This window comes from Mobula birostris, chromosome 8, assembly GCF_030028105.1.
Source record: "Mobula birostris isolate sMobBir1 chromosome 8, sMobBir1.hap1, whole genome shotgun sequence".
Lineage (NCBI taxonomy): Eukaryota > Metazoa > Chordata > Chondrichthyes > Myliobatiformes > Myliobatidae > Mobula > Mobula birostris.
Genome location: NC_092377.1, coordinates 43,354,807 through 43,643,164, shown reverse-complemented (window position 1 = coordinate 43,643,164; position 288,358 = coordinate 43,354,807). Strand labels below are relative to the sequence as shown.

The window sequence follows — 288,358 nt, the reverse complement described above, 5'->3', positions numbered from 1 at the left end:
GAAGCCGTAATAGCAGTATAGAAAGTCAACATCAACTTCACTTAAAAAGAGCAGTCTGCTTCTTGCATCCTCCAATACGGGAAAGGATGCCTATCAAACAGATCTAATATAAGAGTTATATCCATGAACTGCAATTTGAAGGCATTTGGCCTCTGCTTCGATAGTTGGAATAGAAAATGACTCTGGAGTAATTCTTTTAAATCCTTATCATCTGAGAAAAGCATATAACAATAGATCATCTGAATCTCTGGAGAACCAGAGGAATTCCACAGAACGAAGCTGGTTCAGTCAATGTGTTTATTTGAAAGGCACCTCTCTAATTATTTACTGTAAGAGCCACATCTTTTCTGTTCAAGTGGACTTATACAGCAAAGAATCATCTCTCCACTAAACAAGCACGGAAAGGGTTTACTTCTTTTAGGAGGCAAACATTTAAAGGTCATTTTTCAAGAGGAGTCTATCATTACACAGACACACACACATTAGCAAAGTGGATGCACATTACATAGGATTTTCCAAGCAAGGCCGCCCCAGATTCTAGTATTCCCTACTGTTAGCCAAGGTTTCCTTGTAGAAATGCGTAGCTACTAAAATAGTTTCCGTGATATCAGTTTGTCACTCATTTTAGCAGAGGCATTAATCTATTTAAAGTAAGCAAGTCAGCACACTTAAAAATAGCAAAGGGATATCATAAAAATGCATTAAGCTGTCTGCCCAATTAATTAGTGTAGGTTTCCCTGGGTGGGGTACCTTGTGACAGATTTCAACCCTTCCACTATCACCTTTAAACTGAAAGACACAAAGATTTTAGCAAATCCTTTGGCTCCAGACCCTAATCACTTGGCTGGCACTTAAGCTCTTTAAAGCTGGGTCTGAGATTGCATTAGAAATTCGATCCTCCTGAATTCCATAGTTTCCACAATGCATATTTTAATCTTATTGTATACATTGATTTCTAACAAAGAGCAGCAGCTATTCTTTGATCTGTAAACCACTTCTCAGAACTATTTTATAGATACGTACATTCCTGGAATTGGATGATGGAAAAGTTAGTTATTTACCCGTGTGCCAGGAATTTCCTTGGAGTGCTCTGGTTCTGTTTCAGGGAGTGCAACAGAGAGAGTCCCAGTATTTTGGTGTAAGTGGAGGCTCCATTGCTCTATTTCCATGGTATGACAGTAAAGAAGTTGCTAGGATATAGTTTTGTGCCCAAATTCATTGGAAATTGTGATATTCTTCAGTTCAGGAAGTGTTATGATGTAAATAGTTGAGTCCTAAAATACCACAGCCTCTCTAGAGCAGTTGTGTCATGTGATAGGATTGCTACAAAATGAACTGGAGGAAAGCTGACAAACTTGGCTCCAGTTTATGCCTATACACTCAGTATCCACAAGGCTTTTATTGTGATGGTGTTAGGGCGTATTCTGACGTTAGGGTATATAGCAAATATTAATTTCAACAGCAGCCATTCTTGAGATTTAAATGTGGTTTTCAGATTGAATTTACAATGAAGCTCAGAACAACAGGCTTCCTGGAGCTGTAGGTTGGGGTCAATTGCAAACAAAGAAACGCTACACTTAGACCACAGATGCATGAATGTGACCTAGAGTCAGTAGGAATTAGAATTCATTTTGGGTGTCTGGAGTGTGGGTGTGAAGAGGGACGTTTTTGAAAACTATATGTAATTCAAAGTAAGCATTGTAGTCACATGGCAATAATAGAATTGTCATGCTGTTACCTTTGATCTTTAGCATATAAAATGTTATGTAGTATTGGTTTCGGCAGGCTTCTTCTTCCAAGAGTGTCTCAATATGATGCCTGTTGCTTGTTTTTGATGAATAAAACACTTCTGTATCCACTAGCTTCAGTGTCTCTCCAGTGAGTTTGTTCATGCTACAACAATGGAACCAATGCTTTTTTCTACATCAAAACATATATGTTATAGAGGTGCAGGAAACATCATTACGTTAATTGTTTATTGCCACTTCCACGATATTCAGAACAAAGAGAATGCCTGGCCATTCAATAATAACAGCTGTGATCAGATTTAAACTATCCATCCACCAATTATTCCGAGCCTTTATCTTTACATAAACAAAGGACACTCATCAATCTTATTACTTGCCAATGAAGAATATTTATACCCATAAAATCCAATGCCTTAGTTCAAGTTTTCCATATATAAGAACTCAATTCTGCCAGGTGATGCTTAGAAGGATCTCTTTCGGTGACCTCATTTAGTTTAGGAAAATTCTGTGATTGTGAACAATATTATTTGATGAGACTTGGAGCGCTTTCAACTTTGAATTAAAAAGTTTTGATTTCAAGTTCAAGAGAACTGACTACAAAAATATCAGTGAGAACAGTTCCTGGAAGTTCTCACTGTTGATGGTTGCCATACAGTATATAAAATAGCTGCAGTAATCGATACGATTTATTTTACAATATAACTGGATATTCATCTCCTGAAAGACAGCGGGGATCATGATGCTTTTGGCCGCTCACCATGTGTCTCTGGATTGTTCTTTAGTATTCAATATTCTTGTTGATTTCTGTAAGCTGTACATTTGCAGACATGTGCACTCAGCAGGCTCTTGTTGCATTTCATCCTTCCTCTAAAGGACTAATGAAGAGCATTATTCCAACTTCAAAGACAAAATCAAGAAACTGCAACGAAGCACTTTGAAGGTAATCTTACCTCAGTACATTGCAGTTTACCATTCGACAGTCTCTACAGAGTTATTCCAGGCAACAGAATTTAGGTCATCTTTTGATCTCATCATTCCCAAATCTGGCAATCAAAGCTAAAGACAAATAAAAATTAAAGTATACCCATGAAAAACTATATAAAACTAAGGGATTTTGGACTTGGAGATGAAGTATTTGCTTGTATATTCCATGTTGAATGAAATATTCTTGCAGTGACAGAGGACGTATTGCCATAGCTGATCATTCTGGGAAATGGACAAGTCATCTGTCAGCATGTAGACCAAAGATGGGCAAGATTCTCTGTTTTGTCACAGTTCTTAAAGCACACTTGGGACTATGAAGTGTATTTGGATAGTTATACACCATCTGAGGAACTGCTGAGTCAATATCTTCTGAGATGGTGGGGTCAGAGTAGGATTCCATAGCAAACAAGTTGTCCTGTCTCAAGTAACAGTCAGAGAGTTCACCAGTAGAAGGCATCAGGGACTATTCAAAATATTTTGTGAAATAATATTGAATTAGCTTTGAGGGAAGTAGGAAGAGGGTATTGGAGAACGTAGCAATAAGACATATACAGTATATGTTTGAACAGTGGTGAATAGATCAGGAAAGACAGAAGAGTTGAATCACTCAAGTCAGCAAGTGACCATAAAAAAAGCAGCGTTCACAGGAGTTTTAGTGTTTGAGCAGTGGCGAATGAGAGATCAGGATTCATTAGCAACTGCAAATTAAAATTAGGCAGGGAAAGCAAAGCGGCCTTTGTTGGAGCAGCCATTGTTGGAGTGGACAGTGTTAGAGTGGAGATTTTGAGGCTGTAGCTCTTCAAGGCTTCAGCAAGGTGAGGCTTCAGTAAGAGAAATTGAAAAGCTGTAGGTAGATTTTTTTTTACAGTTTATTTATCGTTTCCTTCTTTATAATTTCATAGTTAGAGCAGTAGGAATGCCAGGCAGGATAGTCGAATGCTCATCTTGAAGGATGTGGGAAGGCAGGGAGACCGTCAGCGTCCCTGATGACTTCACCTGCATGAAGAGCATACAAGGAGTGATTGATGAGTTTGTGGCCTAAGGTAGAAGGAGTCAATTTTAGAAAATCTAGCACATTTATTTTTCAAATAGTCCCCTCCTACATTAACACACTTAGTCCAGCGGTCATGGAGCATATGGATCCCATCTTTGTAGAAGTCAGCGTCTTGGATCTCCAGAAGTGGTCCACAGCAGGGGTGATTGATAAGTTTGTGGCCTAAGGTAGAAGGAGATGAGTTACTAACTTCAAACTTTCTGCATAATCACTCAAAGAGTTGAACTGCACGTACATGCAACAAAAGCAGTATAACAAATACAAAGGAACAAGAACTGTATAACAAATACAAAGGAACCCTTTGCTATTGTTATCTTCTCTATACTCCCACTGTTTCTGGAAAGACCGCCTGGATCCTGAAGAAATGCCAGATAAATACCATCCCCAAACCTGTAAGGAAGTTCAAATCTCAGCTTATGGGGGTCAAAGATGTCCTTAGACTCAGGATGGCTGTCCTGAGTGCAGAGCAGCTTATATCGGCCAGATAGTGGAAACTGCATCAAGGAGCAGAGGAGGTGTATCCATTTGGGTTACCTGGAGAAGTTGACAGGAGCAGAATTTTGCATTCACAATGGCCTTAGCAGAGATAATTAAATCATCCTTAGTGACAGGTGAGGCACGGGAAGATTGTAGGACAGCTAATGTTGTTCCACTGATTAAGAAAGGCTCCAAGAATAAATCAGGAAATTATAGGCCAATGAGCCTAACATCAGTAGTGAGAAATTTATTGGAAGGTATTCTAAGGGACTGGATATACCTATGAGCATTTGAATAAACAGAGACTGATAAAGATAATTAACATGGATTTGTGTGTGGTAGGTTGTGTCTAACCAATCTTATAGATTTTTTGAGGATATTTTGAGCAAGGCACTTGACAAGGTCCCGCATGGGAGGCTGGTCAAGAAGGTTCAGTTGCTCGGCATTCAAGATAAGGTATTAAATTGGATACCACATATATAGCAATATTAAATATAATTGTTATCCTTCAAGTCAGAAGAGGATATGGAACTTCTATTACCTTGTGTTATTGTTTTGTTCTTTGGCAGACAAAATTTTGGTTGATCTCTGTCAGAACTATGTACACTCAGCAGGCCTGAAGTAAAGAAATTGTGTTTTAAAGGTCAAAACAGAGCCTCCAACAGAATCAGAATCAGGTTTATTACTAACAAGAGGAAATCTGCTCATGCTGGAAATCCAAGCAACCCACACAAAATGCTGGAGGAACTCAGCAGGCCAGGCAGTCCTGATGAAGGTTTTTGGCCCAAAGTGTCAATTGTACTCTTTTCCATAGACACTGCTGGGCCTGCTGAGTTCCCCCGGCATTCTGTGTGTGTTGCTCAATTTATTACTGTTGTTGCATGAATGAAGTCACAGGAGAAAAGTACTGGCAGACATGAAGCAGCTTCTTTATCTGTCAAAACAAGATACAGCTGGCAAGATACAAAATACATGGGGACGCTTTCTGTTGAAAGGTTTGCTTATGCCCAGAACTACACACATTTTATGTGCTAAATATCAAAGGATAATTCCATATTTGCAATGCTTTCCTTGAAACTACACACCAACTTCCCACCTCCTGATTACACCCACACCACAGACATCTAAATGAATTTTAATCAGCATTGTCTGGATTGTAATTTATGGCTTTTAGGAAGCAATTCATTTAAATTCACACAAACATGAAGCAACACACTCAAAAAATGCTGGTGAATGCAGCAGGCCAGGCAGCATCTATAGGAAGAGGTACAGTCGACATTTTGTCAGGAATAACTGAAAGAAGAGATGGTAAGAGGTACGTAAGTGGGAGGGGGAGGGAGAGATCCGAAATGATAGGAGAAGACAGGAGGGGGAGGGATGGAGCTAAGAGCTGGAATGTTCATTGGCAGAAAGGGATGCGAAGCTGGAGAAGGGAGAGGATCATGGGACGGGAGGCCTAGGAGAAAGAAAGGGTGAGAGGAACCCAGAGGATGGGCAAGGAGTTATAGTGAGAGGGACAGAGGGAGAAAAGAGAAAAAAAAAAAGATTAATTAATTAATTAATTAATAAGGGATGGGGTACGAAGGGGAGGTGGGGCATTAACGGAAGTTAGAGAAGTCAATGTTCATGCCATCAGGTTGGAGGCTAGCCAGACGGAATATAAGGTGTTGTTCCTCCAACCTGAGTGTGGCTTCATCTTGACAGTAAAGGAGGCAACGGATAGACATATCAGAATGGGAATGGGACGTGGAATTAAAATGTGTGGCCACTGGGAGATCCTGCTTTCTCTGGCAGACAGAGCGTAGGTGTTCAGCGAAATGATTTCCCAGCCTGCGTCGGGTCTCGCCAATATATAGAAGCCCACATCGGGAGCACCGGGTGCAGTATATCACCCCAGCCAACTCACAGGTGAAGTGTCGCCTCACCTGGAAGGACTGTCTGGGGCCCTGAATGGTGGTGAGGGAGGAAGTGTAAGGGCATATGTAGCACTTGTTCCGCTTTCAAGGATAAGTGCCGGGAGGGAGATCGGTGGGATCTCTTACTATCTCTTCTTTCATTTAGTCCTGACGAAGGGTCTCAACCCAAAACGTCGACTGTACCTCTTCCTATAGATGCTGCCTGGCCTGCTGCGTTCACCAGCGTTTTGTGTGTGTTCATTTAAATTTACATTCAGATTTGAAGATCGGTGGCTGAGAAGTCATTTGCTACTGTAAATGTGCTAAACCCAAAAATCACTCTCACAATTACCACTGACAGTACAGTACAAGACATAAATATTACTATAAGTTGAAAAAATAAATAAATAGTGCAAAAGAAGAGTAATCATGATCATGGGTTCATGATCCAGAAATATGATGACAGAGGGGAGAAGCTGTTACTAAAACACTTAGTGTGGACTTAAACGATCCTGTACCTTCACCATGATGGTAGTAATGAAAAAAGGACGTGTCCCGGACCAGGAAAGTCCTTGAGGAACCACCTCTTAAAGATGTCCTTGATAGTGGAAAGGGTTGTACTTGTAATACACCCGGCTTAGTCTCAGTCCTCTATAGCCTCCTTTCATCCTGCACATTGGAGGCTTCATACCAGATGGTGACGCAAACCAGTATGATGATCATGATCTGTAGAAATTTGCTAGTATCTTTGATGATATAGCAAATCTCCTCAAACTCGTAACAAGATAGGGCTGCTGGTGTGCCTTCTTCATGTGTGAATAAATGTTTCAGGCCAATTCTTGCATGTGAAAGTGTAAAAGTGGCCTTTGTCAATGCTCTTCAAAGGAAAGTAGCCAATGGAAAGGGAAAAGCAGGAGAAAGTGTGGATTATATTTGAGATTCTCTAATTCACCCCCAGTATGACTTTTATCCTGCTTCTATCTCAGGAAACAACAATCCCTGGAATGGTTTTCATAGTTAAATAAAAATTAAATACATATAGAACGGGATAGAATGAATGTTGGAATTGTGTTGCAATTCAAATGATACGCACTGAATTTATGATAACATAACTATTTGATGGATTGTAATTTCTGAAAAGAATTAAGAGCATATGCTATAACAGCATAATTAGGCCATTTGGCTCTTCGAGTCTGCTCCGCCATTTCGTCATGCTGATCCAATTTTCCTCTCAGCCCAGTCTCCTGCCTTCTCCCTTATCCCTTCATGCCCTGACCAATCAAGAATCTATCAACTTCCAAGTTAAATATACATAACAAATTAGCATCCACAGGTCCCTGTGGCAAAGAATTCCACAGATTCACCACTCTCTGGCTTAAAAAAATTCCTCCTCATTTCTGTTCTAAAAGGATACCCCTCTATTCTGAGGTTGTGTCCTCTGGTCTTAGGCTCTCCCACCACAAGAAACACCTCTCCACATCCACTTCTATCAAAGCCTATCACCACTTGATAGGTTTCAATGAGGTTTCTCCTCATTCTTCTGAATTCTAGTGAATACAGGCCCAGAGTCATCAAACATGCTTCATACGACAAACCATTCAATCCTGGAATCATTTTTGTGAACTTCCTTTGAATCCTCTCCAGTTCCAACACATCATTTCTAACATATGAAGCACAAATCTGCTCACAGTACTCCAAGTGAGGCCTCACCAATGCTTTATAAAGTTTCAATATTGCATCCTTTTTCTCTTGAAATTGATATTAATATTGCATTTGCCTTCCTCGCCACAGGCTTAACCTGCAAATTAGCCTTCAGAGAATCCTGCACGAGGATTGCCAAGTCCCTTTGCATCTCAGTTTTTTGTGTTTTCTTTCCATTTAGAAAACAGTCAATCCTTCCATTTCTTCTACCAATGTTCATGACCATACACTTCCAGAGACTGTATTCCATCTGCCATTTCCTTGCCTGTTCTCCTAACCTATCTAAGTTCTTCTACAGCATCTCTACTTTCTCAACACTACCTGCCTCTCCACCTATCTTCATACTTTGCAACAAAGCCATCGATTCCATCATCCAAATCATTAACATATAACGTTCAAAAGAATTGGTCCCAGCACAGACCCCTGTGGAACACTTCTAGTCACCAGCAGCCAGTCAGAAAAGGCTCCCTTTATTCCAACCTCTTGCCTCCTGCCAATCAGCCACTGCTTTCTCCATGCTAGAATCTTTCTCTGTAATGGCTCATAGCTTCTCAAGGAACCTCATGTGAGCTCTCAAACTTTGCCAACTCCAACAATGACCCCTCTGCTTGCCCCACCTTATTTTAGTTTGTTCTTTCCAATCAATCCCAATTACTGACTGGCTGCTGCACAAAACACCAAACTGCCAAGAGTCACTGCCTTATGTACTCAATTGGTGAACCAGACATAGACACAGATTAGATTTTCCAACCTGAAAACATCAATATTGATTTACAGAAGCAAAGAGTAATACAACAGACCCATCCAATCCATGCCAACTCAAATCTTCTGCCTCGTCCCATCTAACTGTACCTGGACCATAGCCATCCAAACAGTTCTCATCTATGTACTTAACCAAACTTCTCAAATCTTACAATTAAATCTGCATCTAACACCTCTGCTGGAAAATCACTCCACACTCACACCATCCTCTGAGTAAAGTAGTCTCCCCCTTAGGTTTTTCTTAAATATTTCACCTTTAATCTTAAATCTGTAACCTCCAGTTCTAGTCTCCATAAAACCATAAGGCCATAAGATATAGGAGCAGAAATAGGCCATTTGCCCCATCAAGTCTGCTCTGTCATTTTATCATGGCAGATCCACTTTTCCTCTCAAATGAGCCTTTAGGCAATTCTGCACAAGGACTCCCAAGTCCCTTTGTGCCTCAGTTTTTGTCTTTTCTCTCCATTTATAAAATAGTCAGCCCTTTTATTTCTTCCACCAAAGTGCATGACGATACATTCCTGACACTGTCTTCCATCTGCCATTTCTTTGCCCATTCCCCTAATCTGCTTAAGTCCTTCCACAGCCTTTCTATTTCTTCAAAACTACCTGTCCCTCCACCATTCTTCACCATGCTAACTTTGCATCATCCAAATCATTGACCTAATGTAAAAGTAATTGGTCCCAACACAGATCACTGTGGAACACCACTAGTCATGGGCAGCCAACCAGAAAAGATTCACTTTACTCCAACTCTTTGCCTCCTGCCAATCAGCCACTGCTTTACTATGCCAGAATCTTTCCTGTAATACCATGGGCTTGTAGTTTGTTAAACAACCTCATGTGTGGCGCCTAGAGAAAGGCCTTCTGAAAATCCATGTACTCAACATCAAACAATTTTCCTTTGTCTATCATGCTTGTTATTTCCAACACCTTTGTCAGGCAAGATTTTCCCTTGAGGAAACTATGCTTACTATGGCCTAGTTTATCACGTGTCACCAAGCACCCTGAAACCTCATTGTTAATAATCAACTCCAACAGCTTCCCAACCACTGAGCTCAGACTAACTGGCCTATAGTTTCCTTTCTTCTTCCTCTCTCCCTCTTGAAGCATGGAGTGATATTTTCAATTTTCCAGTCTTCTGGACCATTCCAGAATTTAGTATTTCTAGAAAGATCATCACTCATGCCGCCACGATCTCTTCAGCCACCGGTTTCAGAAGCCTGGTGTGTACACCATCTGGTCCAGGTGACTTATCTACCTTCAGACCTTTCAGTTTCCCAAGAACCTTCTCTCTAGTTATGGTATTATAGGCATCTGTTAGTCTCATGAGACCATGGATTTGTGCCTTGGAAGGTTTCCAGGGCGCAGGCCTGGGTAAGGTTGTATGGAAGACCGGCAGTTGCCCAGGCTGCAAGTCTCCCCTCTCCATGCCACCGATGTTGTCTAAGGGAAAGGCACTAGGGCCGATACAGCTTGGCACCGGTGTCGTCGCAGTACAAAGTGTGGTTAAGTGCCTTGCTCAAGGACACAACACGCTGCCTCAGCTGAGGCTCGAACTAGCAACCTTCAGATCACTAGACCGACGCCTTAACCACTTGGCCACACGCCAACACGTAGTTATGGTAACTTCACACACTTCATGACACCTGCCACCTGGAACCTCCACTATACTGCTAGTGTCTTCCACAGTGAAGACTGGTGCAAAATACTTAGTTCGTCCGCAATTTCCTTGTCTCCCATTACTACCTCTCTAGCATTGTTTTCCAATGGTCTAATATCCAGTCGCCTCTCTTTTACACTTTATGTATCTGAAGAAATTTTTGGTATCTTCTTTAATATTATTGGCTAGCCTACTTTTATATTCCACCTTTACCTTCTTAATGACTTTTTAGTTGCCTCTGGTTAGTTTTGAAAAGCTTCCCAATCCTCTAACTTCCCACTAATTTTTCCTCTGTTATATACCCTCTCTTTGGCTTTTATGTCGGCTGTGACTTTTCTTGTTTGCCACGGTTGTGTCCTCTTTCCTTTAGAATACTTCTTTCTCTTTGGGATGTATGTATCATGTGCCTTCCGAATTGCTTCTAGAAATTCCACCCATTGCTGCTCTGCCATTATCCCTACCAGTGTTCTTTTCCAATTATTTCCAGCCAATTCCTCTCTCACACTTCTGTAATTCCCTTTGCTGCACTGTAATACTGATACATCAGACTTTAGCTTCTCCTTCTCTCATTTCAGGGTGGATTTGATCATATTATGATCACTTGACCCTCAGGGTTCTTTTGCCTTAAACACTCTAATCAATTCCAGTTAATTGCACAACACCCAATCCAGAATTGCTGATCTTCTAGTGGGCTAAAAAGCCATCACATACGCACTCCAGAAATTCTTCCTCCTGTAATCCAGCACCAACCTGATTTTCCCAATCTACCTGCATATTGAGATCCCCCATGATTACTGTAACGTTGCCCTTTTGGCATGTATTTTCTATCTTCCATTGTAATTTGTTGGCCACCTACTTACTACTGTCCGGGAGTCGTATACTACGTCCATCAGGGTCTTTTTACCCTTGCAGTTCCTTAGCTCTATCCCCAATGCTCCTATCAACACTATGTCGCCTATTTCTAATGACTTGATTTCATTTATCACCTACAGAGCAACAGTACCCCCTCTGCCTTCCTGCCTATCCTTTCAATACAATCTGTATCCTTGGACATTAAGCTCCCATCTATAACCATTCAGCCATGTTTCAGTGATGCCTAAAACATCATACCTGCTGATCTGCAACTGTGCTGCAAGTTCATCTACCTTATTCTGTATACTGCGCACATTCAAATACAACATCTTCAGTCTTGTATTTACCCTTTTCGATTTTGTCCACCTTTTGCATTGCAATGTATCCTGTTGTCTGCAATTTTGCCCTATCAACAGCCTCTTCTCACTACACATTGCTCTGTTTCTAAACCAGCTAACTCATCTGCAGCATGATTGTCCACCTTTCCGTCGATATTTATTGTATTGAAACGCAGGCAGCTCAGGGCACTAGTTGCACCCTGTTCAACCTTTTGATTCCTAACTTTGTCTGAAGTCTTATCAACATCTGCCTCCACAACCTCTCCACTAACTGGTCTGGCACTCTGGTTCCCGTCCCCTGCGTTTCTAGTTTATACCCCATCATGCAGCATTAACAAACTTTCCCCCTTAGATATTAGTCTCCCTCCAGCTTAGGCGAAAACCATTTCTTCTGTACAGGTCCCACCTTCCCTGCAAGAGAGAGCAATGATCCAAATATCTTATGCTTCCCTCCTCACCAACTCTTTAGCCACGCATTAAACCGCATAATCTTTCTAGTTCTGGCCTCTATTAAGTGTTTGGAATTGTTTTAGGTTTGATTGAGAAAAATTAATTAAGAACAATGAGAGAAGATAAGCAGATTTTTTTATGAACAGCTCCAATAGCAAAAGTGTGGCACCTGCTGGTTTAGTGTGCATTTGCAGTCTCAACTACAATTGAAATAGTTTCCCTGGCCATAGAATGCTCTACCACAACTTTTGAACTGATGAGGAACAAGTTTGGCCTTGCACAACATCAGAGCCAGATACAAACCTGCTGGAGTGAAATTGTCAATCTGACATCCAGGCACATTGGGACATAAGGAAGGAAACATTGGCTGTTGAATAAAGCTTTGTAAAAGGTGTGTGATAACTCAGTTCTGTGCCAGTCTGGTTTGCCAAGTATCTGGGCAATCCATTGGATGTGGAATAAAAGCAGCCTTATTTTGGAGTTCTATTCTTAGCACTATTTACTTATTTCCCTCAAAGCATAAATGCCACCATAAAGCAGAGCCATGAGAAAAAGGACTGACCTGCAGTAAGAACCTTGCCCTCACTTCCAGTTGCCTAAATTCCCTTAAAGTAACAGGCCGAATTTTAAATAAAGAATTTTTTCAATAGGTAAAAATCCTTCATGGAAAAGTTAACAGGCATCCTGTGTAAAGCTTCAATGTATATAAATTTTTTTTGTATTTTTGTAGGTATGTTTTGTGAATTAAATCTAAATGCTTTCAAAATTTACTTAATATGGAATGATGAGAGACTGAACATTGAAGGTAATAACTTTATATGTATCACATTCAAAACCCAGCATGAATCTGACACCAGAAATTCAAGATAACTCAATATAACAGATCACCAATGGTCTTGACGACAGCACCAGAGAATCCCAAAGGACAAGAGTGTAAAATTTTTTTAAGGGGACTGATCTGAGGATTGATTTAGCATATGTATACCTTATGGCTATGTTATTAAATCTAAGTATGAAATGCAAATACTTAACACTGTGGGATAGTAAAACATGGAATTAGTTAAGCCACCATAGAGTAGATGGAAGTGATTATAAAGACACGAGTATAGAAATTTGATCACTCGAAATGGACGTGCAAGTTCCCAGTTCTGAGGGCATTAATTTCATGCCAGATTGTGTTCCTCTCTGGGCAAATGGACAGAGACTAAGTAAAGGCTTTTGAAAATATTTAATTTGGAGGATCATAAACAACTATCACCTCTCCCAGCATATGATATGATGTGTGATACACTCTCCCAACAACTCATTGTATTAACATATGGAAGAACTCTAACCATGCTGTTCAAAACTTGTTTTTGATGTATAGTTTAATTGCTATGTCTGTGTACAGAAGTGGAGTACCAATGATATCGATAGTCAGGGAGGCCATCGCATATCTTCGGGGATGAAGAGAACGGTCACAGCTGAGAGGAGAGGGAGGAGGAGATATGTGCAGAAGGCTGCTCAGGAGCACTTCCTCAATCCTTAATAGAGAAGTAATTTATCTCTTCACCATAGTGACTATCAAATCACTTCAACTAAAAGCCAAACCTCAGACCACGTCATAAATACCAATGTCCTTAATTTTTCCACCACAGCATCAGTCCAGGCTCCAGCATGTGAGATCAGAAACCTCTCTCAGTTTCCCACCGACAGCAATAAGATGGTGATGACTGTTAGTTTAAGGCTGTCACCCCTTTCAGAACTGTGCCACGTGACTAGCTGCTGTCTGGGCTGCAGCAGTGTTTTGCAGATTCTGGAAGTTTTCAGTGAGTAACTCTCAAATAAACTACCCACACCTACACTCCTCATGTATTCTGTGAATAAGTTCTGCAACACCCTCTAATGGAGGGTAAGAACTCACCAAAAACATTTTTAAAAGTTCAAGATGACCCACGTCATCATGTTTTCACAAAACATACCTACAAAAATATGCTGAGAGTGCGAGACCAAAACAAAATAAGATGAATTTTTCCATGAAAGATTGGTCTGTTTCTCTCCACACTGATCCTGTCTTCTCCACTCACTATTTCTGGAGGCTTCTGTATTGCAACAGATTACAGGCTGGTCACTAGGTGACAGAGAAACAACAACACGCCGCATCTGTTCTCAGGATGAGGCTTTTCATTCCAGAACGAAGGAGATGTCTTCCTTTTTTAAAGAAAGGGGCTTCCCTTCCTCCATCATCAACTCTGCTCTCTAACACATCTCTCCCATTTCGCGCACATCTGCTTGCACCCCATCCTCCCGCCACCCCACTAAGGATAGGGCTCCCCTTGTCCTCACCTACCACCCCACTAGCCTCCAGGTCCAAAATATAATTCTCCATAACTTCTGCCACCTCCACCGGGATCCCACCACCAAAGCACATCTTTCCCTCCCCCGCCTTTCTGCTTTCCACAGGGATCGCTCCCTACGCGACTCCCTTGTTCATTCGTTCCCCCCCATCCCTTCCCACCGATCTCCCTCCTGGCACTTATCCATGTAAGCGGAACAAGTGCTGCATATGCCCTTACACTTCCTCCCTCACTACTATTCAGGGCCCCAGACAGTCCTTCGAGGTGAGGCGACGCTTCACCTGTGAGTCAGCTGGTGTGATATACTGCGTCCGGTGCTCCCGGTGCGGCCTTCTATATATTGGTGAGACCCGACGCAGACTGGGAGACTGTTTTGCTGAACACCTATGCTCTGTCCGCCAGAGTAAGCAGGATCTTCCAGTGGCTACACATTTTAATTCCACGTCCCATTCCCATTCTGATATGTCTATCCACGGCCTCCTCTACTGAAAAGATGAAGCCACATTCAGGTTGGAGGAACAACACCTTATATTCTGTCTGGGTAGCCTCCAACCTGATGGCATGAACATTGACTTCCCTAACTTCTGTTAATGCCCCTCCTCCCCTTCTTACCCCATCCCTTATATATCTATTTATTTATTTTCCCCTTTTTTTCTGTCTCTCTTTTTTCTCTCTCTGTCCCTCTCACAATAACTCCTTGCCTGCTCTCCATCTTCCCCAGTGCTCCCCTCCCCCTTTCTTTCTCGTAAGCCTCCCATCCCATGATCCTCTCCCTTCTACAGCCTTGTATCCCTTTTGCCAATCAACTTTCCAGCTCTCAGCTTCATCCCTCCCCCTCCTGTCTTCTCCTATCATTTCAGATCTCCCCCTCCCACTTTCAAATCTCTTACTATCTCTTCTTTCAGTTTGTCCTGACAAAGGGTCTCGGCCTGAAATGTTGACTGTACTTCTTCCTATAGATGCTGTCTGGCCTGCTGCGTTCCACCAGCATTTTGTTCTGTGTTACTTGAATTTCCAGCATCTGCAGACTTCCTCGTGTTTGCGAACAACTATTCTCTTCAAAATTAGCTCATTTACTTCATTCAATAGTATTGCATTAGAACTGGCCTACAGCGCCATAAAAAACTACCATTATGCAGACGTCAAGTCACTACTCTTATTGTCTGCATCTTTCAAGAGAAGCTGTTCAACATAGAACTGGAGAGGAATGATCAGGAATTAATCAATAAACAGAATGGGCAGCAGTTGCAGCTGCTGTCTCATAGCTCCAGTGACCTGGGTTCAACGCTGACCTCAGGTTACCTTTTTACCTGGGTTCAACCCCAACCTCCGGTTCCCTCCCTGTGGAATTAGCACATTCTCCTTGTAACCACACGTGTTTCTCCCAACTGCTTGGCTTCCCCCCGCCTTCCCAGAATGCACAGGAGATGCATTCCAGGTTGCTGTGGAAACAAGGTAAGACACAGCTGGAGCACTGACAGACATTTTTGTTCCGTTATTCAAGAAATTTACACTTTTGGTAAATTAACCCAAGTGTGTAGATCGGTGGCAGAACATAGGGGAGTGAGGAGAATTAAATCAGATTAACATAGATGAGTGCTTGATAGTCAGCATGGACCTTGTGGGTCAAAAGGCATGCATTAATCTTCTATGTTTCCATATTTCTATATGTCTCTGATAAATTGAATCCAGCCCTTTCCCAACAGTTTTCATGATCTCCTGTTTCAGGCAAATTTTCTGGCCATTTCAAATATGATTCTCATTCCAGAAGGGATATAGTCAAGTGAATGAAGGAGTTCCCTGAGCAGATGTTTCTGGTTGCATTCTGAGAATACACCAGAGGGTCATACACAGAAGGGAAACAAAGCCTGTTAGTTCATAAATATATGAACAAGGTTTCATCATGAAAAAAGGAAACACATGGCAGATATAGGTAGCTGTGTTTGAGGGAGTCTCTTCAGGAATAGGAGGGCAAAATAGGGCCATAAAATATCTTTGGCCAAGTAAGATTAAGAAGGTTCCAAAAACTTTCTGCAAGTATATCTAGAGCAAAAGGGGAGCCAGGGGTAAAAGTGGGTCCCCTTGGGAGACAGGAGATGTGGACGGGGTCCTAAATGAATACTTTCACATCTGTATTCACTAAGAATGTGGAAGATATTCAATCCAGGGAGGGGTACATGGATCATCTGGAGCCAGTTAGTATTAAGGGGGAAGAAGTGTTAGATGTCATGGGATGTATAATGGTTGATAAATACCCAGGGCCGAAGAAGATGCATTCCAGGCTGCTGTGGGAGCAAGGTAAGAGATAGCTGGAGCACTGACAGACATTTTTGTTCCGTTAATTCAAGAAGGGAACCAGAAATAACCCTGGAATCTATAGGCCAGTGAGTCTCACATCAGTGGTAGGGAAGTTACTGGAGAGATTTCTTAGGGATATGATGATGAGCATTTAGAAAACCACGGTCTATTTAGGGAAAGCCAACATGGCCTTATGTGAGCAAGTAATGTCTTACTAACTTGAATGAGTTTTCTGATGAGATGAATGAAGTTCATTGATGAGGATAGAGCTATGGATGTTATCTACAAGAGTTTTAGTAAGGTGTTTGACAAGATCCCTCATAGGAGGCTCATCCAGAAGGTTAAGCTGCATGACTCCATGGTGAATTGGCCATTTGGACTCAGAACTGGCTTTCCCATAGAAGACAGAGGGTAATGTTGGAAGGGCCTTATTCTAGCTGGGTGTCTATGATTGTTGGTGTTGCGCAGGGGTCTGTACTGGGACCTCTGCTGTTTGTGATACATATAAATGATTGGGCGAAAAGGCAGATGGGTGAGTTAATGAGTTTGCAGATGATACAAAGATTGGTGGTGCTGTGGATAGCATAGAAGACCAGCAAAGAATAGAGTGAGATATAGATCACTTGCAGATATGGGGGGAGAAATGGCAGATGGAGTTTGACCCAGCCAAATATGAAGTGTTGCACCTTGATAGGTCAAATGCAAAGAGAGAGTACATTGTTAAAGGCAAGGCCCTTAGCTGTGTTGATGAGCAGAGGAATCGTGGGGTCCAAGTTCATAGCTTCCTGAAAGTGGCTGCACAGATTAATGGGCTGTTTAAGAAGGCATATTGTATGCTTGCCTTTATTAGTTGTGCTACTGAGTTCAAAAGTGAGGAAATTACATTGCAGATTTATAAAGCTCTAGTTAGGCCACATCTGGAGTACCTGAAGACATTTCTGGTCACTGCATCGTAGGAAAGGTTTTAAAGCTTTGGAGAGGTGCAGAAGATTAGAGGGTGTCTGGATTGGGGGGCATGTGCTACAATGAAAGGTCAGACAAAGTTGGGTTGTTTTCTCTGGAGCAGCAGAGGTTGAGGAGAGATCCAAAAGAGGTTTATAGATTATGAGAGGCATAGACAGAGTGGACAGACAGTATCGTTTTCCTAGGGTTGAAATGTCTAATACCAGAGGTCATGCATTCAAGGTGAGAGGGATTAATTTTAAAGGAGATGAAAGGGGTGGGGTTTTTTATACAAAAAGTGGTAGTGCCTGGAATTCACTGAATAGAGAGGTGGAAGAGGCAGATACATTAAGAACATTTAAGAGATATTTAGACACGCACTTTATCTGCGCAAGTGGGTTTAATGTAGATGGGCAAAAAGGTCAGCAAGGACATGGAGGAACAGACCTGTTTCTGTGCTGTAAAACTTCATAACAATTAGGAACAGGAGAAGCGACTTGACCCCTCAAGCCTGCTCACCAGTCCATGGTTGGGATTGAAGCGATTGTACCCTCAACTCCACATTCCCACCTATCTCTGGGAACCTTTCATTCCCTTATCCACCTTTGCCTGCTTTGAAAATATTCAAAGATTCCACTTCCAGCACCATTTGAGGAGGAGCTTCACATTCTCAGAGAGCAAGTATTACCCGTTTCTAAACAGCGACTGCAAATGCAACTTTTCCACGAAAGGAAATACCCACTCCACATCCCTGAGCCATCAGTGCCATACATTGTCTCAATCCAGCTAGCTCTCGCTCTTCTAAACTTCATTCCCTGTCCAACCTTCCTTCAGAGTAGAACCCAGGCTCACTAGGGTTGAAGACTGGGGCCTCAGTTTTTTTTATTGGCTAAAACATTTTTCTTCCTGTTTTACCTTAAAAATAGAATGGATAGGCGGCATTGTGAGCTATTCCTTGAACCTACTAGAAATTCCTACTGCACTGGAGTCATTGAGGGACAAGTTCATTATATTTCACCAGGGTCCAGATGAGAGGTATTTTAAAGATGGTATTAACAGTCATGCCTTGTTACCATCACAAAGCAGTGTTAAATAACAGAGCGGACACTCAGCCTGATCTCAAGATACAAGAAGTTTACTCACATGCATGTGGGTAAACACTTTACAGGCTTTTCCATTAACTTACAAGTTGGCTTGACATTTATACAGAAAATACAGCTACATACTCTGTAAGAGGGTTGATGTCAAGGGGAGACAGAACAACCAACCTTTGGCATATTTATCACTGGGATTGTCCACACCACTAACTCTTCAGAGGGTAAGAGATTTTTCACATGGTCTAGTTGCTTTTCACTGATTTCACATGTGAAAGTGTTGAGTTTTTTTACCTCATTTCCTGCATCCTTTATCCTGTATCCTGTCCTGCCCTAAAGATCAAACTTCACTCAAATGACCTTTCTGTACTAACCTAGCTACTCTTTGTATCCAGGCTCTGTGAATTCTTTCAGTCTCTGTTCAGATGAACTGACTTGTCACCCTTCATCACTGAAGTCGACATGCCATGAGTTAACAAAGGAAAAGATTATTCTTCTGAACCATTGGCCTAAAATTTCCTGGCAGCAACGAGCCACCCTTCCTGCCAGTATCTCACATACCTGGAACAAATATTTCAGAGGCATCCACTGAAAGAGTCTGGCTCCAACCTTCAGTGAAGCTCCTGAGTACAGAGGCCTTCCAAAGAACAGGACCAAGCGCAGTCCAAAAATGCTGAGACAGGATGAACCAGTGGTGAACAAACTGAACATGTCTAAAACTTAGAAGCATCAGAACTAGGAGCCGAGCTGCTTTTTCAGCTTCTTTCACCTGTTCCACCATTCTGTAAGACAAAGGCTAACACTTTCCCTCAGCATCACTTCCCTGTTTTAACCCTATATCCTTTGATTCTAGATTCTAGAAACCTATCAATCATTCAAATACTTAAAAATTACAAAATATATTCACACTATAAAAATACGTTATGATATTGATGTTTAGAAAATTAAAAGAGAAATCGATTAATCATCTTTAACTCGATTAATTTGAAGACCACATATTACCTGAAATTTATCCCCCACAGCCATTGAAATGAATGGGCTTGCTGTTTCTGCGCCAATTCTAATCTGGCACAGGTTCAGTAGGCAGATTCCACAGCGTGATTGCTGGAGAATTGCAAGAAGTTGGCATTGTGCCGCTGGACTCCATGAGGATGGAAATGCCAAAGAGATCTGCCAGCATTCCTTAGGAAAATCCAGGCTTAACTCTTTTTCCCTTGCCAGAGTGTTGCCCCCAAGCACAGAGAGAGAAAGCAGCAAAACAAATAGAGGATGCTGGGTACACTCAGCAGATCAAACAGCAAAGCGGGTCTTCACCCTGAAATGCCAACTTAAGTTCTGCTTGCACAGATTTCACCTGACACCCTGAGTGCTTCTACCACTTTTTCATTTCATTTCAGATTTGCAGCATCTGCAGCTTTATGACTTTCAAAACAGATATAGGGACAGGTACCGATCAGTTTGTTGAAGAGGGAAGACAAAGATGCTTTTGGCATTCCTTTTGAAAGAAATTATCAGGGAATGAAAAGTGAAGGTTATCATGTCCATTCCACAACCAGAAATGATTTGAGGTGAAGGAGAGGAAGGAGGAGCATGACAAAAGTGTCCAGGTGGGGAGAGGGAATGGGGAAGGATCGCTACCATATACAATACAGGAGAACATCACTGTTGTGATTTTCTGAACCTATACTGTAAAATTTGCCATAAATAATGTCCTTGAAGATCCACCAATCTTAGTCAAAACGAATAAGATGCTTATGAACCTCAAACGTAATTCAAGGAGATAAAGAGATTAGCCTTATTTGTCACATGTACATCAAAACATTAAAACGAACAGTGAAATGCATCATTTGCATCAAACCAAATCAGCAAGGATCGTGCTGGGCATCCCGTAAGTATCGCCACACCGCTGGTGCCAGCATAGCATGCCCAGAACTTACTAACTCGAAATGTAGGTCTTTGGAATGTGGGAGAAAACCAGAGAAGCCAGAGGATATCCACTTGGTCATGGTAGAAGGTACAAACTTCTTACAGGCAGCGTCAGGAACTGAACCCAGATCAGTGATCTTTAGTGCTGTAAAGTGATGTGTCAGTGGCAACACTACCGTGCTTGCCCCAGGGAATCATAACACAACGCAGAGGAAGTCATTTCTAGTCAGTAAATTATTGTAAGAATACATTTGGAGTGCTATAAAAATTCCAAAAAAACACCTATCACTTGCAAAAAGCAGAGAGAGGGTTAACTTAATGAATGCTGAATTATAACAAGAAAGATTAAGCTTGTTTTCACTATTGAATACTTTGAGAAATGAAAAGTTCAAATGTAGCTGCAGGATCCGAGGATAAAGAAAATTCCAGATGTTAGAGATGTGGAGGAATTTGTTTTTCTGCAACATTTGCTTTTTTTTGATAAGAGGTCAGATGATTATCTGAGACCAGACCAAACTAAAAGACCATAAGGATAGATTTAGGCAGTGGATCTAAAGACACATAAATATAAGAAATAATAGTAGGAGGGGAATATACTGTCCCTCATCTGTTCTCTGCCAATCAAAAAGTTCTGCAGCGAGCCTGTCAAAATTCCTCAGAATGAAACATTTCTGGGACAATATGCACATTAGCGTGCAGAGGAAATTTGCAAGGATGTTCCCTGGATTGGTGAGCACACCTTATGAGATTAGGTTGTACAAACTTGGCCTCTTCTCCTTAGAGAGACGGAGGATGAGAGATGACCTGATAGAGGTGTATAAAATGATGAGAGGCATTGTGGATAGTCAGAGGCTTTTCCCAGGGCTGAAATGGCTAGCACGAGAGGGCACAGTTTTAAGGTGCTTGGAAATAGGTACAGAGGTGATGTCAAGGGTAAGTTTTCACGCAGAGAATGGTGAGTCTGTGAAATGGGCTGCTGGTGACAATGGTGGAGCCGGATACGATAGGGTCTTTTAAGAGACTCCTGGATAGTTACATGGAACTTAGAAAAATAGAGGGCTATGGGTAACCCAAAGTAATTTCTAAAGTACGTACATGTTCACCACAGCATTGTGGGCCCAAGGGCCTGTATTGTGCTGTAGGTTTTCTATTTTTTTTAACATAAATGTATCGTCAACATGACAGACATTGGTCAGGATACACATTTCCTGTTGACATTCTTGGACATGCTACCACATAATTTTTTTTCTATTTTTCTATTATTCTATTACTCAGTCCATTGAAAAAGATTTGATGGAAGTTAGCTAGATTGTCTTTCTGCAGATTTTACCCAGTTTAAATCAACCTGCCCAGGAATGTTGAAAGAATTAGATAGAGGTCATGACATTTATGAAGAAAAAGAAAAATATTACAGATGCCCAACAACTAAAAACTTGGCAGGTGAGAAAACGCCAGTTAAGAGGACTTGTTTGGGATAATGAATCCTTCTCCATGATGAAGAGTTGTTCATATAGGCAAACATCTGTAACATATTCCAGTTCAGATGTTGCATTACCAGCATTTTCTTGTTTGATGGTATGACAGTGAAGTTGTAATTGGTGCATAGGATTGAGTCCTACAGCCTATTCTTTTTCTGTCTCTGTACTATTTTCAATGGGAATTTACTGCCATATTAATAAATATATAGAGAGGCTTTGGAATTCTAAACAAGATACCATTTTTCTGGTCAGTTTGGTAAGCATCTAGTAGCTGATTCCAATGCACTAATAAAGATGCTGGTAAGAAATCAGAGTTGAACTTGATCTCACAGATATGCCACAATACAGTGCATGCTATTTTATGAGCTTATATCGCCATAAGAAATAAATACAGGCAACAATAAAAGTACATGGGAAGTGCGTACAGGAAACAGGAATACAAATATTTGAAGAGTGTACTGCAAAAATAGTGATAAGAAAATCCAGTGTTTGTTGGAACCATAGCTGACTATTATCAACATTGTAACACACTTGGACATATTGTTATTTGAGACATTCCTGTGCTCAATAGCACCACTTTTCAAAGTTCCTCTATGTTACCAGATTTAGGATACAGGAAATACTTTGCATCACCTGCCACAGAGATCAAAGTGGAGCCTTATAATAAGGCCATTTTATTGAATTGGAAAGAGATCAATCCTCCTACTACATTTCAATGGTTTTCCCAAACTATATCTTGTTTAAATTTAGAAAAAAATCAGAAGTGTCATTTTTGATCCTTCGGTTAAATTTGAAGAGACTTGGAAGCCATTTATTCAACACTTTCATATGATGTAACTTGACCTTTTCCTAATCCTTTTTATTAACTTAAAATATATGGACAGAGGAGCAGAGTTAATGACATTAATGATTGAATTCGATGTAATATAACAGCCCAGATTTGTTTAGTTTTGTTTATGGTTCAGTTTAGTTTAGTTTTTTTTTATTTTGTGTCTTTTTTGTCTTGATATTTTTTTCATTTTTCTCCTTATCATGTTTAATTATATTCAGAATTTTGGAGGCCTAATATACTTGCATTATCTGTAGATTTTACTTGCATATGTCAATTAGCAATAATGTAATCCCAATTTCTTTGTATTAGTATTGTTGCAATGTTTATGAATTTGAAAATTAATAAAAAGATTAAAAAAGAAAAGGAAGAAAGTTTATCATTCCAAATTTTCTTCACAATATGAGTAAAATCTAGTGCAGAAAAAGTTTATAGAAGCCCTAGGATTAACATGAGGGTAGGAACAGAAGGAATAGAGAAAAAGGAAGTAGTACTTAGAACCACATTTTGGCCAGACATTCATGTGAAACTCATCAGTCTGTTATTCCAGTCCACAGTGGGTACCATCTGACCATCCTTTTGATCATTGTAGTCAGCACAATCACAGAATATAAGGCCTCGACAAATCAACGATCCAAGCCACATTTACATATGCAGCTCTGACTGAAGCTCCCTTGAGTACTCTGACACTGCTTTGCTTCCAAATGTCTTCATCTGCCATAGTGCCCCTACACGGTGCTCTCAAGACACCTGACAAAAGGTTAACGACTCAGGTGAGGTGCAGATGGACCATCTTAAGTAGCTTTAGACCAATAGAGGTCAACATTGTAACATCTCACTTAGGGTGCTGCCTATCTGACTGAACATTGGCAAGCTTGGCTGAAATTGGGGAGTAAATCCCACTTGATTGAAGCCACAACCTTTCAGGGGTAATGTTTCAATACATCCTACAATTGATTGACATGTGGTTGCTGAGTTTCTGGAACACCCACCAAGACCCTCTGAAGAAACAAGGGACTGCAACCGTAGGAAATTTTAGCAACAAGCAACATGCTGGAGGAAGTCAGCAGGCCAAGCCGCATCTATGAGAGGAAAGGTTCTAGAACCATGGTGGCAGCAGCCTGAGATTGCACTGCAACACAAGGACATAGAGGAGGAATGGGATGCTTAACCCTAAGCTGCCCAAAGGAGTCAGCACATGACAGTTGGAAAGGATGGGTTCTAGCTCCATGAGTCTCATTCAACGACACAGAAAACTCCATGATTTTTTGCATGTGTTCCTTGGCAGCTCTGCCAATGCACCGAGCATGTAGTCTTCGACTTCAGGCTACCGTTTTAATACCTTTATCAGTTTCATCTGCAGCGCTACTCAGGTACAACCTACCTCTCCAGAGTAGAGAGCTTTCTCCATCAATTACTGCCAGCTATCTGAATCCACTATCCTACCAGTCACTGAATTATATATATCAATGCCTCTCCAGTCACTGAATTATATATATCAACGCATCTATTTGAGCTAGTGATTTAAAGTATCAGATTATCTGATGGGATATATTCTTCATAACCCTATTTTTGTTTGGTTGCCAATAGATTGAGTTGTTGGTGAGGAAACTGAAGAGGGTTAGATGGCTTCCAGTGAAAGAAGAGAGGGAGGCAGATGACCTAAGTAAGAAATACAGGCAAACATCACATGCAGCTGTTAAATCACTTGAGTACCACCACTGAGCACCCTACCCCAACCCTAGCACTGGCAATAATAATTCTTCCCCACATTCTCTTCACCGATAGCTGCTGTCGGCACTCCACAGTCTTCCGTACACATTTAGGTGCAGGAGAATTTCGTGGACAATTATTTACTTACTGCCCATTACACCGCTGGCATTTAGGGCAACAATGAACTTCTTCTATCTTTGTCTTCTCTATTGTGTCGCAGATATAGTTCAGGGTCCTCAGTCACACACAGATGTGGAAGGATTCCTTATTGCTCTTTCTGTCACAATTTTTTGGCCAGTCAGGGTTGTTAAACCTGGAGGACCGGTGGACCACTTTTAGTCTGGCCTCTATCTTTGAACTGCTTGGCATGGGTGATCCTCCCAAAAGACAAAGCACAAGGCCCCGACACCAGCCAACATAGCCCTCTGTGTCACTGAGGTACACAAGCCTCCAAACCACGTAAGTGTTGTGGTCTTCCTGGAGGTTCATGGACAATGTTGCATCCAAAAGATAGCACCATTCACAGTGCTGATTTCACTCAGTACTGTAGTAAAAGTACCGCTCCCACAAATTGCAGTGATGACCAAATAATCAGCACTAGTAGGGAGGTATCTTACTTAGATGTCTGAGAGCACTACGGTTGTGTCAATCAATCTCTGACAACAGGCTACTGCAACCGGAGACCAGATTTTAAAGGATTTTGTTTTATGTTTTAAAGCAATGTGTTCAATGAAAAGGTTGAGAATTAACATCCTTTCTGAGACAACTCATCTAGCCTTACTCTAAATTGGGATTTCATCCTGGTTAGTCAATCAGGATACCATTTGCCTGCAGGTTAACCTTCATTTGCTCTTCTTTTATTAGTTATGTACGAGGCTACTGACTGATTCCATAGCCGTGGTTTAAGTGTGCTTGCAAAATCCCTAAGTCAGAGAATACGGGCTCTGATGTTGAACACTATTAGTGGTCCCATTCCCCACTCCTTCACTGGTGACGGGGGATCCAGAATCACCCAGATGTATGCTTTGTAATGAAATCCTTATGCCACTTGACTGGATTCCATCCAGGTCTCTCGGCCAGACTATTACCATTCTCATTGGAAATGAATATCTCTAAATTACTTCTAAAGTATCCTTGGTGAATAGACAAGAAAGAGTTCTAGTACAGTAGATGTTCATGAGATTTTAGCTCAGTACATATGTGGGATGTTAGATGTGGGAATCCTGGCAATCTTCCAGTCTCCCAGATGGCTACATCTGCGCCAGGTGCACCGAGATGCAGCTCCTGAGAGACCATGTTAGGGATCTGGAGTTACGGCTTGATGACCTGCAGCTTACTAGGGAGAGTGGGCAGGAGATAGACAGGGGCTATAGGGAGTTAGTCACCCCGAGGCTGCAGGAGTTAGACAAGTGGGTGACTGTCAGGGAAGGAAAGGGAAGAGCTCACAGATAGTAGAGAGCAGCCCTGTGGCCAACTCCCTTAGTAATCATTATCTTGTTTAGGATGCTGTTGAGCGGGGTGACCTGACAGAGGACGACCAGAGCGATCAGGTCTCTGGCACTGAGCCTGGTTCCGTGGTGCAAAAGAGAGAGAAGATGAGGAATGCAGTACTCATAGGGGATTCCATAGTGAAGGGAACAGACAGGAGGTTCTGTCAGCCTGATAGAGATACCCACATGGTGTGTTGCCTCCCAGGTGCCAGGGTACATGATGTGGTGCAGAGTATTCTGAAGGGAGAGGGTGAAAAGCCACAAGTCTTTGTACACATTGGTACCAATGACATAGGTAGAAAAAGGGAGGAGGTCCTGAAAAGAGAATTCAGGGAGTTGGGTAGGAAGCTGAAAAGCAGGACCTCCAGGGTAGTAATCTCGGGATTCCTGCCTGTGCCACGTGCTAACGAATGCAAGAATAGCATGATCAGGCATATTAATGCATGGCTGAGAGACTGGTGTAGGGCGCAGGGCTTCAGATTCCTGGATCATTGGGGTATCTTCTGGGGGAGATACAACCTGCACAAAAAGAACAGGTTACACCTGAACCCAAAGGGGTCCAATGTCCTAGCAGGCAGGTTTACTAGAGCTGTTGGGGAGGGTTTAAACTAATTTGTCAGGGGGATGGGAACCAGAGTGATAGGACTGAGGAAGGGGAAAACAGAAATAAATGAAAGATAGCGTGCAACAGAGATGATAGATAGGAGAGGTAGGAGATGAGGCATGATCACAGCCAGTGGGATGATTTACAACAGAAAGCAACAAATACTGGACTGAAAGTGTTATATTTGAACGCACGCAGCATAAGATTTAAACAGATGATCTGGAAATTCATCAGATTGGCAAGTATGATGTTGTGGCCATCTCTGAAACTTGGCTAAAGGATGGCCGCCTTTGGGAGCTGAACGTCCAAGGATATATGGTGTAGCAGAAAGATAGGTTAGTAGGCAGAGGAGGTGGTGTAGCCCTGTGTATAAGAAATAATATTAAATCATTAGAAAGGGATGACATAGGATCGGAAGGTGTAGAGTCTATATGGGTTGAGTTAAGAAATGGCAAGAGTAAAAGGACCCTAATGGCAGTTGTATACAGGCCTCCAAACAACAGCCGGCATGTGGATTACAAATTACAGCAGGAGATAGAAAAGGCATGTCAGAAGGGCAATGTCATGATAATCGTTGGGGATTTTAACATGAAAGTGGATTGGGAAAACCAGGCCAGTACTGGACCTCAAGAGAGAGAATTTGTAGAATAACTAAGGAATGGCTTTTTAGAACTGCTTGTTGTTGAGCCCAGTAGGGTGTGGTGCAATGATCCGAAGGAGAAGAGAGCTTAAGATTAAGGAACCTTTAGGGAACAGTGATCACAATATGAACAAGTTCACTTTGAAATTTGAGAAGGAGAAACTAAATTCCAAGGTGGCAATATTTCAGTAGAATAAAGGAAATTACAATGGCATGAGAGGGGAACTGGCCTAAATTGACTAGAAAGGGACACTAGTCAGGAAGGACAGCAGAGCAGCAATGGCTGGAGTTTCTGTGCAAAATGAGGGAAGTGCAAGACAGATATATTCCAAATAAGAAATTTTTGAATGGAAGGACACTACAGTAGCTGACAAATGAAGTCAGAGCCAAAATAAAAGCAAAAGAGAGGGCATACAAGGAAGCCAAAGCTAGTGGAAAGATAGAGGCTTGGGAAGCTTTTAAAAACTTGCAGAAGGAAACTAAGAAGGTCATTAGGAAGGAAAAGATGAATTATGAAAGGAAGCTGGTGACTAATATCAAAGAAGATACTGAAAGCCTTTTTAACTATATAAATTGTAAAAGAGAGTTAAGGGTAGATATAGGTCCAATACAAAACTATGCTGGAGATATTGTAATGAGAGACAGAGATGGCAGAGGAACTGAATGCATATTTTGCATCAATCTTCACAATGGAAGACACCTGCAGTATACCAGACATTCAAGAGTATCAGGGAAGTGAAGTAGGTGCAGTGAAAATTACAACTGAGAAGATGCTCAGGAAGCTTAATCGTCTGAATAAGTCTCCTGGACCTGATGGAATGCACTCTTGGGTTCTGAAGGAAGTAGCTGGAGAGATTGCTGAGGCATCATCAATAATCTATCAAGAATCGATAGATTGTGCCAGATGACTGGAAAATTGCAAATGTTACTCCACTGGTTGGGAAGTTGTTGGAATCGATTGTCAGAGATGAGATTACAGAGTACTGGAGGCACATGGCAAGATAGGTCAAAGCCAGTATGGTTTCCTGAAAGGAAAATCCTGCCTGACGAACCTCCTGTGATTTTTTGAGGAAATTGCAAGCAGGGTAGACAAAGGAGATGCAGTAGATGTGCTGTACTTGAATTTTCAGAAGGCCTTTGACAAGGTACCACACATGAGGCTGCTTAGCAAGATAAGAGCCCATGGAATTACAGAGAAGTTACTAGCATGGATGGAGCATTGGCTGATCAGTAGAAAACAGAGAGTGGGAATAAAGGAATCCTATTCTGGCTGGCTGCCAGTTACCAGTGGAGTTGCACAGGGTCGGTGTTGGGACCGCTGCTCGTTACGACGTATATCAATGATTTGAACTGTGGGATTAACGGATTTCAGGCTAAATTTGCCGATGATACAAAGATAGGTGGAGGAGTGGGTAGTGTTGAGGAAACAGAGCCTGCAGAGAGACTTAGATAGTTTAGGGGAATGGGCAAAGAAGTGGCAAATGAAATAAAATGTTGGAAAGTGTATGGTCATGCACTTTGGTGGAAGAAATAAACGGGCAAACTATTATTTAGATGGGGAGAGAATTCAAAATGCAGAGATGCAAAGGGACTTGGAGTCTTTGTGCAGCATACCCTTAAAGGTTAACCTCCAGGTTGAGTCAGTGGTGAAGAAGGTGAATGCAATGTTGGCATTCATTTCTAGAAAGTTAGAATATAAGAGCAGGGATGTGATGTTGGGGCTCTATAAGGCACTCTTGAGGCCACACTTGGAGTATTGTGTGCAGTTTTGAGCTCCTTATTTTAGAAAGGATATACTGACATTGGAGAAGGCTCAGAGAAGATTCACAAGAATGATTCCAGGAATGAAAGGGTTACCATATGAGGAACGTGTGGCAGCTCTTGGGCTGTATTCCCTGGAGTTCAAGAGAATGAGGGAGGAATCTCATAGAAACATTCTGAATATTAAAAGGCCTGAACAGATTAGATATGGCAAAGTTATTTCCCATGGTAGGGGAGTCTAGGACAAGAGGGTACAGCTTCAGGGTTGAAGGATGTCCATTTAGAACAGAGATGCAGAGAAATTACTTTAGTCAGAGGTCAGTTTATTTGTGGAATTTGTTGCCACAAGCGGCTATAGAGGCCAAGTCATTGGGTGCACTTAAGGCAGAGATAGATAGGTTATTGATTAGCCAGGGCATCAAAGGGTATATGGAGAAGGCAGGGGAGTGGGCATGACTGGAAGAATTGGATCAGCCAATGATTGAATGGCGGAGCAGACTCAACGGGGTGAATGGCCTACTTCTGCTCCTATATCTTATATCCTATATCTTATATAGACGTGCCAAAATTTGTATTGAGAGCACAAGGTTAGATAGATTAACGTAGAATGGAGCTAAAAAACTCTGGCAATTGCTTTACTGGACCAGTTATTTGCAACCACTCCCCAAGATAGATATTGGAATACATAGAGGCATTTTTATTCATGAATATTTTTATTGAGATACAGCCAACAATTCCTTTCCTGAGTGGCTCAGACAATTATTTATGCAGATAATCCTAAAATAGGCAGTGGATGAGGCAGTATTTAATGCTTTGCAGAAGGTTTTAAATCTTTTATCTTAGGTGGCAGGAATACATCTCTACCAAATGAGATGTAAGGCAATCTTTCCCTCTGCTAGCATGCAGGTCACCCTGGGGCAACATGTAGCACCTGCTTGGACCCCCGATCAGGGTCACGTGAAGCCATGGAAAGAGGTGGTAGATGGTCATATGAGCAGTTGGTGCATATCACAAGTCCTGGTTATGCAACCATTGATGCCAGGCAGACAACCTCTGAAGAGTATTGATAATGGCTGGGGTCACCCATCTTGTAAAGACACTGCCCAGAAGAAGGCAATGGCAAATCGCTTCTGTAGAAGAATTTGCCAAGAAGAAACATGATCATGAGACCATGATCGCCGACGTAAGATATGGCACATAATGATGATAATGATCTTTTATCTATTAAAAAAACAGGAGAATGCAAACTGAAAGCTATCAAAGCAAAGTGCAAGATATTATGAGGTGGGTAGATATAAAGAAGGGAATAGAATTAGCTCTGGGAGAGTTTGAAACAATAGAAGTTTAGGTACAATGTCAAGGTTATACTGTATAAAGAACTAAATAAAAACAAACTGAATTTTGGAAAATTACTTTGGAGTGAAGTATTAGTCTATATTATTTTATAATGTTGTCAGACAAAACATAGAACATTGTGTAAAATACTGATCACCACAATTTACAAACTGTAAATGATATTTCAAGTACTGATCTCCAGTTTAAACTTGAAGCTTTTGATAAAATATTAGCACTGCTATGAGAACATCTGAGACCATTATGTGTTTTCATGAAAGTTTGTATTAAAGTGACAAAAATAGTGTTCCTTTATGAAAATTTGTTCTGAAACGACAAAAGATTGGAACCATTTAATACACAAATCCCACCTAAAATGTGATTGTGCACATGCTTTGAAGCATTTTGCCATTTCCCATTGAAGTTTCACCCTTCCGGATATGGGACCAAACACATCCTGTCATGATTCATGATGAAGAGGATGTGATTACACTTTGTTTTTTTTTGCACATGATAACAGCATTAAAATAACCAATCCCTATTAACTGCCTACCAGCTGAAAGTGGAGCAAAAGATTATGCCTTACAATTTTCATTATTGACTCACAGTTCAATACTGAGAAGATCACATTGGCAGTAGGAAGCTATGCACGATCAAAAATATCCATCCGAAGTATCATTTTTGTGATTAAATTCATCCTGACATTTTTATTTAAAAGAACTTCAATGCCAACAGTCCTCAGCACAGATTAAGGCTTCTGTGAATTGATAAATGCACTTCACAGGTCCCACAATTTGTGAGTATAATGCTGTCACTGATCCCTGAGACTTGTGTCTACCCTCTGCCATAAGGATTATTCTATGCTCTCCCTGCACTGTATTCCCCTGGGTCGAATTGTTGTGACAGATTGTCTACTTTAGTGTTCTTGGAGCCGGGTCAGTAGGATACGGTGAAGTTCAATTGCTCAAAGTAGAGGACTCAGTGAACCTAATGTAGATTGAGATGGCGGGTCTGTTGTATGGATAGAAGATTCTGGTGGTCAGTCCAGATAAGGAAAAGCTCAGTGTTTCACATTGCTAATGACTCCATTCCTCTGAGGCCCATTGAAAGGCAAGTAGGTTCTTGTCTCCTGCTTCATTGCCGCACTGTGTAGAGTTAAACTTGTGCAAGAAGGCGGCACAAGGGTGTGTCTTCCCATCCGGTCCTTACTGGGGGAGGATCCCCTGGTGCCTATGTCAGATGTGTCCCCCTCTACCACAAAATATCCAGTGGGGTTCGAATGGCAGAGAGTGGGACTGGTGGTGTAAGCATCTCCTAAGCTCCTCAGAAGTGTTGCCCACAGCAACAGACCAGGTTATCCGTGAGGTAGATAATTTGGTGAGAGAACGGTGACTTGGCTGTAGCTTCTGATGAAATGGCAGTAGAAGTTGGAGACCAAGAAGCTGTTTGAGGGAGCGCATTTGGGACAATTCAACGATGGTGCGTGCATTCTCTGGGTCTACGGTTATACCTTGGGTAGAAGGAACATAACCCAGGAAGGAAATGACCGGCATTTCTCCAACTTGCAGTGCAGGTGGTTTTCGAGGAGACTGGAAGGACTGAAAGGACATGACAGACGTGTTCTTGAGTCAGAGGTATATGATCACGTACCTGTGAAGCATGTCTCAGAGGATCTCGTTACTGACCACTTGGAAAACGACCGGACTGTTGGAAAGTCTGAGAGGTATCACCAAGTATTTGTAGTGGACATTAAGTGTTACGAACACCATCTTCCACTCTTTCCCCTGGCAGATGCAGATCAGATTGCATATACCCCATAGATCCAGGTTGGTGAAGATCTAGGCCCTGCAGAGTGTTTTAAATGTGTTACCCGGCAAGAAGAGAGGCTAGCAGCTCTTAATGGAGAGTTCACAGCAGTCAATGCAAGAACAAAGATCCCCATTTGGGGCCCGGCTGGAGGCTGCGATGGTCAAATAAAGCTGTGCTGAGGCGCTTCAGTGATGCAGTCATTCATTGAATGTGTCTCAAGAAGGTACGGGGAGAACAGAAATCCTCGGGGAGGGCTAGCGCCTGGGAGGAGGTTATGTCCAGCAAGAGGTCAATTGTGCAGTTGTGTGGTCTGAGTTCTGGTATTATTGAGAGGGCTGGGTGAGGTCAAGGGTTTCCTCCATCTCCATGGTTTTACGGGGTGCAGTCAAATGTGGTTGGAGGCAGGAGGTCCAACAGGTGGGTCCTCAATTCAGCAGTGAACCGGATGACCAGCTGAAGTGACGGTCTTCAGTGGAGAGCCAGGGGTAACCCAAGATGAGAAGAGTGTTGGACAAGTCAATCAGGAGGAATTGGAAGGACTCGTGGTGCTCTCTGATGCTCATGTGCATGCTCTGACCATCCCAGACCCCAAGGGACGCCCATCAATGGCCATGATGCAGAAGCAGTGAGAGATAGGCCTGGTGGGGAGTCCAAGCTGAACACAGAGTCTGGTCTAGAAGGCTGCCTGCTGCACTGGAATCTACTGTGTGTGCGTAAAGTTGTCAGGGTGTGGAGGAGGACAGAGAGTGAGTTAGGCTATGGTGCTGGAGTAAGGAACCAGGGGCACCTTATCAGATAGAAGGCCCCTCGTCTCTACCTGGTGGCATTGATTTCCAAGATGCAGGAGGCATTTGATATACCGGTGATCGGCCGCTCCACAGCAAGCACACAAGTTATTACTCCACTGATGCTCATACTCTTTGGAGATGGGGGGGGGGGGGGGGGTGGTGGTTAAGGGAGCTCTCCCTAACTGCAAGGCTTATGCAGGCATTAATGATGAGGGCCTAGCAGCAGGAAATGTTTCTGGGAATGAATTGGGGTTCTGTCTGATAACCTGGAAGGTTGTTCTATAAGATGCTTGTATATACAGAGGGCCAGAGTGATAAGGCTTTCTAGGTATTGGGGCATCTCCCAGGTAGATAGCTCATCTTTCAAGCCCTCCGAGAGTCCATGTCAGTACGTACTCTGCCACAAGGCTCCTGAGTTCCACAATATAATCCAGCACCAATTGGAAGCCATGACACAGGTGAAGTATCTGATCTGCTGCCTCCCTTACACTCTCCGGATGGTCAAAAATTGATCACATTTCACAAGTGGTGAAATCCTCACATCTGTTGCAACCAGTGGTCTTATTGTTCCTGTTAGTGGCAGCCCAGGTCAGAGCTCTGCTAGTCAAGAGTGAGATGGTGAAGGAGATTTGGGCTCAACCCATAGAATACAGACAGCTGGAGCTCTGAAGGCCAGGAGAAACTGGCTGTGACTGGCTGGTTTGATGGGTGAACAGGAGCTGTTGATGAGAGCCAGGTTTAAATAGGCTGCAGGTGATGCATTAGAAATGGGCGGCAGGTAACTCTTATTAGCTGGACGGAGACAGGGAGGAGCCTGCACGTGTGGGCCTGGCATCGCGGGTCTGTGTGTTCATGCAAGAGTAGCCAACAGCAACATAATGCTGTCTTGACCAAACACATAAGCAACTCAAAGGAAGCATTGCACCTAATTTTAGGATGGGGTTAAGTTTCGTTTAATAAGTACTAGACATAATAGACTTATTCCAAGCACTCAATCGAATGCACATAGCTTGGGGAAATAAAACTGATCAAGGCACCTGTGTTAAATGACTTACTGCACACCATAAAGGTAATATTATGGCAGGGACAAAAATGGGCCAATTATTCAACAATGCACAATGGAGATTTGGAAGGAGCATGGCTTTCCTTCATGTTAAAAAAAAACAGGATTCCAGCTGAACTTGGTATTTTAAAGACTTGAAAAGCACTGTCAGTGAAATGCACAAGTTCTAATTGGATCAACACACACAAAATGCTGGAGGAATTCATGCAAGAGTAGCCAACAGCAACATTATAGAAATTCTAATCAGATGAAGGGTTGCACATTCACTCAATGCACCCACCCGGCCCGTGCAAGATCAGTAAAGCATGAAAGCACATCTATAGCACATGAGATGCGCTCTTTACCTCAAGTGAGCTGCTGAATAGAGTTCTAAAACAGAGGTGAAGAACTTACCAAGTAAGAGGGGATGTGTGAAATCATTTTCAATTCAAATTACATTTTGTGATGGCTTAAAATTCCTTAGAATGACAATGTGATGGCTAGGAACGGGAAGTCAACTCATCTTCAATCAGATGTGATGAAAAACACAGAAAAGTTGAAAGTTAATAAAAGATAATTCTATTAGATATGAAAAATTACAAACAAGTATAAAGACACTAAGCTAAAGTTAGAAGTTGTAAGACAAAATCTAATAGGGTCTAATGTAGAACAGAACGAGCACATCGAACGATGTTTAAATAGCACCAAACAGTAAGTGGATCACCAGCTGTTCTTAGCTTAGGTATTCATTTGATTTACTTCCAGTGATTTTCTATGTGCATGAACCCTGCAAGCTGAAACTTAAATCAGCAGGGAGGAATAATCAAAGGAACCAAAGCTTTCCCTGACCTGAGATTTTAACACACATTTCTCCAGCATATGTAAAATAATGAATATAAGGTGTTGACATGGAAAACAGAAATTCTGCCAGCAAACAAAGAAGCTGGTAAAAGAAGTAAGATACAGCTACAATCATTTGCTGCCTTATGTATCTAAAACATAGAATAATTGTATTTCAAGAGAGGTTTGAAGTAAAAGTACCCTTTACTTGTAGGACATGGGATTATTTTGCACTTTCTTATGAGTAGGGAAGTCTCTGAATAATGGCATCCAGCATCGTCTGGATATGGAGACATACTTTAATGTAGAACCGCTGACATTAAAGATCTCATTAGCGTTTCCAGCAATCCATACAACCTATCACAAGTGCACCAGTCCCAGGCGATGGATGTGCTCAATAATGCTGAGGAGGGTGTTGAACAGTGCACAGTAGCGGGATTGTTGTGCTTACTTGGGCTTCAACAAAGGCCTTTCTGTGCTTATCCCTGAGGGAAACCATACACCTGACTAATGGCCAAACAGACATCATAGTTGCAGAGGCCATAACTTTCAATTTTATGAAAATCTAGCATGTACATTTGATTTCCTGATTCTGTTATCTCTCTCTGGTGAAATGCCAATACTCAATAGCTTTGTTAACTCTCCCCATCTGTTTGGTCTTTTGTCAACCCATCATTCAGCCATGTTTGTTTAATTTTAGCTTCAATATTAACCATTTCAGAGAGTTAAAACTGGAGAAATTAAGCCAAAATTGAGTTTATTGTCATCCCTAAACTTGTCGGATTTAACTATTAGAATTGACGAAAGCACTGGGGGAAACTGTATTCATTACTAACTGACAAATCGAGTTTCTGCTCTATGCCCATCTCTCAATGTAAGAGCTCTCTTGGCTAACATCCTCTATTAGCCACAATGCCACTGAAGTACCACTGGTGAGTAAAGGCTGACTATCTTTCAGAATTTTTATAGTGCTTTCTGAAGTTACTGTTCCAATTGCCTATAATCCCACCACTTACCTAGACATTCATGTGTTCAAATTGAGAATAGTAAACTAAACAATTACAGAACTTGCAAAAACTAGTTCAGTACAACTCCTTGAAATACAAGATGATTAGGAGACAATTGTGCAGACAGCAAATACTTTCAGAAAGTAAGTTCTAGAAGAAATTAATATTAATTAATGTCTTAAGGTATAAATTTGCCACGTTTGTGAATCCCTCTTTACAGTTTTTTATACACTGAGCAGTTATCACACTTATATTTTATGAAGAGAGGTAATGAAATTAACTGGATAGCTGTTTCAAGAAATCATATAACCTCACTGGATGGCATGTTTGTCTGTGACGCAGCGTCAGTCTTGATAATTTATTTTTGCTAAAGTTCATTTCTACAGCTAAAAGAGAATCTAAATATTTAACTCAAGTTGTAATCTGATTGCATATCATGAAGAAAGTGCTTTGGCAGACACACATGCAGTAAACAATTCTAGGATTTAAATCCTCATGGTTTTCAGAATAATTTTGAAATGTATAGCTTGTAATGGTCTCAATTATAGTTTAAACTAGGCTATGCGTCATCGACATCAGTCAGTATTTCTAAAGTGATTTCAAAGCTGCTTCATCTTACTGTGGTATTTACCGTGTAAACAACAGAATACCAAGGGGAACACTTTTGTAGAAATGTATTTTCACCATTATTTAACCCTGCACAAGATTAATTACTCGCAACCTTTGCATAATGTTTTAAATTATGAGTGTACAGACACAAAACTGTTCACTCAAGTCAATGTCAAGGTAGCATTTCAACAAGGTTCTATTATTTCTACTTCAGCTACTCCCTAGCTGCTCACATTTTAAAACAAGTATGATGTTTGAGATTTCATTACACAGCTGGTTGCTAGTATGCCAGTGTTCTGACATCATTGATCTTTGACTTTATGATGGACAAATAGAGGAACAATTGCAACCTTTTCAGTAGTAATGCAATATTTAATGCTATTAAATATAATAAAGATGATCCATCTACAGAAATGCTTTTAGGAATGCCTGTAGTAGAATATAGTTAGTTAGAAAGTAGTTGGAAAAAATTGACTCCAAGTATTTAATACACAAACTCAACCTTTATCAACACCTTCACTTGATGTAGATGGGAATTGTGTGAGGTCTAATGGATAGAAAGGCTGCTAATATTCTTTCATTGATGTGCCATTACACTGGCTTCTGCCAGCCAGAGGTGTAGTGACATCCGCACAGGACTTCGAGGACAGTAGTTCTGGGTTCAAACTCGGCTGGCACCTTGCATGCTTTCCATCTGGACTGGGTTGAGAATTAATAAGGCATCATAAGGCATAACATAAGATGAAAATTTTGTGATTGTCATGGAGAATCAAAGGCCGTTGGCCTTCTTTTCTCAAGAAAGAAGCTTAAGATTGTGAGAGGATTTTGCGGGGTACACATAGAAAGTCCTAGACAAGTCTCAAACTATAAAAGAATCTGAGCTAATAGGGCCAATGAAAAATTCTGGAGAAACTTCTTAAACCCGAGAGTGGTTGGAGCGTGGAATATGTTCCCCTGAGACAAAGATAATAGATGAACGCAAGTGGAAGTAGATGAGGGATGAGGATAAAGGATATGTTGATACAGTTAGATGACGTGAGGGAGAGCACTCAGTAAATTACTTACAGACGTACATTCACTCACACACAAACATTGCCTTGTCATTCTGCTGTAGTTGCGGTGAGTGTACACATTTCAATGTCTCTCCCAGTGTATTCTCATCATTAACCCACTGTTTTCCCTCTGCATTGCTACATATTCAGAGTCGGACACTTAATTGGAAGCGTATCATTGTGTTGCTTCACACTGTTGTTTCCCAGCAGTCACATGGTGTCCACTGGGTCCTAAACTGAGCTGATGTGCTCAGGTTGGCTTTATGGTGCCTTTCCATATCTTTAGTAATGGGGGTGTGTAAGTGTGTATATATTGTTTGTATACTGTATTTAAGTTAGATACTTCTGTTTAATTTGTAATATGATTGTAACTACATTGTGGGGTGCATCATATTCTAATTCATGTGTAGTCTTAAGCTATCTTTGTTGGTAATTAAAAATGTTATGTCCTAGTGCCTAACGAAAAAGGAGCACTTCATCCTCAGTTTGAGAAGGGATAGGGACTGCCAGGAGTTTACACTGGACAAGAATAAGTTCGAAGCTATTATTGTGCTTTCTTGTAGATATTATTTTGTCGATATCGGCATTTTCCTTTTCACTAATTTTTGTAATATTGATTTTTGGCACATGTAACACCAGTGTAGTTGTCTTATCTCGTGTGCCTGGTCACCACACTCTTTATGAGAAAAATCAACTTACGTAGTACTACCCAGATGCTAGTGGGCCTTCAGAAGCTCTAGGTATCGGAAGGAGGCAGATATAAGTGAAAACCAAATTCCTTTTTAGTTAGAGCTGTAAGATTCATTAGAACAACTGTTACTCCAGTTTCACTAACTAATTAGATCTAGTATTATTCCCTACTTAAAATTTTTCATTTTTATTTATCCCTAGTTTGTTAGGAAACTTATTGAATTCCTATTTTCAAGTATTATGGTTAACCTCAGTTTCAGTTTTCAGGTCAGTAGGTCTACAAATTCAGATTCAACCCCAAAATATATATATACACAGATTAACTGCTTTCTCGACAAATTCTTCAACAGCACAACTTTTAAACAAAGTAAATCTCATTCAGTAACTTATCAAAGTCCTTGCAAAAATAATCAGTTCTTCCAGAAAATCAAATTCAGATCCTCCGAATAAGAAATAACCTCATACCTCCAACAGTATTAAATCCCCTACACCCTGAAGCATTCCCTTCCCGCACTGGGTCTTCGATCTTGGGTGGCTCACCATCTTGGTTCATTAGATGAAACGGTGTGTCATCCACGGAAAGTCGACTCACAATACATACACAAAAAAACCTGACCTGTATACAACAGGATTACAGTTCATAAGTTCTTATGTGCATTGTATTTTCTATTTCATAATAATTCAATATCACATTATTATTTCCAAACATTTCTCAGTTACAACACTACTGAACATATTTCACACACAAATTATACACTCGGAACAGTAGAAGTGCTTTAACTCACCAAATCCCTTGATATGATTTAACAGAACCGATTCCTGGTTACACAGTTGAGATCTTGGACAATACTCTCTGCCAATATCGTCTCACTATAGCTAGTGCTCATTATAGTAAACACGAGGAATTCTGCAGATGCTGGAAATTCAAGGAACACACATCAAAGTTGCTGGTGAACGCAGCAGGCCAAGCAGCATCTCTAGGAAGGGGTACAGTCGACGTTTCAGGCCGAGACCCTTCATCAGGACGTTATAGCCATAGCTTCAATAAATCTTATATTGATATTATCTCTCCTCCAGGGGTTTCACCTTGAGGATTTCCAGTAAGTAGGGTAGAGATACTAACTACTCATTCCACTTTTAACAGTTTTTATCTTTCGTTAGTTTATAGTTTGCTGTATTTCTGTCACTTATCCACGCCTGTACCAGCCACACCTCTTCTCACACAGTTTTTTTCCCCCCCAAGTTCTCTTTTTTTAATTTAGTAAACCTCATTTTCATGCCTCCACAGGAGAAGCTTTCTAACATTACGTCTTTGAGTTTAACTAACCTGGGTTTACATGCACCTAATAAACACTCTTGCACTAAGAAACTCAAGCCATTTTTTTTTTGGTCATCAGCCACAGATCTAACAGATGAAGCAGTGAGAGGAGACTCGTGTGAGTATAAATCCTGTAGCAGGCCAATGAACCAAGTGATACTTAAGGATAGGAATCATAGTACGCATAATTTTACTCTGATATCAAGAATTTGATTAACATTTTGCTTTATTCTGTCTGGTATTTCTTTTACATCTTTTTCAAACATTCAACTTCTAAGTATATATATATATTTTGTTTTATTAAGTGCAATCATGAACAATAGCCAGATCAGAAATGCTGATCAAGTCAGCTAGTTCCCAAAGGGAACTCTGATAGGTCAATCAGATGGTTCACTGCTGCTCAGTGATAGAACACAAAAAAAAAATCATATGTACAATTAAGAAACATTAAAAAATAGTAGAAATATTGGAGTCATGATGATCATGATGAAGTCTGCTGGAGAGAGACATTTATACACATGCTGTCCTCCATAATTCAAAGAGATTGAAGGATAAGGTTGTAGGGTGACAAAACGCGGCGGGAGCACTTGGAACTAAAAACTAATCCTACTGGGAGAAAACTGCACCTGTTCTTTCCACACTGTTCTCCAGCAGTTTAAGGGCCAAGTCCAGCCGGAACATAACTCACAGGTGCTCTTGGAAGTCAGGTATTAACTCTACCTACCAACAACCAAGCATTGCCATCCTGGTCCCCTTCATGATAGCTTATGAAGAAGCATGTGACTTCCCTCCCAGAGACGATAGGTGTTTGTGCACTCGACTCTTGAAAGCTTGGACCCCATCGTCGCAGATGTTTCCAACCACAGCATCTGGAAGGCTATTCCAAATTCTAATAACACAGTGAAGGAAGCTTCTATCCAGTGTGTAGGTTCTCACATCAGGCATAGAAACAGCATGAGCAGGCATAGATAAACTTGATTGTGTGGTGCGCCATCTCTCATAAGATGAAGGTAGCATGGTGCGAAGGTCTGCAGGGCTGTGGCTGGTGTGAATTTTGTATAGCACAGTAGCTGCAGCAACCTGTCTTCTGTGGTGTCAGCTACTGATGGCTAGCTTCTCACGAGAACATTCATAAAAACATTCTTAGTCCACTCATTTCTGCTAGGGAGTTCCATAACACCAACTTTGTGAGAACTGAGAGCATAGATCAATCAAAGACCAGCCATGTTAGAGGCAAGAGAAAAGAAAAATATATTCCAATGAAGAATTTAGTCTGTGAATAAATTTCTACCCTCTGGGAGTTTTTCCAGAGGGATTTGCCTGTTCTGTATGATCTCCTAAGCAGGGGTAAAAGTCTTTGTAATGCTCGTGAACCTGTGTCAGAACCGAAAATGCATGTCTCTTGTTTTGTCATGACACGGTCCCAGGCAAAAACCCAAGCTCAGTCTGGGATACAACCTTTGCCAGACTTATGTGGTAGTCTGTGCAATGCTGGAACCAAAGGGCCTAGAAAGACACGTCGGCAATGCCGGTTAGAGAAACATGCTGGTACACCTTTATCTTGTGAAATGCCTGAAAATGCTGTGCAGATGTTAAGTGGGAAGTGCCAGAAAACATCACCATGTTACAACAGTCTGATCCTTTGTTAAAGTCTCTGTTAACCAAGGTCTTAACCTCTGCTAATTACACCGCCCAGGTAGGTGGTTCAGTGTATGTCCTTCACAACGGCATCCTTTACCAGGGAGAGGAGCCAGGCAACAGGAGGTTAGTGGTGCCAAGTAGTTGCAGGTCACTTGTACTACACCTTGCACATGCCATTCCCTGGGCAGGGCACTTAGGTCACCATAAGACATATCTCAAGCTGGCCTCTCAGTTCTTTTGGCCTTCAATGTACACTGATGTGCAGACTTATTGCAAAACATGCCCAGAGTGTCAAAAAACCAGTGTTGTCCGTAAATCAGACCGAGCACCCCTCCAATCCATGCCAGTGATTACCACCCCATTTAAGCAGATTGCAGTGGACATTGTGGGGCCCCTGGCAAAAAGCTCAGCAGGATATCAGTACATTCTTGTTGTATGTGATTAACCCATACGATTCCCTGAAGCTTTTCCTCTCCGGTCGGTAACCACTCCAAAACTGATCAGTGCTCTGTCCAGCTCCTTTCTCGTGTAGGCATCCCGGAGGAAATCTTGACCGACAAGGGAACCAACTTTACATCTCGCCTGATGAGCCAGCTGCATAAGGAGTTGGGCATAACCGCTATCAAGACATCTCCTTATCACCCAGAGACAGATGGCCTGGTGGAGAGGTTTACCCAAACCCTCAAGAGGATGCTCAGAAAGTTTGTATCTGATGCAGGGAAGGATTGGGATAAGTGGTTACCCTTTCTGCTCTCTTGCCTACAGGGAAGTGCCTCAGGCATCTACTGGATTCTCCCCTTTCGAGCTGCTCTATGGTTGGCCAGTCCAGGGGCCCCTAGATCTGCTGAAACGGAACTGGGAGAACGTCACAGCTAATCCTGTAGAGGGGCAAGGTGTTGTACAATATGTCCTCTAGATGAGGGACCGGTTGGAGCAGTACCGAGAGGAGGCCAGACTCAACCTCCTGGAGGCCCAGACTCAGAAGCAGTGGTATGACCAGCAGGCACGCCAACGTGAGTTCAAACCAGGTCAAAAGGTCTTGCTGCTCCTGCCCTCCTTATCCTGCAAGCTGCTAGCCAAGTGGCAAGGACGTTTTGAGGTTATAAGGAGGATGTGCCTACAACATATGAGATCCTGCATCCAGAGAAGGGGAAACAAAAGCAAACTTACCATGTAAACCTCTTGAAAGCCTGGGAGAAAAGAAGCAGCCCTCCTTCCATCACCTCACTACTGGCACACCGGGTGATTGAGGAAGATGACTCTGAAGGTGTAGTGGAGGCCTGGAAACAGCCTGCCAAGGTGGATCTCTCATCTGGATGGTAAGAAGCCAGTTGAATTGCAAGTCATATTCGACACCTTCCCTCAGTTGTTCACACAGAAACCAGGCCATACAGATGTGTTGCAGCACGCCATCTGAGTCAAACCAGGTCAGAGTCCAGTACGGCAGGCATGCTACCGAGTACCAGAACGTCTGATGAAGGCATTGAAGGAGGAGGTCCGCTTGATGTTGGAGCTGGGGGTCATCGAACCGTCTGAAAGTGAGTGGAGTAGCCGTATTGTCATTGTGCCGAAGAAGGATGGAACTCTTCGCATTTGCATTGACTTTAGGAAACTGAATGCCATCTCATTTTTCGATGCCTACCCGATGCCCCGGATTGAGGACCTGCTGGAGAGAATTGGGAGAGCCAACTACATCACCACCTTGGACCTCTTCAAGGGGTATTGGCAGGTCCCCCTGGAGAGCCAGTCCCAGCCCCTCACTGCATTCAGGACCCCACTAGGCCTCTTTCAGTTTATGGTGATGCCCTCTGGCTTACATGGTACCCCAGCCACATTCCAGAGGCTTATGGACAGAGTGCTGCAAGGTTGTGAGGACTATTTGGATGATGTGGTCATTTTTAGCCTGACTCGGGAGGAACATCTGGAGCACCTTCGTCGAGTCCTAGGTGCAATCAGTGCGGCAGGACTTACACTCAACCTGCAGAAATGTGAGTGGGCCAGGCAGGAAACCCAGTACCTGGGGTATCAGTTGGAGAGAGAAGTCCGGCCTCAGGTGGATAAAGTTGAGGCCATTCTGAACAGCCCCAGGCCCCATACCAAGACCCAGGTCCGGTCTTTTCTTGGCCTAGTGGGGTGGTACCGACGGTTCCTATGTCACAAAAAACTGTGGATCAATTGTTTAAGAAAAATAACAAGATGGCTTGAGTCACAAAACTAGATTGAGGTGCTTTTATTTACCTCAAAACAAGAAAAAAAACTGGACAAAACAATATATATAGCCACCCTCAGACTAAACACAAAAGAAAACTAACCTTAAAGCCTTGGTAACCTGAGGCTTATAATTGCTAAACCCCTCCCTGTAGGCCAACCAAAAGCTAATAAACTCAATTATCCAATTAAAGATGGTATCCTCCACCATCAGCACACCTGCGCAGGTTGCTGCTGCCTCTATGAGACAGCTCCATGCAGCAGCTCTGTTTCAGACTCAGTCACTATTACTGCTGGGGATGAGTGTTTTACTGAGTGCGCCATGTGCTGTCTGTAATCAGTGAGGGGGCCTTTGTCACAGTAATGCTGACAAATATCCAAATACCAGATAGAAATTTGCCCTATTGTTCATTTCAAAATGCCAGGTAGACACATCATGTCAATTTCATCAGACTGCTCGCTGTGTATTGATGCTATTTTAGCCCTGATATTTCAGCCTTCATCAGCATTTCTTGAGACAAGTATTAGAGCATGTATTATATACTGTACCTGTTAAAGGATACTCAACAGCACCAGTCATTGCTGGGAGAAAGAAACTACTCATCTTTTGAGGGATTGACAAGGCAATTTATGGTTTGAGGAAAAGTTGGCACCAAGATGTATGTTCCTTATTGGGGAGTACTTCTTCAGATTGCATGGTCCTATTGTGAGCTGATCATGATTGTGAACTGAAAATGAGTTAGTCCACGTCCACTGTCTATAAGGTAACCAGTACAAACTGCGAGTCCTTGTGAGCTGGCACAGAGATCAACAGCAGAGAGCAACATGTCTACCAGATGAGTGACAGGTCTTTGGTTTCTGACTTCCAGTACGAGATTTAGATCCAAAGATGGACATAAATTAATTCATTCAAGCTTTATGCTGTTCCATTAAATAAGTGTGAGATTCAATGCTCAATGTTTATGCTCAAGTCAGAGGTTAATATGATATAGAAAGAGACCATTCAATCCGTCAGGTCCACATGCAGTCATTGTAGCAATCTAGTAATTCTCATTCTACTGCTCTATCCATTGCAGCCCTGGTCTTTCCTCCACAACTCAATCGTCGTTGATCTTTTCTCCCAACAGTAGTTCTTTCTCACAAACTCCTTTATCTCTTGCTCAAAATTTTAAATCAATATTGTCAAGTACTTGAATTATCAATTAATTGGAACAGCTTTAATTTGTCCATCATAACTAACCCTGTCAAAATATTGTTCCCCTTTCTCAAAACTCTCCTCATTTTCCTTTGCTCAAAGGAAAACATTTCCAGCTTCTACAAAATTCTAAAATCCTTTAAACTTTTGGTAAAGTTCTGTGTCATTTCAAATCAGCTTAGGGGCCAGCGTGAATATGAAAGCAAGTGATATGGGTGACACCATTCTATCCTCCTTGGTTCAGTCCCTTCCCACCTGCATCTGCAACACTTCGAATGCTCTTGATCTCCTCACTAACTTTCAATTCACTGGATCTGACCACCTCATTTTCACCCTGGATGTCCAGTTCCTATACACTTCTATGTCCCATCAAGAAAAACTTAAAGCTCTCTGATTCTTTCTAAATAAAAGAACCAGCCAGTTCCTCTCCAGCACTAGCCTCCTCTGTCCAGCAGAACTGGTCCTCACCCTCAACAATTTCTCCTTTGGCTCCTCCTACTTTCTCCAGACTTCAGGGGAGCCCTAGACACCCACATGGGCCCCAGCTATGCCTGCCTTTTCATTGGCTTCATGGAACAGTCCATGTTCCAAGCTTTCCCCAGTAAAGCTCTCCAACTCTTCCTTCGCTACATTGATGACTGCATTGCTACTGCTTCATGCACCCCTGCTGAGCTCGTCAATTTCATCAACTTTCCTCCAACTTCCACCCTGCCCTTAAATGTACTTGGTTCATTTCTGACATCTTTCTCCCTTTCTCAATGTCTCTGTCTCCATCTCTGGAGACAAATTGTTGTCTGACATAGCTTATAAACCTACCAATTCCCATGGTTATCTTGACTATACCTCTTCCCACCCTGTCTCCTGTAAAAATGCAATTCTCTTTTCTGCAGTGTCCACCGCAACTGCTCCCAGGATAAGGCTTTCCTTTCCAGGGTATCAGATATGTCCTCTTTCTTCAAAGAACAGGGTTTCCCATCCTCCATCACTGATGCTGCCCTCACCCACACATCCTCCCTTTCTCAGACATCTGTACTCACCCCATCTTCCCGTTGTCTTATCAGTGATAAAGTTCCTCTTGTCCCCATAAGCCTTCACATACCACAGCATTCTCCACAATTTCCACCTTTTCCAAAGGGATCCTACCACCAAACACATCTTTTCTTCCCCCCCACCCCCACTCTCCATTTTCTGTAGGGATCACCTGGACTATTCGTCCCTCCCGACAACTCTCCCTCCCAGCAAGTGGCCAAAGTGTTACACCTGCCTATTCACCTCCTCCCTCACCTCCATTCAAAGGTTCATTTAATATCAGAGAATGTTTGCATTATGTAACCTGAAATTCATACTTTTCACAGCCATCTACAAAACAAGATCTCCATAGAATGAATGATAGAAACATTGAAACCCCCCTCACCCCCAATTGCACAAGAACATTGAACCCCCTCCCAACCCCATTCACGCCAACAGAAACACTGAACTCCCCCATCCACCCCATGAAAGCAACAGCAGAAGGCTCCCCATCAAAACTACAGTCCACAAGCCAGATCATGGTTATCTCAGACAGGCTCTCTCTCTCCATTGAGGGAGAGAGAGGTTGCTCCTGCAACAACGAGAGTGGATTCCAGCAGCTCGCCGTTCCAATGTTACGGTCTTCCACATCTCAACTCCAACAACAACACCCCCCTCCATGTCTTGAGGACTGACAGGCTCTCACTTCCCATAAACGGAGAGGGGGAGGGATCACCGAAGTAGAGGGGCCTCCCTCTGACAGCAACTGGCAATTAGCAAACACACTGCTTGCTGACTCAGTATTCCAGTCTCGACATTTAAGTCTCCCACAACATTTCATTTGGCGAAATTGACGAGGAACTGGGTCATCCAAGGGGCTGTTCCTTGACTCCTGACCTCCAAGCCCTGAGAGAACATGTCTTCCAGGTTGGTCCCGAAGTTAACAAAGTGCTAGGCCACACAGTTGATCAGGAAACCCACTGCTTGCGAAGAACCACAGTTTGCACTGCAGATCACAGGCTCTTACAGACCCCTAGCCACCTTGAAAAGGAAAGGAAGACATAAGAGAAGAAAAATAAGCTGTCTCATGGAGGAACTGGAAGAAGTTGCCTGGATCTACAAAATCCACTGCCACCATATTTCCTCGCTCCTCCCACAATGTGGAGGCCCAAACAGTCCTTCCAGGTGAGTCAACACTTCACCTGAAAGTCTGCTGGGGTCATGTATTGTATCCAGTGCTTCCAATAGGGCCTCCACTACATTGATGAGACCAGTTGTAAATTGGGGGTCCACTTAATTGAGCCCCACCACTCCATCTGCCAAAAGTGGAAATTGTTGGTGGCACAATACTTTAATTCTGATTCTCATCCCCATTCTGAAATGTTGGTCCATGACCTCCTCTTGTGCCATGATGAGGCCTCCCTCAGGGTGGAGGAGCGATATTCTGTTTCAGTATCCTCCAACCCGACGGGGTGAATATCGATTTCTCCTTCCGGTAAAAAATTTTTTACTGGAATCTCCTCTTCTTCTTTTCCCCACTCTGGCTTCCTACCTCTTCTCACCTGCCTGTTACCTCCCCCTGGTGTCACTCCTCCTTCCCTTTCTCCAATGGTCCACTCTCCTGTCCTATCAAATCTCTTCCTCTCCAGCCCTTTATGTTTCCTTGCTTCACCTATCCTTTTTTCCCCTGCCACTCCTTTTTATTTCTGGTGTCTGCCCCTTTCCTTTCCAGTTCTGAAGAAGGGTCTTGGTCCAAAACTTCAACTGTTTGTTTATTTCCATAGATGTTGCCTGACCTTCTGAGTTCCTCTTGCATTTTGTGTGTGTTGATATGGGTGATGGCAATCTCCCGGAACATATTTTATTATCTGTTAATTTATTTTGTGGTAATTTTACTTTATGTTTTGTGTGTGTGATACTGTATATGTACTGTGGTCTGGAGGAACGTTGTTTTATTTACATATGGTTGAATGACAATAAACTTGAACTTTAGATCCCTTGTTTGAAAAGGCACCATCGCAAAATCAGGTGGAAAGCATGCAGGAGAAGAGAGCTGGCAAGATTGTTTATCATGATTCATATTCGCAGCTTGTTCTTTGCATCTCACATATAGCCATTACTCAAAACACATTTGTTAAATTCAATGCACCATTTTGAATATTACCAGATCACTCCTTCCAAGGTCAATTCCTTCTGGAGGAGCCAACCTAGATAAAGTGAGTAACTTGTTGGCAAGTCCTTGGATTTCAAGGTGGCACCAAATTCTATCATGAAGGACTTTTACCGCTGTACAATTGAGAGCATATTCACCAACTGCATCTCAGTGTGGTTTGGCAATTGTCCCGTATCGGACCGCAAAGCACTCCAGCATGTGGTGAAAATTGCCCAGCGGATTATCGGCACCCAATTGCCCACCATTGAGAACATCTACCATAAGTGATGCCTGGGCAGGGCGAAAAGCATTATCAAGGATGCATCTCACCCTAACCATGGACCTTTTACTCTCCTCCCATATGGCAGGTGCTACCGGAGCCTCTGCTCCCGCACCAGCAGGCTCAGGAAGAGCTTCTTCCCTGAGGCTGTGACCCTGCTGAACCTCAAATCACAGCGCTAAGCAGTATTGCACCCATATTGTACTGTCTCAGTACTTATATATTTGTGTGCTGTAGCACTTACATTTTATTTGCAGTTATTTTGTAAATAACACTATTATTTGCATTTCTGGTTAGATGCTAACTGCATTTCAACGGCACAATGACAATAAAGTTGAATCTAATCTAATCTATCGTCCAAAACAGCCTTTCAACTGGATGCAAAACTATAACTTTAGGGCATAATTTCAACCCTGCATTGGGCCTCATATATAGTCACCTCGCCCACGCCCGTGGCTGCACTGAAAGAGACCATCCTACTGCAGTAATGTTGCTCACTCATCCCTCACTTGGCAGACATTCTTTAGATTAAATCTCTGGTAAGCCTCCTCATTCAAAGTTCAAGGTACATTGATTATCAAAGTATATATCAGGTATATAACCCTGAAATTCATCTTCCCATAAACCATGCACACATTCAGAGAAAAACATCAGACCACCCCCTTGTGTGGAGTATGTCGCCCTCGATCGCGTTGTTCACTAACACCATCTTCTTCCACATATGAATTCCAAACGAGTGTGTGAAATGCCTGGGTGATGAAAAAAATAAAAGAAATGATCTTCAAAATAAAATTAAGTTACAACACACAAAATATGCTAATACAATAAGAAGGATCTGAAACATTGAAAGGGCAACAAAAGATAAACTGAGAACATAGTAGTTTCAAAGAGGCAGCCAATTATTGACTGTACTAATAATTACAGTAACACCAACACTTAAAATCTATCCAGTCTACAAATTCCTCCCCGCTTTCCTCTATTCTCCACTCCGACCTTTTACCTCTTGTTACCTGCTATTACTTCTCCTGGCTTCCCTTTCTCCTCACCTATCAGATTCCTTCCTCTCCAGCCCTTGATCTTTTCAACAACCTGGCTTCACCTATCACCTTCCAGCTAGCCACCTTCCCCTCCCCCAACTTTTTATTTTGGCATCTTCCCCCTTCCTTCTCAGTCCTGAAGAAGGGTCTGAGCTCAAAAAGTCGACTATCTACTTATTTCTACAGATGCTGCCTGATCTGTTGAGTTCCTCCAGCTTTGTGTAATGCTTTGGATTTCCAGCATCTGCAGACTTTCTTCTAATTATGACGAACAGAATCAGAATCAGAATCAGGTTTATTATCACTGGCATGTGACGTGAAATTTGTTAACTTAGCAGCAGCAGTTCAATGCAATACATAATCATTACCAGGTACATACATACAAAGGGACATGAACATACAATGGCTTGAATACACATACATACAAGAATAAGGGCGGGAATTAGCCACTCAGCCCTTCATAGCTGTTCCACTACTGAGTAAAATAATGGCTGATTCAATTGTAACTTCAGCTCCTCATTTCTATTGACGCACGGTAAACTTTAACCCACTTGCTTATCAAGAGTTTGCCTTAAAATTGTTCAAAAATCTTGCTTCAACTAAATTTTGAGGAAACAAGTTCCAATTATTCACCATTGTTGGAGAGAAAAAAATTGGCAAATCTGTCTGTCATAGTTAAACAATTACTGCTCTTCTAGATTCATCTACTAAAGAAAACATCCTTTCCATATCCTCCCTGTCAAGCCCTTCCTGTTCAATCCAGTTCCTTCTTACTACTCTAAACTCCAGCAAATATAAGCAGAACCTGTACAACATATCTCCACAAGACTGCCTGTCTATTCCAGATTTTAGCCTAGTCAAACTTTTCTGATGTGTTTCATACATATTTTTATCCATGCTAACCTTAAACTCACAGCTGCATAACTATCAGACATCTGAAATGGTATGAGATGACGCAAGAAGCAGATGCAACTGGAGGCTTGTCAGCTAGAGGATTGGGAACATTTTAAAACACGGCAAAGCAGGTTCAAGGATTTGCAAAAGAAAGGCAATGTGGGGATAGACTGGCAAGAAACATAGAAGTTTTTCAAAAAGTGGTTGCAAGACACACATTCAAGTACAAACCCCTTTTCCAGAAAAGTTGGGATATTTTCCAAAATGCAATAAAAACAAAAATCTGTGATATGTTAGTTCACGTGAACCTTTATTTAACTGACAAAAGTAAAAAGAAAAGATTTTCAATAGTTTTACTAACCAACTTAATTGTATTTTGTAAACATACACAGGTTTAGAATTTGATGGCTGCAACACACTCAACAAAAGTTGGGACAGAGGCATGTTTACCATTGTGTTACATCACCTTTCCTTTTAATAACACTTTTTAATTGTTTTGGAACTGAGGATACTAATTGTAGTAGATTTGCAATTGGAAATTTTGTCCATTCTTGCTTGATATAAGACTTCAGCTGCTCAACAGTCCGTGGTCTCCGTTGTCTGATTCTCCTCTTCATGATGCGCCATACATTTTCAATAGGAGATAGATCTGGACTGGCAGCAGGCCAGTCAAGCACATGCACTCTGTGTCTACAAAGCCACGCTGTTGTAGCCCGTGCAGAATGTGGTCTGGCATTGTTCGGCTGAAATAAGCGTGGACATCCCGGGAAGAGACATCGCCTTGATGGCAACATATGTCTCTCTAAAATCCTAATATACGCCTCAGAGTCAATGGTACCTTCACATTATGCAACTCACCAATGCCGTGGGCACTGATGCACCCAGATGCTGGCTTTTGATCACAGATGCTGGCTTTTGCTCCTTTCGCTGATAACAATCTGGATGGTCGTTTTCATCTTTGGCACGGAGAACTCGATGCCCGTTTTTTCCAAAAACTAGCTGAAATGTGGACTCATCAGACCACAGCACAGGGTCCCACAGTCTTTCGGTCCATCTGAGATGAGCTCGGGCCCAGAGAACTCGCCGGCATTTCTGCATAGAGTTGATGTATGGCTTCCTCCTTGCGTAATACAGTTTCAAGTTGCATTTCTGGATGCAGCAACAGACTGTGTTGAGTAACAATGGTTTTCCAAAGTACTCCCGAGCCCAGGTGGCTATAATTGTCACATTAGCATGACGGTTTTTTAGGCAGTGCCGCCTGAGGGCTCGAAGATCACGCGCATTCAACTGTGGTTTCTGACCTTGCCCTTTACGCACTGAGATGTCTCTGAATTCTCTGAATCTTTTCACAATACTATGTACTGTAGATGTTGAAAGACCTAAATTCTCTGCAATCTTGCATTGAGAAATGTTCCTTTTGAGCTAACTAACAATTCTCTCACGAATTTTGGCACAAAGGGGTGAGCCATGACCGATCCTTGCTTGCAAAGACTGAGCCTTTGGTGGACGCTACCTTTATACCCAGTCACGCTACCTCACCTACTACCAATTAGCCTGCTTAATGTGGAGACTTCCAAACTGGTTTTACTTGAATATTCTGTGCACTTTTCAATCATTTTTTTAACTCTGTCCCAACTTTTGTTGAGTGTGTTGCAGCCATCAAATTCTAAATTTGTGTATATTTACAAAATACAATTAAGTTGGTCAGTAAAACTATTGAAAATCTTTTCTTTGTACTTTTGTCAGTTAAATAAAGTTTCACGTGAATTAACATATCACAGATTTTTGTTTTTATTTCATTTTGGAAAATATCCCAACTTTTCTAGAAATGGGGTTTGTAGTTTGTGTGCAATGTTTCTGTGGTTCTATGCATCATCCGGGCAAATTTGTGACAATTGGGCTATCTACAGAATTACACAGCTCACGTTATAGTTTAAATGTGATATGGTGTTGGCGCATGGCCAACTGGTAAGGCGTTCGTCTAGTGATCTGAAGGTTGCTAGTTCGAGCCTTGGCCGAGGCAGCGTGTTGTGTCCTTGAGCAAGGAACTTAACCACACATTACTCTGCGATGACACCGGTGCCAAGCTGTATAGGTCCTAATGCCTGTCCCTTGGACAACATCAGTGGCGTGGAGAGGGGAGACTTGCAGCATGGGCAACTGCCAGTCTTCCATACAACCTTACCCAGGCCTGCTCCCTGGAAACCTTCCAAGGCACAAATCCATGGTCTCACGAGACTAACAGATGCCTATAAAAAAAAGGTAACTCTGAAGTGGAAATATTTATCTTTAAAGCTTAGATGACAAACTTTTATTCTGTTGTCCACGAGAAGTGTGCACCAAATCCCTCAAACAATTGTCAAAGCTGAAATTTTCACTCAATGAATGGGGAAGGAATAAAGTCACATACTTGAGGTAAGGATTGAACCTTTGAAGTTGGAACAAACCACGTGATCCACAGAATCCAGGTCGGTATTCATTACTGACAGTGGATGCCCCAAAAGAGATCCTGTTCCATTTTCCAGACTACTGAACATTACCTAGAATGATGGAAATGTAGCAAAAAAAAATGTAAAAATTGAATGATGAACACAATACCAATTAAAAACTATAGGACGTCCCCTGTTGGCTAAAGAATTGTTATCTAGATTGTATTTTATATTGAACAATAAAATATTTCAAGAGTAAAGGGGGGAAACTTGTTACTTTGTTTATATCATCAGCCATCAACTGTGATTCAATTTCTTCTAATTTATGTTTATTTGAATATTTACATAAATATTTATATAGCATACTTAAAAGTTCATAGATATAAACAATATAAAATTGAGAGCAAATGGTGATATTGGGAATGATGACAAAATTACTGAATTAGAGGGAATTTGTCAGGAGGTGAATTTGGGGACAGAATCACAGAACACAAAGCTGAATGTATAGCTGCAAATAGTGGAGCAATGTGTTGGGGAGTTGGGAAGAGATGATTCCACAAGTGGCCAGATTCAGTGAAGCAAGAGCTTAGAGAAATTTGTAGTATCGCAGTCCTTTGAGATTAAGGATAACTTGCTTCAAATTCAATTCTAACCAATGAGTCCAACATGGAACATGCAGATTTGATCACATAAGATGCCTGATGGAATAGGCAGGGGAGTACTTTGTGAGGAACTGCACACCTTCCACCATTTACGTTGGGCTTTTATGTATTCCAGCCACATGGACCGAGGAACTCAGCAGCATCTTGAATGCTTCTTTGCGACTTTGAGCTGTCATAGGTCAGAGATTCCCAGGAATCAGTGGAGACATCCCATATTTTCAAGGAAGTTTGGAGCAAACCCTTGAACCTTTTTCCTTCTAAACTCTTAATGTAACATAGTTTAGGGTGTAGTGTTTGTTTTAGGGAAACGCCTTCTCAGCATCCTTCTTGTCAATTCCCTTCAGAATCGTAATATATTTCAATAAGATCACATTTTATTCTTCTAAGCACAAATGAGTGAAGGCCTACTCAATCTTTGTACATCCAAAAATCACTTCATCCCAAGGGAATCATGCTAGTGAATGCCCTCTGCACGACCTCTTTAAATATAGAAACCAAAACTGTATGAAGTACTCCAGGTACAATTTTACCACTGCCCTGTAAAATTTATTCAGTGCTTTGAGAACCTTGCTGTGAGTAGAAGTGCATCCCTATCCTTCAATGACATGGAGTTCCTGAACTAAATAACCTTTATTGTTTGGAATGGGCCTTCAATACATAATATTCTGTCTCAGAAGCACAACTAAATCAATTCCGATACTGACATTGAAATGGTTAACTTGGGAGGGTTCATTCACTGAATTAGAATTATAGTATTTGAAAAGGCATTTGGAGTGGTGCTTGAATAGGAAAGGTAAATGTTGGCAAATGGTCTAAACATTGATAGGCTTCGTGGTCACCGTGGATTATCATCGCATTCTCCTTTACACCTGTGTACTGGAAGGAACATTAAACAATCTTGAATTGATGAGTTGGGCTGAAAAGGCTCGCTTCTGTGCTGTAAAATTCTCTATTCTCTGATTTAATACCGAGCTGAAGTAAGATATATACCCGAACCACGGAGGAAAAAAGCTGAGAAGTGATCAGCTTGGGGCTGTAAAAAATGTCACGGTTTTGAGCAGACTTGTAGTGAGGATATAGTTAGCCATTGAGGTGATCAGCATGAGGCCCACATTAAATCCAGGATATGAAAGAAGATCAAGTGTAGTCAAGTGGTAGCCTGGAACACAGTGAAGGATTCCGATTCATACTGCTCCTGCATTAATATTTAAGAAAGAGCCATGAACCTAGTACTTGGACAAAATATAGGTACCCTAAGTAATCTGGTGACTCGTGCATTTTCTATGCTTCAAAATGCACTGGTCACCAGATTATGCTCCCCTTATGTCTTTATGAGATTTCTATCAGCAAGTCTAATTGTTCAACATCAGGTTAGTCATGACACAGCTTGGTAGTGGCAAACTCTCAGACTTAAGATATTTAGACTGCTTGATAGAATAACCTGTATCACCACTCCCAAGTTAATAACTAAAGCACACCACAGATTTCTATCAGAGAGATGTGGCAGACTTGTGGAAGAGGAAACTGCATAAATATGAGAAATATGGGTCAAATGATAGTTCACAGAGACATCTTTCAAATGTTTATCAGTGTGCTATTAGTCCAGAGTATTTGTGGAGGAGTATACCTGACATCCATCACTAAAATAATGCAAGCTATAGGACACCTCCAGTTACCAGAACAAATCTTGTTTTAAAAGTGTAGCCTTAAATCTGTTTGGTTAGTACAAGTCCGTCACAAATCATTTAACTTGTGACTGATGAATAATGTACATGACATAGTAATGGTTATAAACATTTCATATATTCATAATTATACTACGCAGTCAACTATATCTTGACTTGTATATTTTTATATTTGTTAAGTATGACCTGCTAATTGTGTATGCTTTTCTACCAGCATGCACTACAACTGATTGATGAGGGGTTGTTACTATAATCTCAACACTCCAGGAACACTTGATTTGCCTGTCAGCAGAAGATCACATGCCAGCTAAATGACTACCACATAACAAAGTTTGTCTTATATAGCTTCGCCCTTCCTCCGTAAACTGCTACCATGTTCATTGTTGCTTTGATTGAAGATAGGTTTTTGTTTGATTGAAGGATACTCAGAACATTGATGGAGCATATATTTACTTTATGAACAAGCATTTTAAATTAACATCAATTTGCTTTTGTGACAGAGAGGCATGGATAGTGAAAGCTTGAAACAGCAACACTCAATGGAAATTACGTTTATTGACTTTCCACAGTAGAGTGTCTGCCAAGCTTGTGGAGTTAGTAACATCCCTGACTTGTTTTTAGATGTAAGCAAAAAAATTTTAATTTGCATGTTAAAAAACCAAGTTTAAAATTTAATTATAATTCCGTAAACATTTATTATGTTAAAACACTCAAAACTACTGCACATCTCTTTGCCTGATCTCTTGTTAGCAGCCATTTCTCTCCCTCGCAAGAGGTCTGAAGAATATGAAGCGATTGAAAATTCATCTCGTTCATTCGAAGCTCTTGGTGATAGAAGGTAATAAAGTCATAGAGTCATAGAACCCTACAGCACAGAAATAATCCCTTCATCCCATCTAGTTCTTGCCAAATTATTATTCTTCCTAGTCCCATTAACCCATCTAGCTGCATTAGATCGTAGCCCTCCATACACACACACCCCCATCCATGTTGTTGAAATCAAAGCCTCATCCACCATTTCTGCTGGCAGCTCATTCCACATTCACACTACTCTTTGAGTGAAGAGGTCCCTTCTCATGTTCTTAAAAATTTCACCTAAAGATCTCCTGGAATAATTGGATATGTAAATAAACAAATGGAAAGAAAGGAAGCTGTTGATTGCTGGAGCCTTCTAAGTAGACTATTTAATTGAGGGAATTTTCCTACATATTTATGTAATTGCATCACTTTTACTAAATTGATACAAACTTCAATGTTCAATAACTTGGAGATTCATTTACTTGTGGGCATATTCAGCAAATCTAAAGAATAGTGACTATAACAGGACTGTTAAAACCACGGTGTATTCTTGTGTGTAATTGAATAATTAGTTCAGACAATCACATCAATCATATCTCTAGTGCTGTCTATATGGAGTTTGCATGATTTTTCTGCGATTACATTGATTTCCACTGGCTACACTATGGTTTCCTCTCATATCCCAAGATATGAGAGTCAGAAGGTTAATTGACACTATTGAACAATGACCAATGTATCTATGAAAAAATAAGTGTCAGGTGAGAAACATAGGTTTTTTAAAATTTGGTAGGTATTGAGTTTGAAAGTTGAAAAATATTCATCAATTGCACTATATTCCAATGCAATGAATTTCAACATCCAGAGAAGTATCACAAAACTCCCGAATGCCTTAGGACATAGAATGAACCTTAATACAAATAAAGAAGCTTGTTCGCTTATCCAACTCATTGTTCAGCAAATTACTTTCCCCAAAATACTTCTAATTGTCTTTCAAGTGAATTTGTCCCACCCAAAATATATATACTTTTTAGAATGAAGCATTTCCTTATAACAGACTTGAATTTGCCTTTCACCAATTTGCACTTATTCCCCTGGACTCAGTATTAACCCTGAAACACTGATCAGAATTAATTGTTCCATTACATTTTTTTTTCTGAACACAACATGAGGTTATTAAATCTTTTCTTAAATCTTTCCTAATACAGGAAAGCATTTTAACCAAATCACAACTCATTTTGGGTAGTGCAGCAATGGGTTGGATTGGCACCAAGACAGTTTGGGACATCCTGAAGTTCCATGAGGCACTATAGAAAATATACCTATTTCTTTTGGTTCCTGTGATGCCTGTTGTTTCATAAAGAGCTTTACGATGTGTGGAGACCAGTTCAGGGAGTTGTACAGAAACTAAAGTAGGCCCAGGTTTTCTGTGATAACTGCAAACTGACTGTTTGGTTATTGAACAATAGAACAAAGCTAGTCTGTCACTATTTATATTTGACTCATTTTATTACTTGTTACCCATACTTTCCTGTTCCATTTAACAGCCGGAAGGTCCCAAATGTTTTTTGCTGCTCTATGGAAGCAAACTAATGAGGCTCATACACTCTACAATCTCTCACCACACACTCTGTTCCCTATTTTTGTCAACAGGAGGTCACTGAGTTTAAATAGGGAGAATTGACCAATGGATTTGATTCATGATTTTCTTTGCTGTGAACAAAGCATTTTAACCTAACCAGCAACCACTGATTTAAAGGTGAAGAAAACTTTAGGAGACAGGACTGTGAAGTACTTTAATAATCATTGGTTGTGCCCTTTACTTGAGCAGCCTGCCAACACTCTGTCAATCTATATTAGCTACATGTGCCAGATAGCAGAGGCCATCTGGTGTCAATACAACCATAGATTTCCTCATTCTTTTTTTAAATAGCCTGTCATTACAATTGATTTGCTTTCAGTTATATTATGAGTCATTTTACTTTTATTCCATCAGCTTTTCTAAAGCAACTGAGTGGTAGTGCACCAGCTGTAGGGACAGATCTGGGAGTCCTGGCATAACCAGCGAAGCAGTTCGGCACAATCCTTGGGGTGAGGAGAGGGGGCATAATGTCAGAAGTGTCATCTCTCAGATCAGCTCTTAGACTGAGACCATGGCCTAGAAACTGAACCAACTAGTGCAACGCTTTGTGAGCTGCACCATTCAAACTGAATAAGAAAATAAAGCAGAATTAAAAACTGAGCTGCTCAGTTCACAATTTTTCATCTAAGTTATCTCTTAGACTTCATGTTAACATGTTAACATGTATGGTATCCAGCTTCCACAGAAATATGTATTCTGTTATTTATAGAACGCGAGAGAACAGGGCCTTCACATCATCTCTAGGGCTTGCTTGAGTAGAAACTAAGGGAGACCCAGCTGGTCTATTCACAGGCCTACATTAGATAGCACTATCTTAATTAGTTGTTACTTTACTTTCTCCCAAGCCTTACATACCTTTAGCTATCTCTAGTCCTTTCCCAAAGCCCTGACCACCAATCCGCTACTCATAATCTGCTGAGTTCCCAGTTACTGATCTGCCAATGTAGCCTCATTCTCCACCAATCCCCATTACCACCTGAATAGTGTCATCTTCCAATACCAGGCTCAGTCCAACAGTCCTGACGAAGGGTTCCGGCCCGAAACGTCGACTCATCATTTCAGACTGATGCTGCCCGACCTGCTGAGTTCATCCAGCGTACTGAAAGTGTTGCTTTGATCTTTTACAGCATCTGCAGATTATTTTGTGTTTTCAGTCCAACAGCCAACAGCCACACCACTTCACCTCTCCATCTACCCATAGGCCCAAGCACTAAATCCTCATCACCCACAGCATCCTTCTAGAACCCCTAGCCATCAATCCTTGCCCAAGACATTGTCCATTAACCTGAGTTCTGAACGAACTTTCAGACCTCCAAGTCCGCCCACAATTCCAAGGTCAAACTTGCTGTCACTCTTCTGACCCGGTGCAGACTAAGCGACTTAATTTTGCCACATACGCCACAGTGGCACCTCGTTCGTTATGGAACGGCTCTCAATGTGCTCTTGACTCATATGATACCAGCATCTGGCATGTGAACAAACTCAGCTGACAGTCTGTCATTATACCTTCTCAAGCACCAACCAATTTCATCTATTCTTGAGAAGAGATGGATATATAAATCCCATAGCATTAGCTCAATTGATAATGTCCTAGTGCCCAGACGAACATTTATTTCTTATGTAACAAGAGATTATCTGATCATTAGTCACAGTGTGACATGAAAATTGATTGAAATGATTCCCATCGCTGTAACAACAAATTTAAAATGTATTGGGAACATGTCAAGTTATGAAATGTACTACATAATACAAGCTATTTCATCCCTTTGCTGAAAACATTTATTTTTTTTTGTTGAAGGATAGTTCCATGATTGTTTAATTGGGCATTTTTCATTTTTCATGATTGATGAAGGTTTGACAACTGTAAAGGAAAATGCAGTCGGTCTTCTTTCTCTTCATATCTCAAAATATATGCTCTGGGTTCTGCTTCATAAAGATGACATCCCCCAAAGTACCACCTAACAGTGCGAATATGACAAACTGAATAAACAGTCCTATTACTGAAAATGTTTGAGGAAAAATGAATATAATGAATGTTCAGGAGTTGATTGTTTCATTTAGAAGTAGTTTAATTTTTTATAGGCAAATAAAAAATGAAAAGTCACATGGCATTTCCTTGTCTAAATATGACAATAAAGCTAGTGACTAGCATGATATTCAGTTACTGATATGGTCCAGTTTTATTATACAAATTGGAAATGCCAGGAAGTAATTACTGCCACTGTGTGTAGATTATAATTGATTGATTGAGTTTGTGGTTGCATAACTACTGTTCGGTGCTGCTTATCTGTAATTGCACGGTAATCAAAACCATACTTTGCTATTAACTTCCAGTACGATGTCATCCAAACTTTACTAAAACTTAAAAATGACTGCATCTCAGATCTCTTCACTCTGAGCATTTCTCATTCATTGTCATTTCGCAATCTTGTAAAAGAAACTGTGAAGGAACTATATAAAAATGCGCGAGGAGTGAAATTCTGCTTTGTCAGAAATCATGAAGGGATCTGATTTTCTACATAATTTTCCACTAATTAAATTGCACACTTGGAAAGCACATGGTTCCAAGTTACACATTCTTGTATAGGTAATGAAGGAAAACATTTTCTCAGTTTTCACTGAAAGCTAGATTTAGCAGCTTTGTCAAAACAAAGGAGCAATTTTTACCCTAACTTTTTATTAGAGATATTAGGGATTTCTGGGGCATCATTAGAAGGCAATAGATGCATTATTCATCGTTCTCTTTATGCTAGTTGATTCCAATATGACCATTTCCCTTACACATTTTTATAGCCCACACATTTCTGAACTTGTTTGCACTGACAAAGAATAATTTATAGATCCAGATAAAACCGCCTTCATGTCATCTATCTTTACAAAAATTGGATTTAACAGAATCAGACATACAAAGCTATAGCTTCTGGATCCAAACTGAGCATATAAATGTAGCTTGATAGATAATACACCAATTGATCATTAATGTCCCTCTAATCCATAACATTTAAAATAAACTGTTTAATAGTTGGGATAAAACTGCCCTCTTCTATTTTGGCAAAACTGCTTAAGTCCACCACTTTAATGAAAATACTTTCCTTCATTACGAATAGCATGGAAGAAACTGATGCAGTCTATTCGAATTTTAGTTTCTCACCACCTTGATTGAGAGAAAATGGCCAATTTTCAATCGAGAGCTCTTTTGGCGAAGAATGAAAACATACAGTACACAAAATGGAATCTGTGCAATTACAGAGTCTGTTTATAAATTTGGATTGAATGGAAAAATTTGGTCCTCACAGTTGCTTACCAGAATTTGTGTTGCCTGAAGGCACTAATGTAGAAGCCTGCAGTTTAGTGCTTAGTGTTTTTTAAAACAATATTGAAGTGTAACGAGATAGTTTTGCACTTCAATGTTGTTAAAAAAAGGAAGAACTACAGGAATTCCTTCTTTCTATTGGCTTTGTCCTAAAAACCTATTATTCTCACCAAACAAAGGTTATCTGTATTTTTTTACCAAGAAAGTCGCACACTGTTATCATTAAAGTGCAAGGGGGTGGAGAGGGAATAGATTTGGTCTTTAGCCTGTTGTGTAACACCTCAGTTGATTTTGAGGCTGTCAACAGAACAGATGTCATGCATTTGTATAGTCAAGTATGCACCACCCAGTCCACCTTTCACAAGGGTGAACTTGGGAACTCAGCTACAAACCTGATGAGGCTTATGGCCGGAAGGTGGGGGAGAGAGATCAGAGCCCAATAGGGCCATGGCATAGGATCGTAAGATGATGGCTTGTGTTAGATGGCAGCATTTTGGGACATTGTGGATCATTGCAGGGTGTGAAAGACCCTAGGATATTGACAGTAAAATCAGAAAATACTGGAAAAACTCAACTAGTCCGGTTGCATCTGTACAGTGAGAACCAAAGTTATTGTTCAAGTTGATAGAAATATTTTTGTCAAGGTAGCCAGAATGAAAGTCGGCTCAGAAAATTTAAAATGTAAACTAAAAATATCCACTACTGAAACTGTTACTGTCCTAATCATTGCAAAAAAGATAGCTATACAGTATAGCTATCATTAAAATGTTTTCTTTCTGATACACTTTAGACAAAGCTGGTCAATCGTAGGCACTCACTAAATTGGGGGCACATCTAAAATACCAGTCAATGTATCAAGCCCCAACAGTTCAGTGAACACAGATACGTGAATGGATGTTGGGGGACATTGTGTAAAGAAGGAGGAGTGTATAGGGCAGGGTAGTCTTTGGCATTCTTACAAAGAGACCACAGGTAAAGGAAAAGGAAAAGGAACCTTCGGTCGAAGGAACCTTTGGTCTAACTGGGGAGGAAACTCAGAAATCAGAAGTGCAAAGGGACTTCAGAGTCCTTGTGCAGAATTCCCTAAAGGTTAACTTGTCGGTTATAAGGAAGGCAAGTGCAATGTTAGCATTCATTTTGAGGGGACAAGTATTTAAGAGCAAGGGTGTAATACTGAGACCTTATAAGGCATTGGTCAGACTGTACTTGGAGTACTGTGAGTAGTTTTGGGCTCCTCATCTAAGAAAAGATGTGCTGGTATTAGAGAGGGTTCAGACAGTGTTTACAAGAATGTTTCCAGGAATGAAGGAGTATGAGGAGCATTTGATGGTGCTGGGCCTGTACTCAGTGGAGTTTAGGAGAATGAGGGGAGATCTTATTGAAAGCTATTGAATATTGGAAGTCCTAGATAGAGTGGATGTGGAGAGGACGTTTCCTATAGAAGGGAAGTCCATGACCAGAGGGCACAGTTCAGAATAAAGAGATCCCTTTAGTACAGAGATAAAGAGGAATTTCTTTAGTCACTTTTTAGAGTTTATTTATGGTGTTGAATCCGTGAATAGTCACAGGTGGCTATGGAGGCTAAGTCATTGGGTACATTTAAAGCAGAGGTTGAATTAGCTCTTGATTAGTAAGGGCGTCAAAGATTATGGGGAGAAGTCAGGAGAATAGGATTGAAAGGTATAATTACAACCATTGTTGGTAGAATCTCATGTGGTGACGAGAGGGCATAGAAGTGAGATATGCCAACTAGTGGAGTGGTGCGACAGCAACAACCTGGCACTCAACGTCAGCAAGATGAAAGAGCTGATTGTGGACTTTAGGAAGGGTAAGACGAAGGAACATATACCAATTCTCATAGAGGGATCAGAAGTGGAAAGGGTGAGCAGTTTCAAGTTCCTGGGTGTCAAGATCTCTGAGGGTCTAACCTGGTCCCAACATATCAATGTAGTTATAAAGAAGGCAAGACAGTGGCAATTCTTCATTAGGAGTTTGAAGAGATTTGGCATGTCAACAAATATGCTCAAAACTTCTATAGAGGTATCATGGAGAGCATTCTGACAGGCTGTATCACTGTCTGGTATGGGGGGAGGGGCTACTGGACAGGACTGAAAGAAGCTGCAGAAGGTTGTAAATCTACTCAGCTCCATCTTGTGTACTAGCCTACAAAGTACTCAAGACTTCTTCAGGGAGCGGTGTCTCAGAAAGGCAGCGTCCATTATTAAGGACTTCCAGCACCCAGGGCATGCCCTTTTCTCACTGTTACCATTGGGTAGGAGATACAGAAGCCTGAAGGCACACACTCAGTGATTCAGGAACAGCTTCTTCCCCTCTGCCATCTGATTCCTAAATGGATATTGACTCCTTGGACACTACCTCCCATTTTTAATATACAGTATTTCTGCTTTTTGCACATTTTAATCTATTCAATATACGTACACTGTAATTGATTTATTTATTTATTATTATTATTTTTATTTTCTTTATTACTTTTCTCTTCTATATCATGTATTGCATTGAACTGCTTCTGCTAAGTTAACAAATTTCACGTCACATGCCGGTGATAATAAACCTGATTCTGATTCAGATAAATCAGCCATAATGGAATGGTTGGGCAGACTTGATGGGTCGAATGGCCTAATTATGCTCCTATGTCTTACAGTCTTTTGGTGTGTTGGAAAATATACTTTGCTCAAGAACTCACATTCCTTTTCAGCTTTCCTAATGTCCATGCAAATCAAAATCTTTCAGATCCCTGCATTTGCCCCTTGGTTAGCCAGTGAATTGATCACAATCTACATCTCATTGAAGGCCTTTGACACCTTAAAGTGGTTGTATTTCAAGGAAGATTTAAACTTTTTAATGGAGAACAAGGGAAAATCTTTTGATGATAACTAAAAGTCATGTTCTGTTACAACGGCTAGGACAGTAACAGTTCCATAAAAGACGTTCTCAGTCTAACTTTCATTGATAACACTGGACAACAAATTTTTTCATAAGTGTTGCTTCCTCAACTTTTTTTTGTTTATATTAGACCACTTGAAGCTAAATGCAAATATAATTTCAGACTACTTGTATCACGTAGGAATTTGGAGAAACAAGAAATTAACTTTTATTGAATATAATGCATTTAATTGGATAACGGTGCTGACTCTTTGCAATAGCTCAACTGAGCTAAAAATGTTTTGTTGATGTTTTTCATTTTTATTCAGTGTCCGAGCCTTCTCACTTGAGTGGCCAGCAATAATGGATTCCAGTTGCTGTGATACCGTTTCTCCATGACCACAATATCTTGGTAAAACCTATCACTATGCTCGTCACTGACAGTGCCAAGATTTGTAGGGAAGAAGTCAAATGAGAATGCCAAAAATGAATCTTTAGTGACATGTTGCACTTCATGGTTTTGTATACTTGAACCAGCTGTATGGAGTTTGGTGCTCTGTAGTTGCCAAGAAAATTTTCCACAACATCCTTGCATGCCTTCCATGCCATTTTCTCTGGTCCCATTAGAAGCTCTTCAAATTGCCTGTCATTGATGACTTGCTTGAGTTGTGGACCAACAAAAATGCCTTCCTTAATCTTGGCATCAGTTATTTCAATTATGAATTGAAATAATGAAAACAGGTGATTTTTTAAAAATTGGTGCAAGATAGGGAAATTTCATGGTGATATTCACGATTAGCAGCCCAAAATCCATAATATACACCCAGAAGTACTCAGGAAGCAAAATCTTTGTTGTCCAGTGTAATATAATACTCACCTTTAACAGAATTACAGCCCGTAAATCCCACTCCCCCAGTATCGCCAAATTTACATGGACTGCTATCATTCATGAATAAACAAGTGATTTGCTGATATGTAAGATGTTGCCACTCAACTTAACAAGTCTGCAGATATTGTACAATTATGTGCTGCGTTCTGCCAGAAGCCTGATGCATTCGGATTCAGCATGTTCTGCTTCATTTATTGAAATTAAACAAAAACTTCTGCTTGAAGGGCAGCACATCCTAACATACTGGAAGACAAACCATTTAACTTGCTCCATATATAATATTTATTTAACTCTGTAACTATTTACATCTCACTGACAAGAACAGTGGTGGATTATCCTATTTGCTCCCTAAACACATTGGTTCATATTTTCCTAATAAATTCTTGTCCTTGAGGGACTGCCAGAATCCTCTTCCTGCTTGTCAGGAAACTACAGATGTCTTCTTCATCATACGTTCACAAGGGTCGCTAAACCTCCAATCCAAGCAACATCCTAGTCAATCCCGTCTACATCGCACCCAATGAAACCATGTCTTTCCTGTAGTGTGGTGACAAGTGCATGCAATACTCTGTGTCCCAGGTTTTAGATTCTATGCCACAACATATGAAGATGAGCATGTCATATGCCTTCTTTACCACCCTAAATCTTGCCATTTTTAGAAAACAATGAACTTGAATCCCAAATTTCCTTTGTTCATCAACACTCCTTAGAAACCTGCCACTTAGTGTATATGTCCTAACCCCATCTGACTGTCCAAAATATAGCTTCTTGCATTTGATGGGATTAAATTGCAAATGCCAATGCTCCGCCATTTTTCCTTCTGACAGAATCTCTCAAGGGAGGCTAATCCAGAAGATTAAGATGCATGGGATCTGCAGTGCATTGGCTGTTCGGATTCACATAGAAGGTAGTGGTTGAAGTGACTTATTTGAGCTGGAGGTCTGTATTTAGTGGAGTTCTGCAGGGATTTGTGCTGGGACCTCTGCTGTTGGTGATGTATATAAATGACCTGGATGAAAATGTAGATAAATGGATTAGTAAATCTGCAGATGATACCATGATTGGTGGAGTTGTGGGTGGTATGGAAGACTGGCAAAGAATACAGCACAATTTAGATCAGTTGCAGACATGAACTGAGAAATGACAGATGGAGTTTTACCCAGATAAGTGTGAGCTGTTGTACCTCAGTAAGGAAAATGCAACGTCCTTAATAGCATTGGTGAGCAGAGAGATCTTGGGATCCAAGTTCATAGTTCCTTGAAAGTGACTACTCAGGTCGATAAAGGTGGTTAAGAAGGCTTATGGAATGCTTGCTTTTATTATTCGAGTCATTGAGTTCAAAAGTTATGTTGCAACTTTATAAAACTCTGGTTAGGTCACATCTGGATGCAGTATTGCATACAGTTCTGGTCACCACACTATAGGAAGGATGTTGAGGCTTTGGAGAGGGTGCAGAAGAGGTTTAGCAGGATGCTGCCTGGTTTAGAGGGCATGCACTGTCATGAGAGGCTGGATAAATGAGTTGTTTCACTGCAGTATCCAAAGCTGAGTGGAGATCTGATCGTCTACAAGATTATGAGAGGGATAGATAGAGTGGACAGAGGGTGTCTGTTTCCCAAGGCTGAGATGTCTAATGCCAGAGGGTAGGTTCAAAGGGGATGTGGAGGATAAGTTTTTTACTCAGAGAGTCATGGATGCCTGGTATGGTGGTAGAGGCAAATACGTGAAAGGTTTTTAAGAGACGTTTGGATAGGCATATGGATATAAGGAAGATGGAGGGATATAGACATAGGAGGGATTAGTGTCTGGGTGTTTTTGGTTCACATTTGAGCTGGGTCAGCACAACATTGAGAGCTGAATGTCCTGCTCCTTCACTGTGCTCTTCTACGTTCTAAGTTCTACATTCTATATCTCCTTGTCACTATCCACGGTGCCACCAGCTTACTTAATATCTGCAAAGTTACCAATTAGATTTAAATCCAAATAACAAGGGTCCCAGCACTGATCCCTATAGTGTATTGCTGGTCACAGATTTCCATTCAGAAAAGCATACTTCCACCACCACCCTGTGCCTCCTAAGTTGGGATACAATTAGCCTCACCCACAAAAAATGCTGGTGAACGCAGCAGCAGGCCTGGCGGCATCTCTAGGAAGAAGTACAGTCGACATTTTGGGCCGAGATCCTTCGTCAGGACTAACTGAAAGAGAAGATAGTAAGAGATTGAAAGTGGGAGGAGGAGGGGGAGATCCGAAATGATAGGAGAAGACAGGAGGAGGAAGGATGGAGCCAAGAGCTGGACAGTTGATTGGCAAAAGGGATAGGAGAGGATCATGGGACGGGAGACCTAGGGAGAAAGAAAGGGGGAGGGGTGAAGCCCAGTGGATGGGCAAGGGAGTATAGTGAGAGGGACAGAGGGAGAAAAAGGAGAGAGAGAGAGAGAGAGAGAGAGAGAGAGAGAGAGAGAGAATAATAAATAAATAAATAAATGAATGAATGAATGAATGAATGAATGAATAACGGATGGGGTATGAAGGGGAGGTGGGGCATTAACAGAAGTTAGAGAAGTCAATGTTCATGCCATCTAACTTGACATGCTTTGCATTTTGAGCTCCTTGCATTAAGGCAATCTTAGTCAATATTGGAAAAGTTAAACCTTATACTGTATAACCTTATGAAACCTATTATAACCTTATTGCTCTTTCACTTTTCTGTGATTTGTTACATTATCTTTTAAACAGTTTCTGTTTTTACACCCAGTACTGTGGGAAACCTGTATAGTCAGGGTTCCCATGAGGAAATCTTTCCATCCACTGCTGTTCTATTCCCAGCCCCACATTATTAGTGAGTTATAAAGGTGAGAAGAAGCAGCAAGCAAAGCCAAAGGGAAGTAATTCTGTTTTTCAAGGGTTGAACATCTCTGTTCACAATTTATTTTAATGATTTATATTAAGGTGTAGACTTTGGAATCAGACGCACACATTCTAAATATGCATTCAGCACCAAATTAAGGCCTATTTGTAAAAACTATGGAACAAACCATAAAGCAGCAAATCATAAGATAACATTCTATTAGCAAATGTGCAGAAAAGCAGGAAGGATACGTAAAATAGTCTTTATTGATGTTTCTGGCAAAGTCCTTGTTACATCTGAGTCTTTCTCTACACTTCATCTTTTCTCAGTTGTCTTCTAAGCTTTGATGATGGTAAATGAGAGGTATTACATTTCCATAAGAGAAATAAGGAGAATCAGAAGGGCTTGGAAATTGAATTGGGATCATTAAAAAAAAATCAGGAATGTTAGACTCAATCCCACAACCTCTAAGCCAGCAACCTCTAAGTTTTCAAATGGCAGGGAATTGGAAGGCAGTTCACTTCAAGAAGAAAATGGGTAATGATATCTTTTTCAAAAACGTGGGTGCCTCCAATTTAATTAACTATTTATGTATAAGATCTGAGGGTTGGCTATTGACTGACACTGTTTCAAACAGCTCCTGCCATTAAAATCACAAGGACCTGTGGGAAATCCATATATCCAGGGTTCTCATGTGAAAATCCTTTCTTACACTGCCACTCTTTTCACAGCTTCAAGTTACCTTCGTGCTATTAAAGTAAGAAGAGGTAGAATACAGGTACAATAAAGGAAAGCAAAGTTAATGTAAGGAGCAATCAAAGAAAAAGCAGGAAATTACAAGAAAATAGTTATATTTCTATATTCTTTAACCAGGTCATGGGCTAGAACCTTCACATTCAAACGGAAGCAGTACAGAGTTAGAAAACTCCCTGGTTAAGACAAAGCACTAATTTTAGCCTGGGCTAAGGTAAGAATATTTCAAATTAATTAAACATGACTCATCTGACAGCATCTTCAAGCCATAGACAATCCACAGCTACTTTTGCATTGATTCTTCAATCCATTGAAGTCAATTAGACAAGATAAATAATACATAGCAGATCAATTAATGTTTGTTTACCATCATGATCAAATATTAAACTCTGTTCAAGCTTGATCTATTCCTCAGAATCCTCTATAAACCACTGTGTCCACACTTAAGCCGGCAGAGTAGCATAGTGACACAACGCTTTACAGTACAAGTGACCTGAGTTCAATTCCCACTGCTGCCTGTAAAGAGTCTGTACGTTCTCCCCGTGACCACGTAGGTTTCCTCCAGGTGCTCCGGTTTCCTCCCACAGTCCACAGACCAACTGGCTGATAGGTTAATTGTCTCGTGATTAGACTAGGATTAAATCAGGAGATTCCTGGGCAGCGTGCCTTGAAGGGCCAGAAGGGCCTATTCTGCTCTGTATCTCAATGAATAAATAAACTTATATCTGAAATATACTGTAGATATATCCGAGTATACAAATACCAGTTTGGTTACATTTGTGATTGTCAATCTCCAAAATTATTCATGCTTTCCTTCAGGCACAGTATTAACTGTAAGTGTCATCTAGCATAGTATCAACCTTTATCAATAAACTCAAGGACAAATAGGTAGATGTCCTTAATGATATCATACCAAGTCTTTATTATGTGCAATATGTCTTTCTCTACTTTAATCCTTCTGCTCAGGTGCCTGATGTGCTGTGTAATTTTATATGACCTAATGCTCTGTCTCTTTGAAGGAGGCTCAGGGGAGGTTACATCAGGGAATTCTTGGTTTCGGAAATGAGTAGTTAGCATGAGATCATGAACACTCAACCAGGTTCTGATTCATATTCAGAACTCTAATTATGGCTTTGAAAAAGTGACATAGTCATGAGCAAAAACAGTGATTATCAATCATGAAAACACACAGAAATCTTTATGTACTACAGAAAAATCAGAAGTAAGGTTTCAGTGCAAATTTGATACTTAGTTTATCAGATAAAAGAGTACATAATTTCTGCCTCGTATTCACTATTTTACAAAAGGATAAAACTGATAATTACTAACTGTCCAAAATTTGAAGGTCAAATCAGTCAAATCCTCTGTAGAAATGTCGGTTTGATTTTAAGATGAATGTTACTGAAATATGCCTGGCTCAGAAGAATAAACAGCAACTTGTTTGTGATCCACCACAACTGGATGACTCCAACGTTCAACTTTGACTTTCAATATTGTATCAATTTTTTAGCCCTTTTCCAAGTTGTTATTTATTACTGGGATTTCTTTTCCATGTACAGATGAACATTGAATCTCCAAGTATCTGGATAAATATGCTAGTTCATTGAGTGAAGGATAGGAAATAAACTGATTGTCAAAAGTATATGCATTTTGTTTAAACATGTCTGTACACTGCAGATTTCGGGTGCTGGGGTGCAGATACATCTTTGCAAAAGGAGATGTAATGTTTTCCTTCCCTCTCCTGTCATCATGTGCCAATGAGAAGAGCATTTAGAACTGTATATTGTGAAGGTAAGGCTTCAATAGTACATGTAAGGTAAAGACCATAGGACCATAAGATATAGGAGCAGAATTAGACCATCTGGCCCATCACGTCTGCTCCACCATTTCCTTTTAAATCTTTTTATTGAATAAGTATACAAAAAGGTAAGCCATATAGGCACTAATACACTGTTAGAATATAATAAAATTACAGGAGATATTAATACAGAAAAAAAATGATACAAACAATGTAATTTAAACATAACATACTAAGGTAACATAATAGTATACTAATTTTTATATATATATATATATATAGAGAAAAGGAAACAAAAACCCCCAAAAAAAAACCCACCATACAACTAAACTAAAAGCAAAGCAAAGCAATGGGCTAACTTAGAACCAAGTAGAGTTAAAAAACTTAAAATCACGTCCTCAAACCCGACCTCCATTAAAAACAGTAAAAAAAAACAAGAAGGGTATATAAATATGGAGCAAAAAAGAGAAGAAAAAAAATTACATTAAATGAAAATATTGAATAAAAAATCTCCAGGTCTGTTCAAATTTAAGTGAGGAATCATAAAGCTTGCTTCTAATTTTCTCCAAATTCAAGCATAATATCGTCTGAGAAAACCAAAAAAAAGGTAGTTGGAGCATTGAGCTCTTTCCAATGTTGTAAGATACATCTTTTCACCATTAAAGTAAGAAATGCAATCGTTCTACAGGCTGAAGGAGAAAGATTACTGAAATTTTAGGTAGTCCAAAGATAGCAGTAATAGGGTGAGGAGAGATATCTATATTCAATACCTTTGAGATAATATTAAAAATGTCTCTCCAAAAAGTTTCCAGAGTAGGACAAGACCAAAACATATGAGTTAAAGGGGCTATCTGCCCCGGACATCTATCACAAAAAGGATTAATATGAGAATAAAAGCGAGCTAATTTATCTTTGGACATATGTGCTCTATGAACAACTTCAAATTGAATTAGGGAATGCTTAGCACAGATAGAGGAAGTATTGACTAATTGTAAAATCTGCCCCCAGTCATCCACGGAAATGATAGAACTCAATTCCTGTTCCCAATCTACCCTAATCTTATCAAATGGAGCTTTCCTAAGTTTCATAATAATATTATAAATCATAGCCGATGCACCTTTCTGACATGGATTAAGGTTAATTATAGTATCTAAAATATATGTAGGAGGAAGCATTGGAAAAGAAGAAAGTATAGTATTAGGAAATTTCTAACTTGAAGATATCTAAAAAAATGTATTCTTGATAAATTATATTTATTAGATAATTGTTCAAAAGACGTAAGGGAACCATCTAAAAATAAATCCAAAAACCGTGAAATACCCTTAGTCTTCCAAATTCGAAAAGCACAATCCGTAAAAGAGGGAGGAAAAAATGTTACCTAAAATTGGATTCGCTAGCCCAAATTGGTTAAGATCAAAAAATTTTCTGAATTGAAACCAAATACGTAGGGTATATTTAACTATCGGGTTAGAGACCTGTTTGAGGCATTTCAAATCAAAAGAAAGAGAAGAACCTAAAATAGAGCCAAGTGTATAGCCCTGAACAGATTGTAATTCCAATGCTACCCATTTAGGAATGGATAGTATATCCTGCTCAAGTAACCAAAATTTCATATGTGGAGTATTAATTGCCCAATAGTAGAATCTAAAGTTAGGTAATGCTAAACCTCCATCTCTCTTAGCTTTCTGTAAAGGTATTTTACCCAGTCTCGGGTTTTTATTTTGCCAAATAAATGAAGAAATTTTTGAGTCAACTTTATCAAAAAAAGATTTTGGAACAAAAATCGGTAATGCCTGAAATATATATAAAAATTTTGACAGAAAAAACTACTTAACTGCATTAATACGACCAATCAAAGTTAAATATAATGGAAACCATTTAGATGAAAGTTGAATAATATGGTCAATTAAGGGTAAAAAGTTAATCTTAAATAAATCTTTGTGTTTACAAGTAATTTTAATCCCAAGATATGAAAAATAATTATTAATCAATTTAAACAGAAAGTTATGATATAAGGGAAGTTGTTTATTAATCGGGAAAAGTTCACTCTTACTAAGATTTAATTTATAACCTGAAAAAAGACTAAATTGTGCTAATAACTCTAAAACAGCAGGGATGGATTTTTGAGGATTAGAAATATATAAAAGTAAGTCATCAGCATAGAGTGATATTTTATGGGACTTTAAGCCCCGAGTTATCCCAGTAATATTTGGAGGTTCTCGAATGGCAATTGCAGGAGGTTCTAATGCAATATCAAATAATAAAGGACTAAGAGGACAACATTGTCGAGTACCTCGAAAAAGAGGGAAAAAAGGTGAGCTTAAAGAGTTAGTACGGACCGAGGCCACAGGAGAATGATATAACAGTTTGATTCAGGATATAAATTTCGAGCTAAAATTAAACATTTCAAGCACCTTAAATAAGTAAGGCCATTCTACTCTATCAAAAGCTTTCTCAGCATCTAAAGAGATAACACACTCAGGAACATTTTGTGAGGGGGTATAAACAATATTTAACAGTGTGCGAATGTTATAAAAAGAGTAACGACCTTTAATAAAACCCGTTTGGTCTTCCGAAATAATAAAAGGAAGTACTTTTTCTAATCTGTTTGCTAATAACTTAGAAAATATTTTAGAATCAACATTTAATAAAGATATTGGTCTATAAGATGCACATTGAGCAGGATCTTTATCCTTCTTTAATATTAGAGAGATTGACGCTCTATTGGAAGATTCGGGAAGTTTACCAAGTTTTAATGAAGCCTCGAAAACCCTACAGAACCAAGGGATTAATGAAGGTGCAAAACATTTATAAAATTCTGCGGTAAACCCATCAGGGCCAGGAGCTTTCCCAAGGTTCATAGAGGAAATAACATTCTTAATCTCATCAGTGGTAATGGGAGTATCTAGCATAGAAGACATATCCTGTGAAATCTCAGGGAAGTCTAGGTTATCTAAAAAATCATTCATATATTTAGAGTCTCGAGGAGACTCTGATTGATATAAGGAAGAATAAAAATCAAAGAAGGTTTGATTAATCCCCGCATGATCAAGTATCAGTCGATCATTTTGATTATAAATCTGATTCTTTGAGATTTAGCATAATTAGACCAATTGGTTAGCCAACAGTTTGCCAATTTTGTCACTGTGTACATAAAATTCACTTCTTGTTTTCTTTAATTGGTTTACAATCGAGGACGAAAGTAATAAACTGTGTTCCATTTGAAGTTCAGTTCTTTGTTTATATAACTCCTCAGAGGGAGCTGTAACATATTTCTTATCAATTTCCTTAATCTTGTCCACAATTACCAACTCCCCCTGCTTCAGCTTCTTCCTCAAAGCAGCAGAATACGAGATAATCTGACCACGAATATAAGCTTTAAAAGTATCCCAAAGAATGTTCACAGAAATATCCTCTGTATAGTTGATTGTAAAAAAAAGATCAGTCTGTTCATTCATAAAGTTAACAAAGTCCGAGTCCTGAAGCAACAGCGAATTAAAATGCCATTGTCTATTATTTTGTGTATTGGCCTGAACTTTAATAGAAAGTTTAAGTGGAGCATGATCCAGAATGGTTATAGAGTTATAATCACATTTAATCACTGAAGAAATAAGACGAGAGTCAATAAAGAAATAATCAATTCTTGAATAGGAATGGTGAACATGTGAAAAAAAAGAAAAATCTTTTTCCTGAGGATGCAAAAAACGCCAAATGTCCGTCGACCCAGAATCAGAGAGGAATAAATTAATCAAAGTTGCAGATTTATTAGGTAAGGTCCGTAGAGGAGCCGAACGGTCCAAAGCTGGAGGTAAACAGGTATTAAGATCTCTGCCCCAGATCAATGAAAACTCATTCAAATTCGGGAACTGATTGAATAATGATTTATAAAATTCCGGACAATCCATATTGGGAGCATAAACATTAACCAAAACTACCTTTTTATTAAATAGTAGACCACTAACCAGTAGAAATCTACCATTCGGATCAGAGATAATATCATGTTGTATAAAAGTAACTGAGGAGTCTATAAAAATAGAGACGCCTCGAATCTTAGCGTTAGAGTTCAAATGAAACTGTTGCCCCTCCCAGAATTTAAATAAACGTAGTCTATCCCCCCTCCGCACATGGGTCTCTTGTAAAAGTAGAATTTGTGCTTTAAGTCTCTGGAACATTTTAAAAACTTTTTTCCTTTTAATAGGATGGTTAAGACCATTAGTATTCCAGGAGACAAAATTAATAATAGACTCCATAAACCCTAAAGTCAACCCGCAAAAAGGAGGATTGACGATAGGCTCGACCCACGAACCCGGAAAGGGAACAGAACAAATAAGAGATACCGGGAAGGAGAATGCAACCAATACTTCAAATAGTGTACATAGCCCAAGAAGAAAAAAACTAAAACGTGAAGCCCCTCCCACCACGCCCCCACCCCATGAACCCCAAGGCTAAATCTAAAACAGACCAGCCAGAAAGAAGCAAGCACTAAAACTACCCCCATGACTTCCGATAGACGCTCCCTAAAAAAAAGTGTAAATATAAAAAAGATCAGCTAGTTATAAAACAGTAAAAGAATAAAAGAAGTAAATCAATTAAAACAAACACTTAATATAACAGAGAAAAAGCCAGAAAATATAAAAAAAAACCGCAACAAACCCCAGACCCTATGAATAAACAAGAAAAGAAATGAAATTATTCACATAAACTAGTTATGAAAACCTACAAAACAAAGTAGATTTAAAAACTACAAAATTTAAGGCCTCAAAGGAAATACGTAGAATGGCGCTGAAGAAATAACCACCCAGAATCCCCTGGGAAAAAGAAAGGAATGACGCAGATATAAAGAAAGTTTAGCAACCATATTAATTAATCAAAAATAAACTTTTCGGCCCAGATAAGGCAAAAAAAATTAAGGCCGACAGATTCACAACCTCCGATCAAACGGAGATAGTTAAAAATTATGATTAAGATGTTGAAGGTGAAAATTGATCCAGATAACTCTGGGCATCCGATGGAGATTCAAAAAAATGAAGGGCTCCATCCAACGTACGAATCCTTAGACATGCTGGGTAAAGCAGCGCTGGTTTTAAATCCATCTTGTAGAGTTCCGACATCACAGATCTGTAACGAACCCGTTAATCCCGAATTGGTTTACTGAAATCCTCCACAAACCGGAAATGAAGATCCAAAAAATCAATGAAACCTTTAGATCGAACGCATCAAAACAGTTTCTCCTTGTCTTGAAAGTAATGAAAACGTAAGATGACATGTCGAGGTTCATCTGACTTAGACGAGTATGATGGAACTCTGTGAACACGATCCAATAACGGTGGTTGGTCAGGAAATACAGTAGGAAATGCATCTTTTAAAAGTTGAGAAAAAAACTTCATTGGGTTGTCAGATTCAGCAGCTTCACGCACCCCAATCATTCGAAGATTCTGCCGTCGCATTCTGGATTCTAAGTCAGAGTTTTTAAAGGTCAGAAAGTCAAGTTTCTTCTTCATTATATTAATTGTTTCTTCAATTTTCCCCATCTTGAGTTCATTTTGTTGCGTGGATTTTTGAAGATTAGATATAGCCGACTGATGTTCCGTAATAGATGTTTGTATTTTATCGATTGAATCGGCAATTTTCTGGAAATTAATTGAAATTTCCGCACGAATCAGCTCCGTAATAGAGGTTGAAATTTCCCTTTGAATTAGATCCGATATAGCTTTCAAAGTCAGCGGTGGTTCAGTCGGAGGAAAATCGGTACCTTTCGGTCTAACCAGAGGTTTGCCGTCCTTCCCATTTTTTCCATTCTTAGACATAGCAGACCTTAGAAGCATCCGATTATCAAAGAGCCCAATTTGTTTCAAAGTATTGTAAAAGTCGATGCCTTAATGGTTAGTTAAAATATAGCTGATCATAAGAGGAAAAACTCAGAGGTAATGGAGCGAGTCAAGAACATGACTTCACTCCATGAGTTCTACTGCTCCACCATTTCATCATGGCTGATCCAATTTTCCTCCCAGTCCCAATGTCCTGCCCCTTCTCCCCATATCCCTTTAGGCCATAGCCTATCAAGAATCTTGTCAAAATCAGCCTCAAATATACATAAAGACTTGGCCTCCAGAGCTGCCTGTGGCAAAGAATTCCACAAAATCACCACTCTCTGGCTAAAGAAATTCCTACTCATCTCTGTTCTCTGTCTTAGACTTTCCCACTATAGGAAATATCCTCTCCACGTCCACTCTATCGAGGCCTTTCACCATTTGAGATGTTTCAATGAGGTCATCCCTCATTCTTCTGAATTCTAGTGAATACAGGCCCAGAATCATCAAACGCTCTTCATGTGACAAGCCATTTAATCCTGGAATCTACTTATGAACTTGCTTTGAACCCTCTCAGTTTCAGCACATGCTTCCGAAGGTAAGGGCCCAAAACTGCACACAGTACTCTAAGTGCTTACCAGTGCTTCATACAGTCTCAATATTACATCCTTGCTTTTATATTCTAGTCCCCTTGAAATGAATGCTAATATTGCATTTGCCTTCCTCACACAGACTCAACCTGCAAATTAACCTTTAGGGATTCCTGCACAAGGACCCACGTGTCCCTTTGCACCTCAGTTTTTTTGTATTTTCTCTCCATTTAGAAAATAGTCAATGCTTCCATTTCTTCTACCAAAATGCATTCCATACGCTTCCCAACACTGCATTCCATCCACTATTTCTTTCTGTCTAAGTCCTTCTGCAGCCTCTCTACTTCCTCAAAACTACCTGTCCCTCCACTTGTCTTCATATCATCTGCAATCTTTGCAAAAAAGCCATCAATTCTATCATCCAAATCATTGACATATAACATAACACAGACCCCTGTGGAACACCACTCGTCACTGGCAGCCAGACAGAAAAGTTTCCCTTTCTTCCCACTCTTTGCCTCCTGCCAATCAGCCACTGCTTTATCCATGCTAGAATCTTTCTTATAAAACCATGAGCTCATAACATGTTAAGCAACATATGTGGCAGCTTGTCAAAGGCCTTCTGAAAATCCTTGTACACAACAGCAAACGATTCTCCTTTGTCTATCCTACTAGTTATTTCTTCAAAGAATCCCAACAGATTTGTCAGGCAAGATTTTCCCTTGAGGAAACCATGCTGACTATAGCCTATTTTATCATGAACCTTCAAGTACCCTGAGACCTCATCCTCAATAATCAACTCCAACATCTTCCACTGTGGTCAGACTAACTGACCTATAGTTTCCTTTCTTCTGCTCCTCTCCCTTCTTGAAGAGTGAAGTGACATTTGCAATTTTCCTGTTTTCTGTAACCATTCCAGAATTCAGTGATTCTTGAAAGATCATTACAAATGCCTCCACAATCTCTTCAGCCACCTCAATCAGAATTCTGGTGTGAACACCATCTGGTCAAGGTGACTTATCTACTTTCAGCCATTTCAGTTTCCCAAGAACGTGCTCTCTAGTTATGGTAACTTCACACACTTCATGACCCGCTGATATCTGGATCTACCACTATACTGTTAACGCCTTCTGCAGTGATGGCTGGTGTAAAATACTTATTCAGTTTGTCTGCCATTTTGTTGTCAACATTACTACCTCTCCAGCATCATTTTCCAGCAGTCCGCTATCCACTCTCACCTCTCTTTTACACTTTATGTATCTGAAGAAACTTTTGGTATCCTCTTTAATATTATTGGCTAGCTTACTTTCATATTCCATCCTTACCTTCTTAATAACTTTTTAGCTGCTTTCCATTGTTTTATAAAAAGCTTTCAATCCTCTAACTTTCCAGCATTTTTGCACATTATATGCCCTCTCTTAGGCTTTTATGCTGGCTTTGACTTTTTGTTAGCCACAGTTGTGTCATCTTTCCTTTATAATACTTCTTCCTCTCTGGGATGTATATATCCTGTGTCTTCCAAATTATTTCCAGATATTCCAGCTATTGCTGCTCTACTGTCATCCCTGCCAGTGTTCTTTTCCAATCAATTCTGACCAACTCCTGTCTCATGCCTCTGTAATTCCCTTTACTCCACTGTAATACTGATACATCTGATTTTAGCTTCTCTTTCTCTAATTTATGATCACTTAGTATGATCACTTGCCCCTTAGGGTTCTTTTACCTTAAGGTCTCTAATCAATTCTGGTTCATTGCACAACACCCAATCGAGACTAGCTGATCCTATAGTGGGTTCAACTATGAGTTGCTCTAAAAAGCCATCTCATAGGGACTTTAGAAATTACCCCTCCTGCAATCCAGCACCAAACTGATATTCACAATCTACTTGCATATTGAGGTCCCCCACGATGATTGTAACATTGCCTTTCTGACTTGCATCTTTTATGCCTCATTGCAATTTGTAGGCCACATCCTTACTACTGTTTTGGGGCCTGTAGACAACACCCATCAGGGTCTTTTTACCCTTGCAGTTCCTTAGCTCTAACCACAATGATTCAACACCTTCCGACTCCATATCACCTCTTTCTAATGATTTGATTTCATTTTTTACTAACAAAACAACACTGCCCCTCTGCCTTCCTACCTATCCTTCCAATACAATGTGTATCTTTGGACATTAAGCTCCCAGCTACAACCTTTCAGCCATGAATCAGTGATGCCTGCTGATCTGCAACTGTGCTGCAAGTTCATCTACCTTATTCCATGTTCAAATACAACACCTTCAGTTTTGTATTCACCTTTTTCAATTTTGTCCACCTTTTACATTGCAACATATCCTGTTGTCTGCAATTTTGCCCTATCAACAGCCTCCCCTCACTACACATTGCCGCTGTTTTTAAAACAGCTACCTCATCTTCAGCACGATGATCCACCTTTCCTACGACACTTCTTGCATTGAAGTATAGGCAGCTCAGGACACTAGTTGCATCTTGCTCAACCTTTCGATTCCTAACTTTTTCTGAGTGTTACCAACATTTGCCTCCACAACCTCTCCACTAACTTTTCTGGCACTCTGGTTCCCTTCCCCCTGCTACTCCAGTTTAAACCCCACCTTGCAGCATTAACAAGTTTTGCCACTAGGATACTATTCCCTTCCATCCCTTCTGTACAGGTCCCACCTTCCCTGAAAGAGCCATAATGATCCAAAAATGATCCCTCCCTCCTACACCAACTCCTTAGCCACGTATTAAACTGTATAATCTTTCTAGTTCAGGCCTCACTAGCATGTGGCACAGGTAGCAATCCTGAAATCACAACACTGGAGGTTCTGCCCTTTAACTTAACAGCCAACTCCCTGAACTCCCTATGTAGAGCCTCATCACTTGTCCTACCCATGTCATTGGTACCTACATGAACCACGACTTCAGGCTGTTCACCCTCCCACTTAAGAATGCTGAGGACTCAGTCTGAGATATCATAGACCCTGCCACCCAGGAGGCAACATTCCATCCGGGAATCTCATTCTCAGCCACAGAACCTCCTGTCCATACTCCTAACTAATCAATCCCGTATCACCAACTGTGTGATTTAAACTGCCACCTATGACCTATATCCACTCCAAACAAAGATCCTGCCCCAACTTTACTTATTACACTCACAGGTCCTGTTCCAAACTTAACTAACAATACCCGTCCCACCTGCAGACCAGTGTGGCCTCCTCTCCCACCATTGATCACTGGCAGCCTATCTACACCCTTAGGGCCCCTCCCCAATCACTGCCAGCTTCATTCCCATGACCCCAAATACATAAGAACATAAGAAATAGGAGCAGGAGTAGGCCATCTGGCTCGTTGAGCCTGCTCCGCCATTCAATAAGATCATGGCTGACCTGGCCATGGACTCATCTCCACCTACCTGCCTTTTCCCCATAACCCTTAATTCCCACACTATGCAAAAATCTATTCAACCTTGTCTTAAATAAATTTACTGAGGTAGTCTCCACTGCTTCATTGGACAGATAATTCCACAGATTCACCACTCTCTGGGAAAAGCAATTCCTCCTCCAGGACTTCTGTAACTAAAATAACCAAATTAAATTAAGACCTAACAAGGAAACACTGAAGCCTGATCCTGAATCTGAAAAACCAAAAAATATTATCTAGTGCAGTGGTCCCCAACCACTGGGCCGCAAAGCATGTGCGACAGGGCCGCAAGGAAACGATATGATTTGGCGATATGAGTCAGCTGCACCTTTCCTCATTCCCTGTCACGGCCGCTGTTGAACTTGAACGCACGTGTCATCCATGTCAGGGTGGGAAGGAGATCAACTCTTCGAGCTTGCAAACGACAGTGGGCTGAAAAGTATGTTTGACATAACATCTCTGCCAGCATTCTGGATCAAAGTCAAGGCTACATATCCTGAGATAGCCACGAAAGCACTGAAAATGTTGCTTCCATTTCCAACATATCTCTGTAATGAATGCAACGAAAACTAAATTGCGGAATAGACTGGACATAAGGAACTCCGTTCGAGTATCGCTGTCTCCCATCACCCCTCGATAGGACCATCTTGTTGCAGGGAAACAAGTCTAGGGCTCCCACTGATTTAGTGATATTGGTGTGTTGCAATGCTTTTATATGTTCATACGGGGAAATATGTGCTGTGTGTTTAATATCCAAACGTTACTTAAAATGTTATAATGCTATTGACTTATAAGTGACGTATAACCATATAACAATTGCAGCACGGAAACAGGCCATCTCTGCCCTTCTAGTCCATGCTGAACGCTACTCTCACCTTGTCCCACCGACCTGCACTCAGCCCATAACCCTCCATTTCTTTCCTGTCCATAAACCTATCCAGTTTTTCTTTAAGTGATAATATCGAAACTGCCTCTACCACTTCTACTGGAAGTTCGTTCAACACTTACTTCAAGCTCCCCTGTCCTCCCCTGATAATTGACTTATCACTATATTCATGCGAGGAAAATATGCGCTGTGTGTTTAATATTAAATTCGTTAGATAAACCCTTTTAGAAATGAAATTGAGTGTATTAGCCATTTATCACCTACATTCCGGTCGTCATTAACACCCCACCCCCAGACAGAATCGCCAAAAACGATTTGTAGAAAATAATCAACAAGTACACACATGCGCAGGTCACGCATGCGCACTGGTGCCCACGCAAGGCTTCATGGTCATGGTAGTCTTTCTCGGGGTAAGCTCACCGTATTTGACTGCTACTCTTGTCCGTTGGCAACCCTACCACCCGACCCCCCCCCCACCTCCCGGGTCAGGGGGTCCGCAAGAATATTTTCAATATTAAACCAGTCCGCAGTGCAAAGAAGTTTGGGGACCCCTGATCTAGTGCATCCTTGATTTCCTCTTCAACTCTCTTGACTAATCTATGTAAAGATGTGTTAAAGGAGTTTAAATCCTCTGGTCAATAGAGAGAACACAAAGGGACCACATATACAGATTATTAAAATGCAAAGGAGATGAACAGAGTATCATCAAGAGGGAGATACAGCTATGTAACAAGCCCTGCATACACCACACATGGAAAACTGCAAGCAGATCTTAATACCACTGCTTAAAAAGTCTAAGAATAGTGGGATTATGTTAGAAATTAGAACCAGGCAATGCTGAGCAATGTCATCAAATTTCTAATCTCAAAGTGTTCATAATTTGTAATTACCTTCCATCAACACTATTTGGTGCTAGATCAGTTGTTAATTTTAAATCTGAGTAATAATTTTTCATATGAAGTTAGATAATGGAACAACTATGATTTGAATGAAAACAAAAACATATCACCTTGGCAAAATGTTCTTAACTTCGTACCTTGTGACCAGAATAGCGACAGAGGGTTAGAGAACATTGCAGCACAGAAAAGGGACTTCAGTCCATCTAGTCCATGCCAAAATAATTAATCAGCCTAGTCCCATCCACATGCCATATCCCTCCATATCCCTCCCATCCATTTATCTATCCAAATTTCAATTAGACGTTGAAATCAACTCCACATCCGCCACATGCACCGGCAGCACATTCCACACTCTTAGCACCCTCTGAGTGGAGATGTTCCCCCTCATGTTCCCCTTAAACATCTCTGCTTTCACCCTTAACTCACTACCTCTCACTGTAGTCGCACCCAACCTCAGCAGAAAAAACCTGCTTGTATTTACTCTCTCTTCTCCCCTTATAATGATGTATAATTTTGCATATTGCATAACTTTGATGTTTTATTATTTGGTGCACCATCTCCGAATAAGAAAACATCAACATTTAAACCAAACAGATCCTAGTATATTAGACCTTCACCAACAAAGGGTTGGCACAGAATCAGAGAAAAATACAATGGCCTGGGAATCTACTGTATTGTGCAATGTTATTGTGCATACTGAATCAGAATCAGGTTTATTATCAGTAGCATGTGTACTGAAATTTGTTAACTTAGCAGCAGCAGTTCAATGCAATACATAATATAGAAGAAAATAAATAAATAAATAACAGTGTACATATACTGAATAGATTAAAACTCATGCAAAAACAGAAATAATATATATTAAAAAAAGTGAGGTAGTGTTAACGGGTTCAATGTCCATTTAGGAATGGGATGGCAGAGGAGAAGAAGCTGTTCCTGAATCAGAGTGTACCTCCTACCTGATAGCAGCAGTGAGAAAAGGGCATGCCCTGGGTGCTGGTAGTCCTTAATAATGGATGCTGCCTCTCTAAGGCACCGCCCTTTGAAGATGTCCTGGGCACTTTGTAGGCTAGTGCCCAAAATGGACCCAACTAAATTTATGACCTCTGCAGCTTCTTTCAGTCCTGTGCGATAGCCCTGGCTCCCACTCCCCCCATATCAGACAGTGATGCAGCCCGTCAGAATGCTCTCCACGGTACATCTATAGAAATTTTTGAGTGTATTTGTTGACATACAAAAGCTCTTCAAACTCTTAATGAAGTATAGTCGCTGTCTTGCTTTCTTTATAACTTACATTGATATGTTGGGACCAGGTTAGATCCTCAGAGATCTTGACACGTAGGAACTTGAAACTGCTCACTCTCTCCACTTCTGATCCCTCTATGAGGATTGGTATGTGTTCCTTCATCTTACCCTTCCTGAAGTCCACAATCAGCTCTTTCATCTTACTGATGTTGAATACAAAGTTGTTGCTGTGACATCACTCCGCTAGTTGGCATATCTCACTCCTGTACACCCTCTGCACACCACTTGAGATCCTACCAACAATGGTTGTATCGTCAGCAATTTAAAAGATGGTATTTGAGCTATGCCTAGCCACACAGTCATGTGTATAGAGAGAGTAGAGCAGTGGGCTAAGCACACACCCCTGAGGTACACCAGTGTCGAGCATCAGCAAGGAGGAGATATTATCACCAATCTGCAAGATTGTGGTCGTCTGGTTAGAAAGTCAAGGATCCAATTGCTGGAGGTGGTACAAACATCCAGGTTCTGTAATTTTTCAATCAGGATTGTGGGAACGATGGTTTTAAGTGCTGAGCTGCAGTCGATGAACAGCATCCTGACATCGGTGTTAGTGTTGTGTAGGTGGTCTCAGGCTGTGCGAAGAGCCACTGAAATTGTGTCTGCCATTGGTCTATTGTGGCATAGACAAACTGCAATGGGTCCAGGTCCTTGCTGAGGCAGGAGTTCAGTCTAGTCATGACCAACCTCTTAAAGCATTTCATTACTATAGATGTGAGTGCTACTGGGTGATAGTCATTAAGGCAGCTCACATTATTCTTCTTAGGCACTGGTATAATTATTGACTTTTTGAAGCAAATGGGAACTTCCACCTGTACCAGTGAGGGAATGAAAATGTCCTTCAATAGTCTCTCCAGTTGGTTGGTTACTGCAGTGGAATTTTATCAAAAACAGATTGGTAAACATGATCAAGGATTTTGATGCAGTTGGCCTCTACTGGATTTTAATTTCAGGCTCTTTGTGATGTGTGTACTACAGAGGCTGCTGGATGTCTACAGTGGTATTAGGTACTAGTAATGCCAATTTTGACATGAAATTATTCTGCACATAAAAGATCTGTAAATAATATGATCATTGTACACTGAAGCATACCTTCTTCGAGGGGCTCAGGCCTACGCTGGAATTATTTAAATGGCGCTTGAGTTTACCTGGACCACTGCAGCAGGGACAGCATTTTCATCACATTCTCTCAATATTATCAAAGGCCCTCCCCCCAAGATGGTTGAGCTGTGTGGGACTGGTAACTTTATGGCTCAATTTTTAACAACCTTTGCTATTCAGAATTTGCACCTAACTTCCTAAAACACTACACTTAGAGCAGGGCCTCACAGTCAGATCCAACCTACCACTCGCAGTGTACTTAGGAATTGGAGTTGCTGGTGAGATGCAGTATCTCAGCTGTGACACCTATGAGTTTGAATCAGGATGGACTGCTGGTGAATTAGAATCAGAATCAGGTTTATTGTCAACGACATAAATTATGAAATTTGTTTTTTGTGGCAGTAGTACAGGCAAGATGTAACAAATTATTATAAATACAATAATAAAAATGAATAAGTAGTGAAAAGAAAGAAGAGTAGCGAGATTGTGTTCATGGGTACACGGTCTTGCGATTTCTCTTTTGTGTTCACTCCGAGGAATTTGAAGTTCTCCGCCCTCTCAATCTCAGCACCATTTATGTAGACAGGTGTATTTGTACTGTCCTGCTTCCTGATGTCAGTGACTATGTCTTGCAATGCACACAAAATCTGAGGGAACTCAGCAAGTCGGGCAGCATCTATGGAAATGAATAAACTGTTGACACTTCTGGCTGAAACCCTTCTTCACTGACTATCTTCTGTTTGGCTGATATCGAGGGAAAGGTTGCTGTGACGAGACCATGGCTCGCTATCTCTTGCCTCTGCTCTGACTCATTGCTTTATGAGATTCAGCCCATGACGGTGGAATCGTCAGTAAACTCGTAGTGAGGTTAGAGCAAAATCTGGTCACACAGTCATGAGATAATAGGGAGTCGAGTAGAGGAACAAGGATATAGATTTGGGAGTGCCAGTGTTGAGAATAATCGTGTCGCAGGTTTTGTCTATCCTTATTGATTTAATTCTGTTGTCAGGAAGTGAAAGGTCCAGCTACAAAGCGAGGTGCTGAGTCCCAGGCCTATGTGTTTGGGGATGAGTTTGCATGGAATTATATTCTTAAAAGTGGAGACGTAGTCAATCAACAATATTCTAACATAGGGCCTTCACTGTCCAGATGCTCCAGAGACGAGTGTAGGGCCAAGGAGATGGTGTTCTCCATACAACTGTTCTGGCACAGGATGAATTGCAGTGGGTCAAGGTAACTAACCTGAAAGCGTTTGATGGCACATTTAAAGAGCAATATTGTCTTGTCCTTCATCTTGCTGAATACATGGTTGAGAGAGAGTGTTGATGGAACCGTGAAACTTCATAAGGGCAGAACTGGTATCCAATCAGCATTGCACGCCAATTGATTGGCATCATGATTTAGTTATTGACAATAGGAACCAGATTTATATCCTTACTAATATGGTAGAATACATGATTTATGCTATTAAGTTGCATGCATGAAGAGCAAATAATGTGACTACAGATTTTAACAAAATGTCAAATGTGGGTCCCAAAACTGATCTGAAATGTGTTCCTTTTCAGTATTGTTTCTGCAAATGCATTCCATGAAATGCATTTCATTACCGTCACCAACATTTGTCCTTCAGTGCAAAAGGGCGTTAGATCGTGACTAAAGCAAGTGCAAGTATGCAGCCAGCATTTCATTTCAATGTCTGTGGTAAACTTTCAATTGAGTTCTGTTAATTCCTGTAGAAGACGATGCAAATGTTTGAAGGTTGTCTGTTTATTTTCTTGTACTGAAGAATTGAGCTTATATGATTAATTATCCTTATTCTATACGTTTTGAATAACATTAAACCAAGGCGGTCTAGGATTAGTTGGTATATTGTGATTATTCATTTCAAAACAACAATGACATCACAGAAGTTCAAATTACCAATAATGAGCCTATTCCCATCACTTTTTAATTTTAGTTCTTGGGTTTTAATTGATTGGTGTTCTGCTTCACTAATCTGTGATATAAATAGAATAAATCACTTATGAGAAAATCATTCATCCCAAGAGATGAAGTTAAGCATCTGTATTAACCTATTAAGTTACTCTGATAAATTTATTCACTGCTGCTTCAAATCACTGCATCCACTCCTCTGCTCTCATACTTATTTAATTCAAATAGTTCACCAAAACTGTATAGCTCACTGTAGCTTTCATGTTTATTTCCTACAGTTAATCAATCCTTTCTTATTGACTTTCAGATCAATAAAGTGTGAGTATAAAAAGAGTTGGTATTAGTTCATTAGTATAGAAAGAGTTCAAAATGAGAAATTAGATCCAAGAATGATGCAATTGTACAGATTAAACAGGAAAGTAAAGGTAAAGGAAGAGCATGAATAGAAAATAGATACTATATTAACTTAACAATTGAACAAATGGAATGAAAATACTTATTTTATTGTTTGGCTGATACCATCTGGTTTTCTAGTAGAAGTAGAGAATTTGTTTCAATTGTGATATAAATAGAATAAATTACTTATGAGAAAATCATTCACCCCAAGAGATGAAATTAAGCATCTGCATTAACCTATTAAGTTACTCTGATAAATTTATTCACTGCTGCTTCAAATCACTGCATCCACTCCTCTGCCCTCATGCTTATTTAATTCAAATAGTTCACCAAAACTGTGTAGCTCACTGTAGCTTTCATGTTTATTTCCTACAGTTAATCAATCCTTTCTTAGTGGTGAATGGTGGAACTCAGCAGCTAAGTGCCTCTGTTTTTTTCTGGTTTTGTAACAGTGTCGTGTCTCTTTGATGTTAAATTGTGTTGTCATTCCATTGTTTTGGGATGTCCATTCCTTTTTATCACAGTGGTCTACTTCAAACAAAATCACAGTATACTTTGGCAATTACTTTATTTTTGTGCCATTTAGATAACTGAGAATAAGATGTAATTACGTAGAATTTACGAGTCTGCGTCAGATTTTTTAAAAGATGGTTAAATGTGATATTTTAACAGAAGTTAGAAGGCAAACAATAATTTGTTGTATGTACTCAGCTATAACATACTTGCTGCTGTGAAATGTTTGTAGTATTTCTGGGGCACTGACTGATGAAATGACACTTTGATCTTCAATCTTAAAAGAAAACAGAATTCCCACTGTTCTGCGGCATTGAATTGAACACTGAACTTTCATGAGTAGCTCAAGTGCAGATAATGTATCGGTATTGATGACCCTTAAAAAGTGTGGAACCTGGAGCTCCAAACACCTTGCACCAGAATTGCAAGTGTGGTAACGTGAAGCGGTTTATATCGCAGAACTGGTACAATTTGGTTTCAAAGCAGAATCTAACCCGATTCCCCAGCATTTCATGCTGAACCTGCATGTTAACATTCAGTGTATCATTTGCAAGGACATCAAGGTCTCTCCATAAAGACCAGCACCTTTCAATCACTCACTAGTTAAAAAAGAATACGCTTTTCCATTTCTCTACCAAAGAGAATGACTTCACATTTTACACATTATGTTCCACCTGCTAAGCTATCCCTTCAATAATGGTTACATGACAAAGGAATTTAAAGTTACATAATAGCCAGTGACATCTTTTTCAGGGTGGAAATGGGTAATATGAGAGGACATTACTTTAGGGTGATTGGAGGGAAGTATAAAAGGGAAAATACAGAGAGCACAATGCGCCTGCCTTTCCCATGGTAACCCAATAACTCCTGCAATCATGCTGTTTGGATGGCAGGAAAGAGGAGAGATGTGTGACCAATAAACATATTCTGTTCACCCACCATTAGAAGCTTATTTATTTATTTTTATTTGTTTACAGGATGTGGGCATCACCATCTAAGCCAGTGTTTATTGCCCATCCCTAGTTGCCCTTGAGAAGTGGTGATGAGCTGCCTTCTTCAACCACTGCAGTTCCTGAAGTGTAGGCACACCACAGTGCTGTGAGGGAGGGAATTCCATGATTTTGACCCCGCAACAATGAAGGAAAAGCAATATGTTTCCAAATCAGGATGGTGAGTGACTCAGAGGGGGATTTCCAAGTGGTGGTGTTCCCAGGTATCTGCTGTTCTCACCCTTCTAGATGGTAGTGGTCATTGGTCTGGAAGGTGCTGCCTGAGGAACTTTGGTGTGTTGTTGCAGTGCAACTTGTAGATAGTACACACTGTTGCAACTGTTCGTTGATGGAGGAGGGATTGGATATTTGTGGAAGGGGTACCCATCAAGTGGGCTGCCTTGTACTAGATGGAGTTAAGCTTCTTGAGTGTTGATACAGCTGCACTCATCCAGGTGAGTAGCGAGTATTCCATTACACTCCTGTTCTGAGCCTTGTAGATGGTGGACAGGCTTTGGGGAGACAGGAGGTGAGTTACTCACCACAGGATTCCTAGCCTTTGACCTGATGGTGTTGCCACAGAATGGCATCATTATTATGCATGTGAAACTGCCAGAGTTTAAGCAGGAAAGGGCTCTACTCTCCTCACTCTGCACAACTCCTAACATAAAGTAACGGGTGGATTTATTAAGTAAAAGTGATGAATAAATCAAGTTCTAGGTTCTGTGATATCCATTCTCATCAGATCTATAATGTGAAAAAAACAAATCAATTCATTAAATTCCCAAAAACAAAGGTAGAAAATTTCAGTTCACTTTTCTTGCTGCCACGTTTTCCTTTAATAAATTTCCATAGAAAAAGCATGGAGCATATCTACCCTGAAATGTAGGTTTAACCGTATAAACATTTATAAGGTTCACTTTGTTAATATTCTTCCAATACAGAACATCTATGGAACACTGCTTTGGCAAACTACTAGTCATCATTATGGACATTGCCAAAGCCTCTGGCAGAATCTGAGTGTACATTTCTAAGTATCCTTCCACCAATATTCTATTCATAACTAGCTAAATTCCTCTAAGATCGTTTGTAAGGGCTGCAGCTGTCAAACTATTCCCTGCCTTGTTTTTCCATGAAGTCAGTACTTCCCCCAAAAATAGTCTCTGTTTTCTTTACTTCTGTCACTGTTGTCTTCACTCGTCATTCAACCATGTCAACTCATTTGCTGTTTACTTCCGTTCTATATAAAATATATATAATCTCATTTATCCTTCACTCCCACCCACAATGCATACACAAGCCAGTCTACTTGCAATGTAATGATTGATTACTACATCTTGAATTCCACCATACTCTTCACTGAGGCAGAAAAGCTTTGATTTATTTTATCCACTACAAAGAAGTGACAATTCTTCCCTACGTCGCATAGAATGGTGGTTTAATGTGTGGCCAGTTCACTCCGATAGTTTACAACCCACCGAATAAAAATAAAATTACCACAATTAACTAATTTCTCTCACATGTAACTAACTGTTACAATTGCTGATCTCTAATATTTCGTCATGTATTTCGTCTTGAGCTGACTATTTTCCCTGATCTTAAATGATCTCACATTATTTTCCCTCATCTTTTATAAACCTCAATTCCACCCACAATTGTAATACCATGCCAATAACTGCAGGAGCCCATTATCGCCTCCTTTATATTTTTGGACTGCATACAAAAGGAACTTATTGTTGAGAAACTATATAACTTTTTTTGTATGTCCCTCTCCCTCTCTGCAAAAATCATTCTCTCTCTCTATCTCCAGTAACACCACTATGCTCACTAAATATTTATATTACATAATGTTCCCCATTAAACTATAACAGTCACAAGTGTGATGATTCATCTTCAAATTGATCTGCTCAAATACAGTATATATCTGGTCAAAGTGTAGAAAGAAGAGAAAATTGGATTATTATTGTCCAGCTGGAGCTGCATCAAGATCAATATTTGTGACTTTCAGTTTGTATCTTCATTCTCTCTGTGATCAAATCTACCACACTAATTTGTATTCAATTATTTTCTTTTGCAGGAATACAGGCTACCTCATTCCAAAGATGAAAATCCAGTGGTTGTACTTAACTCATTCATAGTTTGACTTGCTCAGTAACAAATCAAGAATGCTCCACAATCACACATTCATATTTTTGCATAGTAGGGGGATTAAGGGACACGGTGAAAAGGCAGGTAGGTGGAGATGAGTCCATGGTCAGATCAGCCATGATCTTATTGAATGGTGGAGCAGGCTCGACAGACCAGGTGGCCGAATCCTGCTCCTATTTCTTATGTTCTTATGTTCAGGTAACCATTCTTCTCAACCATTCAACCATTCTATAAAATGATAACAGAAATCTTAAGAATGTTAAGGCATAATCAAACATTCTAAGACAGTAATTATTGTGAATCTAAATTTATTGTAGCAAAATAGTCACACTGATGCAGAGGTTCAGAAAATCATCGTTAAAAACATAAATTCAAAAAGATACCTCCATTTTTTCTATTTTTTAAATTTTATTGATATACAACTTAGAATGGGCCCTTCTGGCCCTTCGAGCCATGCTCCCCAGCAATCCCCCAACTTAATCCTAGCCTAAGGGTGGGACAATTTACAATGACCAATTAACCTATCAACAGGTATGTCTTTGAACTACGGGAAGAAACCAGAGCACTGTAGAAGAATCCCGCACGGTCACGGGGAGAACATACAAACTCCTTACAGGAAACAGCGGGAATTGACCCCAGGTCACCTGTACTGTAAAACTTTGTGCTTTACAGTACAAGCAACCTGAGCAATTGACAGAGTCTCGTCAGTTTATAATGTTCTTCTCAACTCAGTCATTCAGTTCTTTAATTATAGAATAGGTCTGTCTCATGTCATTTCAAAATAAAGCCATTTAGAACAACAGTCTAGCCTTGTTCATATGCCCTTTGAAGCCTAATTCCTCTCTGCAAAATGCCCCATCAGACTTCTACTTTACTACTCTACAACATATTAACCATCTATTCAATATGTAGATAGATAGAGCACCACAGTAACATCAATGCAGTGGGTTGACCAGACTGATTCTGGGATATTGTATTTCTGCTATGAAGGTGTAAAGGTACTCATACTGAAACTTACAAATTGTTGCAGTTTAGAAAAAGGGGTGAAGTTTCCCTTGATTAGGGTATATTGAAATAGGTGACACACGCTCCAAGTAAGGGGATGGTCATTAAGGTATAGGATATAAGAATATTTCTTCACCAAAAGGAAGGTAAATTATTGAAATTCTCACTTCAACCCCACACATCTGCCCTCTCACCATATCACTTGATGCCATGGCCAATCAGGAATCTATCAACTTCTGCTTTAAATATACCCACAGACTTTGCCTCCACCACAGTCTGTGGCAGAACATTCCACAGATTCACTGCTGTTTGGCTAAAAAAAAGATTCCTCCTTACTTCTGTTCTAAAAGGTCACCCTCTAGTTCTGGATACCCCCACCGGAGGAAACATCCTCTCCACATCCACTTTATTTAGTCCCTTCAACATTCAGTATTCCACCCATTCTTCTAAATTCCAGTGAGTACAGGCCCAAAGCTACCAAACCCTACTCATATGTTAACCCCTTCATTCCCAGAACCATCCTCGTGAACCTCCTCTGGATTCTCTCCAATGACAATCCTTTCTCAGATAAGGGGCCCAAAACTGTGTCTTATAAAGCTTCAGCATTACCTCCTTGCTTTTATATTCTATTCCCTTTGAAATAAATGCTAGCCATAAACTTACTGAATGACTTTAAAGGCATGATGGACAAAAAACCTATTTCTTTTATTTCTCATGTCATTACATACCATTACAGACTAGCTCTCTAACAAATGATTCTCTATGTAATCCCTTGGAGATGCTCTCCACTATTCCATGTAGTCCGTTATAGGAATACAATCCTGGCATTTCAAGATATTGCATGTTCAAAATCAGTACACCACAAAACGCTATTGCTATATTTCACATCTATGTTTTTCTTCTCAAAAAGCATGCATGACTACATTTCTATAGATCTTTACAGAGATAATCAAACATATCAAACACTATGTATCAGAACTGAGATCATCACTGGAGCTTCGGAACACTTTATCTTGAAAATAGAACAAATCATTCTTCAAAAAGACATGTAATCTCATTTATCTTTATTCAATAAAGAGACAATTATTATGATTTCTACTCTCTGTATTTATGATGTTTTCAGAGAATTCTGCCTGAACATTCTCTGAAATTTGAATCCTTGTGCAACCCTCAAATTTCAGTATAGCTCTCATGGGGATTGTGGGATGTGTTTTACATTATTATAATAAATTCCAATTTTGCCAAAGTTCATGAAATGAAAACAGAAGTAATTTGAAAATTATATTTATGAAAATATCAAAGGCTTATGAGAATCATTATTTCAAACAAAAGACAGAATCTAGCTTGACAACTTCACTCCACATAAGTACAATGAAGTGTGCATTCAAAACAATGTCTTGAGACCAGGATTTACCGAGTTGAATTTACAGTTAGAGCTCAAGTTTGATTGATTTATGAGTTTCAGGATTAAGAATAATCCTAGTTCAAACACTTCAACCTGCACATAAAAGAGAAGAAAACCTTCATTCGAAGATTGAGGTCCTAAAGGCTTTAAGTCTGTCTATGAGGTTCATCACATTTGCTGGTCTCATCATTATTTAATTCACATAAGCTTCACAGCTGAAAGTCACAGTGTTTTGTAGTTGTATTTGCATTATGTGGCCATGGTTTCTTACTCAAGACTAAGTGGTGACATGTTCACATGGTTTTGGTTTTCTGAAGCAATTGCTTTGCAGGAATATTACTTGCAAACCTACAATAATAACGGACCACTTTTGTAATGCACAGTAATATAATCATTGTAGTATTTATAGAATTGAGTATTGGTTACATCAATAATTATGAACAACTGCTTCTTATGTAAAGATTTACCTTACGTTTGTTTTTTTATTAACTTTGGTTCATTTGTCATTGTTTATATTCATTGGTGGAATGTAATTTAGAAAGTAGAGCTGTATACCCAGGAATTCTTCATACCATTTTAAAGGCTGTAAGTTGTTTCTTCTTTCTCCTCCCTACACTGTAGAAAATGTTCATTTATTTCCTAGTATAGATTTTTTTTCTGTATTTGCTCATATGCCAGTTGTGGTGTCACTATCAAAGCTGGCATTGATTCTCCTTTAACTGATGGACAGTTTGGAAATTGGAGGTATGTGTGCTTCTCATTCCAGAACTGTTTTACTGTGATGTCCAGCAGGACTAATTTAAAGATTCATTCATTATTTAGGAAACAACATATCATCCATTGTCTGCATAGATTGCCCCATGTATTCATCTTTACTTCATATCAAAGTTTGGAAATAGATTTCAATGAGCAGTTTCGTCTGGTAGGTGAGATTAAGAACCATACAATACCTGGTTTTCTTTCAGGATTCCCAGCAGTGTTTACTCTCTGTGTAAACATCCAATCATTACAGCTTGATACTTTATATTTAATGCTTAATGAAGATGTTCTGGATTATAACTATTACTCGGCATAATGTCTGTGATCAGATGTTGCTTGCATATAGTTGAGCACAACTCCATCAGCTTATGGGCTGTGGATTGATACAGAGAGTCAAAGAATACCCACGTTCATAAGAGTGCCACCTGTCTCACCTTCCCTTCCAAAGGTATAATAATGAAGATGTTGTCCTTTATAAACATAACTTGATACAAGGAGGCATACCAGATTGCTTGATTGGGAAACATTTCCTGAGTTGTTTTGGATGGGTCTCATAGCATGACTTCTCTGGAAAAAAGCCATCTGTGTTCCAGATGTTATTTGCAGATGATACATTTTTATGATAGACAGGAATGTTCAATGACACTGTATAATCCTGCTTTGAGATATTCAGCTGCAAGTGGAATGATAGTGATAGAGACGGACATAAAAAATACTCAGGTGATAAGACCGATATATTTGATGCCCTGCCACAAACTACTCTTCAGCACCCCCAAAGAAAAACACATTACTAGTGCTTTGCAAGGTGCCAGTTACAGCCAAAAATATTGGACGAAATGGGCTGCCCAAAAAATTCAACTTTTGCAGGAAGCTAAATACAGCATGGTATCACTGATAAAGAATACTGTCTCCTTTTAAGAATCTACTTGAGCAGGTCAGGTCCCAACATCCACCTTGAGTTTTTTTCTAATGTACAAACGTATTTTCTCAAGCTGCTCCACAGCCTTACCTGAAGAAATAAGATCCATATGGGGCTTTTTAGCAATTTACTTACATACTTAAATGATATGTCACACACTACAAACTCAGTATTTTTCCCTTCCAAATAGTAAGTGTCCCTGGTATGGCAGCTGGATTCTTTTTCTATGCCAATGAAGTTCCTCACTGCAAGAAGAGCCTCACAAAATCACATTTATTCTTTATTGGTTTCAGCTTATGTAGATAAGTCCTCATTCCCTGTGGCCTAAATTTGCGATCACATCCAAAATGAAGTCTGAGCATGGTCAGTAAATGTGTTTTATTGTTTAATTAGTTAGCAGTTATTTAACAGAGCATAACTTGATCTTGACAGGGTAAGCATTTGAGTGGACCTGACAGTGCTGCTGGACAGTTTCGTCAGATGGTAAATGGATGTCAACAGTAAGCATGAGAGGTTGCAGACTATCCTTACTGTTAATGTAGGATAGCAAATAGCAGACAGTTTTTGGTTAGGCACAGTTGTCATGTTACTTGAATGCATGTAAATGCAATCTCTTTCAATTTGCTTTACTGTTGCAAAAAGCTGTGGAAAATTTTTCCGGACTTCTTTAAGAACTGGCTGCTAGTTTCTGTTCATCTGTGTTCTGTTTCTCCACAGTGCAGGTTTTCAGTTGGATCAATTGTCCAAATGGTTGGATTAGTTTGGTGATCTTTCCCAGGTGCTCTGTTTGCATGCCAATAGGTCTGTTCCATATTGATTAGCAAGTTCAATGTTCCATATTGTGTGAATTACCAAGCTCATTTAAACTGCCATGCAGAAAATCGTAACTGAGCAAAAGCTTCCCACAAGCAATTGCTATATACTTTGGCAGAAGCAGAAGAAACCTCTTAGCTGTTATCTTGGTTGCAAATACTTGATGTGGGTGGATGGTATTTGAACGGAAAATGTTAAAGGAATTTAAGATCCTCACAAGAAGAGGGGAAAGAAAATGAATATCATTCACACAATACTGCTTTTATACTTAAATTTTGTTTCTAAAAATACCAGAGGCTCTGGGAATTAGTTCATACTTAGCAGCCATTAGCTATTAATCTGGGACTGTTACATTATGCACTTGCAGATTATGTTATTTATGGAATAATTTATTGAAATTGACAAATAGCCATTCTCATTCTGGCCCCCTAAAGGGAAAGCATCACTTTTGTATGTTCCATTCAAAAATAGAGTGTCAAAAGAGAAATGAAGCATGCATTGGATACTACCTGGGGAAGCTCCTGCTAGTCTCGCTGTTTTTGTAAGTTAACCTTCACAGATGTAAGTATTTATGTTTAAAATTAAGGTCTTCTTGCCAATATAATAAATTAAATAAATGGTTTTCATAACAATGTTGGGAAATAGCAAGTCTTGATATGAGGTATTTTAATCCCTGGCCTGTTTTGTGAATTAAGAATAAAAGACTTAACAGAAGAAATATGGTATTTGGTCTTGTTTTAAGAAGTACATGGGAATCCCGTAGGAGAGAGCAAACCTTGGCTATATTTTGTGTGGTAAAATTCCACTATAAAGCCATCCATGGCTGGAAATCCCATCACCTGCGAGCCCCATAGTTGGCAGTGCATAGGTTCCCTGCTGTACTGTTGTAAACACTGATCAGTGTAACAGATCCCTCCAGGTCATGCTGCCAACAGTTAGTCTTTCACTCTTTATTTAATTCCAATAGCCATAGCAAGAAATGGCATTCTAAAATTTAGCAGATCACTCCAGAAAGAGCATGCACAAAAATAAAGGTTGCAATGTTTAATCTATCATTCCAAATTATTTACTTGATTTTGATTAGTAACAATAATTTGCTGACATTTTCACAATGTTATGCCTTCATTATAATGATTTTTCACTTCAGGCATGAAATAGGGGAATAGGACAACCTCCTACAGGAAATATTGTCTTCTTGACAGATGGCTCCAGATCTACTAAAAAGATTGAGAACTTCCAAGCATGATCACTAAAGGTATCAAAAAACATTTAAAGATCACTAGGAAAAAATGTGAAAATTGACATTTCATGTATGATTTCAGTTACCACTTGTAAAATAAGGGAATTAATCATTGATATTAGGGTGGTGCATCAAGGTCAGAAGGATGGAGCAGCCAGGGATTGGCACAGACGGTCAAATGAACCAAATGGCCTTCCGCTATTCAAACATCTTCCAGCTCTTGCCTTAATGCATCCTTTTGGCAGCTTTATCCACTACCATGGGTTACTGAGTGTTCAGAATATATTTTGTTATTATATTACCATTACCGTAATTACTTATTATTATACTTGAGCAAAAATATTCCAGTGCTAAAGGGAAGACAGAAACCCTGTCTTTGGTTGGATTCTGTACTCTCATGTTCAACTCATAACATAGATGTGCTGTAAAAAATTATATACAATTCAGAAAGAGGTAGAAATTCAAGCAGGATATGTGTCCTGCGACTCAAATTCAGCTATGTGCTAAGGGTGCAAAAATTGTATCCTTAAGCCAGAAAACCAGCAATACTCGAATGTGCTTCTAATGACTATATAGATAGTGTGAACGCACATAGTCTTTTTCCCAGGAGATGGGAAGCTAAAAACTTGAGGGCATAAGTTTGAGGTAACATGTGAAAAATTTAAAAGAGTCCTGAGGGGCAACTTCATAGAGGGTGGTGTATACATGCCAGAGGAAGTGGCTGATGCCAGCACAATAACAAAGACATTTGGATAAGCACATGTACAGAAGGAGTCTAGAGGGAATTGGGCCAAATGCAGGCAAATGGAACCATGAATGGTATCATTGAGTTGGGTCAAAATGCCCATTTCAATGCTTCATTACTCTATGATGTTACTCAGCAACATTGTAAAGTATACACTATATGTTGGAGAGCTAAAGAGATACGATATATAGACCATATGTGAAAATCTTACAAGTGGCACTGCTCCTTGCAGGAAAACGAATAGACTGCAGCTTCTCTACAGCAGCCTGAATGAGGAGTTCATGGTTTCCCACACAAGAGAATTGCTGCTGTACAGAGATTCCAGCGACCCCAAAGTCTCGGCAACAGGGCAGGGACAGACACAAACTGGTCCAGAAAGCGGTGCGAGCAACTGCTTGGATATGTGTATGACCAGGATGGTAGGAATGGGGCAGTGGGGAGCTTGGACAAGGTGGGAGGGTGCGTTGAAGCATAAGATCTCCTGATCCAACATCAGGCAGGCAGAACCACAGCACATCAAGTTCAGGGTCCAGGCTGTGTGTCACATCCTGCCTAGTCCAGCGGACATTTTTGCTTGAGGCACCATCATGTCCTCTCTGCTCTGGCAGAACCCTGGAAAACATCCTCAACAGTTTCCCAAAGGCCCTGCGAGAAGGCCACTACTAGTAGTGTCACAAGCAGGTCTGGGGCCTGAAATGGTTATTTTGTTAGAAACCTCAAAGCAGATGATCATAGTAGAACTGACAATGCCTTGGAAAGACTGGATTGAGAGGACAATCGAGCATCAGAAAACCAAATACCAGGAGCTGGTCGAGCAGTGCCAGAGACAGGGGTGGAGGGCACATTGCTAGCCTATAGAGGTGGGGTGTAGAGGTTTTTCTGGATCACTCAGCAGCACCTACTCTCGCCTCAGAATGAGGGCTGCAAAGAAAAGAGCCATTAGGACCATAACAGAGGCTGCCGAGCAAGCCTCCAGATGGCTATGGATTAAGAGATGTAACCCATAGACCAGTGCTGCTGGGATGCAAGCCAGGGCCTGATCAACCCTGGCTGCATCAGCTGGGTAAGGGTGCCTAACGTTAAAAGACCCGAAACACCCAATGACCCCGCTTACATCAGTGATGATGTGTCCCAGCGCATCCTGGGATGCATCTCAGCATCATACGTCTATCTGCACATCCTGTCTGCTTTACTAATTCTATCCCAATAACTACCTCAAGTTTTTAGATTCCCATTTCCTGGGAGAAAGACAATGTGCATTCACACTATCTTTATAGTAATTGGAAGCACATTCGAGTACTGCTGGCCACAGTAGTAATGAAGATTGTGATTTATAAACTTGTCTCACTGTAATTATAGCCTCAGAGGGGTTGTTCCAGCATCTCAGATTTGTGTCTTGTTTTTACTTGCCCTGTGTTGCAGACAAGGGCTGATGCTCAACACAAGCTTTGTGATTCCTAAACTTTTGCAATTTAACAATGTATTCTATGCCTGGATGAATCTGGAGATAGCTGTAACATTTACTGTGTTCTCATTATTTGAAAAAAAATCTGTTTCTCTATACTCCTGATCAAAGTGAGTAACTTCCTATTCCATTTTTGTTTAAATCTGATAAACAGCACTTCTTACCTGTATAACCAGATCTGGACATACATCATAAGACTGCCGTAATTAAAAGAAACAAGCTTATTTGAATCAAATAGTCATACATGTTTCATCAGTTATTAAATCCAGTGCTATCTTGAGAGCTGTAATGTGCCTCACTGGAAAGCGAAGTGTAGTTCCAGAGCTTTATTAGAACAGAGTAAGAGGCCAAAGTCAGAAAGCAGGAAGCAGAGTGGAAGGGAATAAGATTAGGACAGCTGTGGAGTCTTCAGACTTACACTGGATATTGGTTTCTCACGTATCCCCTGAGCCTGAGGTAGAAGAGGCAATAAAGGACAGTGAAGAGGGCAAATGTAATAAAATGTTCGAACTCTGTACAAGAACAGAAAGCAACAGCAATACAGTGACCAATGTACCAGAAACAGTGGTGAAGGAAGTGGTATGAGGTATAGGGAAACAAGGGTTAGTCCATGTTCCCTCAAGACATAAAATGCGGGAAACATTCAAAAAGTCAGGCAGCATCTGTGGTGAGAGAAGTAAAGTCTAACCTTTTAGGTTAACAGCACTTCAATGCATCAGGAAAAGTGAATAATCAAGTATGTTTTAAGCTGCAGAGGCAGAGAAGTTCTACAGGAAGCAAGAATGTTTTTAGTGCAGGCACATCGAAAGGGAAAAGCAGCAAAACTATGAAATTCAAGACACTGCAACTTCAGAAAATCTTCAAACAAAAGAAAATGCCATAAGTATCCAAGAGATCAGGCAGCAGCTGTGAAGCACAAACAAGACTGCATTAACGTTGCAGGAAAATAACCTCTCATCAAAGCTGGCCAGTTCAGCACAAACAGGTAAGTTTGATTACCTGGTGTTATTGAATTCAATATTAAGTCTTTCCAGCAGCTGTGTGCCTGGATGGAAGATGGTGTGTTGTTTCTTGAGCTTCATTGGGTATTGTTGGAAAAATGCTGCAGGCTGAAGACAGGCAAATAGGATAGAGAATTAAGGTGACAGGCAAATGGAAGCTTAGGGTCATTCTTGCAGACTGAGCAGATGTGTCTGGTGAAGCAGTCACCCAATCTACCTTCAGTTTCTCCAATGCCCTGCACTGTCAACACAGAAAGAAGTGGGTGTAAAAGAAAAAGGTGCAAATAAATTGCTGTTTCAGTTGGAAAGAGTGGAGTTGCAGGGAAATGGGAACCGAAGTGCCAGAACTGATAGTTGAGTGGTTATGGAGAAAGATGTTGAGCCTACATAAGGTCAGGAATCAAGAAGTTGAGCTAATGTTCTGAGCTGTGGATATTTCAGTGAAAGGCAGATGAGCTTAGGGCATGGATCAGCATGTGGAATTATGACATTGTAGCCATTAGTAAGACTTGGTTGCATGAGGGGCAGGCTTAACAGCTCAATGTTCTGGGGTTTCTTTGTTTTAGACATGATACAATGGGAGGGATTAAAGGGAGAGGGGTGGTATTACTAGTCAGGGAGAATGTCACAGCAGTACTCAGTCAGGATAGACTGAAGAACATATCAAGTGAGGCTTTATAGGTAGAACTGAGGAATAAGAAAGGTATGACCACTTTAATGGGATTATATTATAGACTACCCAACAGTCCATGGGATCTTGAGGAGCAAATTAGTTGAGAGATCGCAGACTGGTGCACAAAATATAAGGTTGTGATAGCAGATGATTGTAACTTTCCACATATTGACTGGGACTTCAATATTGTAAAAGGACTGGATGGAAAAGAGTTTATCAAACGTGTTCAGAAAAGTTTCCTTAATTAGTACATAGAAGTTCCAACTCGCAAGAGTGCGATAATAGATCTGTTATTAGGGAATGAGACAGGCATGTGACAGAAGTTTATGGCGGGGAACACTTTGCATCTAGTGACCGTAATACAATTAGTTTCAAAGTAATTATAGAAGAGTTTAGGTCTGGTCTTTGAGTTGAGATTCTAAATTGGAGTAAGGCTGATTTTGATGGTATCAGAAAGGAACTGGAAAGTGTAGATTGCGACTGGCTGTTTTCTAGCAAAGGTGTACCTGGTAAATGGAAGGCCTTCTAAAGTGAAGCTTTGAGAGTACAGAATTTGTATGTTCCTGTCAGAATAAAAGGCAAGGTTAACAGGTTTATGAAACCTCGGTTTTTGAGAGATATTGAGGCTGTGGTTAAGAAAAAGAAGGAGGTGCTTGGCAGGTATAGGCAGACAATGACAAATGAGGTACTTGAGGAGTGTAAGAAGTATAAGAGAACACTTAAGGATAACACTGAAGGAGAATCCTAAGGACTTCTAGTGATATATTAAGATCAGAAGGATTGCAAGGGACAAAACTGGAAGATAAGAGTGGTAATCTAGGTGTGGAGCCAAAAGAGACGTGGGAGATCTTAAATGGATTCTTTTTGGATCAGTGTTTCCTAGAGAGATGGTCATGGTGCCTACAGATATGAGGAAGTGCAGCAGCAAGGTCATGGACTTTACAGAGGAGTAGATGCTTGCTGCCTTGAGGCAAATTAGCTGGATAAATCCCCACGGCCTGACTAGGTGTTCTCTTGGACCCTGTAGGAGGCGAGTGCAGAACCTGCAAGGACCCAAGCAGAGATATTTAAAACGTCCTTATCCATGGATGAGGTGCCGGAGGATTGAGGGATAGCAAATGATGTTCCATTGTTCAAGAAAGGCTCTAGGAATAAGCCAGGAAATTATAAACTGGTGAGCCTGACATCAGTAGAGGGAAAGTTATTGGAAGGTATTCTAAGGGAGTGGATACATAAGTATTTGGATAGACGGCAACTGATTAGGGATAGTCAATATTGCTTTGTGTGTGGTACGTTGTGTCTAACCAATCTTATAGAGTTTTCCAAAGTTCAAAGTAAATTTATTGTCAAAGTACATATACAACCCTAAGATTTATTTACTTGTGCGCATACTCAGTAAATCCAAGAACCATAACATAATCAATGAAAGACTGCACCCAACAGGATGGACAAAAAAAGCTTATGTTCAAAAGGCAACACACTGTACAAAGAGAACATAATAAATAAATAAATAAATAAATAAATAAACAAACAGACAGACAGACAGACAATCAAATAAACAAGAAATAAATATTCAGAACATGAGATAAAGAGTCCTTGAAAGTGAGTCCATAGATTGTGGGAACAGCTGTATCCACTATTTTTTGTGGCATTTTCTGTTCAAGGGCATTGATGTCTCTACACCAGGCTGTGATGTAGCCCATCAATATACCCTCCACTGCACATCTATAGAAGTTTGTCAAAGTATTAGATCTCATGCCGAATCTTCGCAAACTTTTAAAGAAGTAGAGGCACTGCCGTGCTTTCTTCATAAGTGCTGGGCCCAGGACAGGTCCTCTGAGATGACAACACTGAGGAATTTAAAGTTGCTGAGCCTCTTCAACTCTGATCCTCTGATGGGGACTGGCTCATGGACCTCAGGTTTCCTCCTCATGAAGTCAGCACATCAGCTGCTTGGCCTTGCTGACATTGAGTAAGAAGTTGTTGCTGTGGCACCACTCAGACAGATTTTCAATCTCCCTCCTATATGCTGATTCGTCACCAACTTTCATTTGGGCAACAGCAAGGAGGAGGAAATGTGTGTCTAATGCTGGAATCCCATTGGACGTAGTGGAAATTATGGAGAATGATGTACTGCATGTGAAGGTTGATGGGATAGAGGGTGAAGAGATGGACTACCCTCTCCAAGGTCTACCTGAGGGGAAGGGGTGGGGGTGCAGATTGAAGAACAGAAACAAGTGAGAATTGACTGAACACGTTGTCAACCATGATACTGGACAAAGCCTTGGTTAAGGATAGAGGGATTCATCTTTAAAGCACTGATGTGGAACATCTTGAAATCAGAAGTGGAATGACGAAGACAGAGAACTGGAAGATATAGAGACCTTGCAGAATGCAGGATAGGATGAAATGTAGTTGAGTTAGCAGTGGGAGTGTATGGGTTGTATCAGAGTTTGGTCACTGAGCAGTCCCCTGAGATGGAGTTAGAGATGTCAAGAAAGGGAATGGAAGAGATAAGGTTGAACCCTGTGAAAATGAGAGTCAAGTGAAAACTGGCAGCAAAGGATTCAGAGGAGGTGAAATTAGAGTAGGTATGGCAAAAAATATCAAGATAGTCATGTCACAGTTAGCAATGAACAGATCTTGAAAAGGGCAGAGGGAGCAATCCAGGAGAGATGAATCAGGAATTCTGAAAATAGGGGAAAGATTCCACTGTCTGGGGGTAAGTATTCTGAACAAAGAAATAGGCACAGAGCTGAAGGCAGCAGAAGACAAGCTTAACATCATGTCAGAATTCGCTAAGTTGGAAATATGCGGAATAAAAGCCTCTAAGGACAGACTATTAAAGATCAGAGAGGGAAAGATCACAAGAGATAGTAAAAACATAGCAAGGGTTAAAACTTGAGGGGGTGATGGGATAAGGGCTAATTTATTTTTTCCCAGTGGTTGTTTTGTCATGGTTACAAACCAATAATGAACAGCTGATTCTATCATCCTTTAGTGTGGTAAAAAATGTTTTTACTCCCCTTTCATCTGGCAGATTCAATTTATTGCTGGTTGCTTTTATTAAAATGTTACAGCATATTACATTTAATTGCAATCTTCCTGCAAAATTCAATCCACGTGTCTCTCGTTGTCAAATGAACTTGTAAAATCCCTGTCAAATACCAGCTACCCTTTGCATTAAAGGCATATGAATATTGTCAACATGTACAAGTTGTCCAAGTTTCATTTTTCTCAGAAATAGAGAACATGTATAAAAACTTGGAAATTAATTACAGGAGAAAATCAAATCTTCCCCAAACTGGTTACTTATGAATATGATTAGATCATTTTATGCAACACTGCACAAGCACAAGAGGCCTCCTTAAAGGGAGGGTAGAAGGTAGAATTGTCAGGGGCTATAGCTGACAGCCAGTTTGGGATGCATTTCAGCACTTCTCATGTGCTGCTCTCTGAGTCACCCGGCCACAGGCTACAGCCACCCACTTACAATAAATGTTTGTCTCAAGATGATGTGGGTAGGATAAAATGCACACATAATAATACAGATGAAATGTAATAAAAACTGCAAAACCCCAGATTTTTTTGGTCAGTGGTGAATAAGCAGTGCTCACCTTTCACTCTTTTTTTCCTACAAACTCTGGGCTTTTGAATCATTACTTGTGCCAATTAGAGAACCAAAGCTTTAGGTCATTCACTTTTGTGAGTCTGAAACCTTTTATAGGTGAACAACACAAGCAACAGTGAATTAACTTGACCAAAGGAGATTGAAGAATTCTTACTGAGACACAAAGAGTGAAATTTGACCTTCACAAGGCATGAAGGGGCAGCAGCGGGCAGTATTTTCTATAAAGTAGTTGATACTTTAAGGTTGGTGGAATTGTGGATCGTGTGAGAGGTTGTCATAGGTTAAAACAGGACATTGACAGGATGCAGAGCTGGGCTTAAGAAGTGGCAGGTGGAGTTCAACCTGGAAAAGTTTGAAGTGAATCACTTTGGAAGGTCGAGTATGAAGGCAGAACATAGGTTTAATTGCAGGATCCTTAGCAGTGTGGAGGAACACAAGGTTCTTTGGATCCATGCTCATGGATCCCTCAAAGTTTCCATACAAGTTTCAAAGCCACAAGGTAATACTGCAAATCTACAAAACCCTTGTTAGACCACACTTGGAATATTGTGTTCATTCTGGTCACCTCATTATGAGAAGGATGTGGAAGCCTTAGAGAGGATACAGAGGAAATCTACCTGGATACTGCCTGGATTAGGGAGCATATCTTATGAGGACAATTTGGGTGAACTAGGGCTTTTCTCTCTGAAGTGAAACACGATGAGAGGTGACGATAGAAGTATACAAGATGGTAAGAAGTATACAGAGTGAATAGCCAGAGACTTTCGTACAGGACTAACACAAAGAGACAAAATTTGAAAATCATTGGAGGAAAGAATAAGGGGAATATCAGAGGCATTTTTTTTTTTTTTTTTTTTTTTTTAAACACAAAAAGTGGTAAATGCACTGCCAGGGCTAGTGGTTGAGGCAAACTCGTTAGGGACATTTAAGAGGCTCAAGATGAAAGAAAAATGGAGGGCCATATAGGAGGGAATAATTAGATTGATCTTAGAGTAGATTAGAAGATCAGTGCAACATCATGGCTCAAAGGCCCAGTACTGTGCTGTTATGTTCTATGTTCTTTTCCCTGCCCGTTAATGTGTCTGTCTAAGTGCCTCTTACACATTGCTATTGTAATGATAGTGAGCTTCTCCTTCTTTTTATTTATTTGTTTACAGGATGTGGGCATCGCCAGCTAAGGCAGCATTTATTGCCCATCCCTAGTTGCCCTTGAAAAGATGGTGATGAACTGCCTTCTTGAAACATTGCAGTCCCTGAGGTGTTGGTACACCCACAGTGCTGTTAGGGAGGGAATTCCATGATTTTGACCCAGCGACAATGAAGGAACAGCGATATGTTTCCAAATCAAGATGATGAGGGACTTGGAGGGGGATTTCCAAGTTGTGGTGTTCCCAGGTATCTGCTGTTCTCGTCCTTCTGGATGGTAGTGGTTGTGGGTCTGGAAGGTGTTGCCTTAGGACCTTTGTGTGTTGTTGCAGAGCATCTTGTAGATGGTACGCATTGCTGCAACTGTTCATCGATGACGTGTGGAGTATTATGTGGGAAAATATGTTGTTCGTTTTGTAATGAATAGATTTGTGTGCTCTTGTGCACCAAGTACAGAAATCTAGCTTACAAGTGTAGTAGGTAACTGGTTAAACTAATGGAATGTTACTCCTTATTTCAGGGGGATTGAAGCATAAAAACAGAGAAGTTTTACTGCAACTATTGGAGACACTAATCAGTCCAAATCCCGAGTACCTTGAACAATTTTAGTTCCCTAACTTAACTAAAGATATTAATTCACTGGAGGGTTCAGAGAAGATTCACTGGGATGATCCAGGAAACAGATAAACACGTTGAAACTCTAAGAGTGAGAGACATCTGATTGAAACATGTAAGAATGTTAAATGGACTTAATGCTAAGAGGCTACTTCCTAATCTGGAAGCGTCCAAGCCAAAAGGACGTGGTCTTAGGATAAGGAGGCATGCATTAAAGACTGAGATGAGAAAGAGTTTCTTCTGTCCATAAGTTATGAGTCCTTGGATCACCAAACCGAAGAGGGCTGCAGAAATGTGGTCCTCGGGTATATTTGCGGCTGAGATAGACAGATTTCTGATCAGTAAGCGAATCAAGCATTATAGGGAAAAACGCAAATTAACTCGAATGTCTGCTCAGCCATGATCCTATTAAATGGTGGAGCAGGCTTGAGGGGGTGAATGACTAGTGCCTGATCCACTTATATCATTGCGTATTCTCATCTACATGATGGGAATAGAATTATGAGCATTTGTTTACTGCTCTGTGATCTTTTATTTAACATATAGAGAAGTAGATCTGGCTGTCTCCGAGCTGTGGAGTAGTATTATGTGAATCTGCAGGGAATCTAATGGACAAAGTGTATATATTTATGTCCAAGGCTGACTTGATAGGGGGAATGCAAACAGCAGATGCTTTATAGTGAGTTCCTGTGGTTAAGCAAACATGCAGTGATGAACACATCTTACAACAATTCTTATATCAAGAATTTGCTGGAGGAACCCTGAATCAGGATCCAAAATGTTCGCAATTCCTTCCCCCCTCCTCCCCCCACTGATGCTGCTCGACCTGCTGAGCTCCAAACTCCAGCAGCTCCAATGTCTTGTGTCAACACTTCTTAGATCTTCATCCTGAGCCAACCTTCATCTTTTTCAAATCCTGACCTTTGTCCAAAGAGGCTGTGTTACTCCTGCCTCATGGCTCCTATCTGTGCTGCTGTGCCATGATCTGGAGAGTGAAGCAGACCATCCCCACTGCCGTTGCGCGGAGCGGTACTTATTGAAGGGCACTATTAGATAGACTGAGGTACCTGAAGTATATTTTAAGAATGTTGCCCAGTGCCATTTCCTGTAGATGGGTGGCTTTACTTAAGCACACCGCTGAGCCTCACTGCTTGGTTTCCTCCCTGGGCCTGTCAGCAGTGTTTTTAGTGGGTTGCCATAGTCACCAAGCAGACAGACCTTAAGATACTGAGAAGTAAATAAATAGATCGACAAGGGTGAACTGCCACAGGACGAATGAATCATGGCAGCTGGCAAGGAAGCTCATGTGCTTATGAAGAACAATTTCCTTATGGTTATAAACCACCTGGAGTGGGTCACTGTGATTAATGGGCATTGCTGGGTGGTCTGGAAGTGCCTGGAGAATGACAATCTATTACACTTCCCTAAGCCAGACAGAGCTTCATATCAATGGTGAAGTTGATGTAATTTAAGCAAAGCGAAAGCCAACTGGCTGATGCATCGACGTGTGGCCAAACACGTATCTGCATCTTCTTCTTCAGCTGCTCCTTGGCACTGATGATAATTTTCTTCCATTCTGGTTTCATGGATTATAACATGGCTGGCAAGTCTAGAGCAGACTCTGTGGGGTAGTTAGTGCTTGACAAGGCAGGATGGGCATGGTTTGTGAGCTGGTGCTCTTCTTCCCTTGTTTACTTACCCTGATGCTCCTGGCAAGTGTATGATGTTCTCAGTGCTCCTTATCCATTTTGAGAGATCATGGGAGGGTTCTCTGTAAGTCTGTGATACTTTTTCAGATTTTCAAGGAGCCTGTGGTAACCACTTGCAGCAATGGGGCTTACAATACTGTTTGTTCCAAGAAGTAGATAATGTTAGGCATGCAAGTGGCATCCCTGCCCATTAGGCTTTCTTAATGTAATTAGGGCCTCAGTGCCAGAAATATTGGTCAGCTTGGAAGAGATGGTCTCCAGTAGATGGTCCAGCTGCAGGTCAATGGGACTGAGTAGAAAAACAGTTCAGTACACACTAGACAGACCATGTGGCTTTTTTTTTGTGCTGTAGTGCTCTATGATTCTATGACAAGATTCAAGAAAAGAGGCTGAGGAGCAGAAGGTGAGGGCAGTGATCAATTTCACTGCCATGACAGGACATGTCCTTCATCTCTGTCCGGCTCTGCTTGCTTCTCTAGGAAAAGGCAATGATCTGCCACCATGTGAAGCGATGCCTTTCTTTTTCCTAATACTGATACTCTAACATGTCAGAAATTATATGCAGGGTTGGACCTCCCTGGTGACTCCTCCTCTCTTTTGATGCCGAAGTTAGGTGATTAGCATCTTGTTATCGTTGCTGAGGTTGTTGTAATTGTCCACAGTACTACTACATGTGCAGTACTGCTGGCTATATGACTGCTCTGAGTTGCTGAGTGCAGGCCCAAAGCTTTGAAAATGAATACAACATTTGTTAACACAGAACAAATTTTATAATGCTTTTCCCAGACCTTCCTACACAGAAAAACAACACTCCTTTGAAAAGTTCTTTCCACTTTCAAAAACTGCTGCCCAGAGCTGTTTTCCTTTCAGCAGATTTAACATCCATCAACAACCTCAATTGTGACAGAGTCACATTTGACAGCAATTAATATTTTAAATATAAAAACATATTTCTTTAGTACTGAATAGCTCGGGTAGCATGTTTTCTAAATACCTTTCTTCTAAATCTATGTCTTTTGATATCAGCAAAAGGTGTTGGACTAAAAATTAGATAGTGAAGGATTGTTACACACATCAGCATGCAACCAATGTAGAATGGAAGTCATATGAAGCTATTGGAATGTCAGAACTTATTACAAATTAGGAACTTCAACATTTGTTTTACAGATCAACAATAGCTGGATTTCATATTATATTATCATACTCCAAATACTTCAGGTTCATTGCTGTTTATGATGGTGAAAATTGTAACAGATGTGCAACTAATTATTGATTGCTTTAAGATGAATGATTCATAATCCATGTTAGTTGTGACTTCTTACCTTTTTTTTAATGGGTCACCACTCGGGAAGACACCAAGTTATCCGTCAGCAGCTTTTCAGTTTCAAATTAGCTGTTCCCCCAATTTTCTTGTAGCTATTGTTCTCATGCTAAAACTGAGACTGATAAATTCTGTAAAACAAGCAACTGATTGACTGAATTCAGAAATCCCAATATCTTTAATACTAGCAAATCCACCATTCAACCTTGAAACTCAGTATAAAGCACACTAAACTAACTTTAGTATCTGGCTGTATCCTATCTTCATTTAATTGTTGTGAGCAGTTATAGACATACTCCTAGATAAAGTTGATGTCCAGTTCTCTTGTTACTAATATACAGTTATTTATTTTCATGTACTTTACAGCTAAGCTCTGTGCTTTCCCTGGACCTGGTGCCAGTTTCTAGTTGACCATAAGGTTTTGTTGAGTTGCTGGGACCAAGAAGAATTAATAGGAAGACACACATATCTGTTTTTCTGGTACCTCCAACTCAGTTATCAGGACATGTGATCATAGCAGTGTCAGCAACTCATTTGGAGATTTCAGTAATATTAGAATATAAAGCTTTATTGAATTGTTTTATGTTGCAATATTTCTTTGCAGTCCTCACAGGATATCAGAGTAAGTTCTGCAATTAAGGTTGCTATTGTATACAAAAGAATACATTCAGCTACATTGGAAACAGAAAGGTGTGTGAGATGGTCATTTCTGGCGTAAATATCGTGAAATCAGTAAATCTGTAATTCTAAGAATGAATCAGAATTTACAGATGACTATGGAAGAAAAATAACTTTCACAAGAGACTTCAAGGAGGTCACAGGAGCCTTTTAAAAAGTATAACGTAAAGGACTATTTCACATGGTAAGATCAGTAAAATTTTCAGACTTTAATCTTTATTATTTGTCAATAAATCTCTGGTGAATTCCAGTGAATCACATCTCCAGATATGCTTCATACAAGCCTGTTCTCTCATAATGCTCCAGAGTTGTTTCTTTAAAATAATCAACTTCATAATTGAATTATCTATAGTATTTGGTACATTACTGGATAATGTTAGATTATTTGCTACAATTTATTCTTCTGTTGCTCTTAAGGATCTCCCTCTTGTTGTCTCTGAACGCTTACTGACTAGCATCTTAACTCCCACTTCAACTCCCTCTTAGCTGCTGTGTCTTTTGTAGTCACAAATTTATCGCCTCAGAGCCTCCATATATGGATCATTTCCAAGGCTTTCATCTTGACTCTGTGTAGTTCTTCGAATATTTTATTGATTTCTTTACCAACTTAACTACAATTTATGATGAAGGTTGATGCATTTGCAATTTATTTTTGGTAAGGGAATATCCCAATTTTATCAACAAAAGGTTACTGAAATACAACCAAGATTCTTTTTTTTTAAAGATCCAAGCCATAAATGTAAATATAGGGCAACTAGAATAACAGCCGATTTTTCCTGTTTTTTTTCCAGTTTTGGGACCTTGTGCAGTGAATTTGAATCTTAATGGCAAAACTGCCTCAAAATTGCTAATAATTAGACAGATTAGGAGAATAGGCGAGAAAGTGGGAAATAAAAAACAATGTTGGAAAATGCAGTTTAGTAATAGAAATAAATGTGCAGAATATTTTCTAAATGGGGAGAAAATCCAGGAATCTGAGATACAGAGGGACTTGGAAGTCCTTATGCAGAACACCTTGAAGGTTAACTTGCAGGCTGAGTTGGTGGTGAGGAAGGCAAATGCCATGTTAGCATTCATTTTAAGAGATCTAGAATACAAGAGCAAGGATGTGATGTCGAGGCTTTATAAGGCACTGGTGAGGCCTCACTTTGAGTATTGTGAACAGCTTTGGGCCCCTCATCTTAGAAAAGATGTGCTGGCATTGGAGAGGGTCCAGAGGAGGTTCAAAAGGATGATTCCAGGAATGAAAGGGTTATCATGCGAGGAACATTTGATGGCTCTGGGTCTGTACTCACTGGAATTCAGAAGGATGAGGGGGGATCTCATTGAAACCTTTTGAATGTGTACCTAGCCCTCATTGAAACTTTTTGAATGTGTACCTAGCCCACTGCTGTACTCTCTCTATACCCATAATTGTGTGGATAGGCACCGCTCAAATTCTATCTATAAATTTGCTGATGATACAACCATTGTTGGCAGAATCTCAGATGGAGACAAGAGAGCTTACAGGAGTGAGATATACCAGCTGGTTGAGTGGTGCGGTAGCAACAACCTTGCACTCAATGTCAGTAAGACCAAAGAGCTGCTTGTGGATTTCAGAAAGGGTAGGATGAGGGATCACAAACCAATCCTCAGAGAGGGATCAGAAATGGAGAGAGTGAGCAATTTCAAGTTCCTCGGTGTCGAGATCTCTGAGGGTCTAACCTGCTTCCAACGTATTGATGCAGCCATACTTCATTGGGAGTTTGAGGAGATTTGGTTTGTCGCCTAAAACACTCAAAAACCTGTAGATGTACCATGGAGAGCATTCTGACTGGCTGCAACACTGTCTGGTATGGTGGGGATGGGGGGGGGGGGGACGTTGTTTCTACTGTAGAGGATCAAAATTACTGAAAGTTGTAAAATTAGTCAGCTCCATCTTTGGCACAAGTCTTCATAGCATCTTCAAGGAGCGGTGTCTCAGAAAGGTGTTGTCCATCATTAAGGACCTCATCTCCCAGAACATGCCCTCTTCTTGTTGTTACTATCAGGTAGGAGGTACAGAAGCCTGAAGGCATGCACTCAGCAATTCAGGAACAGCTTCTTCCTCTCTACCATCCAATTCCTAAATGGACATTGAACCTATGAACACTACCTCACAAATTATTTCTGTTTTTGTACTATTTATAATTCAACTATTTTATATATATTTATCTTAATTTATTTACTTTGCTTCTATATTTATCGTGTATTGCATTGTACTGCTGCCACGTAGTTAACAAATTTCATGACATATGCCAGTGCTATTAAACCTAATTCTGATTCTGAACTCCTACGTTCTTTAATCCATGAACCTTTTTCTACGTTCTCACTCTCTGACTGCTGTCATTCACTCATTGGACAGATAAGCGTTTACAGCTTATCCCCATATTCAGGCTGATTAACTCTCTCCAAGACATCACTCTCCTCCACCTTCCCAGCGTACTTCGTCTCCTTCCCAGGTCTGACAACCTAAAGTGTTAACCCTGTCTTAACTCCCTCACAGATGCCATCTGCCTTGCAGAAAATTTCTAGTATTTTCTATTTTAATTTTCCTACATGCTGATCAGGACAATTTATTTCACAATAAAAAGAACATTGGCATGCATTTTAAACTAAAATGTTATTCTTAGTCACCAGCAATAAACACACACTCAGTGGCCAGTTTATTAGGTACAGGAAAAGGACCATATATGCCCTTCTGATGTTGTAACCCATCCACTTCAATGTTCAACACTCAGGGATGCTCTTATCTGAGTTACTGTCACCTTCCTGACAGGCCATTTTCATCTGACTTCTCTCATTAACAAGGTGTTTTAGCACAGTCACTTAGATCATCTTTCTTCCTCATTTGGTCTGAGCAACAATTGAACTTCTTGACCACGTCTGCATGCTGTTAGGCATTGAGTTGTTTCCACGTGATTGGTTGATGAGATACTTGCATTAGTGAGCCGAGGTACCAGTGTGCAAAGTGGCCAGCGAGTGTGTGTGCAGCCAGGTGCTCTCACGCAACCTCTTTAAGGTCATGGAGCCAAATGTGAAGAGGTGGATACAGCCAGTGGCTGCTGTGCATAAATTATATGTTGACACATTTCTCTCCAGTTGTCAGCAGTCACACTGTCCAAAAACAACACTTTGCAGAAATAACAACGATGACAGAGAGTATAGGGTGGTTTGAGTTTTTCCTATTCAAAAGTCTGGATTTGTTTCAAAAATTGTAATAATTTATCTTTGTATTCTGCAAATGAGCACCAGGATTAATTTATCAATGAGAACTTTTCTTTGATGTCTAAGATTTACTTCTTGTTAAATTTCATACTGCCTTAAAACTACACTGAAGATGTTTAATTTGGAATTAATATTTAAACATAGCAAACTAATTTGTGGTCTATTGGGTCAGCCTAGAGGCAACATTGTGCATTCTCTGCTCAACCATATCGAGGCTGATGTGTTCAGATCTATCTGTAACCATAAGCAGAGCAATGAGAATTAAACGGAGTCTTACTGGAAAAGAGAGCTTCTCACCCACCCAAACCCTTGCCAGGAAATATTAATATTTTGCAATAAAAATGATCTGATTAAATTTATGTTTTTGCCTGCACATTTGATGACTTTTTAATCCTATCATGGGCCTGTAGTGGATGCTAGAAATTGATGCACCCTCAGTGTTTGCTGTAAGTCAGTGCAAATATATGGGCTGCACTTTGCATGCTTATTCGATTGACACCCCACCTAAGGCAGCATTATTACCGTGTAAGTGTGCCCACCCTCCAGAGGTACAGTTGATGAACCATTACAAATTTCACACATTCTTCAGAGGCTGCCTCGCTTGCCTCCCTGGAAGTGGGTGTACATAAAGTGCTATTTGAAATTTTATGGTACAAATTCTCCACCCATTTCTCACAGATACTGAGCAGCTTCAGTCAATGCACGCTGGTAGCTTCTTAAAGAACGGCTCTAGAATTGTTCAACTTTTTGTGCAGACAGGAAGAACAGAAATAGAATTTCTCCTGAAGGAACACCAGCTCACTGCCATTTGGCTCAGTTAAATTTTCTGCACTCCTTCAGTGGAAACATCATGTCATGTAACTAAGGCCCATAATTTCAAACTCACTCTTACCTTACGCTGACAGCAGGTGGGTGTTGTACAACACTGGTCAGTAAAGCTAACCAATCAGTTCTGAGTAACTTACAGGAGCGGCAGTTCAGACTAGCAACACAGAACATAGAACATAGAAGAGTACAGGCTTTTTGCCCATAACGTGCTGAACTTTTAACCTATTCTAAGATCACTGTTACACTTCTCTCCTATTAGGCCCTCCATTTTTCTTTCATCCATGTTCCTAAGAGTCTTTTAAATGCCTGTAATGTATTTGCCACTACCACCACCCCTGGCAATGCATTCCATGCAACCACCACTCTTGGTGAAAAAAAACCTACCTCTAACATGCCCCATATGCCTTAAAATTATGCCCTCTCATATTAGACAGCTCCCCCCCAGGAAAAAGTCTCTGAGCATTTCCTCTACCTGTGCCTCTTATCATCTTGTATGCATCTATCAAGTCACCACTCATCCTTCTTCACTCCAAAGAAAACAGCACCAACTCATTCAAGCCATCTAAGACATGCCCTCCAGTCCAGACAGCATCCTGGTAAATCTCCTCTGCATCCTCTCTAAAGATTCCACATCCTTCCTATAATGAGATGGCCAGAAATGAACATAAAATTCCAAATGTGATCTAGCCATAATTTTATAGAGCTGCAACACTACCTAATGTCTCTTGAAATCAATCCCAACTAATGAAGGCTAACACTCCCAAGGCTTTCTTAACCACCCAAAGTATTGGTGGAAGTAGCAGTGGACTGATATAAAATGTACCTGGTGAAACTTCTGCAGCGGAAGTAATGAACACAACCACCAGACACCTGCACATTAGAGCTGTCCTTACCCTTGGATGCACCTTGTGCAGACTTCCATGGATAAACTCAGGTCAGTGCTGAAATTACAACTTTGACGTTTGAACATCTCTGATGCCCAAATGCTTTCTAAATCCCTAGAATTAAAAAATCAGGGAAGACGATCCCTGTGCACAGTATTCTCTCCCGGTGAGAAAGTGTGTTACTAATCTGATTTTAAATGTTAATTTGGCTCAGTATCAACTGTTAGAAAATTCAGATGCCTCAGTAATGCATTGTTTAGAATTTCTTAACTAGTTTAATCATTTTATAGAACAAGATGCTTCTCAAATTCTTCTGAACAGCAGGTGTCTCCTTCCTGTCCAGATGGTACTTTGACAGGCAGTTTATCTTTTCAACTTCAGCGTATCAAATTGCACCACTGCTAATTCCTACAGGTGCCGGGAGGGCTATATTAATGCTGATAAGTATGTCAACACTTATCGTATTTCAACATGGGTTCGGAGAAATAATATGGATGAAATGAGAAGCAAAATCTGTTCTGCTATTAATGATCTACTTCTGTAATTCCAGCAGGTGGAACATAAGATGAAGGTACTTTGTTCTGTATAACTGATGTATTTTTATGTTCACTGTCTTTCAAAAGCACTGCAGGCTATTTAAAATATAACACATCTTACTAGGCTGCGGTGTGGAAATGGTTGTTGGGAATGGAGGGGAGCTGAATTAATGGGCTATATCATCCACAAAGTACTGCTGGCAATCAAAATTTAAAAATAGATAATGCTGCAAATACTCAGCAGACTAAACAGCATCTGTGGAGAGAGAGAAAGGAATTGACTTCTCAACAGAACTGAGGGCAATTTACATAAACTTGAAGCATTAACACTATTCTATATTACCAACTGCATAGGATTCATTCCAGTATACTTACACTTCTTTAAGAAGCATGGATAAAAGGACAGTTGTTGCTCTCTCTGTAGCTAGTGTTGGTAGGTAAAATAACTGAAGGTAAATGACATCACTTGGACATCTATTTCTGATGTAGATGCAATTCAGCCATAGATTCAGCACAAGAAAAGGTCTGTTAGCTAGCAAAGTCTACACCAAACATCTAGCACCCAATTCCACTAATCTGATTTTTTCTCTCCTCATGAACCCTTCCAGATTCTCCCACTCAGCTACAAACCAGGAGCCAATTAACCTACTAACCTGTATGGGAGATGGAAAGAAGCCAGAGCACCTGGAGAAAATCCACACAGTCACAAGGAGAGCATACAAACTCCACACAGTCTGCTCCAGAGCTTAGAATGGAAACAAATTTGCTGACATTGGGAGGAAGTGACTCTTACTAACTGCCCTATCCTGTGGGTCGTCAATTCCATATGGTTCTGCATCCAAAAGCTTAAATGAATAACAGCTGCATTTGTATCTTAACATTAATTTAATGGTGGTACTCTCACCTTTAAAGCAGATGATTAAGTTTTCAAGGTCATTCCAGATTCTGGTCTCTAATCCTAAATGATACTACGTTGCTAAAGTGTACCACAATCAGGCCTGTACAACTCACATCAGAATATCCCAAAGTCCTGAAGGGCTACAAATAGATTTACTTCTTGCCATTATATTTTGAGTCCAAAATCTATGGAAAAACACTGAGGAATGTAGCACGATTACAACTATTCATCCAGCAAAGAACAGAATGCAAAATGTAAAACAACAATTCTGATGCAATAATGAATGCAGTGTGGTTACAAGATAAATATTTGTTCTGTTTATTAAGGTATAAAATATTATTTGTGTGAATATTCTACCCAAATTGAAATATACATAAAGTCATATTCATTCTTACATTTTCTCTTCAACTGCAATCAGTCCAATGGATCAATTTGTTTTGTGTTTAATACCCTCTTTACGGCCTTCAATGCTGCCATCTTCCTGAACAAATAAACTTTTTATACCCTAACAATAGGAACACATTAGAGAGTACATTTTAAGCATAGATTCAAACAAATTCTTAGATCCTTGGATGATACGTAAGTTATTCCCGAATATTTGGTAGCAAGAATTACTTATCGTTGATCAAATGATAAATGCTTCATATGGACAGCAAATCCTCATTCTATTCTTAATTACACGTTGATAGCCATCAGCAGCTAACAGGGATGATGTGTGGTTTGCATGGCCTAGGAGAGGCTGCTGGAGGGGTCAAATCTACTAGTGAGCCATGTCCCTGCTCCTTAAGTGCCACTAAGGGGGCTCCTGAAGGTTCTACTACCACAGCAGAGGTCCTGGAGAGGCCCCGAGGTGGAAGGGGGAGGTGAAGTGGTGACTAGGACGAGAAACCTTGCTCCTTCACTGAGATTCCCATGGCCTGCTGCCACAGTGGGTGCTCTCAGAAGGTGGTCCTCACACTGGTAGCAGTTGTACCTCAACTTACCTGCAGGACCTGAGCTGCCAGTGGGTGCAGATTGGAAGGGGACATTGGGAGGGAAAATGGAGGGACTTATGGATAGTCAGTTCCAGATTTGAATCACCCTTGTGTTCAGTACATCAGCTGAAATGACAGGAGATCACAACCGACTCGGGCTACCCCTGGGCTTCTGAAGGCAGGGGTCTCTCAGGAAGCTTCCTTCTGGTGAACCAGCAGGGAGGGAAGGTTGAGAGGGAATCCCTAGGAACAGGGATGAGGGCATCTATCCAGCTCCGAGCTCACGGCTACAGGGGCCAAAGGAGTTCAACTCTTGTCATGAGCCCCTGCCACTCATAAGAAGGTGCCACTGGGACCCATATACCCTCCCTGGGTGTGCTACCCCCAGGAAACCAGATGCTCCCCATAGGAGTTGTGGAATGTCTGCGGGTGGGCCCACACTGGGGAGGAGGGAGTCACATAAAGGGCCAATTGGGATCTATGACTGCTCCTCCACAGCCCAACCCCCCCACAACATGGGTGCCCCTGAGTTGGGTGGATCCCCCAAAAGAGCTGGTGTCAACGGGAGACCAAAGTCACGGAGCTGGGTAGGTGCCACCAGAGTGTACTCCATGTGAGGACACGCCAACAGTACCTGTTGGCACTTGGGGGACCAGCCTAATTCTGGCACCAGTGAGCAAAGACTCCTCAGAGCCAGCTGGTGCCAGACAAGGACCCTTCCTCTCTTCTGGGAGGTCTCGATATCAGTGTTTGACTTCCCGTATGGAAGATGCAATTTGGCAAAAGTAGTCGTAGTCGTGATGGAATCTCACTGAATAAAGGAATTCTAGAGTTCAAAAAGAGACCGATCAGCCTATTATGATGCTGCTAAGTTGTAGGCTCGGATTCACCAGGCCCTGACTCAATCAGCGATATTCCCTTGGCAACGTCAGTAAGCAGGAAGATCCAAGGAGCAGATTTGCCACTTGGCATTGTTTCTTCACCAGCCTCCAGATCAGTCTAGCAGATCTGTCCTCTAGCAGCAGAGAAAGACAATTTGTTTTACCTCTGGTCTTCTTCTTATGAGGTCTAATGGCAGCTGGCAGTCCAACCTAAAGGTGTCACCCACCACCACCAACTGGACTGCAGTGTGGTGTAGAGAGATGGGAAATAAAACCCCTATTAGTTCTTTATCAAATGAAAACTAAATTACCCCAAAAAGCCCTCTAGATTGTAAGAAATTAAAGACTGTTTCATAATAATGACTACACCCACACAACCTGAAGCACCGTCAATAACTCCAAAAGACTGAGGCTTGGTAAAATACTGAAAGGCTTTTATTCGCTGTACAATACCACCTCCACAGTGAGTGTCTGCCCCCGGACTGAGGGGGAGGGGCAAGACGAACACCTTTATACAGGACACTGTGGGAGGAGCCACAGGGGCAGTCAGCAGAGGGGTGTGTCCAGACAGGTAACCGAGTTACAACATATATACATGGTTTACCACATTCACCCCTCCTTTTTTTAAAAAGAGTCCCGCAGGGTGAAGTGACTGACAATACTTACAAGAAGTATATTTACAGGTTAAGTCTATCAGGCGGTCGAGTCTGTCGCTGTGACCTATGTAGCACCGGCGGTGATTGCACCAGCGATGGCGGTTGTGCTGGCTCTGGCCTGACTTCAGGTGCCAGCATGTTAGGCGTCGGTAATCCCTCGTGCGTGTGCATCGCGCCCGCTATGGGAGTGTCGTGTGGTGTCTGTATAGGGTGTGGGGTGCACGGTGTCTTGTAGGTACATACATTGGTGGGTACGGGGTCAATAGTCACCACAGAGTGTTCAGGGTAGGGGCCCGGAGCTCCTGCGGGCGCCAGGTCGCGGATGGAGACCGTGTCCCCCCCGCCCATCAGGTAAAACCACGTAGGCATACTGGGGGTTCGCATGAAGTAAGTGAACCCTCTTGACTATCGGGGAGTATTTATTGCTCCTCGCATGTTTCCGGAGCAGCACTGGCCCCGGGGATGTCAGCCAAGATGGTAGGGTGGTTCCAGTGGTCGATCATCTGGGAAAAGAAAAGAGCCGCTCATGAGGGGTGGCATTGGTGGCTGTGCATAACAGGGAACGGATGGAGTGGAGTGCCTCAGGAAGGACCTCCTGCCAGCGAGAGACCGGCAGTCCCTTTGACCTGAGGGCTAAGAGTGTGGCTTTCCACACTGTGCCATTCTCCTTCTCTACCTGTCCACTCCCCCGGGGATTATAGCTCGTGGTCCTACTGGTTGCAATTCTCCTAGCCAGTAGATATTGGCGCAGCTCGTCACTCATAAACAAGAACCCTCTGTCACTGTGGATATAGCATGGGTATCTGAACAGAGTGAAGAGCTTGCACAGGGCTTTTATAACTGACGTGGTAGTGGTGTCGGGGCAGGGGATGGCGAAGGGGAACCGCGAGTACTGGTCAATTACGTTAAGAAAGTACACATTGCGGTCGGTGGAGGGAAGGGGGCCCTTAAAGTCAACACTCAGTTGCTCAAAGGGGCAGGTGGCCTTGATGAGTGGTGCCTTTTCGGGTGGTTAGAAGTGCGGTTTGCACTCTGCGCAGACTTGGCAATCCCTGGTCATCATCCTGATCTCCTCAAGGGAGTAAGACAGGTTCCGGGCTTTCACGAAGTGGAAAAGCCGGATGACTCCCGGGTGGCAAAGGTCTACATGTAGGGCGTATAGCCGGTTGATCTGCGCGCTGGCACATGTTCCCCGGGATAGGGCATCGGAGGGCTCGTTGAGCTTCCCAGGCCTGTACATGATGTCATAGTTGTAGGTGGAGAGTTCGATTCTCCACCTCAGAATTTTATCATTTTTAATTTTGCTCCGCTGCTGATTATTAAACATGAATGCGACTGAGCACTGGTCGGTCAGCAGGGTGAACCTTTTGCCGGCAAGATAGTGCCTCCAGTGCCTTATAGCTTCCACTATGGCCTGGGCCTCTTTCTCTACCGCAGAGTGCCGAATTTCAGGGCCTTGAAGGGTACGGGAGAAGAACGCCACTGGTCTTCCTGCCTGGTTGAGGGTAGCAGCCAGCACAAAGTCAGAGGCGTCACTCTCTACTTGGAAGGGAATGGCCTCATCCACCGCATGCATTGCTGCTTTGGCAATGTCCCCTTTTATGCGGTTGAAGGCCGCGTGGGCCTCGGCAGAGAGGAGGAATGTGGTGGACTTGACCGGGGGTCGGGCCTTGTCTGCATAGTTAGAGACCCATTGGGTGTAATATGAAAAGAAGCCCAGGCACCTTTTGAGGGCTCTGAGGGTATTGGGAAGAGGGAGTTCCAACAAGGGGCGCATACGGTCGGGGTCAGGGCCAATGACTCCATTCTCCACGACACACCCAAGGATAGCAAGTCGGGTGGTCCCAAATACACACTTGTCCTTGTTATAGGTGAGGTTGAAAGATTTGGCCGCTTGGAGAAATTTTTGGAGGTTGTTGTCGTGATCCTGCTGGTCGTGACCGCAGATGGTGATGTTATCCAGATATGGGAACGTAGCCTTCAGTTGGCACTGGTCCACCATCCGGTCCATTGCCCTCTGGAAGACAGATACACCATTCGTGACACCAAAGGGGACGCGCAGGAATTGATAAAGCCTGCCGTCCGCCTTGAAGGCAGTGTAAGGGCGATCCTCCCGGCGGATGGGGAGCTGATGGTAAGCGGATTTTAGGTCTATGGTCGAGTACACCTTGTACTGTGCAATCTGATTGACCATATCCGCGATGCGGGGTAGAGGGCACGCGTTGAGCTGCGTGAACCTATTGATGGTCTGGCTATAGTCCACGACCATCCCATTCTTCTCCCCGTTCCGAACAACCACCACCTGCGCCCTACAAGGACTTGTGCTTGCCTCAATGACCCCCTCCCTGAGCAGCCACTGCACCTCCAACTTAATGAAGGCTCTGTCCCCCGTGCTGTACCTCCTGCTTTTAGTTGCCACAGGTTTACAGTCGGGGGTCAGGTTGGCGAACAGCGGTGGGGGAGGGATCCTGAGGGTGGAGAGGCCGCAAGTGGTGTCGGTAGTGTGGCAGTTGGCATGATGTTGGGTGGGATGCGCGGGTCGGTGTGTGTGTGTGGTCAGTAGTGGGGTACGTGACATATCTCTACAAAACAGGGGATTTATGACAGTAATTGGCGGGAGGGGCCCATCATACTTCATTGTCACGCTTTTCAGGTGGCTCTGGAAGTCCAATCCCAACAGCACAGGGGCACACAGTTGAGGCAAGACCAGTAACGTGAAGTCCCAATATTCTGTGCCCTGCACCACTAGTGTCGCTACACAACCCCCCTGAATGTTTGTTGTATGCGACCTGGAGGCCATGGTGACCCTCCGACTTACCGGCCGTATCATGAGTCCACAATGCTGCACCGTGGCCGGGTGGATAAAACTCTCCGTGCTGCCTGTGTCAAACAGGCAGCTTCTCCTGTGCCCCTCCACCAGGATGTCCATCATTGACCTTGCGAGCTGGTGGAGAGCGCTTTGGTCGAGGGTCACGGAAGCCAGGGTGGAGTCGCTGTCTTGCTCCGGCGTGGTGGGGTGCCCCGTGAGCACCCGTTGGTCGTAGGCGGTGGGAGGTGGCGCTGACCAAGATGGCCGCCCCCATGTCTCGCACGTGGTGGTGGCGTGCAGGGAAGATGGCGGCAGGCAAGATGGCGACCCCCACGTCTCGCACGTGGGGGGGTGGCAGTGTGCAGGGAAGATGACGGCAGGGAAGATGGTGGCCCCCATGTCTCGCACGTGGTGGCAGTGTGCAGGGAAGATGGCGACCCCCACGTCTCGCATGCGGCACTGCTCGATCCCGCTCGTGGTTTTGACTTACAGACCTTGGCGAGGTGGCCCTTCTTTCCGCAGCTGGAGCAGGTAGCTTGTCGGGCCAGGCAGCGTTTCCGCGGGTGCTTCTCCAGTCCGCAGAAGTAGCACTTCGCGGACTCACGACTGGCGGCAGCCGAGGTCGATTCGCCGGCAGGTTGAGGGGTCTGCGGCACCCACGAGGCCATCGGGGGATCGCGTGCCTGGAGAGCCTCGGAGTTATGCAGAGCGGCCTCCAACGTATCAGCCAGCTCCATCGCCGAATTTAGGGTAAGATCGGCTTTTTCCAGCAGCCGCTGGCGCACGTACACTGACCTGGTCCCCGTGACGAAGGCGTCTCTCACTAGGAGTTCTGCATGCTGCGCCGCCGTCAGCTCCTGGCAATTGCAGGCCCGCACGAGCGTCCATAGGGCCTGGACGAACTCAGCACTCGATTCCCCGGGGTGTTGTTGCCGTGTCGCTAAACGATGCCGAGCATAGACGCTGTTTATCAGCCGCAGGTATTGTCTTTTGAGTGCGTTCATCGCGCCATCGTAGTTCGGCTGGTCTCTGATCAGCGAATAAACCCGTGGACTGACCCTGGAGAGTAGAACTCTGCGCTTCGCTACGGGGTCAGTCGCTTTAATCTCCTCTAGATACGTTTTGAAGCAGGCCAGCCAGAGTTCGAAAGCGTTTCCAGCTTCAGGTGTTTGCGGATCGAGGTCTAATTTTTCTGATCTCAGGGCCTGTTCCATGTTTTAAAACGTACAGCGAATAAAATTGAAGCACCTTCAATTACTCCAAAAGACTGAGGTTTGGTAAAATACTGAAAGGCTTTTATTCGCTGTACAATACGACCTCCACAGTGAGTGTCTGCCCCCGGACTGAGGGGGAGGGGCAAGGCGAACACCTTTATACAGGACACTGTGGGAGGAGCCACAGGGGCAGTCAGCAGAGGGGTGTGTCCAGACAGGTAACCGAGTTACAACATATATCTGGTTTACCACACAACCCGAAGTGATGTTTTCCAACAAGATATAGGGAGTAATTATGTATAGTATGGCCAATTCTAAGTTGAGTCAATACAATTCCTTCCTTTCTTGTTTTACCCCCTTCTCCCATCAACCCAACAGTTTGATGTATTCTGTTCTCCCCCTTATGCCCGTTACCCCACAAGGCTTGCCATAATCCCCTCATTCGTACCCCACCGATCCCTCAGCTTCTGATTTGTTAAGTGGAAGGTTTATATCCACAGCTGATCTTTTAACAGCTTTCTTGGCCAAACAATCAAACCACTCATTTCCTTCAACACCTCTATATGCTGAGACCCATAAGAAGAGGACATTTAAACCAATACTTTGAATATGAAATAAATTTTGAAGAGCTTCCAGCAGTAAATCAGGCCTACTGCTAGAATGACCTATTTTAAGACTAGTCAAAACCGAAAAACAATTTGAACAACTTTGCGGGGACAAATTTCCTTTGCCGACTGTAAGCCCAAGATGATGGCAACCACTTCTGCTGCATATACTGATAGATGGTTAGTAAGATGCGTCTTTATTGTTACCTGTAATTCAGACACAGAAACAGCAACACCAACATTCCCAGTTAAAATATATTTTTATCCATCAGTAATAATAATTAACATATCGCAATAATTTTCCTTAACATATTGATGAACCAGCATTCTCTCAGGCGTATCAGGATCCTTGGACTTCATTAAATCATGTTATCTAAAATTAACTAAAGTCATTGGAATAAACCAAGGTGGGGTTACCGAGAAAACTACAGTGGGAGATATTGCCTAATCCAGCAAATCTATATTCCTAGCGTGATAAGAACCCAAACACCCAAAACTAAAAAAACTCTTCTTGTGATGTTTCCAACAGACTTCCAACACACTTTTAACAGGGTGATCATTTCTCTGCCCCCTCAAATTAATCCAATATGCTAACAACAACTTCATCCTCCACAACTGTAAGGGTAATTGTCCCCTTTCAACCAGTAAACTAAAACAGATGACTTTACTGCACCACAACACAGACTTAAAGCCTGTGCTTGTATCACATCCAAACAGTTTAACTTTGATGATGAAGCTGATCTATAAGCCACACAGTCATAATCAAGTACAGATCTAATTAAACAAATATTAATGGTCAACAGAGATTTTTGTATAGCACCCCAAGAATACCCACATAGACACCTAAGGATATTTAATGCCCCTTTACATTTGTCAATTATCTTAGTGATATGGTGCTTCCACATCAGCTTATTATCCACCCATATGCCAAGAAATCTTAGCACTGACAATTCTTCAGAGTTTGACCATATAATTTTGAATCAAGTGCAGGTCTACTGATCCTCTTTGTCAAACACATAACTTGTGTTTTGGCTACTGAAAACTTAAACCCCATCTATTTACCCACTGTTTCACCTTATTAATCACTAATTACAACCTATATATAGTTAAATTGAAATTTTTTCCTTTAAACTATGAAGCTCCATCATCTGCATGTAGAGATTTACCCACCCCAGTACCTGTCTCAGAGAAAATACCATTAACCATAACATTAAGCAATAAAGGGCTACAGGTACTACCTGTGGGGTCCCATTTGCTATCTCATAGAAGCCCGCATATACCTTCCCCTCTCTTACCCACATTAACTGTCTAAATAAAAAAACTCAGAAAATATTATATAGCCTTTCTCTCACTCTTAATTTCCATAATTTAATCAAAAGACCTTCCCTCCATAACATATGCTTTTTCAATGTCAAAAAAGACTGCTATAACAACTTCTTCATTTACCTGTGCTTTCCTAATATCATCTTCCAAACATAAAACTGAATCAAATGTCATTCCATCTTTCCAAAGTCCGCTCTGATAAAACGCTGTATCACTTCTTTCCTTCCAAAACATAATTCAACCACTCTATTGTCATACATTCCGTAAGTTTACACAAATGGGATGATAATGATATTGGTTTATAACTAGAAGGATCCGACGGGAGTTTCCCAGATTTTAGAACAGGCATCACTACTGCTATTTTCCATGAGGAGGGAAGATGGCCTAAACTCCAAAATGGATTCAAAAAATTTAATATTATCTCAAGAGAATTGCCAGCCATGTGTTTAAGCATACAATAACATATATCATACTTCAGTAGCACCGTCTGACCCGTACGATTAATTGCTTTCTTAAATTCATACAAAGAAAGCTCTACATCACTAATACTGTCACCGCTACAGCCGGCTTCCAACACCTCAGGGTATTCACGTAGAACCTTATCCCTACAATGTTTAGCCTCTTCACTTATATTACCTTAATAATGAATTGCAGCAAATGACCAAGCCAGTAAGTCAGCCTTCTCTATTTCAGTCACAATCGTATTACCTCCTTCAATCAATACTCGAATGTAGTTAGCCCTTTGAATCCCTTCCACCCGTTTTCTCAATCATTCCCCAAACATCGCCATGTTTAATGTCCCTTAATTTAATGCTATCACAATATGAGCTCAGTAAACCTTTTTCGCAACCATCACTACTTTCCTCAATACAGCTTGGGGAAAGTAATTCTTTTTGAGTCTGGTCTTCCTGGCGTGGATGCTACATAGCTTGCTTCATGAAAGGAGTGGGACAAGCAGTCCATAGCAGGGTTGTGGGATCCTTCACGATGTTACTGGCCCTTTTCTGGCACCTTTCTCAATATATGTCCTTGATGGTAGCTGGGTGGTGCCAGTGATGCATCAGGCAGTTTTGACTACCCATTGCAGAGCCTTCCTGTCCAGCACAGTGCAGTTTCCATATCAAACAGTGAATCAGCTGGTTAGGATGCTCTCTACTGTGCACCTGTAGAATGGCATGAGTGAAAATGCCATTTGCAAGGAGTTCTTGTGAACACTGACCCACTGCCTAAAGTCCTCTGGAAAACATAGTGATGTTACCAATGAACTTCTGCGAACTCGGCCCTTCTCCCTGTTGACTGCATGAATACATTCTCACAGGATCTTCCGGTGACCAATATCGCACACCTGGCATCCTGCCTCAAACACTCCCACTGCCCTAGTGTGGGAATTGTAGTAAGGCAAGGATTAACATAATGTCTAGGGAAGATAGATGCTATGCAGTCTGCCTAAACAAGGAAGATCTTTGAAGAAAGGACTTTGTAGAGCACAACGGGGGATGGAGCTATTTGGCATAATGAGAAGCAATAAAGATGTAATTGAAGGATGCAAGACACACATGCCAACTAAAGCATAATACTTTACTAACGTCAAAGTATTGTCGGTTGTTAGCTTGTAAATTCTGTTGACACTTAGTACCTTGATTGTGAATGGTGATCACAAGTAAAAAGTTTGAACATACACAGTTTACCATATGATCAATATCCATAACTACTCATCAATTCTGTATAAAATTGGCATTTCTCTGTTTTGACTTCAGAACATTTTGGTGACGGGGCTATGCACAAGTAACTAAAGTGTGTTTGAGGAACAAGTGATAGTTTTTAAGAGTCCAGTTAATCAGTGATGACACCACTAAGCTTGGAATTGCTGTACTGCATCCGGTGATCGATTGCAAACTTTGTCCTTTCCATCGGCACTACCTCTAAAGAGTGTCCCATTCCTGGGACCCTGCTGTCACTATCACTCTTGGGTGAAGGCCACATATCAATCTGTCTGTCCTATTCCGACAGGGGTTCCTTAAAGTTGTTATAGTTGGGGGTGGTAGTGGAGATAAGCTCCTACTATTTAGTAAGTGCTCCCAATGACAAGTGTCTCAAATAGTCTCTGACGACCAGGTTCAACTCCTGGCCTTCATTTGTGGTTTAGCCACTAAGCACAGCGGGACTGTTTCTACTGACAGGAGAAGGAGCAAAGGCGGGTTACTGGCATCTTAAAACCAGCCGCTTCAGCAGATGGGGCTCAGCAGCCATAGTTTGCAGCTCATCTCGGAGAATGATAACTCTGATTTTACTACTCCGTTGGCCACTCCTGCAACACCACTGGTGCCAAACTGTATTGGTCTCTGCCATCCCTTTGGATTCGTCAGCTGTGTGGGGTGGGGAGGGTGGTGGTAGAGCCTGCTGCATGGGCAACAGCTTGCTCTCTGTATCGTACTTTCCTGGCTTGCATATCACGTAGACAGCTGGGACACAACATCCATGGTGGACCCTGACCAATGGATGGTCTCACAAAAATACTAAAAGAAAAACATTCTTGCAAGCAACCTGTCCTCGTGGAATTAGAATGGAAACAGAGTTCAGTTAGAATATCTGAAATTGATCAATGCATTCGATTGAGTGAATTACTGTTTATATTCCAATTGAAACTTTTTTTCCAGAGCATCTAAGACTACATAACTTCATATTTATCAAAAGAGATCAATTGTCCCAGCTCCAGTAAATGTTTTTCACGCTGAAATCATTTATCTGCTTTCATTGCTGTGTGAGATGATTTTCTCATCAACCTCCATGATCATTTATCATTGTACCTGTAAATCAACATTTGTCTCATAAATTCTTTCTACATAAAATATTTCCAGATAAAAAAGCATTGCATTTGCAAGAAATGGAACATAACTCCTGTATACAGTACCAGTAAAAAGTGCAGGTTGTTATAGCTGGGGGTGGTAATGAGGACAAGCTCCCACTACCTATTAATGTTCCCAATGGTGTGCATCTCAAATAGGCTCTGACAACAAGTTCAGCTCCTGGCCTTCACCTGTGGTTCAGCCACTAAGCACTGTGGAACTGTTATTACTGACAGGGGAAGGGACAAAGGCAGGAAACTCATGCCTTAAAACCGGTCACTTCAGGAAGATGGCTTATCAGCTGTGACTGGCAGCTCATCTAAGAGGAGGAATTTTCTGATCACAAACCTCCACTGCCTTGCAGCTCTACCCATTCGTGAGTATGAATTCAGGAGTAAACTCTGAGGAAAAATCCGGAGCTGAAGTTCCTAAGGTAGTCCCACATTGAGTTCAACGCTAATTGGCAAATTCTGTGACGCTGCTAGTACCAAACTTTATCGGTCTCTGCCATTCTTTTGGATTCATCAGCTGCATAGAGGTGGAAACCTGCTGCATGGGCAGCAACTTTCTCTCCATGTTGTTCTGCCCTGGCTTGCGTATCAACTTCAACAGCTAGGTCACAACTTCCGTGGTCAACCTTGAGCAACTGAGGGGCCATGGGGCATAACTTTCACGATTCATTATAACTGCATGTCCAGTCAAAGAATTTACACACAGTCTTTTGCAGATCCATTGTTTTAAGTAAAACATCAGAAGTAAATTAACGGAAATAAAATGGATGGTGAATGTGACTGCAGGATCATTATATTTGTAAATGAGGAAAAACTAATCATTGTATCTAAATCAGCACCTGAATGATAATCATATCTCTTAGCAGGATTAGAAAAAATGGTAGCAACTGTTGTTCCCTCTCATCCTTTTTGATTTATTCATTATCTTTGAAGAACAAAGACAGGATCAGGACTTGGCCAAACAGCTGACCCTTCAGCCTTTGCTGCCTCTCCACATAAAGGTAAACTCAGCTAGCAAAATAACCAGTCTGGAATCTTCCTTGATATCTGTTGAAATGGTGCAAAATATCTCAGCTGAAAATATCTTGCCTATTTCAATGTAGGCCAATTAACTTTGTTCTATTGTCTGCACATTTGGCCAGTACACATGAGACTGTCTTGTGAACATATCCTTTTCCAAACTATACACCTTAGGACTTTGGATGGAGTATATTTTTGATATCCAAAAACATGACAATGTAGTGTTTTCTTGAAAGTTTTCATATATAACTATTAGAAGTTAAGCCTGACGCCTTTTATAACCACTGCAGTTGCCATCTTCTGCAGAAGTCACTTGCTCTTTGCCATTTAGAGAGGAATGGTGACTATTTGATTCTGAGGTTTCGAAATAACAGAAATCTGGAGTGAATTTCAGCTTGACATTCAGAAAACCTTGTTTTTTTTTGTTTTCAAATCAATGTCGAAGAGATAGCCAACATAAGTAAATTAACTTGCATCTATCAATTTTAAACTCATATATTCACCTTCTCATCTTGTCTACCAATTTCTTCAGAAATACTTCTAATCATCACTGGAGTACAATCATTTTATAGATCTAACTACATTTCTTTTCACAGCTTCTAAGCCATCAGTTCCTGCTCTTGGTCACCTTCCAGATTAATGGTATATTTCCAATATTTTTATTATCCAAGTATTCAATAGAGTCCTGTAATGAAAGGAGAGTACCCAGCTAAACCAACATGGAAGAAGCTGTTACCAAGCATCCTAGGGCTTTTTTCAGCTGAAGATCTTCCCATCCTGGGGGTCCAGCTGCATAAATGTATGGGTCAGACAGTCAGTCAGTGGGTGCTGTCCAGAATCTGGGGTTGGTGGCTATGCACCTCCATCTTCTTCGATCCTGCGACAGCACCAAGTAGAGCCTCTCCTCCAGTTTGTTCTCGCTGGAATGTGTGGGTACGGAGAAAATAGTACATCCTAGGGCAACCACCCAGTTTGAAATTGCCTTAACTCAGAGACGTAGCAAGAAAAGTGGACAGGTGCACAACAGTGACTCTCCAAGTGTTGTGTTTTTATGCAACACACACAGAATGCTGAAGGAACTCAGCAGGCAGCATCAATGGGAAAGAGTAAACAATTGATCTTTCATCAGAACTAGTGATAAATACTCCTTTCCATTGATGCTGCCTGGCCTGCTGAGTTCCTCCAGTATTTTGTGTGTGTGTTGCTTGGATTTCCAGCATCTGAAGATTTTCTCATCTCTGTTGCTTGTTTATATTTACTGTAGCTAAATGACATATGTAACCCTCAACATCAACTCTCACAGCCAACACAGAACAAGACTTTACCAGCACAAGCATAGGTTGACCAGGATCAATAAACTGTTGAAGTTTAGGCGTCTGAAGCAAAAGCAGAGAGCAGTCACACGTACTTTGATGAGCGCAACAGATCACCCAGTGGCACAGATATGAAGAAGAGGTCCAGGTTGTCCACTTACGTCACTGAACACAGCAACTTCCGCTATTTAAATGATCACAGACCATAAGGAAAGGCTTGCTGGAAGAAAGCAGACAAGCTGTGGGGAGCTCCAGTGTTGTACGACAGATAACTAGGCCAGAACAAGCACCGATAACAATAGTCGTCTGAACGTATTTGACCAATGGCAAGATTATGCTGCCTGGTTTGCCATTTGTCAAATCAATTAGGGATTTAAATATTAACAGAAAATGTTGGAAACACTCACCAGGTCAGGCAGCAACTGTGGAAAAAGAAACTGAGTTAATATTTCAGGTCAAATAACTTTCATTAGACATTAAAGTTCTGATAAAGGGTCTTGAACCTGAGATGTTAACTCTGTTTCTCTTTTCATAAAAGCTGTCTGACTACACTACTGGTTGTCCCCAGCATTTTTTTTGATTTTATGTAAGGTCTTCAGCACCTACAGTTCTGCACAAATGTATTAGGCACTCTAGCTATAAATATCTGCCTAGACTTTTGCACAGTACAATGGGATTTCTTTGATTTCCAATGATTTCAAAGTCCTGATATTCAAGAACTATTAAAAACAAAATGCAAAGTTAAAAACATTAAGATGACATTTAGAAGTCTTGAATAATTGAAGTCATCCCTCCAAACACAAATAATATATAAAAGTAACAGCTTACACTTCCCTTTGATTCTTACAACTATAATAATGTCCACCGCGTGAAATGCTTCACTGATCCTGCAGCAAGTTGAGCCAGGCAGTGGACTGTGAGGAGATACTCCAGCAAAAAAATACTGGGAACTTTCAATAAACTCACAGTTTACATTTGGACCATGCCAAGTCCCGTGGTGGGCTGCTGCCTGAAAAGCTGACACGGGAGCTTGGCCAGCAGCACCTCCGCACTCACTTTACAAAATTTGATTGAGTTCTGCCAGCCCCTTGTTTTCTCCTCCATATTCATTGTCGGTGGATGTTGCTAGTCATTAGATACAGAGTATTTCTGTAACAGTGCAGAGCCACGATTAACGTGGGAACAGAAGCTGTCTTTGATAATGGTCTCTTGAACAGACAGTAACTCTTTTACATTACAGTTCATTAATACAGAGGTTTTAGCCCATTAGACCATCAGAACATCACTTAAGCATAGAGATTTGAACTTTGGTTGTGAGTTGCTGGCATATGGTCCAATTTATTCGAAAACCATTAAAGTCAAATTTGAGTTGGATGAATAGAACCGCATTCTGACATGATAAAGAGTAGATGTTTCCAATAGAAGGGAAAGATTATAGGCCACAAATTAAATTCCAAACCATGAACTAATTTCTCCCAAAACTGAAATGCAATGACAGCCGCTTCCAAGCTGTTTCATATCACTCTGGAAATTCATTTTCAGGCATGAGTCAGACTGAGCCCATCACTCTCTGCATCAAGGACACAAAGAATAACATAGTTCCTATGTAAAACTCCTTGTGAGGTATTTAAGGGGAACCTAAACATCCTTTTCTCAGAAGTGACCATCAATGGAGACTCTCAGACAAGAATGCTCGTCACGCATCAACACCTACAGTATCTCCAGGCTGGTCATAAAATCAAGATCCCTAAAGCCTCAGCATTGGTCTACTGCTTCCCCAGTTATTCAGCCAATCCCCGAACCCTTAGTCCCACTGACTCTCCTGGTCCTGCTCCTGACTGCAATCTCCACCTCCACTACCACATCACATAGTCTGCTTCTCAGTCCTCCTGAGGGTTCCCCAGCCCCACTACAATACCAGTGCAGATCCCTCATGCAGTTCCTTCCTACACAATCAAAGATGTCCAGTAATTCAAAATTAAACTGCAGATGCTAGAAATCAGAAACAAAAAGGAAAAAGAGCACTGGAAATACTTGGTAGGACTGGTTCATTGATGTGAAATATTCACTTGGTTTCTCCACCCACAGCTGCTTCCTATCTCACTGTGTTTTCTTACTTTCTGATTTTATTCCAAAATTCCTTTGGTCCACTCCACTTCCACTTTTATTTCAAAATGCTGAACTCTGCTGCAGTCCGAGCATCACCCCACACACACAGAGCCAGCCCAGTAGGACTTTTCCCAACAGAGGCCCATCCCCTATCTCAGAAAATAATACCAGGTGGCACATTTTCAGGCTCTGGACTTCTGAGACAACAAAAGTCATCGGTGGCCAAAGCCTGAAGTGATTGGGACTACAGTTACAAGGATAAATATCTGTTTTATTTCAAGAAAAGAAAGCATAGAGGTGAGGGATCCAGACAAAGTAGATAACAGGAGACTGGTCCCTCTGGAGGATGTTTAAGAATTGGAGAATTAAGAATGATATGACACAGCATACGGTTGCTCTCTGAAATGCACTGTTTCCATATTTGATAAAGGCAGATTCTACTTAGGCCTTCAAGAGTGAATATATGGATATAGGGTCACAGAACTGTATAACACAGAAAGAGGCCCTTCAGCCCATCATGTCCAAGCTGATTTTTTTTTTGCCCACCTGCACTAATCAATCTGCCCCCATTAGGTTTGTACCCTCTATGCCTTGCCTATATAAGTGTCTCTCTAAATGTCTCTTTAACATAGTGCTGTATCTGATTTCACCACTTCCTCTGGCAATGAGTTCCAGATGTCAACCACTCTGCATTAAAACAATGTCCTCAAATCCTCTTCTTGCCTTAAACCCATATCCTCCTGTTAATGATACCTTTTCAAAGGGGAAGAAGATTCTCACCATCCCTCCTATCTGTGCTCCTAATTTTACGTATCTCTATCAGGACAACCCCCAGCTTCCTTCATTGCAGGGAAAGCAAACCAGCCTAACCAATCCCTCCCCATAACTAAAGCTCACCAATCCAGGCAACATCCTGGTGAAGCTTCAGCATAACAACATCCTTCCTACAGTGTGACAACCAGAACTGCATGCAATGATCCAAAGTACAATCTAACAGGGTTTATAAGATTGCAACTTTATGCCCATTTTTAATGCTCTATGCTCTGACCTATGTAAGCAAGCTTAGAGTTATAGAGAAGTAAATGGTGGAGAAAAAAATTGCAGTGTTATAGAGAAAGACTGGGAGGTAGAACTTGGGACCTGGTGTGAAACACACATGGTAGGCAGACCGACTTCTAACCAATATAGGAGCTCATGATTCTCTACATGTTTGCACTCTCCTGTTCGATGTCTAATGCTCTATCCATGAACGTACGAGGGGTGATTGATAAGTTTGTGGTCTAAGGTAGAAGGAGTCAATTTTAGAAAACCTAGCACATTTATTTTTCCTACATTTACACACTTAGTCCAGCAGTCGTAAAGCATACGAATCCCTTCTTTGTGGAAGTTGGCATCTTGGACCTCCAGAAGTGGTCCACAGCAGGGGTGATTGATAAGTTCATGGCCTAGGGTGGAAGGAGATGAGTTATTAACTTCAAACTTTCTGCATTTTCACTCAAAGAGCTGAATAGCACGTGCATGTAACGAGAGCTGTAACGAGAGCATCTCCTTCTACTTTAGGCCACAAACTTATCAATCACCCCTGCTGTGGACCACCTGGAGGTCCGAGACACTCTCGTTACATGCATGTGCAGTTCAACTCTTTGAGTGATAAAGCAGAAAGTTTGAAGTTAATGACTCATATCCTTCTACCTTGGGCCACAAACTTATCAATCACCCCTGCTGTATACCACTTCTACAAAGAAGGGATCTGTATGCTCCACGACAGCTGGACTAAGTGTGTACATGTAGGAGGGGACTATGTTGAAAAATAAATGTGCTAGGCTTTCTAAAACTGACTCCTTCTACCTTAGGCCACGAACATATCAATCACCCCTCATACACTAGAACTTTCGGACAAACATATTCCCTTCAGAATCTCTTCTCTGGAAGGTATATTTTTCTCAGTCAAAAAGCTTTAAAAAGCTCACTTTGAAACCAATCACTTTATTTTTAAGAAATGGTTACAATTACAGTCAACCTTAAATGAATCTAAGATGTTAAATAAGGATTTCCAAGTTGAATAGAAGTGGATGACCTAGCAAAGAAGATAAAAGTCTCAAAAAAAGGGACCATGAAACATTCATACTTTCTCATTACTTGTGGTAAAACTTCAAAGAAGATCCATCTGGGAAGGAAATGGAGCAAAATTAAGAGCTTGGGGACATAATTTACTGTACATGGGATAAGCAGAGTTATGAGCCATAATTTGAAATAATACAAGACTTCTTGAAAAAATTATGATTAGTTCCAGTATTCCTCAAATGAAAAAGAATCAAAATGATTATAGTTAAAGATGCCGGTAACAGCAAATATTTGCTAGGATTTTTTGGCAAGCTGACACATCCCTATTGCATTATTCTGGGGACTGTGCTTGAATTGTTGGAAAATAACAAACACTGGATAATATAACTCTTGATTTTTAACCAAGTAATTAAGTACTGCCATCACCATGTGAGATCTTCCCATTTACTATATAATCTGTTTGTTTCTGGTTGGGATCTAGGAACCCCTTCCTAATGATTGAACAGCTAATAAATTATTACTCATTGCTTAACACCTTGATTGAGACTGGACATCTAAAATGGTATGTTTTACTAGTTGATTGCTGGTCATTTTCTTCGGTATTCTTTCTAAATTCTGGTAAGATAGCAGCACACTTGGTCACAGCGGCCTCTCCGGGTCCAAAAAAATGGTGCAAATGTGTGTCTTAAATGTTTTTCTTGTGACTAAAGGACCCTGTTGCTCATTAACAATATAAAATACAACATCCGGTTCATTGATTCATTGGCAAGACCAACGGCAGAGAGCTGTGTGGACTCGATTGTTTTAGTGAACCAGGCCTTCATGCCATGATGTCACCTGCTACAGCCAGCAGGAGAGGAGGTGCCAGAGGCGATGGGAGAGAGAACAGAGACATGGTGGGTGCACTGGAAATACCATCCATGCTGTACCCTCCCATCGGTGTTACCCAGCACGAGACAAGCTGTTTTGCCTTTATCTACTAAATTAACATGAGATGAGCAACTGCTAAATATTTGTTCTTGCAGAAATGTGGCTCCCGGACAATATCCCGTGCACCATCAATTCTCAGGTCAAGTCCCTTAGGGATTTGTGCTAATATTGTTTTTTTTTGTTACTGTATGTGAGATCATAACTATGTGTGCTGAGTGTGGCTCTGTGCATTGTGGTTTGCAACCTGTTCCTGGAGAAAAGCTACTTTGTTTATATATTTAAAAGTTGCTGGTGAACACAGCAGGCCAGGCAGCATCTCTAGGAAGAGGACTGCACCTCTTCCTAGAGATGCTGCCTGGCCTGCTGCGTTCACCAGCAACTTTTATGTGTGTTGCTTGAATTTCCAGCATCTGCAGAATTCCTGTTGTTTTTGTTTATATATTTGGTCTTATGGCCTTATGAATGACAATTAAACTTGAAATTGAGGTTGACTTGTTTCCACTCCACTTCCATGCGTTCTGGGGTAGGCGATGAGGCCGATGTAGATAGACAGGTAAAAAGTGGAGCAGCAAGTGCTTGACTGGAGCTGGAAAGTAGGCAGTCTGGGAGATGATGAGTTCCTTCCACTGTTAACCCTCACAACACTCCTTCTCCTTGGATTGACTTCTTTTACAGGTCACGTCTGCCTCCAGGAAGATAGAATCCAAAGGGTAGCAGTCTGACCACTGGGAGAAGGAAGCTGAGGAGGACTCTGGTAATGATCTGCGCTGTTGCACACAGTAGGAGGTTATCGTTGTTGTTTTTGTCTCTTTCCTTGAAATTGGACACAATTGCAATATTTCTGAGCTCTTCAGGAATGTGCTGCCCTTTCCCAGAAGTGGGAAACAAGGCTTCAAATTTATGACTGATATTCCTCTCCTCCAAGTTTTCGAATTTCATCAGTGATGACATTGGGTCCAGTTTATCAGCTGGCTTTTTGTTTGTTTTTTTTTTATTTCTTATCACTCAGGAATGGGGCAAATTGTCTGTGGAATGAAATGCAGATGTCAAGGATAAACTCACAGTTGAAGAGTGTTTCAACATCTTCCTTGCAATGCTGTCTGCAGTTCTGAACTTTTTAAGTTCATCTCTGTGGAGTGGACCCTTTAATGTTTCGGCCTTGGATGGTTTCAACCACACTGAAGAGCCACATACATTTTTGATAACAGGGAATTGCTGGACATCCTGTGATATTTCCATCCACCATCTGATCTATTGCGTGATTTCTGTAGAGATGTTCCCCCCCCCCCCCCAGGCTTCCAATCGAACTACACTTAAGTCTACAGTTGACTATCTTCTGAGTTTCCTGCTCATTCTCATCAAACTAACCCAGGTGCTTTTTGGCAATGAAGCACAGAGACTCTTCAAATACTATGCTTATGTTGGATTTTGAGGACATTCTGTTGTTGCATATGTTGAAGCTATAGAGCCCAGGTCCAAATGCAAGGAATGGTCCGATGTTTGGACAATTTAAACTCCAGGCCGATTGGATTGAAAAGGCCAGATGTCAGGAACAGAGGTGAGGGTCAGGCCGGTTCAGCTTGCTGCTCCGCAACGTTTACTCCACTCCGCTCTTCGCTGGACTGAGGCTGTGGCTGTGGGCCTGCTCCAGGCTCCGTGTCTGCATGCTCCACATTTACTCCACTATGTGATGCACTGAGGCTGAGGCTGTTGTCCTGCTCCAGGCTTCATGTCAGAGGACTCACTTTCATTCTAAATGCTATTTGCATACTTTTTTGTGTGCATGATTTTTCTTTCTTTCTCTCTCTCTCTCCCCCTCCTCTCTCTCTCTCTCACTCTCTCTCTCACTCTCTCTCTCTCTCTCTCATTTCTTGTTTCGTGGCTGCCTGTCAGGACACAAATCTCAAGGTTGTATAATGTATACATACTTTGATAATAAATGTACCTTGAACTTTGAGCAGCCTGCAAGTTTCCACGTTTCCAATGACAACAGAGCTTGCCTTCAACTTACCAAACTTCTACTCCGTACGCGATCACAGGGAGAATATACAACCTCTTTACAGGCAGCAGTGGGAATTGAACTCTGATCGCTGTCACCAGAAAGCGATGCACTATCATGCCACCCTAAATTATCCCATGGAAGTGGCTTTCTGTCACTATTCATCAAGGGCATGTCTTCACTGCTCAGTTGTGCATAGATCATAAAAAATTCTAGTCTCACCCAACTTGAGGGAAAACAACTTCATGCAGGTATATGTACACAGGTTTTTAAATATGACCACTTTTATTAAGAGAGGAATGGACCATGATAAAAGTAAACTTCTCTACACAAACGTGGATTCACAAGCACTCTTCATATTTTAATGACTTTATGGGATGATGCTCCTGCATTCACAACCAACCACCCCCATCCAGCTTCATCCTTGTTTTTAACATAATGACAAAAATATAATAGTAATAATCTCTACAACCCAAACCCATAAATAGCCCCTATTTTATCAAGTGTTGTCAAATCCAAACACTATTCTAAGTTCTATCAAGGTCAATAAATCTGCAAGTTTGCTCATGATTGTGGAAGTCCCAGAGTTGTTTGCCACTTTTCCTTGGCAATGCTACAATTCTAGTTCTCTTGGAGCTTAGCTGAAGTACAATAGTGAAGCAATTGTACTGTGGCCTCCTAGTTCCAAGGAGGAAGATTCAATCCTGATACCATATGTGGTGTGAGGTCTTTGTACGCTCAGTCCATTAATGTAAGGGTACTCTAGTTTCCTCCCACATTGCAATGATGTGCTGGTGGATTAATTACTACTCTAAATTACCTTTTGCATAGGTTAATGGCAAAAATAATGAAAGGGGAGATGATGAGCATGTGAGAAAAAATATTGCAGGATTAGAGGGAAACAATGAGAGGGAGGATGGAATTAATGGAAATGCTTCCCTGGGAGCTGGCACTGTCCCAGTGGATTGTACTGGCTCCTTCTGTGCTGATGTAAGTATTTACAATAGGAAATTCAAGCAAAAAGCCAGTGTCTGTTAGATCTACTTTCACTTGATTGGAAAAAGAAAGCTGCAAAAGAAAAACTAAGCAATAGGATACATTTTAATGAAATGACTGAACAATGATTGAATTGTTTTTAATTGTTCTTAAATAATGATATTTTGTTTTAATGAATCATTTTAAAAATGTCCAATCACTTAGTTTTTCTTAACCTTTTGCTGTTTTTCTATGTTTTTAAATATCAGAGTCTTTCAAAAGTATTAAAATTCTTTGCTCAGCTTATCAGCCAGCGAAGGCCAGAGATATGACCTGGCTATTTCGAAAGCAGTCCCACTTGGAGCATCATTTATATTATTGGACCCGTCATCTTATAAACACTTGCCACTAAGAATCTGGGGCTATCATTCCGCAAGTCCAAGATGCTGGATACTTGTTAGGTAAGTGGCTCCTCTTAGAGAACGGCATCCTTTTAGAACGGAGATGAGGAGGTATTCCTTTAGCCAGAGAGTGGTGAATCTGTGGAATCACAGGCAGCTGTGGAGGCCAAGTCTTTATGTATATGTAAGGCGAAGGCTGATAGATTCTTGATTGATCAGGGCATGAACGGATATAGGGAGAAGGAAGGAGATTGGGGCTGAGAGGAAAATTTGATCAGCCATGTTGAAATGGCGGAGCAGACTTGGTGGGCCAACTGGCCTAATCCTGCTCCTATATTTTATGGTCATTTGGTCTTATAGTGGCCTTATTGCATATTGAAAAATCTAGGTCAGTGGCTTGGGATTGAAAGTTTTGCAAGGCTAGTCTAAAATGTACAGTATACTCTTGGTAATAAGCATTAGTTACAGTAAGTATTACTGGGCTTTTATTGTGTTCTGTATTCTGATGATTCAGACAGCACAGCACTGACTCTGCCTTCATCCAAGTAACCTGACCTTTCCTAATAACGTGAAGTCATTGGTTATCATGCTAAAGTGTTCCTGCGGCGTAGAGAGCACATGATGTGCTGATGCTGAGAGGAACATGCAAAGGAAGAAAAGTAAATACTGATAAAACAAAGAGTACAACACCAAGGGTGAAATAAAGTTTTGAGGACTGATTGCGAAAGAGAGAGGCTGGGTGGTCCTAAAGCCACTCAGGCAAAACAAGATTTACACTTCTGGTCCTTTATTGATATTCAAATCTCAATGTTCAAAGTAAGTTTATTATCAAAGTATGTAGTGAAAATGACACCATATACCTCCTTGAGCTTAATTTTCTTACAGGCATTCACAGTAAACAGAGAACTACACTCAGTAGCCACTTTATTAAGTACCTCCTGTACCAAATGAAGAGGCCACTGAGTGTTTGTTCATGGTCTCCTGCTGCTCTAGCCCATCCACTTCAAGGTTTGACATGCTGTGCCTTCAGAGATGCTCTTCTGCACACCACTATTGTAACATGTACTTATCTGAATTACTATCACCTTAATGTCAGCTTGAACCAGTCGGGCCATTTTCCTCTGACTCTCTCGTTAACAAGGCATTTCTGCCCACAGATCTACCTCTCACTGGATGTTATTTGTTATTCACACCATTCCCTATAAACTCTAGTAACTGCTGTGCATGAAAATCCCAGGAGTTTGGCAGATTCTGAGATACTCAAACCACCCCATCTGGCACCAACAATCATTCCATGGTCAAAATCACTTAGATTACACTTTTCCCCATTCTGATCTTCGGCTTAAACAACTAAACCTTTTGACCTTGTCTGCATGCCTTTATACATTGAGTTGCTGCAACATTATTTGTGGATTAGATATTTGCATTAATGAGCAGATGTATAGGTATATTTATAAAAGTAGTGACTGAGTGCACAGTAGAATCAAGAAAAACTACACACAAATACTGATAAACAACCAATCTGTAAAAGAAGAAAAACTGTGCAATTAAAAAGTAAATAAATAGTACAGGTGATTTGTAGAGTCTTTGAAAGTGTTATATAAGTTGTGGAATAAGTTCTGGGTTGGGTGAGTGAAGTTATCCACTCATAGAATGTGAGGTAGTGTTCATGGGTTTATTGTCCGTTCTGAAATCTGATGACAAAGGGAAAGAAACTGTTCTTCACATGTTGAGTGTATGTCAGGCTCCTGTACCTCCTCCCTGGTAGAGAGAAGTGGGCATGCCTTTGGTGATGGGTGTCTTTAATGATGGATACCGCCTTTTGGAGGTATCACCTTTAAAAGATGTCCTCTATGGTGGGAAAGCTAAAAGCCATGATGTATCCAGCTGAGTTTACAATCCTTTGCTTTTTTTTTCGATCCTGTGCACAGGCCCTTTGTACATCTCCATAGTCCATACAGCTTGAGGTGTATAGATCAAGCTACATGCACAAAGACACCTCAGTTGAACAACAAGGCACCTTTAAAGAGTTAGCAATGTTAGTCAAGTGCAGCCAATTATTGTAATAAAAGTATTGGTGTAAAAACAAACCCTTCAGTGCATTATTGAAGTGTTGTGCTATTCTCTGCTCTTGGAAGACTACTGAATATAGCATATATTTTTGTACATAGGAACCTTAGTATATGTTCCACTAACAAGACTTACAATAGTGCTGTTGCCTGCCTGAAAGACTGACTGTTTAATGGAAAGCTATACATTGTTGGGCTACAGACTGAGATAATCTAAAATATGATTAGTTTGCAAATAACTTGATTGAGTATGGAACACATCTATATTCTTAAAGTAAAAATATCAACAAGTTCTGATAAGAAATGCTGAAGAGCCATAATTTTGTTGAATGTGATAATAAAGAACTGTGACTAACCTTGATTCAGAAAATACAAGGAGATTAAATTAAATTAAATAAACATGCCTGGAATTGTGAATAACATTCTCAGTACTATAAGAAAAAAATCTTAACTATTCAAAAGCAGCATCAATGGAGAAAGAAGTAGATTTAATATTTCTGGTTGACTAACTCCCAATAAAGCTATTGATTTGAAACATTGATTTTCTCTCCATGATTGCTGCCTGATTTGCTGAGTATTTCTAGCAAGTTCTGTTTTGTATTTCAGGCATTAAATTGGACCAGTGCTCAAAAACGCAAAGCAGTTCTCCTCCTGATACCATAAGCAAAAAATAAAATGGATGTATCTTCTAGCTTGTTCATTACCGCTCATGCATAGACATGTCAAGTTATACTTTCTCCAAACTAGTAGGAACAGGTTTTTAATTGCAACATTACCATTTAATCTTTATGTTTAGATGTCATTGCTAGACCACACCAGTCAATTTGCTCACCACACTGAAGCACATGCATCTGTACTTAGGCATAATACACACATCTGGAACTTTTATTTGTGGTACACTGGAGCAGATGTTCCAGTTAGTCTGGATGACTAAAAGCAAATAAGACAGCAAGTGACAGGCGATGATAGAGTGGGTTAACATGTGCATCTGGATATTTCCATCTGTTTAAGTATTAGCATTTTGAATGAAAGGGGTAACACTAAGAGTACCAGGAGTTATTGTTTAAATTTTAAGCATTAAATAATGGATATATGCACTTAGTTTGAAATGACACACAAATGCAATTCTTAACAATTCTTTTATGTTTTCTGAACAAAGCAACTTAGAATCAATGTGAAAATGGAAGCTACTGTTAGCAAAATCTGTATCAATGTGCATTTAGAATGTTAATTCTAAAATTGAAATCCTACCTATAGTCAATAGTTACATATCTGACAGCTATCCAATTGTTTGATCTTGTTGAATATGTCTATTATTTATGCATAAAAGTGGTTATCTAATTCTTATTTATTAAATACTTTGTCCCTTTAAATCTGTTTTCTCTATGCACACAGTTTGCCTACATACATCATGCACAGCTTCTTATATTTTAAGTTACGGAACTGTTCATCATACAATGTTTGATGATATTAATCATCTGGGTGCTTAGTAAAATACTTGGCCATTATCTTGGTTTATAACGAATAACCATACAATCATGAACATAATGTCAAAATAACCTGCGTAACAAAGAGCATTTTTCATGCAGCTGGTACTGGTGTTATATAATCTACAAATGATTAAACACACATGAAGAATGAAGTGTCAAATATTTAGTTAAAATGTATGATAGTGTATCCCTAATGCTTGTTCCATAGAAGATTTCCTCAGGTAACCTAGACCTCCTTACTTCTTAGCAGGCTGCCACTAAAGGTAAATAGTGAAGTCAGGAGTGAAGTGAAAATGAACAGAAGCTGGGCACAAAGTGACTGAAGAGGTCTGAATGTTGCTTAATGAAAGAGGTTATTAGTTTTCAAAGTACACCCATCATTTCTGTCAGAAAATATCCCAACAAAAAAATTCTTTCAGAACTTTGTAATGTCAAAAATATTATTAAAGAGAATTATGCAAAGATATCAATTACCAAATATTCTTACAGGCTAAATGAAAAGATTATATCCTTTATTATTATTATTATAACGATTCTCAAAGAGCCAGGCAAAAATAGCATGTTGTTCTTTTTCATGCTGGTTGAAGTACACAGTAAATGAAAAGGTCAGCAAGTGTCCAACTTCTACAAAATGCATTCATTAACACTGATGTTGTTTATATTGGCTGTAAATTTAAATATCATAAGCTGAGTCACCACCAGAAGGTTTGCTTTACTCACTTAAAATTCAGATTTAGAAGAAGTCATCAAATGAATCATTTGTGAGGGCCAACACAAACATTATGAATTGAACAATGAATAACTGACAAATTAAACAATTTAATTAACTCAATTAAGTTTGAGCATTATTCGATTTAAATAAATACTTATTTTTAGCCAATAAGTACACAGGGTTGTGATAGAATATGTTTTCATTATAGTTGGAGCTATCAGCGAAAGTAGGTTTGAGAAGCAGAATTGTGCCAAGGTTGAAAGAACTTGCCACAGCATTTGTAGTCTAGTACTGCTCTCTTATGGAAAACTAGGTATCATAACAACACCGAACTTAATTTATGTGTGTGAAGGTTTCTTCATCACGAAGTGAGTTTAGTAGCTTTTAAATAAATACAAATGTTTTACTTTTATTTCTGGATTCTTCAGTAAAAAGTAATTTACTCTTGTTTTTTTTTTCATCGAAATGGAACTGGTTGAAGAACTGCTAGTAAGGAGGAATTTCAAAGTTCAAAGTAGGATTTATTATCAGAGTCCATACATAACACCACATGCAACCTGACATTCTTTTTCTGCAGGCATACTATAGAACAGTAACTGTAAACTGTAAACATCAGGAACTATAAACTGTAATACATTCCAAGAGGATTTCTTGGAATGTATGCGGGATGGTTTTTTGAACCAACATGTCGAGGAACCGACATGACTAGAGAGCAGGCTATTCTGGACTGGGTTTTGAGCAATGAGGAAGGGTTAATTAGCGATCTTGTCGTGAGAGGCCCCTTGGGTAAGAGTGACCATAATATGGTGGAATTCTTCATTAAGATGGAGAGTGACATAGTTAATTCAGAAACAAAGGTTCTGAACTTAAAGAGGGGTAACTTTGAAGGTATGAGACGTGAATTAGCTAAGATAGACTGGCAAATGACACTTAAAGGATTGACGGTGGATATGCAATGGCAAGCATTTAAAGGTTGCATGGATGAACTGCAACAAATGTTCATCCCTGTTTGGCAAAAGAATAAATCAAGGAAGGTAGTGCACCCGTGGCTGACAAGAGAAATTAGGGATAGTATCAATTCCAAAGAAGCAGAATACAAATTAGCCAGAGAAAGTGGCTCACCTGAGGACTGGGAGAAATTCAGAGTTCAGCAGAGGAGGACAAAGGGCTTAATTAGGAAGGGGAAAAAAGATTATGAGAGAAAACTGGCAGGCAACATAAAAACGGACTGTAAAAGCTTTTATAGATATGTAAAAAGGAAAAGACTGGTAAAGACAAATGTAGGTCCCCTGCAGGCAGAAACAGGTGAGTAGATTATGGGGAGCAAGGACATGGCAGACCAATTGAATAATTACTTTGGTTCTGTCTTCACTAAGGAGGACATAAATAATCTTCCGGAAATAGTAGGGGACAGAGGGTCCAGTGAGATGGAGGAACTAAGCGAAATACATGTTAGTAGGGAAGTGGTGTTAGGTAAATTGAAGGGATTGAAGGCAGATAAATCCCCAGGGCCAGATGGTCTGCATCCCAGGGTGCTTAAGGAAGTAGCCCAAGAAATAGTGGATGCATTAGTGATAATTTTTCAAAACTCGTTAGATTCTGGACTAGTTCCTGAGGATTGGAGGGTGGCTAATGTAACTCCACTTTTTAAAAAAGGAGGGAGAGAGAAACCGGGGAATTATAGACCGGTTAGCCTAACATCGGTGGTGGGGAAACTGCTGGAGTCAGTTATCAAGGATGTGATAACAGCACATTTGGAAAGTGGTGAAATGATCGGACAAAGTCAGCATGGATTTGTGAAAGGAAAATCATGTCTGACGAATCTCATAGAATTTTTTGAGGATGTAACTAGTAGAGTGGATAGGGGAGAACCAGTGGATGTGGTATATTTGGATTTTCAGAAGGCTTTTGACAAGGTCCCACACAGGAGATTAGTGTGCAAACTTAAAGCACACAGTATTGGGGGTAAGGTATTGGTGTGGGTGGAGAGTTGGTTAGCAGACAGGAAGCAAAGAGTGGGAATAAACGGGACCTTTTCAGAATGGCAGGTGGTGACTAGTGGGGTACCGCAAGGCTCAGTGCTGGGACCCCAGTTGTTTACAATATATATTAATGACTTGGATGAGAGAATTAAATGCAGCATCTCCAAGTCTGCGGATGACACGAAGCTGGGTGGCAGTGTTAGCTGTGAGGAGGATGCTAAGAGGATGCAGGGTGACTTGGATAGGTTGGGTGAGTGGGCAAATTCATGGCAGATGCAATTTAATGTGGATAAATGTGAAGTTATCCACTTTGGTGGCAAAAATAGGAAAACAGATTATTATCTGAATGGTGGCCGATTAGGAAAAGGGGAGGTGCAACGTGACCTGGGTGTCATTATACACCAGTCATTGAAAGTGGGCATGCAGGTACAGCAGGCGGTGAAAAAGGCGAATGGTATACTGGCATTTATAGCGAGAGGATTTGAGTACAGGAGCAGGGAGGTACTACTGCAGTTGTACAAGGCCTTGGTGAGACCGCACCTGGAGTATTGTGTGCAGTTTTGGTCCCCTAATCTGAGGAAAGACATCCTTGCCATAGAGGGAGTACAGAGAAGGTTCACCAGATTGATTCCTGGGATGGCAGGACTTTCATATGAAAAAAGAATGGATGAACTGGGCTTGTACTTGTTGGAATTTAGAAGATTGAGGGGGGATCTGATTGAAATGTATAAAATCCTAAAGGGATTGGACAGGCTAGATGCAGGAAGATTGTTCCCAATGTTGGGGAAGTCCAGAACAAGGGGTCACAGTTTGAGGATAGAGGGGAAGCCTTTTAGGACCGAGATTAGGAAAAACTTCTTCACTCAGAGAGTGGTGAATCTGTGGAATTCTCTGCCACAGGAAGCAGTTGAGGCCAGTACATTGGCTATATTTAAGAGGGAGTTAGATATGGCCCTTGTGGCTACGGGGATCAGGGGGTATGGAGGGAAGGCTGGGGCGGGGTTCTGAGTTGGATGATCAGCCGTGATCATAATAAATGGCGGTGCAGGCTCGAAGGGCCGAATGGCCTACTCCTGCACCTATTTTCTATGTTTCTATGTAAACAAACTCTGCAAAAGCAGATATAAATAAATAGCAATAAATAATAAGCATGAAATAACAATATAACAGGGTCTTCAAATAAGTTCTTAAATGAATGTAGCTATCTGCTTTTGTCCAAGAGCCCGGTGGTTGAGTGGTAGTAACTCTTGAACCTGGTGGTGCTAGTCCTGAGGCACTTGTATCTTCTATCTGATGGCAGCAGCGAGAAAAGAGCACAGCCTGGGTGGTAAGGATTTTTGATGATGGATGCTGCTTTTCTACGGCAATGTTTCATGTAAATGTGCTCAATGGTTGGGAGGGCTTTACCCATGATGTACTGGGCCAAATCTACTACCTTTTGTAGGATTTTCCACTCAAAGGCATTGGTGTTCCCATACCGGGCCATAACGCAGCCAGTCAGCACACTTTCCACCACACCATCTATAGCAGTTTGCCAAGGTCTTTGATGACATGCCAAACCCCCGCAAACTCCTGAGAACGTAGAGGAGCTGTTGTGCTTTCTTCACAATAATATTTATATTACAGGTTCAGGACAGGTCCTCTGAGATAGTGATAACCAGGAACTTAAAGTTACTGACCCTCTCTACCTCAGATCCTCTGGTGATTACTGGGTTATAGACCTCTGGTTTCCCTCTCCTGAAATCCACCATCAGTTCCTTGGTCTTATTGACATTGAGTGAGAGGTTGTTGTTACACCACTCAGCCAAGTTTTCAATCTCCCTCCTGTATGCTGATTCATCACCACCTTTGATACAGCCCACAACACTGATGTCATCAGCAAACTTGTATATGATATTGGAGCTGTACTTAACCACAAAGTCAAAGGTGTAAAGCAAGTACAACAGGGGGCTAAGTATATACATCCCTGTGGTTCTCCTGTGCTGATGGAGATTGTGGAGGAGATGTTTTTGCTAATCCGAACTGACTGGGATCAACAAGTGAGGAAATCCAGGATCCAATTGCACAAGGGGATATTGAGGCCCAGGTCTTGGAGTTTACTGATTAGTTTTAAGGGGATGATGGTGTTAAATGCCGAGCTGGAATTGATAAAGATCACCCTGATGTATGCATCCGCATCCTTGCTGTCCAGATGTTCCAGGCTTGTGTGAAGAGCCAACGAGATAGCATCTGTTGTAGAGCTATTGCTTCAGTAGGCGAATTGGAGAAGATCCAAGTCGTCATTCAGACAGGAGCTGATAGGCTTCAACGCCAGCCTCTCAAAAAATTTCATCACTGTGGATGTAAGTGCCACTGAGTGATAGTCGTTGAGGCAGATCACCACAATCTTCTTGGGTACTGGTACGATTGAACTCTGCTTGAAGCAGGTGGATACCACACACTGCCAGACTGAGAAGTTGAAGATATCTGTGAACACACAAGGCAGTTGGTCAGCAAATGTCTTCAGTATTCAACCAGATACTCCATCTGGACAAGATGCTTTCCTTGGATTCACTCTCTTGAAGGCAGCCCACACGTCATCTTCAGATACTGAGACCAAAGGATCATCAGGAGACCTGGGGGTGGACAATGGTTCCTCCCTGATCTGGTTGTCGAAACCAGCATAGAAAACATTGAGCTCATCTGGAAGCAAGGCTCTGCTGTCCCCTATGTCGCAAGATTTAACTTCGTAGGAGGTTATGGCATTCAAACCCTGCCACAGCTTTCAAGAATCCCTCATTGATCTCAGTCTAGTCCAGAATCTCCATTTTGCCTGAGAGATGGCTTTCTAGAGATCATAGCTGCACCTCTTCTAGCTTTCTTTATCTCCAGACTTGAATGCTTCTGATCTGGCTCTCAGCAGATTCCAGATTTCATTGTTCATCTAGGAATTCCGATTGGGGAAAACCCTGAATGATTTTGTGGGGCCACACTCATGCACGGCTGACTTAGTAAAGTCTGTAACAACCCTGGTGGAGTCATTCAGGTCCTCAGATGAGTTCTTGAACACGGCCTAGTCCATTGACTCAAGACAATCCTGTAACTGTTCCTCAACCTCCTGCGACCACCTCTTGGTTGTCTTGATCTCTGAAGCCTTGAACTTTAATTTCTGTCTGTATGCAGGTAGTAGGAGTACAGCCAAATGATCTGACTTACCAGATAGGATTCTTATGCTATCTGGCCTTCTTGTGACTCCAGCTCCTCAGTAGTGTGATGAAATTTAACTGCCCGGTACTGAGGGATAATTAATCAGCCATGATGGAATTGCAGAGCAGACACAATGTGTCAAATAGTCTAATTCTGCTCGTACGTCTTATGGTCTTAGGCAGTGACGCCACAAGTCAATCATTTGTATCAAACATGAGCAATACAGATGGACTGATGATCTTGCAAGAATATTCATACATGCTCATAAGGTGCTCATTACTGGAGAATATTTCCATTTAATCCATATTATTCTGGAATTCAAAGTTCAAAGTTCTAATTAAATTTGTTAACAAAGTACATGCATGTCACTATATATAACCCTGAGATTTAATTTCTTACAGGTGTACTCAATAAATCCATAATGGAATAATAACCATAGCAGCTTTATGTAGATGAGCTCAGTGGTGGAGAGGGCTGTATCCACTACATTTTGTAGGCTTTTCTGTTCAATAGCATTGGTGTTTCCATACCAGCCTCTGATGCAACCAGTCAGTATACCTTCCACGATACATCTATAGATCTTTGTCAAAGTTTTAGATGTCAGGCCGAATCTTCACAAATGCCTAAGGAAGTAGAGGCATTCTGCCATGCTTTCTTCACAATTACACTTAAGTCTTGGGCCAATGACAGGTCTTCAAGGAATTTAAAGTTGCTCCACCTCTGATCCCCTGATGAGAACTGGCTCATGGACCTCCTGTTTCCTTCTCCTGAAATCAATAATCAGCTGCTTGGTCTTGCTGATATTGAGTAAGAGATTATTGTTATAGCACCACTCAGCCAGACTTTCAATCTCTCTTTGATATGCTGATTCATCACCACCTTTAATTCAGCCTATGACAGGGGCAAACTTGAATAGGGCATTGGAGATGACATAAGTGTAAAGCAAGTACAACAGGGGCGAAGCACACAGGCCTGTGATGCACCTGTATGGATGGATCGGGAGCTCTCATACATGATTCTGACCACAGTTCACATACCACCAGCGGCCAATTATAAGCAAGCACTCGTGAAACTGCACTCTGTCATCTGCAGGTAAGAATCTGCCCATCCCAACGCATTTTAAATTATAGTCATTGACTTCAACTAGGCACGTTTGAAGCAAAATGTGCCCAATTATCACCAGCATGCAATCTATTGCACCAGAGATCCCAACACAATAGACCACTGCTACACGACAATAAGGAATATCTATCATTCTTTAGCAGGACAGGCAGCATCTATGGAAAAGAGTGAACAGTCGAAAAGAGTGATAGGTGAAACTGGGAGAGGTTGCCCCCTCACCATCACCATCCCCATTCCCGTTTCCATCTCCTTACATTCCCATCACCTCCCTCTGGTGCTCTTCCTCCTTGCGGATCATTTGGCTGTACTCCTGCTACCTGCATACAGACAGAGCCTAAAAAGCAAGGCTCCAGAGGTCAAGACAACTAAGAGGTGGTCGTGAATTGAGTCATCAGACTGTGCCAAGGTGAAGCACTCAACTAAGGATATGAATGACTACACCAGGATTGTAACAGACTTTACTAAAACAGCTGTAGATGACTGTCTTAGGATTTACCTCAATCAGAAGCCCTGGATTAACCATGAAATTCGGAGTTTGCTGAGGACCAGATCAGAGGCATTCAAGTCTAATGAACAAGGATACTACAAGAGGTGTAGATATGATCTCTGGAAAGCCATCTCACCGGCAAAGGAGAGATTCCAGACTAGACTGAATCCAACAAGGGATGCTCGTCAGCTGAAGAAAGGTTTGAATGCCATAACCTTCTACAGAGTTAATATCCAGCGACCTTTGTGGCCAGCACACCTTCGCTTCTGGGTGAGCTCAATGCCTTCTGTGCTTACTTTGACTACCAGTACAGGGAGGAACTGCCATGCACACCTTTGTCTCCTGATGATCCTTTGGTCTTAGTATCTGAAGATGTCGTGCGGGCTACCTTCAAGAGAGTGAATCTAAGGAAAGTGTCTGGACTGGACGGAGTGCCTGACCGAGTACTGAAGACCTGTGCTGACCAGCTGACTGGTGAGCTCATGGATATCTTTGGCCTCTCACTCCAGCAGTGTGTGGTACCCACCTGCTTCGAGCAGGCTGCAGTCGTGCAGGTGCTGAAGTAGAGCGTGGAGACCTGCCTCAATAACTATTGCCCAGTTGCTCTTACATCCACGGTGATGAAGTGATTTGAGAGACTGTTGAGAAACATATCAGCTCTGAGTGGAGACTTTGATCCACTCCAATTTACTACCGAAGCATCAGGTCCACATCAGATGCCATCTCATTGGCTCTTCACACAACCTTGGAACATCTGGACAGCAAAGATGCATACATCAGGATGGTCTTTATCAATTATAGATCAGTATTTAATATCATCATCCTCTCAAAACTAGTCAGTGAACTCCAAGACGTAATCCCAATGCCCTCTTGTGCAATTAGATCCTGGATTTCCTCACTTGCAGACCCCAGTCAGTTCAGATTCACAAAAATATCTCCACCACAATCTCCATCAGCACAGGAGCACTACAGGAATATGTACATAGTCCCCGGCTCTACTCAGTTTACACCGATGACTGTGTGGCTAAGTAGATCTCCAACACCATACACAAGTTTGCTGATGATACCATTGTTGTGTGCTATATCAAAGATGGTGATGAGTCAGCATACAGGAGGGAGATTGAAAATTTGGCTGAGTAGTGTAATAACTACTTTTCACTGAATGTCAGCAGGACCAAGGATCTCATTGTAGACGAAGAGAGGGAAACCAGAGGTCTCATCGGAGGATCAGAGGTGAAGAGGGTCAGTAATTTTAAATTCCTGGGAGTCATTATCTCAGAGGATCTGTCCTGGACACATCATATAAATGTAATTGCAAAGAAAGCACGACAGTGCCTTTACTTCCTTACAAGCCTGCAGAGATTCGGCACAATATCAAAAACCTTGACAGACTTCTATAGATGAGCGGTGGGAAGTGTACTGACTGGCTGCTTTACGGCCTGGTACGGGAGCACCAATGCCTTTGAGCAGAACATCCTACACAAGGATTCAGCCCAGTACATTAATGGGTAAAACCCTCCCAAACTTTGAGCACATCTACATAAAACATTGTCGTAGAAAAGCAGCAACCACCCAGGCCATGCTCTTTTGCTCACTGCTGCCATCAGGTAGAAGGTACAAATGCCTCAGGACTCGCACCACCAGGTTCAAGAACAGTTACAACCCCTCAACCATCAGACTGTTGAACAAAATGGGATAATTACACTCATTCTATTTCTGGTGTTCCCAAAACTGATGGTCTCACTTTAAGGACTCTTTATCTTGTTATTTCATACTCTTGTTATTTATTGTCATTTATTTATATTTACTTGCACAGTTTGTTGTTCATTGATCCTGTTTACAGTTACTGTTCTATAGATTTGTTAAGTAGGCTGCAGGGAAAAGACTCTCGGGGTTGTATGTCGTGATATGTATGTAGTCTGATAATAAATTTTAATTCATGCAATGTACTTTCTACTTTGTAAGGTGTTGTTGCCAATTCGAATTGACTGGGATCTGCAAGTGAAGAAATCAAGAATCCAATTGCACAAGAAGGTATTGAGACCAAGGCCTTGGAGCTTAGAAACATAGAAACACAGAAAACCTCCAGCACAATACAGGCCCTTCGGCCCACAATGCTGTGCCGAACATGTATTTACTTTAGAAATTACCTAGGGTTACCCATAGCCCTCTGTTTATCTAAGCTCCATATACCTATCGAGGAGTCTCTTAAAAGACCCTATCGTATCCACCTCCACTACCTTCACTGGCAGCCCATTCCACACACTCACCACTCTCTGAGTAAAAAACATACCCCTGACATCTCCTCTGGACCAACTCCCAAGCGCCTTAAAACAGTGCCCTCTCATGTTAGCCAATTCAGCCCTGGGAAAAAGCCTCTGACTATCCACACAATCAATGCCTCTCATCATCTTATACACCTCTATCAGGTCACCTGTCATCCTCCACCACTCCAAGGAGAAAAGGCCGAGTTCACTCAACCTGTTCTCATAAAGCATGCTCCCCAATCCAGGCAACATTCTTGTAAATCTCTTCTGCACCCTTTCAATAGTTTCAACATCCTTCCTGTAGTGAGGGGACCAGAATTGAGCACAGTACTCCAAGTGGGGTCTGACCAGGGTCCTATATAGCTGTAACATTACCTCTCGGCTCTTAAACTCAATCCCACCGTTGATGAAAGCCAATGCTCCGTACGCCTTCTTAACCACAGAGTCAACTTGCGCAGCAGCTTTGAGTGTCCTATGGACACGGACCCCAAGATCCCTCTGATCCTCCACACTGCCAAGTGTCTTACCATTAATACTATAGTCTACCAGCATATTTGACCTACCAAAATGAACCACCTCACTCTTATCAGGGTTGAACTCCATCTACCACTTCTCAGCCCAGTTTTGTATCCTATTGATGTCACACTGTAAATTCTGACAGCCCTCCACACTATCCACAACACGCCCAACCTTTGTGTCATCAGCAAATTTACTAGCCCATCCCTCCACTTCCTCATCCAGGTCATTTATAAAAATCGCAAAGAGGAGGGGTCCCAGAACAGATCATTGAGGCATGCCACTGGTCATCGACCTCCATGCGGAATATGACCTGTCTACAACCACTCTTTGCCTTCTGTGGGCAAGCCAGTTCTGGATTTACAAAGCAAGGTCTCCTTGGATCCCATGCCTCCTTACTTTCTCAATAAGCCTTACATGGGGTACCTTATCAAATGCCTTGCTGAAATCCATATACACTACATCTACTGCCCTACCTTCATCAATGTGTTTAGTCACATCCTCAAAAAATTTGTTCAGGCTCATAAGGCATGACCTGCCTTTGACAAACCCATGCTGACTATTCCTAATCATATTATGCCTCTCCAAATGTTCATAAATCCTGCCTCTCAAGATCTTTTCCATCAACTTTATAATTATCATGGAAAAGGATAGAATCAAAGAGGACAGGAAAATTTTAATTGGGGAAAGGCAAGTTATGAGACTATAAGGCTAGAACTTGCGGGTGTGAATTGGGATGATGTTTTTGCAGGGAAATATACTATGGACATGTGGTCAATGTTTAGAGATCTCTTGCGGGATGTAAGGGATAAATTTGTCCCGGTGAGGAAGATAAAGAATGGTAGGGTGAAAGAACCATGGGTGACAAGTGAGGTGGAAAATCTAGTCAGGAGGAAGAAGGCAGCATACATGAGGTTTAGGAAGCAAGGATCAGATGGGTCTATTGAGGAATATAGGGAAGCAAGAAAGGAGCTTAAGAAGGGGCTGAGAAGAGCAAGAAGGGGGTGTGAGAAGGCCTTGGCAAGTAGGGTAAAGGAAAATCCCAAGGCATTCTTCAATTATGTGAAGAAAAAAAGGATGACAGGAGTGAAGGTAGGACCGATTAGAGATAACGGTGGGAAGATATGCCTGGAGGCTGTGGAAGTGAGCGAGGTCCTCAATGAATACTTCTCTTCAGTATTCACCAATGAGAGGGAACTTGATGATGGTGAGGACAATATGAGTGAGGTTGATGTTCTGGAGCATGCTGCTATTAAGGGAGAGGAGGTGTTGGAGTTGTTAAAATACATTAGGACAGATAAGTCCCCGGGTCCTGAAGGAATATTCCCCAGCCTGCTCCACGAGGCAAGAGAAGAGATTGCTGAGCCTCTGGCTAGGATTTTATGTCCTCATTGTCCACGGGAATGGTACCGGAGGATTGGAGGGAGGCGAATGTTGTTCTCTTGTTCAAAAAAGGTAGTAGGGATAGTCCGGGTATTTATAGACCAGTGAGCCTTATGTCTGTGGTGGGAAATCTGTTGGAAAAGATTCTTAGAGATAGGACCTATAGGCATTTAGAGAATCATGGTCTGATCAGGGACAGTCAGCATGGCTTTGTGAAGGGCAGATCATGTCTAACAAGCCTGATAGAGTTCTTTGAGGAGGTGACCAGGCATATAGATGAGGGTAGTGCAGTGGATGTGATCTATATGGATTTTAGTAAGGCATTTGACAAGGTTCCACACGGTTGGCTTATTCAGAAAGTCAGAAGGCATGGGATCCAGGGAAGTTTGGCCAGGTGGATTCAGAATTGGCTTGCCTGCAGAAGGCAGAGGGTCGTGGTGGAGGGAGTACATTCAGATTGGAGGATTGTCACTAGTGGTGTCCCACAAGGATCTGTTCTGGGACCTCTACTTTTCATGATTTTTATTAATGACCTGGATGTTGGGGTAGAAGGGTGGTTTGGCAAGTTTGCAGATGACACAAAGGTTGGTGGTGTTGTAGATAGTGTAGAGGATTGTCAAAGATTGCAGAGAGACATTGATAGGATGCAGAAGTGGGCTGAGAAGTGGCAGGTGGAGTTCAACCTGGAGAAGTGTGAGGTGGTACACTTTGGAAGGACAAACTCCAAGGCAGAGTACAGAGTAAATGGCAGGATACTTGGTAGTGTGGAGAAGCAGAGGGATCTCGGGGTACATGTCCACAGATCCCTGAAAGTTGCCTCACAGGTGGATAGGGTAGTTAAGAAAGATTATGGGGTGTTAACTTTCATAAGTCGAGGGATAGAGTTTAAGAGTCACGATGTAATGATGCATCTCTATAAAACTCTGGTTAGGCCACACTTGGGGTATTGTGTCCAGTTCTGGTCACCTCACTATAGGAAGGATGTGGAAGCATTGGAAAGGGTACAGAGGAGATTTACCAGGATGCTGCCTGGTTTAGAAAGTATGCATTATGATCAGAGATTAAAGGAGCTAGGGCTTTACTCTTCAGAGAGAAGGAGGATGAGAGGCGACATGATAGAGGTGTACAAGATAATAAGAGGAATAGATAGAGTGGATAGCCAGCGCCTCTTCCCCAGAGCACCACTGCTCAATACAAGAGGACATGGCTTTAAGGTAAGGGGTGGGAAGTTCAAGGGGGATATTAGAGGAAGGTTTTTTACTCAGAGAGTGGTTGGTGCGTGGAATGCACTGCCTGAGTCAGTGGTGGAGGCAGATACACTAGTAAAGTTTAAGAGACTACTAGACAGGTATATGGAGGAATCTAAGGTGGGGGCTTATATGGGAGTTTGAGGGTCGGCACAACATTGTGGGCCGAAGGGCCTGTACTGTGCTGTACTATTCTATGTTCTATGTTCTAACTTACCAACTACTGAGGTAAGACTCACTGGTCTATAATCTTCTGGGCTATCTCTACTCCCTTTCTTGAATAAGGGAACAACATCTGCAACTCTCCAATCATCCGGAACCTCTCCCATCCCCATTAATGATGCAAAGATCATTGCCAGAGGCTCAGCAATCTCCTCCCTCGCTTCCCTCAGTAGCCTGGGGTACACCTCATCTGGTCCCAGAGACTTATCCAACTTGATGCTTTCCAAAAGCTCCAGCACATCTTCTTTCTTAATGTCTATATGTTCAAGCTTTTCATCCACTGTAAGTCATCCCTACAATCGCCAAGATCCTTTTCCATAGTGAATACTGAAGCAAAGTATTCATTAAGTACCTCTGCTCTCTCCTTCGGTTCCATACAGCTTATTGATTAGTTTTGAGAGGATGATTGTATTAAATGCTGAGCTGTAGTCAATAAAGAGCATCCTGATGTGTGCATCTTTGCTGTCCAGATGTTCCAGGATTGAGTGAAGACCCAATGAGATGGCATCTGCTGTGGATCTGTTGTACTGGTAGGCAAATTGGAATGGATCAAATTCGCTTCTCAGTCGGGAGTTGATCTGTTTCCTCACCAACCCCTCAAAACACCTCCTCTCTGTGGATATAAGTACCACTGGACGATAGTCATTGAGGTAGGTTACCACTTTCTTCTTTGGCACCTGTATAATTAAAGCCTGCTTCAAGCTGGTGGGTACCTCAGATTGTCAAAGGAAGAAGTTAAAGATTTCAGAGAACACTCCAGCCAGTTGATCAGCAGAGATCTTTAGTACTTCGCCAGGTACCCTATCTGGGCTGAATGCTTTTCGTGGGTTCGCCCTCCTAAAGGCTTCTCATATGTTGGTTCAAACTAAAAGTGAATTTCTATTTTATTTTTGCATGTGTAAAATAATAGCTCACTTCACTGTTTTCTGCACCCTGGTATTACGCATGTGTTAATATCTATTACTTGACGGTTTGGCAGCATCAGAACAGTTAGAAATCACAGAGTTTTCAGTTTAGTTTTGTAGTCTGGAATAAGAATTACAGAGACTTACACACATAACCCTTGCACTTACAAAATGATTTGTCCATCATATTCAACGAATCACACTCGAGTAGCTGCAATAATACAATATATGTTACCCATGCAACTGATTTGCTCAAATTTCACTTTATAAAGTAGCAACAAATCATAGCAGACACGGTTGAGTCGGTGCCAATGAATAAATAAAAAGTGGAAATGAAAACCACCAACCACAAGGTTGAAAACAACTAATGCAAACAGCTACTAATAAAAAATAACAAAAAGGGGAACCAATTAATCATTTCAGATCCACTTGGAAACGCTTTCATTTACTATCCTTCATTCATGTCTTCTTAGCAGATTAGAACTTCTAGCATACTAGGGATGTCAAAAATACACAAACTTGTGACTGAATATACATTCATGACCGTGTGATGTCTTTAAATACTTCTAAATAGCAGGGTTCTCAAGTTGTCAGGAATGATGTGGTGGGCCTAGTTGGCAGTCTACATCTCTCAAGATGAAACTTTATGCAAAGTCTACAACCGGAGGGCACTGCCTCAAGATAGAAGGGTGTCCCTTTAGAACAGAGATGAGGACAAATTTCTTTAGCCTGAGAGTGGTGAATCTGTGAAATTCAGTGCCACAGTTGGCTTTGGAGGCAAAGCCACAGGATATATTTAAAGTAAAGGTTGATAAGTTATTGATTAGTAAGGGCACAAAGGTTACGGAGAGAAGGCAGGAGAATTGGTTTGAAAGGAAAAGATACCAAGAATGCAAAGCTAATTTTTGACATACAGTACATATACAATGGACCAAAACTGAGCTGACTGAGGACTGGCAGTTCCATATGCTGAGGTACATGTGGAGGTCCAAGGCAAACATCACTCAATGAGTCCCTCTGCGGCTAGACTCATCAATTAACTGAGTGGCAAAGCACAAGCATAGTGGAGGTAGTGGCGGGGGGCGGGGGGGGGGGGCAGCACTTCAAATCTGGCTCCTCAGCTTTAGTCCAGGACTGGCTGGCATACAAACAGCGACCCTTTACATTTGAAAAGGTTTCTGGCTCTTAGTAAAAATGTGAAGTGCAGGAAAGGGAAATGAACAAGGAAAATGCTGGAAATAATGAGCAGATCAAGCAGCATCTGGGGAAAGACTTAATAAGATGCTTTAGTCACTTAACTTTATTTTAAAGCTTTGAAACATTTGCTAGTAGTTGAAGATATCTCTAATTAACAAAATGCTGGACAAGCAGCATCTATGGAAAAGAGTAAGTTCTCGACATTTCGGGCTGAGACCCTTCATCAGTCCTGATGAAGCGTCTCAGCCCCATACGTCAACTATTTACTACTTTCCATAGATGCTGCCTGGCCTTCTGAGTTCCTCCAACATTTTGTGTGTGTTGCTTGGATTTCCAGCATTTGCAGATTTTCTCTTGTTTCTAATTAAAATCGTTCAGAATCAAACTCAGAACCAGAATCAGGCATATGTCGTGAGATTTGTTAAATTTGCGGCAGAAGTACAATGCAATACATGATAAATACAGAAAAAAATCTGAACTACAATAAGTATGGATATGTATATTAAATAGTTAAGTTAAAGTAAGTAGTCAAAAACAGAAATTACAAAAAAGTGGTGAGGTAGTGTTCACGGGTTCCATGTTCGTTTAGAAATCGGATGACAGAGGGGAAGAAGCTGTTCCTGATTCGCTGAGTGTGTGCCTTCGGGCTTCTATACCTCCTTTCTGATGTTAACAATGAGAAGAGGGTCCCTTTATTAATAACTTGTATTTAATTATTTAAAGCTATCTGAATGAATTTTAACTGTTGCTTCAAAACAATTCATAGCCTTTGATAGAATGGAACTGATAAAGGCTACCAAAGTGGCCTGGGGCTTCAAGTTAGACCACCAGAGAACTAATTACTGTTCATGAAGCAAAAAACAGAATGCTGGAAGAATTCAGGTCAAGCAGCACCAGTGGAGGGAAAAGCTATAGTATAACTCATGGCCTCTTCCACTCATGTCCTCTTGGGTACAAGGGCCAGATCAACCAACTCCTCATATACATGGTTGGTGAGTGGGCACATGGCAAATGAGGTGGACGTTGAGCCACCTACTGCACGGTCCAGCCGAAGAACCTCTTGAATGAAAACTCAGTTGCCATTTCACTGAGTTTCAGCAACAAAACCCGAGATGATAGGTTTGATATTGTTTGTTCGAGTGATAGAGAGTAAAATCACAGTAGAAGGGTCACAATTTGATCCAAGTAGGTATTTAAGTCGGGCAAGGTATGAAACGGGAGATGTATGAAAACATTTAAATGTGGCATTATTTCACTATTCAGATGCCTATGCCTTTTTAACACAAAATAACGGAAGTGGTGACTTGTGTCCGGCCTGTCACTGAGAAAATGTATTCAGCTGTAAGCACAAGAACATAAGAAATAGCACCTGGTGAAACCATGTGAAACCTCATACTGAATGAGATCATGACTGAACTTTAACATTAGCTCCACCTTTCCTCCCTGTCCCCTGATCATCTGGTTCTCTTAACATACAGAAGAATAATTCTGTCCCTGAACGCATTTGATGACGGAGCATTCATTGGATTAGAGAATTCCAGAGATTCAGATTCCTAGGATCACAGAATCTGTGCACCTTGTGCTCTTTGGACTCCCAGAAATAATTCCCATCTTGTTAGCTTCAGCAGCCATGCTTTTTTACCCTCTTCTTGTCAGGGGCGCAATTGCCATTGCTTTCACTGGCACCGGGGAATGCACAAGGGATGAGGAGCAGCAACCACATGAATAAGACAGGTTATACTGTTCCTGCTGAAAGATATGAGTTAAAGAAGCGTTAATGCAGCAGTCCCAACAAGTACTTCTAATCAGCCCTTCTGGGTGCTGAGAAACTCAATGTCCTTGCTTGCCATGACCTCCTCTATCAGTAATGGAAAACTCGGGGAGAAGCACCTTGACCGTTTTTAGGGATTGCTCCCCTTACAGCAGCTGACAGAGAAATGCACTGAAGCAGATGCACCTGATATGTAATTTAAAAATTAAATTAAAAATTATTTCATAGTCATAGTCATAGTCATACTTTATTAATCCCGGGGGGAATTGGTTTTCGTTTCTGAAGTAAGGCAAAAATGTTTCACAGAATGGAATAAACATTTAGGAAAAATGTTAGGGGTTGACCTTAAAACCATCATTTGGGAGGCTGCACAGATGGAATCTGAGGTGTCGCTCCTCCTACGTGAGAGTGGTCTCACATGACAGTAGTGGAGTCTCCAATCTGATGGCATGAACATTAATTTCTCTAACTGCCAGTAGTTTTTCATCTTCTGCCTTCCCCCTTCTTCCATTCCTCACACTGGTTCCCCTCTTACCTCTTTTATTTTCTTCATCTACCTGCCACCTCCCCGAGCGCCCTTTCTCCTTCCCTATCTCCCATGGTCCACTTTCCTTTCCTATCAGATTTCTTCTTTTCAGCTTCTTACCTTTTCTACCCATCACCTCTCAGCTTCACCCTCCACCACCCACCTACCTCCCCCTCACCTGGCTTCAACTATAACCTTCTATTTGTACTCTTTCCTCACCCCCAATCGTCTTATTATGGCTTCTTCCCCCTTTCTTTCCGGTCCCGATGAAGATTTGCGGCCCAAAACAGCGACTGTTTATTTCTTTCCATAGATGCTGCCTGACCTGCTAAGCTCCTCCAGCATTTTGTATGTGTTACCTTGGATTTCCAGCATCTGCAGTCTCTTGTGTTTATTGACCTCATTTTCAAGCACTTAGTTCTGTTCAATCCATTAGTTGTATAAAATTTGAAGGAACAGATTAAAATGTGGGTGTATCACACAATCCACAGGTGTGGCACAGATGGTTGATCAAATAAAGGAAGAGCAAAATATCTCAGAAAATTTCTAAAGTATAGGGTGCAATCACTTGAAAGATTTTACTAATAAACTTTTCAACAGTAGATCATCCATTGATATTCTGAGAAGAGATAATCTTAAAAATTCACATAAACATGACCTTACCATAGTGAATGGCATTCATCCTAAAGCACAGTTATTAGTCCACTGGGACTGCAGCCTCCCATTTTATGGATTTCAAACCACTGCTAAAAGTCCTGTGGTCTGTTTGGAATTACTGCTGTGTTACCAGCATGGATGTTCTTCATATAGTATTTGGAAGAACTTCAATAAGTTGTTCAAAGGTGTTCCATAACCAACAGGGAGTCACTGGAGAAACTACAGACACCACTCTGAAAGAAATATGTCATCCATTTACTTTTTTGATTAAAGTAACTTTCCCATTTACCTATTAACCCAAATAAAAGGCAAAAAAAAACTGCAGATGCTGGAAATCTGTAATAAAAACAGAAAATGCTTGGAACATTCAGCAAGTGAAGGAGCATCTGGAGAGAGGGAGAGATAGATAGAGAGAGAGAGACAGGCGGAGAGGCAGAGAGACAGAAAGAGATGGAATTAACGATTCAGATCAGCTATCTTTCAACAAAACTGAATGATCATTAATAAAAGGCAAATGACAGAAAATATTAATTTTATTTCTCTCCCCACTGAGACGCTGTGTATCCCCAGCATTTTTACTGTAATTATGAATTCATATCAATTGTAAATTTCTGTGTATAGCTCCAACAATTGGTGAACACCCTATTAAGAGCAGAAGTGGTTTACTACAACATCCTGCCCAAATCCTGCTTTTGCAACCTAGACATGCTGCATTGGTGCCACAGTCCTGCTGAGTCTGAGCACACTAAAGCTGCTGGCTCTGCAATCGTTCTACATCACATGCTGCTGGAAATCAACTTGAACTTTCAGAGGCTGTGCTTGGATTTTAAATAATTCCACTCTGAAAAGAATGATCCGTTACAACAAAATGAAGAACAGGTGGTGCAGAAGCAGAGATCCCACCATTGCTTATATTAAATATCATCAGATTGTTAACTTAAGAAGCTGCTTCCCATGCGAATGGTCCTTGTCCTAGTGTTATGGTACCTCCTGTCTGATGGTAAGAGGTCAAAGTGAGTGTCAGATGGATGGGAGAGATTATCGACAATGCTAAGGGTCCTGCGTACAGAGTGCTCCTGATAAGTATTTTGGATGGGTGGAAGAAAGACCCTGATGATCCTCTCAGCAGTGCTTGCAATCCTTTGTAGTGTCTTGCAGTCAGATGCTTTGCAATTCCCGCACCGGATGGTAATGCATCTTATCAGGACAGTCTCAATGGTGCTCCTGTAAAAATTGGTTAGAATTGGAAAGGGAGGACCTTGCTCACCTCAAGTTCCTCAGGAAGTGAAGACGTTGCTGTGCTTCCTTGGCTATAGAGGTGGTGTTGAGGGACCAGATGAGATTATCTGTCATGTGCTCTCCCAGAAACTTGGTGCTCCTACCTCTCTCATGAAGGAGACTTTTGATTTGCAGTGAGGAGTGGTTAGCCTGAACCTTTCTAAAGTCCACAATCATCTCTTTTGTCTTGTCCAAGTTGAGACTCAAGTTGTTGTGTTTGCTCTGGACTGGAACACTAGACATGCTCAAAGTGGAATATATTGTTCCTTTAAAAAGCTTTTCTGACAGGCAATTTGGGAAAAATGAATGTTGAAGAGTAGTAGAAACATGAATGGCCAGTTCAATTTCCTCCAGCTATTCTGTATGCACTCTTTTACTTTTACTTTGCTTCCACCCTCTTACCTACATTCCCTTTTGATCTCTCTCTTCTTCCTTGTTACTTTTCATTGGTACAGCTGCAAACTCATTACATTTCTAACTTTATCTGCTTCACTGATTGAAATATAAATGTAAATGTCTTAGTCTCAATATTCCACTACGACCTTTGATCCCAACATGTGGCATTGTGCACAAGCTATCCCAACAGCTGGCAGCACTCTCAGATTGGCTTTGACAGCCAGTGATCCCTGTCCCCCAGCTCACAAAGACATCTTCCTGCTTGCTGTTAAGTTATGAAAGTCAATGATAACAACTGAGGTAAGCTAAATATTTCAAGTAATGAAAAAGAAGCTAATCTCCTTTACTATGTATTCTACATAGTTGTTGTGGCATGTGTGATAAGACCATAGGTCATTCATTATACTTAGTACCTGCTGTACCTAATAAAGTGGCCACTGAGTGTATGTTTGTGGTCTTCAGCTTCTGTAGCCCATAGACTTCAAGGTTCAATATATTGTGCATTCCAAGATGATCTTCTGCACACCACTGTTGTAAGGCATTGTTATTTGAGTTACAGTCACCTTCCTTTAATGCACCAACAGCCATCCTACAGGCAAAGTCACTTGGATCACATTTCTTCCCAACTCTGATGTTTGGCCTGAATACCAACTGAACCTCATGACCATGTCTGCATGTTTTTATGCATTGAGTTGTTGCCACGTGATTGGTTGATAAGGAATTTTCTTTAACAAACAGGTGTACAGGTGTCCTAATAAAGTAGCCACTGGGTGTAGGAGCAAAATTATGCCATTTTTCCCATTGAGTCTGCTCTGCCAATCCATCATGGCTGATTTATTATCCCTCTCAACCCCATTCTCCTGTCAGCATTTGAACTATGCTGAGTCACACAGTCCTGAGCATAGAAAGAGTAGAGCAGTGAGCTAAACTCACATCCATGAGGTGTGCCTGTGTTGGTTATCAGCAAGAAGGAGATGTTATTTCTGATTCATACTGACTAATTGTCTCTTGACAATACTGTAGTTGGCAGAATCATAGGTGGTAAAAAGAAAGCATACAGGAGCAAGATAGATCAGCTAATTGAATGGTTTCACAACAACCTTGCACTCAGTGTTAGCAAGACCATGGAAATGAGTGTGGACTTTTGGAAATAAAGTTAGAAGAACACACACCAGTCCTCATTAAGGGGTCAGCAATGGAAAGAGTGAGCTGCTTCAAGTTTCTCGATCACCAACATCTCTGAGGATCTCCCTGGGCCCAACACATCAATGCAATCATGGAGAAGACATGCCAGTGGATATATTTCATTAGAAATTTGAGGAGCTTGGGCATATCACCAATGAGCTGAGCAAATTTCTACAGATGTGCCATGGACAGCATTCTGACTGGTTGCATCACACCAGATTTGGAAGCTCTAATGAACAAGATCAAAAGAGGTTGCAGAGGGTTGCCACCTCAGCCAGATCAACTCCATCATGGGAACAGCCCTCTGCACCACTGAGGATATCCCCAAGAAGGCGGCATCCATCATTAAGGATCCTGACCGTCCTTGGACATGCCTTCTTGTTGTTATTATTGGGAAGGGGGATCAGAAGCGTGAAGACTCACACTCAATGTCTTAAGAGCAGCTTCTACCCCCTCCACCATCAAATTTCAAAGTAAATTTATTATCAAAGTACATATATGTGACCATATACAACCCTAAGTGTCATTTTCTTGTGGGCATTCACAGTAAGTACAAGAAACACAATAGAATCAATGAGAGACCATGCATAACCAATGTATAGAATACAATAAAGTGTGTAAATACAAAAAGAAATAAAGAAATAATAAATAAATAAATAAATACATACATACATACATACATAAATAGATAAGCAATAAGTACCGAGAACATGAGATGAAGAGCACTTGAGAGTGTGTCCATAGGTTGTGAGATTAGGTCAGAGAAGGGGTGAGTGAAGTTATCCCCTCTGTTTCAAGAGTCTGATGGTTGAGAGGTAATAACTATTCCTAAAACTGGTGGTTGGGGTCCTGAGGCTTCTATATCTCCCTGGATGGTGGGGGTCCGTGATGATGAATGCTCCTTTCCTGCGACAGTGCTGTAGGTAGATGTGCTCAGTAGTGGGGAGAGCTTAACCCATTTTAGACTGGGCCATATCTACGGTTTTTTGTAAGCCCTTCCATTCAGGGAAATTGATGTTTCCATACCAGGCCATGATGCAACCGGTTGATACACTCTCCACCACATACCTATAGAAGTTCGTCAAAGTTTTAGTGACATGCTAACTCTTTGCAAACTGCTAAGAAAGTAAAGGCACTGCCGTGCTTTCTTTATCATGCCACTTACATGCTAGAAGATTTCGAAATGCTCCATGAACCATGAGCCTCCTCCGCACAGTATTGCTAAATAGATAAATAAATAAATAAATTCCAGGTCCTATTTCAGTGATAATAAATATGTTTCTGATTCTGATTCTGCAAGAGAATCCACATTAAAGTCAGTGGAACTAAATTTCATAAGCAGCAACAACACACATCTGCTCAACACACACAAGCTGCTGGAGGAACTCAGCAGGCCAGGCAATATCTGTGGAAAAAAGTACGGTCAACATTTTGGACTGAAACTTCTCAGCAGGACTGGAGAAAAAACGCTGAGGAGTAGATTTGAAAGGTAAGGGGCAGGGAGAGAGAACCACTAAGTGATAGGTAAATTCTGGAGGGAGAGAGATGAAGTAAAGAGCTGGGAAGTTGATTGGTGGAAGAAACAGAAGACCATGGAAGAAAGAAAAAAGGGAAGGAGCATCAGAGGGAAGTGATGGACAGGCAAGGAGATGAAATGAGAGAGCGAAAAGGGGATGGGAAATGTAGAAGGAGGGATGGGAAATGTAGAAGGGGGATTGGGGGTGGCATTACCAGAAGCTTGAGAAATCGATATTCATGCCAGCAGGTTGGAAGCTACCCAAACGGAATACAATTCCTCCAGTCAAAGTGTGGCCTCATCACGACAGTGGAGGAGGCCATGGATGGACATATAAGAATGGGAATGGGAAGTGGAATTAAAATGGCTGGCCACTGGGAGATCCCACTTGTTCTGGCAGGTGGAGCATAGATGCTCGGCATAGCAGTCTTTCAATCTACATCAGTCTCACCGATGTTCAGGAGGCCACACCGGGAGCACCAAACACTATCAAACACACATCTGCTGTTATACTCTATGTTTACATCCAGTGATCAAAGATGGTATCATATCCTGTGGAGTAGTATTACTACACCTATTTTAAAATAGTGGTTTTGTCTTAGCTGGTGAATTATATCATTTTTGACCATCATACTTGAGAAAGATTTCAAAAAACAAGATAATCTGCAGATGTTCAGCAACACACAGCGAATGTTGGATGAAATCAGCAGGCTAAGTAGCAACTATGGGAAAAAGCAACAGTTGACGTTTTGGGCCAAGGCCGTTCATCAGGACTTCATTGGGAGTCCTGATGAAGGGTCTCGACCGGAAACGTTGACTGTTTACTCTTTCCCATAGATGCTGCCTGGCCTAATGAGTTCATCCCATGAATAAAGTTCATCACATGAATTTTATGTGTGTTGCTGAAGATTTCAAGAGTTTGTTTATGGTACAGAAGAGATTGTACTGAATGAGCTCAGATGATGAATATAGTTTATATGATGCTCGGATTGTTCACTCAGAACAGTATTAAAGGATATTTGGCAGATGAGTTTAAATCATAAATTAAAACAGAAAATTCTGAAAACAATCAACAAGTCAAACAGCATTTGATGAAAGAGAAACAGAATTAATATTTTGGGTCAAAGATCCTCCACCAGAATCTTATTTTCCAGATTTCCAGCATCTATAGATTTTTTGATTTTTAAGATGATATATAATTTGGGTTGAGTAAGGATTAACCATCTGCAGTGCAAGAGGCTTGGTATCCGGAGTTTTAGCTGGTTGTTGAAAGAGCCAGTGGCAATATGAGGATATTTTTATTTGATACAGCAGTTCACAGGTAGCAATGATCAGGAAGGAAAGTGGAGTAGGGTTGAGATCATTCATGTTCTTACTGAATGATAGAGGACATGTGACCTACTCCCACTACATCCTTTTGTTCTTCTTTGATATGACCTAAAATGCACATTCTAAGAACCAGATTCACCAGAAACTTTATAAAAGACACATGATAAATTCTTAAATGTAAACATTTAAACATATTGCCAAAGAGCAGGAAAACAGAAATAATTAGTTATCTTTTTCAACAAGTTAGCATACTCACGCTAATTCAGATATAGACGCCCCATCCAATACTGTTCATTTTGCAGAATCAGTAACAGATCTAATTATTGCCTTGATTAATATCTATCCTGTTGTTGTGCACATATTTTGCTACTGAATTTATATTTGCAAATATCGTTTAGGAAGTAAGTGCCTTCTGTTAATTCCTTTAGAATGCACCTGCAGCTTCAATCTTAAAGTGCCAAACACAAAATTTACACTTTGCACAACTTAGAACTGGACAGAGTGTGAATTAGGCACCTCTTTGGGCTGAATGCCTTAGCTTAATATTGGGTGTGTGAGGAGGAAATGGTTGGAAATTAGGGTTGTCCCTCTTAATTACAAATTGCTTTGTGAACTTTGAAGTATCTGCTTGCCAAATTATTGTATGAATGAGCAAATAATTTTCTTGACATCCCTCTGCTCCTTGTTTTAACTGAGATGTTAACACAAACATTATCCTTCAAACACACTGAACATCTGCTCAGTAATACCAGAGTCATTTACAAAGCTTTAATGAATACTTCTGAGCTCTAATTGGAGATTGGAAAGATCTGGAAGACTCTCTGGAGGCTCATGCCACATAATAGTTTGCTATCTGAGAGAGGCAGTGCAATTGCTTGTCGAACTTGGCAATGATGTACGGTTCCATAGATGTCAGATGATCTATGAAGAATGAGATCTCTTTGTGAGATCACTCAGTGAGTACTAGTAGTGATCTCTGATATGCTGCCAACATCTGGACAAGATGAAGCACTATTGCATCCAATCTGTGAGAACAAACAAAAATCAAACAAAAGTTCAATTCTGAATTCTGTGGCAGTAAATTTCAGCTCCAAAGGTTATATTCAAGATAATATGTTCAAATAGGAAATTTTTGTTTAAACAAGGGTTAAAAGTAGTAAATGCATGAATTTCAGTTCTTAGGCTGCAGTGTAATAAACACCAGTGTCCCTCTTTGGGTTTGCAACCAGAAATTTGAAGTCGCTTGACACTGTACACAGAACTATCACTTCCCCTACATGTAATTGCGAGATGACCTCATTTGCAGCTGTGTGGCTTTGTCCATCATCACCATATTTGTTTTTAATGTTTCAAATATGTGTTGGCTACAATCAAATGTAATGCTTTCAAAACAAGCATCTGTTTTGATGAAAACTATTGCTGCTTCAAAAGACTTACTGGTTTAATTTAAAATGCTCTTATTTTAAAGCATACCTTGGCATAACATTACAGTGCAGGAAAATAGCGTATTTTTAACGAACAGTTAAATTTTATAGCCCTTCATTTTAATCTTCCTAATGACACAGTTTAAGTATAGCATAGTAAAGCATTTCAATCATCACAGAACTCAGCAGTAAACAGTAAATGAAATCTACAGTATCCCAGTAAGGCAAAGATCAGAGTGATGAAATTCTGTTCCAGGTTTGACCATGAGTCATGTCCCCAGTTAATTTTATCTAGGAAAGTTGCAATCCTTACTGAGAAAGAGCATACAGAAAATAGAAATGATTGAGAAGCTTTTCCTTCATTATCGTTACCATTTTGCCAGTTTTGTATTGATGACAATTAAAGATGCATCACTGAGGGTGCTTCTGGTGCAGAAGGCAAGAGGAAACCATAAGGCCCTTATCCATATTCTATTTAATTGTATTCTTGCAGGCTCTTCTTTGACTGATCAAATTTCACCAACAGCAATTTATTTAGAATGAGACCTAGACCAAGGCCTATATGGTACAGCAATTCTATTGTGTGCAAAACGTTTGGCATGACTGACTGGGCCTTCCACACTTTCCTTTACAAACTGCACCGAAAGCAAGGCAGGTGTGCCTCGTCCCTTTTCAAGAAGGGTGAGCATGAGCACAGGAAGATCTCATAGGTGGTCATCTGGAACTGAAAGTGGGCTGGGTCCTTTGGAACTGAGAAGAGGGGAACGTATGGATTAAACAGTGGAGGCACTGAGAGGGACAGTAATCTAGGAGGAGCAGGGCAGGGAAAAAATAGTCGATGAGATATGATGGTGGGAGACTGAACCTGAAAGGGTGTAGGTAGCTATTTTAAAATTACTTGCCTGAATTGGGTTGGATCTGCTCAGGAAGGCCTCCTGCACACTAGTCTGCAGCAAAGATTTGCTGTTAAAGGTTATTTGTCCTCAGAGCACCTAACAGCAGACGTATCTCAGAACAATGTTTATTATTCTGTTCCAGCAACACTTTAAAGTTAGGTTGCATGAAGAATGTTGTCAATAAGTGCACTTCTGAGATGGAAAACCCATCATCAGCTCTAACGTAATTGGATTATAAGAAGTTTCCAATGAAATTTCCACTCTGTCATGATCTGACCTAGAAACAATTGGGACCATATACCACTCCAGTGAATAATATCCATATCACCTGACCCCCAGGTCCAGTCCCTGTTCTGTGCCAATGTGGCTGATGACAATGACAGAAGAATTCCATCATCTCAGTGTTCTGGGATGGGAAGGGGAGAAACAATCCTCCTCCTGCAGCCATTACTCAGTGATAGCTGAGAATGGGGTCAGGCTTGAATGCAATTCCCCACAATCTGACAGCAGCTGCTAGGAAGTCTTCTTCAATTGATAGATAAATACTTTATTGATCCCAAAGGAAATTACAGTAGCATTACAAGTGCATAGATGTACAACTATACAAATATTAGAAGAGAAGCTAGAAAGAATAAAAAAAATAAGTTACCTCAAACAGTCTAACAGGAGGGGAGTCATCTCTTCCCCAGCTATAGGTTGTCTCATTATAGAGCCTAATGGTCGAGGGTAAGAATAACCTCCTATAGCACTCTATGGAATGGCGGAGTTTTCTGGTGAGATGTCAGAAGAAAGAAGAGCCTGTGAAATAAAGTGCTGACAAGGACCAAGTGTCTCTAGAAAAGCAGTGAATATACAGTGGTATGTTATCTTGTATATTGCTTTTACAGCTCTTACTCTTCTGACTGCTACTTCTGCAAGAAGTGCATCTGGATGCAACTGCTTACAGTCTTTGTTTGGGAACTGGAGCTGGAGCTGGATAACATTCAGCTCATACGAGAAAATGTGGAGGTGACAGATAGGAGCTACAGGGAGGTAGTCAACCTTAAGTTGCAGGAGGAAGGTAGCTGGGTGACTGTCAGGAGAGGGAAAGGGAATAGCCAGATAGTACCTTTGTGGCCATTCCTGTCAATAACACTTTGGATACTGTTGTGGGGAGGGGGTGGGAAGGACAACCTACCAGGTGAAAGCCACAGTGACTAAATCTCCTTCACTGAGTCTAGCTCTGTACCTCAGCAGGGAAGAGGAGAAAAGAAGACCTGTAGCATTAGGAGGCATAGATGGAGTGGACAGCCAGAGAATTTTTCCCAGAGTGGAAATGACTAAAATGAGGGGAGATAAATTTAAAGTGACTGTAGGAAAGTATGGGGAGCATGTCAGAGGTAAATTATATGCACAGAGAGCGATAGGTGTGTGGAATGCACTGCCAGAGATAGCGGTAGAGACAGACACATTAGGAACACTTAAGGGACTCTGAGATAGGCAAATGGATGAAAGAAAAATGGAGGACAATGTGGGAAGGAAAGGTTAGATTGAGCTGAGAGTAGGTTAAAAGGTTTACACAAAGTCGTGGGCCTAATGGCCTATGCTAGGCTGTACTGTTCTGTGTTCTGTGTTTTATATTAAGTGAGATAAAATCATTAATGTGGTAGAAATTAAAACGACAACAGAATGCAACATTAAAGCTTCAGAGAAAGTACAGTAGAGATTCACAATAAAATGCAAGATCATAATGAAGTGGATTGTGATGTTGAGAGTCCATCTTATCGCACTAGGGAACTATTCAATAGTCTTAAAACAATGGGGTAGAAGCAGTTCTTGAGCCTGCTGCTGTGTGCTTTCAGACTTTTGTATCCTATGCCCGAGAGAAGAAAGTGGGGAGAGAGATTTCTGAGGTGAGTAGGATCTTTGTTTAAGCTGGCTGCTTTACTGAGGTGGCAAGAAGTGGACAGGGTCCACGGAAGGCAGGCTGGTTTCCATGATGGCTGAAAATTTGGTTTTATTGAAATATGGGCAAGAGAGAGTTAAGATGATATGAAGTAATAAGAAAATATAAGGAATCCAATACCAGACTTCATACTTCAGAAACACTACAGGATTCCCTTATGAGAAGCTGAATCATTCTAAATAAGATGTGTACTATTGCATTTTTCATTAAATGCCTTTTAAATCTAGATTTGTATTTACTTCTGTTTCAAAATATCTAAGCTATCCCATTTAGCAATCAAGGCTAGTTTAGAGAAACACACAAGTAAAAACAGATGTTAAGAACATGCAAAGTAAATAACATGGAAAGCAACACAAAACTATAACATCATCTGGGGGTACATTTCAAGCTGATTAAAGATAACACTGGAAGGAGCTTACAAAGCAGCGTTGAAAGCAGTTTGCCTCAATGGAAACAGACTCCCAGAACTGGGCAGCTTGGAATGGAAAAATACTTGGTGGAGCCTGTGAAGGAATTACAAGTCTTAATTTACAAGAATCTCTTAGTGTCATGCCAGATAGAAGAACTCATTTCAAACAGTTTGCAAACTGTTTCCAAGCTTTAGGAATCTGAATCCACCTTCGATGGCTCTCCAGCCTTCTAGCAGATTTAAACATAGAATACAGTCAGACAGAACAGCAGGGAGCTATTCAGCCCATCATATTTGTGCCAGTATCGTCAAAGAAAATGCAATTAATCCTGCATGCCTGCTCTTAATCCTTGAGCTGATAGAATCAGTTTGGCATTCACTGACCCTAATTTGTCATGGAATTCCAAGTTTCCTTTTATCACATCTTTAATTTATTGTTGTGCAAGTTTTAATGTACCTATACTTTTATTGCCTGATTGCTTTAAATACAGACTGCTAATGCTCATCTGTGAGAAAGGGAACCTCTTTGAACTAAGGAATTTTTAAAGCAATAAGATCAAAGAAATGATATCTGCTTCTTCCATTGAATCCACCAACCTCATCCTGTTTCCAGCTGAACCCTCCTAACACTTTTAAAGGATCTTTCCTTAGTTTATTGAAACCTTCCTGGACAATCTAGTTCACTTTTTCACCGGTACCAGTACCAATTCCTTTCCCTGAATTTGCACTGTCCAGGACACTCACATTCATTACAGGTGAAGCAGAATTTACTTTCTTTTCCTTCAATTTTATGTACTTCTTTACAATGTGGTCTCCTCAACACTAGGTCAGCGCTTCAAAGTTCAAAGTAAATTTATTATCAAAGTACATAAATAAAAGTAGGCAGCCATCAATCCCAGGGGATCATGGCTTTGCGCCTCCAGTGGACTGTGTCCTCTCCAGGGTGCAAGCCTAGGCGGGAAGATCTGAAGAACTGGCTATTGCCCATGCAGTGGGTTCCCCCTCTCCACATCACTGATGTGGTCCAAGGGAAGAGCAAGCACCGATACAGCTTTTGGCATCAGTGTCATCGCAGAGGTTGTCAGAGTGAAGCTGTAAACAACATCAAAGTGCCTTAGGGACCCCGGCTCCTGATTTCTTCCTTGGGGTTTACTCCCGAAGCTTTTCCCATGGGTGGGTATGGCGTAAGGCTGCAGAGGTTCAAAATCAGAGTTTCCCATCTCCTAGGCAGGCTGCCATCCGAGGGTGATGAGTCCCTCCTGCCCGAAGCAACTGGGTTTGAGGCACCAAGGGTCCACCTTTGCCCCTTCTCATCAGTAGAAACAGTTCCGCCGGGCCGAGTAGCTAAGCCATGCATGAAGGCCAAGAGTTGGACTTGGTTGTCAGCGGCTGTTAGAGTTGCACGCCATTTGGAGCACTTTATAGGTAGTGGGAGCTTGTCCCCACCACCATCCCAAGCTATGACAACCCTAGGATCCAAAGTATATAAAGTTCACCGTTTACAACCCTGAACTTCAGTACATCCAAGAATCATAATGGAATCAGTGAAAGACTGCAACCAACAGGGAAGACAAACGATCCATGTGCAAAAGACTACAAACTGTGCAAGTACAAAGAGAAAATAAAATGATAATAATAACTAATTAAGCAATAAATATTGAGAAACATGAGATGAAAAGTCCTTGAAAGTGAGTCCACTAGTTGTGGGAACAGTTGAGTGAAGTTATCCCCACTGATTCAAGAGTCTGATGGTTGAGGGGTAATGACTGTTCCTGAACCAGGTAATGTAGGTCTTGAGGCTCCTGTACCTTCTTCCTGATAGCTGCAGCAAGAAGAGAGCATGACCTGGGTGGAAAGGGTCATTGATGATGGATGCTGCTTTCCTGCGACAGCACTCAAGGTAGATGTGCTCAATGGTGGGGAGAATTTTTACCTGTGATGGACTGGGCCATATCCCCTATTTCTGTAGGATTTTCCATTCAAGGGGGAATTGGTGTTTCTATACCAGGCTGTGATGCAGCCAGTCAATACACTCTTCACCACGCATCTACAGAAATTTGCCAAAGATTTAGATGTCATGCTGAATCTTCACCAACGTCTAAGGAAGTAGAGGTACTGCCCTGCTTTCTTCGTAATTGCACTTTGAATTGATCCTCTAAAATGATAACTCCAGGGAAGTTAAAGTTGAGGGCCCTCTCCACCTCTGATCCCCTGATGAGGACTGACTCATGAGCCTTTGGTTTCCTCCTCCTTAAGTAAATAATCAAGTCCTTGGTCTTGCTGACTTTGAGTGAGAGGTTGTATTTGTGGGCCCACTCAGCCAGATTTTCAATCTCCCTCCTATATGTTAATTCATCACCATCTCTGATTCAGCCAATGACAGTGGTGTCATCAGCAAACTTAAATTTGCCATTGGAGCTGTGTTCAGTCTCACAGTCATAAGTATAAATCAAGTAGAGCAGAGGGTTAAATACAGAGCTTTGTGGTGCATCTGTGCTAATGGAGATTGTGAAGAGATATTTTTGCTAATTGGAACTGACTGGGATCTGCAAGTGTGAAAATCAAGGATCCAATTGTACAAGCAGGTATTGAGGCCAAGGTCTTGAAGCTTATTGGTTAGTTTTGAGGCTATGATAGTATTGAATGCTGAGCTGTAATCAATAAAGAGCATGCTGATGTAGGCATCTTTGCTGTCCAGATGTTCCAGGGTTGAGTGAAGTGCTGATGAAATGACATCTGCTGTGGATCTGTTGCGCCAGTTGGTAAATTGGAGCAGATCCAAGTCACTTCACAGACCACCAGTGTCATGGAAGCCTGTTTGAAGCAGGAGAATATCTCAGATTGCCAAAGTGAGAGGTTGAATAAATGGGTGATCGCTCCAGCCAGTTAACAGCACAGGTCTTTAGTACTCAGCCAGGTATCCCCGGATGCTTTCCATGGGTTCACCTTCCTGAAAAATGCTCTCACACCGGCCTTGGAGACGGAAATCACAGGGTCCTTGGGACTGTAGGAGTTCATGAAGGTTCCTCCATGTTCTGACATTCAAAATAAGCATAGAAGGCATGAAGCTTCTCTGGAAGTGAACTTGGCAGAATACTTCCATTCTGTCAGCCAGCATGTTGTCAATTACCAGTCACTTTTGTTCTTCATGTCATTCCCTTTGTCATATCTCTGATCTTGGGATTCTACACTCTCCCAACAGAACTTAAAGGAAGGAGAAGAAACCTTATCTTCTGACTAGGCATGTTACAGACTTCTGGACCCAGAAATTCTAGATAGTAGCCAATCCTTTCCTATTCCTTTTGGAAGGTTCAGGTAATTATTCTTCATTTACAGATTCAGAAACATCCTCTATAGTCTTTGACTACCGTTCACAATCACCCATTTTGTCACTTACTCTCTCCTGGTTCCACCTAATGACAGATTTGCCTGTGGTTCTCTCCTTTCCTCCTGCAGTGTATTTATTATTGTAAATATATTTGATTAAGCATTCTTTGCGGCTTACATAATCATTACAGCTATAGGTAAAAGTATGTGAATGGCATACATCATTACACCACCATGTCATATGCGTATTCCTCATGGAAGTGAAAACAAAGAGTACATGTACATGAAAACAAAGACTAAGGAGCTGGTGGTAGACCTGAGGAGAGCTAAGGTACTGGTGACCCCTGTTTCCATCCAGGGGGTCAGTGTGGACATGGTGGAGGATTACAAATACCTGGGAATACGAATTGACAATAAACTGGACTGGTCGAAGAACACTGAGGCTGTCTACAAGAAGGGTCAGAGCCGTCTCTATTTCCTGAGGAGACTGAGGTCCTTTGACATCTGCCGGACGATGCTGAGGATGTTCCATGAGTCTGTGGTGGCCAGTGCTATCATGTTTGCTGTTGTATGCTGGGGCAGCAGGCTGAGGGTAGCAGACACCAACAGAATCAACAAACTCATTTGTAAGACCAGTGACGTTGTGGGGATGGAACTGGACTCTCTGACGGTGGTGTCTGAAAAGAGGATGCTGTCCAAGTTGCATGCCATCTTGGACAATGTCTCCCATCCACTACATAATGTACTGGTTGGGCACAGGAGTACATTCAGCCAAAGGCTCATTCCACCGAGATGCAACACAGAGCATCATAGGAAGTCATTCCTGCCTGTGGCCATCAAACTTTACAACTCCTCCTTTGGAGAGTCAGACATCCTGAGCCAATAGGCTGGTCCTGAACTTACTTCATAAATTACTGGCATAATTTACATATTACTATTTAACTGTTTATGGTTCTATTACTATTTATTATTTATGGTGCAACTGTAATGAAAACCAATTTCCCCTGGGATCAATAAAGTATGACTATGACTATGACTATTTATCCTGGGCTCCTGTGTTTTTCTTTCGACTAGTTTTGGAGTTACAAAACATAACAGTGGTGACAAGTAAGTTTTAAAACAAACTCAAGATGACCTGTTGAAGCACAGCAAGATAGTCAAGTTTTTTTTTAAAGCACAGCACATTTTCTTTGCAAGAAGAGAGAAATATTCGAGGTAAATAAAAGGGCAGCATGTATTTTTCTTCCCCAAGAAGAGAGAGACAATCGAGTTTAAAACAAAGGCAGAAAATGGACGATATTCAAAGGTTCGTAAACAGTGAGTACTGAGTGATAATAGTAATAACTTTTTAAAAAGAGGAAGTGGCTGGTTACATTGGAAATATAGATGTGTTTGATTTCACAAAAGATAGCTAGGGGATGTATACTGAATGAACTGGGCAGTATTTTAAAGCAAATAGAAAAATAAGTGCCAGTACTGCTGAGTATAAATGGTAAAAGAGTATACAGTTTGCTTAGAAGTTTGACTGGAACACCCAAACCAGCCAAAATGAGTTTTGCTGATGTCTTGAATGTAATGCAGGACCATTGTTGATTGCAGATCACTTTAAGCTTCATAAGCAGAATTAAAAGGAAAGTAATTCCTTCTCAGCTTATGTGGCTAAATTTAAGTGATTGCCTAAGCATTGCCAATTCAATGCTTATCTTAATGATGCACTGAGAGATCATTTAGTTTGTAGAATCTTACAAGAAAATATTCAAAAATGGCTCCTAACTGAAGCACAATTCACATTTAAAAGAGAAGTTGAAATAGCTATATCAGTGGAAATAGGAACCAGAGAACAATTGAGTTGCAGTCAGAAATGAAAGTGGGCGTGAACAAAATTGCAATATCTAAGCAGAAATCTGCCTGGCCAGACAAATTGTGTTACCATTGTGGCAGGGGCTCACATACACCTGACCAATGCAGATTCAAGGAAGAAACTTGTAGAAAATGCAATAAATTAGGACACATACAAAAAAAAGCCTGTCGAGCAGACAGAAATAAATGGACTGCACGGAGAAGAGATAAAGATAAAATGTCAAGTTGCAGTTTCAAAAAGAGCACTAATCTGCATGCTGCTGATGAAAAATTTGATAATGATGAGAGTGACATAGGATTAGGTAGTCTTGAGATGTAGTATGTGAAAATTAATAATAGACACATAGTATGGCTGATTCCAGAAGTGAACAGGAAATTAATTAAAATGGAATTAGACACTGGCTCAGTTGCTTCAGTCATTCCACAAATGAGTTTGAACAGAATTTCAAAGATACTAAACTGAAATTTGCAGATCTCAAAGAACTTATACTGGAGAAAGATAATTCCTGTGGGAATGTCATTGGTAACGGTGAAATACAACAACCAACAAGCCAGTAGAGGTGATCCAAAGGGAAACCAGAAAAGATGTCGTATGTCTCAGGTCTACATATCCACCCCAAAATGGCTGGAACATGCAACAGAAATTCCAGTTCCCCCATTTTCACCTGCGCCAGCATAAACTTGCCCTTGTCGGGGGTTGCCTTATGTTGGGATTCAGAGTTGCTGTAGCATCCAAACTGAGAGCTAACGTACTGAAGGAGCTGCATCTAGGCAAGATCAAAATGAAAGGATTGGCTCAAAGCTTTGTTTGGTGCCCAGATATTGATCAGCATATTGAGCAGCTTGCTAATTTTCAGGATGCCAACATGTCCAGAAGTTGCCAAGAGCAATGCCTCTCCATCCCTGAGAATGTTCTGTATTCCCCTGGCAGAGGAATCATGTAGACTTAGTCAGACCTTTCATGGGCTCAAAATTTTTAGTAGTAGTGGATGCAGCTACAAGTGGTCAGAAGTGTTCCCAATAGCCTCTACTACAGTCTTGCACACTGTTGATATGTGGCAAAGTCTCTTCTCAAGGACTGGTGTTCCAGACTACTTTGTCAGTGACAACAGACCACAGTTTTTAGTGGAACACTTTCAGTCATTCCTGAAAGTTAATGGATTGAGACATGTCACATCAGCACTGTACCACTCAGCTACAAATGGCTTGGCGGAAAAGGTTGACCAGAGTCTAAAGAATTCACTGCGAGCAATGTCAGCAGAACACATTACACTAACACTGAATCAGAAGCTCACCAATTTCCTACTTCCATATCACAAAGCAGTACACTTCACAACCAACAACCTGTCTGTTATGCTATTCCTAAGCTATCCCTTGTGCCCACACTTGGATCTGCTCAAAACCAACTCAGAAGGAGTATGCAGGACAAACAGCTGAGACAATTTGAGAGCTCCTCAAAAAAGGAGGTTCAATGTTTCATTCCTGGTGAGCGGCCCTGGTGAGGGACTACAGAGGTGATCAAAAGTGGGTATTTAGAAAGATTAAGGATAGAACTGGACTGCTCTGCTACACAGTGGAGATTGTGCCTGATGTCCCTTGACAGCAAAAATGGTATCCCACAGGAGTACAAGATCCTCCACAGCAATTAAATCTTTAGGCCTGAATGGGACAATTCAAAATTTACTATGCAGTGGATGTCTGTATATAGTAGTTGAATTATATAATATACTGTGTATATCACTGACATGCATTCTCCATTGAGTTGGATTTTATAGCTAAGCAGGGAGGAGTGTTGTATATATAGTATTTCTGTAATGTTTGTGTGGTATTGTAAATATATTGTTTGATTAAGCGTTCTTTGTTTGTTTACATAATTCATTATGGGTTATATGTAAAAGTACGTGAATCACATACATCATTACACCATCATGTCATAAGTGCATGGTTCACAAAAGTGAAAATGAACAGCGCATGTTTATCCCGGTCTCCCGTGTTTTCCTTTCACTTAGTTTGGAGTCACAAACTACAGCACAACCCACCTTTCTGATCTACCGTTATCTGATCTTTCACCTTACTGTCTAGCTGCACTGCTCTTTCTCTGTAGCTGTTACACTTCCTGTAATTGTTTCCCCTCGTGTTATCTCAATGCACTGTTTAACGAATTGATCTGTATGAACAGCATGCAGGACAAGTTTTTCACTGTACCTGAGTAAATGTGACAAGAATAATAAGTCAATTCCAATTCCAACCACTTCCAGTTCTACTGAAAGGTTAGCAGCCTGAAAAGTCAACTCTTTCTCTTTCCACATGGTGCCTGACTTGTAGAGCTTCCATCTTTTAGTAACATTGAACTGAACTGAAGGTTCCATCTTTCAGTAACATTCAAATCAATGTTGAGATAAATGGATAATTAATCTAACAAAAAAAACAAGAATTAGAGAATGCACTTCCAAAAGTTATTACAAAAGCATATCACTTCCAGTTGCTGAGAATGCTATGTACAGAAGTAAACTTTTAAAGAAATGGCAGTATCAGCTACAATGTCCTAAAATTTCGAGGGACACAAACATATATTCCCTTTTGCAACCTTGGAAGGCAGTATAGCTGAGAAGTCCTTGACTTAGACCTCAATATTCAACAGTAAAAACTACAATGGTAGAGTATGAGGAAATACTTTGTCATCACTTTCTTGAGCTTCAAATTTGTCCTGACACTTAGAGAACTTTGGAACCAGAATCACTCTACAGTCAGCCAAGAAACTTTGTTTCTTCATCAAGAACAATGGATGAAAATAGCTTAAAAGTAGAATAAGATGAAAAACTTTGAAAATATACTAGTATTGGATCAACACATGAAACTGGAAACAAATGTACATATATTTTAGGATGATTACATTCATTTATATGTTGTATAGGGACTGAATTTCACCGCAGGTTGCTCTGTCTTGATCTCGATCAAATATTGGAAGCTCCAGCTAGAGTGGACATGGAAAAGATGCTTCATTCGGGGGGGGAGGGGGAGTGTAAAACCAAAGGGCACAGTCTCAGAATACAAGTCCATCCTTTTCTTCTCCTTTTGCTTGGCTTTTCTCTCTGGATCTCCTTCAAGCTTTGCTTCTCTCCTGGTCCCAGTTTCCTTCTCTCTCTTTAAACTTCTCTCTAATTGTCTTCTCTCTAGTTTGTCCATTTTGATCTTGGGAAGGTTCAATGGAGTATTCTCTTATTAATCCTTCTGTTGCTCCCTTTGTGATCTGATCTCTCTTGCTTTCCTCATCCACAACATCATCTGACGAATCCTCTGTTTTTGTGTCTCCATTTATTCCTTTCTTTATGGCCTTCCATTCATCCAGCTGGGCTTTGGTCTTTCCATCTACTTTTACAAGCAGCTTCCTGTCTCCCGCTTGAAACTCACATGATAACAGAGCAGTTTTGGGCCTCGTATCTAAGAGGGGGTCCAAAGGGTGTTTTACAAGAATGATCCCAGGAATGAAAGGGTTAATGTGTGAAGAACATTTGAAAGCTCTGGGCCTGTACTCACTGAGGTTTAGAAGAATGAGGGGGGATATCATTGAAACCTACCAAATATTGGAAGGGATGGATAGAATAGATGTGCAGAGGATGTTTCCATTAGAGGGAGAATCTAGGACCAGAAGGCATAGGCTCAGAACAGGACATCCCTTTAGAAAAGAGATGAGGAGAAATTTCTTTAGCCAGTGGGTAGTAAATCTGTGGAATTCATTGCCACAGACAGCTGTGGAGGCCAAGCCATTGGATATATTTAAATAGGTTCTTCATTAGTAAGAGTGTCAAAGGTTATAGGGAGAATGTTGGAGTTTGGGGTGAGAGGGAAAATAAATTGGCTATGATCAAAAGATGGAGCAGACTTGATGGGCTAAACAGCCTAACTCTGGTGCTATGTCTTATGTCTTATGGTTTCCAAGGAATGCAATAGTTAATTGACACAAAGAAAATTACAGTGTCGCAGTAGCATTACAATTGCACAGATATACAAATATTAGAAGAGAAGGAAAAAAGAATAAAAAATAAACTACCTTAAACAGACTAACAGTAAGGGGTCATCACTTCCCTGGCTACAGATTGACTCATCATAGAGCTAATGGCCAAGGGTAAGAATTACCTCATATGGTGCTCTTTGAAGAAGTGCAGTAGTCTTAGTCAAGTACAAAATTTAAACTTCAAAGTAAATTTATTATCAAAGTAGGTATATGATAATTTTCTTGCAAGCATTTACAAGCGAAAAAGAAATATAACAGAATTTCATGAAAAATCTATACCTAATCAGGCAAATTCTGACAAACAACTAATGTGCTAAAGAAGACAAACTGCAGATTAAAAAAAAATAAGCCTGAGAACAAAAGTTGTAAGGACTCCTTGAAAGTGAGCCAGTGGGGCGTAGAATCAGATCGAAGTAGTGGGCGTTGGTGTTTCCATAGAAGGCCACAACATATCCTGTTAAGATACTCTCCACTGTGCATGTATAGAAGGTTGTCAAAGATTTTGATGACATGTCAAATCTACACAAACTTCTAAGAGGGTAAAGGTGATGTTGTGACCTTGTGATGGTACATCTGCTGGTCCTAGGGTAGACCCTCTGAGATCCTCAGAACATGGGAGTCTACTCTAGGTCTTAGGGTTGTGGGAGAAAGCCAGACCAGCCAGAAAAACGTGCAGACTCCACACAGTCAGTACAAGTGTCGGGATCAAATGTGGGTTGGTGGCTCTGTGCCACACAGTGCCATCACCATCTTGTTCATTATACACCAACCCAGCCATGATTGTTACACTTGTGGCTCCAAAGCACAACTGCTCTAGTGCAAGACGACAACTATATTTTGTCAGGAAATTGAGGAGGTTTGTCACCTAAAACACTTGAAAACTTCTACAGATGCACCATGGAGAGCATTCGACTGGCTGTATCAGTGTCCGGTATGGGAGGGAGGGTGTTGCTACTGCACGGGATCAAAAGAACCTACAGCAAGTTGTAAAATTAGTCAGCTCCCATGGGTACTAACCTTTCTAGTGTCCAAGACATCTTCAAGGAGTAGTGCCCCAGAAAGTTGGCATCCATTATTTAGGATCCCCATCACCCAGGACATGCTCTATTCTCATTGTTACCATCAGGAAGGAGGTACCAAAGCCTAAAGGCACACACTCGGCGATTCAGGAACAGTTTCTTCCCCTCTGCTATCCTATTTCTAAATGGGCATTCAATCCATGAATACTACCTCAAATTTTTAATTATTTCTGTTTTTGCACTATTAATTTTAATTTAACTATTTCACATACATTTATACTTACTGGAGGCCAGGTCACTCAGTGAACTTAAGGCAGAGTTTGATAGGCTCTTGATTAGTCAGGATGAAAGATTGCAGGGAGAAGGCAGGAGAATGAGGCTGCAGGGGAAAGGGGATCAGCCATGTAGAAATGGCAAAGCAGACTCAAAGGCATAAATGGCCTAATTCTGTTTCTATACCTTATGGTCTTATATTCTAAATATAGATTTACTGTAAATGCTCCCAGTTAGCATTAGCCAGCCCTTACCAGTGGCAGCCTGCTGCCGTCAAACAGAGTATTAATGTTGCCTGAATGTAGAGACTGTTCAACTGAGCAGACAACACCAAGTCGTTATGTTGCGCAAGTAGATAACAATACGACTGGTGTAATCACTTACCATGATCCTCCTGTCCATTTTTGAGAGTCGGCTTCCTCCACCCCATCATATTCCCTATAATTAAAACTAACACATCACATAAGGAAAAGTGTTATGTTTGTGGTACTGGGAAGCCGGGTGGCCATGAATAACACACACGGAAGACAGAGGGGTGAGGAACAAATGTGCAGCTGTTTATTTTACTTGTAAGTTGTCTACCCAGAATGCCCCCTCACATTATCTTCAGTACGTAACACACAGGGAAGCTTCAAGGGGCAAAATATACATGGATACATAACATATCCTTCCCACCCCCCGCCCTTACTTTAAAGGTTTCACTCCTTCCCACACACAGACCAGCTGCTGAACTACTAACAGTTAATCAAATTCAACCAACAACAAAAAAATCATTTCTCTTCTAAACTAGGGCAAGAGGGTAGACTGCCTGTAGTCCCAGTGGAAGTTGATTTCTCTGTCCGTTAATCTCCACTGTAACATACACTACTCCCCTCATTGGAACAACCTCACCATTGTAATTCTTTAAAATCAACCTTGCCCCTTCCGGGGTGAGATATAGGAGCAGAATTGGGCCATTTGGCCCATTGAGCCCGCTCAGCCTTTTTCATCATGGATGATCCATTTTCCTCTCAGCCCCAATCTCCTGTCTTCTTCCCGTATCCCTTCATGCCCTGACAAATCACGAATCTATTAACCTCTACCTTAAATATACCCAATGATTTGGCCTCCACAGCTGCCTGTGCCAACAAAATCCACAGATTCACCATAAGACCATAAGACAAAGGAGCAGAAGTCAGCCATTCGGCCCATCGAGCCTGCTCCGCCATTTTATCATGAGCTGATCCATTCTCCCATTTAGCCCCACTCCTCCGCCTTCTCACCATAACCTTTGATGCCCTGGCTACTCAGATACCTATCAATCTCTGCCTTAAATACACCCAATGACTTGGCCTCCACTGCTGCCCGTGGCAACAAATTCCACAGATTCACCACCCTCTGACTAAAATAATTTCTTGCATTTCTGTTCTGAATGGGCGCCCTTCAATCCTTAAGTCATGCCCTCTCGTACTAGACTCCCCCATCATGGGAAACAACTTTGCCACATCCACTCTGTCCATGCCTTTCAACATTGGAAATGTTTCTCTGAGGTCTCCCCTCGTTCTTCTAAACTCCAAGGAATACAGTCCAAGAGCGGACAAATGTTCCTCATATGTTAACCCTCTCATTCCCGGAATCATTCTAGTGAATCTTCTCTGTACCCTCTCCAACGTCAGCACATCCTTTCTTAAATAAGGAGACCAAGACTGCCCACAGTACTCCAAGTGAGGTCTCACCAGTGCCTTATAGAGCCTCAAGATCACATCCCTGCTCCTATACTCTATTCCTCTAGAAATGAATGCCAACATTGCATTCGCCTTCTTCACTACTGACTCAACCTGGAGGTTAACTTTAAGGGTAACCTGTACAAGGACTCCCAAGTCCCATTGCATCTCCGAACTTTGAATTCTTTCCCCATTTAAATTATAGTCTGCCCATTTATTTTTTCTGCCAAAGTGCATAACCATACACTTTCCAACATTGTACTTCATTTGCCACTTCTCTGCCCATTCTTCCAATCTATCCAAGTCTCTCTGCAGACTCTCTGTTTCCTCAGCACTACTGGCCCCTCCACCTATCTTTGTATCGTCAGCAAACTTAGCCAGAAAGCCATCTATTCCATAATCCAAATCGTTGATGTACAATGTAAAAAGAAGCGGCCCCAACACAGACCCCTGTGGAACACCACTGGTAACCGGCAGCCAACCAGAATAGGATCCCTTTATTCCCACTCTCTGTTTCCTGCCAATCAGCCAACGCTCTATCCACATATGTAACTTTCCCGTAATTCCATGGGCTCTTATCTTGTTAAGTAGCCTCATGTGTGGCACCTTGTCAAAGGCCTTCTGAAAATCCAAATATACAACATCCACTGCGTTTCCCTTGTCTAGCCTACTGGTAATTTCCTCAAAAAATTGTAATATGTTTGTCAGGCAGGATTTTCCTTTAAGGAACCCATGCTGAGTTCTGCCTATCTTGTCCTACGCCTCCAGGTACTCCGTAACCTCATCCTTGACAATCGACTCCAACAACTTCCCAACCACCAATGTCAAGCTAACAGGTCTATAATTTCCTTTTTGCTTCCTTGCCCCCTTCTTAAATAGCAGAGTGACATTTGCAATCTTCCAGTCCTCCGGAACCATGCCAGAATCTATTGACTTTTGAAAGATCATCGCTAATGCCTCCGCAATCTCCACAGCTACTTCCTTCAGAACACGCGGGTGCATTCCATCTGGTCCAGGAGATTTATCTACCTTTAGACTATTCAGCTTCCTGAGTACTTTCTCTGTCGTAATTGTGACTGCGCACACTTCTCTTCCCTGCCACCCTTGAGTGTCCGGTATACTGCTGATGTCTTCCTCGGTGAAGACTGTTGCAAAATACTCATTCAGTTCCTCTGCCATCTCCTTATCTCCCATTACAATTTCTCCAGCATCATTTTCTATCGATCCTATATCTACTCTCACCTGTCTTTTACTCCTTATATTCTTGAAAAAGCTTTTAGTATCCTCTTTAATATTATTTGCTAGCTTCCTTTCATAGTTAATCTTTTCCCTCTTAATTACCTTCTTGGTTTCCTTTTGTAAGGTTTTAAAAACTTCCCAATCCTCTGTCTTCCCACTAATTTTTGCTTCCTTGTATGCCCTCTCCTTTGCTTTAACTTTGGCTTTGACTTCTCTTGTCAACCACGATTGCATCCTTTTTCCACTTGAAAATTTCTTCTTTTTTGGAATATACCTGTCTTGCACCTTCCTCACTTCTCGCATAAACTCCAGCCACTGCTGCTCTGTTGTCTTTCCTGCCAGTGTCCCCTCCCAGTCAACTTTGGCCAGTTCCTCTCTCATGCCACTGTAATTTCCTTTACTCCACTGAAATACCGACACATCGGATTTTGGCTTCTCTTTTTCAAATTTCACAGTGAACTCAATCATGTTATGATCACTGCCTTCTAAGGGTTCCTTCACCTCAATCTCTCTAATCACCTCTGGTTCATTACACAATACCCAATCCAGAACAGCCGATCCTCTAGTGGGCTCAACAACAAGCTGTTCTAAAAAGCCATCTCGCAGACATTCTACAAATTCTCTCTCTTGAGATCCAGTACCGACCTGATTTTCCCAATCCTCTCGCATGTTAAAATCCCACAATTATCATAACACTGCCCTTCTGACAAGCCTTTTCTATTTCCAGTTGTAATTTGTAGTCCACATCCCTACAGCTGTTTGGAGGCCTATAAATAACTGCCATCAGGGTCCTTTTACCCCTGCTATTTCTTAGCTCGACCCATAAAGATTCTGCACCTTCCGATCCTATATCACCTCTTTCTAATGATTTAATATCATTTCTTACCAATAAAGCCACGCCTCCCCCTCTGCCTACCTTCCTATCCTTCCGATACACCGTGTATCCTTGAACGTTCAGCTCCCAGAGACATGCATCCTTTAGCCAGGTCTCAGTGATGGCCACAATATCATACCTGCCAATCTGTAGCTCTACGACAAGATCATCCACCTTATTCCTTATGCTGCGTGCATTTAAGTATAAAACCTTAAGACCAGTATTTGGTACTTTCCGCTTTGATTTCACTGCAACTTTATTGCACTGCAACTCAACCCAATGGCTACAAATTTGCCCCATCACCTGCCTGTCTTTCCTGACATCTTTACTGCTCACTATCTTAGATTTATTTCTGTTTTCCCCTTCCTCCACTCTGTCATTCCGGTTCCCATCCCCCTGCCAAATTAGTTTAAACCCTCACCACTATCTGGCTAAAGAAATTTCACCTCATCTCCATTTTAAATGGGTGTCCCGCTATCCTGAGGTTGCATCCTCTGGTCTTAGACTCCCTCACCAGAGAAGCCATCCTCTCTGCATCCACTCTGTCCAGGCCTTTCAACGTTCAATAGGAGTCTATGCAATCCCCTTCTCATTCTTCTGAACTCCGGTGAGTACAAGCCCAAAGCATTCAAACATTCCTCATCGATAAACCTTACAATCCTGGAATCATTTTCGTGAACCTCCCCAGTATGCTCCATCTTGTTCACATGTTTATTTTTGTTTTTTCAGGAAGTATTTTTTTCTTTGTGTTTTTGGTTGACAGCGTCTTTTTACTTTTACACGCATATTCAGTATGTTCTTTTTTGCCAAATGCCCAGTTTCGCCACATAGTGACATTGATTGACAAAAGATGCCTTATTCTTAAAGTCAGTAGAAACTTCATGAACTTGGGAAGATGCTTTCAATAGGTGTGCTTCTTTAGCTGTCATCTCCACAGATGAGCTAATCTCAATTGCCTTCTGTATTTTTAGTCTGTTTTCCGTCAGCAAGCATTTCTGAATTGCCTCACTACGCAGACCACATATGAGTTTATCATGTAGCACATCATTCAACAACTGCCCAAAATCACTGTTCAGCTGATTACTGCATTACTGCCACAAACTGTGCGATAGACTAACCTTCCTCTTGATCCATTTTATGAAATCTAAACCTCTCAGCAAAAATCAAAGTTTCAGATGATTAGTGGTTCTTTAAAACTTTAAATATGTCCTTGTAAGACTTATGGCCAGGCTTAGCAGGTTGCACTAGACTGCACAATAAATTAAACATTTTTGCACCCATGACTGTTGGGAAAACGAATGTCATCTGAAATTTGATTTGCCTGCACAAAATATTCAAACTTTTCAGTATGTGACCTCCATTGCTCTGTTGTTTCATCATACAGCCCCATACTTCCAAACATTTTCACCATTTTCGATCACAATCACATTCCAGGAAAGTTAACTCATATTATCCAGCTCTCCCTCCACCTCTTATTTGTTTGTGTCCCATTCTCATTCTCACCCCTTGAATTCTTCACTACCGCCCTTCCTGCAGCCGTTTTCTTTTTGCTCATCCACATTGCGGGCTGACTTTTCTTGCCGAAGGGGATAAAGCAATAAATATTGTGTGAGGACTTGTCATCTCGTCCTCACTGGGAAGCCGGTGGCCATGGATAGCACACAAGAGAGACGGAAAGGTGAGGAACAAAAGATAATACCGATCTTAGAATGTTGTTTATTGACTGTAGCTCAGCATTCAACACCATTAATCCTACAGTCCTGAATAAGAAGCTAAAGAACTTGGGCCTCTGTACTTCCCTCTACAATTGGATCCTCAACTTCCTCATTGGAAGACCACAATCTGTGCGAATTGCAAATAACATCTCCACCTCGCTGACAATCAACAGGCACACCACAGGGACATGTGCTTAGCCCACTGCTCTACTCTCTCTATAACCATGGCTATGTGACTAGGCATAGCTCAAGTGCCATCTATAAAGTTGCTGATAATACCACTTTTGTTGGCGGAATCTCAGATGGTGATGAGAGGGCGTACAGGAGTGAGATATACAGGCTGGTTTTGTGGTGTTGTAGCAACAACCTTGCACTCAATGTCAAGGAAGACCAAAGAGCTGATTGTAGACTTCAGTAAGGGTAGAATGAGGGAACACAAACCAATCCTCATAGAGTGATCAGAAATGGAGAGAATGAACAATTTCAAGTTCTAGGGTCTGAGGATCTAACCTGGATGCAACATATTTCACTAGGAGTTTGAGGAGATTTGGTTTATCACCTAAAACACTCAGAAACTTGTACAGATGTACCATGGAAGGTATTCTGACTGGCTGCACCACCGTCTAGTTTGGGGGTGTGGTGGGTGGGCTACTGCACAAGATTGGAGTAAGTTGCAGAAAGTTGTAAAATTAGTCGGTCCATCATGGGTACTAGCCAAAACATCTTCAAGGAGCTGTGTCTCTGGGTGGCAGCATCTACTATTAAGGACCCCCACCACCCAGGATATGCCCTCTTCTCACTGTTACTGTCAGGAAGGAGGTACAGAAGCCTGAAGGCAAACACTCAGCAATTCAGGAACAGCTTCTTCCCCTCTGCCATCTGATTTCTAACCCATGAACACAATCTCACTTCTTTATTTTTAATTTTATTTATGCTTTTTGCACTACTTATTTTAAATTAACTATTAATATGCATATATATGCTTACTGTAATCAGATCTTTTTCTATATTTATCATGCATTGTTAAATCTTGCATAAAAATCTTGCAAAGTTAACAAATTTCACTACATGTGCCACTGATATTAAACCTGATTCTGGTTCCTAAATGTGCAGCTGTTTGTTTTGTTTGTAAGAATACCCTGTCACATTACATTCATCACATACAATATGGGAAGCCTTGACAGCAACCTGTAAGGGTCTAAATACACATGATTACATAACAAAAAGCTTAATTCGGCCTCTTTAAACTAGTGAGCTGAAGTTAACAAGTATCTGCTAGTAAATGAGAAGAAAATACGCAACAGGTTTGACAACGTCTGATACAAAACAGACCGATATTTCAGTGTTATCAAATCTCAGCACTCCCCTTTCTATTTTGTATCATGACAAATCTGCTGCATACTTCAATCACTTTCTGTTTTTAATCTTAGTAAATGTTTATTCAGCTTTCTTTAATTGTCATTCAACCATACACATGCACACAGCTAAATGAAGCAGAGCTCCTCCAATGTTTTCAAGTACGTAGTCACACACAGCACATAACATATAATATATATAGTTATGATATCAAATACAGTCACAAAAAACAAAATATTAGCCCATGTCCCTGAGTGGCATGGCCTGCAGATTGATGGTGCTCCACCAGCAACTCGTTAGTGGAGTAATCCTGCAGTATTTGGTGGTCTTAATACCCAGCACGATCTTGCAATCATAAGACAGTTAGAAAGGGCAAATAATCACACCATTGGTTGGAACTGGAGAGGCCGTTGTGACCAAGCTCATCGCCATCTTACCAGAAGGGTGGAAATTGGTTCACTGATTCTTTTCCCATAGCAGTACATGTAGCCACCACTGCACAATGTGATGCTACTTCCAGTTTTGGTCTTTGTTGCTGCAAAATACTGCTAGCCAATGTTTTCCCACAGTGTGGATTCTTGCATTGTTTCAGGGGTTCTTCCACTTACTTCATCTTGAACCCCTGTAGTATTTCCAGTGATATTGTCCGGCTCCTCATCACTTCACTTTGCACAATGTAGTCGAAACTTTCCTTTTCTTGAATTCTGCATGGGCCACTAAATTTTCTAAAATCAAACATCAAAAGTGAGGGGGAGACAGGAAAAAAGAACAACATTCTTGCTAATTGGTGTCACAGCTTTCTGTATTCTGAATGTTTATAGCAAGTGGTTCATAAAATAGCGTTCAAAGGTGAATCAAGAAGAACAATCTGCAACCTGGTTCATCACTGTATATGATTAAAGTAAGCAGTTTTCAGCCCAGTGCTAAACCAAGATTAGATAAAACTTAAAAAGTGTATGAACAAGAACTTGAATCACCAAGGCAGATGAGATTGTGAATCAAATCCTAGTAAATAGTATTAATATAGATAGTTATTTATGGTCAGCATGGATCTGGTGGAATGAAGGGCTTGTTATTTCATTGTATAACATTATTCACTATTATGTCTATGAAGGTTCTCAGTCATCCAGGTCATTGTATATCAAGTAGTATTAAACCGAGGCAACTGGACTTGCTGTGTTGAATTGAAGACATCTCACCACTCATCTGAGGGGCTTCTTTAGTTATAATCCATGGGTAGTTCTCCAGTTTATAAACTCTGTGAGTTGTTTAAATGTATAGCAATCCCATGAGGGTCATTAAGAGCCATAGAGATAATGAAAGGATCATTAGTCTTAACTTTGCATGAATGGAGGTGTGAACTGTTGTGGAGATGCTGGGGTAGAGATGTTAGGACTGCATTGTAAGTATACTTTATACTTTATTGTCACCAAACAATTGATACTAGAATGTACAATCATCACAGCGATATTTGATTCTGCACTTCCCGCTCCCAGGTGTACAAATCGATAGTAAATATTAAAAATTTAAATTATAAATCATAAATAGAAAATAGAAAATGGAAAGTAAGGTAGTGCAAAAAAACCGAGAGGCAGGTCCAGATATTTGGAGGGTACGGCCCAGATCCGGGTCAGGATCCGTTCAGCAGCCTTATCACAGTTGGAAAGAAGCTGTTCCCAAATCTGGCCGTATGAGTCTTCAAGCTCCTGAGCCTTCTCCCGGAGGGAAGAGGGACAAAAAGTATGTTGGCTGGGTGGGTCGTGTCCTTGATTATCCTGGCAGCACTGCTCCGACAGCGTGCGGTGTAAAGTGAGTCCAAGGACGGAAGATTGGTTTGTGTGATGTGCTGCTCCGTGTTCACGATCTTCTGCAGCTTCTTCCAATCTTGGACAGGACAACTTCTATACCATGTTGTGATGCACCCTAGAAGAATGCTTTCTACGGTGCATCTATAAAAATTAGTGAGGGTTTTAGGGGACAGGCCAAATTTCTTTAGTTTTCTCAGGAAGTAAAGGCGCTGGTGGGCCTTCCTGGCAGTGGACTCTGCTTGGTTGGACCAAGTCAGGTCATTCATGATATTGACCCCGACGAACTTAAAGCTTTTGACTTGTTCCACTCGTGCACCACCGATGTAAATTGGGTCGTGCGGTCCACTACTCCTTCTGAAGTCAACAACCAATTCCTTCGTCTTGCTGACATTGAAGGATAGGTTATTGTCTTTGCACCATGCCACCAGGTTCTTAATTTCCTCTCTGTACTCAAACTCATCATTAACCCAGATACGGCCTTCAATTGCTGATAGGTGGTGTCATACCGCACCCCCTCTGTTCAGGGATAGATTTTCCAGTTTGACAAAGATGACTTTTTTAACCCCTGTGCCCACCAACATTACAGCTAAAGACAAGGAGTGCAAGTATTTGAGAGAAGCCTTGAAAGTTTGTAGCTACCCAGACTGGGCCTTCATCAAGATGGCAACAAAAGACCATCAGCCCAACAGACAACAAAGCAGATGAGAGAACATAGTCATACCATATGTAGCTGGAGTTTCAGAGAAACACAGAAGGATTTTCAACAAACACCAAAGAAATCAGTGCAGGGTCCCCTGTGGCCAGTCCCCTCAGCAACAGGTATATCCCTTTGGATATTGTTGAGGGGGAGGACCTATCTGGACAAGGCAGCAGCAGCCAGACCAATAGCACTGGAGTCAACTCTGAGCGTCAGAAGGGAAGGGTGAAGTCAGGCGGAGCAATAGGGTACACGATGGTTAGGGGGACAGGTGGGAGATTCTGCAGCACAAAAGAGATGCCAGTATAGTGTGTTGCCTCCCAGGTGTAAGGGTCCAGGATGTCTCTGAGTGGTTGCAGAAAATTCTTGAAGGGGAGGGTGAGCAGCCGGAATCTTGTACATTTTTGCTCAGATTTCCAGCATCTACAGATCTTCTCTTGTTTGTGAGAGAGGTAGAGGTCCTGCGCAGTAAGTTTAGGAAGTTAGGAAGGAGGCTGAAGAGCACAACTTCCAAGGTGGTTTTCTCCGGATTACTCCCGGTGCCACGAGGTAGGGAAGGTCAGAACAAGAAGATGGTGCAGATAAATGAGTGGCTGAGGACCCCACTCGGAAAACTGTGTTCAGTTCTGATCACCTCACTACAGGAAGTATTTGGATACTATAGAGAGAGTGCAGAGGAGATTTACAAGGGTGTTGCCTGGCTTGCAGGGTGTACCTTATGAGAATAGGTTGAGTGAACTCGGCCTTTTCTCCTTGGAGCAACGGAGGATGAGAGGTGACCTAATAGAGGTATATAAGATGAAGAGAGGCATGGATCGTGTGGATAGTCAGCTTTTAACCAGGGCTGAGATGGCTAGCACAAGGGGGCATAGAATTAAGGTGCATGGAAGTAGATATAGGGAGATGTCAGAGGTAAGTTTTCCACACAGAGAGTGGTGGTTGCGTGGAATACACTGCTGGTGACGGTAGTGGATAGAATAGGGTCTTTTAAGAGACTCTTAGATAGGTACATGGAGCTTAGAAAAATAGAGGGCTATGCAGTAGGGAAACCCTAGGCTGTTTCTAGAGTAGGTTACATGGACGGCGTTGCGTTGTAGGCTAAGGGGCTGTAGTACCCTGTAGATTTCTACATTTCTGTGTTTCAAATCCCTGTGCTTTTTAAACCTACAAACACACTCAGTCAGAAACTCACCACCCCAAAGATCCTACACCCACACATACACAACAATATTGTATATCAGGGCCAGAATCAGATTTATTATCACAGGCATATGTCATGAAATTTGTTAACTTAGCAGCAGCAGTTCAATGCGATACATAATATAGAAGAAAAAAAACGTTGAAAAATAAATAAATAAACCAATTACAGTGTATGTATATTGAGTAGATTAAAAATAGTGCAAAAACAGAAATAATACACATTTTAAAAAGTGAGGTAATGTTCATGGGTTCAATATCCATTTCAGAATCGGGTGGCAGTGGGGAAGAAGCTGTTCCTGAATCGCTGAGTGTGTGCCTTCAAGCTTCTGTACCTCCTTCCTGATCATAACTAAGAAGGTCATTAAGAGGGAACAAATGAATTATGAAAGGAAGCTAGCAAATAATATCAAAGAGGATACTAAAAGCTTTTTCAAGTACATAAAGAGTAAAAGACAGGTGAGAGTAGATATAGGACCGATAGAAAATGATGTTGGAGAAATTGTAATGGGAGATCAGGAGATGGCGGAGGAAATGAACGAGTATTTTGCGTCAGTCTTCACTGAGGAAGACATCAGCAGTATACCCGGATGCTCAAGGGTGGCAGGGAAGAGAAGTGTGCACAGTCACAATTACAACAGAGAAAGTACTCAGGAAGCTGAATAGTCTAAGGGTAGATAAATCTCCTGGACCAGATGGAATGCACCCTCATGTTCTGAAGGAAGTAGCTGTAGAGATTGCGGAGGCATTAGCAATGGTCTTTCAAAAGTCAATAGGTTCTGGGCTGGTTCTGGAGGACTGGAAGATTACAAATGTCACTCCGCTATTTAAGAAGGGGGCAAGGAAGCAAAAAGGAAATTATAGACCTGTTAGCTTGACATCGGTGGTTGGGAAGCTGTTGGAGTCGATTGTCAAGGATGAAGTTACGGAGTACCTGGAGGCATATGACAAGATAGGCAGAACTCAGCATGGTTTCCTTAAAGGAAAATCCTGCCTGACAAACCTATTGCAATTTTTTGAGGAAATTACAAGTAGGCTAGACAAGGAAGATGCAGTGGATGTTGTGTATTTGGATTTTCAGAAGGCCTTTGACAAGGTGCCGCACATGAGGCTGCAAAACAAAATAAGAGCCCATGGAATTACGGGAAAGTTACATACGTGGATAGAGCGTTGCTGATTGGCAGGAAACAGAGAGTGGGAATAAAGGGATCCAATGCAACCACAGTGGGCTTCACAGCTGAACAGGTGAGAAGACAGTTGAAACATCTCAACCCAAGCAAGGCTGCAGGCCCGGATGGTTTCAGTACCAGGGTGCTCAAAGATTGTGCCCCTCAGCTGTGTGGAGTATTTCACCATGTCTTCAACCTGAGCCTGAGTCTCCAGAGGGTTCCTGTGCTGTGGAAGACGTCCTGCCTCGTCCCAGTGCCGGAGACGCCGCGCCCCAGCGGCCTCAATGACAACAGACCAGTGGCATTGACTTCCCACATCATGAAGACCCTGGAGAGACTTGTTCTGGAGCTGCTCCAGCCTATGGTTAGGCCACACTTAGATCCCCTCCAGTTCGCCTACCAGCCCCGACTCGGAGTTGAGGATGCCATCGTCTATCTGCTGAACCGTGTCTACGCCCATCTGGACAAGCCAGCGAGCACTGTGAGGGTCATGTTTTTTGACTTCTCCAGTGCGTTCAACACCATCCGCCCTGCTCTGCTGGGGGAGAAACTGACAGCGATGCAGGTGGATGCTTTCCTGGTGTCATGGATTCTTGATTACCTGACTGGCAGACCACAGTACGTGTGCTTGCAACACTGTGTGTCCGACAGAGTGATCAGCAGCACTGGGGCTCCACAGGGGACTGACTTGTCTCCCTTTCTCTCCACCATTTACACCTCGGACTTCAACTACTGCACAGAGTCTTGTCATCTTCAGAAGTTTTCTGATGACTCTGCCATAGTTGGATGCATCAGCAAGGGAGATGAGGCTGAGTACAGGGCTACGGTAGGAAACTTTGTCACATGGTGTGAGCAGAATTATCTGCAGCTTAATGTGAAAAAGACTAAGGAGCTGGTAGTAGACCTGAGGAGGGCTAAGGCACCGGTGACCCCTGTTTCCATCCAGGGGGACAGTGTGGACATTGTGGAGGATTACAAATACCTGGGGATACGAATTGACAATAAACTGGACTGGTCAAAGAAGACTGAGGCTGCCTACAAGAAGGGTCAGAGCCGTCCCTATTTCCTGAGGAGACTGAGGTCCTTTAACATCTGTCGGACGATGCTGAGGATGTTCTACAAGTCTGTGGTGGCCAGTGCAATCATGTTTGCTGTTGTGTTCTAGGGCAGCAGGCTGAGGGTAGCAGACACCAACAGAATCAACAAACTCATTCGTAAGGCCAGTGATGTTGTGGGGATGGAACTGGACTCTCTGATGGTGGTGTCCGAAAAAAGGATGCTGTCCAAGTTGCATGCCATCTTGGACAATGTCTTCCATCCACTACATAATGTACTGGGTGGGCACAGGAGTACATTCAGCCAGAGACTCATTCCACCGAGATGCAACACAGAGAGTTATAGGAAGTCATTCCTGCCTGTGGCCATCAAACTTTACAATTCCTCCCTTGGAGGGTCAGACGCGCTGAGCCAATAGGCTGGTCCTGGACTTATTTCCTGGCATAATTTATATATTACTATTTAATTATTTATGGTTTTATATTGCTATATTTATACTCTATTCTTGGTTGGTGCAACTGTAACGAAAATCAATTTCCCTCAGGATCAATAAAGTATGACTATGACTATAACTATGACTATTCTGGTTGGCTGCCAGTTACCAGTGGTGTTCCACAGGGGTCCATGTTCGGGCTGCTTCTTTTTACGTTGTACATTAACGATCTGGATTATGGAATACATGGCTTTGTGGCTAAGTTTGCTGATGACACAGAGATAGGTGGAGGGGCCGGTAGTGTTGAGGAAACAGAAAGTCTGCAGAGAGACTTGGATAGATTGGGAGAATGGGCAAAGAAGTGGCAAATGAAATACAGTGTTGGAAAGTGAATGGTTATACACTTCGGTAGAAGAAATAAATGGGCAGACTATTATTTAAATGGGAAGAGAATTCAAAGTTCTGCGATGCAACAGGACTTGGGTCTCATTGTGCAGGATACCCTTAAGGTTAACCTCCAGGTGGTGAAGAAGGTGAATGCAATGTTGGCATTCATTTCTAGAGGAATAGAGTATAGGAGCAGGGATGTGATGTTGAGGCTCTATAAAGCACTGGTAAGACCTCACTTGGAGTACTGTGGGCGGTTTTGGGCTCCTTATTTAAGAAAAGTTGTGCTGACGTTGGAGAGGGTTCAAAGAAGATTCACTAGAATGATTCCGGGAATGAGAGGGTTAACATATGAGGAACGTTTGTCCGCTCTTGGACTGTATTCCTTAGAAGAATGAGGGGGACCTCATAGAAACATTTCGAATGTTGAAAGGCATGGACAGAGTGGATGTGGCAAAGTTGTTTCCCATGGTGGGGGAGTTTGGTACGAGAGGGCATGACTGAAGGATTGAAGGGTGCCCATTCAGAACAGAGATGCAAAGAAATTTTTTTAGCCAGAGGGTGGTGAATCTGTGGAATTTGTTGCCATGGACGGCAGTGGAGGCCAAGTCATTGGTTGTATTTAAGGTAGAGATTGATAGGTATCTGAGTAGCCAGGGCATCAAAGGTTATGGTGAGAAGGCGGAGGAGTGGGGCTAAATGGGAGAATGGATCAGCTCATGATAAAATGGCGGAGCAGGCTCGATGGGCCAAATGGCCGACTTCTGCTCCTTTGTCTTATGGTCTTATGGTAACAGTGAGAAAAGGACATGCACTGGGGTGCTGGGGGTCCTTAATAATGGACGCTGTCTTTCTGAGACACCGCTCCCTAAAGATGTCCTGGGTACTTTGTAGGCTAGTACCCAAGATGGAGCCAACTGAATTTACCCTCTGCAGCTTCTTTCGGTCCTGTGCAATAGCCACCCCTCCACCCACCGCCCCACCAGACAGTGATGCAGCCTGTCAGAATGCGCTCCACCATATGTCTATAGAAGTTTTTGGATGTTTTTGTTGACATGCCAATTCTCTTCAAACTCCTAATGAAGTATAGTTATTGTCTTGCCTTCTTTATAACTGCATCAATATGTTGAGACCAAGTTAGATCCTCAGAGATCTTGATACCCAGGAACTTGAAACTGCTCACTTTCTCCACTTCTCATCCCTCTGTGAGGATCGGTATGTATTCCTTCGTCTTACCCTTCCTGAAGTCCACAATCAGCTCTCTCGTCTTACTGACAATTATATATGCTATCCAATGAAATGAGAACTGCACAGGTCTGTATATCGGTGAGACAAAACAACCATTTCACAAACAGATGGCCCAACATAGGAGGGCTAACACCTCAGGTCAAGAATCTGCTGTATATCTACACCTAAACGACAAGGGACACTCCTTTGATGATAACAATTTGCACATTTTGGACAGGGAGGACAGGTGGTTTGAAACAGGTGGTCTGAAACAGGGGTTAAAGAAGCCATCTTTGTCAAACTGGAAAACCCATCCCTGAGCAGAGGGGCTGGGGTACGACACCATCTATCTGCTACCTACAATGCAGTCCTAACATCTCTACTCTCCCATTCCCACAATAGTTCACACCTCCATTCATGCAAAGATAAGAGTAATGACCTTCTCATTACCTCTACGACTGTTCCTTTAAACAACTCACAGAGTTTATAAACCAGAAAATTGCCCACTGTGGATTAGAATGGAAGGAGCCTCTCAGATGCGTGGTGAGCTGACATAGCAAGTCTAGTTGCCTTGATTTACTACTTGTTGATAATCACTATTATATCATAAAAATAATGATGGTGATCATAGATCCAAATGCTGCTAGTTCAGGGGCATCAGGTTATCAGAAGGTAGGTAACACTGAGTGGCTCTATTTACCGTCCTTCCACCACCTCTCATGCTTCACTTCATCAGTTCAACCTGTGACTGAGGCTGGCTCCTTAGTAAGTGGGTACCTTCAATACCATACTTCACAAAAGCATAGATTCCATAAAGTTCTTTCCTGGGATGATTTAATATTCCTGTATACCATTGTTATTTTTCTTTATCTATATCCTCGAGGAAGCCAGCTCTGACTGGGAGCTCATCAGCAACAGCAATGTAAATTTGAGTAGGTTAGAGTCTAGGGGCCCTGCAAAGAATGACTTGCCTCCTGACACCACAAAGTCTTTCCACCATCCACAAGGTACAGGTTGGGAGTTTACTGGAGGACTCCCCACGTTCCTGGAGGAATGCTAAGCCAACAACATTCAAGAAGCCAAACACCATCTAGGTCAACATAGCTGAATTGATTGGCACCCCAAGTTTTCATTCCCTTCACAAATGGCCTATTGGTAGTGTATGCCATCTAAAAAGTGCCCTGCAGTTACTCATCAAAGCGTCACTCTTAAACCAGTTCTTCACTTCCATTTTGCTCTTTGATTCTACAAACAGAATGCCTGGTCTCACAGCTGCATTTCCCTCTGTGCAATAAATGAATTTTGATATAATCTTTGTCCTTTTGCTGCCCTCTTGATAGACTCAGGATACTCGGGATGTTATGGTTATCATCCAAATGTCAGCACCTGAATCCAAATCCATTCTTAGGTCTTAGCAAGGTAATTTTGGTGTGCAGATGGCAATGGAAAATGAAACTGTCATTGCATCTGATTTTCCAGTGCACAATCCAAGGATCAGAACTGTGATTCCAGTTTCCTATATAGAGATGAATAGGAGAAGAGTCCATTCTTAGCACTTGCATTGGGAATCCAGTGAACTGTTTTCCATTTCAAGAGAAAGATTCACTGTTTCCATTCCCTTGGGCAAATGATAGATGCAATGCAATCTGGCAAGAATTCACAAGTCCCTTTCACTCAACTTGTTTCAACCATTGGACTTTGGATCAAAATCAGGAATCTTTTTAGCTTTTTCATTATATAATGCTTCTGAGATTTGTGATTTTCTAATTCATTTTTTTCAACCCACAGCAATTTTATTTGATTTAACCCTTGTTCTTGTTAATAACAGAGCATATGACTTAGGGGAGGGGTATTTTAAAATCATGACCAAATAATTTAAAACCAACCACACACTATGTTAGTTTCTAACAGGCATCTCTAGGTCTGCCAGCAAGCTTGACTTTCCAGGCAGGACATCATACTGTTGGTGATTGAAAGTTGGGGTCTTTTGAAATCACTACAACATGGTTGATTTAACAACAGTGAACAACCTTAATGCTGTATTCAAGGTTGATATTGGGAGCAGTCCTTGCTAAAGAAATCCAATGCCAAAAAATAAACAAGATATAAGAATATGCAAAATGTTTTTTTTCCATGTGGGCCAAAAGAAGGGCCATATAAACATATGAATTAGAAGAGGAGTAAGCCGCTCTTTCCCCTCAAACCACTCAACAAGATTGTACATTGTTGACCTGATTTAAGACTCAACTCTGCATTCATGCCTTCCTGCTTTCACCACACCCTCCCCCTTATCAACATGCACTTAGCTTTAATTTGAAATTATTCCAAGAATTTGCTTCCACCAACCTTGAAGGAACAGAGTTCCAAAGATTCACAACACTCTGAAAGAAAAGTAATTTCTTAAATAGGTGCCTGCAAGGAAGAGGCAAGTAATAATTGTAAAGTGGAGAGAGGCAGACTGAAGGCTGGAGGGGTAAGGGATTTCCTGGGATCAAGGTTGGCTGGTTGGCTGTCATCTAAGAAAATCTTCCATCCTGGAAAAACTTCCCTTGTTCAAAGGAAAGGAAGCCATTTGGGGTAGATAATAAAATACCACTAAAGCTAAGCAGACGTCTAACAGGTTGAGAAAGAATGTCCATTTGTAAGAGGATTCTGATCATGGGAAGAAAGCAAGAGTTGACCTCGGGAGCTGACAGGAAAGGGGAAAGAATCACCCAGATGCACACCCATCTGCATTCATCTGATCAATGAACAACGTTCAAAGTGCAATGCTATTGGGAAGTGGGGTGATTAGATAACTTCAGCCACCAAGTATATTCTAAATAACAATCAATATTGCAGGAGTGGTTAAAATTGTTATTACTTGTTCTCAGACAGTTTCTAGTAGTCCCAATGAGTGCTGTCAATTGTGGCTACAATCATCATTCTCCCTGACTTTACAAGAAATAATGAGCTTTAGAAAACGTGCAAGTGGCTCTAGAAGAGAGCCTTGGCTGTACATTTAAGGAATTAAATAGCTAAAGAATAAATGTGAAAACAAACGTGAGCTTCAGAAGTCACAACAACATGGGTAGATGTACTTTCCTATTTCATCAGTAGGAAAAAATATACTACAAGCAAAAAATAATGTCACTCCCACTGCTGCCCTGCACAAGGAAATGTTCTTAAGGTTGAAAGATGCCAATTAAGAATGTTTTTTTTTATAAGTCAGATGTTTTAAATTAATAAGAATAGAAGATTCCAGGTGAAGATTCTAAAGAAAGTGTTGAGAAATGCCAACATTTTTGTATCATGCTGGATTGAAGTGATTGTAACCTTCCAGGGAGCATCCATGGAATGTCCTTGATGTGGTTAAAAAATAGTTGAGAGTGCCAGAATCTTCTCTTTGATTCTGCAGGATCAGCTGGCAATAGAATGCACGTCAACCACTTACATAGACCAAAAAGGCATGAACTCAAACCAACAAATGAAAAATATACGTACTTTATTTTATAAAATACAAAAGCCCAAATCAGTTTTCCAGTGTGGTCTGCCACCTAGCTCCATACAAAATTGGTATTTTATCAACATCAGATTATTTTTGATGGCATTCCTTGATACTAAAGTCACTGACAGTACTTCATTAAGCACAGTGGGAACTATTGTTCCCATTCTGCAGTGTTTGGGCAAGCCATTTCTATGAATAAGTAGTTCTGAAATGCTGTTAAAGTACCTGAATGTCTTAAGCTTTGGCAAAATCTTTATCTGTAAATCATAGTTTGAAGATAAATCAAAGGCCCTCATTCATTTAAGAGATATAACCTTTTCTCCCTCATAGTCATTGACAATAATTATTAATTAGCAGTTTCTCCATTGGAAGAACTTTTATTTAGAACATAGAAAATTTTTCTAATTTATAGTAGTTCGAAAGCATAATTGCAATTCCAATATTTTAATATTCTAGGCCACAATAAATGTTTAAAGGCATGAATGGTTGGCTTATAATGCAGCTGCTGCTGCCAAGTTTCTGAATGAAAGTTGCACAAGTCTTGGTTACCGCAACTTGGAGCAGAGGCACATATGTAGCTGGGAACACTGAAGGGTGCGTGCCAAACTGGGATTGTTGCCATTAGCAACCCAACCTGGCTTTCTGCTTAGCAATGCCACACTAGTCTGGAGGGATTCTCAGGTTGTGAGGAGAACTTGAGGACGTGGGGTGTTGATGAAATAATATGGTGAGGTGCAGGCCAGGCAGGGAAGAAGTATAAAGCATTTCAACGTGAGGTTTAGTTTCTCAAATGTAACAGAGAGCCCCCAAAACAGCAGAAATATTGCCACTTAAAAATCAATTTCAGTATCAAAGACCCTAGAAAGATGGTTCTTCACAGACAGTGACTCTAGAGATTCTAACCATTTCAAAAGATAGGAGATAGAATATTAGCTTTATTTGTCACATGTGTATCAAACATACAGTGAAATGCATTGTTTGCAACAAATCAAATCAATGAGGGCAGCCTGCAAGTGTTGACACACCTCCAGTGCCAACATTGTATGCCCACCTCCAGTGCCAACATTGTATGCCCACCTCCAGTGCCAACATCGTATGCCCACATCCAGTGCCAACATTGTATGCCCACAACTTGTTAATTCTAACCAGATATCTTTAGAATATGGGAGGAAATCAGAGCACCTGGAGGAAACCTACATGGAGAGAATATACAAACAATTTACAGACAGCAGTGGAAATCAAACCCCGATCAGTTGTCACTGGCGTTGTAGAGTGAAGAATTGCCACAGAGTGTCCACTGTGGTCATACTGCCATAAACTCTACCTTTATTAGCACCAGTGAAGAGGCTTCCCTGCCAGGAAACATAAGGACTTACAATACATCGTGAAAATAACAGGAGATCAAGGATCCAGGAACGAATTCGCGCAAACTTACTGAATTAGAAAATCCACCACACCTCAAGTGAAAAGTAACGGCTCTACAGAGGCCTGAGGGCCAAGGGAAACAACAAGTCTGCAGAATGATGATCACTGTAAAGGTTCAGAAAATCTAACAATTCACCAATAACTGAGACCTGTACAGATTGTTCAGCAAGGCCATTAGCCTCCAAGTATGAAGTGAACTTATCAAGGACAGAGGCAATCAGCAGCAGCTGCTTAACAGAATGCTTCAGAGAATTCCTCCACTATGATTCTGACATTGCTTCCTTTAAGCAGCAATCTAATTTTTCCAGCCTTAGCCATATGACAGCTAAAGAACAGCAATGTCTCAGGAGAAGGTGATGTCCCTATTGAAATTCCAAAACCTGGGGGAGAGGAATTGAAGTAACAAAGCTATATTTTATCTCCCACATCAAGGGAGAGGAGAATATTCCACAGGACTTCAAAGGCATCAAAATGATGGCCATCCTCAAGGAAGGAAACAGGAAATATCTGATTATAATAACTATCTACTGTCTGGTGCTGGGAAAGGTATTTTAGGATTTTCCAAAACCACCAACTCCAAAGTTCAAAGTTAAGTGGCTAAGTAGCTTCTGGCTGAATTGTAGTGTGGATTCCACCCATCTTAAGGCAGAGTAGAAAGCACCTTCACAATGCAAAAATTCCAAGGAGGGTGCAGGCAATGGTATTAACCAATACCTGGCTGTTGTTGACATTACAAAACTTCATATTGGGCTTAAACCTCTTGAGCTGTTGGCAACAGTGATTCATGCTTTCCTGTGTGCTGTGGCACACATCTCAAAGCACTGGAGATATACCACCAATACTGCTTTTGCAGATGTATAGGAATGCTATCTAATGAGCCAGGAGCCTCATCATTGAAGCTGTGACAGCTTTCTTGAGCAGGCCATGTCAGTTGCAAACCACATTTCTAAAACACACATTTTTTCAAGCTCACTCACACAAGCTGTTACCAGGTGGACATGATTGCAGAAACAAAGGAGCTGGTTATGGACTACAGGAGGAATGGAGACAGGCTAACCCCTCTTGACATCAATGGATCTGGGGTTGAGAGGGTGAACAGCTTTAAGTTCCTCAGTATAAATATCACCGAGGATCTCACGTGATCTGTACAGATTGGCTGTGTGGTGAAAAAAAAAGCACCACAGTTCCTCTTTCACCTCAGACAGTTGAAGAAGTTTGGTATGGGCCCCCAAATCCTAAGAACTTTCCACAGGAGCACAATTGAGAGCATCCTGGCTGGCTGCATCACTGCCTGGTATGGGAACTGTACTTCCTTCAATCGCAGGACTCTGCAGAGAGTGGTGCGGACAGCCTAGCGCATCTGTAGATGTGAACTTCACACTATTCAGGACATTTGCAGAGACAGGTGTGTAAAAAGGGCCCGAAGGATCATTGGGGACCCAAGTCACCCCAACCACAAACTGTTCCAGCAGCTACCATCTGGGAAAAGTTACCACAGCGTAAAAGCCAGGACCAACAGGCTCCGGGACAGCTTCTTCCACCAGCCCATCAGACTGATTAATTCACGCCGATACAATTGTATTTCTAAGCTATATTGACTGTCCTGTTGTACATACTGTTTATTATAAATTACTATGATTGCACATTGCATATTTAGACGGAGATGTAGTGTAAAGATTTTTACTCCTCATGTATGTGAAGGATGTAGGTAATAAAGCCAATTCAATTCAACTTAGAGATGTTTTCAAAGCCAGGAAGTCTCATTAGAGGTGAATTGTATAATTTGCTTTGAAGAAGAGATATTAAAAAAATCCAAGTGTGGTTCTGAAGATGAAAGCATAAGTCACTTCTAAATGAATATTTTGACATTGATGCTGCTGTATCGCAAGTTGGAATTATGCATTTTTACCTTCAAAATGGCTCTGAGTAAGTGCAAAATATGAACATATTGGGTATTTTTTGTCTTATGGTATTGTAGAGCATAGGTAAAGTTTTAAGTAAAGAGCAGGCATGGTTTCACAAACAGTGCTGTTACTCATGGTAGGGATTCTTTTCCCTATGGATTGCAACCATGATGTCATAGAGAAGCTTGTGTTGTCCAAATGAAACTGAGTGAAATATAAGCCGGAGTCCAGCATCCACAACGGGGTAATGTGTGAAGGAAAGGACAAGGTACCATTCAATAGCTATCTGACACCAAAACCCCAAGATCAAAGCAAGCAGATAAAGTGATCTCCTGTCTCACCAGCCAAAGTGGTAAATGACAGCTCCAAAAGGAGAGTGAATCTCTGTTTGTCTTTGTACATACTTTCCATTGGATTGCAATGCACCTCCCAGCATGTACTCTGTGCTTTATGGCATGCAGTAGATTCCTGGTGTAAATATTTCTTCCATGTTTCCCACCCTTTCCCTACAAAGTTCTTGAAGAAATAGACAAGCAGCAACAGGGTCTGGTAAAGAGCTTACTAGGGTGTTTTAGACAATAGACAATAGACAATAGGTGCAGGAGTAGGCCATTCGACCCTTCGAGCCAGCACCACCATTCACTGTGATCATGGCTGGTCATCCACTATCAGTATCCAGTTCCTGCCTTATAACCATATAACCATATAACAATTACAGCATGGAAACAGGCCATCTCGGCCCTTCTAGTCCATGCCGAACTCCTACTCTCACCTAGTCCCACCGACCTGCACTCGGTCCATAACCCTCCATTCCCTTCCTGTCCATATATCTATCCAATTTAACTTTAAACGACAACATCGAACCTGCCTCAACCACTTCTGCTGGAAGCTCGTTCCATACGGCCACCACTCTCTGAGTAAAGAAGTTCCCCCTCATGTTACCCCTAAACTTTTGCCCTTTAAATCTCAACTCATGTCCTCTTGTTTGAATCTTTCCCACTCTCAATGCAAAAAGCCTATCCACGTCAACTCTATCAATTCCCCTCATAATTTTAAATACCTCTGTCAACTCCCCTCTTAACCTTCTACGCTCCAAAGAATAAAGACCTAACTTGTTCAACCTTTCTCTGTAACTTAGGTGATGAAACCCAGGCAACATTTTAGTAAACCTCCTCTGTACTCTCTCAATTTTGTTGACATCTTTCCTATAGATCGGTGACCAGAACTGTACACAATACTCCAAATTTGGCCTTACCAATGCCTTATATAGTTTCAACATTACATCCCAACTCCTATACTCAATGCTCTGATTAATAAAGGCCAGCATACCAAAAGCTTTCTTCCCCATAACCTTTGATTCCACTATCTTTAAAATCTCTATCTCTCTCTTTTTTGAAAGCATGCAGAGACTTGGCCTCCACAGCCTTCTGAGGCAGAGCATTCTATATATCCACCACTCTCTGGGTGAAAAAGTTTTTCCTCAACTCCGTTCCAAATGGCCTACCCCTAATTCTTAAACTGTGGCCTCTGGTTCTAGACTCACCCATCAGCGGGAACATGCTTCCTGCCTGCAGCATGTCCAATCCCTTAATAATCTTATATGTTTCAATAAGATCCCCTCTCAGCCTTCTAAATTCCAGAGTATACAAGCCCAGTTGCTCCAATCTTTTGACATATGACAGTCCCGCCATCCCGGGAATTAACCTTGTGAACCTACACTGCACTCCCTCAATAACAAGAATGTCCTTCCTCAAATTTGGAGACCAAAACTGCACACAGTACTCCAGGTGTGGTCTCACCAAGGCCCTATACAGCTGCAGAAGGACCTCTTTGCTCTTATACTCAATTCCCCTTGTTATGAAGGCCAGCATGCCAGTAGCTTTGTTACGAACCCACACATAGAATGATCACCTTACACTAGGGTTTGAGACAAAAGTTATGGATCTCTTCAGCTCCACTCACACAGGGAAGGAGGTAGAAAAGGTAGCCAAAACAGTCTTTTTCATTCATCCTTGGCTGCTCAAATGCTTCTGGCAAAATATCTGCCAAGCAGTGGTCTAAAATGTAGATCAGTTTCAGAATCTCAAGTCAAGTCATGTCAAGTCAAGTCACTTTTATTGTCAATTCAACCATAACTGCTGGTACAGTACACAGTAAAAATGAGACAACGTTTTTCAGGACCATGGTGTTACATGAACAATACAAAAACTACACTGAACTACGTAAAACAACACAAAACTACACTAGACTACAGACCTACCCAGGACTGCAAAAGTGCACAAAACAGTGCAGGCATTACAATAAATAATAAACAAGACAATAGGCACAGTAGAGGGTATAGTAGGTTGGTATCAGCCCAGGCTCTGGATATTGAGGAGTCTGATGACTTGGGGGAAGACACTGTTACATAGCCTGGTCGTGAGAGCTTGAATACTTCGGTGCCTTTTGCCAGATGGCAGGAGGGAGAAGAGTTTGTATGAGGGCAGCATGGGGTTCTTCATAATGCTGTTTGCTTTACGGATGCAACGTGTGCTGTAAATGTCTATAATGGTCGGAAGAGAGACCACAATGATCTTCTCAGCTGACCTCACTATCTGCTGCAGCGTCTTGCGATCTGAGATGGTGCAATTTCCGAACCAGGCAGTGATGCAGCTGCTCAGGATGCTCTCAATACAACCTCTGTAGAATGTGGTGAGGATGGGGGTGGGAGATGGATTTTTCTCAGCCTTCGCAGAAAGTAGAAGCACTATTGGGCTTTCTTGGTGATGGAGCTGGTGTTGAGGGACCAAGTGAGATTCTCCACCAGGTGAAAACCAAGAAATTTGGTGCTCTTAACGATCTCCACGGAGGAGTCATCGATGTTCAGCGGAGAGTGGTGGGAGCAGTCAATCTGTAGGACTTGGTTCTTCACTAATATTTAATCAAAGATCTGGTTCACGGTAACCAATGAAGACTGTGCAATACTGCAGATGACACTAGAAATATGGAATGTAATTACATCTGCAGAATCTCTTGGGTTTATGGAATGTAATAATCTTACATTAAAATAATATATTGCCTATTTATCTTTAAAGTGCAAAGGATTGCCTTTAGATCTGGCAAATATATTTTTTTTAATACTCAGACTTACATCTGATGGGTCAACTCCAAGCATATGCACATCAAGCAGGGCTGAACTTGCTGAGCTGGTAACCAGTAAATTCCGAAGCAAGAATTCTGTTTACACAAACAAACCAGGCTTCCACTATATTCCTGGAAACATTGTGATAGTTCCAAAAACAGTTTTGAGTCTCAGAATCCCTCTCATTTCACATATTACTGTTGTTCTTATTGGATAAATGCAGTAAAGTCTCATTTATCCAGCTTTTATACTTCTAGAATTCCCATTCATTGAGCAAACATCTCCAAGAATTTGATTTAGATCTACTGTAGTTTATATTAATACAATTTAACCTTAAAAGGAGGGGAGGAGAAGATGGCGGCGTGACGTAGCGCGTGCGGCCACTCCAAAATGATATTGTATTTGTAAGTAGGATGCCGTGCACAATCCTGATTTGATGGAGACAGACGTGAGAAGCACAGAGGGACATCTGGAGAAACTTCTGAAATGCCCACTTTGCTGCCGCTGCTACTATGTGATTGAGAATCTCCGGAGGGGAAGGCCCCAAATCCTCGGCTTTGCCTATTGCCTGTTGCCAGGGCCGGGGTCGAAGCACTTGGCAGAGGTGGTGCTCAGTGCTTGGTGTCGTAGGGCTGGTCAGAGGCTCGAAGTTTTCAGACGGACTCAAGAGTCGGCTGTGGTCGGGTGCTTCCAGGGTGCTGCATCGGCAAGTTTGCGGTGCTGGAAGCTCATGGCACGGACAGTTTTTCTTCCTTCTACCATCTGAGAGATGATGGGACTTTTGAGAGACTTTGAGCCTTTTTTTTACCGTGCCATGGTCTGTTCTTTATCAAATTACAGTACTGCTTTGCACTGTTGTAACTATATGTTATAATTATGTTGGTTTTGTCAGTTTTTTTAGTCCTGGTTTGTCTTGTGTTTCTGTGATATCATTCATGGAGGAACATTGTATCCTTTCTTAATGCATGCATTACTAAGTGACAATAAAAGAGGACTGCATGTCCTCATAATCTAATATGGAATTCCTGTGTAAAATAGAGTTATTTAAAAGATGACATATAATTCATCAATTTATGCAGATATTAATGTGTGATGTGCAGCGATGATTTTGTTGAGCAAGGCTCCATTGCCCATGGATGCTGGATGGCTGAGTGTATACTGTATTTGGTCTGACCGTGAATAAAATACTCCAACCAGTCTTAAATTCATTCGTCCATTTCCTGATTTACAGTATCATCTCCAGAAAAGATTCAGAGCGAGTCAGTAGAAGCCACAGCTATCTTTTCCTGCTCCACCATCCCCCCCCCACTTCATCTGCCTCCTCTCTTTTACTTGTGGTTGAATGCAAGAAAAAAAATAGCAAGGAAGTGGGAAAGGGAATAATCAACTGGGAATGACAGTGAATAATTCTGGCACAAAGCTGGAATCTAAGGATGCCTTGGGATCTGCATTAGGGCAGAATTCACATGGATAATATTAACACACAGGAAAGAAAACTGTACAATTCTCAATGTGTATTGAAGACAAAATGACAAAGATCGGCGGCAGTTCAAATGCACGAGAAGAACAATAATACTGGATAATTTAAACAATCCCAAGAAAGACACAAACAAGAATAATAATTCTGGTCAAAGTGCAGGATGCTTTTCATAACGCATCCAGTATTGCTCCCTGGATCAGAATACAATGAGGAAACAATCATTGTTTGATTTACAGTTGGGAAATGAAGCAGAACAAATAACTGAAGTAACGGCAGGAGAATATGTGGAAAATCAAATCATGACATAGTTAGGCCTAATCCAAAAATAAGAAAAGACAATGAAGAGTCAAAGATAATGGTCACTGCATGAGAAAAGGCCATATTCAGCAAGATAAAGTATGTTCAGTGTTACAGGTTTTCAGAGCAGTTTAATGGATCAGCTGAGGAAAATCTTTAAAACTGAGGTAGATTAAGTAAAATATAAATACTTTCTAATTAATCATTTAAGTTCCATGAATCAAAAAACATGTAAAACTAAACTAAATGTTACATAGCAAAATTTGGGTTTGCAGAACTAAAAAAAGTCATCAAGAATAAAGACAAAAGAAGAATGACATCAGAAAACAAGAACATTAAAGGAAAAGGTAAATAGGTCAGATAAACATGCATTTTGATGAGTCACAGATTGGCAGAATAGCCATGAGGGGTTAAATTACTGTTTCCATCATTGTTTCTGATCCTGCTGCAGGAATCACTCATGGGTGAAGCAAGTAACTCAACTGGAAGATTGAGGTATGTCAAATGTAATGGACCAGATCATATTGATTTTAGTCAGCACATCTGACTTTCTACTCTATGGCTGGACTAACCACCAGGTCCAGCTGAATTTCCTGAAGAGCCAAATACATCTCGTATCTGTTTATGGTAGATATCCGTGATATGCAACGTTCATTGTTAAGGTAATTAAAGCTAACAGGTTTGCAATTCTTGTCAATAAATTTTAATATCTTTAATTTAGTCACATGAGGTAAAGTGTTTTGAGATGCTTTTTTTGTTTTTGTTATTTAAATATACTTAAGAGTTGGTAAAATGCCTCTCATCAACAAAAACAGTTAAAGACTGCAGCAAAGGCATTTCAGTGAAGTGAAGGGTCTAGGGGCATGGCTGAGGTGCACTTGCCACTCATGGACAAATTTGTCATGGGAAGCACCAAGGCTACACCTCCTCCAGGATATGAGGAGCAATACAGTTGCAAAAGCTTTGTGTGGCCACAGGTATGGTGAACACAGTGAGACCAAGGCAAGGACCAGCTCATCAAAATCCTACCCATTAATTAAATACATGCATTGCTTCTACAACCTATTGTAAAAATACAAATATCATTGCCCTAAAGAAGGAGATAGAACAATAATTATGAATAATTTCTATTATTTATTTAGAGTTACAGCATCGAATAGGTTCTTACAGCCCAGCGGGCTGCACCACCCAGCAGTCTACCTGGTTAACCCTAGCCTAGATTTTAAAAGAGGATTTTGCTCTATAAATCTACCTGTGAATCTCTCTCAGTGCCCTCTGTGCTTCAGTAAGAGCCCCTGTCATAGTTCTAAATTGAAATTGATTTCTTCTCACAGGGTGACCATCACATCGGAGTAAGTTCACGCTGCTCTGCCTCCATCTTCCCTGAGATGGGAAGCACAGGACCTCAGCTGTAATCTCATCACAATATATCCCTCAAATTTGCTGCACATGTTGCTAGGATAGTGTGATAAACCATGTATATAGGTTGTAACTGGGTTACTTGTCTGGACACGCCCCTCTGCTGACTGCTCCTGTGGCTCCTCCCACAGACCCCTGAATAAAGGCGATTGTGTCACTGCTCCTCCCACAGTCCAGGGCAGACATGGACGTGGATCCATTTTACTGTTAATAAAAGCCTTTCAGTATTTACTCTACTTCCAGTCTTTTGGAGTAATTGATAGTGCATCAGATAGTTAAGAAGCTGTATGGTGTGTTGTCCTTCATTAATCAGGGGATTGAATACAAATGCTGCAATGTAATGTCGCAGTTCTATAACCCTCCGGTTACACCACACTCAGAGCATTGCATTCTGAACTAATTGTCTCAATGTCAATGAGGAAACTTTAGAGAGGATGCAGAAGTGATTTGCAAGGATGCTGCCTGGACTAGAGAGCATGTCTTATGAGAAAAGGTTGAGCAAGCTAGGGTTTTTCTCTTTAGAATGAAAGGGGATGCGAGCTCACGATGGAGTTGCAGAAAATGATAAGAGGCATAGATAGGGTGGACAGCCAATGCCTTTATCCCAGGTGAGCAATGGTTAATACAAGAAGGTGATTGGAGGAAAGCAGAGGGAAGATGTCAGAAGCAGGTTTTTTAGACAGAGTGTGGTAAGTGGATGGAACACACTGCTAGGGGTGGTGGTAACGGCAGATACATTAGCAACTTTTAAGCGGCTCTTAGAGAGGAGCAAAGAAAAATAGGAACAAGAGAAAAATTGGGGGCTATATGGAGGGAAGGGTTAGAAAGACCTTAGAGTAGAAGTTAAAAGTTTGGCACATCATCCTGGGCTGAAAGGCCAATACTGTTCTATGTTTTATGTTCTATGCTTTAAGTTATAAGCTATTCATACATTGATATTTGACTTTTTTTTTACTATTTTGCATGGTTGGTGAAAGACGAACCGGTGTTTAGCTCACCACCTGATAGTTTACTCATTTCAGCACTGAGCTGACTCGGCAGCTGTGGTCCACAATTCTCGGTACTCACCCAAGCGCTGAGCTGGCTTCATGACTGTGGGATCACTTTTTGGGACCCTGCAGTTAATGTTCGTGTGTTATTTGTTTATTTTTTCATTGTTTGCACTTTATGATTTTGTGAAGAAAACATGCAAGAGTCATTTTATGTGCTTAACAAAAGCCACAGACCTTTACTTCCTTTATGAACAAACCAAAAATAGTCGTCATATACTGACATCATGTGATGTTGGCACGTGGCCAAGTGGTTAAGGCGTTCGACTAGTGATCTGAAGGTCATGAGTTCGAGCCCCAGCCGAGGCAGCGTGTTCTGTCCTTGAGCAAGGCACTTAACCACACAGCGCTCTGCGACGACACTGGTGCCAAGCTGTATCGGCCCTTGTCCTTCCCTTGGACAACATCGGTGTCGTGGAGAGGGGAGACTTGCAGCATGGGCAACTGCCAGTCTTCCATACAACCTTGCCCAGGCCTGTGCCCTGGAGAGTGAAGACTTTCCAGGTGTAAATCCATTGTCTCACAAGACTAACGGATGCCTTATATATACTGACATCAGTACGTCAGGCACCAACTCTTAACCAACTCAATGACGGTGATTGTGACTTAGGTAGAACAGTTTCTAGTGTGAACAATATGTGTTACCTGTCACCCATTACATTACCCTACACAGACTCCCCACTCAAGAATTCACCAAAACCAGTATTGGAGTCTGTCTGGAGCTCGTATGAGCCACACAGCTCGAGTCCTATGTGCCTTGGTTGGAGAAACAGCAGGTTTGTCTGGCATACCCAGGGTGTGCTGTTGCATACATCACCTTGTTGTGATGCAGGGATATGACAGTGGAACCATCCAGCTCTTAGTGGGCTGGTTTAAGGTGATCTAAAGAAATACATTCAAATACTTCCTATCTACAATAAAAGTCTTTTTGTCTCATTCCAAAACACGAAATGGACGATCGTAAGGGAGCTTAAGAGGGTGTTGATGTGCATCATGGAGAACAAATGAGGTAGAACGTAGGTCAACTGGAACCCCAGAGTGCTGTACGCCATGATGGGAGGTAGGAATAAATGTAAAAGAATTGAGTTTACTGAGGAGGGCAGACTGCTGCTGAGGTGCCCACCAGGTGGTCGTGGCGTCAGGAATAAAATCTCCCGGCACCTGTAGCCGCCATTGATACACCAGCTCAGCTGTGGAGGACTGCAGCTCCTTTTTTGGAGTCTTTCTGAGCCCCAGCAGGAGACGATCATGCCAATAGTCACCCGTCACAGAGGCCCTCAGAGCAGCCTTTAAGGAGCAACGAAACCACTCACACGGGCAACTAGACTGCAGGTGATAGTTCATGGTGTGATGCAGTTCAACACCAAGAATCTGGACCATTGCAGCCCAGAGATCTAGTGTGAATTGGGGACCATGGTCAGGAGGAGCATCAGATGGGGTGCTGAAGCAAGTGACCGGGTGTTAATGACTGCCTAATGACATCCATGACGATAGAGAGATGACCTCTGGTCACCTGGTAGTAAGGAGATTTGTGAAAACACGGGTGGGTGGAAGAGGACCAACCAGGTCAATATTGACACGGTCAGACCGTCCCTCGGGGATGTCAAAAGGTGCCAATGGTGCCTGAACGTGACAGCTAATTTTCGCCCACTGGCTCACAACACTGGCTGTACTCCAGTCTTGCACGTCCTTCCTAAAGCTGCACCACGCTAACTTTAAAGCAACCAGTTCCGGTGCAGCCTTCCCACCCAAAAGCAAGAGGTCATTAATGGAGTTAAAACCAGTACGCCTCCAGTTTACAGGCACCTTAGGGTGAGGGTAACCGGTTCAGACATCGCACAAGAAAGTAACTCCTGTGTCCCCACACTTGACGTCAGTCAACCGCAGGCCTGTAGCTGCTGTTCTGTAAGCCTGGACCTCTGGGTTGGTAAATTGGTTAACTGCTGTGCTGGCATAGTCAACCCTGATGTGTATGGCATCGAAGGCAGGCCACAAGAGGCAATCAGCCACAGCATTACTTTTCCCTTCTACTCTACGTTCTGTATATCAGTCGTGAACACTTGACCATCACATGCACGAGGGGTTTGTGGTCAACAAATGCTGTTAAATGCCAAACCTCCAATAGAAACTGAAAATGGCGGACTGCCAGATGAAGCTCATGGTCAGATGTGGCGTACTTCATCCTGGGGGAGGGGTGGGACAGAGCTGCCAGCTGAAGAAGCCGAGTGGCTGCCACGTGCCTTCAACTAACTATTTGTGCACAGCACTCACAGCGTAGTCTAAGGTATCAGTAGTGATGGCTATACGTGAGTTGGGGGGGGGGGGGCGTCAGTAGGGTCCCATTCGAAAGAGCCTGCTTGTGTTGTCAAATGCTCTGGTCATATCACTGACAACTCAAGCATGCAATTAGGGGCACTGCCTTTAACAGCAGCAAGTTCAGTGGCTCCCGGAATGAAATGGTGATAGAAATGCGCTATGACCAAAATCTCTTGCGGTGCCTTGGTACAATGGGGCAATGAAAAGTCTATAATGGTGGTGACCTTTGACAGCAGGGATGCTACACCTTCTGCAGAGATGCAGTGGTGAAAAAAGTTAATAGTAGACAACCCACACTGACATTGAACGGGGTTAATAGTTAGTCCACCTTGGCTCAAGTGCTTGAAAAGTGTTTGGAGACGTGATTAATGTTCTGTTTCGGATGTGGCAGCAACATGTATGCCAGGATCAGAATCAGAATCAGAATCAGGTTTATTATCACTGGCATTGTCACAGTCCCGGCTGTCCCTCCTGTTTATTCCTCATGTTTTCCTAATTCCCTTTTCCCTGTGTTCGCCTGCTCATCCGTCTGTCTATCTCTCTGTTTGTGTGTGTGTGTGTGTGTGTGTGTGTGTGTGTGTGTGTGTGTCTCTCTGTTTGTGTGTGTGTGTGTGTGTGTGTGTGTTTGTGTGTGTGTGTGTGTGTGTGTGTGTGTGTGTGTGTGTCGGCGCGGTGGGTATGGCAATTCCTTTTGTTGTCCCGAGCTTCCTGATCGCAGCGCACCTGAATCTCATCTAACCTGCAGCATAAATACTCCGGCTTTCCATCCACTCGTTGCCAGATCGTTGCTTCAGCCAGTGTGGTAGTTCACGTTCTAGGCCGCTTAGAATTGTGTACTCTAAGCTTTGTTTCCATGCTGTTGTTTGTCTGTGTTAACTTTGTCTCTCCGTGTTAACAGGAGCATTGCGTGCCGCCTGCCTTCCCGTTCATCCTCCTGCCTGCCGTTCTCCTCCAGCCACGCTCACACCCTGATCTGCATCCCTGCGCTGCCTCATCTCCCCGCCCGCCTACACTCTCCGCAGGCTCAGTGGATAAACGCCACATTCTCACTGCAGTGACCCGGGTTCGATCCCTGGTCAAGCCTCGCTCCCTCCTCTGCTTTCCTCTGACTAATCCTCACTCCCCTGCCTGCAACCATTAAGAAACACTCTTCAGATTACGCTACCTCCGTGTGTCAGTGTCCTGCATTTGGGTTCACCCGTTCGCCTCAACAGGCGTACGTTGTGAAATTTGTTAACTTAGCAGCAGTTCAATGCAATACATAATAAAGAAAAATATTAAATAAGTATATCAATTACAGCATATGTATATTGAATAGACTAAAAATTATACAAAAAAAAACAGAAATAATCTATATTAAAAAAGTGAGGTAGTGTTCATGGGTTCAATGTCCATTTAGGAATCGGATGGCAGAGGGGAAGAAGCTGTTCCTGAATTGCTGAGTGTGTACCTTCAGGCTTCTGTACCTCCTACTTGACAATAACAATGAGAAGAGGGTATATCTTGGTGGAGGTCCTTAATAATAGACGCTGCCTTCCAGAGACACTGCTTCCTGAAGATTTCCTGGGTACTTTGTAGGCTAGTACCCAAGACGGAGTCGATTAAATTTACAACTGTCTGCAGCTTCTTTCGGTCCTGTGCAGTACCCTACTCCCATACCAGACAGTGATGCAGCCTGTCAGAATGTCCAGCTAAACAAAAAGAAAATCGATAGAACGTCTGCTCTGCAATTTTTCAGTCCAAACAGCATGCGCAGAAGATCAAACAGGCCAAACAGGGTTATAACAGCAGTTTTGGGAATGTCCTCAATGAGTACAGTCACCTTTTGGTAACCACTGACTAAGTCCACTTTAGAAAATACTATCTTTCTGGATAAATGTGCCAAAATGTCTTGAGTGCGTGGGACCAGGTAATGATCCACTTGGTGACTTCATTAAGGCAGCGGTAATCACCACATGGATGGCAATCACAATCAGGCTTAGGGGTCCTGTGGAGGGATGAAATCCAAGGGCTATTTGATCTGCGTACAATGTTAACCATTTCCATGTTATCAAACTCAGCCTTCACGCTGGCCAGCTTTTCTGAGTCCAGTCTTTGCGCACCAGTGAGCCAGTTGTGGGAATGTGGTGCTCGACCCCACGTTTTGTGACTGTAGTGGAAAATGTGGGCTTGGAGAAGTTTAGAAATTCACCCAGCGGTGAATAAATTCACATGCGGTGGTGCATGCGCTGGACAAAGCGGATGTGGGAAACTTATTGGGGGTACAAAGTAATGACCCAAAGTCCTTTACATCCACAAGACGGCAGTTCATAAGATCTACTAACAGATCCAAAGGTCCAGCAACTTTAGTCAAAACCAAGTCCTACGTGTAACTTCATCCACTGAATCAGAACATCAAGAGTCATGTCCCATAAGTTTGAATCCTGCTGCTTTTGGCAGCCTCCAGTGAGGGTCCATTGCTCGCTGCCTTATACTCAATGGGTGATGCTGGCAATACACCCACTTAAGTGCCCCTGTCACACAGGAAGAGGCACCCTGAAAGCCTATCTGTAATGAACAACAGATGACCCTGGCAGATGGATCCCATAGTATTCACAGACCTCTGAAGTCCCAATGCACTGGCACTGTTGAAATGTCAGCAATTCTTGGCAGTTATGCCAAAGCATGTGTGGTAAAAACATAGACCCGACTTTGCCGGGTTTAGAGCTATGGACATGAGTCTGCTGGAAACTCTGCTGACAGGACTTAGGAGATAGAGAAAGGAGGAGAAATGATGCACCTCTGCCTGACTGAGTGTAGACTATTGGCCTTTTTAGTAAGCTGCCTATAGTACTTCATGAGTGTATTAGTGAGGGCATCAGGCATTTATTGTATGAAAATTTCTTTAAAAATAAAACAAGGATAGTGATTGGCCAAGAGAGTTAGCCATGGTCCATTAGTTCTGAAGGTCTAGTGTCACCAAGGCTGGGCAAGGAGAGCAACTGTATGACATACTCAGACTCAGACAGTCCAAAAGTCTGAAATAAGTGAGTTGTCAGAGAGAAAGCGGGTCTTCTAATAGACTCACCACTCTGGCTGCAGTGGAACTCTTTAGCGATGTTACAATGTACTAAAATTTAGTATTGTCTGTGGTGAATTCTTGCAGAGTAAACTGGGCTTCCATCTGTGCAAGCCACGCGGTTCCCAAAACGCTAGCAGCTTCAAAGCGACTGTGTTGGCTGACATGTCTTTGAGTAACTCTGGAATTGTTCAAGAGCGTCAGGGTCACCAACATAGGGTTTTGTGAATAAAACATGCAAGAGTCATTTTATGTGCTTAACAAAAGCCACAACTCTTTACTTCCATTATGAACAAACCAAAAACAGTTGCCTTACACTGATGTCATTATGTCAGGCACCGTATCTTAAAGTGAACTCAACAACTCAGTGATGGTGTTCGTGAATTATGTAGAATAGTTCCTGTTATGAACAATATGTGTCATCTGGCACCCATGATATTACCCTACGGCACGATTTGTTCTTTTTTTTCGCACATTGGATGTTTGATGGTCTTTGATGTGTGGGGTTCTTTAATGGGGTAAATTGTGTTTCTTTGTTTTGTGGCTGCCTGCAAGAAGATGAATCTCGAGGTTGTATATGGTATACTGTACATTGATAATAAATGTACTTTGAACTTTAAACTTTGACAATAGCAAAATGAATAAATGTCTGGTAATAATTATTTAGCTTAAAAACTATATTGTGTATGAAAAAAAAAGTTTGGCTAAAAGTTGTTCTGTCCATTCTACAGCAAGATCTAACTGGATGAGGGCCAGGAAGATCCTGAAGCTAAAATTCACAGGATCTTTTAATCCCTCAGTTTCCTTCTTTTAGATTATGGCTTCTAAACTTCTGTTTCTCTGGAAGATTCTGTAAGGTGCCTCTGCTTCCCTTTAAGCCTCACATTATTTGTCTTAATTTGAGTGAATTCATCTAACTAACTTGTTGGGGCGGATTGTAAACTATCCCAAGATGTAACATATATTTAGGGTGAAAGAAGTTATGTGTGTTCAGATTCTGAGCTGCTAAGCTATTAAAACCTAGGTCATCCCTTGAGCTGGATGAGATCTGAGGGGAGTGATCAAAGTGTTAGTGCTTTCTTGACAGGCTCTAAGAAACATGAACTGAGGGATTCTCATATTCTTGTTGGCATAAATCCATACCACAAGACATAGATTGTCCCTGCATGTAATTGGCTGTACTTAAAACAAACGGTTAGAATTTTTTTTTCTGTTAGACCTTCATTAGAGAAATGAAGGCAGTTTTATTCTGGTTTGTGCTTTGAGACAATCCAGGTAAATCTTATGATTGTCCCCAAACAATCAATGTGCAAGATTCAAAGCTGTCAATGAACAGTGAATACAGGTCTTTACAACCGATAAAATGCATTTTTTTTAAATTTCTGAACCTCACTGATGAAAAACATCAACTTTAGAATGTTTATACACTGGAAAAGAAAGTAGATCGAAATACAGATTTTTTTAATGTGTAGACATCAAAAAGTCATGTGAGGCTAGGAAAGGATTTTTATGGTTATACAAATCAAATCAGATTTCCCACCTCCAAATGTATTATATAAACTAACATTTAATCTCCACATCTGGTTAGAAGAATGTGTTTGCTGCATGCAGTTGATGATCTATTGTCTGCTTGCTGGAATGACATTTTTTTCCACTTGAAAATCTTCCTGTGATTAGGAAAAGACAATTCTTTTCCAGCAGTAGATATAGGAAGGAGGGCTTTCATTGTGGTAACTTGTCGTTATTTATTCCATTTCTATCAGTTCATCAGTGCCAACAATGGCAAATGGCTTGGATGTGTCAACAATTCATGATATATAAAACAAATAAGAATTAACTTTGCAGGAAGGTGCTATAAGTACGTCAGCATTTAAACAATCCATCAAAACTGAATTTTTACAATGTTAGCTATATATTTGCATTGTGTGCAAACACCATTGAATGCTGTTAAACAAAATATGAAACATATTAGAAAACGGCTGACTGGTACTTGGAATAACTGGGCAATTCTATAATAGTTTACTGGCATTCAGAGTGATTCTGTTTTGATATTAAAAAGATGCCAATTATTCCTGTAATTTGGTCAGTTCCATAGATTAAGAGAAATAAAAGTTGAATCTTGGCTGCTAATACATTTATGAATCACACACAGACTCAGAACAAAATAAATTTCATTTAACAGAGAAGGCTCCCAAGGAAAAGAAAAACTTTCAAAAGTTGAAGAAGCAGGACCTAGTTGAACCTCATAAGCATAATTACAGCTCTTAAATAAAATGCTTTCTGTTCTAAGATAGATAAAATTGTGGGGAAAGGGTCTTTGTCAACAGATTTTGATTTCATTGATTACAATATCAGCATAATGTGACACAAGACTGGGTAGTTAGGGATAGACTGATTCTATTAATTAAAACTGTAAAAGAAAGGCTCACGTCTGAATTGAGCCAATGTTAATTTGGCCTCTTCACATGAAAATGAGAGGAAACTGAGATTTTAAACTAACATTTCCTCAGAACACCGCTTTCTTCTACTAATATAATGGTGATAATTTGCTGATAACAATACTTTGAAGTCCTTGGAATACAGCCAGGACATACTGGAATTATTCAACTGAGAATATCTGTTTTATATTACAAATGTAGATTGAAACCATACATGTGAGCTTAAAACCATCTTCTCTCTTCAAAGCATTTACAGTAGTATTGATTGATCGCAAGCCCTTTGTGTTGGCTCCATAATGTAAAGAGCAAAATGAATCTAAATGCAGCATACTTCAATTTGTACTTTAGTGTTATGTTTTCAATTCAAAATGCATTCGATGTTTTCCATACAAATGGAACAAAATAAACATTCTGATAAAGGGTTCTGTCTAAAACATTAACCTGTTGTTCTCTTTCAGAACCCAGATGATCAACTGTGTATTTCAGACTTGTTTTCATTTCATTCTTTGAGTAATGACTCCTTAAGTAAATCTGTTTTACAAACGTTTGTAGTTGTGAGCCAATTTATTTCAGCATTTTCTTTGATCAAGCTTTCACTTTGGATACATGAAACTTTATTTGACTTTTAACCCCACAGTTATATTTGATAATTGGTCAATGGGAAAAAGATAAATGGACTGGAATTCTACAGAGGCACAGAATTTATTGCAAGATGCCAGGGTGAGTAAGCCAAGGCCCGACCTAGTTACTCAGGCAGACTATCTATATTGAAATCGTACCTTGCTACTCAAGGAAGACTGCAAAGTGCTGATTGAATAGTTTGTTAACTTTCCAACATTTCTTCCTCAACTCCTGAAAAGTTTACTGATCGTTTATTTCTTTGATGTTTGTTAGTACAACATAGACTACAACTAATTCATATTTTTTGAAGTAATTAATTGGACATTAATCACTTCCAGGCATATCTCAAAATCACATTCAAATTTATTGTCAGTTAATCATACTCATGTAAACCACCAACTGAAATAACATTCCTCTGAATCAAGGAGCCGAATACAGTACATATGACTCACACACATAACACACAACGCATAAAGTAATATTACCACGAGTAAATTAACAAATATTAAGCAACACACATCAAAGTTGCTGGTGAACGCAGCAGGCCGGGCAGCATCTCTAGGAAGAGGTACAGTCGACGTTTCGGGCCAAGACCCTTTGTCAGGACTAACCAAAGGAAGAGATAATAAGAGATTTGAAAGTGGGAGGGGGAGGGGAGATCCAAAATGATAGGTGAAGACAGGAGGGGGAGGGATGGAGCCAAGAGCTGGACAGTTGATTGGCAAAGGGGATATGAGAGGATCATGGGACAGGAGATCCAGGGAGAAGGAAAAGGGTGGGGGGGAGGAATAAAAGCCCAGAGGATGGGCAAGGGGTATAGTGAGAGGGACAGAGGGAGAAAAAGGAGATAGAGAGAAAGAATCTGTTATTTATTTATATACACACATTCTTTCTCCCTCCCTCCTTTTTCTCCCTCTGGCCCTCTGACTATAACCCTTGCCCATCCTCCGGGCTTTTTCCCCCCCTCCCCCTTTTCCTTCTCCCTGGGCCTCCTGTCCCATGATCCTCTCATATCCCCTTTGCCAATCACCTGTCCAGCTCTTGGCTCCATCCCTCCCCCTCCTGTCTTCTCCTATCATTTTGGATCTCCTCCTCCCCCTCTCACTTTCAAATCTCTTACTAGCTCTTCCTTCAGTTAGTCCTGCTGAAGGGTCTTGGACCGAAACGTCGACTGTACCTCTTCCTAGAGATGCTGCCTGGTCTGCTGCGTTCACCAGCAACTTTGATGTGTGTTGCTTGAATTTCCACCATCTGCAGAATTCCTCGTGTTAACAAATATTAAGATACATTTCAAGTCATTTATTCATTTTATACATGAAAATGGCATGTATAATCATATAATGTACATAGAAGTGAGACAATATTTCTCCAAGCCAGGGAGTAAAACACAGTAGCACACATAATACACAACTTATGAAGGTAAGGAAAAATCTACAGATGAATTACACATAAATAACAAACTAATGTGCATAAATTAAATCATGTAAGGTACAGAATAGATTAACCAGTGATGCTTCAAGTACAATGCAGCAGGGAGTTCAGAAGCCGAGTGGCCTGAGGGAAGAAACTGTTTCCCATCCTGACTATTCTTGTTTTTAAGCATTGGAGTCTCCTGCCTGATGGTAGAGTGTCAAAGAGGATGCTGGATGGATGAATGGGATCCTTATTAACACTAAGGGCTCTGCATGTGCAGCATTCCTGATAAATGTCCCCAGTGGATGGTAAGGAGACCCATGTTCTCACAGTCCTTTGTAGGGACTTCCGGTCTGATGCTCAGCTGCTCCCATACTAGATGGAGTTGCAACTAATCAGGATGTTTTCAAAGGTCCTTCTGTCTCCTGTAAAATGCAGTTAAGGGAGTGGAGAGAATTACTTGCCTCTAACTTCTTAGGAAGTAGAGGTGCTGCTGTGCATTCTTGTTTAGGGTGGTAATATTAAGGGACCAGGCACAGTCATCTGTGATGTGAACTCCTCGGAACTTGGCGCACTTAACTTGGTGTGACACAAGTTAAAAAGTAAACAGTATAATGCTACGGGTACTTCATGTGTGATGAAACCTGGGTGGTGGCAGGGTATTCAGTAGTCTTACCACCTAGGAGATTAAGCTGTTTTCCATCCTAACAGTTCTTGTTCTATTGCTACAGTACCTTCTCCCTGATGGTAGGGGATCAAGGAGATTGTTGGATGAATAGACGGATTATTGACAATGCCAAGGGCTCTGCGTGTGCACTGGTCCTGATAAATATCTCTGATGGATGGAAGAGAGACCCTGATGATCCTCTCAGCAGTCCTCACAATCCTTTGCAGGGAGTTGCAGTTAGGTGCCTTCCAATTCCATACCAGACAGTGATGCAGCTGGTCAGGTCAGTCTCAGTGGTGTTCCTGTCGAAATTGGTTACAACAGGGATGTGTATGTGGAAAGGAGCCTCATTCACCTCAGTCTCCTTAGGAAGTGGAGATGCTGCTGTGCATTCTTGACCAAAGACTTGGTGTTGAGGGACCAGGGGTGATAGTTCATTATGTGCCCTCCCAGAACCTTGGAGCCCCTAACTCTCCCCACAGATAAGCCATGTATGTGGACTGAGGAGTGGTCAGCCTGCACAGTCCACAATTATCTCTTTGGTCTTGTCCACGTTGAGACTCAAGTTGTTGAGCTCGCACCATTCCACCAGCTGCACTACCTTCTCTTTGTACACTGTCTTGTCGTTGTTGTTCATGAGGCCAATCAACTTGATGAATCGCTTTGAATAGGATCAAGCAATGCAGTCGCGCATCAGCAGTGTGAACAACAGGGGGCTGAGCACACAGCCCTGGTGTGCACCAGTGCTCAGCATGATTGAACTAGAGATGTTTTTGTCAACAAGGTCTGACTGTGGCCTTTCTGTCAAGAAGTCCAGGATCCAGTTACAGGGAGAGGTGATGAGTCCCAATGAACACACCAGCTGATCATATTAAATGCTGAGCTGAAGTCCATAAACAGCATCCTGGCATACGGTGCACCATTTTCCAGGGGACAAGACAGAATGGAGTGCAGAGGCTATGGCATCCTTAGTGGACTGTTTTGAGTGATAAGCGAACTGGAAGGGGTCCAATGTAGCAGGACGACAGGATTTAGTGTGATCCATAACCAGCCACTCAACGCAAAGTAATGAAATGCTGAATAAATGCAAATCTTTATTCAATTCTCAAACTGACTCAATGTTACTTAGTTGGGGTTGGCTATATATTAGTATGAGGCACAAAGAGTTCTGCTAGCATCTTTGCTACCATCAAGGAGGAGGTACAGGAGCCTGAAGGCTCACACTCAAGGATTCAGCTTCTTCCCCTCTACCATCAGATTTTTGAATGGACGTCAAACAATACTCAATACTTTTTTTTTGCTTTTTGCACTACATATTTAATTTAACTTTTAAAATATATATACTGCATATATGATTCTGATTCTGCTGCACACAACACCAGAAGACTGATTTTTTTAACTCAGATGTAAATATCACCCAGTTGATTAAATTCAGCTTTTCCTGATTGAAATGAATATTTTAGGTAATGTTCAATATCCATTATATAGTAATTTGTGTTTTTTTAATGATTCAAGCAGTGTAATACTGCAGATTGGAATCTTGCATTATTAGAACTTATGAACATTAACAAGTAAAGGCACAGTATACGACTAGTAAGTGAGCATGTTGTTGTTGAGTGCCATCGAGTCATTGTCAACTCATAGCAACCCTACGTGATGGTGACCTTATGGATAGTGTTGTTGTCCATAGGGTTTTCATGGCAAGACACAGAAGCAGATTGCTAGGCCTTTCTTCCGCACAGATGCTGCTGCAGCTGCCCGGGTTGGGACCCAGATTCAAACTCAGAACCATCTGCCTGTAAGTCCAGTCCTGGAGCCACTACACCACCAGCCAGCAGGAGTTTACAGGAGCGTACAGGAGTTTAAATCACCACTATCCTGGAAACTAAAGGCTTGTCAGTCCAAGCATTTATCTCAATCACTCTGAATGCAAATTTTTCTATAACATTATATGCCCATAAGACAATGAGCAGAGTTAGGCCATTCTGCCCATCAAGTCTGCTCCACTGTTTAATCATTCTTTATCCCTCTCAACCCCATTCTCCTGCTGTCTCCATATTACTCTTACTAATCCTTCAATAGTGCTGCTCTAGAGCTAACAAATTCCAATAGATGGTCAGCAAGAAACAATGAGTCACAAGAGTCTAGAAAATCTATTATCCTTCTCATCCCACATCATATACTCCTTTTCACAAGATTGTTCGCTCAACAGTATCAGCTACCATTTAAGCTCACCTGGAAATTCAGTTCCTTTAAGTCAAAGGAAATGAATGACAAGCAGTGAGTATAGCCACCATCTACACAGCTGGAGTTTCCTTGCCTGTATAACAATGCCTATAGCCTCCTGCTTCCAGTGAGGAGCTAAGTTTCAAATATATTATGAAAGTACATACATGTTACCATAAACAACATTGAGATTCATTTTCTTAAGAGCATATACAGTAGTACAAAGAAGCAAGACTGATAATAATAATAAATATTATTATTATTTATGCGATGAAGAGTCCTTGTAAATGAGTCCATAGGTTGTGGGAGCAGTTCAGTGTTGGGATGAGCAAAGTTGTCCTGTCTGGTTTAAGAGTCTTATGGTTTTTTTAAATATTTTATCTATGATTTTCTACAAACTATAGCGTAGAAGAAAAAAAATCAATAGTATAAATAGATGGATCATTGCAATAGAAACAAAAATAGCAATAATACATATCTTAACAAATGAGCAACATATTAAAAGTGAAAAATTAGAAAGGAAAGCACCCAACCCACCCACTATCCAACTCCAAGCCAACCATTATATTATAAGTATAAATATTTGAAAGGACATTTGAGATAAACTTTTATCACCCCAGAACTATATATTGTAGTAAAAAGAGAAATGAATAATAATAAAGAAAACAGCCTGCTACCTAATCAAAGAATCAAAGAAAGCTGGAAATGCAGGATCTGACTATCAAGGGAAGAAAAAAAATACACCTGTCAATCTAGGTGAGAATTATGAAAATATTCAAGAAAAGGTCCCCACACTTAATGAAACTTTATGTCCGAATTAAAAATTGAATAGTAAATCTTTTCAAGATCTAAACAAGACATAATATTCCTAAGCCATTGAACATGGGCAGGGGGAACTACATCTCTCCACTTGCAAAAGACAATGTTCGTCGTTTAGCTGGGATCAAATGCTTGTCAGAGTCTTGAGAAATAACAAAAAGAGCGATCAAAGGATCAGGTTCCAAATGACAATTTAATATTGAAGATAAAGTTAAACAAACATATTTCCAAAATTTTTCCAAAGTAGGACAGGCCCAATACATATGAATAAGGGAATCCTCACCTCCTTTGCATTTGTCACACCAGGGACTAATATCGGGATAGAACTTCGCCAATTTGGTTTTAGACATATGAGCCCTGTGGACAACTTTAAACTGCAAAAGACAATGACGAGCACATAAAGAACTTGAATTAACTGACTTAAGAATTGAATCCCAAACCTCGTCGGACAAAGAAAAACCTAAGTCATGCTCCCAAGCAGTTTTAATTTTATCACAAGGGGCTCGTCTGAGATTCATAAATTTGACACGAGTAGTAGAAATTAAACCTTTACCCAAGGGTTTCATTTGAAGAAACAAGTCACAATATTTTTATCAGGTTGTTCAGGAAAATGTGGTATTAAAGGGCTAATGAAATGTCTAATTTGAAGATATCTAAAAAAGTGAGTATTCAGTAAATTAAACTTTGTTCAAAAGTCGCAAACCGATTGTCTATAAAAAGATCTTCAAAACACCTGATATCTCTTCTACACCAGTCTTGGAATGTGGAATCCTGCATAGAGGGTTGAAATAAATGATTGTATAGAATGGGAAAGAGCCTTATGGTTGAGGGGTAATAACTGTTCCTGGTGGTGTGGGTTCTGAGGCTCCTGTACCTCCTTCCTGATGGCAGCCGCACGAAGAGAGCATGGCCTGGATGGTGGGGTCCCTGATGATGGATGCTGCTTTGCTGCCACAGTGCTCCATGTAGATGTGCTCACTGGTGGGGAGGGCTTTACCCATGTTGGACTGGGCCGCATCCACTACTTTTTGTAGGCTTTTCTGTTCAAGGGCATTGGCGCTTCCATACAAGGTCATGTTACAACTAGTCAATATACTCTCCACCACACATCAATAGAAGTTTGCCAAAGTTTAGGATGACATTCCAAATCGTTGCAAACTTCTAAGAAGTAGAGGCACTGCCAAGCTTTCTTTGTAATGTCATTTTCATGCTGGACCCAGGACTGATCCTCTGAAGTGATAACACTGAGGAACTTAAAGTTGCTTACCTTCTCCACCTTTGATTCCCTGATGAGGACTAGCTCACGGACCTTCTGTTACCTCCTCCTGTAGTCAACGATCAGCTCTTTTCAATTTCCTTCCTATATGCTGTTTCATCACCACCTTTGAATCAGCCAATGACAGTAGTGTTGTCAACAAACTTAAATATGACATTGGAGCTGTGCTTAGCACTTTGCCATTTAGTCATAAGTATAAAATGAGTAGACCAGGGAGGAAAGCACACAGCCTTTAGGTGCGCTTGTGTTTTTAGAAATTGTGGAGGAGATACTGTTAAAAATCTGAACTGGCTGGGGTCTGCAAGTGAGGAAGGTTCCAGATGGACAAGGTGGCATTGAGGCCAAAGCCTTGGAGCTTATTATTGGGTGACAGAGTAGAGGGAGACAGAGTAGGAAGGCTTTGGCTCCTGAGGCTTCGGCGAGCAGAGGCTGAGGAAGAGCTTCACTCCAAGTGAGGTAAGGCCGGGTAAGTTCTTTTAATAAATCTAATTACCTTAAGAGTAGGTAATAGAGGCAGCAGTTAGGGCAGTTGAGTGCTCCGTATGCAGTATGTGGGAAGTCAGAGCGAGCACAATCATCCCTGATGACTACACCCGCAAAAGGTGCATCCAGCTGCAGCTCCTGACAAACCGAGTTAGGGAACTGGAGCTGGAGCTGGATGAATTTCGGATCATTCGGAAGGCAGAGGCAGAAATAAACAGGAGCTACAGAGAGATAGTCACTCCTAAGAGTCAGGAGACAGGTAGATGGGTGATTGTCAGGAGAGGAAAGGGGAATAGACAGAATGAGCAGAGCATCCCTGTGGCCATTCCCATCAATAATAAGTACATCATTTTGGATACTGGTGATGGAGACAACCTAGACAAGTTGCAGTGGTCGCATCTCTGGCACCAAGACTGGACCCTCAGCTCAGAAGGAAAGGAGGGAAAAGAGGAGAGCAGTAGTGATAGGGGATTCGATAGTTAGGAGGACTGATAAGAGGTTCTGTGGAAGAGATCGAGAATCCCGGATGGTCTGTTGCCTCCTTGGTGCCAAGGTCCGCGATATCTCGATCAAGTTCTCAGTGTTCTCAAGAGGGAGGGTGAGCAGCCGGGTGTCGTGGTCCACGTAGGGACCAATGACGTGGGTAGCAAGAGTCAGGAGGTCCTGAAAGGTGAGCTTAGGGAGTTAGGGGAAAAGTTAAAGGACAGGACCTCCAGGATAGCAATCTCAGGATTGCTAGCAGTGCCACGTGCAGGCGGGTTTAGAAATAGTAAGATAGCGCAGATCAACATGTGGCTGAAGACATAGTGCAGGAGGGAGTGCTTCAGATTTATAGATAATTCGGCAGTTTTCCAGGGAAGGTGGGACCTGTTCCGGCAGGACGGTTTACATCTGAACTGTAGGGGGAAAAATATTCTTGCAGGTAGGTTTGCTAGAGAGGCTCCAGTGGGTTTAAACTAGATGCAAGGGAGGAGGGGAACCAGACTGTAGGAACAGATGTAGGGGAGAAGGAAGAAAAAGAAAATAATAAAGTTGTTTGCACTGTTAGTGATAAACAGAGAGTAAGAGGTGGAAAATTTTTTAAATGCATTTATTTCAATGCTAGGAGCAATATAAGAAAGGTGGATGAGCTTAAAACATAGATTGATACCTGGAAGTATGATGTGGTAGCTATTAGTGAAACATTGTTATAGGAGGGGTGTGATTGGCAACTAAATATTCCTGGATTTCATTGCTTCAGATGTGATAGAATCAGAGGGACAAGAGGGTGAGGCATTACATTGCTTGTCAGAGAAAATATTACGGCGGTGCTTTGGCAGGATAGGTTAGAGGACTCGTTTAGGGAGGCTACTTGGGTGGAATTGCAGAACGGGAAAGGTGTAGTAACACTTATAGGGGTGTATTATAGACCACCAAATGGGAAGCGAGAATTGGAGGAGCAAATTTGTAAGGAATTAGCAGATATTTGTAGTAAGCACAAGGTTGTGATTGTGGGAGATTTTAATTTTCCACACATAGACTGGGAAGCCCATACTGTAGAAGGGCTGGATGGTTTTGAGTTTGTAAAATGTGTGCAGGATAGTTTTTTGCAGCAATACATAGAGGTACCCAACTAGAGAAGGGGAAGTGTTGGATCTTCTGTTAGGGAATGAGATAGGTCAGGTGACAGTGGTTTGTGTTAAGGAGCACTTCGGGTCCAGTGATCACAATGCCATTAGTTTCAGTATAATTATGGAGAAGGATAGGTCTGGACTCAGGGTTGAGATTTTTGATTGGAGAAAGTCTAACTTTAAGGAGATGTGAAAGGATTTAGAAGGAATGGATTGGGACAATTTGTTTTATGGGAAGGATGTAATAGGGAAATGGAGGTAATTTAAAGGGAAATTTTGAGGGTACAGAATCTTTATGTTCATGTTAGGTTGAAAGGAAAGGTTAAAAGTTTGAAAGAGCCATGGTTTTCAAGGGATATAGGAAACTTGGTTTGGAAAAAGAGAGATATCTACAATAAATATAGGCAGCATGGAGTAAATGAGGTGCTCAAGGAATATAAAGAATGTAAAGAGAATCTTAAGAAAAAATTAGAAAAGCTAAAAGATACAAGGTTGCTTTGGCAAGTAAGGTGAAAATAAATCCAAAGGGTTTCTACAGTTATATTAATAGCAAAGGGATAGTGAGGGATAAAATTGGTCCCTTAGAGAATCAGAGTGGACGGCTATGTGTGGAGCCAAAAGAGATGGGGGAGATTCTGAACAATTTCTTTTCTTCGGTATTCACTAAGGAGAAGGATATTGAATTGTGTAAGGTAAGGGAAACAGGTAGGGAAGCTATGGAAACTATGATAATTAAAGAAAAGGAAGTACTGGCGCTTTTAAAGAATATAAAAGTGGATAAGTCTCCGGGTCCTGACAGATATTCGCTAGCAGCTTGAGGGAAATTAGTGTGGAAATAGCAGGGGCTCTGACAAAAATATTTCAAACGTCATTAGAAATGGGGATGGTGCCGGAGGATTGGCGTATTGCTCATGTTGTTCCATTGTTTAAAAAGGGTTCTAAGAGTAAACCTAGCAATTATCAGCCTGTGAGTTTGATGTCAGTGGTGGGTAAATTGATGGAAAGTATTCTTAGAGATGGTATATATAACTATCTGGATAGACAGGGTCTGATTAGGAACAGTCAACATGGATTTGTATGTGGAAGGTCATGTTTGACAAATCTTATTGAATTTTTTGAAGAGGTTACTAGGAAAGTTGATGAGGGTAAAGCGGTGGATGTTGCCTATATGGACTTCAGTAAGGCCACGGAAAAGGTTCCACACGGAAATTTCGTTAGGAAGGTTCAATCGTTAGGTATTAATTTTGAAGTAGTAAAATGGATTCAGGAGTGGCTGGATGGGAGACGCCAGAGAGTAGTGGTGGACAACTGTTTGTCAGATTGGAGGCCGGTGACTAGTGGTGTGCCTCAGGGATCTGTACTGGGTCCAATGTTGTTTGTCATATACATGGAAGTGTAGATAATCAAGTAGGTTTTCAAAGCTTGCAGAGGGATTTAGGTCAGTTAGAAGAGTGGGCTGAAAGAAGGCAGATGGAGCTTAATACTGATAAATGTAAGGTGCTACATTTTGGTAGGACTAATCAAAATAGGACATACATGGTAAATGGTAGGGCATTAAAGAATGCAGTAGAACAGAGGGATCTAGGAATAATGGTGCATAATTCACTGAAGGCGGAATCTCATGTGGATAGGGTGGTGAAGAAAGCTTTTAGCATGCTTGCCTTTATAAATCAGAGCATTGAGTATAGGAGTTGGGATGTAATGCTGAAATTGTACAAGGCATTGGTGAGGCCAAATTTGGAGTATTGTGTACAGTTCTGGTCACCAAATTATAGGAAAGGTGTCAATGAAATAGAGAGAGTACAGAGAAGATTTACTAAAATGTTACCTGGGTTTCATCTCCCAAGTTACAGAAGAAGGTTGAACAGGTTGGGTCTTTATTCTTTGGAGTGTAGAAGGTTGAGGAGGGACTTGATAAAGATATTTAAAATTACAAGGGGGATAGATAGAGTTGACGTGGATAGGCTTATTCCATTGAGGGTAGGGGAGATTCAAACAAAAGGACATGAGTTGAGAGTTAAAGCCAAAAGTTTAGGGGTAACATGAGGGGGAACTTCTTTACTCAGAGAGTGGTAGCTGTGTGGAACGAGCTTCCAGCAGAAGTGGTAGAGGCAGGTTCGATGTTGTCATTAAAGTTAAATTGGATAGTTATATGGACAAGAAAGGAATGGAGGGTTATGGGCTGAGTGCAGGTCGGTGGGACTAGGTGAGAGTAAGTGTTCAGCACTGACTAGAAGGGCTGAGATGGCCTGTTTCCGTGCTGTAATTGTTATATGGTTGTATGTTATATGGTTATATATGGTTATTGATTATAGAAACATAGAAACATAGAAAACCTACAGCACAATACAGGCCCTTTGGCCCACAAAGCTGTGCCAAACATGTATTTACCTTAGACATTACCTGGGGTTACCTATAGCCCTCTATTTTTCTGAGCTCCATCTACCTGTCCAGGAGTCTCTTAAAAGACCCTATCATATCCGCCTCCACCACTGTCGCCGGCAGTCCATTTGGCACACTCACCAGATTGCGTAAAAAACTTACCCCTGACATCTCCTCTGTACCTACTTCCAAGCACCTTAAAACTATGCCCTCTCATGCTAGCCATTTCAGCCCTGGAAAAAAGCACTGACTATCCACACAATCAATGCTTCTCATCATCTTATACAACTCTATCAGGTCACCTCTCATCCTTGTAAATCTCCTCTGCACCCTTTCTATGGTTTCCACATCCTTCCTGTAGCGAGGCAACCAGAACTGAGCACAGTACTCCAAGTAGGGTCTGACCAGGGTCCTATGTAGCTGCAACATTACCTCTCGGCTCCTAAACTCAATCTCGCGATTGATAAAGGCCAATGCACCGTATTCTTTCCTAACCACAGAGTCAACCTGCGCAGCAGCTTTAAGTGTCCAATGGATTCGGACGCCAAGACCCTCTGATCCTCCATACTGCCAAGAGTCTTACCATTAATACTATATTCTGTCATCATATTTGACCAACCAAATGAACCACCTCACACTTATCAGGGTTGAACTCAATCTGCCACTTCTCAGCCCAGTTTTGCATCCTATGAATGTCCTGTTGTAACCTCTGACAGCCCTCCACACTATCCACAACGCCCCCAACCTTTACGTCATCAGCAAATTTACTAATCCACCCCTCCACTTCCTGATCCAGGTCATTTACAAAAATCATGAAGAGTAAGGGTCCCAGAACAGATCCCTGAGGCACACCACTGGTGACAGACCCCCATGCAGAATATGACCCGTCTACAACCACTCTTTGCCTTCTGTGGGCATGTCATTTCTGGATCCACAAAGCAATGTCCCCTTGGATCCCATGCCTCTTTACTTTCTCAATAAGCCTTGTATGGGGTACCTTATCAAATGCCTTGCTGAAATCCATGTACACTACATCTACTGCTCTACCTTCATCAATGTGTTTAGTCACATCCTCAAAAAATTCAATCAGGCTTATAAGGCATGACCTGTCTTTCACAAAGCCATGCTGACTGTTCCTAATCATATTCTGCCTCTCCAAATGTTCATAAATCCTGCCTCTCAGGACATTCTTCATCAACATACCAACCACTGAAGTAAGACTCACTGGTCTATAATTTCCTGGACTATTTCTACTCCCTTTCTTGAATAATTGAACAACATCTGCAACACTCCAATCCTCCGGAACCTCTCCTGTCCCCATTGATGATGCAAGAATCATTACCAGAGACTTAGCAATCTCCTTCCTCGTCTCCCACAGTAGACTGGGGCGCATCCTGGCTAGTTCTGGTGACGTATCCAATGTGATGCTTTACAAAAGCTCCAGCACATCCTTTTTCTTAATATCTACATGCTCAAGCTTTTCAGTCCACTGTAAGTCATCCCTACAATTGCCAAGATCCTTTTGCATAGGGAATACTGAAACAAAGTACTCATTAAGTACTTCTGCCATCTCCTCTGGTTCCATACAGACTTTTCCACTCTTATACTTGATTAGTCCTATCCTCTCACCTTATCCTCTTGCTCTTCACATACTTGTAGAATGCCTTGGGGTTTTCCTCAATATTGTCCGCCAAGGCCTTCTCATGGCCCCTTCTGGCTCTCCTAATTTCTTTCTTAAGCTCCTTTCTGCTAGCCTTATAATCTTCTAGATCTCTAACATAACCTAGTTTTTTGAACCTTTCATAAGCTCTTCTTTTCTTCTTGACTAGATTTACAACAGCCTTTGTACACCACAGTTCCTGTACCTTCCATCCTTTCCCTGTCTCATTGGAACGTACCTATGCAGAACTCCATGCCAATATCCCCTGAACATTTGCCACATTTCTTCCGTACGTTTCCCTGAGAATATCTGTTTCCAATTTATGCTTCCAAGTTCCTGCCTGATAGCCTCATATTTCCCCTTACTCCAATTAAACGCTTTTCTAACTTGTCTGTTCCTATCTCTCTCCAATGCTATGGTAAAGGAGATAGAATTGCGATCACTATCTCCAAAATACTTTCCCACTGAGAGATCTGACACCTGATCAGGTTCATTTCCCAATACCGAATCAAGTACAGCCTCTCCTCTTGTAGACTTATCTACATATTGTGTCAAGAAACCTTCTTGGCTTCACCTAACAAACTCCACCCCATCGAAACCCCTTGCCCTAGGAACATGGCAATCAATATCTGGGAAATTAAAATCTCCCACCACGACAGCCCTGTTATTATTACACCTTTCCAGAATCTGTCTCCCTATCTGTAATTGATGTCCCGGTTACTATTTTGTGGTCTATAAGAACACCCAGTAGACTCCCTTCTGTTCCTAGCTTCCACCCACAGAGGCTCCGTAGACAATCCCTCCATGTCTTCCTCCATTTCTGCAGTCATGACAATATTTCTGATCAACAGTGCCAAACCCCCACCTCTTTTGCCTCCCTCCCTGTCCTTTCTGAAACATCTAAAGCCTGGCACTCGAAGTAACCATTCCTGCCCCGAGCCAGCCAAGTCTCTGTAATGGCCACAACATCATAGCTCCAGGTACTGGTCCGCGCTCTAAGATCATCCGCTTTGTTCATAATACTCCTTGTATTAAAATAGACACATTTCAAACCATCGGTCTGAACGTGCCCCTTCCCTATCACCTGCCTATCCTCCCTCTCACACTGTCTCCAGGATTTCTCTATTTATGAGCCAACTGCCTCTTCCTCCGTCTCTTCAGTTTCGTTCCCACCCCCCAGCAATTCTAGTTTAAACTCTCCCCAATAGCCATAGCAAACCTCCCCTCCAGGATATTGGTCCCCTGGGATTCAAGTGAAACCTGTCCTTTTTTTACAGGTCACACTTGCCCCAAAAGAGGTCCCAATGATCCAGAAATCTGCATCCCTGCTCCCTGCTCCAATCCCTTAGCTATGCATTTACAGTATTCTCCACCTCACTTTATTCCTATGCTCACTGTCACATGGCACAGGCAGTAATCCTGAGATGACTACCTTTGTGGTCCTGCTTCTCAGTTTCTTTCCTAACTCGCTGTAGTCTGCTTTCAGAACCTCCTCCCTTTTCCTGCCTATGTCGTTGGTACCAATATGTACCATGACCTCTGGCTGTTTTCCTTCCCACTTCATGATATCGTGGACGTGATCAGAAACATCCCGGACCCTGGCACCTGGGAGGTGAACTACCATCCATGCTTCTTTCCTGCATCCACAGAATCACCTCTCTGACCCCCTAACTATAGAGTCCCCTATCACTGCTGCCATCCTCTTCCTTTCCCTACCCTTCCGAGCCACAGGGCCAGACTCTGTGCCAGAGGCACGGCCACTGTTGCTTCCCGCAGGTAGGCTGTCACCCCCCTCCCCAACAGTACTCAAGCAGGAGTACCTATTGTAAAGGGGTACAGCCACAGGGGTGCTCTCTAGCCTCTGACTCCTGCCCTTCCCTCTTTTAGTATTGAGAGGATGATAATTTTGAATACCAAGCTGTAGTCATTGAAGAGCATTCTGATGTATGCATCTTCACGGTCTAGATAGATGTTACAGGGTCGAGTAAAGAGCCAATGAAATGACATATGCTGCTAACCTGTTGTGAATTGAATTGAAGTGGATCCAAGTTGTTCCTCAGGCAGTTGATATGCTTCATCACCAACATTTCAAAAACTTCATTACAGTGAGTGTAAGTGCTACTGGATGATAGTCATTAAGACAGGTTACTATGTTCTGAGGCACCAGAGTAATTGAATCCTGCTTGAAGCAGGTGGGTATCTCAGACTGTTGAAGTGAGTGTTCTGTACAGATATATATATCTATATCTATTTCAAGTATTATTATTTAGTGCACATTGTGTAAAAGTTATAAGCACATATATTTAGCTCGGTTGCACAGTACTGTATATAATGTCTTTCCATTTACCAAATAACACTTAATACTACTGGGTTAATACAAAGCGAAGTCCCCTTGTTTCTGTTTCTCAACCACCTTTCTATTTAAATCAATATACTGTACCATGCAAAAATCTTAGGCACCCTGGCTATGTAATCTACATGTGCCTAAGACTACTGTATATACATATTTCTTATTGAAATTTATAGCTTTTTTATGTATTGTACTGTACTGCTGCAGCAAAAGAACATATGCCAGTGATACTAAACTTGATTCTGATTCAGTCATGTTAAGTGATCATTACAGAACCAAGCTTTCATCAGTTGTATGCAACTACTTGGGAACAACTGGAAGACAAAATATTCTTGTATTTCAAAAGCTCAGTGAGTAAATGTAACACTTGGTCCAGTACTGAGCTGCAATGCATTGGCTGATATATTGGGACAGAATTTCAGCTGCTAAGAAAGCGCACGGCCCATTTGGAAGAGGGCAGGGGAAAATACAGCAGTATTTTGTTGTCTGTATTCTTTGTATGTTTTCACTTGTCTAGAATACCTGGATGATTACTCTGTACTATTACTGCTGAGTATTATTACAGTAGCCTCAGGACCCACACCACCAGGTTCAGGAACAGTTACTAACCCTCAATCAACACACATCAAAGTTGCTGGTGAACGCAGCAGGCCAGGCTGCATCTCTAGGAAGAGGTACTGTCGACGTTTCGGGCCGAGACCCTTCGTCAGGACTAACTGAAGGAAGAGCTAGTAAGAGATTTGAAAGTGGGAGGGGGAGGGGGAGATCCAAAATGATAGGAGAAGACAGGAGGGGGAGGGATGGAGCCTCCCCCTCCCACTTTCAAATCTCTTACTAGCTCTTCCTTCAGTTAGTCCTGACCAAGGGTCTCGGCCCGAAACATCTACTGTACCTCTTCCTAGAGATGCTGCCTGGCCTGCTGCGTTCACCAGCAACTTTTATGTGTGTTGCTTGAATTTCCAGCATCTGCAGAATTCCTTGTGTTTACCCCTCAATCATCAGGCTTTTGAATCATTGGGGATAACTTTACTCTGAAGATTTACATAAATATTGCTGTGTAGCCCTAATTGTTTACTGCTATTGTGCAGTGACTTTGGGATGATGCCAGTTGTAGATGTAACTATTGGGACAACATATAACTTGTTCATGTTCCATAGTCTTTCAATTTCCTCTTTTAATTCAGGGTATTTCTGGTGTTTTTCACTTACTGATTTCTGTGTGTTATGTGTATTTGGAATGGCTATATCTATTAAGAAAGTTGGTCTTGCTTGTTTATCCTGTAATATTATATCCAGACAGTTATTATGGATTGTTCTATCTATAATAATGGATGGGTCATAATATAATATGTAGGACTCTGACTAAATCTGGATCAAGGTTGCACTTATAATATAGTATGGTGTTTTTATGAGTTTATATTTTAAAGTAAGAATTTGGTGAATGATGTTTGCCACTTGCTTAGCCTGTGTAAGCAACCAGATTGAGTTAGATTGCTCCAGGATCCTGTAATGTGTTGGATCGTTTGTGGATTCTCTTGGCATTTTCTGTATTTATCGTCTTGAATTAGTTTGTTTTTTATTATGTATTTTTGATTTTTTTTGTGTGTTAGCCACCTGGTCCTGTATTTCCACAGGAATACCCTCACCGCCCCCCCTCCCCCCCCCCCCCCCCCCGTTTTTGGGCAGAAGTCTCCAACTCTGATCGAGGCATTCGACATTTCCTTGTTGACATCTAGTCTGTTCAGATCGTGGTGATGTTGTCCATGGAGGGTCATGCTCTTCCCTTGGTTAACTTTTTCTACTATTGTGATAATTTCTTTATTTTTCTGAGTTGTGCTTTCATTTAAGTTTAGTGGTAGGTATTACTTATCAGACTTGCATTTGCTCGCGTGAGGAGCTGTATCTTTTTTTTGTTGATGAAAATGTGTACTTAGAAGTTTTATGTGATTCTTGTGTAAATTCTTTATGTCTGTTATTCCTCTTCCTCTTTTCCTCGGTAATGTTATTCCGTGTGCATTCGAGTGTACATTCTGTTTTCTAACATTTGTCATTTCAGTTCTTATTTTTCTCTGTAAATTTTCCAGATTGGTTTTGAATGAGGATATTATGCCAAAAGAATACATTAATATTTTTACTATTAAGTACTGTTTGGCAGATGTTTTTAAGTCTTGAAGTAACTTCTGTAGAAAGTTTTCCCCTTAGCGAACTGTGATCTATTTTCTTTGCTTGTTAATAACCCAAATATTCACGTTTCATATTCATCCAACAGCTGTATTGTATCCTGCTGCTCTGCTTTGTATTCCATCAGCTCTATTGCACCTCTCTTCACATTTGATGTTCTGCACTTATCTAGTCCAAAGTTCTTGTTTATTTCTTTCAAAAGATGCTGGTGCATGTAATTTCAAAGTATTCACGTATAGAAGGTGGGTCAATGTATAATTTGTTTTGTTGTCTCTTATTTGATACCCTATTTTCATCCAGTTCAGTAAATTGGAGAGAGGTTTTAAAGCTAGACAAAACCACAGTGGGTTTAGAGACTCGCCTTGAAAAATGCCTTAATTTATTTTGATAATGGTGTTTGTACCTTTCTGGTTATTAATAGAAATAGTGATTATAATACACTAATGCTTCATCAGATATTAAAGGAATTTCACAAGGATTTGGTGTAGCTTGTGTACATTAAAAGCTTCGATTAAGCATGAGCGTGGGACAGAATCAAATGCGTATGGATGAAGTCATGTAAGTTTTTTGTACCGATAATTATGAATATTATCACTGACAGTAGAGTGTAGAAAGTCTAAGGGATGGCTTTTTAGAACAGCTTGTTGTTGAGCCCACTAGTGAAGGTTGAAGGTTGTTGAACGAAGGTGGGGGAGTGGGGATGACTGGGAGAATTGGATCAGCCCATGATTGAATGGTAGAGCAGACTCGAGGGGCCGAATGGCCTACTTCTGTTCCTATATCTTATGGTCTTTTGGTCAGTACTTTTCCAGTGTGGGTATTTTTTATAACCGCTTTCAGCATATCCATTGTAACTTCATGTACTTACATTTCTTCAATTGTGTGAGTGCATTCTCTTTCCTCCTAATCCAGCTTGCTTCTTAATTGTGTGTCACCCTGTTTGACCACATATTAGACCGAAAGTTCATTATCTCTGTGTTTATTGATAATTCTGTGCTAGGGGTGGTGACATTTTCGTGCATCAAATTGATTATTATTTTTATTATTTCTTTTTTATCTTTCTTTTGTATTTGCAAAGTTTGTTGTCCTATGCACATTGGCTGTCTGCCCTGTTGGTGCGATTGTTCATTGATTCTATTATAGTACATTCCATTCATAGAATATGTCCACAAGAAAATAAATCTCAGGGTTATATATGGCTTCATATATGTATTTTTGATAATAAATCACTTTGAACTTTGAAAAGCAGGACTTTGAAGGTAGTCACTTTTGGATTAGACCTCCAGCTGTGAGAAAATGGCGTAGCCTGTATGGGGAGAGGGGTTGTTGAGGCAGCACCTCCAGTAGGTACCATAATGGTGATCAATATTGGATTCAACAATGACTCATTTCCTCAGCCTGTATCAGAACTTAGCAGTTCCACTGTCATGTTGTTTACCTCAATACTAACTCTCTCCACAGACACTGCATATTCTCACAGCCATTTCCACCATTCCCCTTTGATCTCTGTAAACAGGTAGGTTTCACTGAAAGTCCATTTGAACACTGGTAGTGGGGGTGGGTGGCGCAGGTGCAGGCATATTCAGCCCTGAGACACAGGCAAGACTACTTGATTCCAAGTAATCCGTATATTGATCATTACAAAATGTCTCTCTGGTGCTTTCCACTTCCTTCCCCTTCTCCCAAACATGATTCGCCTCTCCCTGTCCTCTTCCCACTTTCAGTCCACAATAGAATCCCATATCAGAATCAGGTGTATCATCACTCACAAACATCATGAAATTCAGTTTTTTTAGCAGTAGTACAGTGCAGAACATAAAATTGCTGCAATACTGTGCTAAAGTCTTAGGCACTCGAGCTATAACCTCCAAACATCCTCAGAACCCCATCTACTGCACTCACTTTCTCGGTCATTATGTCATATGCGCTGCTCTGTGTTAGCCAAACCAGAATGTTGTACAGTTCTAGTACAGCCTCACTGTCTTGTATTTCTTGTTTTTGTAAATGGCACTGTAGTGTAGTGGTTAATGTAATGTTTTACAGCACCAAAAATCAGGGTTTAATTCCTGCCACTATCTGTAAGGAGTTTATATGTTCTCCCTGTGACCATGTGGGTTTCTCCAAGTGCTCCAGTTTTCTCCTACGTTCCAAAAACACATGTGTTAGGGTAAGTGGGTGGTGTAGCTCTGGAAACACGGTGACACCTGCAGCCTTCACCCAGCACATCCTCAGACTGTGTCAGTCGTTGAAGCAAACCGCATTTCACTGTATGTTTCAATGCACATGTGGTAAATTAAGCTGATTTTAGTCTTTAATCGTTATGTGCCTATTTCACCACGTTACTTACTAGTTGCTCTACACTTAGCTATCTATGGTGAAATGGTGCAGCATTTTTCTGTTCCTCTGCAGATCTGATCTGTGTGTGTGTGTGTGTGTGTGTGTGTGTGTGTGTGTTGCCCTGCTGCCCCCACCATTCTGTGCACAAATCAGCAAACACTCCAGAGACAGTCAATTCCACTTTATATTTATGTCTCAGTGAACTGTAGAAACAGTATTTCAGGTGACCTATTCTGTGACCACTCTCGAGGTTATGAGCTCAGAGCCTGGTCTCTGCAAATATAGCAAAAGTGTTATTACCTTTGTTACATTTTTACAATTGAACCCTGTTTGGCTGATTTTCTTAAGACTTGAAGTAAGTTCTGTCAGAAGTTTTCCCTTTATCACCCTGTGATATATTTTCTTTGCTTGTTGATATCTCAGATATTTAAAGTGTTTCATCTTCATCCATCAGTTGAATTGTATCGTGACGCTCTGTATTCTACCATCTCTAGTGCACCTTTCTTTGTGTTTAAAGTTCTGCACATCTAGTCCAAAGTTCACGTTGATAACTTTCAAATATAGTTCTGTTTTTTGAATTAATTGCTTTAGTTTTTAATTCATTGATTTCAAATCAGCCATGTATAGAAAATGTGTCAAGGTATAATCCATTTGATTGTTTCTGATTTGAAACACAATTTTTGTCCGATTCAGTAAATTAGAGTGTTGGTTTAAAGCTAGACAAAACCACAGTGGGCTTAGAGAGTCACTTTGGAAAATGCCTGTTTATTTTGATAATGATGGTTATTCTTTATTGGTTGTTAATAGATGGGGTGATTACAGTACACCAATGCTTCATCAGTGGTTGAAGGAATTTGACAAGTACAAGGTGTAATTTATATGTATATTGAGAATTGCTATTAACCGTGAGTGTGAGACAGAATCAAATGCTTTTTGGTAGTCAATATAACAACATGAACGATTTCTGCTTTTCCACTGAGCTGGGTTTAAAATTACAAAATCCATTATCGGTTGTGCCTTACATCCTTTCATACCCTTACGGCATCCTTTTGTCTCTTCTGTAAGAATATTGTAGTTATCTAGGTGAGTGGTGATTGCATGAAGTCACAATTTTATGTATAGTTTGTAAGCATATAACAGGATGATACTTTGATGGATTATTTGTGATTTCTCCTTTAGGTAAGAGATATGCTTTACCTTCTGACAAAAATTTGGGCACTTTTTCAGGATTTTCAAGAAAATTGTTGATATGTATTAATAGGTACAGATGAAGGCAAGTAAATTTTTATACCGATAATTATAAATTTTATCACGGACAGTGATTTTTCAGTTGTGGGTATTCTTTATAACTGTTTTCAGCATATCCATTGTAACTTCAGGAATTTTTTCAATCGTGTCTGCGTTCCTTTTCATCCCTAATCCAGCTTGCTTCTTGATTGTACGTCACCCTGTAAACCAGATATTAGAGCAAAAGTTCATTATCTCTGTTTTGTTTGGTAATTCTGTATTAGAGTTGCTGACACTTTGGCACATCGAGTTTAGTTTCAACGTCCTGTACAAACCTCTTTCATTGTTTCTGAACTGATCATTCTGTGCATATCGTGTATCTAATTAGTATGGCTTTGCATGTACCAGCCTTTTGTTTTAGTGTATCAATAAATACTACAATGTTTTTGTTAGATTGATCGTATCTTGCATGGACCTTATATTTCCTTAGCTCTTCTCTTAGCTTTCTGCTAGAATGATCCATTTTATGCTCTATTGGGCAGGCTATTTCTGCTGTAATTTCCTTCTGTTGTTCAGACGTGACCTCTCCTGTCCATCCTAGTCCATCCTATGTAGATAAGCCTTCAAGAGGAGAGGCTGTACTTGATTTGGTATTGGGAAATGAACCTGGTCAGCTGTCAGATTTCTCAGTGGGAGAGCATTTTGGAGATAGTGATCATAATTCTATCTCCTTTACAATAGCATTGGAGAGAGATAGGAACAGACAAGTTAGAAAAGCGTTTAATTGGAGTAGGGGGAACTATGACGCTATCAGGCAGGAAATTGGAAGCTCAAATTGGGAACAGATGTTCTCAGGGAAAAGTACAGAAGAAATGTGGCAAATGTTCAGGGGATATTTGTGTGGAGATCTGCATAGGTGCGTTCCAATGAGACAGGGAAGTTATGGTAGGGTACAGGAACCGTGGTGTACAAAGGCTGTAATAAATCCAGTCAAGAAGAAAAGAAAAGCTTACAAAAGGTTCAGAGAGCTAGGTAATGTTAGAGTTCTAAAAGATTATAAGGCTAACAGGAAGGAGCTTAAGAAGGAAATTAGGAAAGCCAAAAGGGGCCATGAGAAGGCCTTGGCAGGCAGGATTAAGGAAAACCCCAAGGCATTCTACAAGTACTGTATGTGAAGAGCAAGAGGGTAAGATGTGAAAGAATAGGACCTATCAAGTGTGACAGTAGGAAAGTATGTATGGAACCGGAGGAAATAGCAGAGGTACTTAATGAATACTTTACTTCGGTTTTCACTATGGAAAAGGATCTTGGTGATTGTAGTGATGACTTGCAGAGAACTGAAAAGCTTGAGCATGTAGATATTAAGAAAGAAAATGTGCTGGAGCTTTTGGAAAGCATCAAGTTGGATCAGTCGCCGGGACCAGATGAGATGTACCCCAGTCTCCTGTGGGACGCGAGAGAGGAGATTGCTGAGCCTCTGGCAATGATCTTTGCATCATCAATGGGGATGGGAGAGGGTCTGGAGGATTGGGGGGTTGCGGATGTTGGTCCTTTATTCAAGAAGGGAGTAGAGATAGCCCAGGAAATTATAGACCAGTGAGTCTTACTTCAGTGGTTGGTAAGTTGATGGAGAAGATCCTGAGAGGCAGTATTTATAAACATTTGGAGAGCTATAATATGGTTAGGAATAGTCAGCATGGCTTTGTCAAGGGCAGATCGTGCCTTATGAGCCTGATTGAATCTTTTGAGGATGTGACTAAACACATTGGTGAAGGTAGAACCGTAGATGTAGTGTATATGGATTTTAGCAAGGCATTTGATAAGGTACCCCATGCAAGGCTTATTGAGAAAGTAAGGATGCAAGGAACTGACTTGCCCACAGAAGGGAAAGAGTGGTTGTAGACAGGTCTTTTTCTGCATGGAGGTCAGTGACTCCAGGGATCTGTTCTGGGACCCATACTCTTCATGATTTTTATAAATGGCCTGGATGAGGAAATGGAGGGATGGGTTAGTAAGTTTGCTGATGACACAAAGGTTGGAGGTGTTGAGAATAGTGCGGAGGGCTATCAGAGGTTACAGTGGGACATTGGTAGGATGCAAAACTGGGCTGAGAAGTGGCAGATGGAGTTCAACCCAGATAAGTGTGAGGTGGTTCATTTTGGTAGGTCAAATACGATGGCAGAATATAGTATTAATGGTAAGACTCTTGGCAGTGTGGAGGATCAGAGGGATCTTGGGGTCCGAGTTCACTGGACGCTCAAAACAGCTGCGCAGGTTGACTCTGTGGTTAAGAAGGCATACGGTGTATTGGCCTTCATCAATAGTGGAATTGAATTTAGGAGCCAAGAGGTAATGTTGCAGCTACATAGGACCCTGTTCAGACCCCTCTTGGGAGTACTGTGCTCAGTTCTGGCCACCTCACTACAGGAAGGATGTGGAAGCCATTGAAACGGTGCAGAGGAGATTTACAAGGACGTTGCCTGGATTGGAGAGCGTACCTTATGAAAACAAGTTGAGTGAACTTGGCCTTTTCTCCTTGGAGCGGCAGAGGATAAGAGGTGACCTGATAGAGGTGTATAAGATGATGAGAGGCATTGATCGTGTGGATAGTCAGAGGCTCTTTCCCAGGGCTGAAATGGTTACCACAAGAGGACACAGGTGTAAGGTGCTGGGGAGTAGGTACAGAGGAGGTGTCAGGGGTAAGTTTTTTACACAGAGAGTGGTGAGTGTGTGGAATGTGCTGCTGGCAATGGTGGTAGAGGCAGATATGATAGGGTCTTTTAAGAGACTTTTGGATAGGTACATGGAGCTTAGAAAAATAGAGGGCTATGGGTAAGCCTAGTAATTTCTGAGGTAGGGACGTGTTCAGCACAACTTTGTGGGCCAAAGGGCCTGTATTGTGCTGTAGGTTTTCTATGTTTCTATCTTTCTAGACACAGTGTTGTATCTTAGTGCAAACACCTCTCCCTATAAACTCATGTTGTAGCTTTATAAAACTCTAGTAGGCCACATCTGCAATATGGCATACTGTTCTGATCACACCATTATGAGAAGGATGTTGAGGCTTTGGAGAGGGTGCAGAGGAGGCTTACCAGGACGCTGCCTGCTTTAGAGGGTATATGCTCTAATGAGAGGTTGGGCAAACTTGGTTTGTTTCCTCTGGAGCGGCAGAGGCTGAGGGAAGATCTGAAAATGTTTTATAAGAGGCCTAGAGTAGACAGAAAGCATTTTTTTGCTGGGGCTGAAATGTTCAATACCAGAGGGCATACATTTAAGTTGAGGTGGGATCATTTTGAAGGAGATGTGAGGGTAAGTTTTTTTACTCAGAGAGTAGTGGGTGCCTGGGGTGGCGGTAGAGACAGAAACGTTACAGACTTTAAAGGGACGTTCAGATAGGCATGTGAATATGGGAAAAGTGAAGCAATTTAGTCATTGTGTAGTCGGAAGAGATTAGTTTAGCTGGCCATTTGATGATTCATTTATTTGGCTTGGCACATCATTGTGGGTCGAAGGGCCTGTTGCAGCTTCATTGCTCTATGTTCTAAACTTCTGTTACTTAGAGACGCAAGAGAGGGCAGACGCCAGAATATGGAGCAACAGACAATCTGCTGTAGGACCATCCGCCTGTTATGGTCAGGGAAAGGGGTGGTCACTGGAAAAGAGTCAGAGGAAGTGACATAGGAAGATCAGGGGAAGAGGAAGCGTCAAGTGGAAGGGTGAGGGGTGATGACTGGAGAAGGGCAAGAGTCAGGGATAGGAGCGAAGGTGAAAGAGGAAGATCAGGGGAAGGGAAAAGGGTCATGAGTGATCACTGGGGAAGAGGATGCATCAAGGGAAAGAGGAAGAGTGAGAAGGCTGGAGAAGGGAAAGAGTCAGACGGAAGAAAGGAAGTGCAAGTAAAGTGGATTAGATGAAGGGAGAAGGGTCAGGGGTTGTGACTGGGACAGAAATGAAGGAGATTCACCCACCCTGAGAGTTGTGAACTCTTGGAGAAAATTCTGAACCATCAGAGAATAATGTGTTCAGGCTGCTGGATAGAAGAGCAAGGATAAAGATGAAGTGATGTAATAGCATTGAACAAATAAATTCTTATTAATATATAGTGCTGTTAAAACAGAAATTTTGTATCTTGGCACTTCACAACAACACAATATAAGAAAACTGGCTATTTCATTAACTTGTCTGGCATTTCCAGAAAGCTGTTCACATGTCCACAAAGCTCACAGTTGCTTGTTGCAGATTTGACAGGATGACGTTCATTGAAAGGTAAACAATAAGAGGAATCAATCCCCAAGCACAGTCTGCTGTCACTACCATTGTGACTACACTGGAATGCATTCGGAGAGATAGCAGTGAGAAGCTGTACGGAGCTTCACCATGTCCCCGTTCCCCGACATGTGCAAGGGCCTAGCAAGCTTCAACGGAGTAAAAATGATAAACGCAGGCAGGTTGGAATGAAACTTCTGGTGCCTTTGGTGTAACGTTCATGGAAGAGGCCAATGCATTAATAATAAGGAAGTTATTGCTGCAAATATAAAATACGTAAATACAACCTAAATAAAGCTCTTTTCCTTAAGAAGTGAGGGAATTGGCTGAGCTAAGGAACTAATTCCTGGACTAAAGTTGGAGATGTGGATTATTAGAATTGAGCTAAGTCAACCTGTCTTGCTCTTTTATTTCGTCTTTAGTTCTGTCAATTACTTACTGCTCAGCATCTCATCGCTTGGAAGTTCAACCCTGACTGCTAGGCCTAAATAATCCTATAAAGTCACATCAGTATATTCTATTCTGCATCTGAAATCCACGCATTAAATCCAATGCATTCAGATGGAGAGGCCTTTACAAGCAGTGTACAAAACACAAGCACAATTATAGAGTACATTTACTGTTACCCAACAGTGACCAACTTCTGATAACACAGTGCTATGAGAATAACTTAAAGAAGCATATTTAAAAGTTCTGTTTGCCAAATCAGGCTTGGCAGTACATTCCCAGGCTTAGTTACTTCCTAACCAGTCTCCAAGATGAGAAATAAGTCATTGTCATCAACTTCTGTGAAACTTTATCTTAGCAGAAATCAAAGTCTCCAACAGGGAAAAAAAGGTTCATGTGACATGTAGGAAAAATGTTATGCAACCCTTACTTTTTGATAATTACCCCAATAAATAGAGCCGGGCATAACTTGATAAAAACCATAGGCAACAGCATGCACCAGAAGTAACTTTAGTATATTTTAAATATCAGCCACATCAAAAAACTAAACAGCATGAATTGGATTAAATTTACATTTTTAGGGGAAAATTTACATTTGGCACCATTTAGATTTTGACTTTGGGTTTGGCACCGTAACAATCCCTTGGCAGTGGAGAAGGAGATAGGAGACTGTGAGTCTGCCTCCATCTTTTCAATTAATTATCTGACTTTGAAGAGTTTAAGCAATGCAAAGTTGAAGGAGCATTTCATGAAATTTCAGTCCAGAATGCATCAAGAACAATCTCAATGAAATTATCACAAAATATTTGTTTTGATTATGGAAACTATTTGTAAATCCAGAACTGTTAAGTAACACAGCCCCTTTAACTGTCATCAGTAAAAGCAGGCCCCCATTGTAATTTCCTTGGCTGGGATGAAACATCTGGACCCAGGGGTGGAGGGCAGCAGAAGGGAACAATTTCCCAGGCAGCTGTGTTACCTAGCTCAGTCTTAATTTAGTCTGGCAAGCACATCAGGCAAAAGGCACAGTTTGGGTTCTGTCATTTCAGTTTGCCTGGGTGTGTCACAACAAATGATGTTCAGCTGAACAAGTTATTGTTCCATCATGTGGTTAAAACATTTTGGCATCTTTCCAGTCCACTGGGACACTAACAGCAGCTGCTCTTTTCTTGCGTTTCCCACTCTGACCTTGACTTTTCTCCTTCAGTCCAGGGAGTGACTGTATTTCATGCCTCTACTGCAACCTGTGGGACTGGGTGGTGTGGCAAAGCGGATCTGGGTGTTTCTTCTTCAGTAAAACAGCTGCTTCTTTTTCTGCTTCATGTCTCACAATACTTCAGAGTACTTTCATTTTTGAATTCTAGATTTTGGTGGAATACTACAGCATTATTAAAACAGATTTCAATTATTTGTCTTGCTGCTACTCTCTCTAGTAGCATGGAACCAGCTTTCTCCTACGCGCCTCCTCACATTGATATTATTAAGTAGACATGAGATGAGGTATGTTAAGTAATGCTAGTTTGACTGCGATTTGCCAAAGATTCTGGGTAAAATTTGCCAGATGTTTACAAAAAAAAATTTTGCCATTGCTAAAAATATATGCAAGCTTTCCAAAATGATAAGTCAGCCAGTAGGAAAGAAACCACAAAGATCTCAGCAGATCATAAGACCATAAGACATAGGAACATAATTGGGCCATTCGATGGAGTCTGCTCCACCATTCCATCATGGCTAATTTATTATTGCTCTCAACCCTTTGCTCCTGACTTCTCTCCATAACCTTTGATGCCCTAACTAATCAAGAACCCATAAACCTTCACTTTAAATATAATCAAGGACTTGGTCTCCACAGCCATCTGTGGCAACGAATACCACAAATTCACTACCCTCTGACTAAAGAAATTCTTCCTCATCCCTGTTCTAAATGGATGATCCTCTATCCTGTGGCTGTGCCCTCTGGTCCTAGACTTCCCCACTATAGGAAAATCCTCTCCACGTCCACTCTATCTAGGCCTTCAATATTCAATAGGTTTCATTGAAATCCCCCTCATTCTTCTAAACTCCAATGAGTACAGGTCCAGAGCCATCAAATGGTCCTCATACATTAACTCTTTCATTCCTGGAACCATTCTTGTGAACATCCTCTGGACTCTCTCCAATGCTAGCACATCATTTCAATGAGTCCAAAACCGCTCACAATACTGCAAGTGTGGTCTGACCAAAGCCTTATAATGCATCAGTGTTACATCCTTGCTCTTATATTCAAGTCCTCTCAAAATGAATGCTAACATTGCATTCGCCTTTCTTACCACCGAATCAACCTGCAAGTTAACCTTTAGGGAACCTGTATGAGGACTTCCAAGTCCCTTTGCACTTCTAATCTTTGAATTTTCTCCCTGTACTCTGTCCACTCCAGGTCCTTTTATATCACTGGCTTAAGTTGTGATTTGTTGTTCTGTGGCAGCAGCACATTGCAATACATAATAAAAGAATTATAAATTACAATAAAAAATATATAGATATATATAATAAATTAAATAGAAATTAAATTTGATTGTTGAGGGGTTTTGTATTGCTATATTTACGCTCTATTCTTGGTTGGTGCGGCTGTAACGAAACCAAATTTCCCTCAGGATTAATAAAGTATATTCTATCTATCTATCTAAGTAGTAGTGCATAAAGAGTTCACAGGTTCATTATCCATACAGAAATCTAATGGCAGAGGGGAAGAAGCTGTTCCTGAAGCATTGAGCGTTTGTCTTCAGGCTCCTGTGCCTCCTCCCTCATGGTAACATGTCCCGGTTCACGGGGCTCCTCCACATCACCATCTGAAGTTCTACCAATAATAGGTGTGTCATCGGCAAACTTATAGATGCCATTTAAGCTGTGCCTAGTTACGCAGTTGTGGGCGTAGAAAGAGTAGAGCAGTGGGTTAAGCATACATCCTTGAGATGCACTAATGTTAATTGTCAGTGAGGAGGAGATGTTATTTCTGATCCATACTGATTGTGGTCTCCCAGTGAGGACGTCAAGGATCCAGATGCAGAGGGTAAGTTTATGTAGCTTGTTGATTAAAACTGAAGGTATGATGGTGTTGAACGCTGGCATGTATTCAATAAACCACAGCCTGATGTAGGTATTGCTATTGCCCAGGTGATCCAAGGCCGAATAGAGAGCCAGTGAGATTGAATCCACTGTCACCCTATTGTGGCGATAGACAAATTGCAACAGGTCCAGGTCCTTGCTTAGGAAGAGTTGATTCTAGATAAGAACAACCTCTCAAAGAACTTCATCGCAGTAGACGTGAGTGCAACTGGTTGATAGTTCTGAGGCAGCTCACCCTGTTCTTCTTGGACACTGATATGATTGGCAGCCTTTTGAAACAGGTGGGTACCTCTGCCTGCAGCAGTGAGAGAATGAAGATGTCTTTGAACACTCCCATCAATTGGTTGGTGCAGGTTTTCAGAGCCCTATCGGGTACACTATTGATGCTGCAGAGATTCGCATAAAGGTAATTTTATTCTCATTTTCAAAGTGTGCATAATAGGCATTGAGCTAATCTTGGAGTGAAGCATCACAGCCATTCATGATGTTAGGTTTTACTTTGTAGGAAGTAATGGCCTGCAAACCCTGCCAGAGCTGACGTGCATCCAATTCCATCTCTGGCCTCAAGCAGAATTGTTCATTCGCTCTTAAAATAGCCTTCCCTAGGTTGTACTTGGACTTCTTGTATAGTTCGTGGTCACCAGTATTGATTGCCACAGATCTTGGATGCCACAGCGAATTCGCAGGATGTGCCCTGCTGGTGTGCTGCAAAATCGCTGCACTTGGAGTTAGAGCCATGCTGGTTGGAGTGAATGATTCGGAGAGGAGAAGATCGGGCCGAGGAGATCCGATGCCAGTCCAATGAACTTGGGTGCAAGGGTGGTTCATTCTAAGTGCCAAGCCAATTTAGAGGGGTCAAGAGCAGCTTCATCAGCAGCGAAATCTAGGCACAAAGCGTATCACTGTGTGGTGTGTTCTCGGCCCTAAGCGATTTGCCGCGTTGGGGTCCGGGTCCAATTGCGAGCAACAACAACAGCATTCCAAATCAAATTGAGTCCTTAGATCCTAATCTGAGGCACATTCTATTGTTTGGACAATTTAAATGCTAGTCCAGGTAGACAGGAAAGGTAGGGTGTTGAGACTTGGGCGAGGTTGGATCTCTGGGCAAAGAGCCAATTTGGAGAGGTCAAGAATGGCTTCTTCAGCAGTGAAATCTAGGCCTGGAGCAATTTGCTGCAGCAGAGCCCAGGTCCTAATGTAAGGTACAATCTGTTGTTCGGACAACTTAAACGCCAGCCCAGATAGGCTGGGGGCTCCTCTCTCTAAAGCTGTGATACTGCCCCCAGCTGCGGTTCTGCATGTCTGCGAACTTTGCAGTGATTTGTCCCGCTAATATGATGAACGAAAAACCAAGGCTTTGAGCCTACTCTGGGCTCCTCCAGGGATTGGGATCTAAGGACTCAATCTGGTTTAGAATGCTGTTGTTGTTGCTCGCTTCTATTGTTTGTTTGATTTGTGTTTTTTTCCTCTGTGTATTGGAGTTGTTCTTTATTTTTCTTTAATTAGGTTCTTTCGAGTTTCTTGCTTTGCGACTGCCTGTAAGCAAACAAATCTCAAGGTTGTATAATTTATACATTCTTTTATAATAGATGTACTTGAATATTTGACTCTAGCCCTCAGCAGACGACAAATCTCCTGGTTCATCCACAGCTTTTGGTTTGGGTATGTCCGATATGTTCTCAAAGCCACACAATCATCCACACAGGTCTTGGTGAAGTAAGTGACACCTGTGGCATATTAATTCAGATTCAAAGATGAATCCTTGAATATTGTCTAGTCCACCAACTCAAAGCAATCCTGCAGGCACTCCTTTGCCTCCCTTGACCATACCTCCTTGGTCCTCACCACTGGTGCTCTGGTCTTTAGTCTCTACCTAAATGCAGGGAGAAGTACAGCCAAGTGATCGGACTTTCCAAAGTGTGAGCATGGGATGTCACAGTAAGCGTACTTGATAGTGATATAACAGTGGTCAAGTGTGTTGGTGGTAGCTGTTCAGAGATCTCGTCAAGCCCTTCTAGTTGAAATACTGCCCCATAATGATAGCTCCTCCAGTGCTTGCCTGACATTGATCTGAGGTAGAGTGCACACTGGTCCCTGCCAGAAAACCTACTCAGCTGATAAAATGCCTGAAATTTGACCACTAGATGTTCCAGGTTGGGTGATCAGCATTGAAACAGAACCACCACATCTGTCCACCATGATGAATTAATCATAAATCATCTTTGCCTAAAATGGTGAAGCCATCGGGCTGCAGCAATGCATCCAAAATGGTGGAGGTTAGACAGGTTTCTGTGAAGCAAAGTACACAGCGGTCCCTGATGTCCCTCTAGTACAGCAATCTTGCTCTGAGGTGTTCAGTTTTGTTTTCCAGAGACTACACACTCACCAGCAGGATAGTCGGGAGTGCAGGTGTAAAACCTCTGAATTTCAATCATACCTGTATACCAGCATGTCTTCCCTCCTTCCACATTCTTAAAAGGGAACTGTACTTGCAACCCAAGTCTGCTGTCTGTGGTCCACCGATTTTGAGTATCAATTGTTTTTTTAATACGTCTTAAAACGATGTTGCTTACTAACATACCCATGATTGTGACTATGGATTTCAGCTGTAATATTCCTAAAGAGAAATATTTGATTATTCCCATTGGAGCTCAACACAAAGTATCACCACTAATCAGTGCCATCTTAACTTCCTGAGCTGTACTCCATCTGTTACTTCTTTGCTCATTCTCCCAATCTGTCTAAGTCCTTCTGCAGACTCCCTACTTCCTCAACACTAACTGCCCCTCTGCCTATCTTCTTATTGTCTGCAAATTTGGCCACAAAGCCATCAATTCTGTCATTCAAATTATTAACATATAAGGTGATAAGAAATGATCCCAATACCAACCTCTGCAGAACACCATTAGTCACTGGCAGCAGACCAGAATAGGCACCAATTATTCCTACTCTTTGCCTCCTGCCAGTCAGCCAGTCTTCTAACCATGCCAGTATATTTCCTGTAATACCATGGGCTCTCAACTTACTCAGCAGCTTCATGTACAGCACCTTTTCAAAGGTTTTCTAAAAATCCAAGTAAACAACGTCCACTTACTCTCCTTTGTTTATCTTGCATGCTATTTCCTCAAAAAATTCCAACAAACTTGTCAGACAAAATTTCCCATTAAGGAACCCATGCTGACTTTGGCCTTTTATATCATGTGCCTCCAAGTACATCAAAATCTCATCCTTCATGACAGACTCCAATGTCTTCCCAACCACTGAGGTCAGGGGCTAATTATCCTATAATTTGCTTTCTTGTGCCTTCATCCACTCTTAAAGAGTGGAATGACACTTGCAATTTTCTAGTCCTCTGATACCATTCCAGAATTTAAGCGCTGTAATTATGTTCAAAGTTCAAAGTAAATTATTTATCAAAGTACATATAATTCATCGTATACAATAAGGAGATTCATTTTCTTGCAAGTATACTCAATAAATCCATTATACAATAATAACCATAACAGAATCAATGAAAGACCACATGAACTAGGGCTTTCAGCCAGCGTGCAAAAGACAACAAACTGTACAAATACAGTAAGAAAGAGATAATTATAATAAATAACTAAGTAATAAATATCGTGAATATGAGATGAAGCGTCCTTGAAAGTGAGTCCATAGGTTGTGTGAACATTTAAATGATGGGAAAAGTGAAGTTGAATTAAGGTATCTTATTTGGTTCAAGAGCTTGCTGGTTGAGGGGTAACAACTGTTCTGGAACCTGGTGGTGTGAAATCAGAGGATCCTACACTTCCTTTCTGGTGGCAGCAGCAAGAAGAGAGCGTGTCCTGGGTGGTGGAGGACCCTGATGATGGATGCTGCTTTCCTGCAGCAAAGTTTTGTGTAGATCTGCTCAATGGTGGGGAGGGCTTTACATATACCAAATATATAACATATAACAATTACAGCACAGAAACAAGCCATCTCGGCCCTTCTAGTCTGTGCTGAACTCTTACTCTCACCTAGCCCCACTGACCTGCACTCAGCCCATAACCCTCTATTCCTTTCCTGTCCATATAGCTATCCAATTTAACTTTAAACGACAACATCGAACCTGCCTCAACCACTTCTGCTGGAAGCTCGTTCCACACAGCTACCACTCTCTGAGTAAAGAAGTTGCCCCTCATGTTACCCCTAAACTTTTGCCCTTTAACTCTCAACTCATGTCCCCTTGTTTGAATCTCCCCCACTCTCAATGGAAAAAGCCTACCCATGTCAACTCTATCTATCTCCCTCATAATTTTAAATACCTCTATCAAGTCCCCTCTCAACCTTCTACGCACCAAAGAATAAAGAACCAACTTGTTCAACCTTTCTCTGTAACTTAGGAGATGAAACCCAAGTAACATTCTAGTAAATCTTCTCTGTACTCTCACAATTTTGTTGACATCTTTCCTATAATTCGGTGACCAGAACTGTACACAATACTCCAAATTTGGCCTTACCAATGCCTTGTACAATTTCAACATTACATCCCAATTCCTATACTCAATGCTCTGATTTATAAAGGCCAGCTTACCAGAAGCTTTCTTCACCACCCTATCCACATGAGATTCCACCTTCAGGGACCTATGCACCATTATTCCTAGATCACTTTGTTCTACTGCATTCTTCAATGCCCTACAATTTACCATTTATATCCTATTTTGATAAGTTCTACCAAAATGTAGCACCTCACGTTTATCAGCATTAAACTCCATCTGCCATCTTTCAGCCCACTCTTCTAACTGGCCTAAATCTCTCTGCAAGCTTTGAAAACCTACTTCATTATCCACAACACCACCTATCTTAGTATCATCTGCATACTTACTAATCCAATTTACCACCCCATCATCCAGATCATTAATATATATAACAAACAACATTGGACCCAGTACAGATCCCTGAGGCACACCACTAATCACCAGCCTCCAGTCTGACAAACAGTTATCCACCACTACTCTCTGGCGTCTCCCATCCAGCCACTCCTGAATTCATTTTACTACTTCAATATTAATACCTAATGATTGAACCTTCCTAACTAACCTTCCATGTGAAACCTTGTCCAAGGCCTTACTGAAGTCCATATAGACAACATCCACTGCTTTACCCTCATCAACTTTCCTAGTAACCTCTTCAAAAAATTCAATTAAGATTTGTCAACCATGACTTTCCACGTACAAATCCATGTTGACTGCTCTTAATCAGACCCTGTCTATCCAGATAATTATATATACCATCTCTAAGAATACTTTCCATCAATTTACCCACCACTGACATCAAACTCACAGGCTGATAATTGCTAGGTTTACTCTTAGAACCCTTTTTAAACGATGGAACAACATGAGCAATTTGCCAATCCTCCGGCACCATCCCCATTTCTAATGACATTTGAAATATTTCTGTCAGAGCCCCTGCTATTTCCACACTAACTTCCCTCAAGGTCCTAGGGAATATCCTGTCAAGACCCGGAGACTTGTCCACTTTCATATTCCTTAAAAGCGCCAGTACTTCCTCTTCTTTAATCAACATAGTTTCTATAACTACCCTACTTGTTTCCCTTACCTTACACAATTCAATATTCTCCTCCTTAGTGAATACCAAAAAAAAGAAATTATTCAAAATCTCCCCCATCTCTTTTGGCTCCGGACATAGCTGTTCACTCTGATTCTCTAAGGGACTAATTTTATCCCTCACTATCCTTTTGTTATTAATATAACTATAGAAACCCTTTGGATTTATTTTCACCTTACCTGCCAAAGCAACCTCATATCTTCTTTTAGCTTTTCTAATTTCTTTCTTAAGATTCTTTTTACATTCTTTATATTCCTCAAGCACCTCATTTCGTCCAAGCTGCCTATATTCATTGTTGATCTCTCTCTTTTCCCGAACCAAGTTTCCAATATCCCTTCAGAACCATGACTCTCTCAAACTTTTAACCTTTCCTTTCAACCTAACAGGAACATAAAGATACCCTCAAAATTTCACCTTTAAATGACCTCCATTTCTCTATTACATCCTTCCCATAAAACAAATTGTCCCAATCCACTTCTTCTAAATTCTTTCACATCTCCTCAAAGTTAGCCTTTCTCCAATCAAAAATCTCAACCCTGTGCCCAGACCTATCCTCCTCCATAATTATATTGAAACTAATGGCATTGTGATCACAGGACCCGGAGTGCTTCCCAATACATACCTCTGTCACCTGACCTATCTCATTCCTTAACAGGAGATCCAACACTGCCCCTTCTCTAGTTGGTACCTCTGTGTACTGCCGCAAAAAACTATGTTGCACACATTTTACAAACTCCAAACCATCCAACCCTTTTACAGAATGGGCTTCCCATTCTATGTGTGGAATATTAAAATCTCCCACAATCACAACCTTGTGCTTACTACAAATATCTGCTATCTCCTTACAAATTTGCTCCTCCAATTCTCGCTCCCCATTAGGTGGTCTATAATACACCCCTATAAGTGTTACTACACCTTTCCCTTCCTCAATTCCATCCAAATAGCCTCCCTAGATGAGTCCTCTAACCTATCCTGCCACAGCACCGCTGTAATATTTTCTCTGACAAGCAATGCAACACCTCCCCCGCCTTGCCCCTCCAATTCTATCACACCCGAAGCAATGAAATCCAGGAATATTTAGTTGCCAATCATACCCCTCCTGCAAGCATGTTTCATTAATAGCTACAACATCATATTTCCGGTATCAATCCATGCTCTAAGCTCATCCACCTTTCGTACAATGCTCCTAGCATTAAAATAGATGCATTTAAGAAACTCTCCACCTCTTACTCTGTTTATCCCTAAAGGTGCAAACAACTTTGTTATCTTTTTCTTCCTTCTCCCCTACACCTTCGGTCTGAGTGTTCCCATTCTCTGTCCCCTGCCTATCCTCCCTCACACACTGTCTATTAGCTTTCTCTATTTGTGAACTAACCTCCTCGCTTCTTGTCTCTTCAATTTTATTCCCACCCCCCAACCATTCTAGTTTAATGTTTCCCCAGTAGCCTTCGCAAATCTCCCTGCCAGGATATTGGTCCCCCTAGGATTCAAGTGCAACCCATCCTTTTTGTACAGATCACACCTGCGCCAAAAGAGGTCCCAGTGATCCAGAAACTTGAATCCCTGCCCCCTGCTCCAATCCCTCAGCCACGCATTTATCCTCCACCTCATTCCATTCCTACTCTCACTGTTGCGTGGCACAGGCAGTAATCCCGAGATTACTACCTTTGCGGTCCTTCTTCTCAACTCCCTTCCTAGCTCCCTATATTCTCCTTTCAGGATCTCTCCCCTTTTCCTACCTATGTCATTGGTACCTATATGTACCACGACCTCTGGCTGTTCTCCCTCCCACTTCAGGATATCTTGGACATGATCAGAAACATCCCGGACCCTGGCACCAGGGAGGCAAACTACCATCCGGGTCTCCTGACTGCATCCACAGAATCGCCTCTCTGACCGACCCCCTAACTATCGAGTCCCCTATTACTAATGCCCTCCTCTTCCTTTCCCTACCCTTCTGAGCTATGGGGCCGGACTCTGTGCCGGAGGCACGGCCACTGTTGCTTCCCCCAGGCACACCGTCCCCCCCCCCCCAACAGTACTCAAACAGGAATACTTATTGTCAAGGGGCACAGACACTGGAGTACTCTCTAGTACCTGACACTTCTCCTTCCTAACCATGACACACTTGTCTGCCTCCCGTGAGCCCGATGTGACCACCTACCTGTAACTCCTCTCTATCAAGTCCTCACTCTCCCTGACCAGACGAAGGTCATCGAGCTGCAGCTCCAGTTCCCTACACGGTCCCTTAGGAGCTGCAGCTCGGCACACCTGGCGGAGATGTGGACATCCGGGAGGCTAGGAGACTCCAGGACCCCCCACATCCGACACCGAGAACAACAATCTGCCCTCACACTCATACCTCCCCCTTTCCTCAAATAACAGGAAAAATTGAACACCAAACCTACATTGCCTCGCCTGTTTCTGCCTAAGCCCATTGAGCCAAAGCCCCTAAGCCTTCACTCTGCTCCCAGCTCACTCCGCTGCCTGCAAAGCAACGCTGCCCATTGTATAAGGCTGTGTTCCTTTTAAATCTTCCGCGCTTCACTGTCTGACGTCACACGCCTGCGCAGTCCTGCCTCTCTTAACTCTGATGACAAGAAGAAAAAATCAAAATGGCTCCCGCCGCATTCCCACTCCGATTCTCAGACTTCCTTCTCCGAATTCATGATGGTTGCCCATGATGATTGGACCATATCCATTACTCTTTGTGAGATTTTCCATTCAAAGGCATTGGTGTTTCCATACCAGACTCTGGTGCAGCCAGTCCATATACTCCCACTGCACATCTATAGAAGTTTGTCGATGTTTTAGATGTCATGCCGAACCTTCACAAACTCTTAAGGACATAGAGACGCAGCTGTCCTTTCTTCGTAGTTGCACTTACGTACGTGCTGAGCCTGGAATAGGTCCTCAGAATTTAAAGTTGTTATCCTTCTCCACCTCCGATCCTCTGATGAGGACTGGCTCACAGACCTCTGATGTCCTACTCCTGAAGTCAATAATCAGCTCTTTGCTCTTGATGACACTGAGTAAGAGGCTCATAGTTCAAAGTAACCTTTATTATCAAAGTACATATATGTCATCATGTACAACCCTGAAATTCATTTTCTCATGTTCAAACTCAATAAATCTAAAGAATATTAACCATATTGTAATCAATGAAAGACCATCCAACTGGGGCATTCAACCAGAGTGCAGAAGACAACTGACTGTGCAAATGCAAAAACAAAAACGATAGTATAAATAAATAAGCAATAGATATTGAGAACATGAGATGAAGAGTCCTTGAAAGTGAGTTCAATATTTGTGGGAACTTTATGATGGGGCAAGTGAAGTTGAGAGAGGTTGTTGTTGTGGTACCACTCAGCCAGATTTTCATTCTCCTGATTTATCACCACCTTTATGCTGGCCTACAACAGCGGTGCTATCAGCAAACTTGAATATGGCATCGGGACTGTGCTTAGCCACACAGTCATAAGTGTATGCATCTTTGCTGTCTAGGTGTTCCAGGATTGAGTGAAGAGCCAATGAAATGGCATCTGCTGTGGACCTGTTGTTCCAGTAGGCAACTTGAAGCAGATCCAATTTGCTTCTCAAGCAGTAGTTGATATGTTTCATCAACAGCCTCTCAAAATGTAAGGACAGTAATGACAGGCAGCAGCCCCTTTGCCACAATTACCCTCAACACTGGGTCCTCAACCCCCGAATGTACTCCCTATACACTCATTGAAGGAACATAGGAGACCTGATGGAGGGTCTCGGCCCGAAACATTGATTGTTACTCTTTTCTAAAGATGCTGCCTGACTTTCTGAATTCTTCTGGCATTTTTTGTGAGTTGCTTTGGATTTCCAGCATCTGCAGATCTTCTCTTGATTGCCTTATACACTCATGACTGCCTGGACAGATTCTGCACTAAATCTATCTTCAAGTGTGGAGATGACATTACCATAGTGGGCCGAGTCTCAAATAATGAAGAGTTAGAATACAGGAAGCAGATAGAGAGCCTAGTAGTATGTTGTCATGGCAACACCCCTTTCCTGAAAGCCAGAAAAACAAAATAGCTGGCCATTAATTACAGCAATAAGGGTGGTGCACTTGCTCCTGTTTACATCAACAGTACTAAGGTTGAGAGGGTTGAAAGCTTGAAGTTCCTGGGAATGAATATCACCTACAGCTTGTCATGGTCCAACAATGTGGATGCCATGACCAAGAGGTGTACCAGTGCCCTTACTTCCTCAAGAGGTTAAAGCAATTTGTTATGTTTCCCTTGACCATCACTAATTTTTACTGATGTACCTTTGAAATCATCCTATTTAGACGCACCATAACATGGCACGGCAACTACTCCACCTGAAATGCACAAAGATACGGAGAATTGTGGACAGAGTTCAACACATCAAAGAAACCAACTTCCCCTCCATGGACCCTGTCTACGTTTATCGCTGCATTGCTAAAGCAGCCAGCATAATCAAAGATCCCACCCACCCTGGGTATTCTCCCATTTCCATCCTCGCATCAGGTAGAAGATACAAATGCCTAAAAGCATGTACCAATAGACTCCAGGACAGCTCGATTTCACTGTTTTATATATGATATGAAGATCGGTGGAGGGGCAGGTAATGTTGAGGAAACAGGCAGGCTGCGGAAGGATTTAGTGCAGAATCTGTCCAGGCAGTCATGAGTGTATAAGGCAATCAAGAGGAGATCCGCAGATGCTGGAAATCCAAAGCAACACACACAAAATGCTGGAAGAACTCAGCTAGTCAAGCGGCATCTGTAAAAAAGAGTAACAATCAATGTTTCAGGCCGAGACCCTCCATCAGGACTCCTATGTTCCTTCAATAAGTGTATAAGGAGTACATGTGGGGGTTGAGGATCCAGCCTTGTGGGGCACCAGTGTTGAGGGTAATTGCAGCAAAGGGGCTGCTGCCTGTCCTTATTGTGATCTAGAAAGTCAAGAAGCCAGTTGAAAACTGAGGTGTTGAGTCCCAAATCTAGGAGTTTGAAGGTGAGTTTGCTTAGCATTATTGTACTGAAAGCAGAACTGTAGTCAATATAATAATGGTCTAACATGAGTTTCTTTACTATCCAAATAACCCAAAGAGGAGTGGAGCTCTAGGGAGATGGTGTCCACCATAGAAATTAAATTGTGGTGGGTCAGGGTTACCTGGAAGGCTGGAGATGATGTGTGCCATGACCAGCTTCTTGAAGCACTTCATGATGGTGGATGTCAAAATGTGTGATCCCTTAAAAACAGTAGAGTCCAGAAGCAGTGCTCAAACTTGCTGAATTCTCTAAGTTTAAGTGGAGATTCTTCCCATTAAGCAGGTGCTAGGCCAAATTCCTGCAGAAATAATCAGCTGTTCATTTGAATGTAAAGGTTGTAAAGGGAAGAGAACAGTGGGTAATTAACATTATTTGAATCAAATTTATTTTAATTGTTTTTACACATTTTTTTAATTTTGTAGTTAACTAAAACAAAATTAATTGTTTGTAAGTTTTAGAGAGTCTCTAAGTGTTAGTGAATGTTCAGGTATATTCCAATCACAAACAAGAGAAAATCTGCAGATAACAGGAATTCTGCAGATGCTGGAAATTCAAGCAACATACATCAAAGTTGCTGGTGAACGCAGCACGCCAGGCAGCATCTTTAGGAAGAGGTACAGTCGACGTTTCAGGCTGAGTCCTGACAAAAGGTCTCGGCCTGAAACGTCGACTGTACCTCTCCCTAGAGATGCTGCCTGGCCTGCTGCGTTCACCAGCAACTTTGAAAATCTGCAGATACTGGAAATCCAAGCAACACACACAAAATGCTAAAGGAACTCAACAGGCCAGGCAGGATCTATGGAAGAGAGTAGGCAGTTGATGTTTCAGGCCAAGATCCTTCATCAGGACTGGAAATAAAAGATAAGAATTCAGAGGTAGAAACATCGACTGTACTTTTTTCCATAGATGCTGCCTGGCCTGCTGAGTTCCTCCAACATTTTGTGTGTGTTGTTCAGAAATATTCCTAGTCTTTGATCTCCTTGACAGCTGGCCAAGCTAGGTGCTTGCCCTTGCCAGATTTCAGAGTACTTTTTCAGCTGTTTCATGCCAGGGCTTACAGGGCCCACCCACATGATAGCATCGATAGGCAGAAGGCCCTGCTGCAACTTTGGACTTCATCAGTAAAGGTCAGCTCAGCTCTTACAAGCAAATCACCATCACAAGATCCACAACGTATCAGTCCATGTTTTTTCCTTTACGTCATTGACAAGTAATGTTAAATATAGCATGTACACGCAAGTTGTCATTTCAACCTTTTCATAATTATGCAAAGATCAATCTGCTCTAAATAAAATAAGCAAGGCACATGTATGCATCTATGTGCTGCAGAATAAAACGATGATTCAATCACATGCCACCAAGTGTTTGCTTGATCTGCCTTCAAAGAGATTAAGAAAGCACATATGTGGATAGTAGGTATTTTTAGCTTAGATCAGAGAAGGATAATATTGTTATACTACTTTTATGGTTAGATATTAGAATATATAGACACACCCTAGGAAACAAGATGTGGAGATTGTTATGGTGTGACTAGTACTGCAGTACTCTAAAGATGTTCTCGGGCAAGGTACTGTTAGTGTGTTCCTCTCATGCTGTTAGGAACATTAGAAAAATCTTTACACTGCATCTGGCTGCATTATATCTGACTGGGAATTGTTTTATGTTGATGCTGGAGATCAAAAATTGGAGGAGTTCCATTGCTTGGCAGTAGCAAACTGGTTATTAAACAAAGCAGAAGAAAACAGACTGTTTTTGTTTGCCACTCTGGGGCACCCTGCACTTTGGGCATGTGGACAATCATAGTGAGAACATCTATCAGTAACTATTTGGATATCAGGAAAAGGCCAAAGCATCTCTGTTCAAGACCTTAGAAATCCTTTCACATGAACATTTGGTAGGTGGTGTCGATATTAAACCCATGAATTAAAAGCACTGGAGGGGTGTGTAGTAATTGTTCTGTTTTCCCTCGAACATCCTTGTCTTGAAAATTAGTATCTATGGTTAATAAATTTGTCCTGAAGGCTTTAATAGTGTATTTGAGATTACTAACAGCATCTATTTTTGCAGTACACTAAGAAGTTGTGTTTGTAAGTAGATCTATCAACAAAACCAATCTGCAAGTAATAGAGCATGAGGTTTTGTTCCTAATGTGGTGATTAGGGTCAATACTTACATAGACACATTTGGGTATATACATGTCTTCTGGGGTTGAATGTTTTCTGGAACAATGAGGTTCAATATATATAGGTCTTCTGGAACAACTTGGGATGACAACAAGCACTCGTTCTATTCCATGGAACTGGGAATAGACACAAAAAAATCTCAGGGCACCAGCTTCTTCTATACTTGTTGTTCTGATTTTGAATGTACAAACATACTATTGTGTTTAGCAAGGCTCCAATGTGCTGATAACAAAAAAAAGCTGCCTTTAAAAGATTGAAAGGGACGAATAAATCAGCCATGATCAAATGGCAGAGCAGACTCAATGGGCCAAATGGCCTAAATCTTCTCCTACGTCTGGCCCTATGGTCTCACGTGCATTGGACAGCCTCATGAGTAATCAGAGCTGCATTGTTTCAGCTTATGTCCAGATCAATTGAACACAGTCATTCCGATCATTAGCGATGAAGGCTAAACAATATGCTTCTGCTCAATATTGGTCTTGCTTAAGTGGGTCCAATTTCGGTAAGTTTTTGGGGGTTTTTGAACTCTAGTTAATATTTTCAGTAAAGGTAACCTTGTGTTGTAATCTGACAGAGAAGCAAAGCTTTCAGCCTTAAGTCAAAGTAAGCGTCAGTGCTTTTTGCAATGCGAGTCAAAATGGCCACAACTGGTATTCTAGCTTTCTTTAGCAGCATATTCCAGTCATATAGAAAGGGTGGAGTGATTTTTCATTGCATGTGACATCTCAGCAGGGATGAAGAAGTTCATTTTGTCTTCATCTCTAGGTCTACACATTGATGGAAACCTTACTTTCTTCGATGAAATGGTTGGTTACAGTGGATGAACTGTAGTCCCATACCCCACCCCCAGTCACATTATTCAACATTACAAGAGTAATATCAGCAATCAGTATCGAAGTAAAATGCTTGCAAAATCTGTCAGAAATGTTCGATGCATTGTTGGACACTTGAGTATAATACAACTTTGAGGGAAATGCTGTGGTATCTCATGTTTGGTGGAGTCCAAAACATGAAAACTTAAAGGAGGAAACTTGGTGAAAAGAAACTGAATCTCAGTCAGGCATTTAATATTGCCCAGGTAATGGAAGCAGCAGTCAGACAAGCTCTGGGTTTGCAGCATCACCCAATGAAGGCCTGAGTGTTAACAAGTTGGGGCCTAGCTCTGTGGCATGTTCAGGAAGACGGAAGAACTGCCTGAAGGGTACATGTTATTGTTGTGGTAACACACAACATCTGGCTACTAAGTGCAGATGCAAAGAATCTGTTTTCCATAATTGTGTATCAAGGGACATCTGTCAACAGTTTGTTTGAATGCTTACCAGACCATAGCAAGTTCCAGCAACCAAGCAAAGTTAAGTCTATTGGGAAGAAGAGTAAATGATATTGAATGCATGAACAGAGTAAAGAATCTGGTGACTTAAATGAATGGTATAGACAGTTCATGTGAAGTTAAAATTTTACTAAATCTTTCATGGTACTTGTGCTACAATATCAAAAATGTGTGTGCAGAAATTTATTTGGTGTTGGCCAGATGGTACTGTGCTCAATCAATCCAGTGCCATTCCTTATCCTCACAGAGGGGAAAAGTTCAAGACAAAAGGAAACCTGAGATGGGTGTAAGAAGTTGTGGGGGTGAAGCAAAGTTCCTTCTTCTGATTGTTCTGGAATTGCGATCCTGAATAGATTAGATTTAATTATCAAAGATGTGAACAAGGATCAATCAAGCACATGATGTAACTGCCCATATATGCCCAGTTTAGATTTTATAAGAAATTGGTCAAACCATACTTGGGCCCCTTATCTAAGAAAAGATTAGCTGGCATTGGAGAGGGTCCAGAGGAGGTTCGTGAGAATGATCCTGGGATTGAAAGGGTTAATGTACGGGGAGCATTTGATGGCACTGATCATGTGCTCGCTGGAGTTTAGGAATCTTATTGTTGAAACTATTGAATATTGAAAGGCCAACATAGAGTGGACATGGAGAGAATGTTTCCTATAGTGGGGGAGTCTAGGAGCAGAGGACACAACCTCAGAATAGAAGTATGTCCCTTTAGAACAGCGATGAGGAGGAAGTTCTTTAGCTAGAGCGGGTGAATCTGTGGAATTCATTGTTACACACAGCTGTGGAGGCCAAGTCGTTTGTTATATTTAAAGTGGAGTTTGACAGGTTCTTGATTAGTAAGGGTGTCAAAGGTTACGGTGAGGAAGCAGGAGAATGGTGTTGAGAGGGATAATAAATCAATCATGATGTAATACCAGAGCAGACCCAGGAGTGAGAGCAAAGTTCAAGATCAAAGTTCAAAGTAAATTTTTATTATTGAAGTACACATACATACAGTATGTTACCATACACAATCCTGAGATTCATTTTCTTGTGTGCATACTCAATTAATCAATAGAATAATAACATAACAGAATCAATGAAAGACCGGCCAGCTAGGGTGTTCAACCAGAGTGTCAAAAACAACAAACTGTGCAATTACCAAACGAAGAAATAATAAGAATAAATAAATAAGCAATAAATATTCAGAATATGAGATGAAGTGTCCTTGAAAGTGAGTCCATTGGTTGTGGGAACATTTCAATGACAGGGCAAGTGAAGTTGAGTGATCTTGTCCCCTTTGGTTCAAAAGCTGTTCCTGAACAAGGTGGTGCGAGTCCCGAGACCCTTGTATCTTCTTCCTGATGACAGCAGCGAGAAGAGAGCATGTTCTGGATGGTGGGGTCCCTGATGCTGGATGCTGCTTTCCTGCAACAGCATTTCACGTTGATGTGCTCCATTGCGTCCTTCCATGAACACCATTCTTCATCAGTGCCTTTCTTATAATGGACACATGGACAGAGACTGTAGCAAGGACAGTAACATGGACAGAGACTGTAGCAAGCTCTAAGGATTTCTGCAGGTCTTATGCTGATACCCTTAAGTTCTTTATCATCTCCTTCAGCCTTGCATGTTGTGCTCTTGGTGTGATCTTTGCAGGATGCCCACTCCTAGGGAGAGCAGTAACAGTACTGTATTTCCTCCATTTGTAGACAATTTCTCTTTGTAGAAGGCATTGCCCTAGAGGTCCACACGCTTTTTTGAACCTAGACTGTAATTGTTTAAATGGTGTACTCAGTAATGATGAGAAGAAGTACAACTGTTTGTGTGTTATTCACTTAGGCAGATTGTGTTTGTCTATTATTGTGATAGATGAAAATCAGACCACATTTTATGAGTAATTAACACAGAAAACCAGGTAATTGCAAAGGGTTCACAAACTTTTTCTTACAACTGTATATGCTGATTCATCACCACCTTTGATTAGGCCTACAGTGGTGTTGTCATCAAGAAACTTGAAAAAAGCATCGGTGCTGTGCTTCGTAGAGCAGGGGACTAAGCACACAGCCTTGTAGTGTGCCTGTGCTGATGGAGATCACAGAGGAGATGTTACCAATCTGAACTGACTGGGATCTGGAAGTGAGGAAATCCAGAATCCAATTGCACATGGAGATATTGAGGCCAAGGTCTTGAAGCTTATTGAATAATTTTGACAAGATGATGGTATTGATAATGCCAAGCTGTAGCCGATAAAGAGCATCTGGAAGAATACATCTTTGCTTTCTAGAAGTTTCAGGTTTGAGTAAAGTGCCAATGAGATGGCATCTGCTGTGAACTTCCTGTGCCAGTAGGCAAATTGGTGCAGATCCAAGTCGCTTCTCAGTCAGGAGCTAATATGTTCCATCGCCAACCTCCCAAAGCACTTCAGTTCGTGATGGTTGTGCCTGGACCTCTTGTAACTTTCTTAGTCGCCAGACTTGAATGCCTTTGAACTAGCTCTCAGCAGATTTCGGATCTCATGGTTCATCCAAGGCTTCTGACTGGAGAAGACTCTGAATGATTTTGTAGGGATGCACTCATCTACAGCTGTTTTAATAAAGCCTGTTACAACATGGTGTTGTCATGGTCCCGTCTGGCTGTCCCCCATCTTGCTCCTATCTCCTGGATCATGCCTTAATTCCAGGCGTTAAGATTCCCAATTGCTGCTCGTTCACTTAATTACAGCACACCTGGTTTCCATCAGAGACTGCAGGATAAGAACTTTGGCGTTACAACCACGGGTCGCCAGTTCATTGATCGATTCCCGTGTGTTAACCTCATTTCCCAATCACTTAGGACCGTTAGTTCTAAGTTCAGCTCCAGTCTCTAGATATTCTACGAAAACCTCGTCTCCGGGTCAAGACTCCCCTTGTTATCTGTTCCACATTTGCGACTGTGCAAGCACCTCTCAACCCTGTCTCCGTGTCAGTGTCCTGCACTTGGGTTCACCCCCAGTCACTCCTTGTATCAGAATGAACTAGCCAAGAATGAACCCAGCGGACACAAACCCCCTACAACAGGCCCTCACCAGCCAGGGTTACCCTACGGGGCCTACACAACCAACTGCTCAGAGATGTCATGGAGCAGCATCAGGAACAAAGGTGATGAACTGAGAGCTTGGATACATACATGGAATTACAATGTAGTGGCCATTGCAGAGACTTGGCTGGCACCAGGGCAGGAATGGATTCTCAATATACCTGGATTTCAGTGCTTTAAAAGGGATAGAGAGGGCGAAAAAGGGGAGGAGGGGTGGCATTGCTGGTCAGGGATACTTTTACAGCTACAGAAAGGGTGGGTAATGTAGCAAGATCCTCTTTTGAGTCAGTATGGGTGGAAGTCAGGAACAGGAAGGGAGCAGTTACTCTGTTGGGGGTATTCTATAGGCCCCCTGGTAGCAGCAGAGATACAGAGGAGCAGATTGGGAGGCAGATTTTGGAAAGGTGCAAAAATAACAGGGTTGTTATCATGGGTGACTTTAACTTCCCTAATGTTGATTGGCACATGATTAGTTCCAAGGGTTTAGATGGGGCAAAGTTTGTTAAGTGTGTCCAGGACGGATTCCTGTCACAGTACGTGGACAGGTCGACTAGGGGGAATGCCATACTAGATCTAGTACTAGGTAATGAACCAGGTCAGGTCACAGATCTCTCAGTGGGTGAGCATCTGGGGGACAGTGACCACCGCTCCCTTGCCTTTAGCATTATCATGGAAAAGGATAGAATCAGAGAGGACAGGAACATTTTTAATTGGGGAAGGGCAAATTATGAGGCTATAAGGCTAGAACTTGCGGCTGTGAATTGGGATGATGTTTTTGCAGGGAAATGTACTATGGACATGTGGGCGATGTTTAGAGATCTCTTGCAGGATGTTAGGGATAAATTTGTCCCGGTGAAGAAGATAAAGAATGGTAGGGTGAAGGAACCATGGGTGACAAGTGAGGTGGAAAATCTAGTCAGGTGGAAGAAGGCAGCATACATGAGGTTTAGGAAGGAGGGATCAGATGGGTCTATTGAGGAATATAGGGAAGCAAGAAAGGTGCTTAAGAAGGGGCTGAGAAGAGCAAGAAGGGGGCATGAGAAGGCCTTGGTGAGTAGGGTAAAGGAAAACCCCAAGGCATTCTTCAATTATGTGAAGAAAAGAAGGATGACAGGAGTGAAGGTAGGACCGATTAGAGATAAAGGTGGGAAGATGTGCCTGGAGGCTGAGGAAGTGAGCGAGGTCCTCAATGAATACTTCTCTTCGGTATTCACTAATGAGAGGGAACTTGATGATGGTGAGGACAATATGAATGAGGTTGATGTTCTGGAGCATGTTGATATTAAGGGAGAGGAGGTGTTGGAGTTGTTAAAATACATTAGGACAGATAAGTCCCCAGGGCCTGACGGAATATTCCCCAGGCTGCTCCACGAGGCGAGGGAAGAGATTGCTGAGCCTCTGGCTAGGATCTTTATGTCCTCGTTGTCCACGGGAATGGTACCGGAGGATTGGAGGGAGGCGAATGTTGTCCCCTTGTTCAAAAAAGGTAGTAGGGATAGTCCGGGTAATTATAGACCAGTGAGCCTTACGTCTGTGGTGGGAAAGCTGTTGGAAAAGATTGTTAGAGATAGGATCCCTGGGCATTTAGAGAATTATGGTCTGATCAGGAACAGTTAGCATGGCTTTGTGAAGGGCAGATCGTGTCTAACAAGCCTGATAGAGTTCTTTGATGAGATAGCCAGGCATATAGATGAGGGTAGTGCAGTGGATGTGATCTATATGGATTTTGGTAAGGCATTTGACAAGGTTCCACACGGTTGGCTTATTCAGAAAGTCAGAAGGCATGGGATACAGGGAAGTTTGGCCAGGTGGATTAAGAATTGGCTTGCCTGCAGAAGGCAGAGGGTCGTGGTGGAGGGAGTACATTCAGATTGGAGGATTGTCACTAGTGATGTCCCACAAGGATCTGTTCTGGGACCTCTACTTTTCGTGATTTTTATTAATGACCTGAATGTGGGGGTAGAAGGGTGGGTTGGCAAGTTTGCAGACGACACAAAGGTTGGTGGTGTTGTAGATGGTGTAGAGGATTGTCGAAGATTGCAGCGAGACATTGATAGGATGCAGAAGTGGGCTGAGAAGTGGCAAATGGAGTTCAACCCAGAGAAGTGTGAGATGGTACACTTTGGAAGGACAAACTCCAAGGCAGAGTACAAAGTAAATGGCAGGATACTTGGTAGTGTGGAGGAGCAGAGGGATCTGGGGGTACATGTCCACAGATCCCTGAAAGTTGCCTCACAGGTGGATAGGGTAGTTAAGAAAGCTTATGGGGTGTTAGCTTTCATAAGTCGAGGGATAGAGTTTAAGAGTCGTGATGTAATGATGTTAGGCCACACTTGGAGTACTGTGCCCAGTTCTGGTCACCTCACTATAGGAAGGATGTGGAAGCATTAGAAAGGGTACGGAGGAGATTTACCAGGATGCTGCCTGGTTTAGAGAGTATGCATTATGATCAGAGATTAAGGGAGCTAGGGCTTTACTCTTTGGAGAGAAGGAGGATGAAAGGAGACATGATAGAGGTGTACAAGATAATAAGAGGAATAGATAGAGTGGATAGCCAGTGCCTCTTCCCCAGGGCACCACTGCTCAATACAAGAGGACATGGCTTTTAAGGTAAGGGGTGGGAATTTCAAGGGGGATATTAGAGGAAGGTTTTTTACTCAGAGAGTGGTTGGTGCGTGGAATGCACTGCCTGAGTCAGTGGTGGAGGCAGATACGCTAGTGAAGTTTAAGAGATTACTAAACAGGTATATGGAGGAATTTAAGGTGGGGAGTTATATGGGAGGCAGGGTCTGAGGGTCGGCACAACATTGTGGGCCGAAGGGCCTATACTGTGCTGTACTATTCTATGTTTTATGTTCTATGTTCTAACCTCTGTGCCCTGTCCAGGAATGTAAAGAAGGTCAGTGAGCAGGTTGACCGAGTATCCGCTCCTCTTACTCGGTATCTTCTGAGAACCCGGTCTGACCAACCGGCACAGCCTGGGATGGCAACGCCCTATGGGTCGGCAACACGATCACCAAGAGAGCCGTACGTACCCGAACCGGAACCCTACGCTGGGGACCTAGGGAAGTGCCAGGCTTTCTTACTGCAATGCTCCTTGATTTTTGAGCAGCAGCCATGTACATAATGCCACGGACAGATCAAGGATAGCATACATCATGGGGTTGTTGCGAGGGAATGCCTTAGCAGGGGCCACCGTGATTTGGGATAACCAGCCAGAGACCTGCTCTTCTTCTCCCACCTTCATCTCTGAAATGAGGAAGATTCTTGAACATCCCATTCGCAGTAAGGGTGCCACTAAGCGCTTACTGACTCTCTGTCAGGGCTCACGAAGTGTAGCCGAATACTCCATAGAGTTCTGAACACTAGCGGCAGACTCGGGTTGGAATAACAAAGCCCTCCAGGGAGTGTTTCGACAAGATCTCAGTGACAGGATAAAAGACAAATTGGCGGCGAGGGATGACGCAGACAGCTTGGACTCTTTGGTCTCTCTAGCCACCAAGCTAGATAACCTACTCCGAGAACATCAGAAAGAGAAAACCGGTCACCCTACTCCTCGGGTCACTCCACGACCTGTTTTACTATCTTCGACCAGCCCTAATCTCTCTCCCCCTTCCGCTCCTAGCATAGCTCCCGCTCCGATCATTCCCACTACCCTGGGGGAGGAACTGATGCAGCTGGGACGGAGCCGTCTCTCTCCCACCAAGCGACTCCGGAAACTAAGATCAGGGGATTGTCTCTATTGCAGCCAGCCTGGACATTTCCGTGATACCTGTTCTCTTCGGCCAAAAGGGAGGGCTCACCAGTAGAAAGGGGGACCCTGGTGAGCCAGACAACACACCCTTCATGATGTACCATCAACAACTCCAAAAGACTGGAAGTAGAGTAAACACTGAAAGGTTTTTATTAGCAGTAAAATGTGACCTCCATCATGCTGAGTATCTGCCTGGACTGAGAGGAGGAGCAATGGCGCAATCGCCTTTATTCAGGGTTCTGTGGGAGGAGCCACAGGGGCAGTCAGCAGAGGGGCGTGTCCAGACAGGTAAACCAGTTACAACATATATATATATGGTTTATCACACTTCAGGCCCCCAAACCTGGATGCAGATCCTAGCTACTGTGAACTATCTCCAACAGTCCCTGTCTCTATCTGCCTTGGAAGACTCCGGTGCCGAGGGAAATCTGTTGGATGAGGACATAACCTCCCGGGCCAGAATTCCTCGGGAACCATTAAGTACCCCTCTGGAAGCTGAACTATCTCTAACAGTCCCTGTCTCTATCCGCCTTGGTAGACTCCGGTGCCAAGGGAAATTTGTTGGATGAGGACATAACCTCCCGGGCCAGAATTCCTCAGGAACCATTAAGTACCCCTCTGGAAGCTGGAAAAGGCCACCCACTGTACGCCACCCCTGACTTTAATTCTGTCTGGAAACCATCGGGAGCAGGTTCAGTTTAATCTAATCCATTCTCCTCAAGCCCCTATAGTTCTGGGATACCCCTGGTTGAGCCACATTGATTGGTCTACTGGGAGGATAGCCAGCTGGAGCCCATTTTGTCACTCCACCTATCTTCAGTCGGCACTCTCCCCTGGGGTGGTCACCGCGACCTTGCCTGCCGTGGACCCCCCCCCCCCCCGCCCCCGACTTGTCCAGGGTTCCAGCAGAGTACCACGTCCTGGGACAGGTATTTAGTAAACAACAGGCTCTTTCCCTGCCTCCACACCAACCATGCGATTATGCTATCGACCTTCTCCCGGGGCCTCGTTACCCACCAGTCAGTTGTATAACTTGTCCCAGCCTGAGAGAGAAGCCATGGAGAAGTACATCAGTAAGTCTCTCGCGGCGGGCATTATTCGGCCCTCATCCTCCCCGGTGGGCACAGGGATCTTCTTTGTGGGGAAGAAGGATGGGTCACTACGTCCCTGCATCGATTACCGAGGCCTTAACAACATAACCATTAAAAACAAGTACCCACTGCCCCTCATAAATTCAGCATTTGAATCACTTCACGGAGCCACAATCTTCTCGAAGCTGGACCTACGAAGTGCCCACTATCTGGTCCGAATAAGGGAGGGCGACGAGTGGAAGACGGCATTCAATACCCCTCTGGACCACTTCGAATACCTGGTCATGCCGTTTGGCCTCACCAATGCCCCCGCCGTTTTTCAAGCCCTGATTAATGATGTGCTAAGAGACTTTATTAACCGCTTTGTGTTTGTCTATCTGGAGGACATCCTAATCTTCTCCAGCATTCTCCAGAAACACATTCATCATGTCCATCAAGATCTACAGAGGCTGTGGGAGAACAAATTATTCATGAAGGCTGTGAAGTGTGGATTCCACGTCCCCTCGGTCGGCTTCTTAGGTTACATCATCGAGAGGAGGCAAGTGAAAGCGGATCCCGAGAAGATCCGGGCAGTGGCAGAGTGGCCCAGACCCACAACCCACAAGCAACCCCAGCGATTCCTGGGGTTTGCAAACTTCTATCCCCGGTTTGTCAGGGATTACAGTCGGGCGGCGGCGCCCCTTACCCGACTTACCTCACCTACAACACCTTTTCTTTGGGACTCCAAGGCTGACTCAGCATTCGCTGAATTGAAGAGGCTTTTCACGTCCGCTCCCATCCTGGTCCAACTGGACCCCTCCTGTCAATTCATTGTGGAGGTTGGCGCCTCCGAGTCCAGGGTGGGAGCAGTACTGTCCCAACGTTCAGGTCCTGATCAGAAACTTCATCCCTGCACCTTCTTTTCTCACCGGCTGTCTCCTGCTGAATGAAATTATGACGTGGGGAACCGGGAGCTACTGGCAGTCAAACTGGCATTGGAGGCATGGAGGCACTGGCTGGAGGGGGCGGAACAGCCGTTTATAGTCTGGACCGATCACAAGAACCTCAGATATATCCAGACCGCAAAACGCCTGAATTCCCGCCAAGCCCATTGGGCATTATTTTTTGGCCGGTTCGGGTTTACTCTCACCTATCGTCCGGGGTCCAAGAACGGGAAACCTGATGTGCTCTCCAATCAATACAATTCCGAGGAAGACTTTTCCAGCCCGGAGACCATCCTCCCGCCATCCTGTGTGGTGGCGGCCCTCACCTGGGAGATCGAGGCCATAGTAAAAGAGGCCCAATGGGCTGAACCTGACCCCAGTAACGGACCACCAATCACCTTTTTGTGCCCGATTCTGTTCGATCTCAGGTTCTCCAGTGGAAGCACAAGTCTCGTTTCACCTGCCATCCTGGAGTGATCGAACACTGTCTCTTCTGAAAAGACACTTTTGGTGGCCTTCCATGGACGCTGATACCCATTCCTTTGTCTCTGCATGTTTCATCTGTGCCTGTGGAAAAGCCTCCCACCGGCCACCTGCTGGATTACTTCACTCCCTACCTGTCCCTAGTCATCCTTGGTCTCACATTGCACTGGACTTTATCATGGGACTACTCCTTTCACATGGGAACACCACCGTACTAACTGTGGTGGACCGTTTCTCCGTGTGCTTTGCAGCCCTCCCTAAACTCCCTTCTGCTCAAGAGATCGCAGACCTTCTCGTCCACCACGTCTTCTGCCTTCACGGAATTCCTTCGGACACTATCTCTGACTGGGGTCTCCAATTCATTTCGCAAGTCTGGAGATCCTTTTGTCGAGCCCTGGGTGCCTCAGTTAGCCTGTTGTCCGGCTTTCATCCACAGGTGAATGGGCAAACGGAATGGGTCAACCAGGATTTGGAGGCGGCACTACATTACATAACAGCCAACAATCTATCTGCCCAGAGCAACCACCTCGCGTGGGTAGAGTACACCCACAACTCTCTGGTCAGCACCACCACCAGAAGATCTCCTTTTGAATACTCTCTTGGTTACCAAACCCCGCTGTTTCCTGCTCAGGAAGAAGATATTGCGGTGCCTTCTGTTCAGACCCATATCCGCCGATGCCGCAAGGTCTGGGAGGACACACATACGGCCCTGTTCAGCTCAGCCGACCGCAACCGGAGGATTGCTGATCGCCATCGGACTCCTGCACCTGAGTGTCGACCTTGGCAGAAGGTGTGGCTCTCGTCTAAAGACATTCCTCTCAAGAACGAGCCCAAGAAGCTCGCCCCTCGCTTTCTGGGACCTTTCGAGATTGAGAGTGTTTTTTTTGTACAATAAGAATTAAATTATCAAATAACTGATTAACAAAGCTAAACAATATATCAATAATAAGAAGAAAAAACAAAATGTTAAAACTATTTTTTTTGGAAAAAAGAAAGAAGGGAAAAGAACCCCCACTAACTAAAACAAAAAAAAACTCCTACTAACAAAAACAAAATGGAAAAAGAACCCATTGGGAGCACAACCCCGGAGCTATACGCCATACAAGCTTCCATTAAAAAAGATGTCAATCCGCCAACCAAATCCATTTACGCAAGAATCAGAAGGGAACCATCTTAATTAACTCAGATCAAATGAAAGTAGCGGGCAAAAGAATCCCACCTTTTCTCAAAGCCAAATCGAGGATCAAAAATTCGACTTCTGATTTTCTCCAAACTAAAACATAACATCACCTGAGAGAACCATTGTATCAAAGTGGGAGCAGAGGCATCTTTCCATTTCAATAAAATAGCCCTTCTGGCCAATAATGTGACAAATGCAATTACGTGTTGGTCTGATATAGAAATACCGTGAATATATTGAGGGATTATACCGAACAAATCTGTCAATTTATTAGGTTGTAAATTAATTTTTAAAGCTTTAGAAATTGTAGAGAAAATAGATTTCTAAAACTGTTTCAATATAGAACACGACCAAAACATATGTGTCAATGTAGCTGTCTCAGTTTTACATCCATCACACTGACCATCAACATTAGGAAATATTTTAGACAGTCTCTCCTTTGTCAAATAGTACCGATGTACAATTTTAAATTGAGTTAGAGAGTGACTGGCACAAATCGAAGAAGAATTAACCAACTTCAAAATTCACAACCAATCCTTTGTTATCAAGGTCATGTTAAGCTCTCTTTCCCAATCTTGTTTAATCTTAAGTAAAGGATAACTGTACTGATGGTATAGTAAATTATGAATTTTCCCAATAAAACTTTTCACTAAAAGATTCATTTTTAATATAATGTCTAACAGGTCAGAATTTTGTATATATGGAAAATTACTTAAATACTCTTGTAAGAAGATATTGCAAGAAATGTGAGTACGAGAGAGAATATTTAGTTACTAATTTCTCAAAAGACATCAATCTGCCTTCTTGAAACAGATCCATGAAGGAATAAACTCCTTCATTCCTCCAAAGAGAAAAGGTAGTATATAACATTTAACAGATTGAGAGTATTATCAATCCCACAGCAGTCTGACTCAAAGTGTCTAAATCTATGCACATCCATCCTACGTTTCACATTTCCCAATTAAAACCAGCTTCTGTCAGCCCCTTGTGCCCTCCGACCGAACCCCCTCTACCCACCCGGATCATCGACAACCACCCGGCGTACACTGTCCAGCGGTTACTGGATGTGCGCCGTCGGGGCAGGGGCCTCCAGTACCTGCTCAACTGGGAAGGATACGGTCCAGAAGAACATTCCTGGATTCCCCGCTCCTCCATCCTGGACCCTTCCCTCATCCGTGACTTCCATCGGAACAATCCAGACAAACTGCAGGATCGCCTGGAGGCTCCCATTGAGGGGAGGGGGTACTGTCATGGTCCCAACTGGCTGACCCCCATCTCGCTCCTATCTCCTTGATTATGTCTTAATTCCAGTCATTTGATTCTCAATTTCTGCTGGTTCACTTAATTACAGCACACATGGCTTCCATCAGAGACTGGAGGATAAGTTCTCTGGCGCCACAACCACGGGTCGCCAGCTCATTGGTCAATTCCCGTGTGTTAACCTCATTTCCTGATCACTTAGGACTGTTAGTTCTAAGCTCAGCTCCAGTCTCTAGATATTCTACGAAAACCTCGTCTCTGGGTCAAGACTCCCATGGTTATCTGTTCCACGTTCACGACTGTGCAAGCACCTCTCAACCCTATCTCCGTGTCAGCGTCCTGCACTTGGGTTCACTCCCAGTCACTCCTTGTAACAGGAGTATTCATATGAATCCTTAGGTGAGTCCTTGGACATGTCCCAGTCCACTGACTTGAAGCAATACCTCTTTGTTGTCCTAATCTCTGGAGGTTTTCTCTTTAGCCTCTGCCTGCATGTAGGTAGGAGAAGGGCAGCCAAGTGATCAGATATCCTGGCCAGCACAATCAAATGCTCCTCATATGTTAACCTTTTCATTCCTGGGATCATTCTCACGAACCTCCTCTGGACCCTTTCTTTTCCTTGATAAAGATCCTTAAACTATTCATAGTACTCCAAATGCAGTCTGACCAATGCCTTATAAACACATTGCATTATATCCTTGTTTTTGTAATCTAGTCCTCTCAAAATGAATGCTAACATTTCATTTGCCTTTTTTACCACCAACTGAACCTGAAAGTTAAACTTCAGGGAATCCTGCATGTGAACTCCCAATTCCATCAGTACCTCTGATTTTTGAATTTTCCCACCATTTTGAAGATAGTCTATACCTTTATTCTGTGTGCCAAAGTGCATCACCATGCACATCCCGACATTATATTCCATCTGCCACTTTCTTGCCCATCCCCACATTCTGTCTAAATTCTTCAGCAGACACCCTGCTTTCTCCACACTACCTGCTATTCCTCCTATCTTCATATTGTCCGCAGACTTGGCCACAAAGCCATCAATTCCTTCATCCAAATCATTGACATACAAAATGAAAAGAAGCAGTACCAACACCACTGGTCACTGGCAGCCAACCAGTAAAAAGCCCCCTTTATTCTCACTCGTTGCTTCCTGTCAGTCAGCCAATCTTCAATCCGTGCTAGTACCTCTCCTGTAATAATTATCTTATCAAGCAGCCTCATGCATGGCAATTTGTTAAGGGGCTTCTGAAAATCCAAATAAACAACATCCACTGTTTCTCTTTTGACTATCGTGCTTGCTATGTCCTCAGAGTTCCAACAGATTTGTCAGGAAAGATTTCCCCTTTAGAAAACCATGCTGATTTTACCCTATTTTATCATCTGCCTCCAAGTACCCCAAAACTTCATCCTTAACAATCGTCTCCAACATCTTTCCAACCACTGAAGTCAGGCTAACTGGCCTATAATTTCTGTTTTTCTGCCACCCTCCCTTCTTGAAGAGTGGAGTACCATTTTCAATTTTCCAGTCTTCACATACCATTCTACTGATTCTTGAAAGATCATTACTAATGCCTCCACAATCTCTTCAGCTACTTCTTTCAGAACCCTGGGATGTAGTCCATCTGGTCCTGTTGACTTAATTACCTTGATGCTTTTCAGCTCCCAAGCACCTTCTCCTTAGTAAAAGCAACAAAACTCAATTCTGTCCCCTGACACTCTCACATTTTGGCATTCTGCTATGGTCTTCCACAGTGAAGACTGATGCAAAATACTTGTTAATTTCTTCCACTATTTCTTTGTCTCCCATTACTACTTCCACAGCATTATTTTCCAGCGGTCCAATATCCACTCTTGCTTCTCATTTACTCTTTATATATCTGAAAAAACTTTTTGTAACCTCTTTGATATTATTGGCTTCTTATTTCATCTTTTCTCTCTTTAGGCCATTTTGGTTGCATTCAGTTGATTTTTAAAAACTTTCTAATCCTTTACATTCCAACTAATCTTTGCTATATTATATACCCTCTCTTTTGCTTTTATGCTGTCTTTGACTTCTCTTGTTCACCACAGTTGCCTCATCCTCCCTGTAGAATACATTTTCATCTTTGGAGTGTATCTTTCAGCACCTTTCAAATTTCCCCATGAACAGCCATTGCTGCTCTGCCATCATCCCTGCTAGTGTCCCCTTCCAGTCAACCTTGGCCAGCTCCTTTTTCTCCGTGGTAGTACTGATTTTATCTTCTCCTTCTCAAACTGCAGGGTGAATTATGATCACTGCCTCTTAAGCTTCCTAATCAAATCTGTGTCATTACATAACACTCAATCCAGAATGCCGTTCCCCTATTGGGCTTACTCACAAGCTGCTCTAAAAAGCCACCTCATAGTCATACTATAAATTCTCTCCCTTGGGATCAAATACCACCTGGATTTTTCCAATCTACCTGCATATTGAAACCTCCCATGATAATCGCAGCATTTCCCTATTTCTAATTCACGTTGTAATTTGTAGCCCACATGTTGGCTACTGTTCAGAGGCTTGTATATAACACCCATCATGGTCTTTTTACACTTGCCGTTTCTTCACTTGCCCCTCATGGATACTATATATTCCAATCCAATGTCACCTCTTTCCAAGGATTGTTTTTTTTTGTCAATAGAGTCACCCCAACCTCTCTACCTACCTCCCTGTCTTTTCAACACAATGTGTATCCTTGGATGTTAACCTCCCAACTATGATCTTCTTTCAGCCATGAATCAGAGATGCCCACAGATACATACCTGCCAATCTCTAAGTGTGCCACGATGTACTGTATTCTACCTTCTTCTGTATACTACTTGCTTTCAAATATAACACCTTCAGTTTTGTATTCATCACCCATTTTGACCTTGGCCCCCATTCTGACAGTCCTAGCCCTAATGTTCCTGTACTTCCTTCCTGATGGTAGTGGCTCAAAGAGATTGTGGGATGGGTGGTAGGGATCCTCAACAATGCTTCAGAAATTTCATATACAGCACACCTTGTGACATTTGTAAATGTCACTAATGGGGAGGAAGACCTATGAGATCCCCTCAGCAGTTTTTACTGTCCTCTCTAGAGTCTTGCAGTCCAATGTCTTGCAGCCTCCGTGCAACCACACAATGAGGCAGCCAGACAGGACACTCTCGAGGGTGCTCCTGTAGAAAGTTGTTTGAATCAGGGCAGGGAGCCTTGCACACACTAATCTCCTCAAAAAGTGTAGATGTGGCTGTGCCATCTTGACTAGTGAGGTGTTGTTGTGCATCCAGGACAGATCACCTATGATGTGCACACCAAGGAACTTTGTGTTCTTCACTTCCTCACAGGTCCATTGATATGCAATAGAGAGCGGTCAACCTGTGCTTTCCAGAAGTCCATAATCATCTCTTTGTCTTGTCCATGTTGAGACTCCGGTTGTTTTTCTCACACCATTTCACAAGCCTCTCTACCTCCTCTCTGTCTGCTGACTCGTCACTGTCGCTGATAAGCCCAGCCACTGCAGTATCACCAGTGAACTTAATGATGCGGTTTGAGCTGGACCGGGCAGCGCAGTCGTGAGCCAGCAGCATGAGCAACAGCGGACTGAGCAAACAGCCCCTGGGGACACCAGCGTGATGCCGCTTAACATGTTGCCGCCATCTTGTGTTGACTGGGGTCTTTCTGTCAAGAAGACCAAGATCCAATTAAAGAGAGAGGTGTTGAATCCCAGTAAGGACAGTTTACCCTCCAGCCTCTGAGGGATAATTGTACTAAGCAACGAGCTGAAGTTGATTAACAATAACCTGGCATTGTTCTCTAGATGGGATAGGATGGAGTGGAGGGCCGAGGCTATGAAATCATATCAGTGCACTGATCTGAGTGGTAGGCAGACTAGAAAGAACGTAGAACATAGAATAGTACAGCACAGTACAGGCCCTTCGACCCACATTGTTGTGCCGACCCTCAAATCCTGCCTCCCATATAACCACCCACTTTAAATTCCTCCATATACCTGTCTAATAGTCTCTTAAACTTCACTAGTGTATCTGCCTCCACCACTAACTCAGGCCGTGCATTCCACGCTCCAACCACTCTCTGAGTAAAAAACCTTCCTCTAATATCCCCCTTGAACTTTCCACCCCTTACCTTAAAATCATGTCCCCTTGTATTGAGCAGTGGTGCCCTGGGGAAGAGGCACTGGCTATCAACTCTATCTATTCCTCTTAATATCTTGTATGCCTCTATCATGTCTCTTCTCATCCTCCTTCTCTCCAAAGAGTAAAGCCCTAGTTCCCTTAATCTCTGATCATAATGCATACTCTCTAAACCAGGCAGCATCCTGGTAAATCTCCTCTGTACCCTTTCCAATGCTTCCACATCCTTCCTATAGTGAGGCGACCAGAACTGAACACAGTACTCCAAGTGTGGCCTAACTAGAGTTTTATAGAGTTGCATCATTGCCTCGCGACTCTTAAACTCTATCCCTCACTTATGAAAGCTAACACCCCATCAGCTTTCTTAACTACCCTATCTACCTGTGAGGCAACTTTCAGGGATCTGTGGACACGTACCCCCAGATCCCTCTGCTCATCCACACTGCCAAGTATTCTGCCATTTACTTTGTACTCTGCCTTGCAGTTTGTCCTTCCAAAGTGTACCACCTCACACTTCTCTGGGTTGAACTCCATCTGCCACTTCTCAGCCCACTTCTGCAACCTATCAATGTCTCTCTGCAATCTTTGACAGTCCCCTACACTATCCACGACACCACCAACCTTTGTGTCGTCTGCAAACTTGCCAGCCCACCCTTTTACCCCCACATCCAGGTCGTTAATAAAAATCATGAAAAGTAGAGGTCCCAGAACCGATCCTTGTGGGACACCACTAGTCACAACCCTCCAATCCAAATGTACTCCCCCCACCACGACCCTCTGCCTTCTGCAGGCAAGCCAATTCTGAATCCACCTGGCCAAACTTCCCTGGATCCCATGCCTTCTGACTTTCTGAATAAGCCTACCATGTGGAATCTTGTCAAAAAAGATCTAATGCAGCTAGAAAGTGAGATTTTATAAGATCCATTACCAGCCACTCAAAGCACTTCATGATTGTTGAAGTCTGTGCCACTGCAGTAATTGTTTAGCCTGTTAACATTACTCTCTTGGGCACCACCTTGGAGTCTGCAGGAACAGTGGACTGTTGTAAAGTGATATTAAAGATGTCTGTTAAGACTTCTGTTAGCTGGGCCATGCAGTCCCTCAGCACCTGGCCAGGTATGTTGTCTGGCCCTGCAGCTTTGCATGGGTTTACCCATGACTGAGGTCCTCCTCACCTCGGCTGTAGCCAGAGAGGGTGCCTGTTCCTCTGTGGGAGAGGGGGGTTTCCTCGATGTCACATTGTTCAATACGTTAAATCATGCACAGAAGGCATTTGTCCTATCAGAAAGGGAGATGTCACTGTCATTGACGCACAGGGTGATCTTGTAATCTGTTATAGTTTATATACAAGGGGTGATTGATAAGTTTGTGGACTAAGGTAGAAGGGGTCAATTTTAGAAAACCTAGCGCATTTATTTTTCCTACATTTACACACTTAGTCTAGTGGTCGTGGAGCATATGTATCCTTTCTTTGTAGAAGTTGGCGTCTTGGACCTCCAGAAGTCGTCCACAGCATGGGGTGATTGATATGTTCGTGGCCTAAGGTAGAAAGAGATGAGTTATTAACTGCAAACTTTCTGCATAATCACTCAAAGAGTTGAACTGCACATGCATGTAACGAGAGCTGTATAACTCATCTCCTACTTTAGGCCACGAACTTATCAATCACCCCTGCTGTGGACCACCTGGAGGTCCAAGACGCTCTCGTTACGTGCACATGCAGTTCAACTCTTTGAGTGAAAATGCAGAAAGTTTGAAGTTAATAACTCATCTCCTCCTACTTCAGGCCACAAACTTATCAATCACCCCTGCTGTGGACCACTTCTACAAAGAAGGGATCTGTATGGTCCATGGCCACTGGACTAAGTGTGTACTTGTAGGAGGGGACTATGTTGAAAAATAAATGTGCTAGGCTTTCATCCCTCATACCTTGCCACAGTGTTACACTTCCCTGGTGTCACAAAGGCATCTGTGAATTTTCTGTATGTACTCATGCTTTGCCTTCCTGCTGGCACAGGACAGCACGGCTCTTGCTGACCTTAGAGTCATCTTCACCCTGATCTGAGTGTAATGTCCCAAACCCTCAGCAGTGCACGAACCTCTGCAGCCAGCCATGGCAGTGTAGTGCTTAATCACAGTAACGGCCTCAATACACTTTCATATGCAGCCAGTCGCTGATCCCGCATATTCATCAATGTTGACATGATGATCATAGGTAGTCATCTCCCTATATGCTCGAGTCCGTGCTTTCGAAGCGTTCGTACATCACTGAGGTGGCACCTTCCGGCCAGTTCTGGTTTGACTGGTTTAACCAGTGGTCTGTACGCAGTGATTCTCAAAGTGGATATGCAGTCTGAGTATCCGAGCTGAGGGCAGAGGGCCCCCTTGTAGGCTTCACGTACATTAATCTAATATATTCCATTTTCTGGTAGCAAATTTGACAAGCTGGTAGAACTTTAGCAGGGATGTTTTTAAGTTGGCATGATTGAAGTCACAAGAAGAAATGAAGTGGCTTTGAGCTAGCAGATGGTGTCATCGAGCTCCTGCAGCACTTCCCCAGCACTAACATAGTGGGAGGAGGGATGTAAACAGCAATAATCACAACGTTACTGAACTCTCTCAGTAAGTAGAATGGCCTGCACTTTACCATTAAAAACTCTATCTGCAGTGAGCAGTGGGTCGTTTCTACGGAGGCATTCACACACCAGATGATATTCACACAGACACACAGACCTTCTCCATGGGTCTTACTGGAGGTCACAACTTTTCTGTCCACCCAAAAGGAGATTAGGCCTTCTAGCTGGATGGCCAAGCCTGGAGTGGTGTCCTGGACCATTTTCTACATTTCAGGAAATTCTCTTGCCTTTGTCTTTTAAACAGTTTCTCTCCCAGTCTAAGTCTTAAAACATTTCTCCAATTTATCTACAATATCACACTTTTATCACTTCTTGGTATTTGTACCCTATATAATGTACACAGAGCATCACAGAGCATTTACTGCTGCTTAATTCTATTAGATCCTGTCTTTGACCCCACATCCGCGTCCTCAACAGTCCCATCATGAGAGAGTCACTGACATCCTATAGTGCTCTGCATTGCACAAGCTAACCTATTGACGGACAGCAGCCGACTGTCACAGAAAGTACATTGAATAGGAAATCAAGGATGGGGATCTCACATCACCAAATGTCTAATTTTGACCTCTATTAGCCTCTGTCCTGAATGTAGTATTTTAGCACTGGACTGGCTAAGGAATTTGATGCTATCATCTTTAATAAATTTCTAGCAGATGTTGTGTGACATTGTTGATGGCAAGTGTGAAGTTATTTGTTACAAGGGGACTACCGATGTCTGGAAGTGAAAGAGGATGGAACAATTCCAATTGCTAGCATTTCTACCTCGTGAAGAAAGTGTTATTTCAAAAGTTCTTCAAAAATAATTAGTTTTTTTTTCTTGGCCCACTGAAGCAGCATAAGTACATTTATGTGTATACAATCATTATTCAGCACATCTGCTATTACCATGCAGCTCACAAAAAAGGGAAGTATTCCTTGGGGGCAATGAAGATCAGAGCTGGAATGTGCCATGTGGAAACTATATGCTAATGTAGCTGAGTGTAAGAAAATATTTTAAAAGCAGCAAATTTAAGCAATGCAAACAGGAGTGAGAGGATATTTGATATAAATAGCATGTCAGTAGTATGATAATTATGTCTTATAGGAGCCAATAATAGTGCTTGCAGGAAGAACATGCTACAGAAGACCATAAGATACAGGAGCAGTATCAGGCCATTTGGCCCATAGAGTCTGTTCTACCATTTCATCATGGGTGATTCAATTTTCCTCTCAGCCCCAATCTCCTGCCTTCTCTCCATATCCCTACATGCCCTGACCAATCAAGAATCTATCAACCTCTGCCTTAAATATACATGAAGACTTGGTCTCCAAAGCTGCCTGTAGCAAAGCATTCCACAGATTCACCACTCTCTGGCTCAAGAAATTGCTTATCTCCATTCTTAAAGGAAGCCCCTCTATTCTGAGGCTATGTCCTCTGATCTTAGACTCTCCCGCTATAGAAAACATCCTCTCCACATCCACTCCATCAAGGCAAAATTCACTCTACACTTCAAAACATCACCATTCAACAGATTTCAATTAGGTCATCCCTGATTCTTTTGAGTTCTAGTGAATACAGGGCCAGAGTCATCAAACGCTCTTCATTTGACAAGCCATTCAATTCTGGAATCATTTTCGTGAACCTCTTCTGAACACTCTTCAGTTTCAGCACATCCTATTTAAGAAAAAGGGCCCAAAACTGCTCACAGTACTCCAAGTGAGGCCTCACCAGTGTTTTATAAAGTCTCAACATTACATCTTTTCTTTTATATTCTAGCTCTCTTGAAATGAATGCTAACATTGCATTTGCCTTCCTCATCACAGACTCGACCTGCAAATCAACCTTGACGGGATCCTGCACAAGGACTCCCAAGTCCCTTTACACCTCAGTTTTTTGTATTTTCTCTCTATTTAGAAAATAGTCAACCCTTTCATTTCTTCTACTAAAGTGCATGACCATATACTTCCCAACATTGTATTCCAGCTGCCATTTCTCTGCCCATTCTCCTATTCTAAGTCCTTCTGTAGCCTCCCTACTATCTCAAAACTACTTGCCCATCTACCTATCTTCATATTGTCTGCAAACTTTGCAACAAAGCAATCAATTCCATCATCCAAATCATTAACGTATAATGTAAAACGAATCCGTTGCAACACAGACAGCTGTGGAACACCACTAGTCACCAGCAGCCAGTCAGAAAAGGCTGCCTTTATTCCCACTCTTTGCCTCCTGCCAATGAGCCGCTGCTTTCTCCATGCTGGAATCTTTCCTGTAATACCATGGGCTCATAACTTGTTAAGCAGCCTCGTCTGAGGCACCTTGTCAAAAGCCTTCTAAGCACACAACATCAACTGATTCTCCTTTAGTTATCCTACTTGTTACTTCTTCAAAGAATTCCAACAGATTTGTCAGGCAAGATTTTCCCTTGGGGAAACCACGCTGACTATGGCCTATTTTAACATATGCCTCCGAGTATCCTGAGACCTCATCCTTAATAATCGACTCAAACATCTTCCCAACCACCGAGGTGATAACTGGCCTATAGTTTCCTTTCTTCTGCTTCTCTCCCATTTTGAAGTGTAGAGTGAATTTTGCAATTTTCCAGCCTTCCGGAACCATTCCAGAATCTAGTGATTCTTAGAAGATCATTACCAATGCCTCCACAATTCCTTTAGCCACCTCATTCAGAACTCCAGGGTGTACACTCACTAACTGCCTTCAGTCCTTTCAGTTTCCTAAGAACCTTCTCTCTATTGACGGTAATTTCAGACACTTCATGCCCCTCGATACCTGGAACTTTCACTATACTGCTAATGTCTTCCGCAGTGAAGACTGATGTAAAATACTTGTTCAGTTCATCCAGTATTTCATTGTCCTCCATTGCTACCTCTTAGCATCATTTCCAGCAGTCCGATATCCACTCTCACCTCTCTTTTACACTTTATCTATGTTGTAGCGTGGATGAAATCACCAGAGAGACAGAGTCACTGGTAGGTACAAAGCAGCTTCTTTATTTGACACAACAAGGCACAGCAGACATCATACGGACGGAGACACTTTCAGTAGAAAGGTCTGCTAGCCCAATGTGGGCTCGATATTTATATGCTAAACACACAAGGCAATCACTACTTAAAGTTATAGACAATGCATAGACAATGCTTCCTTTTGAAGCTACATACAAAACATCACACCTTCTGACTTCATCCTTTCCTCCTGACACCAACATGTCTAGTTTGGTATCCACAGCCTTTAGGAATGCAAGTTAAATTCACAATACATTTATTTGGCATTTTACGTGCTAACATAGAAGACAATCAATATTTATATTTATATTTATAGATAATACTGTCTTCGAAACTACAGCATCTGGTCAAACTACGGCGCCAGAAGCATCTGGTATTCACACCTTTTTAGGAAGTGCTTTGTTGTGAACTCAATCCATAGAACTTCGTCAAATAGAAGTCTGGTGCCCAAAGTCATTTAAGTGTAAATGAATCACCTACCCAAAAAAAACTCACTCTAACAATGTTATCTGAAGAAACTATCGGTAATCTCTTTATTATTGTTGGCTAGCTTACTTTTATATTCCAACTTTACCTTCTTAATGACTTTATTAGTTGCCTTCTGTTGATTTTCTAAAAGCTTCCCAATCCTTTAACTTCCCACTAATTTTTGCTCTATTATATGTCCTATCTTTGGCTTTCATGTTGGCTTTGACTTCTCTTGTTAGCAGTTGTTGTGTCATCTTTTCTTTAGAATACTTCTTTCTCTCTGGGATGTATATATCCAGCGCCTTCTGAATTGTTTCCTGAAGTTCCAGCCATTGCTACTCTGCCGTCATCCCTGCCAGTGTTCTTTTGCAATCAGTTCTGGACAGCTCCTCTCTAATGCCTCTGTAATTCCCTTCACTCCACTGTAATACTGATACATCTGACTTCAGTTTCTCCTTCTCAAATATTGTATCATTTCTTAATGCATGCATTACTAAATGACAATAAAAGAGGACTGCGTGTCTTCATAATCTAAAAAAAAATTCAGGGTGAATTCGATCATATTACGATCACAGGCTCCTAAGGGTTCTTTTGCCTTAAGCTCGCTAATCAATTCTGGTTCATTGCACAGCACCCAGTCCAAAATAGCTGATTCTCTAGTGGTCTCAACCATGAGCTGCTTTAAGAAGCCATCTCGTAAGTACTCTAGAAATTCCCCCTCCTGTAATCCAACATCAGTCTAATTTTCCCAATCTACCTGCATATTGAAATCCCCATGACTATTATAACATTGCCTTTTTGACATGCATTTTCTATCTCCTTTTTTAATTTGTAGGCCACATCCCTACTACTGTTTGGGGGTCTGTACACAACTCCCATCAGGGTCATTTTACCCTTGTAGTTCCTTAGCTCTATCCACAATGATCCAACATCTTCCAACCCTATGTGAGGGAATTAAATTCAACAGCCTGCCTCCCATTACAATGTTTACTAAACAAAATCAGTAATAAGGGAAACATCAGGAATTCTGCAGATGCTGGAAATTCAAGCAACACACATCAAAGTTGCTGGTGAATGCAGCAGGCCAGGCAGCATCTCTAGGAAGAGGTACAGTCGACGTTTCAGGCCAAGACCCTTCATCAGGACTAACTGAAGGAAGAGTGAGTAAGAGATTTGAAAGTGGGAGGGGGAAGGGGAGATCCAAAATGATAGGAGAAGACAGGAGGGGGAGGGATGGAGCCAAGAGCTGGACAGGTGATTGGCAAAGGGAATACGAGAGGATCATGGGACAGGAGGCCCGGGGAGAAAGGCAAGGGGGGGGACCCGGAGGATGGGCAAGGAGTATAGTCAGAGGGACAGAGGGAGAAAAAGGAGAGTGAGAGAAAGAATGTGTGTATAAAAATAAATAACAGATGGGGTACGAGGGGGAGGTGGGGCATTAGCGGAAGTTAGAGAAGTCAATGTTCATGCCATCAGGTTGGAGGCTACCCAGACGGAATATAAGGTGTTGTTCCTCCAACCTGAGTGTGGCTTCATCTTTACAGTAGAGGAGGCCATGGATAGACATGTCAGAATGGGAATAGGATGTGGAATTAAAATGTGTGGCCACTGGGAGATTCTGCTTTCTCTGGTGGACAGAGCATAGGTGTTCAGCAAAGCGGTCTCCCAGTCTGCGTCGGGTCTCTTTTATACACATATTCTTTCTCTCACTCTCCTTTTTCTCCTTCTGTCCCTCTGACTATACCCCTTGCCCATCCTCTGGGTTGCCCCACCCCCGTCTTTCTCCCTGGGCCTCCTGTCCCATGATCCTCTCATATCCCCTTTGCCAATCACCTGTCCACCTCTTGGCTCCATCCCTCCCCCTCCTGTCTTCTCCCATCATTTTGAATCTTCCCCTTCCCCTCCCACTTTCAAATCTCTTACTAACTCTTCCTTCAGTTAGTCCTGACGAAGGGTCTCGACCTGAAATGTCGACTGTACCTCTTCCTACAGATGCTGCCTGGCCTGCTGCGTTCACCAGCAACTTTGATGTGTGTCAGTAATAAGGGATATAGCCAATGTAATATAGGACCTGTGGCTCCAAAAGTCAGGAAGCCAAAGCTTCCTAAGAACCTAAAAGTGAAATGTATCTGAATTTATGGTTTGAAGAGGTGGGATCTACGTTTCCATGCTGTGATGAGAGAGTAGCTTGTTTTGGGCAAGAAGATTTGTTGAATATTTTGAGGAGCTCAAAACCCCAAGACTCTGTTTTATATATATATAAAACAATAAGCTGTTACACCATTTAACAGCTCTAACTGAAACAAATAACATCAGTGTTAGCATACCGAACACTCAGAAGTGCATAATACTGAATCCTATTTAGTCACAGCTAGATCGTTAAGTGACTGACTGACAATAGTAATTAAGGATATGGCTTTGTTTTAGAAACAAGTATTTCCCTAATAAAGTAGACATATTTCTACTTTTTTTGTTTCCAGGTAGAAATCCTTACCTGGAATTCTCTTGCTTCTGAATCTTGGTCAGCCAATGGCATCCGGTGTAATGGGTGATTCACATTGTGTTTTGGGTAGATTCTCAACAACAACAATGTTTATGATTGTGAGAAAGGTGCCCTCCAAAGCAATAGAAGGATTGGTAAAAGCTAACTAATTAGGATCTGACACGTTAATTTGGAACTTGAGTTCATCCAGCATGTTGTGTGTGTTGCTTGAATTTCTGGCATCTGCAGACTTTCTCTTGTATTTAATTTGGAACTTATCCAATTTGAATTGTCCATTGGGGCAGTCACAGAAACAGTCAGTTCTGCCAGTGAACCCCAACAACACTAAATATAAACAAGCTGGAAAAAAGTCAAGGTAAATCAGTAAATCTGAATTTAATTTGTTTCCATGTGGACAGGAAGAAACAAAAATTTTCTTGGACTTCCCTTGCACAGTCCCATCTTTCTGTTCCTGGTTTATAAACCTACAGCCTTAGCTCTATAAAAGCAGTTTATTTACATGTGAAACCACGGCCCTGCCCATCAAGCAGTTCCTGTCAGGTTTAAACCTGAAAAACATGACGAAGAAGGCTTCTACTTCACAGTTGTGCTCATCTCCCAAATTAATAATTTTGGCAAAGAGTGTTATAACCCCCAAATTAACTGGAGCTGGATAAAACAAGCCAAAAAAAAAACACTCCAGGTGAAATGTTTTGACCTGAAATAATGACTGTCAATTTCCCTCCACAGATGCTGCCTGACCTGTGGAGTTCTTCCACCATCTTGTTCGTTGCTCCCATTTCCAGCATCAACAGTCTCTTGTGTCTCTAAGAAGAATACTTGAATTCAAATGCATGTTGACATTTTGTTGCAAATATAGATATACTGTATGTCCAATGGAAAACTGCTATCTTGGATTGAGGATTGGGATCTCTTGGAATAAAAAATACTTTGAATCAAGCAGAAGTTCTAAAGCTTGACGACTAATAGCATGCAGCTTTTGGAATGACATCTGCTTATCTGGAACATAGAAGGAATGTTTTTCTAAAAAAATCTTTAGCAAATTAAGTAAACTTCAATGGTTAAACCACATTGCTCTTATGTTTTAGAAGTATGTAGTCACACAGATGGCTAATGTCTTTAAACACGGCAATGTATGTGTGGGTTCTTATTCTAATTGAATGTGGTGCCAGAATATAATGAATCACTGAGAGATATGGAGATCACTGAAAGCACGTGCATCTTGTTTATTTTTTCCCTAACTCTACTAAACATGTGAACTTACAATGAAGTTATACTAACCTGCCTTTTTAATATTCACATATTTAACCTCTCTACAGTTTTGCAGTGTTTTATTTGACATTACTAAAATGAGTTTTAGTTGGTATTATATCTACTTCTCGACTGGAGAAATGTATTAATTCAACAGAGTCTTGTACTGTTTCTTGCACAGTGTCTGCTGAACTAGCTAGTGAAGGCACTAACAACTGCATAACTCATCATCATTTTCTCGATGCTGTTGCAGGAAATAAGTGATAATCATGTTTACTTTTAATTCCATCTGTTTTCACAAAACATCTCTTTCTACGGCGTACTTGAATTAACACTTAAGCATCCTATTTCTGAACATTAGCTTTGCTAAGTGACGTTCTAGCACCGTGGCTCGTTTGGTCAAATTACCCTCGACCAAATACAATTACATAATTTGAAATACGTTTTTATAAGAGAAGCCATCATTTTATGTTCTAAATTAGCAGATGTCATTCTAAAGCTCATAGTTGTACCTTGCAGCCATCCTATGCAAGATTCCCCTGATCACATGTACCATCTGCAGTCTCTTACTTCGAGGGTGAAAGGATCAGCTGCTTCACAGGAAAAAGACAAATTCAGAAAGTAACTCCACAGAGAGAGCAGTGCTTTGGCATGAAGGAAAACAGACTGTGTGCTTAGAGAAGCAAATTTGCCTTTGACAAACTATGAGGGGCATCATGAAAATCAGGTAACTAGACAGCACCTGGCTTTCATACATCAGGTCTAGAATTCCTATCCTGACATCTTGATGACTTCCAGAGTTGTACCGTCAGCAAACACCCCCTTCAGGTTTTGAGTGCAAGCATCACCATGCACCACTTGTTATGCTGGATGACATTTCAGGATGGAACTGACCTCCAAATCAGAGCTGCTGCATTTCAGATAAGACAAAATTATCCTCTTCTGATTATAAAAGTTCCCACAACACCATATGAAAGAGTGCAGAAATACTTTCTCATTGTCATTGATAACATAAAGTATGCAAGCAACACCAGCAGAAATAATTTACCAGTAATACATCACCTGCACGGCACCTTGGGCTCTCCTAGGTATGCTAACAATGTTCTTTAAAAGCTCAACGGTAGCATGCTGAATTTCTCAATCAGAAAATTCTCAGCTCAAGCTTTATTCCAAAAATCTCAGTATATAATCCATATTAACACACCAATGCAGCACAGGATATGTTTGGAACTGTCAAGGATAAGAAATAAGGGAAATCTTGATTTTTCTCTCTCAATTAGACATGGAAAATATTAAGGCTCTTCAGAAACAACACTACTCTCAGCTTGCTCCTGCCCCACCGAACTCATTTCTGCATACCTCGAAACTGTTTTATCCCCCCTTGTTCAATCCCTTCCTACCTATGTTCGTGACACACTTTGAAATTTTTCCATGATTTTAAGTTCCCTGGCCCCCACCGCTTTATTTTCACCCTGGATGTCCAGTCCCTATATACTTCCATCCCCCACCAGGAAGGTCTCAAAGCTCTCCGCTTCTTTTTGAATTCTAGACCTAACCAGTTCCCCTCTACCACCACTCTGCTCCGTCTAGCGGAATTAGTCCTGACTCTTAATAATTTCTCCTTTAGCTCCACCCACTTCTTCCAAACTAAAGGTGTAGCCATGGGCACCCGTATGGGTCCCAGCTATGCCTGCCTTTTTGTTGGCTTTGTGGAACAATCCATGTTCCAAACCTATACTGGTATCTGTCCCCCACTTGTCCTTGGTTACATCGACGACTGCATTGGCGCTGCTTCCTGCAGGCATGCCGAGCTCGTTCACTTCATTAACTTTGCCTCCAACTTTCACCCTGCCCTCAAGTTTACCTGGTCCATTTCTGACACCTCCCTCCCGCTTCTAGATCTTTCTGTCTCTACCTCTGGAGACAGCTTATCTACTGATGTCTAGTTTAAGCCTATGGACTCTCACAGCTATCTGGACTATTCCTCTTCTCACCCTGTCTCTTGCAAAAATACCATCCCCATCTCGCAATTGCTCCGTCTCCACCGCATCTGTTCTCAGGATGAGGCTTTTCATTCCAGGACGAGGGAGATGTCCTCCTTTTTTAAAGAAAGGGGCTTCCCTTCCTCCACCATCAATTCAGCTCTCGAACGCATCTCTCCCATTTCACGCACATCTGCTCTCACCCCATCCTCCCACCACCCCACTAGGAATAGGGTTCCCCTGGTCCTCACTTACACCCGACCAGCCTCCGGGTCCAACATATAATTCTCCGTAACTTCCGCCACCTCCATCGGGATCCCACCAGTAAGCACATCTTTCCCTCCCCCCATCTCTCTGCTTTCCGCAGGGATCCCTCCCTACGCGACTCCCTTGTCCATTTGTCCCCCCCATCCCTCCCCACCGATCTCCCTCCTGGCACTTATCTCTGTAAGCAGAACAAGTGCTACACATGCCCTTACACTTCCTCCCTCACTACCATTCAGGGCCCCAGACAGTCCTTCCAGGTAAGGCGACACCTCACCTGTGAATCGGCTGGGGTAATACACTGCGTCTGCTGCTCCCAATGTTTCCTTCTATATATTGGCGAGATCCGATGCAGACTGGGAGATTGTTTCGCT

The 288,358-nt window shown here is 41.7% G+C and overlaps 1 long non-coding RNA gene across 1 annotated transcript; it reads left to right on the top strand.

Annotated features, from left to right (window-relative positions):
* The first annotated feature begins 95,042 nt into the window (after positions 1-95,042).
* LOC140202185 (uncharacterized) lies at positions 95,043-285,291 on the top strand. The gene is made up of 3 exons (XR_011887023.1): positions 95,043-95,087; positions 95,674-95,781; positions 285,217-285,291. It is a non-coding gene; the product is annotated as an uncharacterized lncRNA (long non-coding RNA).
* Positions 285,292-288,358: the final 3,067 nt, after the last annotated feature.